Source organism: Oppia nitens, unplaced genomic scaffold, assembly GCF_028296485.1.
Source record: "Oppia nitens isolate AA-2021 unplaced genomic scaffold, nextdenovo-longstitch-racon4-pilon3 scaffold24_pilon_pilon_pilon, whole genome shotgun sequence".
Taxonomy (NCBI): domain Eukaryota; kingdom Metazoa; phylum Arthropoda; class Arachnida; order Sarcoptiformes; family Oppiidae; genus Oppia; species Oppia nitens.
The window spans coordinates 641,695-859,256 of NW_026533204.1; the positions used below are offsets into that span (position 1 = coordinate 641,695).

Consider the following 217,562-nt stretch of genomic DNA (forward strand, 5'->3'; position numbering starts at 1 on the left):
GCAGCATATGCATTAATTTAATTATTAAAAAATGTCCTTGATACTATAACCTTGATAAATAAATTGGTTATGTAATAGAGATGAAATTTTAAAAAATAAAACATTATTTAATCTTATTAATCTATATTTTGATAAAAAAAATAACATTATATTCAATATTTCTAAGTCTATAAAAATTATTGATAACTAAAACCTACTATTAATTACGTTTTTAAAATGTTTTTTTATGTAATCAATTATAAGATTATAAATATTTGTCATAACTATATAACATACGTATAGTATTAATCTATTTATTGAATAATTGTTAATAATTATTAAAATTATTATTTGAAAATATAGAAATAAATTATTTAGTTTAGTCTAGTCTAGTGTGAACATTTAAAATTATTTTAAACATCATAGTTATCTAATGTACAGTTAATTTCCGATATTAAAATTAAAAAATTTAATTATACCTTGAATACTACACTATATAAAATATATTATTAGAAACATAAATATTAGAAAGTATATTAAAAAACTTAATGAACTTTTAAATTTTTTAAATAGTTTACAATTAAATTTATTTACAAAATATGTTTACTATAAGGAAAGCGGTTAAAGATGACTGTCCGATATTAAGACAACTAATACAAGAGATGGCCACATATCATAAATTAAACACAGATTTGGTTTATCCGGTGAAACAGCTCGAAGAACAGGGATTTTGTGATCAGTCATCAAAACAATTGTTTCAGACACTGGTAGCCCAAAGTACTGACAGCAAACAACAACTTGTCGGTTATATCCTATATTATATGACTTATTCTGCATTTAATGGAAAAGTCATTCAACTGCAAGAGCTGTATGTCAATGGAGAGTATAGAGGATGTGGTTTGGGTCGGGCGTTGATGAGAGAGTTGGCTAAAGAAGCCATTCAATTGTGTGTTTGTAGTATTGAATGGAACTGTATGTCAAACAATGAGAACTCAATATTGTTTTACAAGCGTTTGGGTGGTAAAGATCTGGCAGATAGTGATGCCATTCATATGTATAGTCTTAATGGCGATAAACTAAAACAATTGGCTGATAAAAGTGATTCGGATAGTCAACAATATCTGACAACTACTATAAGAAATGCGACAGAAGAGGACAGTCGTGTTTTATGCCAATTGACACAAGAGTTCACTAAAGAGGTTAATATGGTTAGAGATGTTGTCAGCGAACAAGACCTGATTGATAATGGATTGAGTAATGGGTGCGATAGTAGACAATTGTTTCATGTGTTTATTGCCGACAGTGTAGACAGTGGACAGCCGATTGGATATATATTTTATTGTCGAGYATATTCGCCATGGAATGGCACCGGCTTCTGGATTCGCAACATATATGTGCGGCCAGAGTACCGGCAAAAAGGTTTGGCCCAACATCTGATGGCAGCGGTAGCCAAACATGCTATCAGTGAGTCGCGATCCTATGTCTATTGGCGCGGCTGTGCTAGCGATACGGTTACTACAAGTCTATACAATAAATTGAAGGCCATAGACCTAACCGCTAACATTGGCCTTCATTTGTTTAGTATGTCTGCCGACAGTTTGGCACAGTTAGCACTTTAAACTAAATTATTTTTAAAAATATTTATATGTAAAATAAATTAACTAAAAATAAACTATTAAAATTTTGTAAAATTATTAATTATATAATTTTAACATTTTGTTGTAACAATTTTGTTGTTTATATTTTCACAAATAAATATTTTTTATTATATTAATATTTTTAATAAAAAATTATTTAAATTATTAAATTAGATATTACAAAAATTTACTAAGTTACATTAATTATTTATAACTAGTTAAATACACTAGTAAAAATAAACAAATTAAAAAATATCTTTTTTAAATTAATAAATAATTTATATAATTAATATATTTTTAGCATTAACATTATTGCAGTTAAATAAACCAGCTTATTGTTTCTGTATTGAAAATATCTAAATAAATTTTACTAAAGTTTATTTTTTAGATAATTAATTAAAAGCATAATAACATATTAATATAATAAAATATTATTTAAAATTAAAATTTGATAAGATTTCGGCGATTTTTGTGGCCAATCAACGTTTTTAAGCGACAATTTTTTTCAATTTGGTCAAAAGCTATAGGGATCAAACGCAAAATCTCGATCTTAGGGGGGGGGGGGTCATTTGACTTGACCCCCAACCCCCACTTTGATTAACTCTGGTTAATATGTAAATCATACATATAATATAAATTCAATATACATTATTTAGATATATTGATTTATCATAATTATAAAATCAAATTAATTTTTTTGTTTTCTTTAATTTTACAGTTATACTGAAATATAGTGTACATAAAATGCTTTTTAATAATTAATTTAATATGAGTTTATTAATTATTATTAACAAACCATTATTTATACAATTGCTTAACTACTGTATATTTGAAAATTTATTAAACATGCAATTCATTAAATAATTTTAATTATAATATAGTTTTATGTTTTGTGGACACACAAACCCCTTTACTAAACTCTGATTAATATTTATATCAAACATAGATTATAAATTAAATATACATTATTTAGATATATCGTATGATTTATCATAATTAAAAAATCTCATTAATTTTGTTGTTTTCTTTAATTTTACAGTTATATTGAAATATAGTGTACATAAATGCCATAATAATAGCTAATTTAATATGAGTTTATTAATTATTATTAACAAACCATAATTTATACTAATACTAAACTATATTTGAAAATTTATTAACATAAAACTCATTAAATGACTTTTATTATAATATAGTTTTGTAATATTTCATATTTTTTTGATTATTCATTGTATTATACATTGTATTATACATTGTATTATACATTGTATTATACATTGTATTATACATTGTATTATACATTGTATATACTAAAAATACGTTATACTGAACTTAAAATAATTTTCGATAATAAAATTTAATAACAAAAAATATATAAGTAAAGGTAAAAACAACTAGTTTAAGATACAATTTCTAAACTATATTTGAAATTTATTAAACATACAATTCATTACATGACTTGTATTATATTATAGTTTTTCATATCTTTTGATTATGCATTGTATTCTATATACTAAAAAAAACTGTTTACTGGATGCGATAGTAAACAACTGTTTCATGTGTTTATTGCCGACAGTGTAGACAGTGTACAGCCGATTGGATACATATTTTATTGTCGAGCATACTCTCCATGGTATGGCACCGGCTTCTGGATTCGCAACTTATATGTGCGGCCAGAGTACCGGCAAAAAGGTTTGTCCCAACAGCTGATAGCAGCGGTGGCCAAACATGCTATCAGTGATTTGCGACCGAATTTATATTGGGGCGGCTGTGCTAGCGATACGGTTACCGCCAGTCTCTACGGCAAACTCAAGGCCGACGACTTAACCAATTACTTTGGTTTTCATTTATTCAATTTGTCGGGCGATAGTTTAGCACAGTTAGCCAATAACTAAACTAAAAATACACATGTTTTTATGTGCAAATATAAAATAAACAATAACTAAACAATTTTATAATATAATATTTTAAAATTATAAATTATATAATTTTATCTATATATATCAATTTTCTATTATTGATTATATATTAAGTACAGTATATTATTAATAATGCTTATACTATTAATAGTAAAGTATATAATAATTATTTTTAAATGTTTTTAACAGTTTATTTTAAAATTACTTTACTAAATTACCAATTATTGATATTATAAAATATTACTATTTCAAATTACAATTAGTTACAAATAAATATTTTTTATTACATTAATATTACCGTTATAAATAAAAAATTATTTAATAGATATTATAAAAATTTACTACATCAATTATTTATAACTAGTTAAATACTCTAGTAAAAATAAACAAATTAAAAAATATCTTTTTTAAATAAATAATTTATTTTTAGCATTATCATCATTCAGTTAAGTAAACCAGTTTATTGTTTTAGTATTGAAAATATCTAAATGAATTTTACTAAAGTTTTAGATTAGAAAATTAATTAAAAGCATAATAAAACATAATAAAATATTATTTAAAATTAAAATTTTTAAAAAAATTTCGGCGTCTTTGGTAAAAGCCACAATTTTTTTCAATTTTGTCTAAAAGTATGGGGGTCAAATCCCAAAATCTCGATCTTAGGGGGGGGTCATTTGATTTGACACACAAACCCCTTTACATAAACTCTGATTAATATTTATATCATACATAGATTATAAATTCAATATGTTATTATTTACATATATTGTCTGATTTATCATAATTATAATTTTTTTAATTTTGGTGTTTTTTTAATTTTAGAGTTATATTGAAATATAGTGTACATAAATGCCATAATAATAGCTAATTTAATATGAGTTTATTAATTATTATTAACCAACCATAATTTATACTAATACTGAACTATATTTGAAAATTTATTAACATAAAATTCATTAAATGACTTTTATTATAATATAGTTTTGTGATTTTTCATATTTTTTGTTAATTCATTGTATTATAAATTGAATTATACATTGTATATACTAAAAAATACAGTATACTGTACTTAAAATAATTTTCGATAATAAAATTTAATAACAAAAAAATATATAAGTAAAGTTAAAAAAAACTTTATTTTGAATATACTAGTAATTAATAAAATTATTTTTTTTATTATTAAAAACATTGATATTAATAATATAAATATAGTTAACAATCAAATCCAATACAAAAATATGTTTACTATAAGAAAAGCCGTGAAAAAGGATTGTCAGTCATTGAGAATTCTTATGCAAGAATTTGCCGCAAATTACAAAATGAACGCAGATTTGGTTTATCCGTTGGAACAGATTGAAGAACAGGGATTCAGTGATCAGCCATCAAAACGAAAGTTTCAGGCACTGGTAGCCCAAAGTACTGACAACAAACAACAACTCGTCGGTTATATCCTATATTTTATGACATATTCTGCATTTAACGGAAAAATTTTTTATGCGGAGGAAGTTTATGTCAATGCAGAGTATAGAAGCTGTGCTTTGGGTCGGACACTGATGAGAGAGTTGGCTAAAGAAGCCATTCAATTGTCTGTTAGTAGTATTGAATGGGATTGTATAGACAAGAGCTTAATATTGTTTTATAATCGTTTGGGTGGTAAAGATCTGACAGAAACTAATGGCATTCATATGTATAATCTTAATGGCGATAAACTAAAACAATTGGCCGATACAAGTGACTCGGATGGCGATCAATGTCTGACAACTTGTATTAGAAAAGCAACAAAAGAGGACAGTCGTATTTTAAGGCAATTATGCCAAGAGTTCATTAAAGAGGTCAATATTGTTAAAGATGTTGTCAGCGAACAAGACTTGATTGACAATGGATTGAATGATGGATGCGATAGTAAACAACTGTTTAACGTGTTTGTTGCCGACAGTGTGGACAGTGGACAGCCGATTGGATACATATTTTATTGTCGAGCATACTCGCCATGGAATGGTATCGGCTTCTGGATTCGCAACTTATATGTGCGGCCAGAGTACCGGCAAAAAGGTTTGTCCCAACATCTGATGGCAGCGGTGGCCAAACATGCTATCAATGAGTTGCGACCGAATTTATTTTGGAGCGGCTGTGCTAGCGATACGGTTATCACCAGTCTCTCCGTCAGATTTAAGGCCGACGACTTAACCGATTACTATGGCATTCATTTATTCAATTTGTCGGGCGATAGTTTAGCACAGTTAGCCAATAACTATACTAAAAATACATAAGTTTTTATGTGCAACTATAAAATAAACAATAACTAAACAATTTTATAATATAATATTTTAAAATTATATATTAGATAATTTGAATGTCAATTTTCTATTATTGATTATATATTAAGTATATTATTAATGATGCTTATACTAGTAAAGTATATAATAATTATTTTTAATGTTTTTAACAGTTTATTTTAAAATTATTTTACTAAAATTACCAAATATTGATATTATAAAATATTATTATTTCAAATTACAATTAGTTACAAATAAATATTCAAACAAACTTTTCAAATTTGTTTTATGAATTCTATATGTGTGTGTATATGTGTTCAAACTGCGAATTTTGAAATTCTGAGTTCAGATTCGGTTAGACGACTACTGATAATCTATTGATTGCATTAAAATTTTTATATCTCTTCGTGAACATAGAGAAAATGGCGGCCAAAATACAAAAATATTTTATGTAAAAATTTTAGTTTATATTTTAATAAAGCATTAAAAGTAAGGTATAGGAATCAGAATTAAAATTTTGATATCTTCAGGAACAGAGAAAATGGGGGATAAATTAAAAAATGTTTTTTTTTGTTAAAATTTAAGTTAAATATCTAAATGCCGTTAATTACAACATTATGTTATAACAATAAATTAATTTATTATAAAATGGTGGAAAAATATTTATAAAATCTAATATCATCACCATAAATATTGGACCTCTATAAATATTTCATCAATATATATATTTCATCAATGTATATATTTCATCACCATAATTGTTTTATCATTATATATATTTCATCACCATAAATATATATTTTTAACATAAATATTTTGTCATGAACATTGTCAATTAATAGTTTAGTAATCTGACACATATGGACTATCAGGAATTTGACAATAACAAGTAATTTACGCAATAAAAATTGGTTTTTGGTAATGCTTTCTAGCATTCTCAACTGGTTTTTTATTACATTAATATTACCGTTATAAATAAAAACTTATTTAATAGATATTATAAAAATTTACTCTAGTAAAAATAAACAAATTAACAAATATCTTTTTTAAATAAATAAATAATTTATATAATTAATATATATTTAGCATTACCATCATTGGAGTCAAGTAATCCAGCTTATTGTTTCAGTATTGAAAATATCTAAATGAATTTTACTAAAGTTTTAGATTAGATAATTAATTAAAAGCATAATAACATAATAAAATATTATCAGGGTTTGTCAGGGTCAAATCCCAAAATCTCGATATTAGGGGGGGGGGTAATTTGATTTGACCCACAAACCCCCCATTACTTACCTTATAATTATAAAATCTCATTAATTTTGTTGTTTTCTTTAATTTTAGAGTTATACTGAAATATATTGTACATGAAATGCTATATAATATGAATTTATTAATTATTATTAATCAACATTTATACAATTGCTAAACAATATTTAAATTTTATTAAACATACAATTCATTACATGACTTGTATTATATTATAGTTTTTCATATCTTTTGAAATTTGAGATTGTATTCTATATACTAAAAAAAACTGTTTACTGTACTTAAAATAATTTTCGAGAATAAAATTTAATAATAAAAAAATACAGTATATATATAAGTAAAGGTAACAAAATACTGTACTTTATTTTGAATATACTAGTAATTAATAAAATTATTTTTTTATTATTAAAAACATCGATATTTATAATTAAATTAAAACTTTAATTAATTATTTTTTAAAAATAGTTAACAATTATATCCAATACAAAAAATATGTTTACTATAAGAAAAGCCGTGAAAGAGGATTGTCAGTCATTGAGAATTCTTATGCAAGAATTTGCCGAAAATTACAAAATTAACGCAGATTTGGTTAATCCGGTGGAACAGATCGAAGAACAGGGATTCAGTGATCAGCCATCAAAACGTAATTTTCAGGCACTGGTAGCCCAAAGTACTGACAGCAAACAACAACTTGTCGGTTATATTCTCTATTATTTGAATTATTCTGCATTTTACGGAAAAATCTATTATATAGAGGAATGCAGAGTATAGAAAATTTGGTTTGGGTCGGACACTGATGAGAGAGATGGCTAAAGACGCCATTCAATTGTCTGTTAGTTGTCTTGATTGGGATTGTATAGACAAAAGCATAATGTTGTATTATAATCGTTTGGGTGGTAAAGATCTAACAGAAACTAATGGCATTCATATGTATAATCTTAATGGCGATAAACTAAAACAATTGGCCGATACAAGTGACTCGGATAGTGATCAATGTCTGAAAACTTGTATTAGAAAAGCAACAAAAGAGGACAGTCGTATTTTAAGGCAATTATGCCAAGAGTTCACTAAAGAGGTCAATATTGTTAGAGATGTGGTCAGCCATCAAGACTTGATTGACAATGGATTGAGTGATGGATGCGATAGTAGACAACTGTTTCACGTGTTTGTTGCCGACAATGTGGACAGTGGACAGCCGTTTGGTTACATATTTTATTGTCCAGTATACTCTCCATTGTATGGCACCGGCTTCTTGATTCGCAACTTATATGTGCGGCCAGAGTACCGGCAAAAAGGTTTGGCTCAACACCTGATGGCAGCGGTGGCCAAACATGCTATCAGTGAGTCGCGATCGCATCTCTATTGGCGCGGCTGTGCTAGAGATGCGGTTATCAACAGTCTCTCCGTCAGATTTAAGGCCCATGACTTAACCGATAGTTTAGCACAGTTAGCCACTTAACTAAACTAAAAATACATATGTTTTTATGTGAAACTAAATATAACTTAAACAATAGTTTAATGTATTTTAATTTTTTAGATTTTTTAAAATAAAGTTTTTAATATTATTAAATTACAAAGGACTGCAATTATTTAAAACTAAGTGTTTTACACATTATTTACATATACCGTATGATCATAATTATAAAATCTTATTAATTTTATTGTTTTCTTTAATTTTACAGTTATATTAAAATATAGTGTACATAAAATGCTATATAATAGCTAATATAATATGAGCTATTAATTAATATATAAATATTTATTATTATTATTTATCATTATCATTATTTATACTATTACTAAACTAAATTTCAAAATCTATTAAACATAAAGATACAATTCATTAAATGAAATTTATTATAATATAGTTTTATGGCTTTTCATATCTTTTGATTATCATAATAAACAATATGTATTACCTTTTATTTTGTATTGTATTATGTATTAACTTTTTTTTATATATATACTAAAAAAATACGGTATACTGTACTTAAAATAATTTTCGATAATAAAATTTAATAACAAAAAAATATATAAATAAAGGTAACAAAAAACTTTATTTTGAATATAATAGTAATTTTTTATTATTAAAAACATTGATATTAATAATTAAATTAAAACTTTAATTAATTATTTTTTTAAATAGTTAACAATCAAATCCAATACAAAAATATGTTTACTATAAGAAAAGCCGTGAAAAAGGATTGTCAGTCATTGAGAATTCTTATGCAAGAATTTGCCGAAAATCACAAAATGAACGCAGATTTGATTACTCCGGTGAAACAGCTCGAAGAACAGGGATTCTGTGATCAGCCATCAAAACGAAAGTTTCAGGCACTGGTAGCTCAAAGTACTGACAACAAACAACAACTCATCGGTTATATCCTATATTATATGACTTATTCTGCATTTTACGGAAAAATCATTTATACGGAAGAAGTTTATGTCAATGCAGAGTATAGAAACTATGCTTTGGGTCGGACACTGATGAGAGAGTTGGCTAAAGAAGCCATTCAATTGTCTGTCGTCACTGTTGAATGGGATTGTATAGACAAAAGCTTAATATTGCTTTATAAGCGTTTGGGTGCCAAAGATCTAACAGAAAGTGATGGCATTCATATGTATAATCTTAATGGCGATAAACTAAAACAATTGGCCGATACAAGTGACTCGGATGGCGATCAATGTCTGACAACTTGTATTAGAAAAGCAACAAAAGAGGACAGTCGTATTTTAAGGCAATTATGCCAAGAGTTCATTAAAGAGGTCAATATTGTTAGAGATGTTGTCAGCGAACAAGACTTGATTGACAATGGATTGAGTGATGGATGCGATAGTAAACAGCTGTTTCACGTGTTTGTTTCCGACAGTGTGGACAGTGGACAGCCTATTGGTTACATATTTTATTGTCCAGTATACTCTCCATGGTATGGCACCGGCTTCTTGATTCGCAACTTATATGTGCGGCCAGAGTACCGGCAAAAAGGTTTGGCCCAACAGCTGATAGCAGCGGTGGCCAAACATGCTATCAGTGATTTGCGACCGAATTTATATTGGGGCGGCTGTGCTAGCGATACGGTTACCGCCAGTCTCTACGGCAAACTCAAGGCCGACGACTTAACCGATTACTTTGGTTTTCATTTACTCAAAATGTCTTTCGATAGTATAGCACAGTTAGCCAATAACTAAAGTATATAATAATTATTTTTAATGTTTTTAACAGTTTATTTTAAAATTACTTTACTAAAATTACCAATTATTGATATTGCCTTATATCAGTATTTATTGATATTAATTTTGTTTATTATGCAAATAATTGTAAACTTAATAATACTGATAAGGCTTACTGGTACTAATACATATGAATATTGTAAATGTAAATTTGCACTTAAAAAATACTGTACTAATACTATATAGTTTTTACGGCTTTTATTTAGTAATACTGAATAATACTTTTGTGTTATAATTATTACATTTTATATACAATTGTTTAATACTATTAGTTGTTGTAATAATACTAATTGTTATTAATACTGCTATAAATAATATTTATATAATATTGTTAAGTAGTGGTTAGTGTGTTGCAGTTTAATACTTTTTTAATATTGTTTTAATAATACTTTTCAATTACAAATAATAAGTACTGATATACTGAGGCCTAATACTGAATCTAATACTAAGGTAAATACTGATTGTTATTATCATTGTTATTATTTGTAAGACATAAGGGAAAAATAAAATTTAAACAATATATAGTTATATGTTTTACTTAAAAAACATTTCTCACATCTATTTATTTTGTTTATAACATGTGTTGTCCACTATAGAGACAACTGCATTTAACTAATGCTTTATATTTTATTCCCTATCAATGCTTATTTGACTCAAAAAACATAAACATTTAAAGTCATAAATCTAATACTTCCCGGGTAGCGATTTAAACCAAATTTGATTTCAGAGTAGAATAGATATAAACAAATAATAATTAATGGGTACAAACTTTGTACCACCAAAAGCTTATGAGTTACAGACCTCCAAATATGTCCCCAATGTTGCATCAATACTTAGTCCTCCAATGGAGTACTAAGTGCAACAATGAATCTGACCACTGATTGGTAAATACCGGAGCCATGGACTTCAACAGTATATAAGCAACTTTTAATGAAATCCCTATATGGGATACAGGATCATTATAAGAGATCCACTCATTGATGTTTTCCAAACATTTTTATGTATAACTTTTTATATATTAATAATTATTGTTATAAAACTAATTTGTATAATAAAATAAAATATATTAACTTTAATCATATATTTGTGTCACAATTCATTTACCACCATCAACACTACCATCAAAATCACCATCAACAGAAACAACCAATAGACTAGTGGATCACCTACGCGACTGCATCAAAATATTACAATATTATATAATATTAATAAATATAAAACTGCTAGTCTTATAAGTCGGTAGGATAAGTGACCACCGCATCAGCCCCAATCAACCGATAAATACAACTATCATCAAGTACAAATCAACTTTATAATGATTGTGACTGCCTATGATAGTGTTGATACCATTACTGTGTAAATAATCAGCAGTAATATTTTACCGATAAAATGCTTCAACAATACCTATGACTTTGTGACTCTTATAAGTAATAACTAGCATTGATGTCCCAACAATTATTCAACCGTGGACGCCGACGAGTTGCAATATCCACAACACAATCCCCTTCATAGCATAGGAAGCAACAAACTAGATAATATCGGTAACTATCAAAGGACAACGAGTTCAAGAGGACGAGCACCACCAGCATTGAACACAATTCAAGAGCAACCGTCAACACTTACAGACGACAGCATCATTAGTGAATTATCTGTTGACAATCATCCAACTATCTGTTCATCATCAATTATCAACTGTCCAACAACCAAATCATCAAAATAAGGCGACGACACTAACCATCGAGAATTGGCTCAAAGGGTATGTTATCTATTTATTTAATCATTGGTCAGGTTCAAAAAGGTCTTATGCTAGAATATTATCTTATAGATGATACCTTAAACTAATATATAGAAAACTATAAACAAACCAACTCTGAAATCAAGGTTTAATCAGTTAACCGCTTCGGGTTCCCTTTAGTTGACATTGACAACGTTAAATACGACCAGAAGGTTGGTCTAAAAAACTCTTTTGCGTCTTACCGCAGAAATTGTGCACTCGCAGGTCTCTTTGAAAATTAATGATACTTTTGATTGTATCAGTGCACTCGCGAAAGGCAGACAACTTTGTCGCCACTAATCATAAAAATTTCTAAATCCAATTTTTATTCTATTGCAAAATTTTCAAAAAACATTTAGAAAAACATTTAAAACTTAATATTAAAATAAATCAAATAAGGCTAAGCGCCGACACAAAAATTTTAATCTTAATAAAGATAGTATCCATTGATACAATACAAAATACAATTTTGCAGAAACAAAAGCAAACAAATTTAAAAAATATAACAGTTAACAAACTGTAAATTTAATTGAGAGATCAAACAAGACTCCAATATCACAAGTGTCATAAATCATTTATTTATTTATTAAAACAAATCATTAAAATGTTATAAATATTGTCTTCAAAAACAAATCTAATTATTTATTTTTACATTTTAATATATCTTTAAATTAAATAACTAATTCTAATTTAGTTACGATGTAAAACAGTTTAATTAAAAACTGAATTGATAATCATATCAATATCTAGACTTTATAATTAGTCTAATCTTTATAAATCTCTTTTGAATGTACTGGCACTGTAGATCTTACGATACTACTAGCCATGAATCCAAAGTTTAATACCTCCTGGTGCTTCACTGGTAGAGATAGTGTATCATCATACCTATCTACATGATATCACTCAAAAATTCAATAAGCTTATTCATACATCTGAAGCAAAAATACTTTAAATTATAAATTAAATTATGGCCATGATAAAAAATAAATGTTTTCAAATAAAATATTAAATATGCCGGCTAAACAAAAAATAGTCATAGCACCATTCATGCCTCAAAAGATGCCATTTAGTTTATTTGTTCCAAAAGTGATCGACGGGTCAACGAGGAATTTATTATAATAAACATAATATTTAGTCTAATTTTAAAAACATGATTTCCCTATAGTAAATTTAAAGTAAATGGTAATTATTGTTCCGATTACCAACATTTACATAAAATAAATATAGGTAATATATACTTGTTCCCTTTATAGTTTTACTTAATATATATTTTAGTAGTCAAAAATTAAAAATAATAATTTTTGATAAAAACTCATATTATTGGCATTTATAGGTTTATCCAAGTGATAAACCGTAGGCAACTATGACCACATTGTTGGATCATATTGAATGGTATGTTATATATTTCGGGTAACGAATCCGACCCGAAATGTTTCATATAGCCGAAATAAACAATAAAATCATTTGAAACATATTGAAATCATAACATTACATCATATAGGTATTAATATGAATAACTTGGATCTAAAGCCTTTGAGGGATACCTCAAAGATAACAAAATAAATTCAATACATTCAACAAAGAGAGAGAAAGAGATATTTATAAGTGTCATTAAGTAAATGACATTTAAATTCTAAACAAATATAGTATTAAAAATTTAATACTTTTATATGATTATTATATTTTATAACTTTATAAATTTTAACTTTAATTTTCTACTCATATTTTTGTTTAAAATTAAGTTTATTTAATAATTTATTTTTATTTAATTTTTAAAAATATTTATATAAATAATATAAATAAAATATTTTAGCTTTCATTACATTTATAAAATTTATAAATGATTATAATTAAGGACCGATATTACATAATTATTATAATGATCATTATTTTATTAATATAGTTATGTAATTATAAGATATTATATTACAATATTAATTATTATATTTCAACAAAAAAGATTACTATCAATTAAATAATATGAACAATACTAATATAGATTAAGTATATAAAAATTATATTAGTGAATATAAATAATTACATTAAAATTACAATAATAACAGCATTTAAAATTATCATTATATTTTAAAATTTAGTTTTGTAATTAAATTTTTATTTAAAATTAAGCTTATATAAAAAATGCTTATTTTATAATTGTATTTTTATACCATAAAGTTTTAATTAAAATAAAAAATTATTTATTTATAATATATTGCAATAGTGGGTCAAATCAGCAAAATATTTAACTATTAAATAAGTTTTGTTTTTATTTAAATAATTAAAAAACATAATTATTACATAAGCTAAATTATTGAAAACTTTCCCTATAATAAACAAATGCTTATATACACTAATATTTCTACATTAAATAATTTTATATTGAAGTCAAGGATAACATACATAATTAAAATATATTGTAAGGGTATATTATTTGTTTTACTCCGAAAAAGTATTTCAAAAATTATTCTTATTTTTATTTGTTAAAAATTTATAACAGCACTAAAATGTTATACAGAAAACCTAAAGGTAAACACCTTGTTTTTAAGGAAATTTTATTCAATATTTTAGTGTTAAAATAATGCACTAAAATGTTATAGAAAAAATTAAATAGTAAACTCCCAGTTTTAATAGTGATTAAAACCTGACTCAATGTGACACACTTTTTATGAACGTACACTTTAGTATAAATAGAGGTGTCTCTCAAACACCAAAATCAGTTCTCCACTTGGAGTCATACTACGTGTATTGCTTTAGAGTGAATTAATAAAAGTATTTGCATATTACTTTGTGTGTGTTTACTTTCTCGACGCGGACCAATCGTTGGACATCTTAAGGGACGCCTTCAGAATACATCCATAACCACGCGGACGTTAAACAACTATTACGTAAGTAAATATTTTTATTATGAAAACTCCGGCACCGTACCGTATACGGGGGCATCTCACACCCGAACTCTTATTGGAACCTACGGGTGAACCTACGGGTGAACCTACGGGTGAACCTACGGGTGAACCTACGGGTGAACCTACGGGTGAACCTACGGGTGAACCTACAGGTGAACCTACGGGTGAACCTACGGGTGAACCTACAGGTGAACCTACAGGTGAACCTACGGGTGAACCTACGAGAGTACCTGCAGGTGAACCTACGAGAGTACCTACAGGTGAACCTACGAGAGTACCTACAGGTGAACCTACGAGAGTACCTACAGGTGAACCTACGAGAGTACCTACAGGTGAACCTACGAGAGTACCTACAGGTGAACCTACGAGAGTACCTACAGGTGAACCTACGAGAGTACCTACAGGTGAACCTACGAGAGTACCTACAGGTGAACCTACGAGAGTACCTACAGGTGAACCTACGAGAGTACCTACAGGTGAACCTACGAGAGTACCTACAGGTGAACCTACGAGAGTACCTACAGGTGAACCTACGAGAGTACCTACAGATGAACCTACGAGAGAACCTAAACTAACGACATGACAGAGACACTGAGGTATGCAATATTTTAGGATAACATACCTATAAGATAACCTACCTATATTGTAATCTGATTATAAGGAACCTACTCATATAGTAAACTATCTATAATGTAACCTGCTTATATGGTAACCTATCTATAAGGTAATCTAACTGCACGGTAACCTATCTATAGTTGTCTGCCGATATGGTAGTCCATCTATAAGATAACCTACCTGTATGTTTACCTACCTATAAGATAACCTACCTATACGGCAACCTACATATATGATAACCTACTTATGGGTTAACTCCTATAAAGCAACCTACGTATATGGTAATCCATCTATAAGGTATCCTATCCTGAAGGTAATTGCATACCCGATGACATGTCCGTTGTCAACTACAAACATGAACACGGTTACTCCCGTATAGTAGGAGTTACCCGACTATGTCGGGGAACAAGGGGATCCGCTCGCCCCTTAAGCCACACACCACGAAACCGACCGGGTTGAGAGCCCAACCGTAAGGGCCGGTGGTATATTACCGAGTGTTTTGGTTTACATAAGTTAGTTTAGCTTAGTCCTAAATGTCAGTAATACCCCACTTCCCCTACATTTGGTGGCAGCGGTGGGATCAAATGATACCCGAGACTGGCGTTGAGTCCGAGCCGAATGGCTTTGGGCGTAGCCAGTATTCAACATAAATTATAGGCCTGTCCGAGCATGATGTCTTAGGGCGTTGTCTATAATACATTTATCACTACGTAGTATGGAACCACAACCTTCAACGTCATATGAAAGTCCAGACTTTGCCCCGCTTAGCAAAGAAGAAATGGACGACTTCTTCACTACATTATCTACATACGATAACAATAAAATATTAGAAGAGATGCACTCACTCGGATTTGATGAACTATCTTCTGGAACGTCACCTATTTCGAATACAGATATCGATGCGATTTATGGTGAGTCATCACCAAAACGCATCAAAACTGAACCTTGTGATGAAACCATTACTAATATCAATGCGGGTGTTGAGCCAATTGTTCAATTTGTTGAAAATTTTCACGGCTGTTATGAAAACGAGATAACAGTTAAGACCGAGTCTGACCTACCCCAGGTTTGGGATACTGGTCTGCGGGCACCAGTGGATGGTAACTGGTGGCTATCTGATCAGTTGAAACCTGTAGATATACATTGGATGGAACAACTTAAACCTGATGTCATCACCGAATATTCACCAATAAATCCAAAAATGGCACCAACGGAAATTTTACTGACCGATAATTGGCACACATACGACACGTACGTTACAGCTGTTGGTATCTCGTCAAGAGAAATTGTCATTGGACTCAACACTGGATATCTATACGTTTACAGTCTCGACGGCTATCAATTCCGTTTATCAATGGTAGCGACAACTGATGAGGTCACATGTATAGTTCCACTCAACGACTATGGGATGTACATAATTACTGATAATAGTAACATATACTATTTTAATGCAAACACGTATAACATTACAAACATCGGTGAAGAGCGTGTAGTTTCACTACAGAAAACCGAGTTTGGCATACTAGGGATGACATATGGAGGGCAATCCGAATCAATGACGGCAATATTCACGACGTCACTTATGAAATTATTGGATATTTGGCAACAGGAGTATCAGATTTTAGTATACTATCTGCTCGTCGATTCTTCTATCCAAATGACGGACTTATCCTACTCTTACAAAATGGCGAGAACGTGGCGTTGATTAGAGTTTATATTGAAAATCACTCATTCAACTATGAACTTATATATCAGACAAGATTGTTATCATTCGACAACCAACCGCTTAATTTATACACAATCGGGGAAATGAAGATTGTAGGCGTTGAACTGTCAGAAACTGGACAACTGCTTTATAGCTTTGACGTTAAAGCTATGTTACAATCAAAGATGGAATTTCAAAAACGAGACATACTCGATATCATTCGTGACTTTAACAACAAACAATTTGAAAAATTACAAAATCTAGTTCTAATGGAGTTGGAACAATTGAACTATTATGATAAAATGTTCATAGCATTAAGAAAAGGATATATCCCAAGAGACTTGATTGATTCGCTCACCTTAACTGAAATGCTGAATCAAATCGATAGTCAACTTAATGGCAAATACAAAATAGCCATTGAACAACAAGACCAAATACTTTTTTATAGTTTACCATTCACGAAATACTTGATTAGAGATGAAATCAATGCCAATACGAACACTACTCAAAAGTATCTTTATTTAAAAATAAAAATTCCGTTAAAACATCCAACAGAGCAAAATCAATTTCGCATTTACACACCGAATAGTTTGCCGTTTCCCTGTATAACAAATCACTGTCAATTTAAAGGAGTAATAAATTCTACATTAATGTCATTTAAATTGGATAACACTGTGTGGTTGCTTAACGAGATATCCAATCAAGTGGACGAAGAAGCAGATCTCACACATTTCAGTTGTACACAAACATACGACGAACAACTTTGCTTTACTTTCTCACCCGAACTTTTAAGAAGCCCAAATATGTGTACGAAAGCAATTACTCAATTTGTATCAAAGGATATAGCAAAATATTGCGATTTAATACCCAGGCATGTGGACGACTATCGTGTAATAAAATTAAACAACTATCAATACATGTTACATGGAAATGTAGTAGACACGTATTACGAACATTGTGAGAACGAAGCCACGGTACAACATAACTTAATCGAATGGGCTACCATAGTAAGTGTACGTAAAGGATGTTACCTATTCATACCGAAAACTAGACAGAAGTTATACGGACCCTATTCTGAACCTTTAACTGGTTCTATGGACTATACCAATTATGCTTATGTGTCAGCTTTAATAGACGAATTGTCGAAGAAAATTGATTCAAAATTGGAAACAAGATACCTACTGAATATTACCTTAGAGCCTGAGAGTGAAGACAATAACACACAAGTCTGGGATGCCATGTTGGAAAAACTTAATGATGGAAAAATCGAAGAATACGGTGCCATTGCAATTCAAATTACAAAAAACTTGTCTCAACAAATGTATGAATTGTCAACTAACTATAAGTCATTCACATTCAGAGGCCGTTTTTGGGGAATGTTTGCATTAATTGGTGATTTATTACACACATTATCCACATTAATCGTAATCTTCGGAACATTAACATATACGAGATTTTTCGGTATAATGGGAGTTGGTTTAACCATAATCGAACCACGGCCAGTACAGGCATTTTCACTGATACCAGATATATCTATATTTCCTGCTGTCAGCTTGGAAGTGATGGATTCAGCAACAGCCATATCGTGGGTTATTAGAATCGTTATGGTCATTATTTTTATGTTACTTATGTCAATGCTGATATCAACACAATGGTTCCGTACAATTAAGTTTTCAACGCATTATGGAAGATATTCGACGACTGAAACACCATATTATCTATATTTAATTGAACTTAACATACCAAACGAAACCGCGTTTTTCAGATACAAAAGTATCGAAAATATTTTTATAAAACTTCCAATAACAAGTATGCCTATGAGTCGTGTGTACGAAGTCAGATGTAAAAATCCTGTTGTATATTGGTATACAAAAACAGTCAACAAAAATAAATCGCTTGTATTATCTGATACTTTGCATATGATTGGCTATGATAAGGATGGACAGAGAGTAAGGGTTCGAAACCAAAAAATAAGTATTCCACTTTCTGATATTGAATGGACATCAAAGCCAAAGCCGGACGCTCTTCAAATTGAATGTAATTATGGATGGTGTTACGTTAACATAGTAAAAGGTTATCATGTATCAAGTCAATTGGCGGAAGTAAATAGAGACCACATACCACTGCGATTAATTGACTCAGACAACGATGATACTAACAAAACCTTGTTGCCCAAATTAGCTCTAAGAGATTATAGAACCAAAACACTCGTGCACTAAACACTCGCTAATCATAACTAATAAAAAAATAAAAATAAAAATAAATAAATAAAACTATCAAAATAACTAGATTACTATGGAAGGAAAGAGTTTTCAAGATAAATTTCATCAAACCGAGCCGTCAGCTCTGTATGACGACTTGAACTCGGTAAGCTTTGGCGAGACACAGGAAACACAAGGACAAAATCCTGTACCTCCACCGCCTTCATTGAGTTCTCGCGTCAGAACACAATTACCAATACTTAATCCTAAATCATATAATGGTACTACAAACCCGACTATTTGGCTTAATCACTATGACTTAGTGGCTGACGCTAACATGTGGGACGATACTATAAAGTTGAAAAGAGTTATTGGGTCGTTAGAGGGTGCTGCCCACTTATGGTATCAGAATCAGCGTATCATGAATAAGATCAACAATTGGCAACAGTTTAGAACAAATCTAATTAATAATTTTACTAATACAATGCACAAAATTCTGGTGACTCAAGAAATATTTGATGCAACCCAGAAAAACTCCTTTGATGAATATTGGGAAGAAAAGTTTGGTGTAATTAAACTAACCAACCCGGGAATGACAGACACTGAGATAATTTCTAATATGTTGAATGGTATGGTAGGAGATTTGAAAGACGAAGTGACGGACAAAATGATTACTAACCCATGTGAGACGGTCGAAGAATTTAAAGGACTTGTAAAACGAATTTGTGATGTCAGACTTTATCAACGAAAAGAAGCGGGTAAACGAAGAGTTCGATTCAATTATAATCCTGTGGATAACCGCCCGAAAGAACAAAACGCATTTCAACAACAACAATCACGGGAAATGCAGCAAATGCAAGAAAATATTAGATACATGAAACGTTTAATGTTGAGAGGAAATCAATTTGCGCCCAAAGAGCCTGTGGAAATATCGGAGACTAAAGAGGACACTAAAGAAGAAAAGCGACGCTCAGACACTAATTGGACTAAAACAGTAAAATGTTACAAATGTAACAAAATAGGCCATATTGCCAGAGATTGTCGTGTTAATAACAACAATAAGGGAAACGGGTGGCGACGAAATTAACTGAGGAGAATAATTTCGTCCACCTTGACCGGTCTCCTCAGGATTCGACAACGCTTATCAAAAGAAAAATTAAATTAAATAATATACATGTAACAGCAATTATAGATACAGGATCAACAGTATCTATAATTAACTCTGAACTATTAACAAGGTTAAAAGAACAGCCAAAAGAAAGGAAAGGCAAAGAAATATTACTATTAAATAACAAACGCTATGAATTAGGACAGTACGTTAAATTGAATGTTGAAGTCGACAATGAGATTTACATTCAAGATTTCTACATATTCGATGAAATCAAATATTCAGCACTTCTGGGTCTTGATTTTTGCAGAAAATCAAAATTAAAGCTAGACTTTGGAAATGAAGATCAAATCGATTGGATAAACTCAGATTTTATAATACAGGAACCAGACTCAACCCTAGAAGTAAGGTTACGTCAAGATTATCACATTCCAAATGAAACAATGACTAATGCTAAATGTGAGATTGACACAAGTAATCTACCACCTAATACACAATTTGGTTTCCTTAAACCAGTTAAGAGACTGTATGACGATTATCAGATTGTAATACAAGAAACACTTATTGATTTACAAAAACCAATAGATGTCATTTTATACAATTCGTCAAAAGCTAATAAATACTTGTGTAAAAATCTCAAAATAGCCTTAATGTACCTAATATCATACCCTCAATACGGATGCGAAGAGAATTATATGATTGAAAGCGTAGATGATAATAAAAAACAGTTTCATATCCTTACTACTGATAATTACAAGAGACAAAAAATGTTTAGATTGCTTGAAAAGAATAGAGATCTTTTTGGAGAATCTGTATTACAATTAGGTAAAGCTGTTGATGTTGAACACGAAATTAAGCTAACAACTGAAGAACCAGTACGTCTACGCGCTTATAGAAATTCACCAAAAGAAAAAGAAATAATACGACAACAAGTAAAAGAAATGTTGGATGCAAATGTTATCGAGGAAAGTAAATCACCATATAGTTTTCCTGTAGTATTGGTTAAAAAGAAAAACGGGAAAATTAGATTTTGTGTCGACTACAGAAAACTAAATTCTATTACAATCAAAGATAGACATCCTTTACCATTGATTAACGACGCTCTCGCAGCTCTTGAAGGAAGTAAATACTTTACTGTTATGGACCTATTAAGTGGATATTGGAATATTCATGTAAAAGTATCAGATAGACCGAAGACAGCATTTATAACACCTGATGGCTTATATCAGTTTAAAGTGATGCCGTTTGGTCTTACCAATGCACCGGCGACATTTCAACGATATATGCAAAAAGTTTTAAGAAATGTATTGTATCAATTTGTCGTAGTATATTTGGATGACATAATAATATTCTCCAATACATTTGATGAACATCTACGACACGTGGAAAGCGTCTTGAAATTAATTAGAGAATATGATCTACGACTAGGCATTGAAAAATGTGAATTTCTTTGCAAAGAAGTAAAATATTTAGGACATATAGTTTCATCGGATGGAATAAAGCCAGATGAAGACAAAATAAAATCAGTTAAAGCATTCCCGATACCTAAGAAAGTTAGAGATGTACAAAGCTTTCTTGGACTAGCAAATTACTATAGAGTGTTTGTACAAGATTATGCTTTTGTAGCCGAACCATTAACAAACCTGTTGCGCAAAGATGTTAAATTTAATTGGGATATTAAATGTCAAAAAGCATTTGATGAACTTAAAAATAGATTAATTACTGCTCCAATACTAGCACAATATCAAGAAGGTGCCCCTATTGAAATATTCACTGATGCTTGTGGCTATGGCATGTCAGCAATACTAGGACAAATTCAAAATGGTAAACATGTCGTCATCAGTTACAACAGTAAAATGTTTAATAGTGCACAACTAAACTATGGTATCACAGAAAAAGAATGTTTAGCTATAGTATGGGCTGTTGAAAGGTATCGACATTACATATATGGCGAACATTTTGTGGTATATAGTGACCATAATCCACTACAATATATTAGAAATTTGAAAAACCCAAACAGAAGATTAATGCATTGGAGAACAATACTCGAAGAATATGACTTTGAAGTAAAATATAAGAAAGGAAAATTACATAACAATGCTGACGCATTATCAAGATATCCATACGAGGAACCAGACGATTGGGAACCAGTAATACCAGTACTAATAAATCCTACAATAAACATAATAGAGAAACAAGATAGTGATAAATGGTGTAAAGAATTAAAAGAGAAAATAAAAAATAATCAACAAAGTAAAAGCTTAAGCAAATTCATTATTGAAAATGAAATTCTATATAGGATAAGTTATGATGATAATAGAAATAGGAGGCTACAGTTATGCCTTCCTAAAGAATTAAGACGACAAATCCTACAAGATTTACATGACAATGAGTTGTCCGGAGCTCACTTAGGATTAGAAAAAACATATGGAAAAATCAAAGAGAGATTTTTCTGGCCTCACTGTGAAAAGTCAATCAGAAAATACGTAAACAACTGCGAGTCATGTCAGTTGAATAAAGTCGACAATAAACTGGAGAAAGGAATGCTGCAGCCTATCGATGCCAATGAACCATTTGAAATTGTCGGAGTAGACATACTTGGGCCTCTCTCTCCGACGTCAAAAGGCAGTAAATACATTATAATAATGATTGACTTATTTACAAAATGGATGGAGACAAAGGCAGTGAGGAATGTACAAGCCATTACTATAGCGAAATGGTTTGTTGATGAAGTTCTGGCAAGACACGGCGCCATTAAAAAAGTGTTAACAGATAATGCCAGATACTTTATATCAGACTTTATGGAAGAAGTCTTTAAGTTGACAGCCTCCAAACATGTGAAAACCACACCATATAGTCCACAATCGAATGGAACTGCAGAAAAAGCATGCGGGACTGTAGCTATGATGCTTAAAAATTATGTTCAAGATAATGTTACCAATTGGGACCAGTACTTACCCAAAGTAACATTCTCGTATAATGTTAGTAATCATAAAGCTACCAAAGTTTCTCCTTTTTTCTTACTATATGGAAGAGAACCAAAAGTACCAATTGACATATCTTATGATCTACCGCGTGACTTTGCATTTGGTACTAATTATTTAAAATATATGGAGGAGACAAGAAGATTGGTTCAAATGAGAATTATAGAGGCTCATAATGATGGTAAATTCCGTTATGATGCTAAACATCGCGATGTAGTATTTGAGGAGGGTGACTTGGTGTCACTACATATTCCTCACAGAGAGATTGGTCTTAGTACAAAATTATTAAGCCAATATATTGGCCCTTATAAGATAATTACGCGGCACAGTCCACTTGTATACACTGTTCAAAGTGTACATAATCCAAGGAAAAAGTTTAAGAAAGTACATATAAGACGATTAAGAAAATGGAACAATGAAATAATTCCTGAATTGGACAGTATTGATGAAGTAGATAGTAACAATGCTAAACATATTACTACACTAAATGACAATGAAAATCAACTGGACGATGAAATTGATAACACGGAACAACAAACAAAGCACAATAATGATCAGAAAACGGACAACGATTAAAATTTATTATAATGCATTATTGGTATTTTATAGATTTAAGTTTACATAATGCATGCATTTTTTAAGGTGAAGGGATTTTATAGTAATATTTTATAAATAGAAAATTTGTAAACTAATGTGTACATGAGTTATTAGTGTTACACATCTGAGGACAGATGAAGACTTGAAGGGGCGGAAATGCAATAGTGGGTCAAATCAGCAAAATATTTAACTATTAAATAAGTTTTGTTTTTATTTAAATAATTAAAAAACATAATTATTACATAAGCTAAATTATTGAAAACTTTCCCTATAATAAACAAATGCTTATATACACTAATATTTCTACATTAAATAATTTTATATTGAAGTCAAGGATAACATACATAATTAAAATATATTGTAAGGGTATATTATTTGTTTTACTCCGAAAAAGTATTTCAAAAATTATTCTTATTTTTATTTGTTAAAAATTTATAACAGCACTAAAATGTTATACAGAAAACCTAAAGGTAAACACCTTGTTTTTAAGGAAATTTTATTCAATATTTTAGTGTTAAAATAATGCACTAAAATGTTATAGAAAAAATTAAATAGTAAACTCCCAGTTTTAATAGTGATTAAAACCTGACTCAATGTGACACACTTTTTATGAACGTACACTTTAGTATAAATAGAGGTGTCTCTCAAACACCAAAATCAGTTCTCCACTTGGAGTCATACTACGTGTATTGCTTTAGAGTGAATTAATAAAAGTATTTGCATATTACTTTGTGTGTGTTTACTTTCTCGACGCGGACCAATCGTTGGACATCTTAAGGGACGCCTTCAGAATACATCCATAACCACGCGGACGTTAAACAACTATTACGTAAGTAAATATTTTTATTATGAGAACTCCGGCACCGTACCGTATACGGGGGCATCTCACACCCGAACTCTTATTGGAACCTACGGGTGAACCTACGGGTGAACCTACGGGTGAACCTACGGGTGAACCTACGGGTGAACCTACGGGTGAACCTACGGGTGAACCTACGGGTGAACCTACGGGTGAACCTACGGGTGTACCTACGGGTGAACCTACGGGTGAACCTACGGGTGAACCTACGGGTGAACCTACGGGTGAACCTACGGGTGAACCTACGGGTGAACCTACGGGTGAACCTACAGGTGAACCTACGGGTGAACCTACGGGTGAACCTACAGGTGAACCTACAGGTGAACCTACGGGTGAACCTACGAGAGTACCTGCAGGTGAACCTACGAGAGTACCTACAGGTGAACCTACGAGAGTACCTACAGGTGAACCTACGAGAGTACCTACAGGTGAACCTACGAGAGTACCTACAGGTGAACCTACGAGAGTACCTACAGGTGAACCTACGAGAGTACCTACAGGTGAACCTACGAGAGTACCTACAGGTGAACCTACGAGAGTACCTACAGGTGAACCTACGAGAGTACCTACAGGTGAACCTACGAGAGTACCTACAGGTGAACCTACGAGAGTACCTACAGGTGAACCTACGAGAGTACCTACAGGTGAACCTACGAGAGTACCTACAGATGAACCTACGAGAGAACCTAAACTAACGACATGACAGAGACACTGAGGTATGCAATATTTTAGGATAACATACCTATAAGATAACCTACCTATATTGTAATCTGATTATAAGGAACCTACTCATATAGTAAACTATCTATAATGTAACCTGCTTATATGGTAACCTATCTATAAGGTAATCTAACTGCACGGTAACCTATCTATAGTTGTCTGCCGATATGGTAGTCCATCTATAAGATAACCTACCTGTATGTTTACCTACCTATAAGATAACCTACCTATACGGCAACCTACATATATGATAACCTACTTATGGGTTAACTCCTATAAAGCAACCTACGTATATGGTAATCCATCTATAAGGTATCCTATCCTGAAGGTAATTGCATACCCGATGACATGTCCGTTGTCAACTACAAACATGAACACGGTTACTCCCGTATAGTAGGAGTTACCCGACTATGTCGGGGAACAAGGGGATCCGCTCGCCCCTTAAGCCACACACCACGAAACCGACCGGGTTGAGAGCCCAACCGTAAGGGCCGGTGGTATATTACCGAGTGTTTTGGTTTACATAAGTTAGTTTAGCTTAGTCCTAAATGTCAGTAATACCCCACTTCCCCTACAATATAAAAAATAGCTTTAGTTATTATTACTCTATTTGATATTAGTTATTAATTTTCTTAAAAAGAACAATTTTAAATAGTTAATGTAATAATCATTATTTTAATAAAACAGTTATTAAAAAAAAAATTATTTAATCTTATATAAAAATAGTTAATATTAAAAATAATCGTATAAACAATATTATAGATTCAAATAATAAATATGTATTTATTTAAAAAATAGTTATAGAATGAAAATGCACCAGTTAACAGATTAAATATATTTATTAAAATTATAATTAAATAAATCTCTATTTAAAAAATTAATTAAAAATCATTAAGAAAAAATATGAAAAGAAATCTCATCATAATTAAGTCTTGTAGCATATTTTATGAGTACATAGGCATTACTTTTATAAATTAAGGATTTTATTAGTTTTTATATTATGCTAATACTTAAAAAAATAATACAAATTTATTTTTCATAATTTGTAATATTTAATAATTAGTTATAATTTTTGTATCTAACTATAAACCTTTTAAATTATCTTTTATTTAGTAATACTAAAAAATTTATATGCTATTAATCAATTTTAATTAAAAAAATATTTTAAAACAGTTTTGTATAGTATTACAAACTTTATTTTATATAGAAAAATTAATTTTATTAATAAATTTTATTGCTTATTGCTTTGTAAAGTTTAGTTCACTGCCCATTTGACGTTTAATTCATAGATTAAAACGTTTCAATTTTATTAATAATTTTATATTTAGATATAAGCTATTAGTATTTATTTGATTCAATTAATTCAGATTAACATGTTATGTTAATTACTGTACTGATTATAATTTAGACAAAAATTATGTAAAAAATAAAATAATAACTGTAGTTTATAAGTAAATTATTTTTATACTGATAAATAACTAATTAGTCAAATATGTTCAAACAAAATATATTTTCAGAAAATATAAAACCCTTAATCCATAGACTTATTATAAAATGGGGGGATGTAAGACATAAGGGAAAAATAAAATTTAAACAATATATAGTTATATGTTTTACTTAAAAAACATTTCTCACATCTATTTATTTTGTTTATAACATGTGTTGTCCACTATAGAGACAACTGCATTTAACTAATGCTTTATATTTTATTCCCTATCAATGCTTATTTGACTCAAAAAACATAAACATTTAAAGTCATAAATCTAATACTTCCCGGGTAGCGATTTAAACCAAATTTGATTTCAGAGTAGAATAGATATAAACAAATAATAATTAATGGGTACAAACTTTGTACCACCAAAAGCTTATGAGTTACAGACCTCCAAATATGTCCCCAATGTTGCATCAATACTTAGTCCTCCAATGGAGTACTAAGTGCAACAATGAATCTGACCACTGATTGGTAAATACCGGAGCCATGGACTTCAACAGTATATAAGCAACTTTTAATGAAATCCCTATATGGGATACAGGATCATTATAAGAGATCCACTCATTGATGTTTTCCAAACATTTTTATGTATAACTTTTTATATATTAATAATTATTGTTATAAAACTAATTTGTATAATAAAATAAAATATATTAACTTTAATCATATATTTGTGTCACAATTCATTTACCACCATCAACACTACCATCAAAATCACCATCAACAGAAACAACCAATAGACTAGTGGATCAACTACGCGACTGCATCAAAATATTACAATATTATATAATATTAATAAATATAAAACTGCTAGTCTTATATATTATTATTACAATTATAATTATCAATACTATTATTATCTATGTTATTACTATTATTATTATTATTAATAATAATTATTATTATAATATTGTATAATTACTGTCAGGCAATGATGTATATGTATTGTGGCGCCGGTTCTGCCATCTATCGATGGATACCGACACCACATACATTAGGATTGTAAACGGGATTACTGTTTTTAGTCCCAACGGGACAAACCAGGAGTTCCGGGATTTAAAAGTTAAGGTTATAAAATTAAGGGATAATTACCCGAGTAAACCCGGGAATTATCACGTCTAAAAATAGTAGTCTATTATAATTAGGGTTAAATACTAAACGGAAATATTAGTGAATATTAGTGGGAACATTAAGTAGTAAATATAATGTCTTTGTTATTAATGGGAATATATTTAGTAATGTCTAAGTGAGGGGAACTTATATATTGTATAGTAGGGCTTGTGTGCACACGACACTCATTGGTGTCGTCTGCAAACAATAAGACCTATTGATTCAAAAGCATATAAATACTGATGTAGTTCTCATTGTAAAGTCACTCAAGTGTTGAGTTGGGACTTCGACTAGTCTGCACAATACACAGAGCTTTAAGAGTTCGGACTTCGAATAGTTAACTCTTAACAGTGAGCATAGGCTCAGCCTGGGCTGGCATGCCTTTGCTTTGCATCGACTTGCAAAGCATTGGTCAGCAGTTCCGGGCAGTGCAATTATATTGTTATGGATTTTATTTTACTATTGTATACTTATATTTTATTATTATTAAATAAACATTACTTTTAATTATATTGTGTGTACCATTTATTACGGATTACTTCTTCATTGTGTCAACTGTGAGATTGTTGAGGACTGATCGAAGTTGGTCCTCAGCAAAGATTGTTTACGGACAGACTTCGGCGAGATCTATCGCGGACAGATCTCGGGTTGTGTGTGTCGACTATAGTCTCGGGACTTAAAGCGGGACAGAAAAGACGGCAACACAACACAATATTATAAAATATTATTATTTCAAAATACAATTAGTTACAAATAAATTTTTTTTATAACATTAATATTTTAAATAAAAAATTATTTAATAGATATTATAAAAATTTACATCAATTATTTATAACTAGCTAAATACACTAGTAAAAATAAACAAATTAACAAATATCTTTTTTAAATAAATAATTAATTTATATAAATAATTTTTTTTTAGCATTGGAGTCAAGTAATCCAGCTTATTGTTTCAGTATTGAAAATATCTAAATAAATTTTACTAAAGTTTTAGATTAGATAATTAATTAAAAACATAATAAAATATTATTTAAAATTTAAATTTAAAAAAAAATTTCGGCGCCTTTGGTGACAAATCCACGTTTTTAAGCGACAAATTTTATATCTCGATCTTAGGGGGGGGGGTCATTTGACTTGACCCCCAACCCCACTTTGCTTTACTCTGGTTAATATGTAAATCATACATATAATATAAATTCAATATACATTATTTAGATATATCGTATGATTTATCATAATTATAAAATCTCATTAATTTTGTTGTTTTCTTTAATTTTACAGTTATACTGAAATATAGTGTACATAAAATGCTTTTTAATAATTAATTAAATATGAGTTATTGAAATATGAGTAATTATTATTAACAAACCATTATTTATACAATTGCTTAACTACTGTATATTTGAAAATTTATTAAACATGCAATTCATTACATGACTTTAATTATAATATAGTTTTATGGTTTTCCATTTCTTTTGATTTTGCATTGCATTATATATATTAAAAAATACTGTTTCGATAATAAAATTTAATAACTGAAAAATATATAAATAAAAGAAAAAAAAACTTTTTTTGAATATATTAGTAATTAATAAAATTATTTTCTTATTATTAAAAACATTGATATTAATAATTAAATTAAAACTTTTTAAATAGTTAACAATAAAATCCAATACAAAAATATGTTTACTATAAGAAAAGCCGTGAAAGAGGATTGTCAGTCATTGAGAATTCTTATGCAAGAATTTGCCGAAAATTACAAAATTAACGCAGATTTGGTTTATCCGTTGGAACAGATTGAAGAACAGGGATTCAGTGATCAGCCATCAAAACGAAAGTTTCAGGCACTGGTAGCTCAAAGTACTGACAGCAAACAACAACTTATCGGTTATATCCTCTATTTTATGACATATTCTGCATTTAACGGAAAAATCATTTATACGGAAGAAGTTTATGTCAATGCAGAGTATAGAAGCTGTGCTTTAGGTCGGTCACTGATGAGAGAGTTGGCTAAAGAAGCCATTCAATTGTCTGTAGGCACTGTTGAATGGGATTGTATAGACAAAAGCATAATGTTGTTTTATAAGCGTTTGGGTGGTAAAGATCTAACAGAAACTAATGGCATTCATATGTATAATCTTAATGGCGATAAACTAAAACAATTGGCCGATACAAGTGACTCGGATGGCGATCAATGTCTGACAACTTGTATTAGAAAAGCAACAAAAGAGGACAGTCGTATTTTAAGGCAATTATGCCAAGAGTTCACTAAAGAGGTCAATATTGTTAGAGATGTGGTCAGCCATCAAGACTTGATTGACAATGGATTGAGTGATGGGTGCGCTAGTAGACAATTGTTTCATGTGTTTATTGCCGACAGTGTAGACAGTGTAAAGCCGATTGGATACATATTTTATTGTCGATCATACTCTCCATGGTATGGCACCGGCTTCTGGATTCGCAACTTATATGTGCGGCCAGAGTACCGGCAAAAAGGTTTGTCTCAACATCTGATGGCAGCGGTGGCCAAACATGCTATCAGTGAGTTGCGAACGAGTTTATTTTGGAGCGGCTGTGCTAGCGATACGGTTATCACCAGTCTCTCTGTCAGATTTAAGGCCGACGACTTAACCGATTACTTTGATATTCATTTATTCAATTTGTCGGGCGATAGTTTAGCACAGTTAGCCAATAACTAAACTAAAAAAATACATGTTTTTATGTGCAACTATAAAATAAACATTAACTAAACAATTTTATAATATAATATTTTTAAATTATAAATTATATAATTTTATCTATATATATCAATTTTCTATTATTGATTATATATTAAGTACAGTATATTATTAATAATGCTTATACTATTAATAGTAAAGTATATAATAATTATTTTTAAATGTTTTAACAGTTTATTTTAAATTTATTTAATTGATATTATAAAATATTACTACAATATTTCAAATTACAATTAGTTAATAAAAATAAATAAATAAACAAAAAATTTCTATAAAATAAATTATTTATCTTTGTTACTAAATTTTTTTACTTATGTATTGCATTGTCCGGTCATTGCAGTGCACAGTCAGCTAATTGTTTGAGTGCCGGCCCATCAATAGCAAACAGACGGAGATCGTAAACAAGCGAATAGTTAATGGCACCAAATTGTTCATAAAAATCAATGGCCCTCCGGTTCCACGCATAACAACCCCAGCAAACTGTATGACACCGATCAGCAATCGCTTCCGAGGCCACTCTAGACATCAGCAACCGGCCGACACCCGAGCGCCGATATTGTGGCTTAACATAGAGCGTATCCAACCACAAACCTTTTCCATCGTTAAGCGAATAGTCATTATAATATATTGCAAACCCGATCAGTTCCGAGCTGTCATCTAGTTGTACGACCAACAGTCTGTACTGTCGACTGTCCTTATCATCACCGAATCCATCGTCTCGTAGTTGGTCGAGAGTGACCACTTTGTTGAGATTCATTTTTACATCAACGGTAAACTTGAGAATCATTTCCCTGACCGCCGGACAATCATCTCTAACACCTGTCCTAATTTTATATTTGATTGATTGCTGATCCACTGTTTTATTGGCTAACTGTGCGAGTTTATCATCTCCGCTAATACCAAACTTATGACACTCTAGCGACTCTTGAATGTCAACTGCGCCCAAGTTTTTATAAAAATCCAATGAACTGGTATTCCAACCGTAACATAACCACTCCATTGAAGTACATTCCGCATCGACACACTGTTTAGCGACCTGTGCTACCAGTGCACGGCCTACGCCACAGCCACGGTATTCACTGTCGACATACAGGTCCTCCATATACATACCTTTGCCCTGACTTGGCGTATAGTTTCGATAGTATAAGGCATAACCAATGAGCTCATTGTTGTCGCCGTCGCCACCGTCCAGTTGTGCCACAACCGTACGAAACAGCCGTTTGGCTAATTGATCGGCAAAACCGTACTCTTCTAACTGTTCAATATTGGGTAACGTCTCCAGCGATCGGCTTTCATATTTTGCCAGTCCAATGATTAACTGTTTCAGTGATGGACAGTCCTGTTTTGTTGCCTCGCGTATAATAAATTTTACATTATTTTTATTATTATTTCTACTATTGTTATTATTTTTGGTACAATGTTTAGTGTCGCACATGTTTGAAAAAATATTTATATATATATAACTATAAATTTTTGTAAATATTATATAGAAGTGTATAATAATCAATGAATTTATTAATGTTATACACTATATATTACTGTATATCGTATATAATACTGTATTATAAACATGTATATACAGTATATACTGTGGAATATAATGTAATTTAGTATTGCTGTTTAGTATACCGTATGTTTAAACCTTCATATAATGCATAAAAAATAATGACCCTGAACATTGAAGTAAATGATATTAAATAAAATAAATATACAGTATATCAATTGAAATTGTTAGTTTCATTTTAGATAGTTATCATCAATGATAATGATTATTTATCATTTATAGAAATTAATGTTATAAAAACGTTACCACATTGATTGTTTATGTATTTTATTATTAATAATTGCAATAATAAACTTAATTGATAAATTAAACATTAATTTCAATTAATTTAGGTACCAAATATTAATTAAATAATTTATTTATAATTAAACTATAACTATTAAATTTTTATAATACTGTATTTTCTCATATTTTATACTATTTATTTTTTAATAATAATATGAGAAATTTTATATAATGTTTTAAAATTTTATAAAAATATTTTTTTATTCAATTAAACTATAAATATGTTTGTTTCGATAATTAAATATAATTTTTTAAAAATAAATATTTTTATACTATTTTATTATAGTTGATAATTTAGTTTGATATATTAATAGACATATTATCAATTATTATTTAGTGTCATAATCAAAAGTTATTGAATAATTTTAACTAACGTTTTTTTTAATAATTATAATATATGATTACTGAAATGTAAAACATAAATTTATATTATAAATTATACAACAATTTAATTTTGTATTATAAATTTTATTTACATTCAAGTATATATATAATAATAATAAGATAATAAGATAATACAGTATAAAACTAAATATATAAATTTATAGATAAAAAAATAATTCATTAAAAAAACTCATACATAAAATATAAATATAGCAATTGTCAATATTGCTAATTAATTATTTGCAATATTCTATATACCGTAATTATTATTTAACTACTAATAAATATATATATATACGGTAATTGTAATAAAATTATTAAATCTAATAAATACCAAATTGCCTGGCATAATTGTATATGTAATACATATTATGTATAGTTAAAAACAAATTATTGGTATATATTTTGTATATATTATGAAATGTCTATTAACTTATTAACCCTAAAATTATACAACAATAATTGTAATCTGAGATTTTTTAAGTCAATTGTGTTATAGAATAAATTATAGCACAATTTTTTTATATAATAATTTCTATACAACCAATTATATCAGGCAATTAGGTTTATGTCAGAAATTAATTCAGATCTCTCTCTCTCTCTCTCTCTCTCTCTCTCTCTCTCTTTCTCTCTAACTATAAAAACAATCGTTTATAGTATTGCAGAGACTTTTGCTGAGACTCTTCGTAACCATAGATCGGCTCGTAATCCAAACGAAGTGTAGCTTTGGTACGATTGTAGAAGTATGTGTTGCACAGGTATCTGAGTGTCGGTTGTGTCAGACCTTTGGGCAATTCAATGGGATAGACGGACCACAGTAGCCGTACGGCTAGAACCACAAAATACATGACTAACATGAACAACCAGTACGGGTAGGCGCGGACCGATAGCTTATAGCCGCGCGACTGGACATACGGCGCCAGAAACTCAAACGGATCGAGAATTTGTGTGTCGTCGGTAACGAAAAACTCTTCGCCGGCCACCGATTTGTCCTCACGAAGCTTGTCTTTAGCCCGCAGACAGGCCCAGGCGGCGTTGCCCGCATAGGTTGGCTGTATTCTGACAAAAACATTGTCCAATTGGCGCAATACACCCGACTGTTGTTTGGTCAGCTTCAATACGGCAGTGATAAAGTGTTGGTCCTGTTCACCGTAGATCAGCGACGGTCGCATTATGATTGTATGCAACGAGTCTTTACCTATAAATACAAATATAATACAAATGAGATAAAAATATTTTTGTTTAGCCAACGATTTAGCTAACCGTTTGACAGTTGTCGACCATTGGCCTCTTTGACCAGGACTTCGGCATCGAGTTTGGTCTTAGAGTGGGCTAATATATGACGTTTGGGAACGGGTGTCGTATTTTCGGCGCCGTAATAGATGGGGTCGTCGCCGACAATGACGTCGGCACCGCTGACAAACACCAGATATTTGACATTCAATTCAACCATAGCGTCCATCAATATCTGTGTGCCTATCAATTTGTATAATTGTTTTTAAAAAATATATTTCACATTTTCGGGACAGTTAGCTAAAGTATATTAATTTTGTAATTTATTTTTAAATAAATTTATTAATGTAAAAAATAAATGTTGTTGTCTAACAAAAAAAACTACTATGATTTATGATGCCTTATTTTGTAATATGTATTTACAATGGTATATAAATTATTATAAATATATATATATATATATATATATATATATATATATTTAGTTATAATAATTTACAAGTAAAATATTGGACTTATACTGTATATTAAACACCGACATATAAAAATAATATGCAATTTCCTATTTGGCCTAAATTTGTAAAACTTTATACTATAGCATACATAACTAATAAGTTTAGATAAATAATTTACTGAATACTTCAAACCATATACAAGTAGTACTTGAAAATACTTAGATTTATGTAAATAATAATAAATTTTGTCAAAATACTGTATATTTATAGATAAAAATAATATTTATATTTTTTTAAATAAAAATAATTCTAACATACACTGTAGTAATAACACATTTGATTTATATTTAATAATATACCGGTATTTGTTTACACATAATAAATATATTAAAAATAATATATAACTTATTACTAAAAAAACATCTCCTATAACATACATGTATGTAAACACCTTAGAGTTATAATAGATTTGTAGTTTTTATTTACTAAAAATAATATTTTTTAAAAGATATATAACTGGTATATATATCAAGTAATGACTACCATATTTGACAGAAGCTTACCGTCAACGTTGACACTATTCATTGTTTTAACATCGGGCCAGAGGCCAGTGTCGACCACTGCGGCACAATGTATGACACAATCGACACCTTCCAGTGCTTTAACGACTGCCCTTTCGTTACGGATGTCCGCCGTAATGATAGTCATCGGCTTTTCCGTCTTGTGCTCTGAATATTTGTTACAAAAAATAAATTTAAACAAAAATTATTTGTCATTTTTGTTGTTTAAACTACATATACACTAAGCATATCATATACTATAATACAAATATGTTTTTAATGAAATATATAACAAAAATTATTTTTAAAAATTTTATATACAGATTAAAATAATCAATAATAATAATTATCAAAAAAAAAAAAAAATTATTTAGTCTAATAAATAAATATAGTGAATTTAATGACTTTAAATAACAACAACAAAATTGCTATCATATTTTTTTATGAAAATTGAAATGTCATTTCAAAAAATAATTTTATAACAATAAATATATAATTTATTACTAAAAATAGATTGTTATATATACAGTATAAGTTGATTAATATAAAATTAAAGTAGTTATTATAAATATAAAAAATAAGTGCCGGGTAGTTTAGCTAACTTGTTGTTATCTAAATTATATACAACAATTTATTATAGTTTATTTATTTTAACTATAAAAACAAAAATTATCTAGCAAAGTTATATATAATTTTTTAATTTAAAGTTAATTTTTTTATATACACAAAAAACTATTTGTCGACAAAAAATATTTATTAACAATTATTTTGACACAACAACAAAATTGAGGTCACAATATATATATATTATTAATATATAAGTTTGAATGTATTGCTTACGTAAATTGTTTTGATAGGGCTTTATATCCAAACATTTTATCTCTTTGACCGACTCGTCCCGTTCCTGTAAATGTTTGACCAGATGTTGGCCAAGACAGCCGCTGGCGCCGGTCACCAGAACTACCTGTTTTTGGTCGGCAGCCGCTGTCGACACTTCAGCCATAACTTTAACTCACTAAATGGTGTCTATGTCTTAATAGAGGGTATCTATGATTTGATATGATATATATGTGTGTATAGTAGGGTAGGAACTAAAAGCTCAGTCACTCGTGAAGACAATATATCATATACTAAGTTATAAGGTGTTTGCTATGTGTATGTACTGTACTCTATGTTTGATAGAGAGGACAGACACACAAATATGACTAACTTTACTAATTTATTTTTTTTGCAATAAATAAAAAACTACAAAATATTACATAATATTACATAATGCCTACATATCATACATGTATACTATTTTTAAAATTTTTTTATAACCTGTATATACTTACATAGTAGTACCTCTATTATGTAACTGACCTTGTGAGTATAAGGTTGGCGACTAAAAACTAGTTTTTTATAGTTATTATTATTATGAAATAACAGGTGACAAAAAATTAGATATTAATTAATTTAAAAAATGTAAACTAAGTGTATAGACAAGTATATTATATTTTATAATATTAACTTATGTTAGAAAATTGTGTATGTGTTAATAAAATAAATTTCTAAAAATAATTAAATTAAATTGATTTAAAAAAAATTAAACAAATTAATTGCCAACCCTAGCATAAAGTTTAGTTTTGCAAACTGTATACTATTATAATACAAACTTTAAATTTTAATAAACATAAATAACGTATATTAAATATAATTAAATCCCTTAATTAATATTAGTGTAAAATATCCATAATTAATAGCAAACCATTTAAAACATTTTTGATTCAATAAAAAAGAGTTTATAAATGTCGATGACGTTAAATAATTGCAAAAATACAATCGCCTCTCGACTTAATATACATTTTACAAAATAGCAAAAATTAACATTTTTATATTGATATAAATTGTTAATTAATTTATAGATCAAATTACAATAAAATATTGTTATTAAAATCATATGGTTAATAAACATTAGTTTTATTAAATATTATTATTTAAAAAAAATAAAAAATTAGTTAAATTTCTATTATTTTCATTATTAGTTGTTAATTATAAAATGAAAATAATTTTACTAATTTAACTTATTAATTGAAATATTTTTATCATAATTACAATTTATAAGATTCATATAATTTAACATATGATTAAATAACTTGGATTTTATTTTATATTTAATATCATATATTATTAGATTTTGATAAAAGACTTTAAATAATAATAAAAGTTAGTTTATTTACTGTTTAAAAATAATTAAATGTTAAGAATTCAACATTTTTAAAAATCAATTAAATATATTAATTTTTCCTAAAATTGACTGATTGTTAGACATTTACTATATGTGTGTTATTAAGCAAATAATCTAAATTCACATTTGATATAAATTGATAAGAAAAAATTTGGATATTTTATTTTAAACTTAACTGTTAATTATAGTTATTATTTAATTTTTCTCAATATTAATATACAATATATATCTATATATGTATAAAACTAGAGTAATACCTACAGTATATAATAGTTTAATATTTTTTGTTTATTTGTCATTTTTCAATAATAATAATAAAACTAAATAACTTAATAGATATTGTTATGAGTTAGCGTTAATACAGTATATAAGTTTAAAAATTTTACTATAATATAACCAAATGATTATTTAATTATCAAATTTATACTAATTATCAAATATATACTAATTGTAAGTTTTTTTTAGAAAAAAATTGATTAAATATCTAAAAGATTTTGCTTAAGATATTTACATTAAATATCAAAAACAATACCAAATGTTAAAAAATTTCTATTAAAATACACTAAATTATCAGTATAATTTATACATGTATATTTAAAGTAAAACTAAAAGTTTAAAAAAAATTAATTTGAGTAATTTTTTTGTTAAATACCTGATAACATACATATATATTAAACTCAATACATTGACAATATAGTTACTATATTATAGTATAAAAAGCTGAAAAATGTCTTCAAATTTTTTCAGATAGTCTCCAGCTTTTAATTATAAGACATTAAATAAAAAATATAATTTTAATATAATTTTTTTTAAAAAATAATTTTTAATATAATATTTTTTTACTATAGAATTAACAAATTATAATAATTAATAATAGTTTCAAAATATATTTGAATTAAATAAATTTCTAAAAATATTTAGTTTTAATATAATAGTATTTTTATTATCAATTGTCTTAAATATTAAACAACAACAACTCACACGACTATCACCAACAACTACAACAACAATACGATGACTTCTTCACCGAACCTATTGTTGACAATTTCCGATTTAAGTGATTGCATAATGAATCACTTGAAGATTAAAGTAGACAGACCTACACTTGAGACGATGCTTCTCAACAAACACTCGGCCGTCATTACCGGTGACGACGACGACGTCGACAGCAGTTCGTCGCAGTTATCTGTGGCCCAGAAATTCTTCGTTAAAGTCAGCGAAGAAAGCGAAGCCATCATATCTTATCCACAATTGGAAAGACTTCGATCAATGCCACGCAAAGAACCCGAAGTTTTGGTATTCGGATCGGTTAATCAAATCTATTTGGCCAAAGAGCTGATAATGCGTACACTGGATCCGCATCGTAACAAAGTAACACTGAAGATAGATGTGGCCCATACTGATCACTCGCATCTGATTGGCAAAGGAGGTAAACGTATTCAACAAATAATGGACTCGACTGGCTGTCACATACACTTTCCCGACGGCAATCGCAATGTGGGCGAAGAAAAGTCCAATCAGGTTACTATTGCAGGTCTTAGCTTTGAACAGACCGAATTGGCCAGAGCCCAGATCAGACAAAATTTGCCACTAATTATCAGCTTTAATGTTGAGCTAACCAATGTTGGACTATTGGATATGACAAATCCGACTATGAAGTACATCCAAAGCCGCTACAGTGTTATAGTCTGGTACAAGATGTCTGATAATAGATCTGCGGCCGCGGCGGCAACAAAAACTAGCGACAAAATGGTGGTCACAATTTTTATACGCGGCACACGGCAACTGTTTAATCAGCTCCGTGAGGCGGCACTCAACGTCTATCAGTATCTCAATTGGACACCAATCGGTTTTAACAATACTGTGGTTACCATTTCAATCGATATCGCTGCCCAACATCACGCGTTTACCGTCGGTCGTAATTCATCAAATATACGCTCAATATCTGATATGACGGGGGCAATCATAATCTTTCCGCAATATGATACCCTTGGTACTCCTAGCAAAGTGGCCGTACCGAAAACAACTGTTTTGATCAAAGGTCGCGGCTTAGACTCGGCATTCACGGCTTGGCTTCAATTGTTATCTTACTTACCTGTATTCCTAATATTTGAGCTGTCCGAATACCAACAAGTCGATGGCAGTCTGGTCACGGAATTGGCAGCCAATCAAATGATATCCGTAATGATAAGACCTAAGACCAGAACCAATGGCAAAACGATTGTCATCAAAGCTCACGAACGAAACGTTCATTTGCTGTATGAGGCGCGCAATGAGCTGATGAAGTCAAAGATTGTGTCACCGGTCAGAGTAGCCGCCAATGTTAAGGGACAGACGGTGGCATCCAATGGTTTGTTTCCGGTCACTACTACACCACCAATCAGTCAGTCGTATATTAATAATTGTGGCCTGACTTCAGGATCAAAATTGTCAAATTTGTTCACAAAATTTCATTTGCCTCATGATCTCGATATTGAAGTGATGCGCGCCGTAACCAAAACCAAAGATAGCAAACAATCATCAGATGAATTGATTGACTTTGATTTTTTGATTAATTGATTCAAATAGGATGGATGGATGACTAGGCATTATCTATAGAAAACACTACTAATTTTATTATTTACTCAGTATTTGTTTTTTTATATAAAGAAAAATATTTTAATTTAGTTATTATTATTATATTAGTATATATTTATGGTATATTTATCTTATTGTGATTTTATTAGATATAAAAATAAAAAGTTTTTAATAATAGTTTCTTTTTTTGAACGTGTTTGAATGTTTTAAATATAATTTGGTTTTTATTTATTTTTATATAAATTTTCATTAAGCGCGCGTGCATTGATGATTTAAAAAAAATAACCTAAAAAAATACAAACTATAAAATTTATGGATAGTTATCCGGTTGTTGGTCGCTATTTTGACGACAGTGTCGTTCCCCACGATATCCGCGACTTTACCATAACTTTTGCCACAATTACGACATTTTTGTCGATATATAATCTATGGTTTTATGCAATTGGTTTTGTATTTTTGGCCAAAAAGAAGCAACAAAATCAGCTAACAAATCGTCGGCACCGGGATATCATTGGCAAAGAGTTTACAGATAACAGTACTAATAATAAATGGCCAAAATCAACAAGAATTGGATCAGTCTATCACAATCATTATCGACAGCATCGGTGCTGTTTCTGTGACGACAATAAACAGCTAACCTATAGATTATTGGCCTCAAACTCGTTATACTATTCGCTGAAAATTGTGGCCAATTTGTTGGCACTAATAGCCATAATGTTAAGCTATAATCATTGGCTGTATTTTATATTCATTACCGTCTATCTGGCCGTAGCCATCATTACCATTATAACCGATTGTAAAAAACTACCGGACCTTATAGGTTATGGCAATACCATCAATAACTGTTCATTTTTTATACTCATTAATACCAATAATTGTTTGCATCTATTGATCCAAATGCCAACATTTTGTCTCATAAGTGTCTATACATACTATTGGGTGATAAATGAAGACTATTTGTTTAAATTGTTTAAATAACAGAAAATATTTTATTACTTTGTTTCAATGGAAAGAAATCAATTGTTTATAATATTTAATAGTAATTTTATTTTTATTTCAATAGTATAATACTATATTAATTTTATTTTTAATTTTATTAGTAATAAATTGATTTAAATAATTTATATATTAGATTTAATCTAACATTTTTGTGCAAATATATTAATATATAATGAAATGTTATGAAACAAGTTTTGAATTAATATATGAGTTTATATAATAGTAAATTAATTTTTTTAAATATATAATTTTTGTCACTAATTCCAGTTTATGTAATCAAATCAATTAACAGTAAATTAATAATAGTAATTATTATCAATGAAAAAAAACAATTTGAGATCAAAAAAAAAAGAGAAATTATGTATTACTTAATAATACATAATTTTTTAAATACGTTTTTGACGCACAATTAGATCCGCACTGTCATTATAACGCAACTCAATGACAAACGGCTGGACATGCAATTCGTCGTCGGCCACAAAGCCGTCATCCCTTACTATATAGCGGTCGATAGTACGTCGGGAGCCGTAAATAACTCCCCTTTGGCCGTAAGCGTTAGACAACATTTTTTCGTCTACCTGTGCGCCTCCCAGTACTTTCAGTTCGAGTTCAACGCTATCGTCGTTACCAATACCGTACAATCGGAGCCGATTTCTATCGGTCATAATATGTTGCTTATAGATGAGTATCTGTTCAGTAGATGGTATTCCCTCCAAGTAGTCAATCTGGCGTTTCAACTGTCCAACCGTATTGTCGGCACCCATTCGTACGACGATAACTTGTTTGCGACTCAACTCGTTCACAGTAATCATATACTTGACACTGACGTTGATCGCCGGTCCCGACGGTACCAACATTTTTTCAGTTTCAATAATAACCTTCAGTCGAGTTGAGAAGTGTCGGGACTGTTCCTGAGTTACGCCATAGCGTGTGGCCCGAGATTCGATGATGTCGTCGATGTCGTACAGACTACCGCCGGTAAAATGCAAATGTTTGCCCTCGGATTCAATTGTCCGATGAATATATTGATTGCCGCGTCTGAGAAAGCATTTCTTGGTAATGGTTGTCAACGATTGGATAGTATAGGAGATATTCTTCGAGCTCATAACGTTGTCCATTTCGATCTCAAAATCGGTATCATCGTCGGTAAACTGTCCAATGAAAACGCCATCTTCGGCACCGGCATCAAGTTTGACCATTTTGCGTATACTTTGCAACCGATTTACTTGTCTGATACGAAAACGTGTGCCAAACTCATAGCAGATCCAATCGTTTAGCATAAACGGCATCACAACCACCTTTGAAACCTATATGATATGTGTTTATGATTATAATATATGATATATATATCTCCACAAAAAAATCGCTTACAATTGGTTTGTTGGTGTCCACCACAGCATCGGTATTAGCGGCCATTTTGGTGGTCAACAACAAACAATCACCCGAACTGTTCCCAAAACAACAAAATACAACTATTAATAATAAAATGAAGAAGAAATTGGCAGAAAATGTTTTCTGAAAAGTCTATGAAATAAAAATGTTTTCCCAAAAAAAAAGTATTGAAATACTTTTTTTTTATTAATTAATACAAAATAATACTGTTTTACATACTATTGGACACTAAGTGCTAACAAAAAAAGTCGTGCAAATTGTGTATCAAATATCTGTTTTAATGAGAAAAGGATGTGAAAAATAAAACATTGAAAATAAGTTCTCTCCCTTAACAACGATAAAGTTCCCAATAAATATTATTAAAATTAAAATTAAAGTTTTCATTTTTTTTAATAATCATTACATTTCTTAATACTGTATAATTGATAAAAATACAATATAATTTAATCTACAATTAACAAATTTTATACTATAATAATAATAACAATAAAATAATAATAATTAGCATATCATATACATTGTAGTAATGTATCTGTAATTTCTATTATAATTATAAAAGTTTATATCTTTATTACAAATTTTTTTTTTTATATATATAAAATTACTACAGTATTAATAGTCATATGTTTATTTAAAAAATTATTGTCTACTTATTGTTGTTGTTGTTGTTGTTGTTTCTATGACTATTATGTTTTGATACAATATTAATTTAATTAAATGTAATATTGAATATCATATTATTTATTATAGGATACAATGATTCAACAATAAGTAAAATTTTAACACATAGTTCAACAAACAAAATAAATAAATAATAATAAATACATTACTAAAATACTGTACATTAATATAGTAACTTATAATATACAAACTTTTTTTTTAAAAAAAAACTATTAATATAAAGTGTTACATCAATTTAAATTATAATATTAATAGTAAAATAGGATTAATTGAAAATATAACTAACTTTTCAAAAAAAAACTTTTGCAATTTATTTTTTTAAAAACTTATAAATAATTTTTATCCCAAGTATTTTTGTGTATTTTTTTTTGTTTAATTAAATTAATTCACAGATTTTAATTGTATTAATTAGCTCACTATTATGATTTTATTAGGTAAGATAGATAGCAAGGTTTGGTGGATTAAATTTCAATGGGTTAGGGAGGGTGGGTAGAGTGGGTTGGTGCCCACTGGGTGGTTATATAACATAAAATACAAATAAATTAATAGTAACCAACAACAAAAATATTTTAGTAAATGATATCATTAACTAAATAAAATGATTTTTGTTTTTTATAGAAGAATTTTTAAGATAATTTTAAAAAAAAAATATTTTTAAATAAAAACTAAAATTAAAAAAAAGATTATTATAAAAATTTCTAACAAATATGAACGACGGTGCTGTCCAACCGACAACTGGAGGACTGTTGTGTCCAATATGCGACCAACCGGGTACACCCGATCATCCATTGTTGTTTCTGTGTGGCTGTAATCGTGGCTATCATCCAGAGTGTGTTATACTGACAATTGTAACGCCGGCGGCAACGGCACCGAATCCGTGTCCGTATTGTAACGAAGACTTTCGGGATGACTTCGGAGAAGTCTTCACAATCGCTTCACCATTCAATCCAGAGGTATTAAGACGGATATCTATTTACGGTACGATTTGGGCGCTCAGTCTATGGCTGTCTTATAATATGCATCACAAAGTGTTTGATTTTATGTCGTATGCCACATATCTAGCACGCTTTCTGGCACTGGGAGCTAACTGGTACGCCGACAATCAACTTCGGCCACTATCGTCACAAATCGATTGGTGGCTACCAGTAGAACCCGGAGAACGTATCTATACGTTTCGCGACTATAATCCGGACACACAGCTACCAGAGCCGGGCAGACGCTATCTGTTTGATGTACGCCAGGAACGTACGGCTCATCGAGAGAGTAGTCAGACAGCTGCCCGACAGATCGCCCGCAACCGACTACTTGAGGAGCGAATCAGAGCCGATATTGCATTGGAGTTCGGTATAGACGATGTTTACAACATTACCGAAGACCAGTTACCGGCGTCGGTTGAGATGCGCGACCAGTTGTACAATAGGCTAATAGAGTTGGAAAGGATATCGAAATCAATAGAAGAGATTCAGCGAGTGTTTCCCAATCTTCAATGACGACAGCACCGGTAGGTTGAATGAGAACAAGTAGATAAATTAATTAAAAAGAAATTAATAGTAATAAAATTAATTACTAGTAGTGGTAGTAGTAGTAGTAAATTAGTTATTATAAATTGTTTAATGCTATTAGGGTCGGTATGTATCTTTGTTTTATTGCAATTATGATATTTGATAAAAAAAATTAAAAATTTAAAAAAAAATATAAATTATATATTATGTTTAATATAAGTTTTAATTATAATTGCTTTAACGGTATGTATTGGATATAATTCATAGTATTTTAGCTTTAGTTACCTTTGATGGTATGTAATATAAAAGCATTGGATAATTTATTAGCTATTTTTCATCTCATCATCAATTTTTTTGACATAAATAAATTTACAATAAAAGTTTTACTGGTAATTATTTCTATATACGATATATACAATATATTTAACAATCAAATATAAATTTCTAATATTTGATTAAGTTAGTATTGGCATAACATTTATAGGTATCAATGATTACACACAAACACTATCAATGATGTATTAATAGTTAAAATACTGTCTTTACATCAAATATTTTATATTAAATTTTTAAATTTTTCTTAATTATTAACAATTAAAATTTTCTCTTAAAATAAAAATAAAGAAAAAACGCAAAAAACTCAAATATGAGTGGCAGAGGACAGTCATGGAAACCAAACTTACCGGTAATACAGGAAAAAAGCCATGAAGAAGAAGAGTTGATCGGAGCAGTAGGCGGTGGCTCAGATGGCGGTGCTGTACAACCAGTGAATGGGGCAGAAGCAGCCATATGTACCATATGTCACGAGACGGGCACTGAAAACAATCCATTGATACAGGTATGTGGTTGTCAACCGGGTTATCACGAAATGTGTGTTAATGTTGCAATCGTAACACCGATCTATATGGCGCCCAATCCGTGTGCATATTGTGGACAGCCGTTCAGACACCGGAATCTCCGGCTAACTGTTCCCTTTCAACAGGAAGACTATTATACAACAATATTGTTTGCCGTTTGGCTAATAGAAATCTTGTGCGTATTTATCGTACCAGTGTATCCCTGGGAAAGATATCATCTGGACTTTATCCAGCCCAGCCTCTACTGGTTAGCTCAGATATTCACTGTCGGTGCCTACCATCTTTTTGGCGACTATTACTTTGATCCCGATTGGCCACCAATGCGCAACCCTGACGACCAAATCATAACTTTTCGCGGTTACGATCCGCGAACACGTCTACCGGACCCGGGACGTAGTCATCAGTTGAATTTGATGACCGAAAGGCTTGCCTACTGGAACCGACGCCAGCAGTTGGTCGACCGGTTGCTATTAGAGGAACAAGTGGTGACAAACATCCAGAACGCCATCAGAGCTCAGTTTGGTATCGAAAATATGGATGAAGTGACACTAGAAGACTATGATATGAGTAACCTATCGGCTGAACAATGTAATCGACTTCGGGAACTGTTGGAACAATTGAAACAGTCATTGAACCGACAAAAACAACTGCAACAACAAATTAGGGAATAAAAGTTGTGATGAATTTTAATTAATTGGTATTTTTATTTTAATAATATGATTATCGGGTATTTTTATCCATACAATACAATTCAAGTTTTGCAGGTAAAATATTTTACTTATATACACAATATATTTAACAATAAATATTTAATTAATTTAATAATTCGAATATTGTCTATAAAAAACCATTTATGGCACTTATATTTCAAATTGTGATTAGTTATTGAATTTACAACAAAAAGATAACAAACACATATTATTGTAAATAATGTATTAATATAGCAGACTATCTAATTTTATACCGTATTATTAAATATAAATTTTAATATTATTTTTTATCTAATTCGTAATCAATTAATTGCTAACAAAATATACAGTTAATGATTAGACAAACAATATAAATGATGTAGTTATATAACAGACTTATGATTTTATATATTTTTAAAAAAATATTAAAAATTAAAATTATCTCTTAAAATAAAAAGAAATTCAAATAAATCTCAAAAAAGTCCAAATATGAGTGGCAGAGGACAGTCGTGGAAAACAAACTTACCGGTAATACAGGAAGAAAGTGACGAAGAAGAAGAAGAGTTGATCGGAGCAGTAGGCGGTGGTGCAGATGCCGGTTCTGTACAACCAGTCGATGGGGCAGAAGCAGCCATATGTCCCATATGTCACAAGACGGGCACTGAAAACAATCCACTGATACAGGCGTGTGGTTGTCAACCGGGTTATCACGAAATGTGTGTTAATGTTGCAATCGTAACACCGATCTATATGGCGCCCAACCCGTGTGCATATTGTGGACAGCCGTTCAATCACCCAAATCTGCGGGTAAGTGTTCCCTTCCGATTAGATGATCATTTTACAACAGTGGTGTTTGTCTTATATCTAATCACAATTGTGACCCAATATCTCATACCATCGTATCCCTGGCAAGAGAATAGAGATCTAGCCTTTTTACAGGCTATATATTACTATTTGTTTCAGGCTCTCAATGTTTATATGAGCACTTTATTTGGCTATTTGTATTTTGATCCCGATTGGCCACCAATGCGCAACCCGGACGACCAAAATATAACATTTCGCGGTTACGATCCGCGAACACAGCTCCCAGACCCGGGACGTAGACATCAGTTGAATTTGTTGGCTGAACGAAGAGCTTACTGGAACCGACGCCAGCAGTTGGCCGACCGGTTGCGCTCAGAGGAACAAGTGATGACAAACATCCAGAACGCCATCAGAGCTCAGTTTGGTATCGAAAATATGGATGAAGTGACACAAGAAGACTTCGATATGAGTAACCTATCGGCTGAACAATGCAATCGACTTCGGGAACTGTTGGAACAATTCAAACAGTCATTGAACCGACAAAAACAACTGCAACAACAGATTAGGGAATAAAAATTCTCATGAATTTTAATTAATTGGTATTTTTATTTTAATTATATGATTATCGGGTATTTTTATTCATAGAATACAATTCAAGTTTTGCAGGTAAAATATTTTACTTATATATACACAATATATTAAATACTGTATTTCAAATTATAATTAGTTATTAAATTTACAACAAAATATAAAATATATGATCAATAGATAACAAACACATCCTATTTTAAACAATGTATTAATATAGCAGACTATCTAATTTTATACCGTATTATTAAATATAAATTTTAATATTATTTTTTATCTAATTCGTAATCAATTAATTGCTAACAAAATATACAGTTAATGATTAGACAAACAATATCAATGATGTAAATTTTTTATATAACAGTAAGTAAGTAGTTATATAACAGACTTATAATTTTTTATTAAAAAAATATATTAACAATTAAAATTATCTCTCAAAATAAAAAAAAATCACAAAAAACAAACAACACAAATATGAGTGGCAGAGGACAGTCGTGGAAACCAAACTTACCGGTAATACAGGAAGAAAGCGACGAAGAAGAAGAGTTGATCGGAGCTGTAGGCGGTGGTGCAGATGCCGGTGCTGTACAACCAGTCGATGAGGCAGAAGCTGCCATATGTACCATATGTCACGAGACGGGCACTGAAAACAATCCATTGATACAGGCGTGTGGTTGTCAACCGGGTTATCACGAAATGTGTGTCAATGTAGCCATCGTAACGCCGATCATTACGTCGCCCAATCCGTGTGCATATTGTGGACAGTCGTTCAATCACCCGAATCTGCGGGTAAGTCTACCGTTTCGAATTCAGGATTATGCAACAACTATACTGTTTATCATATTTCTAATCGAAACTGTTTGCACATATCTTGTACCGGATTCTACAAAAGACTTTGAATATTACAATCTATCGTTTCTTCAGCCCATCTTATACTGGTTGGCAATGGCAAGTGGTGTCACTGCCGCCCATTTTTTTGGCTATTTTTATTTTGATCCCGATTGGCCACCAAAACGCGATCCTCACGACCAAATCGTAACGTTTCGCGGCTACGATCCGCAAACACGACTTCCAGATCCGGGACGTAGTCATCGGATGAGTTTGTTGGACGAACGGGATAACTATTTGGCCCGAAGACAGCAATTGTATGGACTACTGCACCGCGAAGAACGAATGGTAGAGAACATTCAGAACACTATTAGAGGTATGTTTGGTATCGAAAATGTCGAAGAAGTGACCGAACAAAACTTCGATATGAGTCGTCTATCGGCTCAACAATGCAATCGACTTCTGGAACTATTGAGACAATTTAGACGATCAATGGATAATCAAAGACTACTCCAACAAAAGTTAAGAAACTAACTAATTAAGAGATTTGTGGGTAAGTTTGGATTAAATACAGTTTATATACCAGAGATACAAATATTATTAGTTTAGTAGTTATGAAAATATAGATTAATATTATTATTATTATTATATGACAATCGGGTAGTTTTTTTAAAAAACATTTCTATTACCCAATTCTGACCCACCCCCACAAAGATCACCATTATTATACAGTGACGGAACCGGTAGCAAACAAAACCCCATTACAGTAATAATTATTATTTTATGTCTGAGCTTTTTATGATGTCGTTTCGACTCAAACTATTATAATTTATATTATATATATATATATATATATATATATATATATATATATATATATATATATACTGTATATATATGAAAACATTTAGTTGAAAAAACAAATACATAAATTTCAAATCAATTTATATACAAAACAAATACATTAAAAAAATTATCATACATTTCAATTGAATTTATTATTATTATCTAAATTAGTGTCATTTATTTTACTGAGATTATTGATTGAAGTATCCAATGATCGCCGGTATTTCTGGTAGTCTTCGTATAGAGGATTCACCAATTCGTTGCTGAATTGACTGCCGCGAAGCGATTGGTAATCATCGTTGCGCTTCATATCCATGTCGTATACCGTCAGATCGTCTCCATCTTCACCGTCACCATCGATATGATCCTCATTGATGACAATGGATATGTCGGGCACCCGTTTCCGTGATGTTTGTTGACGTTTTTGGATTATCATATACAGTATGACCGATACGCTGACACCGCCGACAAAAAACGAGCCCAACATTGCCATTACAATAACCACCAATCGGGTGGACATATAGACACGCATTTTGGAATCGCTTCCATCCATCATTTGCATCGGTATTTCACCAAAAATTGCTTATTTAAAAAACAAAATACTAATTTATAAATTTTAATTTCCGGAATATAAATGTTATATTATGCATACAATTTGCCGATTGATTGCTGCAAACAGGTTGACTACCTGTCCATTTGCCGTCTTTACAGATACGACTTAGTTGGCCAATTAAGCGCACAATTGTGCCATTGGTGTCGGTATTATTGCACGAATATATTGCCAAATCATCGGTGACGGCATATTTTGTACCATTAATTTGGTAATAATTTTTGTGTTGAACACTGAGAACAGAGTCATCGTCGTTGTTGTCGCTGTCCAGCGCCGGTATTTTGCATGTCTTTTGCGGTGCACACACAGGAAACTTGTCAATCCATACGCCGGTCGGCGAACACCGGACTTTCTGGTTGCCGACCAATTGAAATCCTTCCCGACAGCTAAACACTGTATATGTCTTTTCTCTGGCCAACACTACTGAGTCCAGCGGTTTTTCCGGTGATCCGCATAAATCGCTTATCACATATAGACGAAGATCGCAAAACGTTGTGGTAATATTGAGTACATCACCGTCGGGGACATCAACTTTGATGACAATCTTCTCAATTGATTCGTCCACACCTTCGTGTGACATAACAATCATCTGGTGTTCAGTTTTGTCGCAAACAAAACCTAACTCATAGGTTATGGTATCAGCCAAAAGCTGGAAGCGCTCCAATTGACAGTACTTTGCTATAATTAAGTCCTCAATTTTGGCCGTCATATTCAGTCTACCATTGCGTGCCAACTCCAATATCGGGCCTCCTCTCAAATATAGTAAAAAATAATTGAAATAATAGCCACGGATTATATGAAAAGTCCAGCTCTGGCTTTGATTTACTGTCCACAAGAACTTTGTTTTGGGACATTCCGTATACTTTGCATTGTTGTTGACAATTTTGGCCACTCTTCTCGGTGTCTGTGCTGTCCACGGCATTTCCCGATAGACGGCCTGCTGTCGGGACATCTCCCGGATCTCAATACGCTTTAGCAAAACTGTTTCAATATGTTTGGCTGTTTGAAATAATTTTTGTATTACTATTATCTTTTAGGGATAAACACAAACACACATTAGCTAACTAACTGACCACATCTGGGAAGTGTACCATTCCAGCGATGGTTGACACACTGGCAATACTGGCCCTCAATCAGTACACTATCGCCGTCCTCGCACTCATAGCTGACAACAGTTTGCTCGGCGTAACGACTCTTGAATAAACTTAATTTGGTTGACTCCGGGATTGCCGGCAAACCACAGTCACCAATAGCTAACCGTACTTTATTTGCCAACAGTGCCGACAGTACTAACAAACTAAATGTTTTTGTTGTCAACTGTTTATTGTCAGCATTAAACCCACTTATTATTGTCATATCTTTTTTTCAGTCCATTTAAATGTCAAATTTATGGCAATTATTTAAAATTGTTATAAATATACAGTTTGTTTAATTAATAGGATTATTCTAATAATAATAATAATCACTAGTATATCAATAGTTTATTACCAATTATTGGATGATGTCATTACCGGGAAGTCATAATTTTTATAGGAGACTAAAAATCCTGGATTAAAATATTTGACAAACATTATTATAATATATAATTTTTTTTCAATAATCTATTCAATTCAATACAGTATAGCAAAAATTATTTTTGAAAAATTTATTTTTATTATGCATTAATCAAATAAAAATATTTTTACAAAACTATTACCACTTTTTTGCATCAGTTATATAGTATAACTCTATAATGATTTTTTTAATACAATAAAATAATGCAAAATTAAATGTTTGCCAAAAAAAATTATTTTACTTTTGTAATACTTTTTTTTTTAAATCTCATTTATGTGCAGACAATAGTGAAAAAATACAATTAAATTTAAATAAATTAAAAATAATACAAAATAGTGATTATTTGTGTCTTTTTTTAGGAAAAAAATACTAATAATTTTCTTTTGTATCACTTATTGAACACATCTTCGAGTTCGCGGATCTTCTGTTTCTTAGCGTTAAGAATGGCCACAAACCGTGTGAATAGTAACGAATCGTTTTCCTCTTTACGAACGGCAAAGTCGTCCAACTCGTTGACCGATCGGTCGGCCAACTGTCGAAGTCGACCGTTTTCGGTGACTAGTGAATCGATACGGCGACGATTGGCGGCAAAAACGGTCACCAATTTTGCAAACACATTGTCCATAAGTGTATTGCTGGCCAGTGGCCGACAAGTAATGCTAAACAACTCTGTTCGGGCAATAAGTTCTTGGCCATCGTAAACGGCAACCGTAATGTTGACTGTATTGTCCGGTCGCAGGTCAAACTCGTAACAATAGTCGGCGACAGCAGCGGTGTCCGAGTCATCGGATGACCGCATAGGTGCCGAACCGTTACACAGGGCTTCCCTCAGTTGCCGATACCGGTCGTCCAATTCGTCGGCCGTCTCATTGTCCGGATTACTGCTCCGGTAGTCGTCATAGTCGATAAAACCGGTCAGTAGTCGATCGGCCGAAACAATTGTAAGTGTATGTCGATTGCCGACCGATTCGCTAAACAAATAATGACTGTAGTGGTCATCAGTATCGGCGGTGGCAGCCGGTTGGCCAACAAGTCTTAAATAAGACAAATTGTGTTCATCACAGGTCGTAGACATTTGGGTCTTCAGATGGTTGTTGTCTTAAAAAGTTTTTTTTCAGGTATTGATTGAAATGTTTTTTTTTCAATCATTGAATTACTTTATTAATTAATACAATGTGTTGTCAATGCATTGCATATAGAGATAGAAATAATTTATTACTTAATAAACAGTATATAATAAACATTAATACAGTCTAAACACATACATAGTTATGAAAAGTTTATTTTCAAAAAAAATGTTTTTGATTTTATTAGTAAATTAATTGTGAATATTTTTTTTTGTTAAAAATATTATTAATTTGATGATAATATTTTTTCAACATTTTATTAATAAATAAAAAAAATTACTTAAATAGTTAATTTATAATATAATAATTATATATATATTTTTAATGACATTATTATTGATATATTGTAGTAAACATTCAATGTTTACATTGCATTGCAATGCATTGGTTGCCAATCGCAACACATTATTATTGTGTTTATAAACAAATGCTTAGAAAATATTTATAACATAAAAGTCATTAAATAAAAATAAAATCAATTACTTATAAAATATCATTCAAATAGTCAGTCATATCATATGTGACTATCGGGTTTAGTGACCAGATATATGGCTACTGCTGTCAAACAACCAGTATTCAACTATCAATCGGTATTCAAGTACACCAAAGTGGTCACTGATGAAAAACTGTTTACCGATAGCAGCTGTCCAGAAGGCGGCGGCGATGACGACGATGACTTCAACGACTGGCCATTCGGTGAGGACCAGAATCGACCGGCTGGTCAGTCAATGATCAACCGATTGGTCCATCGATTGATAATATTTGTATGCTATGCGACACTAATCGTTACGTTTCCCGTGTCGGCCTTTTTCTGTCTTCGGGTATCGAAATGGTCATTAAAAAAAAAATTTTATGAATTTACTGACAAATACTTTTTATTTTTTGCGATAAATAGCGGATCCATTCACTACAAAGATGTCTCATCTATCGTTTGGGTATCCGATTGCCGATCAAAGGACCCGGTATTTACCAATCAATCAATCAATCAATTGCTTTGATTATTGATAATGTATTTTAAAAATAAATTATAATTTTAATATCACAGGTATTATCATTAAGTTTCCGGTCATCGACTCTATCGAAGTAATCGATCTCTCGGACTATGAGTTCACATTAGTAGAGACAACACAACCGCTGATGACATGTATGTATTAGACATCATTACTATTGAATTATTAGTCCACTAATCCTCCACTTAAATCTCTCACTTTCTTTCATCTACCAATCCATTCAATCAATTAGCCGACGGCTCGATCATCGAGTTTGCGACCGGTGGTGTCCAATGTCGGCTAACCGTATGCAATGCCGTACGAAGTTCTACACAACTAAAAGATTCGCGAAACAATGTCCAACAGTTTTGTCGCCTATCGTTTGCCAATATGATTGCCAGTACACATGTCGAAGACTTTGAGAACAAGACGGATATAATTATGAGACAATTTGATCAAAACTGTAATCTTTATCTCAATAATTGGGGCTACAATTGTAAAGTGGATTATCTGTAAGTGGGGATCCACTAAAATCCCAATACTTATTACACTAATGATGATAATAATAATAAATAGAAATATTATTGTTATTTAGACCAAAGTTTTCGATTATCAATCGTGCAAATCCTGTGAATCCGATTGTGAGAAAATTGAAGAGTATGTTTGGCGGCGGTCCCGATGCTGACGGTGGTGACCAACAAAATCCGATGATGACTGAGCTCTTGCGATTACAGGCATCGGCTGCTAGCAAAATGGGTAGGTTTTCTGGTAGTGCTATTGGTAGTGGAAGTGGTGGTGGTGGTGACCCCAGTCAGGAACAACAGATAATAGCATCGCTCGAATTGATGGGCAATAAATATCGTAGTTATGTCTCCTATGATATCAATATAGCTATTGTTGTTGAACTGAAAATTGAATATTTTGTGTTTACTTATACAACAGGTTTGTTGTATTATTTTTTGTTAAATTATAAATTTTATTTTATCTAAATTATTGAATTTTATATCTTATACAATAATAGGCAAAGTTAGCAAATTGTCTGATAAGCCTAACAATGTTCACATCAATATAAGCGCCGATAATAATGACAATTTGATGAAATTTTGTATCAATAATGATATGAATTGTGTGCGAATTAGCACTAATTTAATGTAAAGTTTTGTTTTTTTCTTATGGTTTGAAGTAATTTATTTATTAATTGTTAGTAATATTAATATATAAATTTATAAATAATATAGTTTTAATTTTGTTTTTGATTAGTTGTGTTTTAGTTTACTGTATGTTATTTTTATTTAATATTAACTTAACATTATCGCTAATTTATTATAATTTATTACATTATGTTTTCATAATTAAATAACTTGAATAAAAATATATTTAAAAAATAATCTATTATAATATATATACTATTTTTAGTTAGAAAAAATTTAAATTCAAAAAATTAATTTTACCGGTAATATAAACAAWTATATATATATATAAATATCCCAAATGAGGGGTGTATCGGATTACTGGGTAATGAACAAAATTTTCAATAAAAAAATTTCATGAAACTATTCACTGAGACAATAGAAATTATGATTTTAGATTATGATAATTGAATTGGATTTGTCATCATTTTTATAAATGAATAAATTATTTTTTGATAATAATTGTTAGGAAAAAAACCTATTTTTGTTTTTGTCTTAAAGTAGACAAAAACATTGAAATTAATTCATTTTCAAAATCAATTACTATTTACATTTATACAGTTTAAAAGTGTTAATTGTTTGAAATTTTAATACTAACAAATAAATCAAATAATTCAATAAATAATTAATAGTTTGACAAAAAAATAATATTTTTTTTGTATATCAAATGAGTAATAATTTCAAGACAAATATCAATGAAACAAACAAAATAAATAAATCGGTTATTATTTTTGGGTTCTCATACTTTGTGTACTTTTGATTGATCTAATGTTATCAATATCCGATTGTTGTGACCTCTGTTTCTTTGGTGATTCTGTGGTCGACAACACCACCGGCTGCTGCGGCGGAAACTGTTTTGCCTCGGCTTTTGATGGTGAATAGGATCCAGTTTTTCGGCGACATATGACCAACAAAGCGACGGCAACGATGGCAATGATGACCATTATAATAATGATAGCCACTATCAAAGCAATGATAATCGATAAGCTATTGGTTTTTTTGTCATCGTCGGGTGTAGTGGTGAGTAAACAGTTATTAGGTCCACAGCATACCAGTCTCTTGTAATCATTTAGGCACTGATTTTATTATAGAGCCAACAATTTATATATTAATTATTAAGTCAACAAAAAAATAGTCATAAAATTAATAATAATTTACTCCTACTTTCAAACCCATGTACTCAGTGGTACAATAACGGAGTTCCCTATCCATCTGAAATATGGTAATATATTTTTGTTGTGTAACCGGTCCCCAAAATGCTACCACTTCGTAATCGGCATTCAAACCGGACAACCGATGACCGTTCAATGATTTTTCCACTCTCTGGGTCACATCGATAATGTTGTCAAAGGTAATGTTAAATTTGAAGCACTGGTAGTTGCCTTCAAACACAAAACCATTGACATTGTCAACCAAAATACCAGGCTTTTGGATTTGATTGAGAAAACACATTGAGTGATATATTTGCGGCCGTACACTGATCCGCGGCTCACGGATGACTGTATCCATCGTAGTGGTCGTGAAGTTTAGATAACTATTTGGATAGATATTTTTGGTAGTATTTGTCAGATCCTCGGGTAATTCAAACCGACCCCATTCGATGGTACCGTTTGGCTATTTTTAGTGTTAATTAAAGCATGAGAGAGAAAGAGAGAGAGAAAAAAAATTAATTCAATTAATTTGAACAGTTGTTCCCAACTATGATCAGTCATATACCCAAAGCATGCCATTTATGATATCTTCCGTTTCGTTGGTCAAATAGTTGGCGACACTAAATCCCGTAAAGTAATCATTGGTAAACCAATCGCTTAGTTTTGGTTTGTCGACCAACAGTTTTAATGTTTCATCTATGATATTGATCTCCAGGTTCCAGAAAGTGTTGCCAATGACCAAAACTGTAAACCGACTGGGATTTTTGTCAAGCCGTTGCTCATAACTGTAGCTAATTTTGTATGAATTTTTGGCCCATTGAGTGCAAAATGTACTGTTAATGGTATTGTCATCGATATCCATACTATCAATCAGTGTCGACATAAATGCTAAGACTGTTAGTGTTTGGACACAAATTAGCAAAAAAATTCTCATTTTTTAAAAATTAATAAGTTGTTTGATATCTGTCTATATATAAAGAAATCGTTGGATAATTTTAATCGATTATATAGAAAAATTAATTATATAATTTATTAAATAAATCTCTATTAAATAATTGATTTTTAAAACTAAATTAATGTCAAATATATGTAACAATTATTACATTTTATGATTGTGTGTAATAAAATTTTAAATCTCACGTGCATTTTAACAGTTAAAACAATTAATTATTGACTAATTAAATGGCTAAACAATAGACAATTTTTATTATGGAAATTAATTTATAAATTTTGCTATAAATTTTGTTGTTTAATTTACTATCAATGGGTATATTGAGTAATATCTGTGTATTTTGTTTGGCTCTGGCTATGGGTATCATTGTTGGAGTCTATGTGTCCAATGAATACAAAGTTAAGAGTGTCTCACAATTGGTTGGTTTGATGTCCGAAAACATTGGCGACAATCGGGAAGTCAATCAATCAATGAATTGGTTATCGATAGTCACAAACAAAACCGATTATAACTAAAAACTATATCTTTAAAAAATTTTACAAAAAAATTATTTAGTATTTATAATTTCGAAAAATTATCATATTTTTTCTATATTACAATATCATTATCTAAATTACATAATTATTTAACTTTTAAAATATAGTTATGTAGTTAAATATAAAATTTACAAAAATTATAAATTTAGGATAAATGTTACATTAATACAAATTACTGTTATTTTAGACCAATAATTATATATTTTAACAATTAAAAAAAATATTTTACCAAAATACTAAAATTAAATCATTATTATATTTAACACTAACTATAATTAGTGCCAATAATTTTGTTGGTTTAATTAATTTTTATTTTTCTATTCGTTTACTTATCTTTAGACATCATATATATCAATGGTTTCATATTTATTCATATAATATAATAATAATTTAATAATTTTTTTTTAAAAATAAATTTATCAATTAGTCTAATATAAAAGTAGTTTATATTTGTCAAACATTTGTCTGCTATATTTATTTTTAGGTTTAGTTATTACAAATTTGTCCAATATTTTATCTCCTATTGTATATTTAAATTAATAAGTTATATCTAACAATAACTATTATATAATTGTATTTTTCTAATTAACTTATTAATTTAGAAAATTTGTAAAACAAATATTTTTAATATAATATTGCATTTAATGCATTAGTTAAATTAGATATTAATTAATTATTGTCATTAACAATAATAATTATTACAGATATATTATTTAGAGATATATATTTAGAGATATTAGTTTGGAAGTAATAGGAGACAATAGTTTAAATTATGAAAATGTTTATAAAAACACTTTTTGAATTTGATTTTCAAGGTTTAGTTTAGAGATTATATTTATTAAATAAAATATTTATTTAAATTATTCTGTGTTTATACATTATTAATTAGTTATTATTTAAAACACATTTTGTTAAATGCTAATTTTAAATTTTTGTTAAATGCAATTAATTTAATATTAAATTTAAATTAAATACATTAATATGTAATTAAAAAGGTGTCGGTATTTTAGATGCGGCCACCAATGCTCCCAACTGACCCAATCGACGTAACTCTAGATTAAACATTTTCAGATTACGGCACTGTTGGTCAACCGGCAGATCCTGGCTTTGGGAGCACTGTTTGCCAGCAGAATACAACTTTCCGTAGAGATTCTTCATCTAAAAAACAAAATAATAATAAATTATTTATACAGTATATATTAATACAAATCTATTAATACAAATAAATTGTATATATATTGGTTTGACATACCTGTGTAATAACCGATGCCATGGGTGGTGAACAACCTTTCATTAGGACACCGCCGGCACCCATAACTGTTTCAATGATGGGTAGACTGACTGTAAACTCGGTCAGTGCTAAACCGTTTTTTTCAAATATATTACATTCAACCGCATCGTTAATATGATTGGCCCGATAAGCCTCGTCACACATAATATATTCAGTCATTGTTGCGATCTGTTTAGTTGCCGACGACTTTTCCCGTTGGTTTCGGGCATTACTCAACACTTGTTGTTCACCAGTCGGTCCCATAATAGCCATAACTGACTTTCCGTAATCATTGTTGAAGGTATCATAACATACCAATCCTTGTGCTTTGGCAGCTGAGGCTCGTTTGGCCACTAATTGTGAGGCATCGACAAGATTTTGTTGAGTCCGTTCAATCAGTTGCTCGTCGGACAACCCCTTGAGTGCGTTAACCCGTTGTTTAGCGCATTGTATGAACTGATGGTCTTCCTGTAGACTGGCTGTGGCTGACAATCAAAATATTAATAGAAAATTAATGTTAATATTATTTTTATAAATGGTTTTAAAAATAATAAAATTTATAATTACCCAAAGATATGGTTAGAGTTAAAACAAGAATTTGAATCATTTTTTCTTTAAGTTAAATATTATTTTTTGTTAAACAATTGTTTTGTTTTATAGAATATATTAAACTAAATTAATGTATGCTTTATATAAAAATTATTCGGTATTTATATATAAATTTTCTTATTATTAAATATTTTATTATAAAATTTGTTATCGAAAATAAAAACACATTTTCTTGATTTATTATTTTAAGTTTAAAATATAGACTATTCAATATATAAATATACTAAATATTAATTGTAAACTATTAATATACACTTTTTTATTGATAATTAATAACAAAAAGGCTGTTTATTATTATTACTATTATACTTCATATTTAGATAATTAATTGTTTTAACCAAATAAATTAATAAATAATACCATTTTACCGGAAATTAATTAAGCACTTATTTAACCATTTTGAACATTTGTAGTCAAATGTTATATTTTTTATTTGATGCACTGAGCTTTGTAATTAATTTAATCAATAGACAATATTATTATTTTTTATATTGACTTAATTTTAAAAAATAATAAAATTTTTCGAAACTTATAATATTTTAAATTAAATGTTTTTATAAATACTTTGAAAATATGAATAGACAAATACTTAATACTAATAAATTTTTATGTATATTACTTATTAATATGAATTATTTAAAAATTACAACGATTTTAATGTAATGTATTTCTAGAAAACTGTATGTCTATAAAACACTAAAAATATCATACTTATACACATACAGTATAACTTATAATTATATTTAGTGCATAATTTATGTGTTAATTAAGTGTTTTCTAGGTATACTATTTTCTAGAAATACATTACATTTAACTAAATATAAAATTTTTAAAACAATAGAAATTTTATAAATTAATAATTATTTTCATTGATTAGACAATTATTCTAATATTGCTCACAACTATAAAATATAAAGCAATTAAGCGTTGAATTATATGAAAATATATTAATAAATTATAAAAATTATTACTTATTGCACAATATTAATATTATAGTTACAAAAATTTAAGCACACCATTAAATGCCGATATTTATTAATTATAATAAATTATTTCTTTTAAGTTTGATAATTAATGTTAATTTTATTAATTTTTATAATTAATATACAATATTTTAATTTATTTTTTATATAGTTATTTATATAGCATAACAATTAAATTAATATTTTATTTAATGTACAGTATATACTGTATATGTAAAAGTCAAATACTCAAAATTTTTATTATTTTATTTTTATTTTATTGATATTATATAGAATAGATAATAGTGTATAATACATTTATATTAAATATTAATTACAATTTTTGCTAATTACAATAGTTTGAATTATAAAAATGTTTTATAATAGAAAAAAATWAAAAAATTATAATTTGTTTATTCAAATAAAATGTTTATTTAAATTATTCTATCTTTTATAAATTATTAATAAATTAATAAAAGTTTTATTTAAAACATATTTTGTTAAATGCTATAAAACTATAKYTAAATTAAATACATTAATATGTAATTAAAAAGGTGTCGGAATTTTAGATGCGGCCACCAATGCTCCCAACTGACCCAATCGACGTAACTCTAGATTAAACATTTTCAGATTACGGCACTGTTGGTCAACCGGCAGATCCTGGCTTTGGGAGCACTGTTTGCCAGCAGAATACAACTTTCCGTAGAGATTCTTCATCTAAAAAATAATACATAATTTTTTAATTAATTAGTTAATTGTACTTTTTATAATTTTTATACATTATATATTAATATTATATATTGGTTTAACATACCTGTGTAATAACCGATGCCATTGGTGGTGAACAACCTTTCATTAGGRCACCGCCGGCACCCATAACTGTTTCAATGATGGGTAGACTGACTGTAAACTCGGTCAGTGCTAAACCGTTTTTTTCAAACACATTACATTCAACCGCATCGTTAATATGATTGGCCCGATAAGCCTCGTCACACATAATATACTCAGTCATTGTTGCGATCTGTTTAGTTGCCGACGACCATTCCCGTTGGTTTCGGGCATTACTCAACAGTTGTTGTTCACCAGTCGGTCCCATAATAGCCATAACTGACTTTCCGTAATCATTGTTGAAGGTATCATAACATACCAATCCTTGTGCTTTGGCAGCTGAGGCTCGTTTGGCCACTAATTGTGAGGCATCGACAAGATTTTGTTGAGTCCGTTCAATCAGTTGGTCGTCGGACAACCCCTTGAGTGCGTTAACCCGTTGTTTAGCGCATTGTATGAACTGATGGTCTTCCCTTAGACTGGCTGTGGCTGACAATCAAAATATTAAAAGAAAATTAATGTTAATATTATTTTTATAAATGGTTTTAAAAACAACAAAAAATAATAATATTTATAATTACCCAAAGATATGGTTAGAGTTAAAATAAGTATTTGAATCATTTTTTCTTTAAGTTAAATATTRTTTTTTGTTAAACAATTGTTTTGTTTTATACAATATATTAAACTAAATTAATTTATGCTTTATATGAAACTTATTCGGTATTTATATATAAATTTTCTCATTATTAAATATTTTATTAAAAAATTTGTTATCGTAAATAAAACCATATTTTCTTGATTAATTATTTTAAAATAAAAATATATTATTTACTATAAATTTATAAATATACTAAATAATTAACATTACACTTTTTCATTGATAATTAATAACAATAAAAGGCTGTTTATTATTATTATTATACTTCATATTTAGATAATTAATTGATTTGACCAAATAAATCAATAAAAAAAACTATTTACCGGTAATTAATTAAGCATTTATTTAACCATTTTGCACATTTGTAGTTAAATGTATTATTTAAAGTTATATTTTTTATTTAATGTACTGAGCTTTGTAATTAATTTAATCAATAGACAATATATTGACTTAATTTTAAAAAATAATAATAGTTTTTGAAACTTTTAATATATTAAATCAATGTTTTTTTAAATACATTACAATATGAATAGACAAATACTTAATACTAATAAATTACTGTAATTGTATAAAATTAATAAATGCCTCTTTAGTAATAGATGTTTACTTAAAACTAAACTAAGTTATAAAAAATAAAAATATTAATAAATGATTTACAAAAGTTTTTAAAAAATAAACAATTTGTCTTATTTTTATGTTAGGATTGATCATAAAAAATAATATATTTATTACTTGAATTATTGACAATATATACTGTATATCACACACTAAAAAGTTTTATATAAAGTATTAAAAATAGCTAATATTTAACAACAAATTTGAAACGCGCGTGCATTCAGTGTTTTATACAATACTCGTGTATTTCGAATAATTGCAATTAAAAAAAACAATAATTTATTGCATTTCTTATTTGAGTTAATTTTAATTAATTTTTTGTCTATTATTGTTTCGAGTAATATAACAATTGTTTTATTGATTACCCCTAACCTACCGGTGCTCATCAAACAGCCGTATTCGTATTAATGGGTATATTGGGTGATATCTGTGTATTTTGTTTGGCTCTGGCTATGGGTATCATTGTTGGCGTCTATGTGTCCAATGAATACAATGTTAAGAGTGTCTCACAATTGGTTGGTTTGGTCTCCGAAAACATTGGCGACAATCGCGGAGTCAATCAATCAATGAACTGGTTATCAATAGTCACAAACAAAACCGATTACAACTAAAATAATCACAAAAATATATTACAAAAAATTGTCTAATAATATTAAAATTTTCAATAAATTATCAAATTTTGTATATTACAAACTCATTATCTAAATTTCATATTTAAATTTTAGTCTATAGTAATATTGTAATTAAATAAAAAAAAATGTCTTGAATTTATATTATTATATTTTAGAAAATCATTTATTAAAGCAGTTTACATTTGAAGTTAAAATTATTTATGTAAAAAAGCATATGTTTTTTATATTTATCAGTAATGTATATCAGTATATCAAATAAAATAACTAAAATCATCCGGTTATCCAAACTGACCCCAATTTGGTGATAAAGTTTGGCAATTATTTTCAGTGTTAATTAGTTGATTTAGTTAATTAGCATTAGAGTGCGAGAAATATTTTTTTAATTTAAAAACAATTATTATTGTTAAATATTATTTATCGGATAAAAAACATAACAGAAAAAAATTTGATCACAAATTTACTTTTTTGGTGACTTATGTGTGAATGTTTGCCATGTCTTTACTGATAATAAACTTGTTTTGTATACTTTGTCTAACATTTGTTGACCAATCGGTTAGTTATTATTATTATTATTTGTTGTTGTAGTTGTTGAACACATTTTTACTATTTTTAATAATTATTATAATCATTCAAGAAATCCAATGCTCTTATCTGCGGTCAGCCAATAGATTCAATATTATCGGTAATCAAAACTATTGATAATTATCCCAAATTATGGATATTTTCCGGTGACAACTATTATCTCGTCGATCATTATGTAGTCGATGGATATACAACCAGTAATGTATCGACAATCGGATCCATTAGTAGTCTTAATACAAGTTTAGTCGCACCGATTGATTTAGCATTTGTCGACAACAATCGCTATCATCTTATAAATGTTTGTCTCAATAACAAAAACTTTATACAGTTGTGTGTAATTGATTTAAATCAATATTTTATTGTTTGTTTGATGTATAGATCAAAACTGATACCGAATGGATACTAACCAATGAGTGGCAATTAGTTGACAGTAAAGTAGGCATCAAAAGACCTAACGGTACACTATTGGAGGGTTTGGGCAAAACTTTGAAATATGATTTGATTTATTTGGCCAATAGTCGCAACAAAATTGTCATCAGTTCCATAAGTTTTGTTATTTGTATACTCATGAAGAAGACGACAACAAAGATGACGAAAAATGGCGACTACGAAGAGATAGCGTTTGAGTGTATGAATCCCAACGAGACTGCCGTCAGTGATCTCGATGGACAGCCCATCACCAATGCTATACTAACGCCAAGAGAGCTACATCTGATCGCTGGCCAACATATCTGTCCCGTACGGTTTGATAGGCTTATGGATAGTACACTATGGCAGCCAATGTGTCGTCTTCTAGATTTAGATCAACTGATTGCTTGTACGCCGCAAACCAGTGTACAGGCAGTCATCGGTGGCACGAAATCCAAATCCGATACTAAATCATTAATTTATATCATTTTGCTTATTATTGCTATTATAGTTGTAGTCAGTATTATCACTATTTTAGTTGTTTTCATAGTTATTCGCTTACGAAAAGGTTATTAAATTATTAAATTTTAAATATTTATTTCAATGCTTTCAATATTATTGCTAAAATAATTCAAATATTATTATTTAAATATTATATTATTGTTTTTTGTTTTGTATTACCGATTAATTTAATTGTGTATATTATCACCCAATAATAGGTACCAATTCATCGGTGGGCACTTCGCTTGGCTTTGATAAGAGTCACTCTCGTTAAGGTTTAAATGTCCAACAAATTTATTAGTTGATAAAAAATATAGTAATTTTTTCTTATCTAATATTAAAAATTAATTACAAATTTCAGTATTACTATCATATAAATGGATAAATTAGTTATTATTTATATAGTATTTAAATTTGTTTTCAAAACTATATTTTATTAAACTATTAAATTGTTTTTATTCTACTTTAAAATAATGACTCTTTTTTTTGTTTGATTGATTTTTTTTAAATAATTGTTTTGTTATAATAATTAGAAATTGTTTTTTATTCTAAGTTTATGTTATAATTTTTTTTATACAAATATTTATTGACATTAAATTATTACAAAAATTATATTTACCGTAAAATATTTACATTTTTACTGAATCACAATTATTTTCAATTATTATTTATATTATTATTGAAGTAATTAATTTTATAATCTAATTAAATAATTATTTTACATTGATAATGTTATGAAAATCTTATGGAAATATATAATAAATTAACAAGAAATAAATTATAAACATAACATTTTTGTTACTAAAAAACAAAAATACAAATATTTAAAAATAATTTTTCATAATGTTTTACTATGAATGGTATATAAAAAAACCCCCGATTCACACTAAATAATAATTATCGTATAAGTTGTCAAATTGTGTAGATTTATGATTCATCTGTTGGTTGAAATTATATTTATAAATATTTATTATTTTATTTGGAAAAAATATCAAAACTTATTCATATAATCATAAATATATTATTGTTTTTTTTATAACACTTACTTCAATGTGTACATCAGATCTTGATATATGTCTAATCCTATCGATATTAATCTCATCAGATCTGACATTACTGTCCATTTTATATACTAGAATATGATAACAAAATTATTAACCAATATATATATATATATAATCTAATAAATTAATTAATCAAAATATTTATAAAACTAAAGTTTGATTTATTTTGGTTGAATTTATAAATTGTAAAATTATTAAGCAGTATAATCAATTAATAATAATATATATWTTTTTTAAAAACTTATAATTATTTATTGTAAATTCCTGATATGTTTAGCACTAAATAAAATAAATATTTCTATCTTAGTATTAAATATATTAAATTAATAATTAATTCTAAAAAATCAATCAATCAATATAGAAATTATATAAAAAACTAATTGTAAATTAATTTATATATTATCTATATATAACATTTACATACCATTGGTTTGTTTCAAATATGAATTAATTTTGTTACCAATAGTGATGATAATAATTGCAATAATAATAACGGCGCCAATACTTGAAACATAAATTAAAACCTTCGTTGGTATCGATGATAATGAATCATCTGTGGATAAGTAATCAGTGATTATAGTGACAGTAGTTATTGTAGGTGTGGTCTCAATTGTTGGATCAGATTTGCAGACAATCAATTGATCCAAATTCAATGGTGAACACATTGGTTGCCAATATACTTGTTCAGCCAATCTGACAGACAGGACATATTGGCCAGCAATCGGATATAAGTGGTGCTGAGTTCGTATGGCATGACTGATGGACAGTCCGTTAAAATCATTGACCAGAAATCTCTTATCAATTGTTTTATCTTTTATATGGACACACGCTATCCTATTGGTACAGTTATCACCAAATTTGTCAGTAACTATATTAATCCGTTTTGTTATTAGTGTACAGTGACTATAGTCTACTGAACTGATATCAATTTGTTTGTCATGTTTTACAAAATTAAGATAATCACTATTATTAATAACTGAAGAATTAGATCCTAAACCCTCTAAAATAGTCTCATTATTTGGTCTTTTGATGCCATTAGTGATATTCAATAGATGCCAATCTTTATTCAGTATCCATTCGGTATCATTCATACTCTATAATATATTTTAAAAATTATTATTATTATTATTATGGAGACAATAATTATGTGGACATCAATCTATCAAACCAGACATTTATGAGATGATATGTATTGTTGTCAGCAAATGCAATATCAATGGGTGGGACCAAACTCTCATTCAGATTACTGATAAATCCAATTTGTGACACATTATTAGCTGATTGTCTATCGACGGCAGTAAAATTGTCCACTCGGTAGTAGCGGTTACCGGAAAATATCCACAACTTAACCATAGGTTCGGCGGTAAAGTCCGATAATATTGAATCAATTGGTTGACCGCAAATCGTTGACTTAGATAATATAAAATATTTTACATATTATTCATTAATATTAATGTATTATCAAATCAATTTAATAACTTACCGATGTTTGGTTGGCAACAGTTGACGGGACAATAAATATCAAACAAATTACACAACAGATCAATATCGGTAAAGACATGACTGATAACTATATGTTTTTAAATTGATTGAAAATTTCAGAAATCAGATACTATAAGTATTTTTTAAAAAAAAATAATTGTTTTATTGACACAATTTTATAAAAATTTATGTTGAAAATAGTTATAAGAAATCTATATCTTGATAACTGTAAGATAAATGATATTCAATAACTTATTTATGAGAAAAAGCTTTTTTTCTGATTATAATAATAATAACTAATAATAACTAATTGACATTTGATAAGAAAAATTTTATCTATTAAACAATGTAAATGGTTATTGTTTTAATGTCAATATATGAGTAACTAGCAAGACATTTTTAAATATAAGATTAGTAAAGTTTATATAGTAGCTAGCAACTTTTATTAAATAGTTTTAATAATATGTTTATTTTTTGTATAAATAGTTTATTATTAGTTATATTATATTCTTTAATTAAATTAATAGAATAATTATTATTTTCTCATTTTTTTGTAGCAAAAAACTAACATAAAATATTATTATTATTATTATTACTAACAGCTAATAAATTTTTGTGATTTTTAAATTTTATTTCAACTATATTTCATTGAAAATAACAGTAATGTATTAAAAAAATTGTTAACAATTGTCACCATATGTCACAGCTATAGTCATAAAAAATAATTAATTAATTTAATATCTAATAATAATGTATTATAAAGTATCTGTTGGAATATAGTTTTTTTGGATTAAATGTTTAATTTATGTCACAAATTTACAATACAATAGATTATTATTATTTTTATTGAATAGAAATTTAATTATAGAAATCTTGTTAAATAAAATTTGAGTTAATAAGTGATCGAAATAGTGGGTGAATGAGGAGAGAGAAAGAAAGAAAGAAAGAAAGAGAGAGAGAGAGAGAGAGAGAGAGAGAGAGAGAGAGAGAGAGAGAGAGGACATTGATTAAGTCAAAAGTGATGGGAATTTTGCCAAAAAATTTCATCACAACATTCAAAGTCATTAACAAAATCAAAAGTTTGTGTGCAAACTATATCCTACATAACTGTGTGCTCCGATTGACTGACTTTCCTCTCTCTCTGTTTCTCTCTATTTTCAAACACATATCTCTCATTTCTAACTAACTTTTCTCTCATAACTGAATCAATTTTTTTATTTAATTATAACACAACATATCACTTATTATTAAAGCTATTTACTAATGTGAAGTGTCGTCTCAAATATTCAATTATAATGAAAATTGAATTTATTTTAACTATTTGTCTGCTAATAAACATATTGTTAGCAATCAGTGGTGGTGTCAATAGTTTGCCATCCGATCGGCGGCCACTTATTGAACGCTTTAAACGTTTTAGCGACGGCGATGATGTAGATATTGTCGGTGATGATAATAATGATGATAACAACGGCGATGAAGACACGACAACAGCATCAGTGATAACAACTGATAACAATAATAGTAACAATGATGATAAAGACGATGATGACGATGGAAAGCCAGACAAAGACGACAACAATGGGAACAATAGTGATGATAATGATGAAGACGATGAAGATGTTCATCAAGAAGAGGATAATGATGACGATGACAGTCAGCCCGATGTCAGCCAAGAGGGCAGCAAACTGTTGGTTATATTAGTAGACGGCTTTCGGTGGGATTATGTTGCCCGAGACAAACGGTTAATAGGCTTTCCGCGAGTGGCTGCCAACGGTGTTACAGCCAAATACGTGAAACCGGTATTTCCGGCCAATTCCTATCCCAATTGGTATTCGATAATGACTGGCCTATATCCSGAAAGTCACGGTATGTTTGAAAACTATATGTACGACCAGGACTGGGACGAACTGTTTCTGATGTCACCGCATCGTAACGCCTCTCACTCGCACTGGTGGAACCAAACGGAACCGTTGTGGGTGACAGCCGAACAAAACGGTTGTCGTACGGCTATGTACTTGTGGGACGGTTGCCAAGTAAGGATAAGGGGCACAAAACCCTATGTGTGCCACCAGTATCGTCAACTATACAGCGCTGATGAGGCAGACAATCAGACCCGGACTTATATGAAACAAATTTTGGACGACTTCTCCTATAATAAATATAGACTGGCATTACTGTACTACGAGTTTGTCGATTACAATGGTATATAATTTATAAATATATTATATATTATATGTCCAAAACATCTACATTTCCTATTTATAGTACCAGTGCAATAATACCACTGCACTGTGTTATGTGAATGTATGGCATGTATATAGTATATACTTTTTTATACATGCTTAGTATTTGCTTTTTAATTAAGCTTAATTTAATTTATAATATTTTATATATACATAATTAACTTATAATATTTTAGTTTGCTTTAAATAGCGTAACTAATTTGGCTAAACCCACCAATTTTGTTGTTGATTGTTGTAACTGTATTTTAACAACAAAATTAGTTATTTTAAAATTTTATATATGCTATAAATTTATTATAAAGTACAGACATAATATGGTACATATATACTGTATATATATCTTACATAAACAGTTTTATTATTACAATATATTTCACATTTTTCAATACTAATCATTAAATCTGAGATATTTCAATTTTTTTATTGAAATTATAATAAATTAAAATATTAATATATCTTAGTATATAAAATAATATTTTGGATATTATTAATATATCAGTAGTAGGTTATTATTATATATGGTAGTAGTAGTAGTAGTAGTAAATTTCGCTGATTTATTGTTGATATTCAAAATTTATTGATATATTAGTTGTTAGAAATGTTTAACATATGGCACGTGCAGAGAGAGAGAGAGAAGAGAGAGAGAGATAGATAGAGAAAGATAAATAGAGAGAGAGAGAGAGAGAGAGAGAGAGAGAGAGCAACAAAAATATATATACATTTATTTATTCAATCTATCCTCAAATATGACTAATAATAATTAATTTTCATATATAATTTGTTTTATTTTTCTTTTATCAGTTAAACTACTAAACTATCATAACTTTTTTTTGCATCATTAATAATCTAAATATCTAAATTTAGGATTAACTTTACATTAGTCGATAATAAGCATACAAAAAATTTTGTCAACTAAAACTAAAGTTAAAATACAGTAAAAACTTATGTCAATAAAAAAATGTGATTAATAAACTTTTAGATCAAATAAACATTTTTCTCAAACACTCAAAAAACTACTATTATTAGAAATATATAATTAATTGACTGATTTTTTCTTATATTTATATAAAAATCTCTTCGTGGTATCGGTAGGTCATGAATACGGTCCCCGTCATAGGCGAACCAAACAGGCTATCCGAGCCATCGATAAGATAATCAATGACTTATACGATGACATACTGGAAGAGAAACTGGAAGACGATGTAAACGTTGTGATCGTTTCAGATCACGGAATGATCTCTAAGGAAGGCTTTCGGGTCATTGACATCGAAGACTATCTGGACTTCAATGATGTCGAACTGTTTATCGGTAAGGGATCAGTGGCACAGGTATTGCCCGAAAAGGATAAGGAGGATGAGGTAAATAATAATAATAACATAAAGTTTTATTATACACTTGTATTAAAATATTATTATAAACTTTAAAATTATACACTTTTGAATAGTTTGTTATTAATTACTTTTAATTAAGTTTTTTATTGTGTAAATATATAACTAATTAATGATGTATGAAAATTAAATATAGATAATGATAATCAATTAATTAATTAATAAGTTAGACTATTATCTGATTATTAAGGTATTTCATCAATTAAGACAAGCAAAAGTTGATGGACTCAATGTCTACCGAAAGGCTAATATTCCCGATAGATATCATATGAAAAATCATAAAAATGTTTTACCAATACTATTGACCACCGATGAGGGCTATTATATAGAACCGGTTTGTCGTCTATAATATAGAATTGAAAAAAATTGAAAATTAAATTAATTTTTTAATATCTATGTATTTTTTCGAATGAATTTATTCTTTAGCCTACAATTAAAGACAAAGTGTATCCACACCAGGAGTCAGACACAGCACCGGGAGATGATTCCGATGATGATAACGACAACAACGATAATAATAATGTGCTCAAAGGTGGCGGCGCTCACGGCTATGACGTCGAATATGTGGACGAAATGCGGACAATAGTTTACGGCTTTGGCCCGGCCTTTCGCAAGGCCTACATATCGGAACCGTTGGAAATGGTCGACCACTACAATCTGTTCTGCGAGCTGTTAGATCTGAACAACTGTCGGCCGAACAATGGCAGCAAATATCGGACCGAGTTGTTGCTGAAAGAGGCCGAAAGCGATGACGACGACGACAACGATGACAGTGATGAAGATGATGATGAAGACAATGATGGAGATGACGATGATAGCGATGGAGACGGTGTCCAAGCATTTAGTCTAAACTGGTGTCTGGTGTTTGCCGTTTTGGCCAAAATTGGCGCACAATTATGGCTATAATTTGTATGAATACAGTATTTTAACGTAATAAAAGAGATTATGATTATTATAATATTTAAATAAAAATGTTATAAAATTTTTTATTTAAAGTAAAGTACGATATATGACATTAGTTTCCCTCCTTCCGGGAAACTAGTGTCATATATCCTACCTTTGCTAACTTAATCCCGAAATCATAGCACAATTAGCTTCTATAGTATCCTATCCAACCCATACAATACTAATAATTTAATCTAAATAACGATACGAGTATATAGTTTTTATTGTGTTTCAAACTAACTATTTTTTTCAAACTAACTATTAATCTAAATTAGATTATCTAATGGTTATAAAAATTTCAATATTAGTTTTTTTCAACAAAAAAAATTAAATGCTATGAAATAAAACTAATTGATTTCATTAGTGGTATTTATCTCATATTAAATTCTATGTATATTAATACAGTATTAATATACAGTATATACAATTAATATATAGTAATGTAATATATAAGATACTATCCGTGCCAATCAAACCTGTTGACTACCACTACCATCACTGCCATCATTATCGTTGTCATCATTTCTGTCATCACGTAGTTGTTTCGGTTGGGCCTTAGATGTGTCCACTTGGACACCGACAACCGGGCCTTCTCTTTGTTGGATATGTTCAAATACCTGATGCAATAGCCAACCGGCGTAGTATAGGTAGTACGTGACGGCCAGACCACCGCCTACAACGGCTCCTGTTTTAAAATTTTCGCTAAAAAATGTGGCCATCAGTATCAGATAGGCGGCCAAACAGAGAAGTGGTGAACCCAACATTTGCAACATATGTGCTCCAAAAGACTGATTCGTATTTAGCGTCAAATTCATTTCATTGGCCACCCGTTGCCTGTATCCCAACAATAGGCTCCTCCGAACCAACTGAATGTTGCGATACGGCTGTCGACACACTTCGCAGGTCATATCGTCGGTCAGTAGTCGACCGTTGGTCTGTTCGCGACTGGCAATCAATTTGAACAGACAATCGCTACACATACCGCTCGTACAGTCGCATATATAGTACGGCATTTGTGGCGCCTCATAACATATTCGGCAATCATTGCCAACAGTGGACGTTGTTGTGGCAATACTGCCGCGATGTGAACCGCCAGCAGCTTCAGGAATGTCTAGTCGGATGTCCATTGGAGCCACAGGTCGGTGTCCTGGTGACTGTGCTGGCGAGTAAGCTGTCAATGGAAATGTTGGCGGTAACGGTATTGGATTAATTGGTAGTGATAACCGCCGTCTATGAGACCCTATTGAACCGATAGTAGACGGCGACTCCAGTGACCCAAGTGATGATGACAATCGATGTGACAATCGATGTGATAATCCTGATATAGTTGGTGTTTGTCTCGATGTCGAATCTGTAGATGTAAAATGAGTTGATTGATCGAGTGTCGGCTGAACGGGAATCGGATACCTTTGCTGACGTTTAGGTCGAGGTGATGGCGGCGGCCATCTGGTTGGTTGTGGCATTGGATCAAATGACAAATGAGACGGTTGTCTGGAACCTTCTCCAGGAAATTGCCATCTTCTAAAATTTGGCGAAGATTGCGACCTTCTTGAGCTAGTAGGTGATGGTAATATGAGCGAACCTCCTGGCGAAGATTGCGACCTTCTTGAACTAGTAGGTGATGGTAATCTGAGCGAACCTCCTGGCGATGATTGCCGTGAATCTAGAGATGATGAACCGAATGTCGGCTGAACGGGAATCGGATTCCTTTGCTGACGTATAGGTCGAGGTGATGGCGGCGGCCATCTGGTTGGTTGTGGCATTGGATCAAATGACAAATGAGACGGTTGTCTGGAATCTTGTCCAGGAAATTGCCATCTTCTAAAATCTGGAGAAGATTGCGAGCTTCTTGAGCTTGTAGTCGATGGTAATCTGAGCGAACCTCTTGGTGACGATTGCCGTGAATCTAGAGATGATGAACGCCCTGTTCTCCGGGCTCTACCTGTCTGTCCCTCACCACCGACTGGCCGACCGCCTAATTCTGACATTTCAATGTATTCATCATCTGATTTCTTAGCCATTACTATCTGTTTTTTTCTATCTACCGGTTCTTTTTTTAATTTAAATTTATTTATTGTTTTTTAAATATTTTCTTTTAATTTTAAAAATAAATATATATTTTTTAATTTGCAAATATTTATATAAAATATGGGTATTATAACTTTTTAATGACTTTTTAATTGATTCTAGATAATTTTTATTCTAGAATATTATTTTTTTATTATAATTTACAATATGCTTGAATAAAATATTTAATTTTTTTATTTAACAACATTATGTACGATTTAAACAATATTTATTCAAATTTATATTGTTATTATTAGCTATAATTATATTATACTAATACATGTATATGTAATATTATGTAATTGAAAACAATTGAAATAATTTATTTTTATTATACTTATGTATTCATGTGCTTCAAACCATTTGATGACATTTTCTAACAAAGTAAAAAAAATAATTGTCTAAAATAATCTAACAATTTTACAACTAATAACATTACATTAACTTTAGTGAACAGTTAGCTAATTTGTGATCATCAATAATAAGTTAATTTTATTAAAATATTTACATATATTGATAATTCATCTAATTAATTAAGTTAATTGTAAAAAATTAAATTATAACATTTAATTCTATATATTATTTATCTATTTTTATTTTAAATTTTTATTTAATCCATGCTCAGTTGATTTACTTGATAATCATATACTGTATATATTTATCAAATTGTTATTAATAAATATTTACTGTTAAAAATAGCTATTAAAGCGCTTATATATGCACATTTGATAAAGTTATTTTTAATACCTGTGATATATATTGTTTGTATAATATACTGTATATGTATGTATGACTGCATGTGTCTCATCTTTAATGTTTATTTAGGATTAATATTTTTGTATTTATTTTAAACACTTGCGTTTAACACGTTTAAACCATACACTGGTAATTGTAATTTATTATACATTATACAAATATAAAGATATATCCTATGTATATATATCAATATATAAACAGATTTCAATACAGATTAACATCAGTTTTCAGTTTTGCTTTATTTTTTAAAATATAATTTTTGTATTATATTTTCTAAACATATGGTAAAACATGAAATTTAATTAATATTATTTGTTAATTAATTTTAATAATTATTATTATAATACTGCATTTATAAATTTATTCTGAATTTTTTATTTATTTTTGTTGTTGTAATTAAGTTTTATTTAAATGCGAAAAATATTTAGCAATTGATAATATAATAACATTAACTATTGGATTAAACAATTTGTTCAAATATTATGTGCAAAAAACAAATTTTGAACTGAAAACTAGATAATAAATTGAAATTATGAAGACTATTAACAAATTGGACGACACCTATGAAGTTATCAAATCTCAAGTCACCAAATGTGTGCTAATAGGCCTGAAGTGCACATTCAGCGGATTTGTAGCCCTGTCCATAGTCGTCGACACCAATGATAATCAATGGCAATGTTTTAATAATAGCCGGTGCTATACATTGAAAACATTGTTATCAGCCATCGACTTATTGTTCATATATCTGATAATCTTATCGTTGATTATCTTCATCTATGTTGTCATAAATGAACAATTGCTGGGCATAGCCTTCATGACCGGACTGTCCGTTTGGGAGATTGTCTATCCGTTTGGCCAAACAGCTCGTTTGTCGACACTGATGGCCATACAAGCGGTAACAATCGGATTCATACTACTGGCCCTATATGTTGTCTCATTGATCGACACACATAATAAAAATCTCAAACATAGGATACTATCGAAACAGTTATCAATCATATGATGTGATTTTTTATTATATAAAATCATTTATTTTGTTTTATATTCATATATATGTAAGTTATAAGATAACTACAAAAAAAATATCTAATTGTTTTTATAGATATATTGAACAACACTTGAAAGTTGCTAATCACTTGACATTCAATTTGAAATATAACTGATTATTTATTTGCTCTCTTAAATTATTTGAATGTATGTTTAAGTTAATCTCATAATATGATTTAATTGTTTATTATTATTTTTTTAAAAAAGTATTTATTAATATTAATTTATTAATTGACAAATATATTCATAATGTAACAATAAATTTTTAAAAATATGTATTTCAACAAATTAGTATTTATTCTACATATTTTTTACATTGATACAATTGATAATAATAAATTATTATTTTTAAATGTGAGAAAAATTTATAAAATAAATTTAGTTGCAATTAATAATATCTCAATATTAACAATATGTATTATGCTATTATTTTTTTATTAAACAGCAAACTTTGTCCTAAAATAATATTTTAATTTAAAAATAAAATAAAAATCTATTTTTAATAATAAAATCTAATATAAATGATTAGTTTTTGTGGTCAATGAATAGATTTTTCTGTAATATTTAAGACAAACAACAATTTTCAAGAGAGAGAGAGAGAGAGAGAGTTAAGATCTAAAAATAGATGTAATAATGCATATAATGAATTAGTGACACAATTTCCTCATATAACACACATTTTCATATACTATGCAGTGATGTAACAAAAAAAAATAAATAATATTATCAGACATTTCCATTACAACAAACATATTTTTATAATTAAATATTGAGAAAAAAATTTTGTATTAAACATAACAACAACAACAAAATTAATTTTTATTTTAATTAAATGTATTTATAATTAATTAACTAAATAATAATAATAATAATATAACACATTTGTTTATTAATTTAAACAGGTACAGTATAGTATACAGATATATTGATTTTTAACCAGCAATTTGTTTCTAATAATTATATTACTTTTACTATACAGTACACTGTGTGCTGTAAAATACTAATACTATGTTTAGATGTATTATAAAATGTTTTCACATATTTATCATGTGTTGTACTAATTCATAGAAAATTTCAAAAATTTCAACTGTGTGTAAAACTGTAATATCATTATCATATTAATATCATCCAAAAAAAATTATCAACTAACATTTCATATTATTATCTACATTATGTACAGTAATAATAATAATACCCAAATAGTAAATTGTGTTTTTGAGATATCATATTAATTTTTGTTGTCAATTATTATTGTTATTATTATCTGTTGGATTCAGACAATATGGGTTTTATGACCCGAATGATGGACAGAGTCCGCCAATGGATATACTCTAGAGAGGAATGGGAGGCCTATCAAATTGAACGCAACCGTAAACGTGAGGCCAAACAGCAGGGAAAGCCTACCGATGATGATGATGATGTTAAGGTAGTTTTTTAATTATAATTATATTTATTTACACACTTTTTTAAAAAAAAATTAGTACAAAATTTATTAGTCATTATTAAGCAATTTTGTTTGGTTTAAATAGTTTATTTTTTATGCTAAATATCTTATCAGTTTTATTTATTACATAAACACTTATTAAACCATTGATTTACACTCGTATTTATTTATTTAATTAATTACTATTATTATTACTGTATTATCAATTCAATATAGGACAACAAACATCAGCGACAAGTGTCACGAAAATAAGTGATAAAATTAAAATAACATAATTGAAGTACTTTTCTCTCATCGTCACATAATTTGATAATTTAAATGTTATTTATTTAATAAATATTTAATTATTAGTAAAATTCATTATCATCTCAAATGTCATAATTTATATAATAATTAACTAATTTAAAATGAGCTTATTATACAATGTAATAATTATAATAATAATACAAATGTAAGTGTGATTAATTTATGATATAACTTATTGGTAATTAAATTGAATTTATATTGATATTATAACTAATTTATAATTATAAGTTATATATTGTAAAAAAATATTCTCAATTACCTATAATTGTTATATTGCAATAATTATCTCTCAATAAAAATATAATTAATTAAATTAATTTATTTCTAACAAATAATTTGACCAGATATTGAAATTATTTTTAAAAATATAATAAATATATAATTTAATTAAAACAAAAAGAAAAAAGCATTAATTCAGACAATTTTATTTTCGCACAAAATTCTCTAATATGTGATTAACAAACAATTGTTTTACGCAATTATCGGATAATAATATCATTTCAAACCCCTTGACTGAATGACTGATTGATTGACAAATATGTGTGTGTTATCTAACGAGAGAGAGAGAGAGAGAGAGAGAGAGAGAGAGAGAGAGAGAGAGAGAGAGAGAGAGAGAGAGAGAGAGAGAGAGAGAGAGAGAGAGAGAGAGAGAGGCCTAAAGTCACGACTACTTAAGCTAAATGTCAAGCAATCAATTGATTCAATTAGTTTTTTCGTTGTCGACGACAATAATACTAAAAAAATGTCTCGACTAATAGCACCGATACTTGTAGTATATCTGGCCGTTTGCAGCGGTTGGCTACGGGCCGCGGACAAGCCATGCAACAGCTTTCCGTCGGGTATCCAGCAATTGGTCAGAGGTATTGACGTATCCAAACTGGATATGTTTCCCACCGATTTGGCCCAAACGGGTGGCTTTCAGAGAAGTGTCGTATCGTTGACCTGCAATGAAGGCAAGAAGTGGACACATCCGTACGACAAGAGCATTGTCTTTGACATTCCCGATCAGGTCAGCGCCGTCAATACGATTCCAGGCGGTGTGGTCAACACCAAAACGGCTTTCATCGAGTCTACCGAAGATTTTAAGCAAACATCTGCCGTAGATGTGGGTCTAGATATCAATACCATACAATACGGCGCCTACTCGTTGAGCTCCGGCTACAAGAAAGCACAGGAAAACCTAATCAATAGCACAAAGTCTATGCTTGAGGCGAGTTATGATCTAATCCTCCTCATCGGTTGAATTCATTACTAAATGTTTCCTTTATTAGGTATCGGCTTATGTATCGGCCATACGTGTAGATTTGCATCCATACTATGAGCTGAAACCTGACAAAGACTTCAGTGACTTTGTTGACCATATATTGCCGGCCACTTATGCCGAAGATCCTCTAAAGTACATTGAGTTTGTCGACACATTCGGTACCCATTACTTCGATAGCGGCATATTTGGCGGTTTTGTTCAACAGTCCATTGAATTGCAGTCCAATTTACATCTGAAAATGTCTGAAAAAGACTTGAAAGTCAACGCCGAAGCGTCGTTCCTGTCTGTTGTCAAACTCAAGGGCGGCTACACTAAGGACGTCCAGAATGTGAGTCGTCAGTTTGCACAGAGCGCCGAAGTTATGACTGCTTTCTACGGCGGCAAAGCCAATCTGATGCGCGAAGGAAACAATTGGCCAGAATGGTGGGACAGCGTTCCACGGGATCCGTGGCTTTTTGGCGGTTCGCTCAAACCGATCACCAATCTGGTCAGCGGACCGAAGAAGACACAGGTGACCGAAGCGGTTCGCGTCAAACTCGACAAAGCACTGCTCGAAGATCTGAGAGGATCCTTGACTTTGTTTCACAAGTATACGGCAGTTCCCGTAACCGAAGAGCTGACCGCATTGGATGCCGTTATTGGCCGCCAGTCGCCGGTTCACACAGATGTCAAAAATATTAAACAAGCTGTCGCTGATTTCTTGACCCGCGAAACGGCCAAACTTAACAAACAGTATCTGAAAACATTGGAAGATCGGATCCAATCACTTCAAGACATCGAACTCTTCTGTAAACGAATAGTGGCCGACAAGTGTATGTCCGACCATTTGCGTGATGTCGACGAAACTATTGCTGCCGCCAAAGCCTTGTGGAACCGAGCGGATCAGCTCAAGGCACAGGAAGTACCTGACAAAGACCAGTTTATAGAGTTGTCCCGTTCGGTCGAGTCGTTTATCGAGACCCAGAAGCACAGCCACATCGGCGAGTGTAAGGAAAAGGTGTTTTGCAATCTCTGCAAAATTACCGAAGCGCTGACCATTCATAAAGCAAAATGTGATTCCACTGAAGTCAAAGAAATACTCGATATTCATGTCTAGAAAGAGAGAGAGAGAGAGAGAGAGAGAGAGAGAGAGAGGATGTACTTTATATGTCAATTGATTTTCATTCAAAACAACTATAAAAACAAAATTAATATATAAATTAATTAATTAATAATTCTTTTGTTATTTTTTTGTATGAATTATGTCTTTAAATTAATTGATTTTTAAAAATTTATAACAAATAAAAGTTTTATAATAAGTATATTGCAAATTTTGATGATTGATTGATTTATTTAAAAAAAATTAATTAACGTTTTTAATTTAGTTTTTAGACTAATTTATAACAAATATTTCAATACTAAATTACGGTTAATTATAATTATATACATATGTATATGATATGTAATCAAAACATAATAGTAAAAATTATTTATAAGGGGACTAACTATTAAGTTAACTAATTTTTCAGATATACCACACAATTTATTAACTATTTAAAAACTATTTATTTATATTATTTAAGATTAAATAAAAAACTTATCAAGTACAATTGACTTTAAAATTCCTAAAAATAAAAATTAATAAAAAATTAGTCGTTAGATGGCATTATTGAATAAACTTTTTAAAATAATGTAAATTCAATTGCATAATGTTTTTTTATAACATAGCATTCAATAAACACTAAACACATTGTGTAGTACAGTATGTATTGAATATTTTACTTTTTAAATGACATTTCAGTACGTATTTTACTAAGTCATAGGCTTATACTGTACAGTGTATAACACAAAGTACAGCATATGATTGCTATTATTGTTAATAATATATCGTATTTTTTTTAAATATAAAAAGTTGTTATAAACAATGTACTAAAAAAATAATACTATAACAACATATTTGAATATAATTAATATATTATTAATAATATGAATGAATGAATGGATAACATGGATAACAATACATTGTATTAGATTTACTATATATAAGCAAACAAACAAAAACACAGTTAGGATATAATACAAAGTAATAATAATAAAATAGATAACTATATATAAAATACTACTATAATATAGAGTCTATGATATGATAATGTAATACATTGTCGACATTATTATTATTATTATTATATGATATTATAATCACATAAACAATAATAATAATAATTTTTCGGAAACCTATTGAGTGGCCACTGGTTTTGCCTACACATCGATCTGATAGGACATCCAAACAGCTACTGATTCTTGTTGTTTGTGGTGATAATAATAATAATAATAATATCAATCATTTCATATATCGATAGACCATCAGATGTTATCCGTGAGGCCAACACTTAACAAGTGTTGATTTTCGGGTCATCGTTGTTGTTGTTGTTGGTGTTGTAGTGGCTAACGATGCCATTACGGTGAACCATATATCGTATCATAAAAGTGGACACATTTTAAGAGTGATCTCTCTCTCTCTCTCTCTCTTTCTTTTATCACATTTCATATGTCGTCGTCACTAACAATGGCCAACAATAACAACAATAGCAACAACAACACGACCACTGCCGCCGCTAACGCCAACAACGACTGGCGACCCGATTATTTTCTATTGGGAATGTACTCTATGCGACCACAACTATGCGACGTGACTTTGATTACCGACGATAATCACCGAATTGTAGCCCATCGTATTGTTTTAGCCGCCAGTTTGCAGTACTTTCAGGCCATGTTTGTCGGTTCGCCGAGCGGCGGCCAATATGTAGAAAGTGGCCAGTGCGAGATACATATACGTAATGTGGATGGCATGGCATTAAACGAGATTATCAAGTGGTCCTATACGGGTCAAGTGGACACCAGAACCGATAATGTGGAACAGTTGATGAGCGCCGCAAAAATGCTGGACTGCGACCATGTGGTGGCCATTTGTGTCCAGTTTATTGAATCCCAGTTGCATCCGGAGAACGCACTGGGCGTCTACGGGTTTGCCGAACTGCTCGGCTGTACTGATCTCCAAGAGTTCACAATGAACTATATATACAATAACTTTGTGGCCATTTCGCGCCAATCGGAAGAGTTTATGCAGTTGACCGGTGAACGAGTGGCTCAAATAATATCTTCGGATCTGTTGGACACTGGAGAGGATGGCGAACAAGTGGTACTGTCGGCACTGATTGCTTGGATACTATACGCCCGAACCGATCGTATGAAGTGTTTGTCGTCGCTTATACAACACATACGATTTCCGCGCTTTACTCAGGAAAGTCTTGTACGCATTGAAGACGAGTATCCGATCATCAAAAGCGACGCCACCTGTAAGGATCTGCTCATCGAAGCCATGAAATATCATCTCTGTAATGGCCAGATTTCGGTGGCGAACAATGCACGCTTTCGGCGACGCAAACCAATGGGACGGGCCAAGTGTTTGCTGGTATTTGGCGGCCAATCGCCGAAAGCCGTCTCCGAGAACGAGTACTACGACTTTAAGCTGTGCCAATGGATTAAACTGGAACCCAATCTACCTGATCGTCGATGTCGCGCTGGACTAGCCATTCATAACGGTATAGTCTATGTAATCGGTGGTTTCAATGGACAGTCGCGTATCAATACAGTCGACAGGTTTGATCTGCAGCACAAAGAGTGGAAACAGTGTCGACAAATGCTGGCTAAGCGGTCAACGCTAGGGGTCGGCCTATTCAACAATATGATCTATGCTATCGGCGGTTTCGATGGTACAATTGGCCTACAGTCGGCCGAAGTGTATGACCCGAAAAAAGATTTGTGGCAATACATTACGCCGATGTCTACCCGACGCTCATCAGTAGGTGTGGCCACACTTAACGGCGGCATTTATGCCGTKGGCGGCTACGATGGCGCCAGTCGACAGTGTCTGTCATCTGTCGAGTATTATAATCCCGTGAACAACACGTGGACATTGATTTGTGATATGTCTCAGCGTAGAAGTGGAGCCGGCGTCGGAGTATTAGATGGTCGACTGTATGCAATTGGCGGCCACGATGGACCAGCCGTACGCAAGAGTGTCGAATGCTACGATCCGGCTACCAATAGCTGGTACCAGTGCGCCGATATGATCAATGCTCGCCGCAACGCCGGCGTAGTCTCAATGGACAGCTTTCTATATGTGATTGGCGGCGATGATGGCCAGAGTCATCTGTTATCCGTCGAGGTGTATAATCCACAGATAAACTCGTGGTCACTGTTGCCGGAAGAGATGTCTATGGGACGAAGTTATGCTGGAGTTGCCATCATTGACAAGACATGGACGTGAATACCCCGCAAAAAAACGACTGATAAATTACATTACATGTTATTTTGATATTTTTTATCATTATTATTAATAATTTGTAATAATTGTTTTTTTTAATTTAATAATTTTGTTGATAATTTAGTTATTTAATGAATTATATAATTATTATTATTATTTTTTTGTAAATGATTATTATTATTATTACTGTTATCATGTATCAAGGTAACATTATAATGATATATAACCTTATTGAAATTATCTCAATAGTATCATGTATAGTATAAATATGTATTATTTTTTTTAATTTTAAATTTATTATTATTTAGGACTATAATATAATTGTTATTTTTTAAATGTTTTATATATATTTTTTATTTATCCACATATCTTATATAACATAATAATACATACATACATAGATACCATAAATAAAATATCGATTTCCGGTAATTTAATTTAAAACATTTGAATACTGCATATACAGTAACCCTATTTATTATTATTTAAGTTTATGATTAACAGGTAATTAAATATTTTTTTTGTTAATAATTATAATAAATATTATACTCTAAAATTGATAACAACTATAATATAATTATTTGAAAAATAAATAATTGATATTTAAATTATTGTAAATTTAATTGCAATTTAAGTTATAGTAATTTTTATTAACATCCAAATACTTATATAAATAATCATTTGCATAGCAATCAAAGTGTCTAAAACAATACAATACCGTATTTGTGAACAATTTAAAAAAAGTGAATTACCGTAACTATATATTATTAGTTTATAATTATAACAACAAACAAATTATAGACAATAATTTTTTTGTGATATATATATGTATATATGTATATATATATGTGTGTGTATGTGATATAATAAACAGTTAGATTGATGTCCATCAGCATTACTAGCACCACACCATCATCAGAGCACCTATAGCTCATCACTGGTTGCACAGACACAGGCATTCTTTTGAGATTCTTTAAAGTTTTTGCAGCCAAACGTCAGAAAACTCATCATCAATAACTTGGTGGCCGTACGACAGCCTAATTAGTTATGGGAGGTGACGGAGGACAGGATATCCAAAAAAAATAGGGAAAGGGATACAATTATTTTTTTTTATATCAAATAGTCAGGTAGGGGTGGATGGGGTGGATGAGGGTAGGAGGAACTCCTTATTTATGGGACACATACTAACCTTTAAAAAGGGCTTCGTCTTTTTGAGTGTCGCGGCAATTCTTGACCAAACATTTGCCAAACTGGTCGTCGCACTGGTTCTTGTCGGCGCCGCACTTGTGATAACACAGCTGATGATCATTACAACAGTGACGCATCTCTTTGATCGGTAGATCCGACTCTTTGATCTAATTGGGGATTAAATTTATATTTTTTTTAAAAAATCATTACCAAAAATTTTTAACAATTTTTTTATATAAATATATAAATATTTGTTTGTTTGCCAACCTTTATGCCAAATGTCTGGCAACCAGTAGGCAAGTGTTCGTAGGCTTTATTAGTCACTGCAATCTTAGCTTAAGGTAGATATAAGCACAGGTAAAGAGTTGTTAAAAACTCAATTATTTATAGTTTTTTTAAAAATAAATTAATTTGATTGCAAAAAAACTAATTAATATAAAATTTACTTAATAATAATTACTGTAGTCTAATTATTTATTTAATGATAATAATTATCTATTTATTATAAAAATTTTAACTATTATTATCAACTAAATCATGAATTTCTTAATTGACTTAATTAGATGTTTATAACTAAAATTTTTTAAAAAATGTTTTTCACAACTATTTTACAATTTAAAAACCTAGCCTATTATACAAAAGTTATAGAAAGCTATAGTATAAATAACAAAGTTTAAAAAATAAAAATATTTTTATAATTAATATTCAACAAACAAATAATTCACACAAAAACAAAATTAAATATTCAAATACTATGTGGACATAGAAAATGGCATTCCTCTCCTTTTGCGTGTTCAATGATATGGTCGGCCCAGGAGTCGACATTAGTATACAATTTATCGACAAAACCGGACAACGAGTCTCCCATATCTCCAAACATTTTGCCAAAATTTTCGACAAATGCATTACCAAATGGTAAGGATAGTAATAATACAGTGATAACTATCTGAACAATTGATGATAAATTAGTTGTTAATGGATTCAATAGTTTCATATTTATTGTTGTTGTTGTTATTGATAAGTATGAGGAAAAAATACTAATTAAGTTTAATAAGTAAATAAATAGATGAATTTTTATGTTTAATTAATTAGATTGATTTAATTATAACAAAATATTTGAAATTTAATAAAATTTGATATACAGTACAGTATTATAGACTTTTATGTTATATTTAATATAATTTTATAAGAGTGTATATATTTTTTACAGCAATACAATTATAAGGCAATTATAAAATTATAATGTTTTTCTAATGCAAATATGGACTCAATTTTATTAAAATGCAAACTTTTTCTTAAAACTTATTTTGTATAATCATAATTATAATAAAAAAAACAAAAATATAGTGAATATTATATGTTTGTTTATTATATAATTTATAAGGCATAACATATATACAAATATAGAATATTTGCGTGATTTGAGTTTATTAATCATTATTATCATTGATATATATTAAAATATATGATCAAGGTAGACTTAAAAATTAAAATTATATATTACATATTAATTTTATGCAATATAACATAAAACCAATAAAATCTTAATAATTAATTATCAATTATTGGATATAATAAATTAAAATTTAATAGTTAATAAAAATTATTTACAATCAAATTGTTATCATTTTGAAATAGTGTGCTATCATATAAAATTTATATAGAAAATGCTTTTTTAGATTTTCATAATAATAAGTATTATATATTACATGTACAATATGTCTTAATAATTTATATTAATTTATTTGATTATTATTATTATTATTATTATTATTCATGATTTAACATTTATAGTATATACCTGTATTTATTTAGTTATATACTATCGTATATAATAATAATCGATACTTGAAACTTACATTTTAAGGAAATTAAAAAACATAAATAAGTTTACATAAATTAAAAATACATAATTAGCATTATTTATGAAATTTTAATATTTAAAAAAATAAGCAAATATTCTGTTATTATAAATTATATTATAACTAAATAATAAGATAATAATTTTTTTTTATATATCATTAACTATCTGTAATAATTAACAATAATATTGATTTTATTTAAATTAATTTTCGTAATTTGTTTTTCTGTTAAATGAAAATATATATACAATTCATAATTTATAAAAACAAAAACATAATACACAATATATATATCACTAATTAATTATTTGAATTAATACAGCAATGAATTATTTATATAAATTTTTTAAAATTTTATTTTATAGACTCTCTCTTAGCATAAGTATGAGTGTCTCGTCGTCGTCGGGATATTCTCCAGCTTTCTGTTCATTGGGTATATAATGAGTTTCGGCAAACTCTTGAAAATATTTGCCAATCTCCAGATGTTTGATCTCATCGGACTGTCCACACGGTTCCAGATTCTCTTGTGCCGCATATCTAGTGGATCCATCGTCGACCAGTACATTATAAAACGGTTGTTTGTCTTTGTTGGGCAACCGATAGACACCCATCTGATAGATCCAATCCCGACTGGCCGCACATTTAGAATCCCAACCGTAAATAACGCACCGGTAGTTATATCTATAAAATGAATAGTAATAAAAAACAACACACAAAAAAATTAATATATTAAACACTGATTTATACTCAACAAAAAAACTAACTTCTTGTGCAACATAATCATTCCGATGGCATACTTGATGTCATTGTTGACATTGCGATGCTTTACAGCTGACTTGCGATTATTATTATTGTTGGCACTAGTATTTCGTTTGGCCGACAGTTGACTGGTCACCGATTGTCGTAAAAACATTACCACACCGATCGAGTTCGGATCTCGTTCGCTGATTTTGGCCAACATATCGTTAACAAGTTCTAAGTTTATATTCAAATGCAAGTATACTCGTGACAGAAGCAGTTGTGATTCGTTTTCTTCCGGAGACAAAATGCATAGCAATTCAAGAGCATTGCGCAAACAGATCAGTCCATCCGATGAGATCTCCTGTTGGCGGCCAATCTCGACAAGATTGCGACACATTCGACAAAACACGTCGCGTAGAGAACAAACGCCCACTCGATCAATGTCTTCGTCGCTATGATTGGCCAGAAGTGGCGACCGAGACGTCAATTGTTGGCCACCGTTGTAGACATCGATATATATCCATCGATACGAGTCGTGCGATTCGTCATCGCTATTAGCGTCGACAACAAGACATATAAAATTTAGTCAAAAATCAAATTCACATCAAATTATTTTTAAGACATTACTTGTATTGTTTCCACTTAAGAATGAAATGATGGGGAAAGTTGACACCAAATGTCTTAACACCGAGTTTAGCGCATATCGTATGATATAATATGCAATATGTTATGGGAATACCAAGTCGTCTATCGATTACTTGATCCATAAATGAATTGTTCATTTCGTAGTAGTCGTCGTCGTTGGTCATGAAATGCAACTGATTGAACATTACTTCGTTCAGTGATTGCATAATCTGACGACAGTCTTTGGCCGACCACTTGGATTCAGTCAGTTGCTGTGCTTCCGAATCTGGCAAACATTTGGCCGCATTTTGATGGACAATGGCATTTGAAGGATAATTAACCGCAAGTTCATCGATAGTTAACTGTGCAATCAGTTCAACTTGTCGTCGATAATGTTCTTCATCTATTGACCTATTCATCTGAAACCATGACGATATCATCAGTGCTCCGTTGAAAAAGTCATCTACCGATTGGTGGCCGCTATCGTTGGCTAAATAGTCTAACCATTGTCGACGAAGTAACTCGTGTCGCAAAAATCGCAACACTTTCAGCGCATAGTATTTGATGGTCAGATTCTTGCGTTCCGAGCCGTTCCGTAACAGACACTCCAGTTCGTCCATTTGAAACAAATGTATCAAATCGGTGGTTAACTCTGGACAACGATTTTGTCGATGATTATCATCGGTTGTCAACTCGTATTGGTAGTCAACAAACGCTTTGAACGATTCGTTAGACAATTCTTCATCAAAATAGTGACTGTCGGCCAGTTTAGCCACTTCTTGTTGAACGTGTCGACCGCAGGCGTACCTGTCGGCCACCAAACCTTGCCAATCGGTGACCTGCGATAGTAACCGTCGAGTCAAACCGTTTCGCCACAATAGTGGCCACTGATGAACAAACTTTCGGCGCCAGAGTTCGCCGTTGCCGGCAATCAACAACTGGAAGCGTTTGGCAGTACAACTGAGCCGACACAAGTCGACGGCCGTTAGACACTTGTTGGTCACTATGGCCTCAAGAATTTCGTTGGGCAGCGACTCGATGCCGGCCGCAGACATCGTAACAGTTGATATCAGCGATGATGTCATGTCTGGCAACAACTGATGTCTTGTATTTGTCTCTTCACTCAATGTCCTGTTGTTGTTGTCATTTGACTGTCGATGTAAACAATCATTTCATAAGCAATGACTAACTGTATGTACAGTAAGTATATGTGTTGTGCAATACAGAGATTGTACTGTAATTGTAATACAGACTACTTATGCTATTATGTGTAAAAAAATAGCAATAAAAAAACATCATTAAAAAATTTAATAATAAAAATAACTAAATTAACCTGGATACACAATTTTATAATTAATTTTATTGATATTAAAAAACAAATTTAATTATATTATTTTTGTTGGCAATGAATAAAACATTTAAATTACTGTATTTATATAAAAACACTTTATTAAAAACATTTATATACTGTATTGTATATAAACATATGATTATTAGGAAAAGTTATGGTTTTTTTGTTGTTGTTGTTTGTGTCCAACTATTTTCAATACTATTTTATTTATTAAAAAAAATAAAATAAAAATAATTTTTATATACCTGTCCTCCAAATTCAAGAGGACATACACCCGAATTTTAAGATCGTTGTTTTCAATTGAGGCCTAAACGGCTTCACCAATCATAGTTTGGTCACCGAATTGGCATCGATCCGCGGCCGTTGCCGTCGCCGCCGCAGCCAAACAACAAATATGTATAACAACGATATCAAAGCCTACGGCGAAAGTATACAAAATCACGAACCATTGTTTCCGTTTCCGTCCGATGAACTCGTGGACGACGACTTCAGTTGTCGGTCGACATTGAAAAAGGACGAACCGGCCACCACTTTGACCATTGAATTTCGTCTATTGAATTGCAATGAGTTCAGTGTCCGGGCGTCCAAATATAACGACCGATTTATATCATTGGTCGAGAAGTGTCGCCAACGAAAGACAAAAGAAATGAAATATTGTTATGAATTAGATGTCAAACACTATATTTATATCTTAAGCCATCTTAAGGTATGATTGATTACAATCTTTTTTTTCATTGACGATCACTACATTTGATCACTAATTTCTTGGTTATTCATTACTAATTATTAGCACTTTCACGAAGAAAGCTATACAACTGTCAACTATAACAAACTGGACAACGAGTTCATGCGGGCACTGATGGCCAACAGCCAGTCAAACAACGATATCATAAGATTCATACAATCAGAAGAAAGTAGTCGAATGTCGATAATAGAGTCGTTGACCTCAAGTCCAGAGTTTGGCGAAACAGTTCAGCTAATGATAGACAACAAAATGTTTGACGACATATATCCGAATCAATTGATCTCATGGTATACAGCAGTCGCCCGTAACGGCAAATGTATATTAGTGGACACGTACGGTAAATCGTTGACCGCCCTACTTGTTATGGTACACTTCAAAGACGACTGGCCGCTGGTTATCATTTGCGGCGGCGATCATCGTAAAGAGTATTGGTTTAATGAGATGACCGAAATGCTTAGCGGCGCCAAAGAATTGAACATCAATATTGTGGACGAATTAACCGATATTTATGTTTATCCGAATCCATTTCCCGATGTAATGATCATGAGCTACGATGTGTACTATGAGGCGAAAGATACCATTAGTTTTAAGTGTCTGAATCTCAAGGCATTCATCTTTGAGGACCAATCGCGCGGTAATCCACATCAGACCCGGCCGTGGAAAGGATTGTCCAATTGTTTTGACAATCTTTCGATTGCCAAACGACTCGTTTTCATTTGTGCTACCAATGGCTGTGATTTATCTCATAATCTCAAACGTTTGTATCCAATGTTTCGGCTATTGGATGGCCAAACGTTTGCTGATTATAATAAATTTTACGAACACTATTGCGATGATAGTATAGATCAACGTAAACGGGATCAACATCTCCAGGAACTGGAGATACTGTTGCGATCAACCTTTTTAATGCCAATTGCTTTTGTCTGATAATAATAATACCTATACATCTCTCTCTCTCTTTCATATCATTAATTATGTAATGATAATAATTTAAAGTAAACTATAAACTGTTTATCAGCTGAGATATAATTGTGATTTTAAATATTTAAATAAATTATAAAAATTTTTTATTACTGTATAAACTTTTTTTTCAATCATTAAAAAACAATTTAAATTTCAATGAAATGTCTATTCAATAATACAGATGGCATTGTATTATAAACTGTATTACATATGCTATACATTTGCAATATTTTATTGACACTCAAAAACACTACACATATTCACAATATATTTAAAAACCCCCCGAAACCAGTGACCACTTTTTAGTTTGACTATTACTTATTGACAACGGGTCATATAATGTTACGGTCGATATATTGAGGACACATACACACAGACATCATTATTATCATCATCAACAACAACAGTGACCACATATACGCACGCTATGGCCAAGTAAGTGATATTCTGCCGTTTTTCCCGCGGCCGCAATTATGATAATTACCGTCAAAAAAAGACATAACATTTGATTGATTATCTGTTTCTTCTTCAACTTATTCTTCCACTACTTATTAAGACGTTATTTTGACAACTCTGCCAAACAAAAGCCCGGAATTATCAGGTATTTGCGCCAAATATTTTCATTACCCGTAAACTTATAAACTTATGTTTTTTTTTGTTTCCGACCGGCCGTTTGATAACTAGCGATGAACTTCGTCGGGCGCTTAACATACACGACGACAAACTACCGATTTGGATATACCGTATGCGAGTATTAGGTTATCCGCCCGGTTATCTACAACAGGCTCAGGTGAACACACTGTCCATATTTGACGACGCAATCAATGCCGCCGAAGATGGCGAAGTGCGCGACACACCGGCCGTCGCCGCCGCTGCCAATCCGTCCGGCGTTCAGTACAATAAGGAATCGTTTATTGAATATCCAGGCTTTAACTGTCCCGTTCCCTACGGTGTCAAAGATGTAATACTAATAATAATACTACTAATCGGTGATTGACTAAACCAGTTCACGGGTCTGTGGACAGGGTTTTTTTTGGTCACCAAAATAATTTGTTTGTAACTAATTATTTATATGTACTTATTGTTGTCCGGATGTATTAGGATTGGCATTATCTACGAATGCCACCGATGCTCGAACAGCAACAGCTAAAAGAAGCGCTCAAAACAATGCGAGTGATGGAACCGGTTCCCTATAAGAGGGCCAAAATGGACTTACCGTCGACCACCACCACCACCACACCACCATCATCATCATCGACGGCAAGTCGCCGATCATCAACTAATCGTAAATCTGGTAATTAATTTGTATAATTTGTTTTTCGTAATACTCATCAAAAAAAATCTGTATTTCCATCTATTTATGTTTGAAAAGACTCGTCATTCTATGGCAACAATGAATCGCTAAACAATAGTTCATTAAATTCATCAAAGTATGACAACAGTGTTGTTGATCTCGAATCGGACGACGATGTGGTCGTACTGGAGGACACACCACCGAAAAGTTCTTCCAACGGCAATGTTTCCAAAACAAGTCAATTGTCCGAAACGGAAAGCCAATCAACAACAACAACAACAACAACAGCACTAACCTCAACGCCTGTTGTTTTGCACAACGAAAGTACCGATAGTGAACGTAAACTGAAGCTAATATCGATGGGCAGTCCGATGCCGGTATCGGAACGTACGAAAAAGCCGGCACTGGAAAAATGGTCCGAAGGTATGGGCGAACTGTTGTATTTTGAGAACCCAGAGTCAGTACAATACACCGGTATCTATAAGACCAAAATGAAGGCCGTTATCGACAAGATTCGGGAGAAGACTAGTAGTGGCCATACGTGACTATAATAATGTGTTTTTGTTTTTTAAATGTTTTTTTTAATAATTTTAATTTATAATTTGACTCAACAAAAATTTGATAGTTATATATATATATATTTGTAACTTGAATTTTGCACAAATATTTTCTTTTTTTTAATCAATTAATTACTGTTATAATCATTTTTTTCTCTCTCATTTGACTACTAAATTGTTATATATATATTATATTATTATATTCATCTAATTATTTGACATTACCCTAATTGAAACATTTATATTTATCATTTAAATACTATATAATTTTTTCTTATATACTAAATTGTCACAAAATTTCTAATTGTTAATATCTAATAATTTGATATTTATTTCCAATAAATAACTTTTTTTAATTACCGGTAAATTATCAATTTTTTAGATTAGGTAATATATAGAAGATCTATGGTTAGATTCAATGCTGTAGTAAATGTTTTGCAATACAATTATACAGGTAGTATAAAAAAACTTTTAATAACAATAAAATTGTTATAATAATAGTAATAATTACATAACTATCAGTTCATTATTATACAATATTACAATAATTTTAAACTATTATATATTCTATACTAAACCATAATTACAAAAAAACATCATTATTACAAGTAATAAATTTATTGATTATTTAATAATTTTATTAATTTTTTCTGACTATTTAAAACAATTGTTGATATTTTTTATGACTGTTGTTGAGCTTGTGGTTGTGCTGCATATTGTTGTGGTTGTGCTGCATATTGTTGTGGTTGTGGTTGTGCTGCATATTGTTGTGGTTGTGCTGCAAATTGTTGAGGTTGTGCTGCATATTGTTGAGGTTGTGCTGCATATTGTTGAGGTTGTTCTGACGGACAATCTTCTGGTGGTGGTTGTGGTGACGGACAATCTGCTGGTGGTGGTTGTGGTTGTGGTTGTGGTGGTGGTGGTGGAGGTGGTGGTGGCTGATAGTAATTGGCTGGTTGGCCATTGTTGTTGGCATCGAATTCGACTTCAGGACAGGCAGGACCCAAACTTCTGGGCGCTGGCGCGTAGATCTCAAATATGGGTCCCTCGACTATCTTGGACTTGACTGCCGGCTTATGTATGATTTCTCTGGTTTCAATTACTTTCGGTACTATCCTCTCAAACAATTGCCTCTCATTGACCACTTTTCTTCGTATAATAACTACCGGTTCTATCATTTTCTGGTTAACAATCTTACGTTTTTGCATGAATAGACGTCTTCTTGTTTTGAATATTGTCTTAATACTGGTCACTACATAGCTTTCGGTATAGGTTTCGATCTGTAAATGTCATAATTAAGTAGAAGACAAAAAATATATAATAGGTTACAATTGGATAAACTAGGGCTCAGTTAGGTTTGTTCTACCGATACAATTACTAACATATTCTTTGCGGTTAGTTTTGAGATCTTTTTCCATTGTCTTGATATCGGTGGGCGTCAAGTGAACCCGTTTGACAATCTTGCAGTCGGATTCCTCTTTTTTTCGGTCAATCATTTTAATGTTGGGCGTAACTGTTGGCGGTTCCAGTGCTCGCGGATTAACACAATTTGTTTGGTCATTTTCGGGACCGGCCAGTGACCGCATACGTGGCATGTTTGGCATTTCTCGCCAACCATTTTCCTCACCTTCTTTGTTGCACTTTTTGCCAGTTATCGGATCAGTGTTTTCATCCGGAAACAGTTGATTGCCTGAGCCCGGTGCTGCTCCATGATCTTCGCTATCGTCAGGTGAGCCGTAATTTTGGGCACCACCACCACCACCGCCGCCCATAGAGCCGGCACCCGACTCCAAACTGGGCGCCTCCATTTGCTTGGCGTGTTTGACACCCAGATATTGATACTGGTTTTGGGCCTGGGCATGGCAGCTATAGCAGCACCCACCTATATTTGATAAAACACAAGTAGATAATCAAAAATAATTTTTTTTTACTAAAAAAAATATATTTTTTATAAATAACAAAAACGTTTTAACTCTAAACATACTTAAAACAATACAAATTAGTAATCTAATTGATGACAACATTTATTTTAAAAAATTGTCAATTCAATTATTTGCATTCAATTGTTTTTTGAGATTATTATTATTAATTAATTAAATTCTGATTTTAAAAATAAATATTTTAATTATAAATCACTATAACTATTGAGATAAAACAACACAATTATTTAGATCCAGATTTTTTTTACTTTTTGCCATTTAATTAAACAAAATTTTTTAATTAATAATTATTTTCTTTTCTAAAATCAAATATGGATTTCAAATATACAAATATATCAATACATGCAATCAAATATCTAACTATACATAAAACGCTAAAAACATTTTAGATTTATTATAAATTAAAAATTTAATTAATAATAAATTGGTAACAAATACGGTATACATATTAAATATATGATACAAAAAAAACAAAATAAAAGTACTGTAATTTTATATAAAAAAATAAAACAAATAATAATAATAAAATATATAGTATTTATTAGCTTGAAATATTTTTTAAATAAAATTTAATAGATTTTATAAATATAAATTATAGTCATATAACACATAACAGTCTTATATATAGCTTATTTTATAGCTTTAAAAAATTATTTTATATATTACTTTTGATACTATTATTATTGGTATTATTCGTATTAAATTAATTTTATTAGTATTATTATTATTATTATTATTATTATTATTATTATGTACTATCATTACATTTAATCAAAACACTACTAAACAACACAATCAACCCTTTTTGCCTTTCGGTGGTTTAGTTATCTTTGCTTTAGCTGCCGGCGCTTGAGCCTTTAGAGGTTTGTCCTCCGGTGACTCTTCAGCTGCTGTCGAAGCAGTGGACTCCTCGGCTGCTGACGAAGGACTGGACTCTTCAGCTGCTGACGAAGCAGCGGACTCTTCGGTGGTGGACGCCGACGCCCCACTGTCCGCTACTGGTGCCGCTGCCGCTGCTCCTTTACCATTTTTGGCACCTGGTGGTGGTTGTTGTGCTGGCTGAGCAGCTACCTTTGCAGGATCTCCATATTGGCTATAGTATTGGTTTTGCTGGTTATCGCAACCGGGATCTGGGGACTAAAATTTTATTTTCATAGTTAATTTTTTTTTTTATAGATAAAAAAATAAAATAAATAAAATTAGGTGTGAGCTAATTGGGATGAGTTATCTAAGATATTATCATCGCAACCCATCCCATCCCATTCGATGCTTTATCTATTAATTAATGGATTTTGGTAGTAGTGGTGGAAAAAAGGGGCGGAAAACTAGAGACTATAGATGTCAGCTAAAACAATATAACAAACAAATAACAGATGTATTGAAATAACTATTTACAAGACTTCTTGGCTGAACGGGAGCATCGGGAGGTCCAATAGCTGGCGGGGGCTGATTGTAGTTGGATGGCGGTTGAACAGCACCGGTGTCGCACTCGTAGACATCCTCAACGCCGTCACCTTCAAGACCGGCTCCGTCGTCATCGCCATCGACATCACCCAACTGTTCCTTTGGTCCTTCTTCTATCAACTCTTTCACTTCCTTTCTGTCGACGATTTCACGGGTTTCGATGATCTTCGGTACAATTCTTTCGAATATCATTTTCTCTTTGACCAGCTTTCGGGTGATTATCAAAACCGGTCGATTGATTTTTCGGCGAATCTTGCGGCGCCTTTGCATCCAAATCCTCTTTCGCGTAACCGTCTTATACTTACGCCCTTTAGTGGGGTATTTCTGTAAGTCATCAAACAATAGTTACATAAATAATGGTTCACAATGTGTTTGCATCTCTTGTTATGGTGAAGTGATTTTTTTAAAAAAAAAACTTTACTTACCATAAGTGGCTTTTGCGATGGTTGTAGAGAACGGGGAGCAAAAGGAGGAGGAGGAGGAAGAAGAGGAGAAGGAGGAGGAGGAGGAGGAAGAGAATCACAATCGGGTGGGGGTTGAGGAAGACAATCGCCTAGTTGTCCGCCGGCAGCAGCGTATGGCTGCACCTCATGCGGTGGATGAAAGCCTGGTTCGCCTAAGTGTGGCGGCGTATCGTACGGTCCTTCATCTTCACACTCTTCGTCTTCCGCCGGAGTCGATACTTCCGGTTCCCAAGTGAACATACCCTGGCCATTGCCATTACCATCACTATTGACGTCATCGTTCATTGATCTTGGCTTGACATTACGGGGAGTAGTGGTCAGGGAGTCGGAGTCGTCACCAGTATCGAGAACCGTAATTGTTTCAATCTGTCAACAAAAGACAGTTTGTTTATTTGTTTTATATTTTGGTAAAAAACATAGTTTTTTGCCGACCACTAGTGATGATACCCCCACTTACCGTTTCGGAGGTTAGCGGTTCCATATTAATGATCTCTGTGCACACCTGTGTGGGTATGATTTCTGTGAGATATTCGGTAGTTCCGGTTTCGTTTTCCCGTTTGAGTAACTTGACCAGCGTATCCTGGGGTATCTCCTGGATCTGTTTGGGCATTTTCATGTCCGCACACTCATCAGGAGCGGCATAATTTTGTGGCGAACCGTCGTCATCGCAATCTTGATCTACTTTTTGCATCTTTATGTCCGATTTGGACATGTCTTGGCCATCGAAGTCCAGTTCGACAAATGGTCGGGGAGCCGCATCACTTACTAGTTAGTTAGGACATACATATACACACACACAATGGTTTTAATTTTTAAAAAAATTATTATTTTTGTTATATACAGATAAATAACATTTTTTTTGAAAAAAATATCAATAAAAAATTAGTTGAATTCAATAAAAAAATACTTACATTTAATATTAAATAATAGTAATGATACTAAACATATAATTGCCAATCGTATTATCATTATTGTTGGCTAAAATATATAAGTATAATACGAGTTATCTTAAGTTATTTAAATAAATACATAAGCAAGGTTGATTGATTGTTAATTGAATTATTTATTAAAATAATTGTTATTATATAATTAACAATAATAATAATAATCGTCAAAATAAATTTAATTAATTTATAGGGCTTTTAATGATTAAATGTCTGCCTTAATTTATTACATACAAAAATTAATTAACCATTAAATACTACAGTACTATATATTATTTAATACTTAAAAAATATATATTACTTAATAATTTAATAAATAATATATTAGTTAATTAAAATTATTGCAAACTATATATTTAATATTTCACATAAATACTACTCGTTTTTTTAATGTTAACTATATTTATATATTTTAAAAAAGTTTAATTTAAATATTTGTAATCATATTACAGTGTATACAGTATTTAAAAATTAATTTTATGTATTTTATAATATTTGTCAATTTGTTTAGCATTTAGTGGCAATAATTTCAGATTACTTAACGGTCGTAAACCGTCGGGAAATCCTAACTCATGGCGCCGACCGCCAAATCTGACAGGTATTACATCTTCATCGACAAACTCAGGCAACTCATCACGTCCTATGAATGCTACCCTATTCTGGATACTGGTGCTCACCAGCGACATGATTAGCCGGGTAAAAGCATTCAATACAAACGGCAAGTCGAGGACAATGATCCGTCGGGCCAACAATGGATAGTATTGCATGAGTTGCATACGAAAGCGCATCAACTCATAGCTAACATTGATTAGGCCGGCGTTTTTGATGTCGGACACTATGGTACAACCATCTTCACCGACACGACTGTCCAATTGATGGACAATATGTGCCATAAACTGTTTCTGAAGATCGGCAAATCCGTCGACACTGCGATCATTTCGATAGCACTCCCACTGTATAAGACGTCCGTCGCGGTCGCGGCCAGTAATCTCTTTTTCGGTCAATTCGTAAAATTCTTTCGGAAAGTATTGGTCACTGCGGTCGTAGACACCGAACGATTTGCGCCAACAAAACGCAGTAGTCATCCATTGGTAGGCCTTGTCTTCCGATTTGTATTCAATGAGAAACCTCTTAATTTCCCAGTCATTGGCGGTCACCCGTCGGACATCCGATTCGTGATACAAGTTGTGGCCATTAGTTTTCAATTCGGTTAAAAATTTTTGTCTCAATTTTTCGATTGTAATTTCGTCGACCATTGTTTTCTTCAATTATAAATCAATTACAATATATATAACTACTAATAACAAAAATTATTATTATTATAAAATATAAATTATGTTAGTATTTACTATTATTAATAATTATTATGGAAATATTTATAATAATTAGTAATATTTTTTGAAATAATATAATATTACAATCAAGTACAATAATTGAAGTTGATTAATTTTATACAATATACACTGTATATAACGAAAAAATATTTTATTTAACAAGTTCAATTAAGTTTATTAAGTAACTAATATTTTATAAATATTTAATTATAAAAATTTAGTTATTATATCAGTCAAATTATTTTTTATCAAAAAGATCTATTAAATAAAAACTATTATATAATATACACTACAATATAGGGTATATCATATTATTGTTAAACTGTATAACAATACTGTAGAGTACATTAACATTTTTAATTTACTTATAATACCGATAAATGATATGATATTTATTTTTGTTAATATGCAAAATTTCCCACACAATTATAATTCACTTAATTTTTATATATTTGTATCATTTAATAAATGTTTTTTGTTAAACTAAAACAGCTAATATTTTATTTTAGCATGGTTAGCTAATAAATATCAGATTGTTAAACTTTTTTTTTAGTGATAACCATGTGGTCTAAAATTATTAGTTGTTACCCTCAACTTGTTTTACAGCTTATGTATTGAATGTATCAGTAATTATTATTATTATTATTTTTWAAAAAATAACTAGTAAAACAAGTTGAGTAGGGTAACTATAGAATCTATAGTATAGATGTATTGAAGTTATTTGATTTTGAATAACACACACTAGAAAAAAATCATATTATATTTATTATTTATAGACTGTAACTTATATAGTTACAGATTAAATTTTTAATTTATCAAATAATAAAATTTGAATTGAATGAGTGAATTTTTTAAAAAAATATATAATTATTTTTTATTAAAAAGCACCTTTAAACTAAATTACTGTATATATATATCTAGATAGTACTGTAAGATTTACAATATATCAATAGTAGCTTTAATTAAGAGATTAGTAAAAAAAACTTCTGTATCTAACTGTATATAAAAAAAGTTAACATATTTTTTAAAAAAAATTAATGACTAACTAATAGTATAATAATAATATTTAATAATTTATATACAGTATAAAGTTTATATTTATATAACAAATAGAGAATATGAAAAATATATAAATAAATAAAAATATAAATCTGTATAAACTTTTTTTTTTGCTTTTCCTATTTAGTAACTCTATATTATTACAGAGTCTTAAACGGCGGCGGCGGAGGCGATGCTATTAATCGCAATTATCTGGTCAACAATAAATTTGATTTAAAAGTTACCAATGGCAATTTTGTAGATAATTTTAAGCTGGATAAAATTGTAGTTGATCACTTTATGGATAATTAATTGTATGATTAGCCAGATAATTGCAGTCGACTATCATTTATAAATTTTTTTTAAACAGTCGACTATAAATTATCTGGTGGCCAATCATACAATTAATTAAAAAATGATAAATTACAATTTTATCCAGTTTAAAAATATCTACAACATTGCCATTGGTCACTTTTTAATTCAACGTATTGTTGACCAGATAATTGCGATTAATAGCATCGCCGCTATATATATTTATTTGTATAACTGTATAAACTTTTTATGCTTTTCCTATTTATTAAGTCTATATTATTATTAAGTTATGACAGAATTATAGAATCATCTGCTTGTAGGAGGAGGAGGAGGAACAGTAGGTATATATTATATATAGTATATAATGTATAATATGTGTATATATATAAGGTTCAGGGTGTTTGTATCTGGGGACTGGTAGATGTATTATTAGTAATACTGTTGTACCAAACAAACAAAATTATGAATACACAGAGACTGTTAGTAACACAGTGTTCAAAAAATATATAAACACATAGAGATTATTGATATGATAACAAATTTTTATTTAATCAATAGTTTTATATAACTTATATATCATATTACTGTATAATTTAATATATGATATAAATAATTGCGTCAATAAATTTATTAATTATTAAATATATTGTTTAATTAATTGAATTATTCATTAACACAGACAACAACAATGAATTACAATTCACTGGCCATCATATTGTGGTCATTGTTGGCATCGATAACTTTGGGCCAATCGCTTCTATGTCCCGATCAGACCACTAAATGTGGTGACGGTATGTATTTCATTAATTCATTCATTCGTTGCCTTTAAAACAACTTTAACTACAGTAATCATATTTTTATCATTGTTTTATTTATGTTACCCAGATATGACATGTTGTAAATGGCATACTGGCCGATACGGGTGCTGTCCATTGAGTGCAGGTTAGTGCAGTCAAAACTTTTGATTACAATTAGAATAACTGCAACAAAATTACATAACTGTCCCAAATAATGATGGCTGACCCGCAATATACTTTGTATGTATAGGTCTTTGTTGTGCTGATGGTCTACATTGTTGTCCAAATGGCACCAAATGTAATGACAAAGAGGGAACCTGTGATGAATTAGCCCAATCGACAACTGGCTATAAATTGGTGCTCGAAAACAGTGGCCGGAGTCTACCGAAAAAGTTGGACGACATGTGTCCCGACCGGAACTCCACTTGTGCCAGTTGGCAGACCTGTTGTAAGGAAAAGTCCGGCAGCTATGGATGCTGTCCATACGATTCGGGTATTGATATATATATACAGCTTAAGAGTAATCAATGATACCAATTGATTTTTTTGTGTGGGTTCGGGTCGAATGTCATCCACAGGTGTTTGTTGTAAAGATATGCTTCACTGTTGTCCGCACGGATCCACATGCGATCTCGTACACCAAGAGTGCATACGTACGGTCAGCGATAATACTATCAGTGATCTGACCGACGGTGGTGACCGTAGCCGCACTGGTTCAGTCAAGAAATGGAGAATGCGTTTGATTGGTTCGAAGGCTGCCAATGTTACCGATGTTGTCTGTCCCGGTGGTCGCTACCAGTGTCCCGATGGCAATACCTGTTGTCGTGTTACCGATACCCAATGGGGTTGTTGTCCGATGCCCAATGCCGTGTGCTGTGCCGATCACGTACACTGTTGCCCGAACCATATGCGCTGTACGCCCACCGGTTGTGTACAGCAGTGATAAAATTGCGGTAAAATCATCTTTAGTTAGTTAGTCCTAATTGTTTTACAACAACAAAACAAATGAGGACTTTATTTTGATAATAATATACTCTACTAATAGACTCTATAAAATAGTTGTATAATTTTTTTGTATTAAAATATTTGTCATACAATGCAACAACAAAAAACATTAATTTTTTTATAAAGTAGCTATCAATATCTTTTTTTAAATGCCTATATATTTTAGATATACAGTATATATTTGATATAATCATTTATGTGTTTAGTTGACAATTACGATATTTGTGTTGTCTTCAACTGTAATAACTGTTAGTTTGTTAGTTTCTATACCGATAGCCCAGACCAACCATCTCATATACCGAACCCATAGATTAGTACATTAGTAGTCACATATACTGTCAAATATAATTAGTCACCAATTTTTATGGTCACCAAATTAAAAAACTTTTTAGCTATAGGTTAGGCTGCTGTGATAGTTCATACAGTATATGTATGTATTTTTTTATAACCAACACAGTCGATAATAATCTACATAATTATTATATAAATTTATATATATATTATAAAATTAATAATAATATCGATAAAATAATAAAATTACAAAAAAATGCAAAACGAGTTTTTAAGAGCAAACAAACAATTAAATTAATTATTCGTCAAATCAATGCCGACAAATGACTTCACGATATGATTAGCAGAGTTTGTATCGTCAGCTGATTTACCATTTTTGTTGGCGTTGTCGACAGTATCAGCGACTTCTTGAGTAAAAATGCCACCACTGTTGGTGATGTAAACTGTAGTTTGGTCATCAATTTTTGATCCGATATTGACTTCCTGAGTAATAGCAGTAGTAGTAGTAGTGGTGATGATAGCTGCTGTGCTGCTGGTCATCACGCGATTAGCGTCCACTACTCCGACGTCAGTTCCAGTAGAAGCTGTTCGATCAGAATAATTATCTTCAATGGCATTCAATGATGATGATAATGATGATGACGACAATGCCGATGATGATGATGATGCCGATGAAGAGGTGGCTGATTTGCCAATGGGTGACATTTTTGATAATGCAAGCGATGATCCATTTGGCGATTGATGACTAGCCATGACTTGAATATCGATGTCATTAAGTTCGACGGATTGATCTAAATCTGGCACTTTATTGTCTTCATATGACTCTTGATTCACTATATATATAAAAATTTAAATCAAATTAGCTAATAGTCGTCATCAACAACAACAGAAACAAAAAACCAAATCAAAAATGATTACCATTTAGTCGATTCTCGCAATCATCGTCACAATTGCTATTGTCTTCGCGTTCAGCACCGACACCCGGCTCTCTGGTTAACAATTTGGCCATCAGTTGAGCCCGACGTTCGTGAATCTCTTCCGATATCTTTTCCAAGTCTTTCAGTGTCTTTGCGTATGACTTTTTGGCCTCAAAGATCACTTTATTTAATCTCTCGATTTGTGCTTTAATTGAGTTGAGCTCCGTTTGGACGGCCGCTGATTCCTCATAGTATGGCCTACAAAGAAGTTATAGAAAATAAATAACGAAAGAAACCACCACTAGTTGTCCAGAAATTTCTTGATATAAATCTGTGGCCAAACAAACAACAACAACATTACTTACTTGGCTTTCTTTATGGCACTTCTTAATTGTCTCTCCAGTCGTGTCAAACGTTTTTGTTCATCCAAATAGTTCTGTATGGACTGCGAGTGTTCCGATTGGCTCATCGTTTTCATGGTCTTGGCCTCCATGAACTGGGGATCCGATCCAATCCAATGGATAAATAAATAAATAAATTAATACTTATTACTTAATTATTATAATCCCAATTAAATGCCACAAATTTATATTACGGGTTCTAATAAATTTGCCGAAAGAAGTTGTTTAACAAATAAATAGCAGCAATACCTTAGTATTTGCGTGATTTAGCATTTCCTGCCAAAAGTGGTCAAAATCGGTGCCATCGGCTGCTCGACTACTGTTGGCGGTGGCGGCCGCAGCAGCTGAGACGGCAAACTTGTGTTCGGCAATCGTAATCAGCTCTTTGGACTCCGAATGCAATTCGGCAGATCGTTCGTACGTCTGGACAGCTGTCTGACAGCGTGTCTGTAGTTCGGCTACTCGTTGCCGACACTCGTAGTACGGTCGCGCTTCGGGCACACAATTGCCTAGTTTTTTGGCCAACATTTGCAGTTGCATTGTCCTATTGGTCAATGTTTGCCGAAACAAACTGTTGGACTCCTGTTTTTTGTTTTGTTGGGACAAATAATAGTGGATTAAAAAAAATTATCTTCAAATCAATATATTGACTGATCTTCTGATCCCATCAATCATTACCTCAAATTGTTTCTCCAGTTTGTTGATCCTATTCGTACATTCGTTCAGTTCTTCGAGTTTGTCTCTGATTCGTGGATCCAATTGTTCGTCGTTGTCCTCAGCAGTCGCCGCCACAGCAGCCGAAGATAATGCCCGCCGTCGGAGATGGCGTTCATCGTACTCGCCGTCGCTGCTGCTGATGATGTCCACATCGCTAGACATGTCCGCACCACTGTTGGTGATTGTGGTGGTGGTAGTGGTCGTCGTCGTCGTGATGGTCAACGTTTTAGTTATATCTATCAATACCGGAGCCCAATGTTTACCGCAATCATTGAATCACTGTTGTTGTTGTTGTTGAGGACAGGTATGTACTGTAGTAGTGATGATGACTATTATACACACAATAATAAATGCATTGTTTTTTTTATAGACAATTCAATCATTCAATTGTCAGTCCATTTAATAGTACAATATATAAGACAATTATTATTATTTTGAGATAAATTAAATGCTATTTTTTATTTTTTGTTGTTTTAAATGTTACTTAAATTGACTGTACATTTGATTACTACTATATTATTATTATTATTATTACAGTATTATATGACATATGATGATAGCATATACAGTGAGTGGTTTAGGCATACTATGTCATAGCACTTGTAGTAAAATGTTTAAAGTACTGTATAAAACAGTATACAGTATGGGTTATAATAATATGTTATAAAAATAAAATGTTTCAAATAGTTTATGTGATATGACTTATATTTTTTAACAATGTATATATTAAATACTGTACGATAAAAAAATTGTTTTATGTTATCTTTCATATATCATATTATATACAGTTAGATAATTATTAAATTCATTGTAAAACTAATAACTTTTATAAAAAAAATAAAATAATATTTTTTAAAGTGAGATATGACGCGACTTTAACTAACAACAAAAAAAAGTTAGTAATAACTGGTTATTATTACGTTATTATCATCATATGATAGTATTAACTTCAGTATCATTTATATTTAATAAATAAGTAATAATATATTCATATCCCACTCGTTTGTAACAAAAAACATACGATATTATAATATTAATATTAACAATATATAATATAAATAAATTATAATAAATTATTAATGATAATAATAATATAATTTATTTTATAAAAACCAATAGCTAGCTATACTGTACAAACAATATATTATTAATACACTACCAATAAATTGTTGTATAATATTAGTAAATAATTTTCAGTACAATATTTTTTGTATACTATATATTGAGAATCAATGTATTTATAGTTAAGGAAAATTATACTTTATATAATTTATTTATACTTTTTTTTATTAATTTATAATTTTTTAATGGTTAGAGGAGCACAGTTAGCATATATAATCGTCAAAGATCGTTAAAAAAACATCATTACATCAAACAAACAAATAATAAAAAAATACTTATGAAATAATTATTACATCAAAAGTTATTGTTTTTTTAAGTTTTTCAAACAAATAAAATAATTATCATCTTATGTTTGTTGTAACACTTTTTTTAGTTCTTGTTAATGAAACTAAAAAAAGTAATAATAATTTTTATTATTTAATTAATTATTGATAATTTGAAATGTGTAGACAATATTTACTGCAAATTTTATATTTATTAATTAATAATTTATAAACTACTAATTTATAACTTCAAAAAACCTGTTTTTAATAATACAGTAATTATAAATATTTGTTAAAAACAATTTTTATTGACCCCCTCCCCACACACACACTCTCTACTTGTATTGATTTGTTTAATAGATAATATTAATAATTATTATTAATAATATTATACTTTTACTTATGTTTAGATATTGATTATCGATTAGTTTATACTTAACATGATTATATATCAATATAAATTTAATAATAAATTAGTTGTAGTCTATTTTTAGTATATACTTTGTATATTGTTTTGTGCTACAAATAATATGTAATACTTATTGTCAATAAGTTATTAACTAATAGTAATAGTTGTAATAAATAAAACAGGTAAAATACAATTTGAGCATACCTGTACAATAAATATTAATAGAAAAATTTTTCTATTAAAATTAATTGAATTTTATTTTTTTAAAAATCTCCTATTATTTTATTTGTAGTTGTAATGGACAGGTAACTGTGGTATTAATTAAATTATATCAATAATACTGTATATGCTAACTATTGAAGTATACAAAAATATTTACTAAATTAATTTTGTCACCTAATTTTATTTTATCACACTTGACTTATTAAGTTAATAAAAAAAATATATGAAGCTATTAATCAATCAATCAAAAAAAATCTAGTGTTTAGTAATAGTCTAATCAGGKTTTTTAAAAAAAAACTATAAACAAATTAAATACATTATTTAATTTGTTGGTATAGACTATATATTTCTCTATTTATTTTAATAATATAAATTCAAGGTTTGGGATCTCTGTATACTATCAATATATGATATATATTTGTTGTCTATTGACGTAACGGTTAGGATAGGATTGACGTAAAATGATATATGAAATTCATTTTTTTTATATACAATAGACAGTGAGGAAAGAAAGAAAGAGAGAGAGAGAGAGAGAGAGAGAGAGAGAGAGATTTATGCAATACAATAGATTTTTTACTTGGAAACGAAAAAATTATATTAATTTTAACTATTTATAATTTATTTAAAATAATTTATTATTTGTCAACTTAATGTTTAATTAATTCATCAATTATAACCACCATTAATGGTAAAGTTATAATAGTTTTTATACTGTAGATAAAGTATAGAAGGAAATAAAAAGTTTATAGTTGTAAACAAGTCATGATTTTTTGGTGTCATTTATATGATATTAATAAAAAAATATCATATGATGTTTGATCTATCATTTTAATAATGACTTCCTATTGATTTCAATTTTTTGTTTTTTTATTTGCATTATTATCACAAATGGATAATCCATTAAAATTCAACTATAATTTTCAATATACTATATACGTATAATTATTTTTATCTATACCGTAATATAGATTTTATACTAATTTTTTTTGTAAAATAATAATTGCAATCTAAATGTTTTTTAATTTAATGTTTTACACAGTTTACCTTAATAAATAAATGCAAAATATTTTTTTGCAACTACCCCCACCCCTTCCTCCCAGTATATAAAAAAGTTTATTGTTTAACGAGTCATATTTTTGTTGTCATTGTTTAATAATTATTAGTATTTTTTTTTTGCTTAATCAACATTATATCATAATTAACGTAAATATTTTAGAAATAGTAATAAAATTTATTTATTTATTTCTAATTTTGATTAGCAATATTCAATGATTAACAACTAAAAAACAAACAAACAAATAACTTTTAAATAATCAAATTAATAAGATTGCATAAAATATATAATTGCCTAAACAGTATACCGGTATATATAAGTTGTATAATATTTAATATACCCAATAGTATAATATAGTTAATTAACTGCTAACTGTGTCAAACTGTTGGCTGATAACCTAAAATAATGATTACCAAACTTAGTGGTATCGGTGGCCCCGAGTTTGCCGTAGAGACCAGTGGTAATCGTATCGCTAGCAAAGCCGCGCCAGGATAGATACGACCGCAACTCACAGACAGCACGTTTGGCCACCGCTGCCATCAGTTGTTGGGCCAAACCATTTTGCCGATACTCTGGCCGCACATATAATTCGCAAATATTGAATAAGGGTTCACTATATGGCGAGTATAATCGACAATAAATTATGTAACCAATCGGCTGTCCACTATCTAAACTGACGGCGATAAACACATGAAACAGTTGCTTACAATCGCATCGATCACTGAATCCATTGTCAATTAAGTTATGTTCGCTGATAACATCTCTAACCAAATTAACCTCTTTAGTGAACTATTGAGTCAATTGATGTAAAATACGACTGTCCTCTTTGGTCGCCTCTCTAATACATGTTGCGAGACATTGATGGCCATCCGAGTCACTTGTATCAACTAATTGTTTCAATTGATCGCCAATAAGCCAATACATGTGAACGCCTTCACTATCTGTCAGATCTTTACCACCCAAACGCTTGAGAAACAATAGTAAGCTTTCATTGTTTGACATACAATCCCATTCAATACTATTAACAGACAATTGAATGGCTTCTTTAGCCAACTCTCTCATCAGTGTCCGACCCAAACCACATCTTCTATACTCTGCATTGACATACAGTTCCTCCATTCGAATGATTTTTCCGCTAAATGCAGAATATGTCATATAATAGATGATATAACCGACGAGTTGTTGTTTACTATCAGTACTTTGGGCTACCAGTGCCTGAAACAGTTGTTTTGATGGCTGATCACAGAATCCCTGTTCTTCGAGCTGTTCCAACGGATAAACCAAATCTGTGTTACCATTTTCATGTGCGGCCAACTCTAGTATCAGTTGTCTTAATGTCGGACAGTCATCTTTAACTGCTTTCCTTATAGTAAACATATTTTATATGACTTGATTGTAAATTAGTTGAAAATAAATAAATTTGTTACTAAGTTTTGATTTAATTTTTTTTTAATTATTTATGTTTTTAAATATGATCAAAAATTATTACCTAACTTATTTAATTGTAAATAATAATAATAATAATTGCATTCAATGTCTTAAAATGTGCAATCTAAATGTAATATAATTTAACAATTTTATAAAAATTAAATAATAATAAATTTAACAATTTTATAAAAATTAAATAATAATAAATTTACTTTTAATAAACAGTAAATGCTAAATATTTTTTACTAGTAAACTGTAAAGTGTCAATTCATTAATGAGTAATTGTTTTTGTTAAAAACAATTATAAAATATTTAATAATAATTTTTTTGTACTTAATCAGCATAATATAATTTATGAAAATATTTTAGAAATACTTAAAAAAATAATTTTCTAAATAAATATATTAATTTAGTAAACTAAACTAAAAAAAAACTAACAAATAATTAATAAAAATAATTATTGCAAAATTGTTTACTACAAAAAAACAAACAAAATTATTATGTTTTAACCATGAGTTAATCGTCGATACTATCAATAAGTATTATATATAATTTAATTTCTAATATAATATAAACATGAAATATGTTATTTATTTAATAAAACTATATATTGGTATTTAGGTTAGTTAGGAGGGGAAACACCATTAAAGCCGGTCATCTCTGAGAAAGAAAGAGAGAGAGAGAGAGAGAGAGAGAGAGAGAGAGAGAGAGAGAGAGAGCTATAATATAAACTATACTAAAAATGATATATTTTTAGCAAATAAGTTTTGTGTCTCCCTTTCCCCTGGTATCGCCCAACCATATAATAAATATTTGGGTTTACCATTAGTTAGTGGCAAAAAATATATATTGCAATATGTGGTGTGTATATCTACATATATATATATATTGAATATTTAACTGACTATTATTACTGTATAAACAAAATAAATTTATTAAAAAAAACGATCATAGTAGTTCTAAAAATGTTAACTTAAAAATAATCGCATATATATATATACTCAAGACATTATGTAATAAAATAAAATAAACAAAATAATTTAATAGTTATTTTTATTTGGCAAAATATAAACGATAATATCTATACTAACATCAATGTTAGCGCTAAAAATAGGTTATAACAACAACAACAACAAACCAAAAGTTATGACTTTCAAATAAAATAAAATTTTAAATAATAAAAAAATCAGACACAAGTTTTTTTGAACTAAAATTTTTTAAAATTTTATTTATTTATTTATTTCAAGTTTTATTATTTTTTTTCAGTAAACTTTTATATTTTTCAGTCATATATGTTTTCTCTGAAAATTATTATTTTTATGTGGACAACAATATTTCTACACATATTTTTTGTTGATTTGTTTTGAATTATACAATTTCAGTACAATTTTAATTATATAGTTAATATAAACACAATAAATCCTTAATTAAACACTAGTTTTTAGCTATTATCTAAGTACAGTGTACATACATATCTAAATATACAATTATACAGTATATAAGTTAATATTTTTGTACAACTAATTCAAAACTTAAAATAAAAAAACAAAACATAATTGTTATGTTATTAGTTAATTAAAATTAAAAATTATGTACTTTAAACATTTAGTAATAAATTATATAACATATTTATACTATATTTATATATTTAAAAATTTCAAAAATAAAATAACATTTATAGTATAGATTCTACACTATTATATATATATAAATGATTTGAACATAACGGTTAATTATATCAATATAAAAAATTGGTATCTCAAAAAACACTATAGATAATATTTTATCATATAATTTATATCGATATACAGTATAATCTATTGAAGCACTTATACAAAACACAATTAGTAATAATAAAAAATATTTTTCTTAAAAAAACTTAAATATTAAAAAAATCTAACTTAAATATATTTTAAAAATTATATAATTTAATAACAAAAAAATTATATATACTGTCATATATATGTTTATATTCAGTCTAAATTATGTAATAAATTTGTTTACATATATCTAAATATCTATTACAAAATAATAATTATGAGTACCGTAAATAATAAATTCACAAATATATTCAGTATATATTATTTTTAACTTTTTGTATTATTTCCAATGATTACCACATTTGTTTAAACGACTAATTAAATTTCAATTGCAATCACTTTTTCATTATATAAATTATTAATTAACACTATTATAAATTGTTGCAAATAATAATAATAATAATAATATGGTTTGAATTTTGTCGACAAAACAGTATCCAAACCTCTATACTTATATATATCTCTTTCTCTATAGTCATCGCGATGACAGCCATGGATCAGCTGATTATCTTTATGTTTTCCAAACGGTATTGAAAAATTCCATAAAGCTATCGTAGATCATGAAAGTGATGGCCACGTCTAGGCAGACACGACTAAGACGGGGTACCGTTCCCTTATAGAAAGCCTTAAAGCCCTCGTTTTTGGCTATCTGTACGGCACAATCAAGTGTACTCTTGTATTTGGCGGCATCCAGACCCTGCATACGTGTCTTGACCACATCGATAGGCGTATTGCCGAACACGGAGGCGGCGCCGGCAACCGCACCAAACGCTCCGATAATCAATTTGTTGACCTTTTTGTTGGGATCGCCGCCGCGATACCAATCCTTCAGTGTTTCCATCACAAAAAATCTGATCGCCTGATTGCTGCCCTGTTTGAGTACCGTTGCCGTCAATCCTTGATAAGTACCACGAATACCCTGTTCGCGGACAATCTCGCGGACGCCGTGTGCAAACCCGCGAAACTTCGGCTTCGCGCTGTTCTGATCGTTGATAAACTTGACTTTGACGGTCTCCATCGGCGTCACGGCAAACACTGCTTCGCAGACGCCGGCGCCCATACCGCACATCATTCGCATAACTGGCGATAGATTTCCCTTTTGGTCGACATTTCGTTTCTTCAGTTCCTCGAAAGCACCGAATCTGTGGCCAAAATACAAAAAGATTTGAAAAGTTATGCCAAATAGTTATCGGAACACGTGTTCTCCCTTTCCATCTCTCTCTCTCTCTCTCTCTCTCTCTCTCTCTCTCTCTCTCTCCACAACTCTATCTCTTTAACAGATAAAAACAGTCTAACTCTTTCTGGAGATAAGATAAAAAAAATAGTTATTCATAGAGAACTGGTATATATGGTTCAAACAGACAGTAAAGTGTCTGATGATTATTCAAGTCATGCGAAATATGGATCAGTTATTTAATCGACTGACAGTTATCAGATGATTGGTATAATCAAATTGTATGACAATATGCTCTCTTGAACTTTGCCCTATCCCTCACTAAATCAGATCTGATCACCAATATTATCACATTTTTACATATTAAAGACATACCTGACGGCCGATTTGGGTATCGATCCATAGATAAGTACAGATAGGCCGCGATAGAGACCAAAAACACCGTGACTTTTGACTGTCTGTCTGACACAATCGCCGATACCCGAGTAGCGCGGTTTGGCCGATCGTTCGTCCAGTTGGAGCTGAGTCTTGACGTATTCAGTGGGAAAAGTGATACAAATTTCGATACCGCCGGTGATACCACCTTTTCGGTCGACCATATTATATGGTATATCAAAGTAAAAGTAGTTTTAAATTAAATAAATTACAATTTTCTTCCTATCCATTGATACCATACCTGCGAGTATACCCTTCAGTGTCTTCTGGAAGTTGAACGGCGATGAAGTGCTGGCCATCATCGACGGCGTCGGCGGTGACAACTGTAGCTGCCGTCGGGTACTGTCAGCTGATGTCAGTTTCATTGGTGGCGGCAATGAAGACATTTTGACTGTTGTTTTTTAATTGTATTGTAAATATATTTGGCTTTAATATTAAATCAATCGGTGAAACAAACTGTTAGTTATAATAATTAAATTAATAAATATTTTTCGTAATTAAAAAGTTTTTCGTTTGATATATTAATTATATTATGATTATATTAAACGTTAAAAAAATTATTTGTAGCAAAAAAATTATTAATTTATAATTATTTTCGTTAAAAAATATGATATTTGATTATATTATTTATAAGTTATATATATATTTTCACAACCAATAAATATAATTGAAGGCAACACAAGGTTTTACTGTTTTATTATTTTTATTTATTATTATTTATATATTTTTTTTGATAATATTTTTTTATTTGTTACTTATTTTTAGTATTAATTTATATGATTTGCTGTTAACAGTAATGTTGTTGTTGTGATCAATAAGCCCAACAAACAAACCAACCAACAAAAAAAAAACTACAGACAACTTATGATATTGAATATTCAATGGTCAACACATTTGTTAAAACAATATTAAAAGGTATTATTATATTGATATATATTTTTTTTGTTGATTAATTAATTTCAATGTTATTATACAATTAATGTGTATAATCAATGAACTTGTTTTTTGTTTTGTTGCTGTAATTTAACTTTTAAAAAAAAAAAAATACTGTATTATTATTATTATAAAATTACTTTCAGTTATGTATTAATATGAAAGTATTATGTATTATAAATTTGTAATACACTTTGTATTGAATACATTACACAATCATTGAATGTGAAGTATTTTTTTATTATTATTATACAGTTATGTATGTATGGCTGGTATACTGTATGCGCGCGACTTTCTGTGTGTGTGTGCACTGGTATTACAGACAGATTTTCATAGACGACATGCAATGACTGGGTGACTGTAAACATACATACAGTGTACCAGACTATTAGTGGGTATATTACTACTAAACCAAAGGTTGGTATTATTAATATATGTATTTAATATTGCATTTTATCATACAGTGTATAATACCAATTGAGTGCCACCTTTTAGTTGTTTCTTTTAACCAAAAAAAAAAAAAAATTAAAAGTTAATTATATAAAACATCGTTGAAAATTAAACAAGGATAATTTAATAATATTAGTTTATTTTATTGCACAATTGAATAAATTAAAATATGCGATCAAAAAATATAAAATAATTGTACTTAATTTTTTTTTTAATTAAAAATTAATTTAATAATCTAAAATAAATAAATAAATTTTTTGATTAATTTGATTTTATTTAAACAATATTTACTTATTAGAGTCACTTATTCTAAAAATTATTTTTCTTATATTGAATTTTTTTTTTAAAAAAATAGTAAATCAAAAGAGAATTTAATTAATAAACAATTTTTTTATTATTAATAATTAGACATTTTTTAATTGAAATTTTTCAATTATTTCATTTAAATATATAGACAGTATTTTTTAAGTAATTTATTAGATATTAGAGATAGTATTAGGCCTAAAATAAATTGTGCAACTCATCAAACAATAATAATAATAATAATTAATAATTATTATAATTAGTATATATATTTTTAAATAATATATGTTGATATAAACATATTTATTTAGATAGAGAAAATTGTATATATTATTTATTTATAGATATATATTTTCAATTAAGTTAACCTGTTTAATTTATTTATTAAATTAATTAACTGTATTAATGTGTGTATGTGTGTACAGTAAATGTGTATATATTATTATTATTATATATATATTATATTTAGTATATTATTTAAATTTAAAGCCATAAATTTGTCAATTTGTTTTTAAATTTTTTGTTATTATCATTATTTTGATTTACAATAAAAATTTAATTATATAATAATAATTATAGTAAATATAGTGTTTTTCAAATTTTTTGAAAATTTGATAATTTTTTTTGTCCAATACTTGTCACATATGCAATGAAATCTCACATTTGGTTACAATTAGTTTAAAAATTAAAATATTATTTTTAATGAATTCAATTGTTTTTGTTGTCTATAGTATCATAAGTTTTATTAATAGTAATAATTAATACAATCCTTATAATCGTAATCAATAAAAACTCATTGATAACAATAATGTCGATAATCTGTTACAAACAATCAGTAATAATATAAATTACTATTTAATTTATATTTTAAAAATTTATTGATATTTATATTGTTTTTTAAATATATAGTTAGCTATATGATGTAAATAATTTTAAATTTGTAGCTTTTATAATTATCGCTGATATTGTTTTTTATATAAATTTAATTTTTTTAATTGATAACAAATATCGTTAAATATGTTTCAGATTAAATGATAGACTGACTGACGATATGGTCATTGATTTTAATTTATTTATCATTTTATTTAAATAATTCCTATAATCTCTAAAATATTCTTATTATTTATTTTTTAAAAATCGATATTTAATTAATTAAATACTTTAGTTATCAATATATCAATCACTATTATTATTATTATATATGTATTTATTATCATTATTGTCATACTGTGGTAATAAATGGTTAGTATTATCATTATCAATATTAATAATAATAATAATAATAACAACAATATTGCAAATAGTTTTATATAATTTATATATAACACTATAATTTGTCACAAATAAAGGAGCCCTTATTAATAATTTGAATAAATTTAATTAATTAATTAATCAATATTAATTTGTTAGTTTTTTTTCTCTCAAAAAAGTTAGATATATAATATAAGAAGATTTAAGGCACACACAAAAATATATATATTTATATAATTTTTAAAAAATATTTTAATAATAACAACAGTAATAATAGTTAAGTGACACTCATTTAAAAACTATTTGATAATATAATATAAATTAGAAAAAACGATTGATAGATAAGAGCTAAATGATAGACAACTGTGTATATCATATCAAACAACTCGTGTGAATTAATAAAATTTTTATATCAATATTATTATTATTATTATTATCAGTATTATTGTTTAATAATTAATTAATATAATGAAATGGCATCTAATATGAGAAACTCATAATTTGAATATGTTTTTCATGGTGTTCAATATGGTGCCTCCCTGTTGGCCGGGCATACCCTGGCCAGGCATACCCTGACCAGGCATTCCCTGGCCGGTGGCCATCATTGGCTGACCACCAGTTTGGCCGTACATATGCTGCTGCTGTTGATGAAGTTGTTGTTGTTGCTGTTGTTGATGGTGAAGGGGTCCGGCATTTGGTCCGTACTGGTCATACCCTGCCTGACCGGTTAGGGGATGATGGCCCATAGGTGCGTGACTTTGGTTGGGATGTGCGAGCGGTCCTCTGGCGCCCAACGGTGTGGTCGCTTCTTCGAGTATTTTCTTGCCGCTGGCAAACAGCGAGCCTAACATTCCGCTTCCCGTTTGCTGTTGTTGTTGTTGCGATTGGTTTTGTAGGTTGGGCTGATTGAGCCGGGGGTTATTGGTGGCACTGTGCAAGTCCAGACTGGTTGGCCGTTGTTTATTGCCAGGCATTGTTACTCCGCCGGTTGGAAACATTGCGTTGTAGCCCTGCTGGTGATGGCTGCCCGCCGATTGCATACCGTGCGGGCCCATTGGACCCATTGCCCCCATTGGTCCCTGTGGGGGTACCTGTTGTCTCATACCCCGGCCGAGCATTTGCTGGCCCGCCTGTTGTTGCTGTTGCTGGTAGTGCTGCTGTTGGTTGTATCCCTGTTGCTGGCCCGACATTGGATGGCCCGACTGCTGGGTGTACGGGTATTGGCCGCTGCCCTGCTGCTGGCCCGATGGGTATATTAGTTGGCCCTGTGGACCCATATATGGTTGGCCCATAGCTCCGGCAGTCCGTCGAGTGTCGCCGGGATATCCCACTCCCGGCTGCTGCTGGCCCGGCATATGGGGACCCGACATGGGGTGCACCGGTTGCTGTCCGACCATCATGTGAAGGTCGCCTCTTTGACCCAACATTGATTGGCCCCCCACCAGTTGGGACGGGTGTCTGCCCTGTAATTATCGGTACGGTTGTATAAACAAATAAATAAAAATTTAAAATTTATTATTAGTTATCATTATTTAGCTATTTTTATCGGCACTTTTTTTGCTTTATTTATACTAAATAAAATAGAGGGGAAGTTATAACACAATTACAACAACAACAAAATGATAATAATTGAGACAATAAATCAATTTAAAGAAAAAACTAACACATAAATTGAGTTAAACACAATGGGATAGTGATTTAATTTGAGTGAATTGAATGATTTTATCTTAATTAATTATAGGAAAAGTTTTATTTAATCAAATTAATACAAATTAAGGGTATTGTGAAAGAAAGAGAAAAAGAAAGAAAGAAAGAAAGAAGARAGAGAGAGAGAGAGAGAGAGAGAGAGAGAGAGAGAGGTTAGGGATGGAGAGCAGAGCATAGGATATGTGTGTGTGTTATAAGTAATAATAATAATCATAATAACAACGACAATACTAATAATTAAATTAAAAACAATTAATTATTTCTATTTAATAATTGATTGACAAATAAATTGCATTAACTAAAAAAATAATATAAATAATAATAATAATAATAAAATATGTGATTCAGATTTGGAGGCGCTTTTTGATGATGAGTTTTGGATGAGATCTTGATATTTAAAAAATACAATAATTAGTTTATGTTTGTGTGTATTATAGCACTGGTAGTTTTGTAGCCACATATTGTGAAATAATTTTCTGAGTCCCAACAAATTAATTAATTGATTGATTTATTATTTTTTTATAAAAATTTTAGGATCCGTTAGTTATTATTATTATCATTTTCAGAGAGATTATCAAATTATTATTATTATTATTATTCCTTGAAATTTGAAATAAAACAATTATTATTTTTATTTTTCTAGTACTAATAAAACTAATGAACTGAAAAAAATTATTGACTAAACCTTTTAAAAACAATTTGCTATTTCTAATAAAGTTAAAATGTATTAAATTTTTTATATCTATTAATACAATAAGCTAAACTACAATTTTTTACATTTATTATTATTTTTAAATATCAATTAAATTTGGTTGTTTTTTATTATTCAATTTTAACATATAAATATTTTGGTAATAATTTGATAAAACATCAATTAGCTAAAAACACTATTAATATTAAATTCAATATATCAATGTGTGTGTGTTAGTTAGATAAAAATTATATATAATTTAGATTACCTGTGATTTATGTGGTTGGATATAACTCATGCATTTTTTTGGAGACACTGGTATGTTTGGGACCCGTTCCTAGTCGAGTGTGTGTGTGTGTGTATAGGGACCATCAAAACACACCCACACTCACATAGATATAACTTATATATGATATAAAACATAGGCCAACACAAGTCATGCCATGAATTTGTATTTTGTTAAAACAATTTTTTTTTTTGGTATTTGATATAAGTTATTCAATGGATTTCTCTAAAAATGTTTGTATTAATTAAACGGATATTTAATTAACAACAAACATATATTTATAAACATACAAACAAACAAAAACTAACAATAAAAATAAAAAACACAACAAAAAATCATATGAACAATGACTGTGATGTGGTTTGATTAGACATCCTTGTGCTCCACTCCCCACCTTTAAAGCGACTCACATGACGAGCATTGGGATCGCCCGGAGCTGTTGCTGCCGATGCTGCCGTGACCGCTGTACTGGTCCCGATAGGTGCTGGCGCACCAATATTACCAACCGTGCCGGATGGTCCTACTAGGCCTGGTGCACCTTGCATTCCTACTGGTCCCATTTGAGAAGGACCCGTACCACCAGTGGGTCCGCCGCCGCCTCCAGACGGTACTTCCGATAGAAAATTTGAGGGAACGAGTCCCCGGACACCGTTGACATCGCCCATATAGAAGCCGTCCTCATCCATGTCTCCGTAGACATAGACAATATCACCGGTATTGAAGGCCAGTTCCATCTATACAGGTTTGGTAGTTAAGTTATATACTTTTTTTTAAATAAACAAAATCATTATTTGTATAGAAAGGCACACATAGTTGGAGATTTAGGTATGGATTTGATTTTTTTTGATCTGTTTGTTTTGGTTTTTTTGTTTATTTATTTTTTTGAGACAAACATCAAGTTGTGGTGTGTATGTGGTATCGTAGTGTTGTTTGTTTGGATCGGATGGTGTGTCCATTAAACATATATATATATTGAGATTGCAATTTGGGGGAGTAGTAGAAGTAGAAGTAGTAATAATAATAATAGTAGGAAAACAAATTGTGGTTTATTTATTAAACTAAAATAAAAAATATTAGTAAAATTCTGGAAAATTTCGAGAAAAAATTATTAATTCCCAGAGATTATCACACAATGATAGAGATTATCAACAAAATTTGATAATTTGTTTGTTTGTTCAGTAAAAGCGGTCCAAATCTGAATTCAATATTTTAATTTTGTTTACTTATAAAAATATATTTCATATATAAAGTTTATATATATCGTATCATATAATTTAAAATAAAATTTTAATTAATTATTAACTATAAAAAAAATATTTTATATTATTAGAAATTGATAGAAAGTTATGTAAGTTAATTCATATAAATGACAAAATTCTAGTAATATTTAATTAATAAATTTAACTAGCTAATTTAACATATCATAATAATAAGACATATAGTTTTTCTATAATGGGAAACTACACTATATATATATAAAAAGAATTAAAAAATATATATACAGGGATATATGATTATTTTACTATAAATCCAAACACAACTAGTAGTTATATAAACAGTATATACTAATACCAATATTAATTTACTAAACAATTGAAATAACATTTAGTGATAAAAATGCATTAAATCGACACTATTATTATTATTACAAAAATAATAACAATAATAACTATTTACGACACTATTAACAATTAAATAACTAATAGCTACTGAATTATAACAATCACTACTAACATTTGACATTTAGAAAAAAAATAAATTATTGTGACTTTTGAATTATGATTTATATAAAATACAGTAAATATAGACAGCAATCACTACAATATTGTTTTACTGGACAATCACTAATTTTTTTTATATAAAAAGCCATACATACTATAGTATATCTATAGTGGGATAATCACTAAATATAATAATTATTTTTTCATAGATCCCACTCTAGATATTTGCAATACATAATTAATTACACAAATATTTTTTTCTCTACTATTTTCTAGAATTTCATATTGCATTCCAATAACATTGCTGATGGAGAGGATAGGGAGGCGGTTAGGTAGAGGGGAGATGGGTTAGTGATGAAAATATCAAATATAAATATGGGTTAGGGTTTGGATAAGTTAACATCTCAGACAAGTGATCTGATAACATGATCATCATTATCATCAACAACAACAATAATATAACATTATTGGCACATCACTGACCTCTGCGTCCACGTTTGGCGATAATTCTTGCGGATCGTAGTCGTAGAGGGCGACCATTTTTCTGACATTAAGGTGAGACCAGGGATCACCAGCAGGGCCGGCACTGCCGCCTGGGCCAGCCATCTGCTGATGCTGTCTGAGTCTCATATCGGTTTCGTTGTCGTATTGCGCTTCAGACACCATATTGCACGGCACAAATCCTATCCGTCCGTTGGCTTCGCCTCTGTAGAAGCCGTCGGCGTCTTTATCACCAAAAATCTGATTACAAGAATATATGTTTTTTATTGGTTAAAGAAAAAACCCAATTTTGTTGTTGGTTTGTCTAATAATAATAATAATAATAATAATAATCAAGAGTTACTTTGATAAGCTGTCCCTCTTGGAAGGGTAGCTCCTCTTCGGCGGCGTCGGGATTGGGAGACATAGTGAGCGGGTCGTAGTCGAAGAGAGCGACGAACCATCGGATGCCTCGCTCCCTATCGCGCTGCATCTGAGCGCTGGAAACTAGTCTACGATTTGGGTGATCGGAGGGACCAAAATGGGATCTCTCGTAATCACTAATAGCACGTGTTCGTTGTGGTGGCACTGGAGAGGCGCCGTACGGACCGCCGCCGACAATCCTGCCGCCAGCTGTCCTGCGCATCGAGGCGTCAAACTCTTCCTCCGAATAGCTTTCAATAGGATTGATACTCTCGCTGGGCGTGTCTTTTGTAATCTCGATGGCCGGTATTGTCATACGGCCGTCGCCGCCAAGACCGTCGCTCATGCCGTGGTGTGTGTGATGCGGATGATGACTACCACCACCGATGGCCTGACCCGTAATGTGATGTGTTTGTGGATGCGATGACATATGATGGTGACTCTGTTGTTGCAGTAGCTGTTGTTGCTGTTGCTGCAGATGATGGTGACGCTGCTGCTGCTGAAGGGCACGGTTTGTAGCACTTGTTCGCTGCAATGGCCGACCGGTGCCGGCCATCAGTTTGTTTGTTCGGTGCGCGTCGTAAGCCATCTTTCAATATATATATGAAGATAATCATCAATGTTTTGGTTAGTCATTTAAAAAGAAATGTTTGTAATTATAATTAATTTTGTTAATTAAATAATAATTATAATTGAAAAACATTTATATGCAGTGAATATTGTATTAAAATTTGTTTTCATGTAATTTTCGTGTAATAAACTTAAAAAAATATAATTAAGTTAGTTATATATTGTATGTGTTATTAAGTGATTATGGTTTAGTATTATATTATTTTAGATTAAATACTTTAATTAGTTTAATGCATAATTGTTTATACAAGCACAGTTTGTTAATATATGGTCAGGGTATGACAAATCACCATGAACAGGTATCAAAATATCAAAATTAATATATATATATATTTAGGTATATATATATACACACACATATGTATGTTATAGAAATAATAATATCAATAGATTAATATAACAATTACACGACACAATTTGGTAATATAAATACAGGTATAAAATAATTTTATCAATAATATCAATAGTTAGGGTGTGTGTGTGTGTGTAATAATAAAATATAATACTGTATAAAAGTATATATATAATATTATAAATATAAGTTATATATATAATATCAAATATACTGTACAGTATATTAAATAGTATTAAATACAGCATAATCATTACATTAAAAATATAGGTACAGTTAGAGAGAAAGAAAAAAGCTTATCATTTATGAGGCACATGTATGATAGCATCAAACAAACTAATAATAAAATACAGACACAAAAATTCAAGACACAGACAAACAGAGGACAGGTATATAAATTTATATACACAGTACAGTACAGTACAGTACGATAACAATACAATTAGGACACGACACCACAATTTTTGATTTTAATTTTAAAGATGATCACCAATACATATAATACTATAACTACTACTACTACTACTACCTGATGATTGTGATTCATTGGATCAAATGCTTGTGATCGTCTGACTACGCTCTGCATCAGTTGCGTAAACTCTGTATCTGACTCTGAGTCCGAATGATGCGTCTGTTTCAATGATTTTTTTTTGTGGAGGAGTGGGAGGAGGGGTGGATGGGGTGGAGGTTTCGGGTAATTAATTAAAAAATATCATCATCAATCGGTATTGTTGCCATTTCAGATGTCTAGTCTATTATTATTATTATAATTATTATTTAGTCAACAAATTCAATGTAAAAAAAACAACAACAAAAAACAATAAACTATAAAACAACAGATCACTAGTTATAATACATATCATATTTGTTTGTTTTATTCATTAACTACAACAACAATTAATATTATAATTTATTATTATTTTTTTTTAAATAACAAATTTAAATGCAATAATGATTTTTTTTTAAATATATATATATCAAAATCTTTTAATACTATAATATATTTAAATTTATTGTATATAATTTTATATATAACAATAAAAATATGCAAAATAATGCAAGATGCACACTATTATGTATAGATAATATTATTTGATTAGGTTAAATATGCATAAACAATTTCAAAATTTTTATTTTATTTAAAGATCACTAAATTATTTTTTAATATTATATCATCGCAAATGTAACTAAAATATGGTAAAATATGCAAATAAATACTTTATTATCAATGTGTTATTGACATATAATAAAAAATATTTGACTAACATATGATATTTAACTGAAATTATTACTGTATTATTATTATATAAATATAATTCAAATATTTTTATGTTATATTAATTATAATAATAATTATCATGTAAATTTACAAATTATTAATATAATTCATCTAGTTAAAAGTCAATTGTGACATCTAAATCTAATTAACATGTTTTATTGTAAATACTAATAATTAATTTTATTCATTAAATATTTTTAAATATTTATATATATATATATTATTTGCTAAATATGTATAATTTTCATATATTCTGGTTTAAGTTAAATAACTAAAGCATAAATTTATATATTTACAAATATATTGCATTTATTTAATTACATTAGCAATGTTTTCAGATAAGTGAATATTATTTTGCCCACAAAAATGTCAAATAGTAATACAAATATATATAATTTAATATAAATTATATTTAATATTAATGTAGTGCTTATATTAAAGTAAATGTCATCTAATTTTCTTGTAGTTATAAGTTATTTTTAGCATAAATTTCAAATTTAAGCTAATTATTATATGTATACCGCAAACGATTTTTAAATATAATTAATTTACCAAAAAAAACAATTTTTTACTCAAGTAAAGTTGTGTAAAGTTTGGAATATAAAAAATTTATAAAATTATTTTCGAAACAATTTTTATATTATATTTTTTTTGTTTTGTACAATATTTTCTCTCATATAATACATTTCACTAAAATATTTATACAATTTAATAATAATAGCTGTAACTAAATATTTATACTATTATTAATAATAATATTTTTATAATTATCTATAGTATAGTATATCTATAGATTTTAGATCTAAAATTTTTAGTTAAAAAACGATTAGTTTTCTTAAGTAAGGTTACTAATTTTTTTTTTTAAATTTACCACTAAAATGGTAATAATTAAGTTTAATTATTTTTTTAAAAAAAATAGGACATACCTTTCTATTGGAGTGCAATTGCATGGGAGGACACTTGAGTAACTCGTCCGGTATCTGACAGGGCATAGAGTCCTGGGACAGGTTCTCACCAGACTTTGTCCTAACGGTGACCGCCTTTTTGTGCAAGTGCTCCAACAAGGCTATCTCCAGGAGCGCGTGATCACCTTTTTTTTTAATTATATTATAGATATTAAAACAAATTATTATTATTATTACAAAATATATAAATAATTATCAATCAAACTAATATATATTTTTACACAAAATAAATACTGTATTACTAATATAGTACTAAATACATTTTAAACAAAATTGTGATTTACTTTTAGTATCATCTATATAATTATTATACAGTGATAATAATAATTACTATTAACTAACTAACTAATAATATACACTGTATAAAATAGTTGATTAACTAATTTAATGTCTATATCTGTGGTAATTTTGTTGTTGTTGTTGATTATTATTTAATCATTAACCCAGAATATTTGGTGTGTGTGTATATATATATATAGACAATAAAAGCAACACAAAAAAATCTAAACAACTAAAACAACTTTATTTTACTGTACATACAATATACAGTATGTATTTATATGTTAATTGTTATCCATTGAAATTGTAACACAATTGATAGAAAAATATAATTTGTGTGTACCGTATATACAGAACAGTATATAAATTGGCAAATAATATCTATCTATCAATAATATAACTAAAACTAATGACAAAACTAACATTTTTATACTGATTGTTAAGAGAGTGAGTGAGTGTGTGTGTGTGTGTGTGTGTGTGTGTGAGAGAGAGAGAGAGAGAGAGAGAGAGAGAGAGAGAGAGAGAGAGCTGATAGAGATATATACCCAATAGTGCCAACATATCGACTCCGCCCTAACTATTCTCCAATTATTATTGCAATAGTCTTTATTATGACAATATCTATACATTTTCTAAGAAGTATAATAACATCAATAATAAACTATATCCCTATCCTTCCTTCCAATCATTAATACATATCCTCTCTGTCTATGTCTCTCTCCCCTATCCCTTCCCATTCAATCTCTTTTCTCAAATATGTTATGTTAGCTCATCTACAGTAGACACACCATCACCACAAAAATCAACCAACAAAATGAATAAATAAAATAAAAAATAACATAAAAAAGCAATTATTATTGTTATTGTTATTATTATTTAGTATAAAATAAATATTAGTGACAATAACACAATACCAGTTGGACTATCAATTTCCGAAAGCTTTTTATGGCCGGCAAACACGGCATATCCGGTTACCGGACAGTTGTTTGATGTGCCGAACTGGTTAAGTGTGACGGGAAGCCACGTAACCAGTAGTGTTCCCTCTTGAGGACCGGACTCTATCTGAACATCAACTGGTGGATCGGGAAGACCTAATCATTGGTTACAACAAACAAACAGATCATTTGAATGATTATTAAATTATATTAAATTTTGGGATAAATATTTAAAATATTTTCTATTTGATATTATACTAAAGTAAATATAAATTAACTAATAATGATATTTTTTATATAATAATTGTATATTATAATAATAATTATTATTATTCTACTTGTATGATAAATAATTATAATTTAACTCTACATTGATAATTAAAAATATTTTTTTTTATTAAATAATATAACAACTAATCTATAAAAGATTATTAAAATTTAAAAACTTTACTATTAATAATATTTTATGTTAGTATATTAGCAAAGTTTTATGTGTATAAAGTTAACTATTAGCTAAATAAACTTTTGTCAAACAAACAACTAGTGGGACTCAGTCCTACTTTTTGGTAACGTCCTAAAGTCGACAAACGTTGTGAGCATTTCCAGTTTTTTCGGATTCTTCTCATCACTGCATAACAGTTTGCCGGGTTTGGCACGTACTGACACCCGATACATCGTATTGGCCGCCAGACCAGTAATCAGGTGCTTGTAGACCGACGGCCGTACTGTACGCACCTCAACACTGTTGACGGCCACTACGTGATAGAAGTTTGAATTACACGGTAACCATGATATGATAGCCGTATCCGATGTTATGTTCGATGCCTTTACACAACAGGGCGCAAACGGTATGCCTATATACATACGGTATAATGAAAGAAACGGTAGTTATCGGATCAGTTATGTTTTTTATTTGTATTATTTATTAGTATTATTATTATACTGTATAGTTTACATACTTTTGCCTATAACTACAGTACATGCCGGGTCTTTTGATTGCCGTCCACCCCTGTCCATTGCTCGCACGCTTATCCTATGAGGCTATTGGTTGTTGTTGTTGTCCAGAAAAATGGGATGACATGATTTTGAGGAGGAGGTGATGGGATATTGTGGAAAAAACATATGGTTAGTTAGTTTGATTAGAAAGTGCAAAACACACACACATTTCAAGCAATATAATAGCAACAACAACACAAAAAAATCCATAAAAATGAATCAAACAATTAATCATAACTTTAATGATATATTATATCTAATAGTTTATAAAGTATTTTATTTTTTAGTAGTTATCTCTATCTCTGATAGTGACGCTTAATCAACACTGTCATTGACACACACACACACACACACACACACACACACACACACACACACACACACACACACACACACACACACACACACACACACACACACACACACACACACACACACTGACTGACAGATCCATACTAACCATTGAAGAGTCGACGCCCTCTACCAATGCTTTAGTTCTGTCACCGCTGGGAATCGTTGCTTTGAGTACACCATCGACATAGATCTGGAAGGACTCGATGAAACTCTTGGGACACTCCGGATGAAGCCAACCAATTAGGACACTCTTATGCAACTGGCGCTCAAGTAGTAGACGCTGTGGCGGTGCCACTGGAAAAACAAATAATAATAATAATGGACAGTTAGATTAATTGAAAAATCAATAGATTTATTATATTTATGTGTGTGTGTGTGAAATATTATATATCTTCAAATTTTTTATGATTCAATTACAGAGAATTATATTTTAATTGATAATAAATTATTGACTAATTTTAGTTTTCTCTCAATAGTGTTAAATATTTTTTAACATTTAATAATAATTCAATAATATGACTCTGAATATTAATAATTTTTTAATAGCATATTATATTTATAAATTTATTATAAGTTTAACTTTATATATATAATTTATTTTCTTGATAAAAAATTATTGTAAAATATTTAGAGATTTTGAAAAGTTTATAGAATAAAACACATATATAATTCCCAATAGTAATTAAAATAACGATATATATATGTGAGAGAGAGAGAGAGAGAGAGAGAGAGAATGTAAATTTTATTGATAAAAATTAATAATAAATACTAAATTGATTTATTTTAAGTCCGACATTGACTTTCAAATTAAAAAAATAAATAAATGTTAAGCTATTTTACGAATAATATTTTTTTCAATACAGAATTTTAGATAACGTTAATATATTAAATATTTTATTAGTTTAGACTTATGGTTTTTATTTTATTTTGTATAGTACTGTACATATATAGAAAAGGTTCAAGGTTATTTGAATATATAGATATATGTATAATTTTTTTTATTTTATAAATTAAATCAATTTTTTTATTGTAAAATCCAATTGTATTACTAAAGTTAATACTACAGACACAGACTCTTTATATAATATATATCTGATTATTGAATTAGAGAGAAATATTATAAAACATAGTTTGTCTGTCTGTCTATTAATTATTTAAAATTATGTATGTGTTTTCATACTATAATCTCATGAGAGGATATACAGCATATAAATTATATATTATATATAAGTTATTTTACAACAACAAAAATCAATTGTACTTAAATATTTAGATAATATTGAGTAGAAAAAAATTTAATTTATAATAGTCCTACAAATTTAATATATAAAAGTTTAAATAACACTTAGAATTGACAAATTTATATTGTATCATCATATATATTAATAAACTTATATATGTTTAAATATTTAAGATAATACTCGGGTACAAAATACACAACAATACAAACCAACAACAAATAATAATAATAAACGTCATATATAATTTATATTATTATTATTATTATTATTATTATAGTCTATAAATTATCATTTGTTATTTGGTTAAAGCTGTTAAGTTAGTTTGTATTGTTTGATTGTAATAGCATTAAGTAGTTTATATAAAATGTTTACTATAACTACTATAACTTTATATACACAATATATATATATATAATTTTTATATATCATAAGTATACTGAACTTTATAGAAACCAAAACTATTGTACATATTGTCAACATATATATACAGAATATTACTAAACATTATAATTGTGTTGACACAGAATATTACAGAATTTTTATGTTAGACAATAGTATAAGTATTTATTATTATTATTATTTTAATGCCACTATTATTATGGCTACTAGTTTTCGGCATTATTATTATATTATTTAGCTATTTATGGTATTAATATTTTATTTTATTTTTTATATATATTCAAATTTCATTCATATTTATGCTAATAATGTACAGTATATACTGTATATGATATAAAACTATATATATATATATATATATGTATAAATATTCACACAAAAAATTATATAGCACATTTATTTATACTGAGATAAATATATTTATCGTATTTAGCAAACAATGTGTCATTACGTAACATATTTTGCATATTTGTTTAAATGTACTGTAATATCCTTTATTAACATAATATATATAAATACAGTATATATATATATAACTCATTGACGTAAATGTGTGTATTTTTCTATGAAATTAATGTTATTTTTCAATTTACATTTATATTAGTTGTGTCGGGATAAATATAAATACTAAAATCACATACAACAACAAAAATGTCTAAATAATGTGTCAGAATTTTTTTTGTCTATCATTTTTATTTTTCTATACAAACATAACAACAACAACAACAACAATAAAAATCTGTAATCCAATACATCAGTCACATACACGTCTAGTTGTTGTTGTTTTTTGAAAATAATCACATATATATATATATAATATATATTAGTTTTTTTCCTATTAAAATAAATTAAATATCAAGTTTTTATTTTAATCACTTGATACATCAACTTATATATTATTAAAGTTTAAGTACGCAAACACATACACACACACACATACATACACACAATTTAACTGTACATAAATGAATAAATAAAGTGGGAGTTGGAGTACATACATACATACATATAATATAAAAAATAAATATAAATAAAATTGCTAAACGTCTAGATAAGAGAGATATATATACTGTAGAGGAACGGTATGAGAAAATTGTTGTGAAACTGTAAGCTCAATGGTTGGTTTAATAAAAAACCAAACCAATAGTTATATATCGTATATATATATATATATATATATATATATATATATATATATATATATATATATATATATATATATACTGTATATATGTTGTAGATATAGATAAAAAAAATAATACAATTTTCTAGGAAAACCAAAACTTTTTTTTCTATCTTTTTTCGATATGTTTTATCCATTTATTTAAAACAAGCAAAAAAATCAAATTGAATTTTACTCATATTTTTTCATTGTATTAGATTTTTGTTTACACATACACAACACCGACAACAACAACAACTTTTTCAATACTAAAATAATAATAATAATACCGATAAAAAAAATGTATCGAAAGCTTATTTTGGGGATTTATTTAAGATTTATTTTATTTATATATAAAATCACTTACAAAATAGGTGGAACTATTTTTTTTGGGAATAACCTCTCTGGATAGGAATTTAAAAAAAATAAATAAATATTTAATATGCAACTATAGTTTTCTGGGAAGAATACATTGGTATTTCTATTTTGTATGTATACTGGCACTAGTATGTTAGCACCGGGATGTTATAAAATATAAGAGATTGGAAAATTAAAAAAAAACAAATTATACATCTTTTAAAATGAGTTGACACTTGTGTTTAAAATATTAATTAGTTTTCGTAAAAATAACTTTTTTCAGTAAAAATGAAAATTTCAAAATCCCATAAAATAAAAGTGTCAAGGTATTTTATATTTTTGTTAATTTTAATAAATTTTATATTTAAAATAGAACAAATCATCTGTATATTATAACTAGCTAGCTCATTTAGTTATAAAGATATTCACACATAAATTGTTTTTTCATACAAATTTTTATTAGCTATTGGTATTAAATTTATAAATTATGGGATAATAGTCATAAATTATCATAAAATTAAAAATTATGAATAATTTTAAAGCTAAATGAGCTAGCTAATTACAATGTACAGATGATTTGTTCTATTTTAAATATAAAATTTATTAAAATTAACATCCCGGTGCTAGCATGCCAGTGCCATTATACATACAAAGAAGCTAAAACCAATTTATTATTCCCAGAAAATCATAGTTGCATATAAAATATTTTTTTAAATTTCAATCCATAGAGAAGTTATTCCCAAAAATCTAGTTCCGCCTATTTTGCAAATAATTTTATATACGATATTCAACAATAATATCAAAAATTGTTGATTTTTCTTTCATAATGCATCCCATTTGAGAACATTGACATTTTATCAATACAATTGATTATATAATTTATATACAGTATATTTGTTTTTAACTACTGTACACATGTAATACAGTACATACCGGTGCTCTTTGCAGTTAGATCTTCAGCCCTTTCCAAATCAGATACGTCTTCATCTATTTCGGTGATGTCCTCCAAATCAATGTAATCGTTGATACGGTGGAAGTCATCTGAAAAATAAATTTTAAAAAATATTTTATAATTATTTTAACTAAATATTCTTTTTTTTACAAATTCACTATTATTTCGATTTATATTTATTAGAAAAAAATTTCATAATAAATATTTTTTTTAAAAATCAAAAATAAATTTTAATATTTATACAGAAAAATGATTAATAAAAACTAATGCATATTTATAATTTTAGTATTAGGATTAATTTAATATAATATTAATTAATATCTGGTATTTAATGTTTGAGAGAAAATTTAAATCATTACTAATTTAAACGTAACAGTCGTTTACATAATCAGATTAATCTCAATCTCATTTGTCGTTTAAATCAGTTTATATACTATATATATATATATATATATATATATATATATATATATATATATATATATATATATATATAGGTTATGATATTTAATGTTTATATTATATTTAAAACCAAAAACATAGACTCAGACACACATAAATATATGTTTTACTATAATATATAATGATTATAAAAAAATAATGTATATACTGTATAACTTTGATATATATAAAGCAAAAATCAAATAAAAAAATATAAAAAATCCTATTAAATAAATAATTTTTTGTGAGCTTAAAACATTGCCTTTTATCTTGATTAAAATTGAACCGATAATATTACTAACTATTTTAATATATAATTACACACACACATATATATACCAGTAATAGTAAAAAAATTTCTATTTCTATTATTTCATGATTATATATTTATATATTAATTTATTTGTATAAATAATTTAATTACACATATATACAGTTATATTGTAGAATGTAATATTTATTATTTTTTATAGTTATTTACTTTTTTATTTTCATTGGTTAAATTATAATTAAATAAAAATAATATATATTGCTCAATTTATTCTAGTATAATGTCTAAAAAATTTTACATTAATTTAGATTATATTTATATAATTTTTTAATATTTATTTATAGTTTAGTTTTGTATTAAACTTTTATATAAAATTTAGAAAATAATGATCAATAGGATTAGTCAATAGAGATTGAAATATTTTTTATTAAAAATGTATTTTTATAATATTGTATATATATTTTTATTATATATATATATATTTATTATATATAATATATTTATATAATAACTTAAATCCCACTAACTATTTACTTAAAACACCCACATTTTGCTTTTCCTATTAATTCAAATATTGTGTTGGTGGACATGTACTATAATGTTATACAGTATATGTAAGTTATCACATGAATATTATTGTAATAAAATATAATATACTGAACTTGTATAATATATTTTGATGACAATTTTGATAATTGACTAAGATTTTTACAGTATATTAATATATCGTATATATATTATTGTTATTATGAATCTAAATTTATATATTTATATAGAATATTAATTTATTTTACATTAAAAATATTGTGTATGTATGTATGTGTGTGTAAGTGTGTGTGTGTATATGTTTTGTGTATGTGTGTGTAATAATGAGAAAATATATATTTTTTGTTAAAATACTATTTTTATAAAGAATATATACTGTATATATAATATGTATGTATATACAATATAAATATTTATTATATATAATACAGTACAATGATATCAAATTATTCTGCAACTAATGAAATTGTTTGATACACAAATTGTAAACAAATTATTTTTAAATAATTACAATCAATTATCTATTACACAATCAATTTGGTTGTGAATACCAAACATAGTTTTAGTATTAGTAGTACTAGTATTACTATAGTTTGTGTTGTTATAATGTGTTTGTTATTATCATATTTAAGTGTAAAGCTCTTTCAATAAGGTTGTCTATCTATGCAAGCAATTTGTCATAACATTTATATTTAAGCTATAATATTATATAATACATAATATAATATATATAAAACAATATAATGGGAGAGAAAAATTTCATTTCACATTTTGTCGTCAGCTTCTCATATATTATATTGGATGTGTCATAAATATGACGCCAGTCTATTAATACTCTCTCTCTCTCTCTCTCTCTCTCTCTTCCAAAAACATAAGTGCTTTCATTGCAAATAAACAGTAAATTCCAGAATATTCATACAAAAAGTTATTAGCAAAATATTCCTATAGTTATGTTTGAGAATATATATATAGAATAGATATCATATATACTATTGATATATCATATCAGTCATATACCAGTAGATTATTTATAGAGAAAACTAAAAAACTATTGTCACAAACAAATAAACACAAAGACACACAAAGTGTCATTGATTTTTATAGAATATATAAATTATACAGTACATATATATCATATTTTCAATCAAATATTTACTGTACACACACACACACACACACACACAACTCAAAACTATATTAACTGGAAAAATAATAACAACAATACTATAAGAAAAAAATAATTGAAAAATAAATAAAAACTAAATATAAAAAAAAATATCAATAGCTACTGTACAGTATAATGGATCAATGAGTTTAAAAATAATAATAAAAAACAGTTAGCTTTTCAGCTCATAGACAGACATACCGGGCGCCAACAGGTGCTGGAAGTTCGAGTGACACATCTGATCATTGAGTATGGCGTCGTAAAACTCTGGCGGATAGCTGGCCGTATCGGACTCGGAGTCGCGGCCGTATAGTACACTGGCCTGAAATTCGAACAGATCTTCGCCGGTAAGCTTTTCAACAAAGTTGGACGGTATTAGACCGCGTCGGCCGTCCAGACATTCGCCAAAATAGAAACCGTCTTCGTCTACGTTGCCGAAGATCAATACAAAATCGCCGGCCAATAGCTGTAGTTCCTGTTCTGGGTTGTCGTTTGGCGATTGTTTATACGGATCATAACTGTAACGGGCAATATAGACCTTACAGCGGCCCCGGTTCGGTATTTCAATGCTGTCCACAATGTCTTCGGCCAGTTTTAGTTCATCGACGGGCTGGTGAAACGGTGTATGCGATGTATGCAAAAATTGGTGGCCGTTGTGCGCCGCCGCGCCGGCGGCAATCGTAGGTACGGTCGCCGACTGTGGCACGCTAGCCAATGATTTGGCCTGTAAGCCGGCCAACAGGGCCGACGTTCCCATAATTGGTCCGCCAATAGCTGGTCTGTCCATTGGCTGCATGGATGAGCGGAACAGTGCTGCCGATGACGCCGTGTTTAGCGAAGGCAACGACGAAGACATGGGATAATAGTGTGCGGCCATTGCCGAGTCAATGAGGCCACTGCTGGTTACGTTGCGTAGTTTGCGGTCCAGTTCGGCCAATATTTTGTTGTCCTGATCCAGTTTGGCCATCAGTTTGTCCAAATCGTGTCGCGTGGAGAGTGAAGGCGCTGTGAAATTATTTTTTAATATTTATATTATATTTTATATATAAATTTAGTTAACTATTATTATTATTTGTTTGTTTGTTTGTTAATAATTATTTATTTTTAAAAAGTAATTATCATAGTTATTATAGTTTTTATTGTAATTATTATTAAAACTAATTTACTATAGGAAATAAATTAAACTAACTAGAAGCTGAAAATTGTTATCAATGATAAAATGTAAAATTATATATTTATTAATTACATACATATTGGATAAATCATAATAATCAATAATATTATTTTTATATTATTATATTTATTAATATTAATATATATCTATATCTATAATTTTTTACTGTATTACAGGTATATTGTATATTCATGACAATTATAATACACCTGATGTAATATTAGACATCGTTGAGATTGAATTATTCTCAAATATAATAATATTATTATTATTATTATTATTATAAGCAAGCAAATATATTCCAAGCATCATATTTATTAAATAACCTAGAGCATTGGTTACTAAAAAGATAAATATATTATACAGTATATATGTATACTGTAAATGGTGAGTGGGATAACATAGTGTATTAGGTAAACTGGTATATTTAAGTGCCCACACATCAAAACACACAGTACTCTATAGTAATCTATAATCACTTACTATACATGTTATTCACCAGAATATTCTTTAGTTTAGTTATAATATAATTATTATTGATTTAGAATCAGATTTTTGTTTTCTGTTACCCAATTGCTTATCCTATTTAATACCCCAAAAACATACATACATTTACATTCACTATTTCAATTAAATACTTTATATATTACTGTATATTACAGACTGGCAAAACTAGGGGATTAAAATATATTTACTTAAGTACATATATACAGATAAAAGGATTAATATATACATGCAAAAATTTTATATAAATAACATATATAAACAAAACAAAGATACTAATGTCATATGATAAATAAAGTTAATATTATATTTAATGTTAATATTAATATAAAATAAAATGTTTAAAAAATTTAGATAAAAATATTAAATATTGATGATTGATTTGATTGATTTAAATATAAGAATAATAGTAATAATAGTAATAATAGTAATAATAGTAATAATAGTAATAATAGTAATAATAGTAATAATAGTAATAATAGTAATAATAGTAATAATAGTAATAATAGTAATAATAGTAATAATAGTAATAATAGTAATAATAGTAATAATAGTAATAATAGTAATAATAGTAATAATAGTAATAATAGTAATAATAGTAATAATAGTAATAATAGTAATAATAGTAATAATAGTAATAATAGTAATAATAGTAATAATAGTAATAATAGTAATAATAGTAATAATAGTAATAATAGTAATAATAGTAATAATAGTAATAATAGTAATAATAGTAATAATAGTAATAATAGTAATAATAGTAATAATAGTAATAATAGTAATAATAGTAATAATAGTAATAATTTTTGTTTTAACTTTTATTATAATTATTTAAAATAAAATTTTTGTATGCATAATATTTACTTATACTGTATATATGAAATAAATAATTATATTCATAACTTCCCTACTTTGCCTGTCTGTACTGTATATATATATACAGTATAGTTAGATAATGCCTACAAGAAATTTATCAGGTCGTACAGAACCTGATAGGTTAATCAAACAACACAAACAAACTAATGTAAAATAATTTCATAAATGTTGTACAAATGCTACACATTTAGTATATTCCTTGTAGAATATATATGTATGCTATATATATATATATATATAATTTATATATAGTCTTACTTTTATTGTCGATCAAAGCTCCGGTATGTTTGATAAGTGGTTCGTACGACGATGTGTGCAAATGATAAGGCGTAATGGCGTCAGTGGTTTTTGAATGCATTTTTGTTAGCCTATGCCGCAAATGACTGCTACTGTGACGGCCGGCGGTACTGCTCAGCAATAGTAGGTCATTATCGTCAAGCAAACGGTCCGCTGAGCTCATCAGCTTCAGTCGGCTATTACTACTACTGTCGCGGACTAGACTGTCCAAATAGTCGGTATCGTGCATCAGCTCCATGTCCATCATGTCCAGGTCGTCGTCGAGCAAATGGTTGACCATATGTTGCGATGTGGACAACGATTTATTTCCGTTCTGCGCCAACAGTGCAGATCCAGACAAACCCGATTTGACTGTCTGTGTAGAACTTTTCGATCCCTGACTGCCGGTGCCGATACCCGAATCGGTTAACGATGGCGTCTGATATAAGTAAGCGGATGTCAATGAAGGCATCGACGTCGATATTGAATGACCGCCGCTAATGGCGCCGACGTTAATAGAAGTGGTGTTGTCCAACGACTCGACACCACTGTCTGGCAGTTCGATAATACTACCGGCGCTGTAGGTATTGTTGGCTGCGGTGGTGGTCTTAGTCTTAAGTTTGCAGTCGAGCTCAGCCAACAGTTTGTTGTCATTCTCTAATTTGGCTAATAATGTGTCCAAATCTTTGGATGAATGCTTTGAAGGCTCTAAACATGTTGTGGTTTCATAGGGGGGGAAAGGGTGGGAACGGTATGACACAAACAGAAAGGTCATTGATTTATATATAATATGACTGAGTTTTCATTAGAATTTTATTTTATTTTTCTATATATATTTTATATTATATAAAAATTATATTAATAGATAAATTCAAGCAATAAATTTATACAACATTAATGATTATATTAAAATAATCATTGGCGTGTATATGTATAAGTACTGTATGTGTAAACACTAAGCAATATACCGTATGATATATCATGTATGCATATGTTTATATACGGAATAATTATATATATATATATATATATATGTATATGTGTGCAATTGATATTTAAATAGTTTTTGAATGGTTAAATCTAAATAATTATTAAATGCTAATTATGCTATTTAATTATTTTAAGGTTGTACCAGTATACCATATATATAAATACAATTGATAAAATATATTAAATATGATGATAATATCAACAACAAAAATTAATTTACGTAAAATACATTAGTAAAATCAATTTTTCCATATTTCAATGTATATTTAGGATTTTTTTTTGAATAATTTATAAAATAAATTATATAATCAACAATAAAAAAATTGATTTGAATATTAACTATCATCAATACAGTAAATTATCTGAAAAACATTTCATACGGTATACTATCAATACATTGTAAAGTTTTGGTGTTTTTCGGTATGTTTTTGTGTGTACTGTATATAACTTAAGTGTATTATAAATTGTATTAATACAACCCTACTTAATTAGTATTGTGCTCATGTGTTATTCACAAATCATAAGCACACCGTAATAATAATGGAAAAATAAATATTGATTTACTATCACATTATTAATGTTTGTTTTGGTTTTAAATATAAACTAATAATAATAAATTACAATCATATTTAATAATTGACTGAACTTTCAATTGAATTTGTGTGTATGTGTGTGTATGTATGTATGTATGTATGTATGTATGTATGTATGTATGTATGTATGTATGTATGTATGTATGTATGTATGTATGTATGTATGTATGTATGTATGTATGTATGTATGTATGTATGTGTGTATGTATGTATGTATGTGTGTGTGTGTGTGTGTATGTGTGTGTGTGTGTGTGTGTGTGTGTGTGTGTGTGTGTGTGTGTGTGTGTGTGTGTGTGTGTGTGTGTGTGTGTGTGTGTGTGTGTGTGTGTGTGTGTGTGTGTGTGTGTGTGTGTGTATGTATATGTGTATTTAAGTAATAAATTATTTTTTTTTTAAACAACAACAACACTAACTTTAATACAAACATTAATTAATCAAAAAATTATAATTTTTTAAAGGCATTTAATCTATATATATATTCAACATTAATATGACATATTTAATGTCTTTTTGAATTAAAATGATAATTCATTGGTTTTTTTATTTAATATAAAGAAAACATATAAGAAAAGATAATATTCATACATTAAGAAAATTATTATAATATAATATCATATTAATAATAATATTAAGTTTTATTTATTACGAAAAAATAGTAAATATGGTAATTAGATTGCATAATAAATATAAATATTTTTGTTTTATAAAAAAATTAATAAGCTAATATATTTGAAAATTATTTCAGCCTAATAACTATTTTTTATTTATTTCATAGTCAAAATTAATAATAAAATTTTGTTAGAGAGAAAAAATTGTTATATAAGCAAAAAAATTTATTTTGTAAATATTATATATACATTGTATACTAGAAAAAAATAAGCCATAGTTATTAACTGAAAATTTTAGTATTATATTGTAGAGTACTATACTGTATAATATACAGTGTATATACTATACTAAACTATATATTAATATTTATATATATAGTATTATATATAATGCAACTTTTAGTCCAAAAATAAATCAATACACAATGTATAACTTCAATATTTAAATAAATTTAATTAATTTTTAAATATAAAACATTAAATCAAATCATATATATTTAGTATATAGTATATAAAAATTTTTATTCTTTAAAATTTTTATGTTTAATATAATTAAATAAATTATTGAATATTTGATACAATTTTATTTTATTATAATTATTTTTAAAAAATAAGTTAGCCTTACTACAACATATATATAATTTTATATTTTACAATAAAAATCTTATTATTATTTTATTTTTATTTTTTTGATGCACACACACGAAATTTCAATTTCAAGTAAGCAATTGTTTAGCTAAATATTGATTTAGTTTATAATTTATATCCGTATTTTTCTACATTTTCGTAAAGCAATTACATTTTTATTTCAATAGTATATTAAAATTAGATAATAATAATAACAAAAAAAATAATAACTAAAATTTTTATTTTGCTTTAAATCATACTCTTATATTAGTATATTTAAAATAACATAATACACAGTATATAATTAGTAATTGATTTATTGACAATTATTTGTATTTTTTATTAAATAATCTAATAAACCTTTAATATAAATTATAAATATATATAATATAAATCATTAGTTGCTGATTATCTTATTCAAATATATTTTGACTCAATAATTTTCTACAATATTTTATTTTTAATTTTATTAATGTGTATTAAAAAATAGTTTTAATAATAATATAAGTTGTAATTTATATATTATTACTAATTATAAATACTATTATTATAGTATATAAAAATATTGTATTATTAATATTTAATTATAATTTAATTGCAATAATCTATTTAGTTATAATAACAATATTATTATTATTGCTATTGTATTTTGTTTATAAAAAATAATGTTAATAAAAATAAAATAACATTTATTATAACTATTAGGTTGCATTTAAAAAATGAAAAATATTTACTGTATATAAGCAATAATATTTATGTAATAAAATATTATTAAAATACATATTTTTATAAATATAAATAAAACAATTTCTATTAATAGAAATTAATTAAAAGTTCCAATAAATTATACAGCATATAATATTTTTATAATATTGTTGATTATAAATAAATATTATATTAATATTACTAACCACTAATAATAATAATAAATTTTTTTACAAAAAAATACTTACCAAGTGAGATATTGTCCATTAAACGAGTCCAAATCAAATAAATAATTTTATTATTTTTTCACCTAGTTGATAATGATAATGGTGGGTGATGTTTTGTAGTGATTTTTTGTTTTGTTAATATATATTTTTATGATACACGTAAACAAAAATAAACAAGCATACTTGTGGTGTAGTATAATGTAGAAATTAATTAATTAATTATTTATATATATATCCTAATTTTTTAAAATACAAGTTTTTTACTATACACTATACTTAAGTTTTATTATATCAGTAAATAATATCATATGTATTATTATTATATATTTAGTAAATTTCTAGAATATGTATATATTCTTGTAGAATATTCTTGTGTATAGATTTTATTTATTATTATTATTATAATTATTTAAATATTATTTTCAAATACACTTTAAATAAACACACGAACACATACTGTGTACTAGCATTTAGCAAACACATCAATAGTTAAAAAATATTAATAATATTTTTATTAATAATAGAAATAATTGTTATTTCATTTGATTTCATTGTGATTGTTGATCAGTTACRCACACATACACACATAAAACTACTGAATTTCATTGATAAAAATTATTATTATTATTATTAATGATAAACAATTTATACACAATTCTATAATATATATTTATTTAAAAATATATATATATAAATAAATAGTTATATTTATATATATATATACATATATAGTTAATAATTTTTATGATGGCTCATTGTATATCAATGGGTATAGTATGGTATGTTATGTATGACTGTGTGTATGTATGTATGTACAGTATGTGTTTTAGTGTATAGTACGATATAACTGCTCATTACATGTAAATATAATATTTTTTTCGAGACAAGAATCGCGAAGCATAGTCGGGTCAATACATATCCACACAAATGCTCCGACATTTTGCCCAAACATAGTCAGTGAGTGAGTGTGTGTGTGTGTTTGTGTGTGTGTGTGTGTCTATTACTAGAATATGACTTTATGGTAGGTATGTGCTATATATTTGTGCGGTCACCGATCGATAATACTCTCTCTCTCTCTCTCTCTCTCTCTCTCTCACACACACACACACACACACACACACACACACACACATACATACATACATACATACATACATACATACATACAATTATATACATTCAAACAATTTATATCTAACACATACACACACACATATATATATGTAGTATATAGAGCTGTAAATACATAGAGAATTACATAATAGTAAAAAAGATTTGTATATTAGATTTCATTGATAATCTTATGTACTGTATTTCAATACTGTATACCGTATTACACATTACACCACACAATGTTACACAAAGTTTTAGTAACTGTATATAAACTTATTATTGTCATTACCAGTATATAAATATATTACACAGAATATTACTAAAATAATTACTTAATTTTTTTAATTTATCAAATTTCAGAATATAATGTTAATATTATTCAATCTTTCGATTTAAATAGAAATTTTATTTATATAAATAATAAAATTGATCTCTAATTATCAATCAATTGCTATAAAAAATCAATGTTTTAAATTAATTAAATCAATTATAATTATACAATTAAATCTATGTATAAAAGGTTTATGATTTTTTTTGTCACAATTTTTACTACAATTTAATTTAAATTAGATTAACGTTATTTTTTAGGGAAACAAAAAAAACYTTTTTTTTTTTAAAAACATTGTAATTATGTTTTTATAATTTATTCAAAAAACAAAAAATTATTTTTTTTAATTTTTAGTATTTACCGATAGTTTTTAAAACAAATATATCAATTAGAAAAATACCGGCTCCTCATTAAAAATACGGTTTATTTCCCGGTTTACGGGATTTTTTATTTCCCAGTTTTACTAAATTAAAAAATAAAAATGTTTAATCAAAACTACTGTAAAATTATTTTATTATATATTTAGTATTAATATAATAAATAAATTAAAATTCATATCAAACGCCAAAAATAAATATTACATATAAAAAGTATAGGGACTGTACTGTCATTGCATTCAAACTTATTCATTGAATTTTTACATTACATTTATGAAATGATTGTATATTTGAGTACAGTTTGCCATAACATTGTGTTGACAATAAAACATATAAATCGTATAGAAATAGTCTACAAATAGTTTGAAGTAAAAGCTATCCATTTGTATTGATATAATGACTATTGACTGTACAGTCTGTCACTAAAATACAGACAAACCTAACACGTGTTCAAACGTATTGAACACCCGATTGATTGCCGTTATCCCAGTGGCCACAAGTGATTACATCAACAACAACAGCCACAACAATGTCGAAAGCGAGTAAATTTTTTGCCAATCTATCGGAGACCGAAAGCTCGGAGGAAGAATCAGATGAAGAGGTCGGTCTCCAAAACAAGACTACCGCTGTGTATGTATTTTGGTGGCCACTGCTGGCCGGTCCGAACTGACTCGCGTGCGGGAGACCATTATAGTCTATACTTTGATGTATCGATTGACTCATTACTTATTATTTTCTGTTTTGTCTCTCTCTCTATCATTCATTGCAGCGCCTATTCGTTCAGCGATGACGAAGAAGAGGCCAAACGTATTGTACGATCGGCGCGCGAGAAGCGCTACGAAGAGTTGCATACAATTATTAAACAGATTCGCAATCACAAGAAAATCAAAGACATATCTAAATTGTTGACCAGTTTCGAGAATCTGGACAAAGCATTCAAAAAGGCTAAGCCGGTGATCGATAAGGAAGAGTCGGGTGCGACGCCTAAGTTCTACACAAAATGTTTGGTCGAATTGGAAGACTTTGTCAACGAAGTCTGGGAGGACAGAGAGGGCCGAAAGAATATGAATAAAAATAATTCAAAATCGTTGGCAACTTTGCGCCAGAAGTTGCGAAAGTATAACAAAGATTTCGAATCGGATATCAATGGCTATCGCGAAAATCCCGATGAGTTTGAAGACGAGAAAGAGGATGATGATGGCAGTGGTGATGAAGATGATAGCGGATCAGATAGCGATGTCGGCGCTTTTGTTGGTCGTAAACACCAGTCGAAAGGTGAAGAAGATGGAGATGTATCGGAAGTCAAGAAAGAGGTGACCGCCGATGTTAAGTCCAAGTTTTTGAAAGGCGGAAGCGATGATGAAAGCGAAGGTAGCGATGATGACAGCGATTGGCCGACCAGTAGTGACGAGAGTTCTTCGTCCAGCGATGACGAAAAATATGGCGACAATTTGGCCGCAAAATTCTTGAAGAAAGAAGGAGACGCCAAAGAGTCGAAGAAACGCGAAAGAGTTAAAGTAAAGGAACCAAAACTTGGCAAACGTCGCGACGATGACGATGAAGGCGAATGGGAAAAGGTTAAGGGAGGTGTGGCCTCCAGTGAAAAGCCGAAAATGTTTGCCAAAGACGCCGAAATTAATCACTTGGTAATGAACAAGAAACTAATCGAAGTGTTGGCGATGCGCGGTAAAAAACGAATCGATCGCAGCGACCAAATCGAAATGTTGACCGAATTGTTGTCTATTTCCGATCAAAACAATTTGGGACCGGCTTTGGCCGCCAAGATATTGCTCGGCATTTTATCGTCGCTCTTCGACTACAACTCGAACATCAATTCGTGTATGAAGTACGAGATGTGGGAAAAATGTTTGGACACATGCGAACAGGCCATCAGTCTGTTGACGGCCAATCCCGACATATCGGTCGGCGAGAACATTGCCGAAGAATCCGAGTTGTTTACAACGTCTCCCTATAGAGTTCACGGCTGTATACTGACGCTTATCGAGCGTATGGATGAAGAGTTTACGAAAATACTTCAGGGATGTGACGCACATTCGCCCGAATATATTGAACGACTCAAAGACGAAACTCGTGTTTGCGCTATCATTGAGTCGCTTCAACTCTATCTGGAGACCAACAGTCGCGGAACGGCCAGCGATTTGTGTCGAATTTATATAATACGTATCGATCATTTGTACTACAAATTTGATCCGCAAGTGTTCAAAAAGAAGGAACAACTACGCAAACTGAAGGAACTGGAAGAAAAACAACAACTGGTGAACGGAGACTTTCGGCCGGTCGAGATTGTCATTGCCGACGAAACTGGTGAACCAGTAAACAAAACTGAAACCGAAGAGATAATTGTGACATCGATGGACATTTTGAATGAATTGTGTAAATTTATCTACGCCCGCGATGTCACCGATCGGATCCGTACGCAGGCTATACTGTGTCACATCTATCATCACGCACTGCACGACAACTGGTTTGAGGCGCGCGATCTGATGCTGATGTCGTATCTGCAACACAACATCCACAAGTCGGACATTCCCTTGCAAGTGATGTACAACAGAGCACTGGTCCAGTTGGGTCTCTGCGCTTTTCGTCACGGAACTATTCGTGACGCACATACATCTTTGTTGGACATCCAGATTCAGGGACGCGCTAAGGAACTGTTAGCTCAGGGTTTGTCATCATTTGTTGCTTTTTGTTGATGAAGACGTTATAGATTATCTGGTCTTTAATTTGTTTGTTGTGTGTGTATTAGGTCTGCTTCCGCGACAACAGGAGCGCACACCCGAACAAGAAAAACTGGAAAAGCGTCGTCAGATACCGTTCCACAAACACATTAATCTGGAACTACTCGAATGTGTTTATCTCGTTTCAGCTATGCTTCTGGAGATACCTGACGTGGCCTCCAACGAGTTCAGTGTCCGCAAGAAAATGATTTCGCGTTCGTTTTACAATCAGTTGCGCAAAAACGAAGAACAACCGCTAGTAGGTCTGCCCGAATCGATGCGCGAGCACGTAGTGGCCGCATCAAAGGTCATGCGTATTGGCAATTGGCGACAATGTCAGGAATATATCATCAACGACAAGATGAACTCGAAGGTCTGGAATCTGTTCTATCAGGCGGACAAAGTACGCGATATGTTGGCCCAGAAGATTCGCGAAGAATCGCTTCGGGCCTATCTGTTTACCTATAGTTATGTTTACGATTCGATATCTATTAAATTGTTGGCCGAAATGTTCGACTTGGAGTCATCAGTGGTACACAGCATTATCAGCAAAATGATAATCAACGAAGAGTTGATGGCCTCGTTAGACGAGCCAACACAGACAGCAGTTATGCATCGTACCGAACCGTCCCGTATTCAGGGACTGGCCCTACAGTGCGCCGAAAAGATTAATTCGCTGGTCGAACACAACGAACGGCTCTGGGAGATCAAACAGATACCATTGGGTCAGCTGATGACCCAGGGCAATCAACGATACTATAACCAGGATGGAAATTATCGTAACTATAATCGACAGGATAGACAGGGTGGTGGTCGCGATCGCGATGGTCAGGATAGGAATCAATATAGACGTGGATCGCACAGACAGGACTATCACCATCATAATAGACAGGACCGACAGCAACACTACAGGGGTAATCATCATCATCGGGGAAATAATCGGCGCCACGACAACAACAGAGACCGCGATAACTAATAGGTGTTTAGATACGAGTATTTTTTTATAGCATATCCCCGTTGACTACGTATATAACTGGCCACTGGTTATCGATCTATATCTAAATAGTTGCCACCAATTGATTGATATATAATAATTTAATTATTATTTTCTACTCTATAATTATTTAACTCTAAAAACTAAATTAAAATTAAATAAATGATTAATAAATTCAATGATAATTTCCAAAAAAATCTGATTTTTTATTTTATAAATTTTAATGAACAGTTATATCGAAATCTCCCGGAGCTCTCTCTCTTTAGAACTTGAGTTTGTGTGGGAACACCCGATTCCTTAACTGAAAATAGGATCCCAGGTATGCCAACAACAGTTTCTTGTCCTTATTCTTGCGGACGACATCTATGATCTGTTTGTCGACAGCAATCTGATCGGCCTTTCGTTTCTCATCCGGTTTCCAGCCTTCGGCTTTCGTATCGAATATATCGCCGCCATCTCCGCGCTTACCCTTCGGCGATCTGTCCTTCTTAACCTTAAAGTATTTGTCGTCAATGTGATCGGGAACCTTAACGGCTGACACGTCCAGTCGAGTACTGGTCACAATGACAAACTGTTGGTGCATTCGTCGTAATGGACAAGCGTTGATCTTATACGGTCCGGTAACCAATAGTAAGCCCGATGCCAGTTGTTTGAGAAATACAACACGTTTGCCGCGATGACGACCGGCCAACACAATCAGGACAGAGCCGGGAACAAGACCTGTCACACAATATTGATCATCACATATATAAAATCAAATCAATTGAATCCTCTTTTTATATGTTTCTTAAGACATACCGGCTTTCAATGTTCGCTTATGTTTGGCAAATATCTTATGTCCAGTTCTCGACTTCTTCGGTGTTTCCTCAGTCGGATAGTACTTCTTTCCCTTCTTGACGAGAACCTTGCGTTTGCCACCATTTTTCTCGCCGCCGATCTTCTTCACGACAAACTTGGGCTTCTTTTTCAACAATGTTTCGGCCGGAACTCCCTTACGTTTGGCCGTACGTCTGATTTTGGCCCACAGCGGTCGAGTCGATCGATGAGTGACCAGTTTGCGCACGTTCTTCGGCAACACGCGTTTCGGTGTCTTTTTTGTCGACTTAGCGGCTGCTGTTGTCGTTGGTTTCTTGGCGGGTGCGGCGGCCGCTGCTTTGGGCGCCGCCTTAGCTTTTGTGGCGTCTTTTCCGGCCTATAATAAATTGGACACAAGTGGTCAGTATAATAAAAAACGATGTGATTATACCGAAGTGGCCAACAAATTATAAACAAAATACATACCATTATTTTCACGTGAACTGCAAATACAGGAAAAGGATGTGTTTTATGTGTTGTAGTATTAAATAATAATAAGCACTGTTAGTGTTGTTCACTACCTGTCCCGACATCTACCGTTCCCATACATATTATGTCCGCAAACAACGTTACATTAGATACAATACTATAGTACTGTAAAATGTTTTATTATAAATCATATCTAATATTATAAGTAATACAAATGTTTTTTTTTTAATTAGTGATTAATTATTATTTGTTATATTTTTTAAATTGAAATTTACCCATGATACATTTTTTTAAATTGTTGTCATTTTATTGATTTATTAAAATTATATTATTATTATATTATTACTATATTTTACTGTAAAGTACTGTATATATTATGAAGTATTAGTGAAACTTCATATTTGATTGGATATACAATACTGTATTCAATGTTTGTAATAGAGATGTGATCCACAAAAACATGTATAGAAACCAAACCGAAATAATAATAATTAAATACAAATAAATTAAACTAAAATTATACTAAATTTTATGATTTAATTAGAAATTTTTGTTGTTGTTGTAAAATTGATAATATTTTTTTAAAAAAATAAATTAAAACAAATCAAAATCATTATAAAATTAAAATCATTATAAATAAAACCCCGGTTCTCACTGTTTAATCGAACCAAACATAGGTTTACAGTATTTCTAGTCTATTGTCTATCAAAAAATATATCAATGTTTTAAAACTTTTTTTTTAATATTTTTGTTTACTATCTCTACGTCTGTACCGAACTGTCACTACATTTTCTGTGACCAACTTTTCATATCCCGACGGGTGTGAAATAGTTAGTCCACCAGTTAGTAGTGACCACTAACTAACTACTCGTGCGATAAATTTGAAGAAATAATGATTAAATTCAAGGCATTGAACGAATCGGAGCCGTCGTCCGATTCGGAGATATCGCAGACATTGGTTGTCACTCGCGAAGCACACGAAGAAAATCTGTTGGCCATCTATGACGAAGCCATTCGTACGCTTAGTGCCGGCGACGACGTTGCGGCCAAACAGATGCTACTGAAACTGAACGATAGTCTGGCCGCTGCCGGCTGTGGTAAGACTGGCCATCAAAAACTCAGTTCGGAAGCCATCTATCATAAGCTGCGGTACTCGACGTTCAAGAATTTGGGTCTCATTACTGGCGATTTGAACTACTATTTGGAAGCACTCGAGTTGGACGCCACTGATGTTACATTGTGGCTGAAAACCGGCCGATTGGCTGCCGCTGGACTCAATTATCAATTGGCCCGCGAATGCTACGAATGCGCCCATTCGTTGAGTCAGAACAACTGGCTGGCCATCGATCGGCTCATCGATTGTACGTTTGTCTTACACGACATTTACCACTGCTTTCGGTTGTGCTGTACGGCCATCGATCGCGACGAGACGTACACCAAAGCGCTTGTATTGTTCAACGAATGTATTCGTTTGCAGCCGTCATTTGTTACCGAAATGTCCGAAAAATATCGCCGTTTTGTAACGGCTGTTGCCGGCGATGTTTACGAAACTGAAGACTGTGAACATATTGTCGGCGAATTAAGACAACTGAAAGCCAAACGAAAACAGTATTTCGATGACGAAAGACAACGTCAGGATCAGAAACGGCCGAAATTGTCACTAATTTTGGACAAAAATCTGACTAATCTTACGTTTGCCACAATTGGTTTGAAAATTAAGATTATTTACGACCGAATCAAGAAGTGTCATCTGTTTCCATCGACGCCAATAGACATTGGCTTCGAGTATGGCGTCAGTAGTTCGCAGACCGACAGCTGCGGTAATGAGAGCGGCAGTACTAATACAAGTGCCGACGAGAGTACATCTACGGCAACAAATAACGGTCCAGTGCTCGCTGTTCCCATTAGTGACGGCCAAGACTCGGATGTCAAGGAGAAAGAGGTTAACAATACGCCGAACATTGTTAACAACGAATCGGAAGCAAATGACACGCCGACTAACAACAATAGCAATCCGAAGAAATTCAAGAGATCTAATAGTCTGCGCAACAGTACATCAAATTTGTTTCCCTCGGAGTTYGTCGATAAACGGAGATCGAGTCGTGTGAAGAATATTTTAAATAAGAGCCGTGATATTGATGAACGAAATATATCGGAAAGTATTCTGGAACTGTTGCCCGATTCCTTGAAGATGGCAATGCCTGAGATGCGTCCGAAAACTCCTGAAGAATTAATAGCGGCCGAAACTGCTTACAGATGTATCAATTTGTGCGAAAAAAGTGAATCAGATTACGTAAATAGTTTCTTGGAACGGATCAAATCACTTAAGACTCAACTATCGGTGATAACAATCTACGATATCATTGAATCGTATTTATGTAAACTGAGTGCCGCCAAGAATCTAATCATTCCGATGGCTTTTCACGAATTGTATGCCGTTTATCGTGACTATAATCCGCTGCCTTGCGGTCCGCTATCGGTAATCGGACGCGACATCGATGTTGAACAACTGTGGTTGTGTTTGACGGCCAATGAGCTAAAGTTTCATCGAAATGAGTGCATGTTTTTAACACAAATGTTAGTACCGTTGGAGTTAACGCTCAATAAAGACCAATACAACGAATTTGTGGTCAGATTGTTGATGATTAGAGGAACCAAAGAGAATGATAACGATTTTTTGAATCACGCCATCAGTATTCTGTGTGACAACGAGATCGAAGTGATGGCAGCAAACAAAGTAGTGATCAAATATACGGCCATTAAATCGATTATCGATTCGCAATCGCGCGAAAACCTGTCACAGTTGATGGCCGAACATAATTTCGATCAGTTAATAAAGATTTTAATGTCGAAACCCGAATCGGAACTGACTATCGACGAGATAAACCTATTGAATGATGCTATTGTTAGCTCACAGCTGTGGCAAAAGGGAATCGATATATTGAGTACAAGAAACGATTTGAACAAAGAATGTTTGGCCACAATTGTGAAATGTGTTGAAACGGGTCAGAGGGCTCGGATCAAGTATCCATTATCGGTAAAATTGGTCAAATTGGCGGCTGAAGGAAAGTCAATAGTTCCCTGGGTTTGTCTGTATTGGACACTGATTGCCGAAGGCTACGAAGCCACTAATGCCAAGAGTCTGCTCATCAAATTTCTCAAATTAGGCCATCAATATCTCGGCAAACGGGGCACCTGTACGTCAAACAATGGCGAGTTTCTGTTTCTGGCTCTACAACACTTCATCGATGTCGACATCGAAAATGAAATTTTTGCCTGTTTTACCTGTCTGTTCAATTATCCGGCGCGTCGACACCAATCGGCGGCTAACTATCATCATTCGCCTCACGTACCACTCAAATGGGAATACTGTGAACAACTTTATCATTATTTTGCTCCCGAAGAACTACCCGAATACGACAGTCTTGTACGACAAACAGGTCTTACTCAAGATATACAAGAATTGTTGGTCAAAGTTGTCGATTTAGTTCCCGGCCGTTTGCAGCCAAACGCACGAACCGAACCCATAATCAATTACATTGATAAGGGAGAGGAGATACCCGACGATATGAGTTTCGAGAAAACATCAATAACTGAGACTATTTATTATCTATTGGCTGACTATTACTTCAAAAATAAGGAGTTCAGGTGAGGACTGGGATTTTTTTTTAATTAGTGATAACCTGGAAGAATAAATTGGTAATTATTTATATTTAATTTTTATTTTATACAGTAAAGCCCGTGAATACTATATCTATGATTTGGCGCTAAACTGTAATCGTTTCGACTCGTGGGCCGCATCGGCACTGACCCGTAATTTTGAAGTTGACCAACAATTATTATCGGTTTGTTTCTATTTTAATGGACAAATAAATTTTCTACCCACGAGTTAATTTAAATTTAAATATATTGAACAAAAATAGGGCAAAGAAATCAGCGAAACATTCTATGAGCTGGCAATGGCCAGCCAACGGTGCTTTCAACGGGCCCTACTATTAGAGCCGTCAAACACAAAACTATGGATAGAATTTGGACACTTTATGTACAATATATCGAGTACGACATCCCGGTTGCGAAAGACATCGCTGTTTACAGCAGGATCGGCACCGAACTCTGACGCTGAACGGGCTCAGGGTATGACTCAAGTGGCCAAACATTGTTTCGAAAAAGCTTTGAATGCCGATTCACCCGAAGAACTATGGCTTCCCTACTATATGTTGGGTAAAGTTATGGAAAAGAGTAGCAACATTTACGGCACAAACGCACTGTTTGTGGCCATCAAGTACTACGAATGGGCCGATATGTGTCTCTACGTTGATGGCGCTTCTTATCCAAAGAAAATAATGTATTACAATCCTCCCTATTTGGCAGTGGAAGCGCTAGAAGTTCATTATCGCATACACGCGTCGATACTTAAACATTTGACATCGTTTCACAAAAAGTTGTCCACTCGTGTACTCAAACGTTTCAAACTTCATCTGACGCGAGCACTGCGCTCACCATTTGTCAAACAGATCACTACATCGACAACTTCATCGTTGGCCACTGCACAGGCTGATCATGACTACACTGGAACTGGGAGAACAACAGCAACAACGGCGACTGGTTCGGCGAGTAGTTTTGTACCGCACAAAGAGGTTACCGAATTGATGAACGATTTGGTCGACAATATAGAGCTGAGACTCGAGCGGACGGATGCCAAACAACTAAAACAAGAGTTAATAATGATGTGTTTGAATGCTATGTTTCGGTGCGTTAACCGATATCCGGCACACTATAAGTCTATATTTCGATTGGCCGACTTCTACCATAAGATTAATAACAACGAGGAGGCGAAACAATTGTTATTGAAAGCACAGGGTGGTCAGCACCGGCCTCAACGAGATAGAGGCGGCGGCGGTGAAGTAACAGACCTGAGCCAATTGCCCGGTTTGTTTGCCGAACGAAAGAGTAACAACTTATTCAACGGCATTTGGCGCATACCTATCGATGATATTGATAGGCCGGGCAGCTTCTGGTCGCATATGTTTCGATCGACTTGGCTATTGATACGGGTCTGTACTTTTACCATCGACTATCATATGCTCTGTCAGATAGCCATACAACTGAGCAAAACACCCGAAGCGGAAAAACGTTTTCTGCGGGACACTGATCGCAAAATTTTGGCCAAACTATCATTCGACTCGTGCTATGTATTGCTAAAAGACAAATACAGTAAAGCCATGGTTGAGATCAATCCAACCGAACGGCAACAGTCGCTAACGGATATACACCGTACGGCCAATCAGTTTATTAAGTCTAGTGTTTTTGTCAAAGATGCCGGTGCTATGATTAAGGAAATATTTCAATATCAACAACAAACTTAGTTTGTCTTTTTTTTTTAATTGTTAGTGATTTTACTGTATTTGCCAAAAAAAAGTTGTTTTGTAAATAAAATCTGTATTAAGTTAAATAAGTTTAAAAATTAATAATATTTTTTATTTTGTATTTTTTCCCCTTAATTAGTATTTATATTACTTATTGTAATCTACTAAACTTTGTAATCAATATATTTTATTATTATTATTATGCTAAATAAATAATGCAAATAATGTTTAATCTTTATTTATAGATGATTTAGTACATAATTTTTTTTAAATTGAATTTAGCCATTAATATAAAAAATTTCAAGTGAAACAAATTTTTATTATATTGATATACATTATTTAAAAAACGGAAAAAATCATTTTTTAAATTTTATTTATTACAAATATACTGTCAGAAATACATATAAAATTTTTACATAAATAATAATAATATAAACTTTTTATTGCTTTGATATAATTTTTTTTTAAATATAATTTCAGTTAATATAAAATTTAAACATTTATAATTTCAATTTTTTATTTAATTACTGCTCAAAAAATGGATACAATTTTGTAAAATATCGAAAACATAAAATACTAAACAATTTTTATGAATTTTTTTAGTTATAATCGGTTTTGTTTGTGACTATCGATAACCAGTTCATTGATTTATTGACTCCGCGATTGTCGCCAATGTTTTCGGAAACCAAACCAACCAATTGTGAGACACTCTTAACATTGTATTCATTGGACACATAGACGCCAACAATGATACCCATAGCCAGAGCCACACAAAATACACAGATATCACTCAATATACCCATTAATATGAATACGGCTGTTTGATGAGCACCGGTAGGTTAGGGGTAATCAATAGAAACAATTGATATATTAATTGAAACACTAATAGACAAAATTTTATATATGAAATGCAATCAATTGTTGTTTTTTTAAATTGCAATTATTCGAAATACACGAGTATTGTATAAAACACTAAATGCACGCGCGTTTCAAATTTGTTGTTAAATATTAGCTATTTTTAATACTTTATATAAAACTTTGTACATTAGTGTGTAATAAACAGTATATATATTGTCAATAATTCAAGTAATAGACAGATATTTTTTGTGGTTAAACTTAACATAAAAATTAAGACAAATTGTCTGAATTTTTTATATTATTGAAAACTTTTGTCAATCATGTCTTTACTTATGTTAATAAACTTGTATTGTTGTATACTATGTCTGACATTTGTTGTGCCACTAAATGCTAACCAATTGGTTATTAATTTAATTTTTATAACATATTTAATTTTCTATTATTTTAAATATGTATTTAATTAAACGTATTTTTAAAAACTAATTGGTAATTATCATTAGAATTCGGATATCGGTTCAGCGTTCATCTGCGGTCAACCAATTGATTCAATACTGTCGGACATTTCCAACAAAACGGTCAAATTGTGGATATTTTCTGGCGATAGTTACTATTTGGTTAACAATTTTGTAGCCGACAATGTAAACCAAACGACTAATATTGTGGCTGAAAACGGATCTATTAGTCAACTTAATAACAATATAAGCGCACCAATAGATATGGCTTTTAATTATAATGATGAATACCATCTGATCAATGTCTGTGACTGTGATTTGAATACAACAAAAAATGGCTTAAATCTATATTATAGACAGCCAGCAAAAAAGTATTGTTTTTATGCAGTTATACATATATAAAATGTTAGTTTTATTACTTAATTATCATTTAGTTAGGTCAGTTTGGGGTGTGTGTGAGGTTAGGAAGTGGTTGGATGGGTGGGGTGGGTTTGGGTCAAATAAATTTCTACTGGCTGTCTATAATATAGATTTGTTCCCAAAAAATTACACAATATTTTTATTAATCATATTTTTTAAAACAGCTATTAAACCAAACAGAATGGATACTAACTAAAGATTGGGATCTAATAGCAGTTATTAAACCTCAACTAAATACTGAACGACGATATTTGGAAGGTTTGGGCAGTATTTTCAATAATCTTACCATTTATTTAGGAACAGTTAATATAATTGCCTGTCTATACGATTATCGCGATTTTCATTGTGCACTGATGATGACTACGTTCAATGACACGGATCAGTTTGCATTTTATTGTAATGAAGCGCCCTATACTCGCGGACTAGAATTCGTCAAACTACTCGATGGTCGACCAGTTAGTCACGCCATACGAACCCAAAAACAATTATATCTGATCGCTGGCCAAAATGTTTATGCCGTTTATTGTTATACAGATATGTTTTATGCTCTCTTTTGGCAACCAATGTCTAAGTTCATGGATTTGGATCAATTGATTACCTGTGCTAATCCGGATGATAATATTAATAATACAATTGATCCGACATCTGATGCAACGGGTGTTCAACTCATTCACATTATTTTGATTGTCATCTTAAGTGTGATTATTATTGCCATAAGTTTTAATATTGTTATACTCATTATTCTTCGGTTAAAAGCAAACAAACCATTAGAAAGTATGTATTTATTACAATATTTTTTTTATCAATTTTTGTATACAATTAGTATTTACTATAGTTTTACTAATAATTATTAATGTTTTTTTTTCATAATATTTTTTTAAATGTTAGTAAATTTAAATGAAGACAAGTCTGTACACTATAAAATCGATTCAATCAATTCAATCAATTCAGTCAATAGTCAAGATATAACTAATTAATTCATTTAATAATAAATCAATAATTTTTTTATATTTATTTCTATAATTAAAAATTAATAAAAAGTTTATTTTATAGAATATTTTAGCCATTAATATAAAATTTTTTAAAATGAAACATATAAGCTAAACTTTATAATACTTTGATAAATAATTGTTACTATAATATGATATAATATTAATTAATATTAATTAATGCATTAATAATTAAGATATTAATTTTTTTTTTAAAATTAAAACAATAGAAATTTCAATATTAATATTTGCTATACAAGCAATTTATCGTAAATTGTATTATATCACTGTGTTCTCAAAAAATAAGTAACTAAAAAATAACTAAAAATATTCACAAATATGAGCAATGGTTTGATTGTAATAGTTATCAAATTTCATGAATATATTAATGTTAGTAAAGATCAGAAATATAACATTTATTGTGACTTTTTTGACAAAAAAAAGTTAATAATAGGTATCAAAATACTGTATAACTAATCAGATTACTGTAATGTTTTTAATTTATTGTTTTTAATTATTAAATTGTTAAGTATTTTTTGTTTGTTTGTTTTAAATCAATATTAATAATAAAATATATGTAAATTTATTTATGCTATTGTTGTCGTTGTTGAACAAGAGTCCAATCAATTATTTCATTAATCCATGGATGAGATAATACACCGAACATATCAATTCTTTTATTATAATTTGGTTCCAATAGTTTGACCAAAAGATCTTTGGCTTCTGTATCGATATTTTTGGGTAAATTATAATTTTTATTTTCCATATTATAGAGCATTGTCTCCAAGTTTGAGACATCAAATGGTGTTCTTCTGGTAAACATTTCATAGAGACAGACACCGAGTGCCCAAACATCACATTTAAAAGGATTGTTGTCTTTAAGTGCCTCTTCTTTGCGAAACTCGCGATAGACTTCAAGTCTTATAATTTCGGGCGCCATATAAGCCCGGGTGCCGGCAAAGTGTGCGCCTTCTATCTTACCCTTCTTAGTCTTGTATGCCTTTAATGACAATCCGTAATCACTGATGCGGACATCTTTTTGGCAATTTTTTTGGTTATACATTAACAATATGTTTTCAGGTTTGAGATCTTTGTGTGCAATGCCTAGTCTGTGGAGAAATGCCAATCCCTGAGCTATTTGTGCAAAATATCTTCGTATATCCTCATCAGTCAATTTAGTTAAATCATAATATAGTGTCTTTGAATCGGCGAACTCCATCAATATATAAGCTATAGTAGTCTTATTGTATTCAATGATAAAACATTCATCTAATTTGATAAGAAACGGATGGTTATGTTGTTTCGCTATTTTCATTGAATAGATTTCACTTTTAAGACTTTTTAACATTTTCCTTCTCTTATCCTCTTTAATGATAATCTCTTTACAGGCCATCTCTTGTTTATTACCATTTTTATCGGTATAAATAGCTTTATAAACAGTGCCGAAACCTCCCTGTCCGAGCTGTTCGTACAGTTCATAACCCAAATGTTTGAGCAGATCCCGTGGTGCAGAACAGTTAGCATATGGAAGCCTATATGTCTCATACAAGTAATCTTCTGGTATTTCTGTCGGTGACATTATCCATAAATTATTAGTAGATTTGGTATCATCTGTCTTAATATCTGTCGTTTTGTTGTCATTGTTTGAATTCATTGTGTGATAAAAAGAGACCAATTCTTTACTCATTTTTGTCGGTGTTTTCGGTCTATTCAACTGTTCATCACTTGATTTAACGGTAAGAACTTTATTCTTGTTTTTCTTAATAACTTTTTCCGATCTTTTGTCAGTTATTTTATGATTTAATAATCTATTTTTGCCTTTACTTCCAAAACAACAACATAAACAACACATTATATTAGATTAAAATAATTTATACGATATTTCTTTGGCGATTAAATTATGAATTTTTTACTGAATCTAATATTTATTTTTTTTAAATTTAAAATAACAATAATATAGTAAAAACAAATATTTACCTATAATTTATATATCGCGTGTATTTCTTTCAATTATCAATAATGTTATGATACAAGTAGTTATTTTTATTTATTATTACAACATTATTGAACAATACTGTATGTATTATAAATATCGGCAAATTTAACAATAATAATAATAATAATACTGTATAAAAACGGAACAAATATAGATTATAGACAGCCAGTAGAAAATTATTTACCCCAAACCCATGCCCACCCACCCAATCACTTCCTAACCTCACACTCACCCCAAACTAACAGTAACTAAATAATAATTAAGTAATAAAACTAACATTTTATATATGTATAACTGCATAAAATACAATACTTTTTTGCTGGCTGTCTATAATATACATTTAAGCCCTAATTAATTTTAAATTATTATTACATTATTAAAACACTTTAATTTTCTATTTAAAATATTATTTTTAGATATTTTTTTTAAAATGTCGAAAATATAAAAACTAAACAATTTTTGTGACATTTTTGTAATATTATTTTAGTTATAATCGGTTTTGTTTGTGACTATCGATAACCAGTTCATTGAATGATTGACTCCGCGATTGTCGCCAATATTTTCGGAGACCAAACCAACCAATTGTGAGACACTCTTAATATAAATATATTTAATTTTCAAACTATACATTATATGTCAATAAATTTTTAAAAAATAATAATAAAAATTTTATTTTTTCGAGTATATGTAGTCTTATTGCATAAATAAATAATTATATATTTTGAAAGTAAATGATAGAAGCAAATAACATTTGTAAACTGTGTAATAAAATATTTTTAAATAACTATAATTAAATAATTATATAAAAATAAATAAGAATATGTATATTAATTATAAATTTTAATAAAATTAACATTAATTATCAAACTTAAAAATAAATATATAATTTATTACAATTAGTAAATATTACATGTAGTGGACTGGCTTTTAATTGTATGATTAAATTTGTGTAACTTTAAATGTTGTGCCATATATAGAGTAATATTTTGTAATTTATTAATATATAGTTAAACCCTATTTAAAATGTTCAAAATGGTTAAATAAATTTTCCATTAATTATATGTGTAATATTGTAATTAATTACCGACAAATAATATTTTTTATTTATTGTTTTATTTGATCAAAACAATTAACTATTAACTGTCTAAATATTAACTATAATACAGCTTTTTTATTATTAATAATAAAAATTGTATAATTTATAAAATATATTTATATATTTAATATTCTACGTCATATTAAAATTTGAAATATTAAATATTATCTAATAATAAATCAAGAAAATGTGTTTTTATTTTCGATAACAAATTTTTTAATAAAATGTTTTTGTATTCATTTCTATATTTAAAAAATAGAAATTAATATTTAATTTAAATATATAAAGAAATAACTAATTTATTCTGGTTAATTAATTATTTAGTCTGGCTTTAAATTGTATGATTAAATTATTGTAATTATAAATTTTACAATAAATAAATTTTAGAGTAATATTTTGTAATTTATTAATATATTTTCATATAATTTAATATTTAAATGCTTTATATTTTATAGGTGTGAGCTATAATAGGCTAATTGTCTAATCAATGAAAATGTTATAAAAAATTTACATTAAGTTAGATAGTATTAATTTTTTAATAATTCAGTTTACTAATTAATATTACATAAAAATTTACTAGAAGTTTCAATAATAATTGTTTTTAAAGTAAAAAATTAAGACAAAATAATAATAATTACAATGCTCAGTACATCAAATAAAAAATATAACATTGATTAACACATTTGATTTCAAATGTTCAAAATTATTTTTAAAAATGTTTAATTAATTACCGATAAATAGTATTTATTTATTGATTTATTTGGTCAAAACAATTAATTATTTAAATATGAAATATAATAGTAATAATAACAGCCTTTTTTGCTATTAATTATTAATAAAAAAAACTTATAGTTTACTATTTAGTATATTTTGCATAATCTATATTTTAAATTTAAAATAATTAATCAGAAAATGTGTTTTATTTTCGATAACAAATTTTCTAATAAAATATTTAATAATTTTTTTTATATATAAATACCGAATAATTTTCATATAAAGCATACATTAATTTAATTTAATATATTGTAAAACAAAACAATATTTAACTTAAAACAAATGATTCAAATTCTTGTTTTAACTCTAACTATATCTTTGGGTAATTATAAATATAATTATTATTATTTTTTATTTTATAAACCATTTACAAAAATAATATTAACATTAATTTTCTATTAATGTTTTGATTGTCAGCCACAGCCAGTCTACAGGAAGACCATCAGTTCATACAATGCGCTAAACAACGGGTTAACGCACTCAAGGGGTTGTCCGACGAGCAACTGATTGAACGGACTCAACAAAATCTTGTCGATGCCTCACAATTAGTGGCCAAACGAGCCTCAGCTGCCAAAGCACAAGGATTGGTATGTTATGATACCTTCAACAATGATTACGGAAAGTCAGTTATGGCTATTATGGGACCGACTGGTGAACAAAAACTGTTGAGTAATGCCCGAAACCAACGGGAAAAATCGTCGGCAACTAAACAGATCGCAACAATGACTGAGTATATTATGTTGAACTTATGCCAATCATATTAACGATGCGGTTGAATGTAATATATTTGAAAAAAACGGTTTAGCACTGACCGAGTTTACAGTCAGTCTACCCATCATTGAAACAGTTATGGGTGCCGGCGGTGCCCTAATGAAAGGTTGTTCACCACCCATGGCATCGGTTATTACACAGGTATGAAATACCAGTATATACTGTATAAAAAATTAACTAATTAATTAAAAATTTATGTATTATTTTTTAGATGAAGAATCTCTATGGAAAGTTGTATTCTGCTGGCAAACAGTGCTCCCAAAGCCAGGATCTGCCGGTTGACCAACAGTGCCGTAATCTGAAAATGTTTAATCTAGAGTTACGTCGATTGGGTCAGTTGGGAGCATTGGTGGCCGCATCTAAAATACCGACACCTTTCTAATTATATAATAATGTGTTTAATTTTAATTTAATTGCATTTCAAATAAATAAAAAATCCAGCATTTAAAAAATGAGTTTAAATAACATTTATTAATTTATTAATAATTTATAAAAACAGAATACTTTAAAATCTTATTTGATAATTATAATGTCTAAACTATAACATAATAATAAAATAGTTTATAGTTATAATTAAAACTATTGTACCACTAAATAATTAATTTAATATTGTTAATGTTTACTATAATTATCAGTATAATTAATTATATTCAACAGTTTTCAGATAGTTTTAATATTGTTATACTCATTATTTTTCGGTTACACAAAATCAAACCTTTAGAACCTGTCGAAAGTATGTATAAATACAATAATATTAGATATATATATATAATATATGTTTTATAGTTTTACTAATTAATGTTTTTTATTTATTTATTATTATTTTTTTTATATAAATATCAGTAAATTTAAATGAGCACAAATCTGTAAACTATAGATTCAATACAATCAATACAATCAATTCTGTCAATAGTAACCAATAGCTATTTTAATTCATTAAACAATGAATTAAAATATCAATATTTATATTATTTTTTATATCTATTTCTACAATTTAAAAAATTAGTAAATTGTATTTAATATTTAATATTTAAATTCCATACTAGTGTTTGTATATATTGTATATGCCAATAAAATAAAATTTTACAAAATAAATTATTTGTTTTTTATTGAAGAAATAGTAATAAACAGATTAAACTGTAGAGTAATTCATTTAATTTAATTGTTATTATTTATACATTTGTAAACTTTATAAAAAAATAGATTATGATTAAAATACGGTTTATAATGATTTTATGACTATTGATGTCAATTACTAAAAAAATAATTTAATTCATTTAGAAAACAACATTTATTTTGATAATAATTATATTAATTTATTTAATTTATTTATTAAAAAAATTGTAAATAATATATAACATATACAATATATAAGTATAGTATATTATATAACTGTAGCTACAATACAATAAAAATATTTGCAATAAATTATTATTAAATTTATTCATTCATAAAATGATGACAAATCCAATTCATTATCGGAATCTAAATCACAGTCTCTATTGTCAAATGGTTTTAGATATCTATCAAAAATTTTGTTGATTACCCGGCAATCGGATTCACGAAGATCTACCACATCATACATAGCATTGACATTAGTGTCAAAAATGTTTACCCAATTGGGCGACAACTTTGTCATCTCAAGTATTATATCAGCACTGGTATGTCTTTTTGATGGCAGCACTTTGTGCATAGATTTTATAGTACTGATCAGCCATTCAATATATGGGTGCAATTCACACGGTGACAGTTCACGCATTTTACTTAAATTAAAACTATAATAATAAAATTATAGTATAGCAGTTTTAAAAAAAAATTATTATAAATAATTAGTTAGTTATTAAATATGATTTAAATAATGTCTAAAATTTTATACCTATTGATATCTATACCGAATAGCTTCTCTACTGTAACGCCGACACTATAGATATCCGATTGTGTTGAATATCTGGCAAAATTAATTACTTCGGGTGCCATATATAGTTGTGTGCCGGCATTTGACTGTTTTTTGTCCATATTTTCCAACAAAAAGGCTAACCCGAAGTCACCTAACTTTAGACCAGCGTTGCGATTATCAATCATAATGTTTTCCGGTTTAATGTCTCGATGTATGATCGGTGGCGACAATTGGTGTAAATAGTGGACGGCATCGAGTAATTGGCAAAACAGTTGCCATAAAATGAAAAACTCTGTAAATTTGATTGATTCCTGTGTTTGCCGTTTAAACACATTACTGGCCATTAGATGTATAATACTTTTTAGATTATACTTATAATAATCCATTGATATGTAAAGGTGTTGGTTTTGGACAAACGATTCACGATATTTAATTACATGTCGTGATTGAATTTTGGCCAATAGTCTTACCTCATTGAGTGCCCGAAATTTATTTCTTTCATTATAATCTGATAACAACAAAAATAATGTTAATATTATGTTTTTATAACTTGTTATATATTCATTATAACTTAATAATAATATTATACAAACTTTTAATATAAATCTTTTTGATTGCCCAGTAACCACCTAATTGAATACCTTGTTGATGATTGGCCAAATAAACGGTCCCAAAACCACCGGAGCCCAGTTTATCATCAATCCGTATACGATTAATATGATCGGGAAAGCTAGCTAAACAAATACATATGATTTTAATAAATTGATTTAATATTGGAAATAAATTAATAGATGTTTATTTAAAGTGCATAAATAGTATGATTATAACAACATATAATATAAGTTAAAAATCAATTACCTGTAAGGTACCTTAATTATAAATTAAATTGAAATATAAATAATTACATACAATCATTGAAAATCTCGTAGAAATCGTGCGACAAAATTGCCGGTAAATTGTTCATATGATCCAAATAATTACAGTCAATAATATGTATAGTATAGGCATCGTTATAATTTTGTTCAATTATACCGTTATAATAGTAGTCAATATTCAGTTTATAAAACCACTGGTTTGGATCCAGAATATTCTGTTCATCAAAATCTATTGGTAATAGTCTATTGCAATAAATATATTTAAAGCCATCATATCGGTAGATATTGTCAACATTTGTTATGTAGTCATCACTTTTATCATCATTAATACCATTGTTATCATCATTAGTATTATTATTATCATCATTATCGCTGTCGACATCATTTGCTATGCCATACAATTGGTTGATAACATGGCGTACAATACCAGTAGCTTTCGGTCGACAAGTAATATCTGATGATAATAACTCCCAACTGTTTCGTACAATACATATCTCATAGATATGTTTGTCTTTAAGGGTTGACATAAAAATTATTATTAATTATTTTTAAAAAAAAAACTATTAGTTCAACAAAAAAAATAATAATTAAAAATATTTTTACATTCATTTAGCAGATATGGATCAACAAACAGATTACTATTATTTGTTTGTTGATAATATAGTTGACAATTATCGACATCAATAGTCATATGTGTAAATTGGCATTTAGTTAAATAGACTGAAATTATATTGCTATAGATTGTCGACGTAATAGCCGACGGGTTGTCATCAATAGTAACAAACTTGTTGTCGTATGTAATCAACAATTTGTTGTCCATATATCGCAATACATTGCGTTTATTCAGGTGCCACCTGTCCTGTATATCCTCAAAATGTAATACCTCTTGAAAGTAGTCGACGTAATAGTGTGCCTGAGATCGCGGATCGTAACCGCAACAAAATACTCGGCCATCGCGGCCAACAAAATATGACTTTCCATTTTCATCGTCTTTGTAGACGTCGACAATGTCGGTCAATTGGTCTACTAATTTCGGTAACATTAGATGATAGATAAGCACATCGATACTGCCAGTATGGGCTAGGATCCCGTCCTATTTAAAAAATAGACATTTATAATAAGATTATAAGATGATAAATTTCTAACAATAAATATCCCTATAAACTACTGTTTGCAAATACAATACAATACCTCATCGGGTGTTTGTGCACCGGTATGATGTCCTAACTCATCGTTAAAATTTTCGCCCCAACTATAGACCCGGTCATCACTTGTCAGGGCGTACGATGAGTCATAAATACAGTAGATTTTCGCTATACAATGATCCGATTGAAATATCAATTTGACCGGTTCGGCCACATTCTCGTCCGGTTTGCCGGTACCTGTTTGGCCAAACATATTACGACCCCATCCGTACACTTGACCATCACTAGTCAGTGCCAAACTGTGTCGTCGGCCGCACGATATGGCAATTATTTTAAGATTATCTAGATCATTTTTTTGTGGTTGTTATATTAATAATAATTTTTAAAACACAATAACTTGTGTCCATGTTTACCGAAAAATTCAATCCTACTAGGTGGCCAAATTGGTTTAGGTACATCCATATCAACCTGGTCGGCTTCTCTAGCTAATTGTCCATGTGGATTCTTACCCCATCCATATACCCCGCCATCATGAGTAAGAGCCATAAAAAAGTCCATTCCGTGTGCAAATTGTTTGATATTAAGTCCACGTAATTTCCGAACCAGTTGTGGTGATTCCTGTGGTATGTCATTACCCAAACCAAGCGAACCGTTTTCATTGCCTCCCATACCGTAAACCTGGCGCTCGTCGGTCATAAACAGTATGTTTTCGTAGACATTCCGGTCAAACGTATAGTTAAACACATAAAACAATTTGATTTTTGATTTTATTGTTTGCGGTATTTTTTCGCAAATACGAAACGAATCTAATATTGAGGAATACATTACTGTATATTAATTGTACACTAAGTTTCATAAAAAAACTTTTTTTGAATATCAATATTTTTGACAATTATTTATATATTAAATTTTACATTATATACAGTAGTAAAACTATAATAAGTCAATCAATAGTTTTCATCTAAAAAGAAAAACTTATTTACATTTGGTTGCAGTATTAATAAAAGATATTTAAAGAAAAATTTAAATACTAAACACACTTATAATAATAATAATACTAATAATAAACACATGCATTACAGCATTACTTAATAAACATTTAAGTTGTATTTCAATTACTACTACTGTATTATAAACTTATATTATGCAACAATTTTTTTCTCTATTATGTAATCACATAAATAATGTATAAATACAGTGTAGATATAGTAATAAAATCATTAAAAAAATCATTAAGTTTTAATTTGATCTAATTTAGGTATAAATAAAAAATTGATTAAATAATCATAATAAATAGTAGTATTTTTCATTTATTGTGATCAAATATGACACCCACTAAAAAATAGTATATACCGTATATTCTCACACACTTTACACAATCATACATTAGTTATATCCCACTGTTCCTCCCAATCCCTATCTCCACTCCCCAGTAACCAAACAACTACTAATAATATCATCGATGTCTTCTAGTACTTCTACTACGATTCCCAGTGGTCAGTAAGGAGCCACCGCTAACGCCGGCACCACTACCAGAACCACCAACATATGCACTATTACTAGTACTACCAATGTTACGGTTAGCCTGTCTAACAGCTCTGGCCTTTTCGCGCTGTCGTTTGTTGACCAATGCCCGATACTGGCGCTCCAACTTCTCCAACAATTTGATTGTCTTTTTGATTTCATTCTTTTCGCGTCTGGTCGCCGACGTCTTCGGACACCGTCTCAGTTGACCCAATGTATGGCTAACGGCTCGCAGCTGGTCCTCGGCCTCTTCCAGTAGATCCCGTTCCGTTTCGGGCACATCGATCTCGCCCTCGTAGCCAATGGCAACATATTCTAACTGATCCGGATCGTGAGCGCCGATCATAATGTAGCCATAGATGCGACGACACGTCGGACACCGGTAGTGTTGGGCCGACCATTCTCGTAGACAGTTAGCACAAAACTCGTGCCGACAAGTGGATGTCAGTGCAGGATCAGTGATCGTACACCAGCATATGGGACAGTTGTCCGATGTATCTATTAATGTCATGGTCTTTAAGAGATGTCGGTGCTATTATACCTTTTGGAGCTCAATGTGCGACAAATAAATCCTTTTTTAATAAAAACAAATTTATTTTAAATTATAAAACTTAAAAAACATTGTTTCAAAAAATCAGTTTTCAACTAAATTAATTTTTAATCAAAATTATACAAAAAAAAAATAATTGTACAAAATTTTTGTTTAATAAATTATCAAATTATGCGTTTACTTTTTTTTACTTTATGTATTAAATAATGTATTTTTAAAATTAATTAACTATTATTAAATTTAAGGAACAGTTAGTTTTCTTCAACAAATAAAAATATTGATAATTCTTCAAAACGTAATACAATTAAATGGCACATGTGGTAATGCATAACCTCCCGTTCCCGCCTCTCCCCCCAAATCCTCTCCAATATTAAAAAATAATATAATTGTGTGGAGATGTGTATATTATTAATAATAATTGCATTGACTTTTTTTTATAGTAATCTCATAACAAATTAAAAGTATAAATATTATACTATAATCCAAATTATTATAAATATAAAAAACAATTAAAATCAGAGATCATCTCTAGTATTGTGATTATTATTTAATCATTAATCAATAGATTTTCAATGTGCGGCAAAACTATGCTATCGTTGCTAATTGGCTTATGATTGACCAAAACGTGGGTAGGATTGTCCACACGTATGGCTCGAAATTTGTATGACTTGCCGCCAAACTCGAAGTCATAGTCGCGACAAAATGGTTTCGCTATCACAAGTGTATCACCGGTTTTCGGTCCCAACGGTACGGCAATGTTGTACATAAATATAGCGCAACACTGGCGCTCACTGTCGATAGCACAGTAGGTTGAGGCCACTGCCGAACTGTTGCTGATGCCGGCCATTACTTTGCATATGAGCAAATCGCCAGCAGAACCCGTAGCAGCGGCACCAGCAATACTCGGTTGTGTCAGCTGTCCAATTGTGACCAATTTTCGGTTGGCGTATAGTTTGTGTTTTGTGTCCTTATTGACTAACTGGTCGATCAGCGTTTGTAGCCGACGGGCCTTTAGTGAAGCTTTTTTGGCAATCATATCGCATATGTCGTGAAAATAATTGCTCAATTCTAGCAGTTTAATGGCTGGTTGTTCCCACTCTGGGTCCACAATAGTTGCCCTCTGAAGACAGTCGAGCGCTTCGGCAAATTCCTGTTCGTAGTGCAAAACAGTGGCATAATTGTAGAGATAGTCGGACTGACATTTGGCTACTTCGTCTTCATTGGCCTTAATGTAAGCCGCTTTGCATAGTTTGAGTAGACCCGAGTTTCGTGTGGTCGGCGCACGAAAAAACAGTGTCAGATAGGCGTTGCCCAACACATACCACGAGATACCGTCCTGGAGATCGCAGTCGAGCGCCTGTTTGGCTTTGTCCACACTTTTGGTCAGATTGCTATCTCGTTCGGCTACCGTACCGTTCAATTGGCGCAAAATCATTGACGTATTTCTTAAAGACACTTTATTTGGTCCGTATTTGACGGCCGACTCGAAACAGTTCAATGCGGCGGCCGTATCACCAAACTTACGATACGACTCGCCCAACTGGTTCCACGCTTCGGGCGATTTCGGCAACAATTTAACGGCTCGGAGCAACTGTTGGTGGGCTTCATCGGAATACTGGTCGGTGATGTTTAGAGCGCGTCCGCGTTGCAGACAATAGACGGCCGTTCGGTCCAGTGTTGGCCACTCGGCACACAGTTTGTCAAACTCTTGGAGTACTTCCTAATTAACAAACAAACAAAAAATTAACAAAACTTGACCAGATTTGAGGTGATTTAGTTCATTAGTACCGCCAACTTATTGTTGACAGCCGAATGTCGGCTCTTAACGGTGGCGGCAGTCCTATCGCCAGCAGCGGTCGTCACATCAGCCGCAACGGCATTGCGGACAAAGTATTTGTCCCGAAAGTCGTACAACTCATCGACCAATTGTTTGATGTGACTTTCAGACGACAATGACGATGACGGCGATGATGATGATGTCTGGCCACTGGTGTCGGTCATTAAGGTCGAGATCAGGGGGTGAACTAACACTGGATTTGGCCACAAGACTGGATTGTCCGCTCAAAAAACAACGGCTTTCGCACAAAACAAACACAACTTTTATTTCATAAGCAATACATTTATGCAATCATTTGTTTGTTGACAACAATAACACACACTTTGACTGTCAAACACTGACATAACATAACAATAATACTGTATATAATTGCTATAACAACAGTATATAAATTAATTCAAGTAAATAGTTATGCATTCAATAAATAACATTTTTTTAAAAAAAAACTTTATAAATCTATTATATAATTATGATTATATTAAGATAAATTAAATTATTATTTATTAGGAAATTAAAAAAAATCTATACTACTATTAAACTACTATTATAGTCACTAATATATAAACAATATTTACCACAAAAAAACTAATTATAAATAAAACAAATTTAAATTAATTTATTAATTTATTAAAATTTTAAATTTATTAAATCACAGGAAATATCATAAAAATATTTTTGTTTTCCACATATTTTTATAATATAATACATTTTCAATTATAAACAGTATACACATTATATATATATATATATATAATTACAATTAGTTATAAATACATTTCATTAATAATAATAATATTAATTATAATTATTAATACATTAATAAGATAATTTGTTTACCATATAAAAAATCATTTAAATAATAATTTAACAAATTTAATATTTTTTTTGTCAATTAACTTACAATAAATTTATAATTGGGATAACATAACTGGAAATAGTTAAACTAATTTTTTTTAAATATAATAAAATAATATAATGCGGGAATTAATTAATAATAGTAATAATTATGTTAAATAATTTAACTATAATTCAACAAATAATTAAAATAATAATAATATTCATTTTTATATTTAAAAAATCATTCAATTAATACTAATAAAAAATACTTAAATTTAAGATTAAATTTTTAAAAAACCTATAATAAAAAATAAATTTGGTTCCGGTATTGAAATATTTTGTGCCTTTGTATTGCAATTATTTTAATTAATTTACTTTCAAATATAATTTTGTTATCAAAAAAGTTGTTTTTTGTTGTTGTTGTTGTTGTCTGTACTCAAAACAAAATTGTAAAACACTTTTTAAGGGATCTTAAAGAGGACGGACAACATCGCCCTGACCTCTACATTACAAACCGATGATCGGGATCGTCACCACCGTCGCGTGGGTTACCACCGCTACCTCCCGGGCCGTTTTGGTGGCCCTTTTTGGTGTCCGTTCTGCGTCGCCATGAGCCGGGACGCAGCAAATACAGTATCATTGCAATGACAATCCAGCCAATCATAAATGTCATCAGCGATAGTTGAGCAGTATCATCGGCTCCCGGTGCCGTAACACCATTAGTACTCGGACCAGATAATAGATTTGTTGCTATATGGGGTAAGGTATATAATATATACAAAAATATATAATTATATAAGTTATGCAATATATATACTGTATATTATCATAACTATAATTTTATCAAGATATTTTTTTGTGAACATTTTAAGTGCTAGTAACTATTGTCAAATAAAATTAAAAAAATATACAGTTTAAATTGTTTATGAAATTTTATTTTAAATAGTATATTATTATTAAGTGATGCTCTTTACCTGTACCTATTTTTAAATTGTAAATAAAATACAGGTGTTTATATTATTACGGTAGTTTAAAACATATTAAATATAAATAAAAAAATAATAATGATATTTTAGAAAATTTGTATTTTACCTAACAATACATATACAATAATTTAATTATAAGTCTACTAAAGTAATTGTCAAATGAATTGCAAAATTATTACATATTGAAAACATGCATAAACTAAAATGTTTTGTCATTTTTTAGATAATTATAAAAAAATATACGGTAATTGAAATATAATTGATATAAAATAAATTCAATGTTGTCTACGTATGATTATTACTGTTATATTTATATACATGTACTGTAAGTTGTAATATAATTATGATAACACTAAAAATATATATATAATTTTTTGGTAAAACAAACTAAATTATTATTTTTTTTAAATATATTACCGGTAATACAGTATTAAATATAATTTTTTTTAAATATGAAAAATAGTATAAATATTTTTTCATAAATAAATTTTCCCATCAAATATAATCACTAATTAATAAATAATATTTTATTAATAGTATAAATATATATAACATAATATACAGTACAGGTATATTGTATTGAATAATAAAAGTGAAAACATCTGTTTCTATAGTTTTATAACAACTCCAATAGCATTGCATAAATTGAAAAATATTATGTAATAATATATATAGAAATTATTATTATAAACAATATATTGAAATAAAATATGGAGTTTTACTATTTAGCAATGTATAGCAACCTATTAATATATTTAAAGTTATAATTAAATTTATTAAAAAAAATAGACAGATAGATAGATAAATGGATGGATAAATAAATTGATAGATTAGTTAGATAATGGAAAGACAGATAAATAGATTGATAGATAACGACATTTAAATAGACATACCATCAGTAAAACACTCGGTGTCTGTACAGGCACTCTGGCTGTCCCTTAACTGTAATTAATAATAATAAATAATTAAAAACAAACAAACAAATAGATTATTAGATTATCATCAAATCAAACTCATTGGTCCAACAACACCAATATAAAATACAAAAAAAAACCTGGGATCAATTTAACCATCATCATGGTAACAACTCATATCAAATGTGTGTTTAGGCCATACCTAATCAAATAGCCTAACACACACACACACACCTAACACATATGTTTTTATCTAACCTATCCATCACCAAGTGATGGTATGAATCATACATTTATCAGTATATATATATATATCATAGTATGAAATCAATTGATCCAGCAAAACTGATCGCCAGTTGAATTGTTTGTATTTACCAATTGATGGATCAATTACTAGTGATACTAACCATACTAATGAGTCTTTGCATACGCTGTTCGTGTGTCAAAATGTTGATACATTCGCACGGATCAAACTGGTCACCCATTGTCGCTGTTGTTGTTGTGTTTGGTCGGTGTTTATGATATGATTATTATCGACCGGAACTAAAAAGAAAACCACTTCACCGGAAAACTTCTTCAATGATAATAAAATAGAGGACACACTGGAGGAGGAAGAGGAGGAGGAAGGTATAGGAAGATAAAAATGATATAATAATAAAAATTAGTCAATTGATTCACACCAACAATAAAAAGACATCATTTAATTATAATATATTTCAAGTTAATGTATTTATCATTTTAGACGATACCGTATTCACCCGCATAGGTGACCACTGTTTATCAGTGGTGTGGGTGTGGGTGTGGGGGGAAGGGATGTGACATATTTTGTTTGTTTTCAGTAAAATTGATTATAATTTAATTAATTTAAAAAAAATAGTCATAATTACCTATTAATTTGTTGGACAAACACTTTATACTGACTGTGTGTKTGTGTGTGTTGTGAGCACAGGTATGTATGAATATTACAACAGTAGAGTAGTACCTGAGCTTAACTTTCGATATATATATATATATATGTTATGTAAAAAACTGTAATAATTATTAACTCAATTATTATTTAGTACTACTATTACAGCATTACTACTGCTTTAGAGACATATTTATTATTATTATTATTGTTATTATATATTATTAATGTATTATACAGTATATGTGTTTGAACTCAATTGGCTTTTTAAATGTATGATACAGTCAGTAGTCATTTATTTTATTTACACTATATTTTTATTATTAATAATAATAATTTTAACATGCTTATTTTTAGTAAACAATTTTATTTTTTAGTAAACAATTTTATTATTATTTTTTAGTAAACAATTTATTATTATTAATTTTAATTAATTAATTAATTACTAATTTTTTTAAAAAATTATCTGTATGTATAGATTTTTAAAAAATATGTTTTTGCAATACTATACATTTATACGACACATGTATACTTGATTTTTTTGATTGAATGTATGTAATTTAAATAGCGAGCATAGACTGTATTGACTGATATCCCAAGTTGAAATAAATTGGCAATCATATTGATATACGTCATCAATTGATTTTGTCCATAAATAATGTATTGCATACAATTATAATTGGTTTATTAATATTAGTTCAAATTATAACTATTATGTTTTAATAAAACTAATTAATAGTGTTAAGTGGGGAATAAATTTAATAACATTACGTTATTTATGTTTAGGTGTGTAAGTATAGTTACCAAGTTATAATTTATATATACTGTATAGTATAGTGTATACTGTATATTAAATACGAGTATTTAATAATCACAGAAATATGGTGGAAAATTATTATGGAAATTTTATTACCTAGATAAAAATTTAATAATAAATAAATTTTATTAAAAAAATTTATCTAATAAATATACTAGCATAATTTATTTATTTTTTTTGGAGCAAATAAAAATTGATTCATAGCAGAGTTAAAAGTTTATATATTATGCATAATAATTATTGTTTGACTAAATAACATTTTTTTTTTTAAATGACCATGATAATATTTTACTTAGGTTTAAATTAATAAATTTCAAATTTAGATTATTAATAGATTAATCATAATTTTATTATTATTAGTCAATTTTTCTTACTCATCTATTAATAAATTTTGATTTTTATAAAAGTTATCAAAAAAAGTTTTAATTATTTTGAATTAAATGTTTTTTTTAAATTTCTTTAAATTTTATAATTTAGTATATTTATATTTGATATAAGTTAAACAATAAAAAAATTGCTTAATAATTATTGTCAATGACTTTATAAAAATGTCAATATAAATAAATAAAATAAAGTTAAAAGTAATGGTAGACTAGTTATTAAGTTGACCTATAATTTATTTAGTATATATGCAAACAAAAATATATGCATTACATTTTTATTTAATTAATACAATATTTTATATTTACGTTAATAAATATATTAGATATTAATTTTTATCAAATATTAATTTTAAAAAAATAAATTAATATTTTTGTCACTTAGATATTGTCATTTGAAATAAAGAATCATAATTTAGATAATTTATGTAATTATACAAACAAACAAAAAAACAATATTCAGTTATATAATAATAGCTATCAGAAATTGTTAGTCAAAAAAAATCAAATATCAAATTTTATCATTCATTCAGTAATACTATTAATTATAATTTTGTAACAAAAAACAAAATCACGGATTAAGTCTCATTTCGATACAAAACGGTTTGATTTCAATGCGATGCTCCTCAACAAACCGTTTGTTATATATCGGGAGCACCTGATTAGTTAGGCCGCCAAAGCCGACAACACCGCGTTGGCCAATATTCAGACCGTCAGCATTGGACAACTCTTGGTCGCTAAAAGCCGAATTGGCGTCTGTCGGTAGGCATCCCAGTGCTCCCATTTCGTCGTCATAGCCATTGTTCAACACAGGCTTTACTTGTACTTTGTATTCAACTTTGACATTAAAATGTACGGCCGAACAGAGTACAGCAGCCTCGGCCAGACTTGTACCGTGTTTTTCGGCCGTTTTGCGTACCATTTCCTGTCCGGCCGGAGAGTTTGGACTTAAAAATCGCAATTGTCTGCCAAACGTTTGCAAAGCCTGCAGTCGTCCATACTTTCGCTTAGACGGCATGTAATAGACGCGCTCTTCGTCCAAACCGTACGATAAGCCAATCTGTATGTCCCGATGATGCAAATGATTAATAAAACCGATTTCAAAGTCGACATCTTTATCATCGAAATGGCCAACAAATATGCCATAACCACATCCATCGGTCAGAGGCACATCATTTCTATAGTTGTTGGGCCCGATGGCAGTGATCTTGATTTCAAAGTCCAATTCATACGTCGGATGATACAAATGAACGGTATTATTACCGGTGGCCAACGGATCAACCTATATATGATGTAGTAGTAGTAGTATAAATGACAAACATTTCATGATTAAAATTTATTAAAATTATATGTTTAGTTTAAATCAATTTTAATATATAAATTATAATCAATAATTATAATTACAATGCATTTTTCAAGAGACATAGCTACTAATAATTTATTTAAGGAAACAATAGTAATAAAACTATTATTTTTTTTAAAGCAACAAATGTGTGCTAAAATAAATGTTATGGACAGATCCGGTAGTGGTCGGGATAAGTAAGTATCTGATCAGTATATATATATATATATGCAGTATATAAACTGAAATTATGCTATACTGTATGTTTAAATAGGAAACGGTAGTCACTGTTTAAACTATTAGCCATTAGTCCTATTTTGGATACAGTACCCCCAACAACAAGAAAAATTTAGTAATTTAACCTAAAGTATATCATGAGTTATTATTATTATTATTATTATTATTACTGTATAATAATAATAATAATAATAATTTATTAGTCATTTTCTATTTGGGGGTACAGTTAGTTAATTTTGACTCAAAAACCAGACTCAAAACAAACAAACTGTCCAAAAGTTGTCCAAAACTTTTGAGTAATCGTTTTTTTATCTTAAAAATTTAATGGAAATTTCTTATATATGAATTATCAATTTTATTGTGAATAATGGAAAATTATTGATAAAAATCAATTCAAATATGGCAAATAAACGTTAGAAATTTAATGGAAATTTTTTTCAACAACAAAAAATAATTGCCCAATCAGTATTGAAAATTTTTAATTAAAAATAATATCTTCATCTCATAGTTTAACTAAAAATTTATATTTAGATAGTTAATAAAGTTTAAACTGATAAATTAATTTTAAATTATTTTATTTTAACATTTAATACAATTTGTAATACAATTTATTTTTGAAAAAATTGATCTATAATAGACAAACTAGGATATGAAAATGTCGTTTAGAAATATTAATTAATGAAAATTATTAATTAGCATAGTTTTACAACAAATTTAATATTAAATTTATATTAAGTACAGTTTAAATTAATTATATTAAACAAAACTAACATTTTATTTTAAACAAACAAAAAACATTAATTCTAAGGTTTGATTGCCATCTGAATGGTAAACGGTTTGATCTCAATTCTCGGATCTTCAACAAACCTCTTGTAATATCGTCCGTATATCTGATCGGTAACAGTACCGAAACCAACAGCACCGTACGGACCGACATTGGGTGGCGTATTGAACAACCATCTATGGTTGAGCGCTATATCGTCGGCCATCGGCGATGACATACCCCGGTTTTGTCGCAGTGGTCTCATAGAACCCACCGGTTTAGGCGATTTGATAATAGGCTTGAATTCCAGTCGAAAGTCCAGATGAATGGACGAACAGCGGACAATAGCCTCATCGATAGTCAAACTATGCCTTTTGGCCGTTTCGCGTACCAAAGTCTGTCCCTGACTATTGTTAGGACTGAAAAATCTGAACTGTTTGCCACAGCTATCTAGCGATCGTATGCAACCATACTTTCCCATATAGGGACTCAAATACATTGTACGGGTGTCGTTCAAACCGTACGATATATTCATTTCCAAGTCCCTGACATCCATGTGCTTAATAAAACACAATCCAAAATCAGTGTCCCGGTCGTCATTGAACTGTCCAATTATGATGTCGTTGCGCGCGCCGTACATCAGCGGTATTACATCCAAACAATCATCGGCTTTGGTATTGTCGGCGGACGACGACACAAATCGGATAAACTGGATCTCGAAGTCCAGCGAAAACGATGGACTAAACAAATAGATTGAATTATGGCCAGTCAGTACTGGATCAACCTAACCGATCCATTTCAATCAAATATGATATTAAATTAGATATCAATAATATAATAATAAAAAGTAAAATATTAACCATATATTTGACAAAATCCATGTCATTAAGTGTTTGACTTTCGAGAGGGTCAGTACTGTTCGTCTGTTAAATACTTTTTTTCGTTTAAAAAAAATTATTTAGCAATAGATTAGGACAGTAATACCAGTTAACTTGTGTGTGTGAGTGAATGTATGTGTGTGTAAGTATGTATGTGTGTGTGTGTGTGTGTGTGTGTGTGTAACTGTGTGTATGTGTGTGTAAGTATGTATGTGTGTGTGTAACTGTGTGTATGTGTGTGTAAGTATGTATGTGTGTGTGTGTAACTGTGTGTAAGTATGTATGTGTGTGTGTGTAACTGTGTGTATGTGTGTGTAAGTATGTGTGTGTGTGTGTGTGTGTGTGTGTGTGTGTAACTGTGTGTATGTGTGTGTAAGTATGTATGTGTGTGTGTAACTGTGTGTATGTGTGTGTAAGTATGTATGTGTGTGTGTGTAACTGTGTGTAAGTATGTATGTGTGTGTGTGTAACTGTGTGTATGTGTGTGTAAGTATGTATGTGTGTGTGTGTGTGTGTGTGTGTGTGTGTGTGTGTGTGTGTATGTATGTGTGTGTGTGTAACTGTGTGTATGTGTGTGTAAGTATGTATGTGTGTGTGTGTGTGTGTGTGTAAGTATGTATGTGTGTGTGTGTAACTGTGTGTATATGTGTGTAAGTATGTATGTATGTATGTATGTGTGTGTGTGTGTGTGTGTGTGTGTGTGTGTGTGTGTGTGTGTGTAAGTGTGTGTGTAAGTGTGTGTGTGTGTGTGTGTGTGAGGGGTAGAAGTTATAATCATAATACTTATAAACCATTAGTAGTCAACATTAGTAATAATTTTTTTTATTAGTCATATATTTAGATTAAATAAATTTGAATTTTTTTAAAACAAAAAAAACATGAACTTTATTAGTTGCTATCATTTGGTTTAATATTACAGTATTACACCAATTTGACCATGCACCTATTGTGTTATCTAGTGATTGGTTTTGTAAAATAAGAAATTTTTAACAAAAAAACTTTTATTATCGGTTCGGTTCCTGAATTTTGGTTTCGGTTTTCAAAAACGATTCGGTATTTCTGACAGACGGATATAATTATATAAACTATTAAATAATTATTTTATTGATTGTCTTTGTATTTGTTTGTTTGTTTAATTTTAATTAAAATTATGTTACAACTGTTTTTAATTAATTAAATATTAAATATATCTATTATAATGAATCGGTAAATTAATAATAATACTCTAGGTAGTTATAAATTTATTGTATAACATAATTAATAATAAATAAAATAATTGTTTTATCTTATTAATTTTGTTTGTTTGTTTATTAAATAATGTATTAAAAATAATAATTATCTTTTTCAATAACTAAATTAATTAATTATTTTTTATATGCAGTTTTTTAATAATACAAAAAAATTAATATTACAATACTTTATTTTTGTTAGTCTTGTATTTTTTGAGTATTATTTTAGTATTTATTTATTTATTTAAAATATAATTATAAAGTGAATATTATTATTATGAAATAAATTGCTATATTATTTAGTTTTGATTTAATGTGTAGTATAAATAAAATTTTTTTAAACTGATGTCAAATTTGCTTCAATAATATTTTAAATTTAATATTATGTTAATTATAAATAGCATATTATGAAATTTGATTTCTATTTATATAAAACAACAAAAAATATTTATATAATATTTAAATTTTCAATGACACACAAACACATACACAATAAATAATTAAATGACAATTAAATGTGAACACAATTATATACAATAATAAATTAAACGAAAATCCAATGAATTACCGGTATTATTAAATATTGAATAATAATAATGTGAATCGATTGATTAAAAATAAATAATATGAGACAGATATATGAAACAAACATATATTCAATTTTTTGAAAAAATTGTGGCAGTAATCATCGGATCAATCGCTCCACTCCCGTCCGTCCCGTTTAGGGTCACTTTTTCACGTGAATACTATTATAATGTTTGCGCATATTGCCCTTTTCGACAAACCGTTTGTCACAGCCGGGCCACTCGCAACGGTGCGGTTTGTCGCCCCTGTGTATCATCAAATGCATCTCTAGTTTATTGCGGCGGTCAAACTTGGACTCGCAACCGGGCCAACTGCACCCGAATTTTTTGCCACCCGTATGACTGAGTCGATGTGTGGCCAGTATGTGATAGCGATTGCATCGGAATTCACAGCCCTCCCAAATACAGCGAAATACTTGTTCGTTCGTATGGATCACCTTATGTATGGTCAGTGCACGGTTAGCCTTAAATGCCGAATCGCAACCAGGCCAATCGCACTGTAAAGGTCAAGCATATGGGCGAAAAATGCGGTAAATTAAGTGTTCGGATAATATTTGATTGTTTAAACATATACTTTATAGGGACGGTTATTGCTGTGTGACTTTTGATGAGATCGAAGACAATCGGATGATGTGAACGTTGCGTCACAGCCCGGCCACATGCACCTGGAGTTTATGAGTTATTAAAAGTTTCAATTAATTAAACTGTACAATGAGTTTATTACGGTAGTTATTAATTTTTTAAAAAACAAACAAATCCTACTTATAAGGTCTTTCGCCCGTATGATTCATAACGTGTATCTCCAGCCGTTGTTTGGTCATTCCCCGATAGGTACAGCCGGGCCACTGGCATTGGAACTGCTTCTCACCAGAATGTCTCTACCAGGAGATGATTGGAAAAATACAAAAAAAACTAATTGTAAGTATTAATTGTATTAAAAAATGTTAGCTATAAAACTACTAACTTGAAGATGAATATTGAGACCTAATTTAGTTTTGAGGGCCACATCGCAGCCCTCCCACGTGCACCGGTAGCGCCGTTGTTCGCTATGACACGATTTGATGTGAACATCAAGTGTATTGGAACGGGCAAACCCTTTGTTACAGTCGGAAATTGGACAGACATATGGCTTTATAACACAAAAAAAAACAATTAACGGTAATTAAAGACAACTAATTGATAAATATGTAGTTAATACCCGTTCCCCAGTGTGGGCACTGTTGATGTGTTCGCTAAGCATTTTGCTACGCGTGCACCGGTAAGTACAGCCATCGTACGGACATTTAAACGATTGTCTCGGCTTTTTAAGTGCGTCCACATCACTGCACACGGCCTTCGGAATAGTGGATGTCTTAGTTAGTGAATCGCATTTTCGTGGTCTACCTCTGCCCTTCTTGACTACCGTTGACAACAGAAATAAACGATAAAGAAAAACAATTCAACACTTAATTTCACTGACAATCGCAGATACTCTTACCTAAAGTTGTGGTACTATTTAGGACACGACTGGCCATATAATTACCGGTAATACGTGACCTAAACTTTGTATCAAAACTTTTGGTCACTGGTTCGGCATCAGCAGTACCGTTGGATTTCCGTTCATTAAGCGCTTCTGTGTAATCGTTGTTCAGTTGTGTCAACAGGCAATCGGCTTCGTCGTCGGCAATCTTATCATTATCGCCGTTGGCTTTGGCCGAAACAGTGGCCAACTTTTGTTCCAAATGCTCTTTTATACGAACCAAAATATCGTTAACTTTGTTGGCCACCAGTAACTGTTGGATCAGTTTGTCGTTTTCTTTCCTCAGTTGAACCAACTTCTTATTTTTGAGCGTAACAGTCGTCTTGTGTCGTCTGTATTGAGTCAGTTCGCTCTTCAGCCGCTGTATGTCTTGCTTGAGTTGTTGTACTTCTCGAATATGACTGAATCGCATGGATCTGCTCCGTGGCTGTCGGCCGCCGTTACTAATATTTTGGTCAACAATGGATTCGTCACCACCATCACCACCAACAACGACTATTTGACCACTATTTAGACAATCAGCAACTTTATCGACATCATCATCATCATCATGTGTTTGGTCACTAGTGGCCACAGTAAAAACAATCGGTGTCACCAATTGGTGGTCACCATCAACCGTGCAATTGACAACTGAATCGACAATCATTGCTGTTGTTGTGGTCATCGGCTGCGGCGGCGGCGATGATGTTTTGATTTCATCGATAGCTTCCACTTCTTGGACGACAATAACGGTGTCTTCGACAACAACGACCTGATCCATGGCTTAGCCGACTGACTGACTGACTGACACCAGATATCCGATCAGTGATTATCGATAGTGTGGTTCAAAAAAACCATTTAGTAGTGAACTATCAATCAAATAGGTTTGCATTGAAAATATAAATAAACAAAAATATGTTATGAAATACACAATAAAAACAAACTAAAAAAACAAATATTATATGAAATTAGTATTCAATTTGTGTTACAAAAAAACAGCATAAAGTAAACAAATAATGTTTGGTTTAGTGTAAAAAGGGCGTAAACTGTGTGATAGATTATTGCTATTAATAATGAAAAATCAATAATACAGTAGTTGTAAATAATGAGTTATGCCCTTTTAGTTAGAAATTCGTTTCTATGTGTTTCAATGTTTTATTAGTAAAGTTAGATTAAGTTATGTTATATTAAGTTATTTTATATTATATTTAGATTACTTTAAATTATGTTTAAATTCATTTTTATTTTATTTTATTTATTTTTTTTTTTTTTTGATTAATTTTACTTATTATAAAAATATGTCATTTATTATTTTATGGCAATTATGGTCTTAATTTTGTTTTTTTTCTGGTAAAACATTAATACTAAATTAAATGAAAAATATATAACATAGTTATTGTTACAAGTTTGTTACTAAAAAAAAAATATTATTATCATTAATAACATAGTAAATTAAATTCATTAAATTAATTTAATCATAAAAAACATTTAATCACTTTATAAAAAAAATAAATTATCCTATAATAAAAAATTAATAAAATTGTTTTAATTAAAACATTAAAACAATTACCATAGATTATACCCCTGGTGTATAAAAAAATAGAGTTCAATCCATAGATAAAACACAAGTTTTTTTTTGTATCAATCAATGCTCAATAATATCAGTGATTTTCACCCGTCATTATCATTATCACCATCACTGTCATTGTGGTAATCATCGTAGCGTTCAATCAAACGCTCGCTGATTGTCAAACCAATCATCTGATCCCTTAACTGTTGCAAACATTTCTCTCTGACATAGGGATAGGATAACGGATCTAATGATTTTACTTTACTGTAGTATAACATAAAAATTATACTGTAGTATCATATTATGGTAAATAAATTTTATTTAATAAAATATCTCACTATTAATTTAATTATTGGATATTATTAGATATTATAGTATTTGCGTGCAATTCAATTGAAATATTATTTATTGGTTAATGAAATGCTTGACATCACAACTGATTTTCAACTATTTTATTAATTTAATAAAAGTAATTGAAATGTCAGTATTTCTAAGTTATAAACCAAACAAATGGATTGTCACAATACTGATGTCCACAAACTTGTTTCTCATGACAATAATCTTGTGGTCGATTGAGAGTACAATTATAGTTATGTTTGTCGCTCTCGAGCAGAAACAGACTCAACTGGTTGTCTATAACTTCTTATTGATGATACCATTACTGCTCTTTATTATCGCTCTTTACTACGGAATCGTTGCCTCATTGAAAAAGTCTGCTTTTTATCTGAAGAAATATTTATACAATAGTTTTGCCACAATTGCATTCTTTACCATATTTTCAATGTATTGGTTTTTTGTACCGAAAAGTGATTTCAAGATATCAATCGGCAAAAAATCGTTTGATGTCTTATTTAATAAATGGAAAGTTATTCTTGAAAATTGTCTCAAGAATCCCAACCAAACGAATATTATTGACTTTGAAAAAGCAATTATAAAACTCAATCAATTTCAACAAACTTATGATTGTTGTGGTTGGAGATCAATACAACAATATGACAATTACTCGACAACTTGCCATTCAGTATCAGCACTTCCCGATTGTGTCATTGATTATCGATCTAATAATATTAACCAACAATCCTGTGAACTAACACTTAACAGTTGGCAACCATTGTTTGATATCTCTCATCTGTTAATATATGTATCGGTTTTAGTCTTAATTATTATCAATTGTATTGCAATACATATGAGACGAGTAATCATTAAATCTCGACGATTGCAGAGAAATCTCGATTAAACAAATCAAATAAAAACTGGACTAACTTTTCATTGTTTTAAACATTTTAAAAACATTTTTAAATTTCAAAAAATAAAAATAATTAATAAAAATAATATTTTATTATTCAAAAACAATCTCATTTTAGTTAAAGCATATTTTATTTTTTATAAATAACTAATTAATCACTTACGGTAAAGCAAATTACCGACAATAATGATGTTTGAAACAAAATATAGCACTCATGTCATTGTAAAATATTCAATACAATAATTAATGACAAACTAAAAAAAGTATTATTAATATTATTAACATAGTAAATTAAATTTAGTAAATTAATTTAATCATAAAAAACATTTAATCACTTTATAAAAAAAATAAATTATCCTATAAGAAAAAATTAATAAAATTGTTTTAATTAAAACATTAAAACAATTACCATAGATTATACCCCTGGTGTATAAAAAATAGAGTTTTCAATCCATAGATAAAACACAATCAATGTATTTTTGTATCAATCAATGTTCAATAATATCAGTGATTTTCACCCGTCATTATCATCATTGTTTGTATCACAACTGATGGCAATATGTTGACAATGATTGTCGATATCATTATCACCATCACTGCCATTACTGTCATTGTCATTGTGGTAATCATCATAGCGTTCAATCAAACGCTCGCTGATTGTCAAACCAATCATCTGATCCCTTAACTGTTGCAAACATTCCTCTCTGACATAGGGGTATGACAACGGATCTAATGATTTTACTTTACTTCTATTGGCGCTAATTTTGCGGTCCGTTTCTTCAGATATCGGTTCTTGATTTGATTGATGACAATTAATTTCGTTTGCATTATGTTTGTCATTACTGTTGCCATCATCATCGTCATCACCGCAAACCACACTAACAGGTCTATTGTCGTACAAATGAATGCTTCGAAGTGAGGCCACTGTGTCCGTTGTCCGCAAATAGACGGCTTCTTCGCTGACCTGTTGGCGCAAGTAATTGCTGGCCGCGAGACACGACGGACCGCAAAACTTTTCTAATTCGTCTCTTCGGTAAATCTTATTCTTGTTTGTGTCAATTTTGTACACCTGTTTGACTCCAAATCGCTGTTTTCGGCGACCACTAGCCGCCCGAACTTTGGACAATCGGTTCGAGCACATCGGGTAACCGCACTGATCGCATAGTGACCTTTCGGTACAAATGTCGTCGTAGTGACCGCGCGTAATGTATCGACAGGCGTCCAGCAAACGTAACTCGTCAACGATTGCCGATTGTTGGTAATTATCATTATCATCGATGGCCAACATTGATTCAACAATAGTCAGACATCTCCGCTGATACTCCTTTTCGGGTCTCACTTTCGGCAACGGTTGTTTGGCCGTCGGTGTTGTTGTTTTTGTATTATTTTTGATCGCTTTGTTGTCATCTAATTCGCCGTTGCCATTCGTAGTGGTAGCCATGAGTTCCGGTCAGGTGTCCACCGATCACTTCAATTACCGAAAAATTGTTTTGTTGTCACATAAACCAAATGATTGTTTTGTTTATGTTTTTATTATTACATTATTAATAATCACATGTTGTGTTGACTACTCATACATTGTGTAGTGTTTTTAATAGGTATACTGTATTATAAATATGTACTGTACTATTTCAATAGTTTACTGTATATAAAATAAGTACAGTATAGTACAGTATATATATAGTATATAGGTCATTAACCTTTTTTTTATTAAATTATTTATTAAATTTCTATCAATTAACTTGTAATTTCAATAGTATTATTTTTTATTTTTTAAACTTACCCTTGGTTAAATTAGTATCCTATAATAATAATAAAAAAAATCATCATAAAATTTTTACTTCAAAAATTAAATTAATTAAATTTTATCTATATATATATATATATATATATATATAAATTTATATATAAATTTATTTTAGTAGTTTTTACTTTCTGTAATGTTTGTTAAAAAAAACTGATGTTCACATTTAAGTTTAAGTAACTTATATATTAAGTTTATAACAAGTGAAGTACTATTTTATTACTTTATTTTAGGTTAGGTTGGGATGAGTGTAGAGGGTTAGGTTAGGGTTTGTAGGGAAGAGAAGGAACGGGAGGCGAGGACTAGTATCTTATTTTATTAGAAACTTGTTAAATTGTCAATTTTAACAGTGTTTAAAAACTTAAAACAACTAATACATTACATATACAGTATAGCAAACCTGTTCCCGTGCAGAATCATTAGGCTGTGCCGATACAGTTGATCTAATATTTCGTTAATTGATTGTTGTATACATATAATTGTTGTACACCTGTTACAAATCGGATATACAGTATATATATATATATATATATTAAATTCACATTTACATAAAAAATCTCAAAAATAAATATAGTTTTTACTGATTGTATTTGTTTTTTCTAATAATGTTGTTCTGCTATTTCTATTWACGTTTCCGTCCATTTTCATCGTTGTTGTCATCTTCACTCTTCACGTTCTCCATAATCATCAATTAATACCTCCGCCTCATCGATTGGTACATCGAGCGGTTGATCGGCCAGTATATCGATCGGTACATCAAGCAGTTCATTGAGCGGTATATCAAATGGTTCATCGAACGGTAAATCGAACGGGACATCCATCGGGATATCGAACGGGATATCGATCGGTACATTGAGAAGTTCATCGATCTGTACATCGAGTGGTACATCGGCCGGTACACCGGGTGGTACATCGGCCGGTACACCGGGTGGTACATCGGGTGGTACATCGGCCGGTACACCCGGTGGTACATAGGCCGGTACATAGGCCGGTACATGGGGCGGAGCATCGAATTGTTCATCATCAGACGGTTCATCAAAATTCTGGTTAACATTCAATGCCGGCCAGAAATTGGTTACTATCAATGGATCGTTGATATAGTCCTGGTTTGAGATCATTACGCTGTGCCGATACAGTTGCTCTAACTTTTCGAGTGCCAAATAATTGTCGTACAACTGTTGTCGTGTAATGTCCAACCAATTGGCTCTTTCTAGCAACTGATCCATCAATTGCAAGCGTCGGACATCGTTTTCTGCCATTCCATTGGCAAAGCGTTGCAACTCGAGGAGCACTGACACGTAACCACTCAGATCGTCAAACCAGTCGCGATAGACATACATGATGTCCCACACTTCGAACATATTACGCAATTCGGCGGCCATTTCACGGGTAACAAAAAATACCCGTTCGGTGCCGTTGTCCACTTCATTGTAACGCAATACCATTGATTGCCAGCCGTTTAGTCCAATATGTGGATGATTGCCGTGAATACCGCACGAATAAAARGGCAGTTGATAATTTCGGCTATGATTGGTTCGATAGATAACCCATTTGTCTAAAGGTGCGCCTGGATTTACAGGCATTACCAGTAAATTTGGTTCCATAAGGCCTTCATACACAAAACTGTTGGACCAAAGTTGAATAAATTGTAATTCGACGAGCTGTTCTATGGCAATTGGTGGACGATTGGGAAACTGTATGTTTTGAATGCCTGGTTGACCCAAAATGATTGAATAATCGGGTTTAGCGAAGTCGATAAATCTATTGTGCCAATCAATTTGGTAGAGTTGGTTCGGATGGTTTTCAATACTGTTTTGCCAAACTTGCAAATCTTGAATCTCATTGATATCATTAACTTCGACCATCATATCGTCGGTCAAATTTGGATAGTGATGTTGTAACGCCGGAACCGGATATACTGTCGGTTCGGGCATATTTGGTGCATTTTGCACATTAAATTGTACCGGTCTATAGACCATTGCGTGTGTCAAGATTTTCTCCAATCTCACAAATAAAGCCAACATTTCGCCGATCAGACGTATTTCTGCATAATATCTTACCCTAAAGTTATCCAATTCGGGTACATAATAGTTGCGATAACATTGGTATAGTAGATGTCCGATTTCAATGATCCAATTGTTGGCTTCCATACACTGGTGTAATGCTTGTCTTTCGCATATTTGGTGTGAGATTGCTCTGGCTTTTGGTTCGTCTAAGACATATAGCAGTTCTTGGCGCTGATTGTTCGGCCCTTCCTCGTTGACAATGAGTTTTGCTTGTGGACCGCCATCTAAACTTAATCCATACGCATGAACTGATCTGCTTTGACTATTGATGAGTTTGCTTATAATCATACATACTCTGGTCTGTTGATGGTTTACCCATTGACACGAAACTGTTAAGTGATTCTCTAATTTTATATGCCGTTTATTATTCCTATGTCGTACTGTGACAACAATGGGCACTCCGGCTACTTGTAGTACCTGATTCTCCATATGGAGCAACATATCGACATAAGCTCGTCCCTGATTTTCCTCATTGTCTATATCTACCATTGCTAGAGATTGGAAACAATTGTGCGTTTGTGTTAACATTTGATCCAATAGTATCAACTGATGCTCAGAAATCTGATGCAAAATGGCTGGATCTCCGTTGTTCATGACTCAGATGTTTTTATTGGTTCGGTGTCTGTCTGTGTGTGTGTGTGTGTGTGTGTGTGTCTACAGCTCCTGTATGTAATTCTTGTAAGTGTCTTGAATTGTCACTATTGTCTTGAAAATCTATAATTACTTTTATTTTATTTTAGATTATTTTTTTTATATTGTTTGTTTTTAAAATTAAAAAATATATATATATTTAATTTGAAAGTATTAAAGACAACAAAACTTTATTAGATATTTTTTAAATTTTATAAAAAAATAAATAAACATTTAATTAATTAGATGTCTATTTGATTCTAATACAGTGTTTGATTCTCAGTTTAGTATTTCTATATATTTTATACAATTATCTGTATTTATACCCATTTTACCACAATTATCAATTATTATTTATTTAGTATACTTTATACTATTTGATTGTTAATTTTTATAAATTTATATATTTGATTTAAAGTTATTAATGACAATAAAACTTTATTGAATTTTACAATTAAATAGTTTTTTATATTAATGTACTTGTTAAATTTAGTTTTTTTATAAATCTATTTTCTTAATTAGACGTCTATTTGATTATAATATTTGTTGTGACAATACTCTGGCCGATAGTTCATTAATGACATACAATATAGTTTAGTTAATAGTTTAGTTTTTTTACTGATTGTATTTGTTTTCTAATAATAATGTTCTGCTATTTCTTTTTACGTTTCACTCCATTTCCATCGTTGCTGTCATCTTCACGTTCTCTATGACCACCAATTTCTACCTCCGCCACATCAATCGGTACATCGAGCGGTTCATCGATCGGTTCATCGATCGGTTCATCGATCGGTACATCGTCTAGTATATCGATCGGTACATCAAGCAGTTCATTGAGAGGTATATCAAATGGTTCATCGGACGGTAAATAGGTCGAGACATCGATCGGTAAATCGAACGGTAAATCGATCGGTACATTGAGCAGTTCATCGATCTGTACATCGAGTGGTACATCGGCCGGTACATCGTGTGGCACATCGGCCGGTTCACCGGGTGGTACATCGGCAGGTTCACCGGGCGGAGCATCGAATTGTTCTTCATCAGACGGCTCATCAAAATTCAAGTTAATAATCAATGCCGGCCAGAAATTGGTTACTATCAATGGATCGTTGATGTAGTCCGGGTTTGAGATCATTACGCTGTGCCGATACAGTTGCTCTAACTTTTCGAGTGCCAAATAATTGTCGTACAACTGTTGTCGTGTAATGTCCAACCAATTGGCTCTTTCTATCAACTGATCCATCAATTGTAAGCGTCGGACATCGTTTTCAGCCATTCCGTTGGCAAAGCGTTGCAACTCGAGGAGCACTGATACGTAACTACTCAGATCGTCTAACCAGTCGCGATAGACATACATGATGTCCCACACTTCGAACATATTACGCAAATCGGCGGCCATTTCACGGGTAACAAAAAATACCCGTTCGGTGCCGTTGTCCACTTCATTGAAAGCCAACACCATTGACTGCCAGCCGTTTAGTCCAATATGTGGATGATTGCCGTGAATACCGCACGAATGAAAGGGCAGTTGATAATTTCGGCTATGATTGGTTCGATAGATAACCCATTTGTCTAAAGGTGCCCCTGGATTTACAGGCATTACCAGTAAATTTGGTTGCAGACAGCCTTCATACACAAAACTGTTGGACCAAAGTTGAATAAATTGTAATTCGACGAGCTGTTCTATAGCTATTGGTGGACGATCGGGAAACTGTATGTTTTGAATGCCTGGTTGACCCAAAATGATTGAATAATCGGGTTTAGCGAAGTCGACAAATATATTGTGCCAATCAATTTGGTAGAGTTGGTTCGGATGGTTTTCAATACTGTTTTGCCAAACTTGCAAATCTTGAATCTCATTGATATCATTAACTTCGACCATCATATCGTCGGTCAAATTTGGATAGTGATGTTGTAACGCCGGAACCGGATAGAGTGTCGGTTCGGGAATATTAGGTGCATTTTCCACATTAAATTGTACCGGTCTATAGACCATTGCGTGTGTCAAGATTTTCTCCAATCTCACAAATAAAGCCAACATTTCGCCGATCAGACGTATTTCTGCATAATATCTTACCCTAAAGTTATCCAATTCGGGTACATAATAGTTGCGATAACATTGGTATAGTAGATGTCCGATTTCAATGATCCAATTGTTGGCTTCCATACACTGGTGTAATGCTTGTCTTTCGCATATTTGGTGTGAGATTGCTCTGGCCTTTGGTTCGTCTAAGACATATAGCAGTTCTTGGCGCTGATTGTTCGGCCCTTCCTCGTTGACAATGAGTTTTGCTTGTGGACCGCCATCTAAACTTAATCCATACGCACGAACCAATCTGCTTGGATTACTCGTGAGATTGCTTGTAATCATACATTCTCTGGTCTGTTGATGGTTTACCCATTGACACGAAACTGTTAAGCGATTCTCTAATTTTATATGCCGTTTATTATTCCTATGTCTTACTATCACCGCAATGGGCACTCCGGCTACTTGTAGTACCTGATTCTGCATAAGGAGCAACATATCGACATAAGGTCGTTCCTGATTTTCCTCATTGTCTATATCTACCATTGCTAGAGATTGGAAACAATTGTGCGTTTGTGTTAACATTTGATTTAATAGTATCAATTGATACTCAGAATTCTGATGCGAAATGGCTGGATCTCCGTTGTTCATGACTCAGATGTTTTGATTTGTTAGGTTCGGTGTTGTGTTTGTGTGTATCTACAGCTCCTGTATGTAATACTTGTATGTGTCTTGAATTATCACGAATTTTCTTGAAAATCTAGAATTACTTTTTTTTATTTTAAATTACTTTTTTATATTGTTTGTTTGTTTTTAAAATTAAAAAAATATATATATATATATTTAATTTGAAAGTATTAAAGACAACAAAACTTTATTAGATATTTTTCAGATTTTATTTAAAAAAAATAAATATTTAATTAATTAGATGTCTATTTGATTCTAATATTTGATTTTCAGTTTAGTATTTTTATAGAATTATCTGTATTTTTACCGTAATTATTAATCATTATTTATATATTATACTGTAATATTTTTATAATTTTATATAATGACAAGACTTTATTGAATTTCATAAATAAATTATTTATTTTTTATATTAATGTACTTGTTAAATTTAGTTTTTAAAAATCTATTTTCTTAATTAGACATCTATTTGATTATAATATTTTTTGTGACAATAAACTGGCTGATAGTTCATCGATGACATATAGTTTAGTTAACACTTTAATTTTTTTACTGATTGTATGTGTTTTTTAATTCATGTTGTAACCTAACCTAACCCACTCCCACTCCTCCCCCGCTTGACAATGGTCTATTAATAATGTTGTTTTGATATTTAATATTTCAAATGTTAGGTTTTCTATGTTTACCTGTTGTGCTATCGTTGTTGTCATCTTCGTGTGGTCTACGAACGCCATGTTCAACATCGGCCACATATTCTTGCGGGACATCTGCAAAGATATCTGCCATTACATTTGCCAGGAGATCTTCCGGGACATCTGCCATGATATCTGCCATTACATTTGCCAGGAGATCTTCTGGGACATCTGCCATGATATCTGCCATTACATTTGCCAGGAGATCTTCTGGGACATCTGCCATGATATTTGCCAGGGGATCTTGAGGGACATCTTGAGGGACATCTTGTGGGACATCTTGAGGGACATCTTGAGGGACATCTTGTGGGACATCTTGTGGGACATCTTGCGGGTCATCTGCAAAGACATCTGCCATGATATTTGCCAGGAGATCTTGTGGGACATCTTGCGGGACATCTAGCGGGTCATCTGCAAAGACATCTGCTATGACATTTGCCAGAACATCTTGCGGGACATTTGCCGGTAAATCTTCATCAGACGGCAGATCTAAATTCTGACTATTTGGTACTGACAGCCAACTATTGATAGACACGATTGGATTGTTGTGAAATGGATGGTCGGGAATCATTACGCTGTGACGATGGAGTCGCTCTAACTTCTCGAGTGCTAAATAATTGTCGTACAACTGTTGTCGTGTAATGTTCAACCAATCGGCTCTTTCGTGCAATTGATCCATCAATTGTAAGCGTCGGACATCGATTTCGGCCATTCTGTTGGCAAAACGTTGCAATTCGAGAATCAGTGACACATAATTAGTCAGATCGATAAACCAGAGCCGATAGACATTCATAATGTCTAACACTTCGAACAATTGGCGTAATTCGGCGGCCATCGCACGGGTAACAAAAAATACCCGTCTGGCGCCGTTATCCACTTCATCGAACTGCAACACCATTGTCTGCCATCCGTTTACTCCAATTTGATGATGATTGCCGTGAATGCCGCACGAATGGACCGGCCATTGATAATAATTTGCAGGATTGATACGAGATATGAGTGAAGGTGCGCCCGGGTTTAGCGTATGTATTAGTAAATCTTGTGTTTCATTGAAACCCGCGAATACAAAATAATTGGATTTGAGTCGAATAGTCTGTTGGTCGACGACCTCTACTTCTACATCTATTGGCGGTCTCTGTGGAAACTGTATGTTTTGAACTCCAACTTCATTGATAGCTACTGAGTTGTCGAGTTGGACGTAGTGGACAAACATCATACTATGCCAATCGGTTTGAAACATATTGTTTACAAAACTGGTTTCCCATTCTTCTAACTGATGCATTTGATTTATATCTATAATTTCGATCATTATTAAGTCGTTCATATTTGGCGGCGGAATCGGTGTGACTATCGGTTCGGGCATATTCGGTGCATTTTCCACATCAAACTCTACCGGCTGATAGATCACTGCATGCGTTAAGATTTTCTCCATTTCTTTAAATGTAGACATTAGTTGTCCGATCAAACGATACTCGGCATAGAATCGTTCCCTAAGGTCGTCCAATAGTGGTATATATCTGTCCCGATAACTATGATAGAGTAGATGTGCGAAATAAATAAGCCAATTGTTGGCTTCGACACAATTGCGTAACGCCTGTCGTTCGTAAATTTGTTGGAACATTGCTCTGGCCTTTGGTTCGTCTAAGACATACAACAGTTCCTGTCGCTGATTGTCCTGTCCTTCCTGGACAATGAGTTTTGCTTGTGGACCACCATCCATTCTGAATCCGTATGAGTGAATTGGTTTTGGATGGTTATTCCCTACGTAATGTATGACCAAACATACTCTGGTCTGCCGATGGTTAACCCATTGACACGCAAATGATTGTCTATTCTGTAATTTTATGCTCCGTCTGTTATATCTGTTCAATCTCCTGGTATTGATGAGCACTCCGGCAACCTGTAGCTGTTGATTCATTTGACCAATCATATCGACATATGGTCGCCCCTCAACTTCCAGATTGTCTATCTCTACCAGTGCTAATGGTTGGATAAAATTGTGAACTTGTGTTAACATACTTTCCAACATCGCATAATTTATCTGATTTTCATTGTCCATAACTGATGATAATTCTGATGGTTGACTGGTTTGTCTCTGCGTTTATCTATCTATAGAGCTTATGTATGTATACATACTGTATCTTCTATGTGTTTGTCTTAAAAATGTATTATAGAATTATATTTTTTAATTTAAATTTAAAAATAAATAATTTGTTTTTGTGGTAAAAATTAAAAACTAGTGAAACAATTAATATAAAAAAAAAACAATCAGACAAATATTTATGAAACCTAATCCATCACATACTTAAATAACATGATTTTTTGTTGATTGATTTGATTAATAGGTTAATCAATAAATTAGTAATATTATTGTTATTATTAAATAAAGCTAAGAATTAAATATTTTTCTTGTTGTTGTTAATGTAATGTTTAATTTTATTAACAAAATTATTAACAAATTGTTTATTATCTATTTTAATTGAAATTTTTATTTATTCATTAAAATTAATTATATATTTTTATTTAAGTATGTTTATAGTATTAATTAAATATAAGTATATAATTAATTAAGTCGATAAAAATTATAATAATATTATAACCATTACTAGTAAGTCTATATTAGTTAGTTTTATATTTCCCATACAACAAATATTACAATATTAATTTTGTTTATCTGATTTTATTTGTTACCTACCGTTCCTAATATTATCTGACAAATTGTTTTTATAACAGACATATCATATCTAGTTTACTCTACATATCCAGGCGCTGTTGTATCCACTTTTGTGATAGTTGTGGTCAATTTTTTTTTGGGACCGCCATCTCTATCATTATCACTGTCATCATCTCTAGGTCTTCGTTTTTTGAAAACTGATTCTTTGCATCTACCATTGCCACTGGTTGTAGAGCTACTGGTACTGGTACTACTACTGCTTGTAGAACTACTGATACGGGTGCTACTACTGCTTGTAGAACTACTGGTACCGGTACTACTACTACTGCTTGTAGAGCCACTTGGACTGGCACTACTACTCCTTGTAGTACCACTAGGACCAGCACTACTACTGCTTGCAAAGCCACTGGGACCGGCACCATCACTGTTTGCAAAACCACTGGGACCGGCACTACCACTAGCACCATCAGCTTCTCCATAACCTTGATTGTATCCCCAATAGGCAGCGGCATCTGTATTGTCGTCAGATTCATAATCATCCGGATCGTCTAAATGTAGTGCATCTTCACGATTGGGCCATCGGTGCATCAATTTTGGCTGATTTTCTAGAGTACCAATCAGTATACTGTGCCGATGCAGTAGCTGTAGTTTTTCTAGTGCCCAATAATTTCTAGTAATCTGTGGCAAAGCATTGGTCAACCAGTTGTTCAAAACGTACAGTTGGTTTTGTTGATGTTCTTGAAAACCGATTAATTGATTGGCAGATCGGTTCATCTCAAAAAGCATTGATGTAAATCTGATCAGTTCGTTAAACCACAACCGATAGACTTTCATGACGTCCCAAACCTCGAACAGTCGTCTCAATCGGCCAGCCATTTGATAATCGACAAAATGCACCCGTTCATCAGTGCCATCCAATTGTAATACCATTGCCTGCCAACCATTCATACCAAGAATAGGATGTCCTCCATGAATGCCGCTGCTATAGACCGGTGTAAATGTTACGGAATTATCCGGACATCTATATATTAACTTGCGATTGTTGACCGTAAATATATTATAATATACAGGAAGATTTGCTTCGTGGACTAGAAAAGCATTAGATCGCAACCGAATACTATTCTCAATATGACGTTCGACAGTTACACGAACTTCTCGGCCGTCGGGAAATCTGACCACTTGGACTCCCTCTTCATTGATTCTAACCGAGTGATTCAAATGACTGTACGGCAACAGTACGTTTTGGTGCCAATCGATTTGGTATAACTGATTGTTTTCAATATTGTTAGCAATTTGCTGCATAGCCTGTATATGGTTTAGGTTTGCCGGTTCTGGTTGCCATTGGTGTAAGTTTGCTGGTGTTTCAGTTTCGATTGCCGGTTCGGGTAGGCATCCATGGGCGTAGCGAACCGGCAGATATTCGATTGCGTGTGTCAACACTTCCTCCATTTCCATGGCTACTCCTAACTGATACCTGATTTTTGTGGACACTTCATAGAATTGATTTCTTAGTTGATCAAAATTGTTGAACCCGTTAACTTGAAGATAGGCCACAAAGAGTTGACTGCCGGCATAGATCAGCCTATAGAAGACCTCGATAATTGTTTGCATAATGCACTGGTCGTATAGACGTGTAGCTATTGCGTGTGCCGTACGGGGATCGATAACATAGAGCAGATCCTAAACGGGCTGCTGTCCCGGACGAACAATAAGCGATGCTTGAGGACCACCTTTACTGACCAAACCGTACGCGTGCGACGGTCCCAAATTTCCTTTTTGTCCCGGTGTCATCATCATGCATGCCCTAATATCCCTATAGTTGACCCATTGACTACTAAAACGCGAGTCATTTTCTAACCTGAAATACCGTTTTTGGTTTAAAATCCTTACGTCTACATCGATTGGCTCTCCGGCCACCCATACCCGTTGATATTGGTCCTGTATAGACATATTGATATATGGCGGCTGATTATATGGATAAACATGTACCAGCTCTACAATACTCTGCAAATGTTGTGCGCCATTTAGCCAATCTTGAATAACATTTCCGATTTCTGCCTCCATTCATATGTCAGAACCGGTATGTAATAGGACTGGTATCGGTAGTAGTCTTGTGAATAGTTGGTTGTATTCTGTTTGTTTGTCTATGTTTAAAAAAAAAAAAATATTTTTATAATAATGATAACAATTAAAAAATTATTATTAAAAGTTAAAAATTTATTTCTAAAAATAAAAAATATTATTAAATTATTGAAACTTTTAAAATAACTGGATTAATAATTTATAGACTAATGTTTAATTTTGTAGACAAAATTTATTATAGTTTCAACTAATTAATTAATTGACTGATTGATTAAGATTAATTATCTATTATTACGATTATTGTAAATTTGTCAAATATACTCTGATATCCAATTATTATCTTGTTTTTTTTAAAAATAATTTTCTAATTTTTTTTTAATAATTAAAATAAATCGATACAATTAGTGATAAAATACTAATTTATATTTTAAACATACAGTATCTAATTGTTACTGATGTCAATCTTATGGCGTCATATTTCTGAATTTAAAAAATATATAATAATCAAATCAAATCAATCACTTTATTATAGATATAAAATATAATATCTACTATTAGTTCATTGATTGTACTTTTCTGAGACAATAGTCTACCAAATATTTTGGATCCAATTTGGTTTGTCATTCGGCTGTAGATCTTGTTTTGTAACGGTTTACGACTTTCGACGTTTGGGAAGATTTCGTTCACTATCCGTACTAAAAGTATCGCTATCTTCATCGTCATCTTGATGTCCATCAGGGTGTTGGCCAATGGGATTGATGAAAATCATGGGATCGATGGGATCGATGGGAGCAATGGGAGCAATGGGAGCAATGGGAGCAATGGGAGCAATGGGAGCGTTGGGAGCGATGGGATCCATGGCATTGATCTGATCGACCAGATCGTGGTGATGGATTAGATTTATAAGATTGATGTCATCTATAGGGTTGATGTCATCTATGGGATTGATGTCATCCATAGGGTCATCTATGAGAATGATCTCATCTATAGGGTAGATGTCATCTATGAGAACAATTTGATCGCTGGGTTCAATCGGATCAAATTTTGTTATAGTTGATGTCTTGACATGACTTGGACCGGCACCGGCACCGGTACCGGCCCCACTACCACTACTACCACCAGCATTGATTTCCCAGTAGGCATCGGCATCTGTATTGTCATCAGAATTATAAGCTAGCGGTTCATCTAAGTTTTTTAAATGTCTTGGATGTTTCAAATCAAGTGGCGGCTGATTGCTTGTATCGCCAATCAGTATACTGTGCCGATACAGTAGTTGTAGCTTTTCCAGTGCCCAATAATTCCTAGTCATTTGTGGCAAAGCATCGGCGGCTAACCAGTTGTTCCAATTGTTCAGTTCGTATTGTAACTGTTGTCGGTCCACGACATTCATTTCAATAGCCGATCTCTGCATTTCAATGAGTGCCGATGCAAATCGGATCAGTTCATTGAACCAAAACCGATAGACTTTCATGACGTCCTAGATTTCGAATAGTCGTCTCAATCGACTGGCCATTTTAATGTTAACAAAATACACCCGTTCCTCATTAGTCCCAATATCCTCTAATTTTAAGACCATTGCCTGCCAACCGTCGAGACCAATATCTGGATGTTGTCCGTGATTGCCGCTACTATAGACGGGTATGAATTGATTGGTGACGTTGGCCCTATAACTATCATCCACACTCCTATATATCAATTGACGATTGTTAAGCGGCCGTATATAATAGACTATCGGAACAATTGACATATCGGTCGACTGTAGTTCAATACCATCCTTGTGATCAATATTGACAGATACCTCAAACATTCGTCCATTGGGAAGCCGTAGCCTCTGGTTTCCGTTACTATTGATAGCAATAGACGCCCTGACGTATCTATCGAGGACATCGGTTTGCCAATTAATTTGGTATAACCTGTTTTCGTTGTTTTGGATATTGTCAGCAATTTCCTGAAATATCTGTAGATTGTCCATAGTTGGCACTACTTCCGGTTGCCATAGCGTCAAGTTGTCGGGCACTATTTCGGTTTCTGGTGGGGGCAACAATCGGCTGGTATAGTGTTGAGGTAAATACTCGACAGCGTTGATCAATATCGTCTCCATTTCCATTGCCCTTTGTAGTTGATACCTGATCCGTGTGGACAACACATAGAAATGTACTCTTTGTCCTTCAAAAGTGTCCAATTCAAGTAGATATTGGTCCTGATAGGCCACATACAGTTGGCTGCCCCCATTGACCAGTTTATAGATGGCATCAATTAGTTTGTGTATAATACACCGATCGTATAGCAGTGTAGCCATCAAGGATAATATAAACCAAACTGTTGTTCAAACCGGGTGTCTGTTCTGGAGAAGGTAGGAGTGTCGCTTGAGGTCCGCCCTCACTGACCAATCCGTGTGAGTGCACCCGTCGCCATAATGATTTTGGGGTAAGTAATTGCCTGATTACTAGACATAGTCTACTATCTCTATAGTTGACCCATTCACTGCAAATATTCATACGATTCTCAATATTAACAACAGGTTTTGTTTGAAACCTTTTCACTTCGACATCAATGCACACTCTGGCCACCCATACCTCTTGCATCGTATTCACTAACGACATATCAATAAATGGTCGCGGATTATGATCATGAGTTACTCGTACCAGCTCTACCAGTGCATGCATTTGTTGTGAGCCGTCTAACCAATTCTGTATTATAGTATTCATTGTTGTGCACCGGTATGTAAGGTGTCTGTGGTAATGTGTCTGCGTCTTTGTGTGTGATAAATGTATGTCTTTATTGATATCTAATTAATATAAATTTTTAGAATTTTTTTCAAATTTCAAATTTTAAATTAAAAAATTAATTATTGATATTTTTTTGGTGTACATTATTGTAAATTACAATTAATATATAATCTAAGCAACTATTATTATTATTATACCGGTATATAGTTTGTCGGTAACAGTCTGGTTATTTGTTTTATCGGTATTTTCATAGTTTTTGAACGCTATTTAGACAATACAGCTAATTTAAGACTACCTGATTAACCTCCTCTACCTTCCGCTGACTGCACACTCATTTCTAACCCTCCCAACCTAACCTTTAAAAAATATTAAGTAATTGTTTGAATGGTTTTTAAAAAAAATCAATATACAAAATGTAATTCAATGCTATAAATTGAGAACATTTTACAGTAAATTATCATATCATAGAAACCAATTTATATTATGTATAAAAAAATTAATCTGTTTGCTTGGGCTAATGTTTGAGCAAATTTGACTATTTTTTAAGACTATAGTTTCTAAAGGAAAGTCATATATTTTTTGCCATTTCCAATGACAATCAGTATTACAAATTATCATTTATACAGTATTTTACTGATAGCTGTTCTCTTTTTTTGTCTCATTAATTACTTACTTAAATATATATTTTTATCATTAATTAATAAATTAAATAAAAGAAAATTTTGATTAAAACTTTATGAATTTCATTTTCTATAAAAAAAAACCTCTAATATGTTTGTACTGCCATTCCTTATAACAGTCTACTAAATATTTTCGTCTAATTTGGTTTATCATCAGTCGATGGATCCTCTTTTGTGACAGTTGTTGTCTTTTGACGTTTATTACCAATTTTTCTACTACCACTAGTGCCCGGTTGATAAACATCTTGATAGTCACTAGGATTGGTGGGATCAATGGGATCAGCTGCATCAGGATAACCAACATCATCAACTATTGTATCGAAAATGACGTTATTAGGGTCATGGCCAATGGGATTGATGAAATCCATAGGATCGATTGGTTCAATTGGACCAATTGGCTCGACGGGCTCAATGAGATTGATGGAATCGACTAAATTCATGTGATCAATAGGATCAACTCCACCATCATCATCAACAGTAGTATACAAATTGACTTTCATAGGATCATGGCCTATGGGATTGATGAAATCCATAGGATCGAGTGGTTCAATGGAACCAATGGGCTCATTGGACTCAATAAGATTGATGGAATCGACTAGAGTGAGGGGATAAATGGGATCAACTTCACCATAAGCACCACCACCACCATCATCAACTGTAGGATCCAAAATAACTTCAGTAGGTTCATAGCCTATCGGATCGATTGGTTCAATGGGATCGACTAGATTAATGGGATTCGTGAAATCAACTTCACTATAAGCACCACCCTCATCAATTGTTGAATCCAATATGACTCCCCAATAAGCACCTGTATCTGTATCGTCAGCATCTGATTCATAATTTTCTCCTTCAACGTCCAAATTAGAAGCCGTTTTAATTGTCGGCCATTGGAACAAAGCTCTCGGCGGGTCTTTGTTTGGATCGCCAATTAATATACTGTGCCGATGCAATAACTGCAGTTTCTCCAATGCATGATAATTGGTAAGCAGTCGGGGCAGTGCACCGGCTAACCATTTGTTCCGATTGATCAAATCGGTGACAATATCTTGTCGTAGCTCAACGTTTTGATTGGCAAACCGTTGCATTTCAATGATGAGAGAAGAATAACGGATTAGATCTTCAAACCAGCGCCGATAGACTGTCATGACATCCCATACTTCGAACAGTCGTCTCAATCGGCGGGCTATACTACTGTTGACAAAATATACCCGTTCCTCGGGACCAATGCCGTCGAAGTGTAAAACCATTGACTGCCAACCGTTGAGACCAATAACAACGTGATGGCCGTGATTGCCGTTACTGTAAACCGGGTGCATAAGTTTGTCATTTGAGTTTTTACACTTAAATATTAACTGATGATTGTTTACTGTACGTACAAAATAGATGCTAGGTTGTTTATGTTCATAGTTTAGAAAACTTGTTGACCGTAGTTCAGCGCCCCTTCCGTATCCAAGATGAACAAACACAGTAACCGTTTGATTACTATTATTAAACTGTATTGACTGTTCTCCTGCCTGACTAATAACAATTGAATGGTTCCGGTATGCGTACCGTTCAAACACATCCATCCAATTGATTTGGTATAACCGGTGTCTATTGTTTTCCACATTTTGTTTGATTACTTCAAATTCCTTCATATCATTTATATGTGGCGGGTGTTCGGGTAGCCATGGCTTCAAATTTAGAGGCGCCGGTCGACTTATTGGTTCGGGCAGAACTTGTATCGTTAGCTTTTTAGGCATATACTCGACAGCGTGTGTGAGCACCTCTTCCATTGACATGGCTTCGCGCAGCAGATACCTGAGCCGTGTGGCCACTTCGCAGAACCGTTGTTTTTGGTTATCGTTATCAACCAGAGCAACATTGGGCATATAGTTATCAAAATAGGTCTGATAGAGTTGAATGCCTGCATTGATTAGATTGTTGATGGCGTCTATAAGTTTATGTATGACCTGTTGATCGTATAGCTGTGTGGCCATCATCTGTGCCGTTCGCTCGTCGATAACATAAAGCAATTCGTCGTCCGGCTGTCCTCCATCAGGTGTCTGTCTGACAATGAGTGTCGCTTGAGGACCGCCATCACTGATCAATCCGTGCGAGTGGGCCGGGCGAATAACTTTTTGATCTATAGCCTTTTTTAACACTACGCATACCCTACTGCCCCGATAGTTGACCCATTGGCAGCTAAAACTTATGCGATTCTCCAAATTTACTACCCGTTTTTCACCCATTTTTGTAATAGTTATATCAATTGGCTGTCCGGCCACCCATACCTGCATCTGTTTATATAATAATGACATATTGATGTATGGCTGAGGATTGCCGTCGTGTCTTACCTGTACCAGATCTATCACTTCCAGAAGTTGGTGTACACCGTCTATTGATTGCTGTATATTCTCTAATGCCATTGGTCTTTATGTCTGTTATGTTGGTTGGCACAGGTATTGATAGTTTGATTGGTAGTGCACTCTAATTGTGTCTCTTTAGTACTGATATCTAAGTATTATTCTTATATTTTGAATAAATTTTCTATTTTTTTTTGTAATAAAATTAAATTTTAAAATTATTACATTATTGTAATTTACACTAAATAAATATACTGTAACTGTATAGTTCAATAAACAGTACTTACTGTATTATTACTGTAGTTTATACTTACAGTATCTTACAATAAATTATCAAATTATTATATCATATAAAACAATTTATATTATGTATAAAAAAATTAATCTGTTTGCTTGGGCTAATGTTTGAGCAAATTTGACTATTTTTTAAGACTATAGTTTCTAAAGGAAAGTCATATATTTTTTGCCATTTCCAATAACATTCAGTATTACAAGCTATCATTTATACAGTATTTTACTGATACCTGTTCTCTTTTTTTTGTCTCATTAATTACTTACTTATATATATATATATATATATATATATATTTGATCATTAATTAATAAATTAATTAATTAAAAGAAAATTTGTACTAAAACTTCATGTATTTCATTATCTATAAAAACCTCTAATGTGTTTGTACTGCCGTTCCTTATAACAGTCTACTAAATATTTTTGTCTAATTTGGTTTGTCATCAGTCGATGGATCCTCTTTTGTGACAGTTGTTGTCTTTTGACGTTTAGTACCAATTTTTCTACTACCACTAGTGCCCGGTTGATAAACATCTTGATAGTCACTAGGATTGGTGGGATCAATGGGATCAGCTGCATCAGGATCACCAACATCATCAACTATTGTATCCAAAATGACGTTATTAGGGTCATGGCCAATGGGATTGATGAAATCCATAGGATCAATTGGTTCACCGGGACCAATTGGCTCGACGGGCTCAATAAGATTGATGGAATCGATAAGATTCATGTGATCAATAGGATCAACTCCACCATTAGCACCACCATCATCATCAACTGAAGTATCTAAATCGACTTTCATAGGGTCGTGGCCAATGGGATTGATGAAATCCATCGGATCAATTGGTTCAATGGTACCAATGGGCTCATTGGGCTCGATGTGATTGATGGAATCGACTAGACTGAGGGGATAAATGGGATCAACTTCACCATAAGCACCACCACCACCAACATCATCAAATGTAGTATCCAAAATAACTTCAGTAAGTTCATAGTCTATCGGATCGATTGGTTCAATGGGATCTATGGGATCTATGGGATCTATGGGATCTATGGGATCAAAAGGATCTAAAGGATCTATGGGATCTACTAGATTAATAGGATTGATGAAATCAACTCCACCATAAGCACCATCATCATCAGCTGTTGAATCCAATATGACTCCCCAATATGTACCGGCATCTGTATCGTCAGCATCTGATTCATCATTTTCTTCTTCAACGTCCAAATTAGAAGCCATTTTAAGTGTCGGCCATTGGAGCAAAGCTCTCGGCGGGTCTTTGTTTGGATCTCCAATAAATACACTGTGCCGATGCAATAATTGCAGTTTCTCCAATGCATGATAATTGGTAAGCAGTCGGGTCAGTGCACCGGCTAACCATTTGTTCCGATTGATCAAATCGGTGATAATATTTTGTCGTAGATCAACGTTTTGATTGGCAAACCGTTGCATTTCAATGAGAAGAGAAGAATAACGGATTAGATCTTCAAACCAGCGCCGATAGACTGTCATGACATCCCATACTTCGAACAGTCGTCTCAATCGGCGGGCTATACTACTGTTGACAAAATATACCCGTTCCTCGGGACCAATGCCGTCGAAGTGTAATACCATTGTCTGCCAACCGTTGAGACCAATAACAACGTGTTGGCCGTGATTGCCGTTACTGTAAACCGGTTGCATAAACTTGTCATTTGGGTTTCTACTCTTGAATATCAACTGACGATTGTTTACCGTACGTACAAAATAAATAAGCGGTTGTTTATGTTCATAGTTTAGAAAACTTGTTGATCGTAGTTCAGCGCCCCTTCCGTATCCAAGATGAACAAACACAGTAACCGTTTGATTATTATTATTAAACTTTATTGACTGTTCTCCTGCCTGACTAATAACAATTGAATGGTTCCGGTGTGCGTACCGTTCAAACACATCCATCCAATTGATTTGGTATAACCGGTGTCCATTGTTTTCCACATTTTGTTTGATTACTTCAAATTCCTTCATATCATTTATATGTGGCGGGTGCTCGGGTAGCCATGGCTGCAAGTTTAAAGGCGCCGATCGACTTATCGGTTCGGGAAGCATTTGTGTCGTTAGCTTTTGAGGCATATACTCGACAGCGTGTGTGAGCACCTCTTCCATTGACATGGCTTCGTGCAGCAGATACCTGAGCCGTGTGGCCACTCCGCAGAACCGTTGATTTTGGTTATCGTTATCAACCAGAGCAACATTGGGCATATAGTTATCCAAATAGGTCTGATAGAGTTGAATGCCTGCATTGATTAGATTATTGATGGCGTCTATAAGTTTGTGTATAACCTGTTGATCGTATAACTGTGTGACCATCATCTGTGCTGTTCGCTCGTCGATAATATAAAGCAATTCGTCGTCCGGCTGTCCTCCGTCAGGTGTCTGTCTGACAACGAGCGTTGATTGAGGACCGCCTTCACTGACCAATCCATGCGAGTGGGCTGGACGACTAGATTTTTGACTTGTACCCCTTTTTAAAACTACGCATACCCTACTGTCCCGATAGTTAACCCATTGGCAACTAAAACTTATGCTATTCTCCAAATATACTGACCGTTTTTCTTCCTTTTTTGTGACACATGTATCAATGGTCTGTCCGGCCACCCATACCTGCAACTTTACATATTGTATTGACATATTGATGTATGGCTGAGGATTGCCGTCGTGTCTTACCTGTACCAGATCTATCACTTCCAACAGTTGGTGTACACCGTCTATTGATTGATGTATGTTCTCTAATGCCATTGGTCTGTTTGTTGTGGCACCGGTATGTACTAAATTGATTGTATTGATGTATTGATAGTTTGATTGATTGGTAATGAAACGATAATTTTGTTAATTATTTTAATTATCTCTAATTGTTTCAAAAAAATAATAATATTTTTCTAAAATTTTAAACTAAAAGAAAAATTTTAATTAAAAAATGCTTATATATTATATTCTGTACTAATTTATATTTCATAAATATCGATATTATGGTTTATTTCTGAAATTAAAAAAAAATAATAGATATTAAATTTAATTCAATCATTTACTGAATCATATTATTGACTTCAAAATCAATATAATTAATAATAATAACTAGTTTAACCCGCGCAACGTCTATAGCCGTGCAATTCTTTTACTAATTTTAAAATATTCATCATAAGTAGTTTGAATGAGACTTAATTTGTTTATACAACTACTGGTAATGTACTACATAACCTAATGTAACAAAACTACTGAACCATTAGACATTATTTGGTCTAAACTTTTGAGAATTTTTAGTTTTTATATAAATTTAAATAATTTTAATAAAAATTGAAAATTTAATCGTTTTTGCATTTGAGAAAATTTTACAAAAATTTAGCACAGGTAGCTAACCTCCCGGTGCCCTAAAACTCACACAATATAGCAAAGTGTAATTACACAACACCTGCCTACCTGTCCTTAAAACCTACCAGTGCTAAATAAACATTTAAAATTTCCCATATAAATAACATTGCTTTCAATAAAAATTCAAAATTTTAAAATAAATTGAAAATTTTTGCATTTGAGAAAATTTTACAAAAATTTAGCACAGGTAGCTTACCTCCCGGTGCCCTAAGACTCACACAATATAGCAAAGTGTAATTACACAACACCTGCCTACCTGTCCTTAAAACCTACCAGTGCTAAATAAACATTTAAAATTTCCCATAGAAATAACATTGCTTTCAATAAAAATTGAAAATTTTCACACAAATTGGAAATTTTTGCATTTGAGGAAATTTTACAAAAATTTAGCACAGGTAGCTAACCTCCCGGTGCCATGTGACTTATAGAATATAGCAATATGTTATTACACAGCATCTGCCTACCTATCCCTAAAACCTACCTGAGCTCAATAATCATTTAAAATTTACAATAGAAATAACATTACTTTAAATAATAATTGAAAATATAACAATACATTTTTAGATTTGAATTAAAATATGGTTGTTGATGAAATTTGCACGCATACAAACAGAACTATTATCTTAAAGTGTTATATTGATATTGATGAATCAGTAAATCTCTTTTGTCTATTGATTGTAATCCTATCTCATTTTTCAGACAATAGTCTATCAAATATTTTATGTTTAATTTGGTTTGTCATCCGACTGTGGATCTTGTTTTGTAGCGGTTGAAGACTTTCGTCGTTTACAAGCTCCTTGTGGACTATCCTGACTTCTAGTACCGGGATGTTCATTGCCAGCAGGTTCTTGATGTCCAACAGCACCTTCATATATCATAGGGTCATGGCCAATGGGATTGATGAAATCCATGGGATCTATCGGATCAATGGTATCAATGGGATCCATAGGACCGATGGGCTCGATTTGAGTGAGTAGATTGGTGGGAACTAATAAATTGATGGGATCATTGGGATCAGCTCCACCATAAGCACCATCATCATCATCAACAACAACAACTGTTGAATCCAAAACAACTCCCCAATAAGCACCGGCATCATTATCGTCAGCATCTGATTCATCCTCTCCTTCAACATCTAAATTATTAGCTTCATTTTTTGACGGCCATAAAACCAAATCTCTTGGCAACTGTCTGTTTGGATCGGCAATCAGTATACTGTGTCGGTGCAAGAGTTGCAGCTTTTCCAGTGCATGATAATTGGTAAACAGTCGGGGCAGTGCACCGGCCAACCACTTTTTCTGTTTGATTAATTCGATGGTAATATCTTGTCGGAGCTGAACGTTTTGATTGGCAAATCTTTGCATCTCAATAAGCAACGAAGCGTAACGAATCAGATCTACAAACCAGTGCCGATAAACTGTCATTACATCCCACACCTCAAACAGTCGTCTCAATTTGCGGGCTATTCTGTAGTTGACAAAATATACCCGTTCCTCTGGGCCAATGTCTTTGAACTGCAATACCATTGTATGCCAACCGTTCAGACCAACAATAACGTGTTCGCCGTGATTACCGTAACTATAAACCGGTTGAAAAATGTATTCACTTAGTTTTGGACTCTTGTATATCAATTGTCGATTGCTTACTGTTCGTATATAATACGTGTGCGCTTTTTTATAATCAATGGTCAGAAAACTAGTTGATCGTAATTCGATCCCATGATTGCCTCCTATATTAACAAACACGTGAATCACTTGATTACTATCTGCAAACTTTAATACCTGATTTCCTGTCTTATTGATAACAATTGAGTGGTCCCGGTGTGCGTACCGGTTAAACACATCCATCCAATTGATTTGATATAATCGGTGTCTATTGTTTTCCACATTTTGTTTGATTCCTTCAAATTCATTCATACTACTGATGTGTGTCGGGAACTCGGGTAGCCACGGCTGCAAGTTTAACGGCGCCGGTCTGCCTACCGGTATGGGCTGCACTTGTATCGCTAGGGCTTGCGGTGTATACTCGACAGCGTGTGTGAGCACCTCTTCCATTGACATGGCTTCGTGCAACAGATACCTGAGCCGTGTGGCCACTTCGCAAAACCGCTGTCTTTGGTTATCGTTGTCGACCAGATCAACATTGGGTATATAGTTGTCCAGATAGGTCTGGTATAGTTGAATGCCCGCATTGATCAGTTTGTTAAAGGCGTCTATAAGTTTGTGTATAATCTGTTGATCGTATAGCTGTTTAGCCATCATTTCTGCCGTTCGCTCCGATATAATATAAAGCAATTCCTCGTCCGGCTGTCCACTGCCTGGTGTCTGTCGGACAATGAGAGTCGATTGAGGACCGCCGTTACTGACCAGTCCGTACGAGTGAGCCGGGCGAAGTTGTAAAGTTGCGACATCTTTTAATCTTTTTAAAACAACGCATACCCTACTGCCTCTATAGTTAACCCATAGACAGCTAAAATTGACGCGATTTTCCAAATTTACTAACCGTCTTCCAATACTTCTTGTCACACGTGTATTAATAGACTTACCGGCCACCCATACCTGTTGCTGTATAGTATGGTTTAGTGACATATTGATGTATGGCTGCTGATTGTCGCCATGACTTATCTCTACCATTTGTGTCACTTCCAGCAGTTGGTGTACACCGTCTATCGCTTGCTGTATGTTTTCTAATGCCATTTGGTTTTTTTCTGACTGTTTTTATTGTGTTTGTTGCGGCACCGGTATGTACTGTAAATAAGTAGGTATTGATAGTTTGATAGGTAGTGCCAATGATAATTGTATTTCTTTATTATAATGATTTCTAATTTATCAGAAAAATATTCATTTAGTGTTATTTTTTTATAATTTTTCAAATTTAAATAAAAATGGTTTTTTATATTGTTTTAATAGTACAATATAAAAGCATTATAATTATATTTAGCTTTATATTTGGGTTAATTTGGGTATGGGTTGAGTAGGGTGTGGGAGGTTAGGAAATGGTGTTGAGGTTAGATAGTAGTGTGTTAGTTAGGGGTGATATGAAGTCATACTATTATTTTTTTGACTTATAGTGTCAATACAATTGAGTCATTTCAGGTGCAAATAGTATTGTTTGTATCACTTTATTATTTACAATTTCTATTATTTCTATCCATACCTTTATGGTCTACAATAGTCTACAAATATTTTGTGCAAAAATACCGTCTAATTTGGGTCGTCATCGGTTGATGGATCTTCTTCTGTAAAGTTTGACGACTTTTGACGCTTACGACGGCTCTCTTGACTACCCTGACTACTAGTAACGGTTTCTTCATGACCAACGGGTTCTTCAGGATCAAAGGGTTCTTCAGGACCAACGGCACCTCCATGTCCCATAGGGGCTTCATAGCCAACTGCACCTTCATATATCATAGGGTCATGGCCAATGGGATTAATGAAATCCATTGGATCAATGGGATCCATAGGACCGATGGGCTCGATTTGAGTGAGTAGATTGGTGGGAACTAATAAATTGATGGGATCATTGGGATCAGCTCCACCATAAGCACCATCATCATCATAAACAACTGTTGAATCCAAAACGACTCCCCAATAAGCACCAACATCAGCATCATCTGCATCTGGTTCATCCTCTCCATCAACATCTAAATTATCAGCTTCTCTAGTGGTGGGCCATGAAGACAAATCTCTTGGCAATTCACAGTTTGGTTCGGCAATTATTATACTATGTCGGTGAAGGAGTTGCAGCTTTTCCAGTGCATAATAATTGGTAAGCAGTCGGGACAGTGCAACGGACAACCATTTGTTCCGTTTTATCAATTTGATGGTAATATCTTGTCGTAACTGAACGTTTTGGTTTGCAAATCGTTGCATCTCAATGAGCAACGAAGCGTAACGAAGCAGATCTACAAACCATTGCCGATAAACTGTCATTACATCCCATACCTCAAACAGTCGTCTCAATTTGCGGGCTATTCTATAGTTTACAAAATATACCCGTTCCTCGGGGTCAATATCTTTGAACTGCAATACCATTGTCTGCCAACCGTTAAGACCAACAATGACATGTTCGCCGTGATTACCGTAACTGTAAACCGGTTGATAATTTTCACTCGGTTTTGGACGCTTATATATCAACTGTTTATTGTCTACTTTACGTACAAAATATATATGCGCTTTTTTATAGCCATAGTGTTCAAAACTTGTCGACCGTATTTCTATCCCATGTGTTCCTCCTATATTAACAAACACGTGAATCACTTGATTACTATCTGCAAACTTTAATACCTGTTGTCCTGTCTGACTGATAATAATTGAGTGGTCCCGATGTGCGTACCGTTTAAATACATCCATCCAATTGATTTGGTATAATCGGTGTCCATTGTTTTCCACACTTTGTTCGATTCCTTCAAATTCATTCATACTATTGATGTGTGTCGGGTGTTCGGGTAGCCACGGCTGCAAGTTTAGAGGCGCCGGTCGGCTAATCGGTTCGGGCTGCACTTGTATGGCTAAGGCTTGCGGTGTATACTCGACAGCGTGTGTGAGCACCTCTTCCATTGACATGGCTTCGTGCAGCAGATACCTGAGCCGTGTGGCCACTTCGCAAAACCGCTGTCTTTGGTTATCGTTGTCGACCAGATCAACATTGGGTATATAGTTTTCCAGATATGTCTGGTAGAGTTGAATGCCTGCATTGATCAGTTTCGCGATGGCGTCTATAAGTTTGTGTATAACCTGTTGATCGTATAGCTGTGTGGCCATCATCTGTGCCGTTCGCTCCGATATAATATAAAGCAATTCCTCGTCCGGCTGTTCTTCGTCAGGTGTCTGTCTGACAACGAGCGTTGATTGAGGACCGCCTTCACTGACCAGTCCGTGCGAGTGGACCGGTTTAATACGTGATAGTTGTCCTAATGCCTGCTTTGTTACTACGCATACCCTACTACCCCTATGGTTGACCCATTGGCAGCCAAAGCTGACACGATTTTCCAAATTGACTAACAGTCTTTCAAGTCTCTTAGTCACACGTGTATTAATAGGCTGTCCAGCGATCCATATCTGTTGCTGTATAGTATGGTTTAGTGACAAATTGACGTATGGCTGCTGATTGTCATTAGGACTTATCTCTACCATTTGTGTCACTTCCAGCAGTTGGTGTACACCGTCTATCGATTGCTGTATATTTTCTAATGCCATTTGGTTTGTTTGCCTTTCTTTATGTTTGTTTGTTGCGGAACCGGTATGTAGTGTTCACTGATATGATAATCGCCTCTTTGTTGTACTGATATCTAATTTTTAGAGAAAAAAATCATTTATTGTTATTTTTTTTAATTTTTAAATTTAAAGAAAAAATGTAGTAATAAAATAAATCTCGGTATTAAATACACATTTAGGGCAATATCTTATATCACATCTAACTTTTTTTTTAAATAAATGTTTGTCTTTATCATTACCTCTCCTACTACCTGCACCAGCATCACCAACCACTACAACCACTATCACGTCCAATACCAATATGAGTCGTCCAATACTTTTCAAACTACAGTTCAATCAATCAATTAATTTCTAATCCAAAATACTAATTATATATTTTATTTATTAATTATTTTTTTATTACCAGTATTTAACTTAATTATGTTTGTTATTTGTTTCTATCAATAATTATTATACTATATCTTAATATTATATTATTTTCTTATTAGTCATTGATAAATAAATTTAAATAAAAAATAAATATATTTTTCTATATTTTATAAAATATATTTTGAAACCAGTTGAGAATGTTAGAAAGCATTTCCATACGAACTACTTATCCAAAATTATTTTTTAATTAAAATCAAATTACTGTATGAGAAAATAAACTCAAATTCAGTCATCTGTGGTGTCAAATGATTCAGTATAACAAAATAAACTCAACATTTGTCAAATAGGGTATAAAATAACTAGAAATTAAAAGATATAGAAAAAAGAAAATAGAAATTATTATATTTACACTAATTTTTAACATAAATATAAAAAGTATTAATTCAACATTCATTTTATTTTTATCTTCTTTAAGAGATAAAAATTTGTATGATATTTATATTTATTTTGTTTATGTAAAAATAAATTTTATTATTAAATTTTAAAGTATAAATTTTAATTTTGTTTATGTACTAACATTTACCTAACCCTACCTTTCCTCCTCTTCCTCCTCCATCTTCTTCTTATTTTTCTTTTTCATCCAAAAATGGTTAACAAAATATTTTGTTCGGACACTAATCTGAATCTGAGTCTGAGTCAGACATTCTTACTTTTTCGATAATTGTCGTCTTTTTAGCTGTTTTGACACCACTAGTTCCCGGCTGATTCAAATCTATATATCCACCGGCGTATGCATTGTCAATGGAAACTGCAGCCGGATTTACACCACCACTAGTGGCCGACTGATTCATACGAGTAGCAAAGTCAGCAAGTTCTTGAAGATCAATGTTCGTGTCAATGCTTTGATTAGCACCGGGACCACCAAACAGCTGATTGAGTTCCCTAATAAAATTATAGGGACCCTCATCTGTATTGTCATCGATTTCATGGACTACCGCTTGGTTTGCAATTTCGTTAGCTGTTGGCCATGTTTGCGCATATCTTGGCGCAGGTGTATCCGGATCGTTAATCAGTATACTGTGCCGGTACAGTAGATGCAGGTTTTGCAGTGCCTGATAATTTATGTAGATATGGGGCACCACATCGTATAGCCAGTTGTTCCAGAAGTCTATTTGTCGGTCTTCCTGATCGGTTGCGATCGGATTGTCAGCCAATCTCTGCATTTCAATCAATACAAATGTAAATCTGATGAGACTGCTAAACCAGGACCGATAGACTTTCATGACGTCCCAGATTTCAAACAATCTTCTCAATCGACCGGCCATTTCTGTGTTAACAAAATAGACCCGTTCCTCTCCGTTGCCAACATTATCAAACTGTAATGGGATAGCCCGCCAGCCGTTGATACCAATACAATGGCGTAAGCCGTGAATACCGCTACTATAAACCGGTAAATACGGAAGGAGTGGCCTTTGACGCATATATATCAATCTACGATTGTTTACTTGTCTAACGAAATAATTGTATCGGATATTGTTATTGTATAGAAATCTGTCCGATCTTAGCTCAACCTCATCCGGATGTGTCGTGAGGACATATACCTGAATCTGTTGTTGTTGACCATCAAATTGTAGGTATTGTAGTCCCTCTTGATTGAGACTAATTGAATTGTTGGGTCGGACGTAGAGTTGAAATACACTTGTATGCCAATCGATTTGGTATAACTGATGAGGATTATCAATAATAGAGTCGCATATTTGTTGCAACTCTTGGTTAGCAGTTTGAAAATCTTGCGGTCTTACTAATAATATTTGTAAATTTTCGGGCAATTCCACTATGATTGCTGGCTCAGGTAGCTCTATGTTGGTAAAATGCAGGGGCCTATACTCGACAGCGTGCGTCAAGATTTCCTCCATGTCCATTGCCAGACGAAGTTTATTGGTGATCATTGATGCCAATACATTGAACCGAACTCTTTTTTCATTCGTAATTTGCTCATCTAATTGATTTGTAGGATCTCTTAAGGCCCTATATATCCGGGACAGTAGTCGTCCGCCATTAATAAATCCATAGCAGATATCGATAAGTCTTTGTATTATTCGTTGATTGTACAACAGATCGGACATCACTTGTGCCGTACGCGGATCGATAACATAGAGCCACTCGTTGTTGTGTATCGGCTGTCCAAAGCCGGCCGGAGTCGGTTGCGGACTGATAACAAGCATGACTTGTGGACCGCCATTTCTGATCAGTCCGTACGCGTGCAATGGTCTGCTGGTGTTATCTATGCGTTGGCGTACCGGACAAGTCCGGGTGTCGTTGTAGTCAATCCATTCGCATACAATCAGCAGATGATTTGCCTCGAAATTTACATAACGTCTCTGTCCTATCTGTGTCAGCACTACAGGAACATTCACTCCGGCCACAGATACTTGTTGATTAATATTAATATTGCCTTGTAATAACATATTAACATATGGGTGCCCACCTACCTGTATCAACCCTACCTGCATCAGCTGCTGAGATCCATAGTCAAGCCATTGATTTATAGAAAAAGTGGCGGCCATTTCATATGAGAACCTGTATGTACTGTATATAAGGTCTTTGAGTCCGATTGGTCTGATGTTTGGTATCTGTAAAGATATTTTTTAAATTTTTCAAAAAAATAAAATAAAATAAATTATTGAAATTTTTACTAAAAACTACATTTTTCTAATTATTGAATCAAATTATTGTTTGTTGTTTATGGTTTAGTGACAAATTGATGTATGGCTGCTGATTGTCGCCATGACTTATCTCTACCATTTGTGTCACTTCCAGCAGTTGGTGTACACCGTCTTTCGTTTGCTGTATGTTTTCTAATGCCATTTGGTTTTTTCTGACTGTTTTTATTGGGCTATATCTTACTATCAGACCTCATCAGACTCCCGACTCATAATGTTTTGTGAATATCTATTAAACTATATTTTTAATATAAAAATGACCACAAATGGCAAAGTTATAGATAATTTTAGACTGGATATATTTATAATTAATTATTTTTTATTTACTCTTATGATTGGCCAGATAATTGCATCAGACCAGTTAAAAGAGGTCTGATGCAATTATCTGGCCAATCATAAGAGTAAATAAAAAATAATTAATACAAGGAACAAATCTATATTATAGACAGCCAGTAGAAAATTATTTACTCCAAACCCACCCACTCCCACACCTACCCCAATCACTTCCTAACCTCACACTCACCCCAAACTTAACTAATTAAGTAATAAAACTAACATTTTATTTATGAATAACTGTATAAAAACAATACTTTTTTTTGCTGTCTGTCTATAATATAGATTTAAGCCGAATCTTCTTCTGTTACGTTTGACGTCTTTTGACGTTTACGACGGCTCTCTTGACTACCCTGACTACTAGTACCGTGTTCTTCATGACCAAAGGGTTCTTCAGGATCAACGGTACCTCCATGTCCTATAGGGGCTTCACAGCCAACTGCACCTTCATATATCATAGGGTCATGGCCAATGGGATTAATGAAATCCATGGGATCAATGGGATCCATAGGACCGATGGGCTCGATTTGAGTGAGTAGATTGGTGGGAACTAATAAATTGTTAGGATCATTGGAATCAGCTCCACCATAATCATCATCATCATCATCAACAACAACTGTTGGATCCAAAACGACTCCCCAATAAGCACCGGCATCAGAATCATCTGCATCTGGTTCATCCTCTCCATCAACATCTAAATTATGAGCTTCTTTGATTGATGGCCATAAGAATAAATCTCTTGGTAATTCACAGTTTGGTTCGGCAATTATTATACTATGTCGGTGAAGGAGTTGCAGCTTTTCCAGTGCATAATAATTGGTAAGTAGTCGGGACAGTGCAACGGACAACCATTTGTTCCGTTTTATCAATTTGATGGTAATAGCTCAACGTTTTGATTGGCAAACCGTTGCATTTCAATGAGCAACGAAGCGTAACGAATCAGATCTACAAACCATTGCCGATAGACTGTCATTACATCCCACACCTCAAACAGTCGTCTCAATTTGCGGGCTATTCTATAGTTTACAAAATATACCCGTTCCTCGGTTTCAATGTCTTTGAACTGTAATACCATTGTCTGCCAACCGTTCAGTCCAACAATAACGTGTTCGCCGTGATTACCATAACTGTAAACCGGTTGGTAATTTTCACTAGGTCTTGGACGCTTATATATCAACTGTTTATTGTCTACTTTACATACCAAATATATATGCGGTTTTTTATAGCCATAGTGTTCAAAACTTGTCGACCGTATTTCTATCCCATGTATTCCTCCTATATTAACAAACACGTGAATCACTTGATTACTATCTGCAAAATTTAATACCTGATGTCCTGTCTGACTGATAACAATTGAGTGGTCCCGGTGTGCGTACCGTATAAATACATCCATCCAATTGATTTGGTATAATCTGTGTCCATTGTTTTCCACATTTTGTTTGATTACTTTAAATTCCTTCATATCATTTATATGTGTCGGGTGCTCGGGTACCCATGGCTGCAAGTTTATTGGCGCCGGTCTGCTTACCGGTACGGGCTGCGCTTGTATCGCTATGGCTTGCGGTGTATACTCGACAGCGTGTGTTAGCACCTCTTCCATTGACATGGCTTCGTGCAGCAGATACCTGAGCCGTGTGGCCACTTCGCAAAACCGCTGTCTTTGGTTATCGTTGTCGACCAGATCAACATTGGGTATATAGTTGTCCAGATAGGTCTGATAGAGTTGTATGCCTGCATTGATCAGATTGTTGATGGCGTCTATAAGTTTATGTATAACCTGTTGATCGTATAGCTGTGTGGCCATCATATGTGCCGTTCGCTCATTGATAACATAAAGCAATTCCTCGTCCGGCTGTTCTCCGTCATGTGTCTGTCTGACAACGAGCGTTGATTGAGGACCGCCTTCACTGACCAGTCCGTGCGAGTGGGCCGGTTTACTTTGTATTCGTGATGTTTGTCTTAATGGCTGCTTTGTTACTACGCATACCCTACTACCCCTATGGTTGACCCATTGGCAGCCAAAGCTGACACGATTTTCCAAATTTACTAAAAGTCTGTGAAGCCTCTTAGTCACACGTGTATTAATAGGCTTACCGGCCACCCATAACTGTTGTACATTTTGTACTGACATATTGATGTATGGCTGCTGATTGTCATTAGGACTTATCTGTATTAGTTGTGTCACTTCCAGCAGTTGGTGTACACCGTCTATCGATTTCTGTATGTTTTCTAATGACATCTGGTTTTTTTCTGACCAGTTTATTGTGCACCGGTATGTACTGTAAATAAGTAGGTATTGATAGTTTGATTGATAGTGCCAATGATAATAATTGTATTTTGTTATAATGATTTCTAATTTATCAGAAAAATATTCATTTAGTATTATTTTTTTATAATTTTTCAAATTTAAATAAAAATTGTTTTTTATATTGTTTTAATAGTATAATATAAAAACATTAAAATTATATCTAGCTTTATATTTGTGTTATTTTTGATGTGAGTTGAGTTACGTTAGGTTAGGAGTAGTGGTTTAGTGGTTGGGATTAGAGAATAGTTAGTAGTGTTTTAGTTAGGGGTCATATTATTATTAATATTAGTTTTTTGACTTATAATGTGAATTAAGTTAAGTATCATTTAACGTACAAATATTATTATTATTGATTTCTAACATAATTTCTATTATTTCTATCCATACTTTTATGATCAATAGTCTACAAATATTTTGTGCACAAATACCGTCTAATTTGGGTCGTCATCGGCTGATGGATCTTCTTCTGCTACGTTTGACGTTCTTTGACGCTTACGACGGCTCTCTTGGCTACCCTGACTTCTAGTACCGGCTTCTTCAGGACCAACGATACCTCCATGTCCTATAGGGGCTTCATAGCCAACTGCACCTTCAAATATCATAGGGTCATGGCCAATTGGATTGATGAAATCCATGGGATCAATGGGATCCATAAGACCGATGGGCTCGATTTGAGTTAGTAGATTGGTGGGAACTAATAAATTGATGGGATCATTGGGATCAGCTCCACCATAATCACCATCATTATTATCATCATCTTCTGGATCTTCTTCTGTTATGTTTGACGTCTTTTGACGCTTACCCTGACTACTAGTATCGGGTTCTTCATGATCAACGGGTTTTTCAGGATCAACGGGTTCTTCAGGACCATCGGCACCTCCATGTCTTATAGGGGCTTCATAGCCGACTGCACCTTTATATATCATAGGGTCATGGCCAATGGGATTAATGAAATCCATGGGATCAATGGGATCCATAAGACCTATGGGCTCGATTTGAGTTAGTAGATTGGTGGGTACTAATAAATTGTTGGGATCATTGGGATCAGCTCCACCATAATCACTGGCAACTTCTGCCGCCGCCAGACCTGCAGCCGGATTTACACAACCACTAGTGGGGCTCTTTTGACTACCCTGTCTCCCAGTACCGGGTATTTCATGACCAACGGGTTCTTCAGGATCAACGGGTTCTTCAGGACCAACGACATTTCCATGTCCCATAGGGGCTTCATAGCCAACTGCACCTTCATGTATCATAGGGTCATGGCCAATTGGATTGATGAAATCCATGGGATCAATGGGATCCATAGGACCGATGGGCTCGATTTGAGTGAGTAGATTGGTGGGAACTAATAAATTAGTTTTTTTTGTTTTGACACCACTAGTACCCGGCTGATTGAAATCTACATATCCACCGCCGTATGCATAGTCAATGGGAACTTCAGCCGCCGCCGCCTCTGCCGGAACTGCAGCTGGACTTACACCACCACTAGTGTTCGACTGATTCATACGAATAGCAAAGTCAGTAAGATCTTGAAGATCAATGTTTGCATCAAGGCTTTGATTAGCACCGGGACCAGCAAACAGCTGATTAAGTTCCCTAATAAAATTATATGGACCCTCATCGGTATTGTCATCGATTTCATGGACTACCGGTTGTTGGTGAATATCGATAGCTGATGGCCATGTTTGAGCATATCTTGGCACAACTGTACCCGGATGGGTGATCAGTATACTGTGCCGGTACAGGAGCTGCAGGTTTTGCAGTGTCTGATAATTTATGTAGATATGGGGCACCGCATCGTATAACCAGTTGTTCCAGAAGTCTATTTGTTGGTCTTCTTCATGGGTTGCGATCGGATTGTCAGCCAATCGTTGCATTTCAATCAACAACGATGTAAATCTAATGAGACTACTAAACCAGGACCGATAGACTTTCATGACGTCCCAGATTTCGAACAATCTTCTCAATCGGCCGGCCATTTCTGTGTTAACAAAATAGACCCGTTCCTCTCCGTTGCCAACATCATCAAACTGTAATGGCATAGCCTGCCAGCCGTTGACACCAACACAATGGCGTAAGCCGTGAATACCGCTGCTATAAACCGGTATATACGAAATGGGTGGCTTTTGACGCATATATATCAATCTACGATCGTCTACTTGTCTAACACAATAATTGTATTGGATATTGCTATTGTATAGAAATCTGTCCGATCGTAGCTCAACCCCATCCGGATGTGGTGTAATGACATTTACCTGAATCTGTTGTTGTTGACCATCAAACTGTAGGTATTGAAATCCCTGTTGATTGAGAGTAATTGAATTGTTGGGTCGGGCGTAGCGTTGAAATACACTTGTATGCCAATCGATTTGGTATAACCGATGAGGATTATCAATAATAGAGTCGCATATCCGTTGCAACTCTTGGTTACCAGTTTGAAAATCTTGCGGTCTTACTAATAATATCGGTTCGTACGGTACGTCCACTATGATTGCTGGCTCAGGTAGCTCGATGTTGGTAAAATGTTGGGGTATATACTCGACAGCGTGCGTCAAGATTTCCTCCATGTCCATTGCCAGACAAAGTTTAGCGGTGACCATTGATGCCAATGCATTAAACAGTAATCTTTTTTCATTCGTAATTTGTTCATCTAATTGATTTGTATGATCTCTTAAGGCCCTATATATCCGGGACAGTTTTCGTCCGCCATTAATAATGCCATAGCAAATATCGATAAGTCTTTGTATTATTCGTTGATTGTACAACAGATCGGACATCACTTGTGCCGTACGCGTATCGATTACATAGAGCCGCTCGTTGTTGTGTATCGGCTGTCCAATGCCTGCCGGAGTCGGTTGCGGACTGATAACAAGCATGACTTGTGGACCGCCATTACTGATCAATCCGTACGCGTGCAATGGTCTGTTGGTTTGATTAATGCGTTGGCGTACCGGACAAGTCCGGGTGTCGTTGTAGTCAATCCATTCGCATGCAATCTGCATATGATTTGCCTCAAAATTTACATAACGTCTCAATCCGTTCTGTTTCAGCACTACTGGAACATTCACTCCGGCCACAGATACCTGTTGGATAGCAGTGCCTTCATTTAATAACATATCAACATATGGGTGCCCACCTACCTGTATCACTCCTACCTGCCTCAGCTGCTGAGATCCATAGTCTAGCCATTGATTTATAGAAAAATTGGCGGCCATTTCATATGAGAAACTGTATGTACTGTATATAATGTCTTTGAGTCCGATTGGTCTGATGTTTTGTGTTTGGTGTCTGTAAAGATATTGTTTAAATTTTTCAAAAAATAAATTAAATTATTTTTTGAAATTTTTACGAAAATCGAAATTTTTTAAATTATTGAATCAACTTATACTTTTTTGTTTAAACAACTAAATTTAAAATTATATTACCAATTCTTATATACATATAGCACTGGTATGTTTATGATTTTTCGGTTTGATTGGTTTGGTATGTATCTATAAAGATTTTATTTGCTTTTTATTGGTATTTACATTAAAATTAAAAAAACTAATCATTCATACCCTACTGCCTCTACAGTTAATCCATAGACTGAGGAAGAGGTTAGGAAGTAGTAGTTAAGTGGTTGGGAATAGAGTATAGTTAGTGGTGTGTTAGATAGGGGTGATATGGAGTCATATTATTATTGATATTAGCTTTTGACTTATAATGTATAATACAATCGAGTCATTTCATGTGCAAATAGTAGACTGACCACCCAATTTATTAGTAAACCTGTATAATAGTATAAAATTATTATTTTCACCTGTATTTTCCTGTATATTAAATATTA

The 217,562-nt window shown here is 31.0% G+C and overlaps 42 protein-coding genes across 46 annotated transcripts; 14 read left to right on the forward strand and 28 right to left on the reverse strand.

Annotated features, from left to right (window-relative positions):
* The first annotated feature begins 9,252 nt into the window (after positions 1 to 9,252).
* On the forward strand, positions 9,253 to 10,269 carry LOC128954049 (uncharacterized). Its single transcript, XM_054299612.1, has one exon. The coding sequence runs from the start codon at positions 9,253 to 9,255 to the stop codon at positions 10,267 to 10,269; it is 1,017 nt and encodes a 338-aa protein (XP_054155587.1).
* Positions 10,270 to 30,052: 19,783 nt separating this feature from the next.
* On the forward strand, positions 30,053 to 31,078 carry LOC128954050 (uncharacterized). The gene has a single exon (XM_054299614.1). It carries the CDS (start codon positions 30,062 to 30,064, stop codon positions 31,076 to 31,078), a length of 1,017 nt encoding a protein of 338 aa, XP_054155589.1. The 5' UTR covers positions 30,053 to 30,061.
* Positions 31,079 to 31,412: 334 nt separating this feature from the next.
* Positions 31,413 to 32,552, reverse strand: LOC128953992 (uncharacterized). The gene has a single exon (XM_054299545.1). It carries the CDS (start codon positions 32,550 to 32,552, stop codon positions 31,449 to 31,451), a length of 1,104 nt encoding a protein of 367 aa, XP_054155520.1. The 3' UTR covers positions 31,413 to 31,448.
* A 1,067-nt stretch (positions 32,553 to 33,619) lies between these two features.
* Positions 33,620 to 36,804, reverse strand: LOC128953983 (3 beta-hydroxysteroid dehydrogenase/Delta 5-->4-isomerase-like). The gene is made up of 4 exons (XM_054299536.1): positions 36,439 to 36,804; positions 35,602 to 35,766; positions 34,614 to 34,826; positions 33,620 to 34,548 (listed from the first exon to the last, which is right to left on the reverse strand). The coding sequence occupies exons 1-4, from the start codon at positions 36,599 to 36,601 to the stop codon at positions 33,986 to 33,988; spliced, it is 1,104 nt and encodes a 367-aa protein (XP_054155511.1). The 5' UTR covers positions 36,602 to 36,804; the 3' UTR covers positions 33,620 to 33,985.
* A 1,920-nt stretch (positions 36,805 to 38,724) lies between these two features.
* Positions 38,725 to 40,566, forward strand: LOC128953977 (protein bicaudal C homolog 1-like). The gene has a single exon (XM_054299527.1). The coding sequence runs from the start codon at positions 38,840 to 38,842 to the stop codon at positions 40,382 to 40,384; it is 1,545 nt and encodes a 514-aa protein (XP_054155502.1). The 5' UTR covers positions 38,725 to 38,839; the 3' UTR covers positions 40,385 to 40,566.
* A 1,102-nt stretch (positions 40,567 to 41,668) lies between these two features.
* On the reverse strand, positions 41,669 to 43,074 carry LOC128953988 (uncharacterized). The gene is made up of 3 exons (XM_054299540.1): positions 43,013 to 43,074; positions 42,773 to 42,848; positions 41,669 to 42,708 (listed from the first exon to the last, which is right to left on the reverse strand). Exons 2-3 carry the CDS (start codon positions 42,815 to 42,817, stop codon positions 41,788 to 41,790), a joined length of 966 nt encoding a protein of 321 aa, XP_054155515.1. The 5' UTR covers positions 42,818 to 42,848; positions 43,013 to 43,074; the 3' UTR covers positions 41,669 to 41,787.
* A 6,449-nt stretch (positions 43,075 to 49,523) lies between these two features.
* On the reverse strand, positions 49,524 to 51,554 carry LOC128954051 (uncharacterized). Its single transcript, XM_054299615.1, has 4 exons — positions 51,272 to 51,554; positions 50,241 to 51,197; positions 49,775 to 50,170; positions 49,524 to 49,534 (listed from the first exon to the last, which is right to left on the reverse strand). The coding sequence occupies exons 1-4, from the start codon at positions 51,552 to 51,554 to the stop codon at positions 49,524 to 49,526; spliced, it is 1,647 nt and encodes a 548-aa protein (XP_054155590.1).
* A 1,775-nt stretch (positions 51,555 to 53,329) lies between these two features.
* On the forward strand, positions 53,330 to 55,023 carry LOC128954052 (uncharacterized). Its single transcript, XM_054299616.1, has 6 exons — positions 53,330 to 53,700; positions 53,775 to 53,841; positions 53,925 to 54,023; positions 54,122 to 54,380; positions 54,464 to 54,810; positions 54,890 to 55,023. The coding sequence occupies exons 1-6, from the start codon at positions 53,428 to 53,430 to the stop codon at positions 55,021 to 55,023; spliced, it is 1,179 nt and encodes a 392-aa protein (XP_054155591.1). The 5' UTR covers positions 53,330 to 53,427.
* Positions 55,024 to 55,781: 758 nt separating this feature from the next.
* Positions 55,782 to 57,178, reverse strand: LOC128953981 (uncharacterized). Of its 2 annotated transcripts, none has more exons than XM_054299534.1 (3): positions 56,775 to 57,178; positions 56,223 to 56,672; positions 55,782 to 56,134 (listed from the first exon to the last, which is right to left on the reverse strand). In XM_054299534.1, the coding sequence occupies exons 1-3, from the start codon at positions 57,141 to 57,143 to the stop codon at positions 55,784 to 55,786; spliced, it is 1,170 nt and encodes a 389-aa protein (XP_054155509.1). In that variant the 5' UTR covers positions 57,144 to 57,178; the 3' UTR covers positions 55,782 to 55,783. The 2 variants fall into 2 exon arrangements, with proteins under 2 accessions (XP_054155509.1, XP_054155508.1); XM_054299533.1 differs by having other exon boundaries at positions 56,217 to 56,672.
* Positions 57,179 to 58,684: 1,506 nt separating this feature from the next.
* LOC128954053 (uncharacterized) lies at positions 58,685 to 59,620 on the reverse strand. The gene is made up of 3 exons (XM_054299617.1): positions 59,535 to 59,620; positions 58,950 to 59,452; positions 58,685 to 58,855 (listed from the first exon to the last, which is right to left on the reverse strand). Exons 1-3 carry the CDS (start codon positions 59,572 to 59,574, stop codon positions 58,685 to 58,687), a joined length of 714 nt encoding a protein of 237 aa, XP_054155592.1. The 5' UTR covers positions 59,575 to 59,620.
* Positions 59,621 to 61,084: 1,464 nt separating this feature from the next.
* LOC128954054 (uncharacterized) lies at positions 61,085 to 62,034 on the reverse strand. Its single transcript, XM_054299618.1, has 3 exons — positions 61,948 to 62,034; positions 61,353 to 61,855; positions 61,085 to 61,255 (listed from the first exon to the last, which is right to left on the reverse strand). The coding sequence occupies exons 1-3, from the start codon at positions 61,985 to 61,987 to the stop codon at positions 61,085 to 61,087; spliced, it is 714 nt and encodes a 237-aa protein (XP_054155593.1). The 5' UTR covers positions 61,988 to 62,034.
* A 1,649-nt stretch (positions 62,035 to 63,683) lies between these two features.
* On the forward strand, positions 63,684 to 65,036 carry LOC128954055 (uncharacterized). The gene is made up of 4 exons (XM_054299619.1): positions 63,684 to 63,823; positions 63,906 to 64,151; positions 64,232 to 64,781; positions 64,981 to 65,036. The coding sequence occupies exons 1-4, from the start codon at positions 63,755 to 63,757 to the stop codon at positions 65,034 to 65,036; spliced, it is 921 nt and encodes a 306-aa protein (XP_054155594.1). The 5' UTR covers positions 63,684 to 63,754.
* A 3,564-nt stretch (positions 65,037 to 68,600) lies between these two features.
* Positions 68,601 to 71,845, forward strand: LOC128954057 (glycerophosphocholine cholinephosphodiesterase ENPP6-like). The gene is made up of 4 exons (XM_054299621.1): positions 68,601 to 69,510; positions 70,644 to 70,909; positions 71,130 to 71,273; positions 71,366 to 71,845. Exons 1-4 carry the CDS (start codon positions 68,604 to 68,606, stop codon positions 71,843 to 71,845), a joined length of 1,797 nt encoding a protein of 598 aa, XP_054155596.1. The 5' UTR covers positions 68,601 to 68,603.
* A 6,297-nt stretch (positions 71,846 to 78,142) lies between these two features.
* On the forward strand, positions 78,143 to 79,976 carry LOC128953976 (perivitellin-2 67 kDa subunit-like). Its single transcript, XM_054299526.1, has 2 exons — positions 78,143 to 78,714; positions 78,776 to 79,976. Exons 1-2 carry the CDS (start codon positions 78,247 to 78,249, stop codon positions 79,862 to 79,864), a joined length of 1,557 nt encoding a protein of 518 aa, XP_054155501.1. The 5' UTR covers positions 78,143 to 78,246; the 3' UTR covers positions 79,865 to 79,976.
* A 993-nt stretch (positions 79,977 to 80,969) lies between these two features.
* On the forward strand, positions 80,970 to 83,160 carry LOC128953974 (kelch-like protein 3). The gene has a single exon (XM_054299525.1). The coding sequence runs from the start codon at positions 81,296 to 81,298 to the stop codon at positions 83,075 to 83,077; it is 1,782 nt and encodes a 593-aa protein (XP_054155500.1). The 5' UTR covers positions 80,970 to 81,295; the 3' UTR covers positions 83,078 to 83,160.
* Positions 83,161 to 83,910: 750 nt separating this feature from the next.
* On the reverse strand, positions 83,911 to 85,359 carry LOC128953990 (group XIIA secretory phospholipase A2-like). The gene is made up of 4 exons (XM_054299543.1): positions 85,016 to 85,359; positions 84,530 to 84,597; positions 84,264 to 84,429; positions 83,911 to 84,111 (listed from the first exon to the last, which is right to left on the reverse strand). Exons 1-4 carry the CDS (start codon positions 85,254 to 85,256, stop codon positions 83,999 to 84,001), a joined length of 588 nt encoding a protein of 195 aa, XP_054155518.1. The 5' UTR covers positions 85,257 to 85,359; the 3' UTR covers positions 83,911 to 83,998.
* A 1,124-nt stretch (positions 85,360 to 86,483) lies between these two features.
* Positions 86,484 to 88,682, reverse strand: LOC128954058 (F-box only protein 21-like). The gene is made up of 3 exons (XM_054299622.1): positions 87,493 to 88,682; positions 86,889 to 87,416; positions 86,484 to 86,805 (listed from the first exon to the last, which is right to left on the reverse strand). The coding sequence occupies exons 1-3, from the start codon at positions 88,572 to 88,574 to the stop codon at positions 86,484 to 86,486; spliced, it is 1,932 nt and encodes a 643-aa protein (XP_054155597.1). The 5' UTR covers positions 88,575 to 88,682.
* Positions 88,683 to 89,102: 420 nt separating this feature from the next.
* On the forward strand, positions 89,103 to 90,536 carry LOC128953980 (SWI/SNF-related matrix-associated actin-dependent regulator of chromatin subfamily A-like protein 1). The gene is made up of 2 exons (XM_054299532.1): positions 89,103 to 89,546; positions 89,631 to 90,536. The coding sequence occupies exons 1-2, from the start codon at positions 89,235 to 89,237 to the stop codon at positions 90,510 to 90,512; spliced, it is 1,194 nt and encodes a 397-aa protein (XP_054155507.1). The 5' UTR covers positions 89,103 to 89,234; the 3' UTR covers positions 90,513 to 90,536.
* Positions 90,537 to 90,764: 228 nt separating this feature from the next.
* On the forward strand, positions 90,765 to 92,447 carry LOC128953986 (zinc finger CCHC domain-containing protein 8-like). The gene is made up of 5 exons (XM_054299538.1): positions 90,765 to 90,983; positions 91,105 to 91,149; positions 91,233 to 91,509; positions 91,650 to 91,842; positions 91,921 to 92,447. Exons 1-5 carry the CDS (start codon positions 90,976 to 90,978, stop codon positions 92,385 to 92,387), a joined length of 990 nt encoding a protein of 329 aa, XP_054155513.1. The 5' UTR covers positions 90,765 to 90,975; the 3' UTR covers positions 92,388 to 92,447.
* A 543-nt stretch (positions 92,448 to 92,990) lies between these two features.
* Positions 92,991 to 94,582, reverse strand: LOC128953982 (translation initiation factor IF-2-like). The gene is made up of 3 exons (XM_054299535.1): positions 94,384 to 94,582; positions 93,782 to 94,281; positions 92,991 to 93,679 (listed from the first exon to the last, which is right to left on the reverse strand). The coding sequence occupies exons 1-3, from the start codon at positions 94,421 to 94,423 to the stop codon at positions 93,080 to 93,082; spliced, it is 1,140 nt and encodes a 379-aa protein (XP_054155510.1). The 5' UTR covers positions 94,424 to 94,582; the 3' UTR covers positions 92,991 to 93,079.
* A 481-nt stretch (positions 94,583 to 95,063) lies between these two features.
* Positions 95,064 to 97,420, reverse strand: LOC128953978 (proline-, glutamic acid- and leucine-rich protein 1-like). Its single transcript, XM_054299528.1, has 5 exons — positions 97,179 to 97,420; positions 96,725 to 97,032; positions 96,229 to 96,633; positions 95,735 to 96,127; positions 95,064 to 95,476 (listed from the first exon to the last, which is right to left on the reverse strand). The coding sequence occupies exons 1-5, from the start codon at positions 97,234 to 97,236 to the stop codon at positions 95,135 to 95,137; spliced, it is 1,506 nt and encodes a 501-aa protein (XP_054155503.1). The 5' UTR covers positions 97,237 to 97,420; the 3' UTR covers positions 95,064 to 95,134.
* Positions 97,421 to 97,705: 285 nt separating this feature from the next.
* On the reverse strand, positions 97,706 to 98,488 carry LOC128954059 (motile sperm domain-containing protein 2-like; the record flags this gene model as incomplete). Its single annotated transcript, XM_054299623.1, has 1 exon — positions 97,706 to 98,488. A coding segment is annotated over exon 1 (762 nt), but the record flags the coding sequence as incomplete, so codon positions are not given.
* A 2,095-nt stretch (positions 98,489 to 100,583) lies between these two features.
* On the forward strand, positions 100,584 to 102,167 carry LOC128954060 (progranulin-like). The gene is made up of 4 exons (XM_054299625.1): positions 100,584 to 100,686; positions 100,781 to 100,837; positions 100,943 to 101,185; positions 101,271 to 102,167. The coding sequence occupies exons 1-4, from the start codon at positions 100,584 to 100,586 to the stop codon at positions 101,633 to 101,635; spliced, it is 768 nt and encodes a 255-aa protein (XP_054155600.1). The 3' UTR covers positions 101,636 to 102,167.
* Positions 101,611 to 104,450, reverse strand: LOC128953979 (SH3 domain-binding protein 5 homolog). 2 transcript variants are annotated; one of them, XM_054299531.1, is made up of 6 exons: positions 103,985 to 104,449; positions 103,556 to 103,888; positions 103,271 to 103,401; positions 102,907 to 103,163; positions 102,360 to 102,821; positions 101,611 to 101,671 (listed from the first exon to the last, which is right to left on the reverse strand). In XM_054299531.1, the coding sequence occupies exons 1-6, from the start codon at positions 104,183 to 104,185 to the stop codon at positions 101,658 to 101,660; spliced, it is 1,398 nt and encodes a 465-aa protein (XP_054155506.1). In that variant the 5' UTR covers positions 104,186 to 104,449; the 3' UTR covers positions 101,611 to 101,657. The 2 variants fall into 2 exon arrangements, with proteins under 2 accessions (XP_054155506.1, XP_054155505.1); XM_054299530.1 differs by lacking the exon at positions 101,611 to 101,671 and having other exon boundaries at positions 102,235 to 102,821; positions 103,985 to 104,450.
* Positions 104,451 to 107,822: 3,372 nt separating this feature from the next.
* On the reverse strand, positions 107,823 to 108,470 carry LOC128953991 (diamine acetyltransferase 1-like). Its single transcript, XM_054299544.1, has one exon. The coding sequence runs from the start codon at positions 108,468 to 108,470 to the stop codon at positions 107,883 to 107,885; it is 588 nt and encodes a 195-aa protein (XP_054155519.1). The 3' UTR covers positions 107,823 to 107,882.
* A 2,252-nt stretch (positions 108,471 to 110,722) lies between these two features.
* Positions 110,723 to 112,411, reverse strand: LOC128953987 (putative tricarboxylate transport protein, mitochondrial). Its single transcript, XM_054299539.1, has 3 exons — positions 112,192 to 112,411; positions 111,891 to 112,098; positions 110,723 to 111,483 (listed from the first exon to the last, which is right to left on the reverse strand). The coding sequence occupies exons 1-3, from the start codon at positions 112,334 to 112,336 to the stop codon at positions 110,853 to 110,855; spliced, it is 984 nt and encodes a 327-aa protein (XP_054155514.1). The 5' UTR covers positions 112,337 to 112,411; the 3' UTR covers positions 110,723 to 110,852.
* Positions 112,412 to 115,315: 2,904 nt separating this feature from the next.
* LOC128953972 (RIMS-binding protein 2-like) lies at positions 115,316 to 139,166 on the reverse strand. 3 transcript variants are annotated; one of them, XM_054299521.1, is made up of 14 exons: positions 139,121 to 139,166; positions 135,332 to 136,057; positions 132,721 to 133,524; positions 130,078 to 130,185; positions 126,092 to 126,279; positions 125,595 to 125,676; positions 125,196 to 125,489; positions 124,615 to 124,791; positions 123,383 to 123,546; positions 121,707 to 121,808; positions 120,137 to 120,784; positions 119,776 to 120,033; positions 117,982 to 118,305; positions 115,316 to 116,350 (listed from the first exon to the last, which is right to left on the reverse strand). In XM_054299521.1, exons 1-14 carry the CDS (start codon positions 139,137 to 139,139, stop codon positions 115,382 to 115,384), a joined length of 4,863 nt encoding a protein of 1,620 aa, XP_054155496.1. In that variant the 5' UTR covers positions 139,140 to 139,166; the 3' UTR covers positions 115,316 to 115,381. The 3 variants fall into 3 exon arrangements, with proteins under 3 accessions (XP_054155496.1, XP_054155497.1, XP_054155498.1); XM_054299523.1 differs by having other exon boundaries at positions 115,796 to 116,350; positions 117,966 to 118,305; XM_054299522.1 differs by lacking the exon at positions 121,707 to 121,808.
* Positions 139,167 to 141,285: 2,119 nt separating this feature from the next.
* Positions 141,286 to 144,833, forward strand: LOC128953973 (eukaryotic translation initiation factor 3 subunit C-like). The gene is made up of 3 exons (XM_054299524.1): positions 141,286 to 141,547; positions 141,687 to 143,602; positions 143,685 to 144,833. The coding sequence occupies exons 1-3, from the start codon at positions 141,447 to 141,449 to the stop codon at positions 144,629 to 144,631; spliced, it is 2,964 nt and encodes a 987-aa protein (XP_054155499.1). The 5' UTR covers positions 141,286 to 141,446; the 3' UTR covers positions 144,632 to 144,833.
* Positions 144,834 to 144,837: 4 nt separating this feature from the next.
* Positions 144,838 to 146,012, reverse strand: LOC128953989 (60S ribosomal protein L6-like). The gene is made up of 3 exons (XM_054299542.1): positions 145,931 to 146,012; positions 145,448 to 145,841; positions 144,838 to 145,369 (listed from the first exon to the last, which is right to left on the reverse strand). Exons 1-3 carry the CDS (start codon positions 145,931 to 145,933, stop codon positions 144,912 to 144,914), a joined length of 855 nt encoding a protein of 284 aa, XP_054155517.1. The 5' UTR covers positions 145,934 to 146,012; the 3' UTR covers positions 144,838 to 144,911.
* A 647-nt stretch (positions 146,013 to 146,659) lies between these two features.
* Positions 146,660 to 154,006, forward strand: LOC128954061 (calcineurin-binding protein cabin-1-like). The gene is made up of 6 exons (XM_054299626.1): positions 146,660 to 149,581; positions 149,667 to 149,778; positions 149,857 to 151,284; positions 152,658 to 152,912; positions 153,194 to 153,803; positions 153,918 to 154,006. Exons 1-6 carry the CDS (start codon positions 146,826 to 146,828, stop codon positions 154,004 to 154,006), a joined length of 5,250 nt encoding a protein of 1,749 aa, XP_054155601.1. The 5' UTR covers positions 146,660 to 146,825.
* Positions 154,007 to 154,610: 604 nt separating this feature from the next.
* On the reverse strand, positions 154,611 to 155,870 carry LOC128954062 (testis-specific serine/threonine-protein kinase 4-like). The gene has a single exon (XM_054299627.1). It carries the CDS (start codon positions 155,868 to 155,870, stop codon positions 154,611 to 154,613), a length of 1,260 nt encoding a protein of 419 aa, XP_054155602.1.
* A 2,241-nt stretch (positions 155,871 to 158,111) lies between these two features.
* LOC128954063 (uncharacterized) lies at positions 158,112 to 158,648 on the forward strand. The gene is made up of 2 exons (XM_054299628.1): positions 158,112 to 158,206; positions 158,302 to 158,648. The coding sequence occupies exons 1-2, from the start codon at positions 158,167 to 158,169 to the stop codon at positions 158,646 to 158,648; spliced, it is 387 nt and encodes a 128-aa protein (XP_054155603.1). The 5' UTR covers positions 158,112 to 158,166.
* A 1,451-nt stretch (positions 158,649 to 160,099) lies between these two features.
* LOC128954064 (uncharacterized) lies at positions 160,100 to 163,418 on the reverse strand. The gene is made up of 7 exons (XM_054299629.1): positions 162,986 to 163,418; positions 162,619 to 162,914; positions 162,031 to 162,520; positions 161,462 to 161,938; positions 161,146 to 161,286; positions 160,532 to 161,060; positions 160,100 to 160,430 (listed from the first exon to the last, which is right to left on the reverse strand). The coding sequence occupies exons 1-7, from the start codon at positions 163,395 to 163,397 to the stop codon at positions 160,100 to 160,102; spliced, it is 2,676 nt and encodes an 891-aa protein (XP_054155604.1). The 5' UTR covers positions 163,398 to 163,418.
* Positions 163,419 to 165,109: 1,691 nt separating this feature from the next.
* LOC128953888 (tetratricopeptide repeat protein 5-like) lies at positions 165,110 to 166,838 on the reverse strand. The gene is made up of 2 exons (XM_054299422.1): positions 166,435 to 166,838; positions 165,110 to 166,366 (listed from the first exon to the last, which is right to left on the reverse strand). The coding sequence occupies exons 1-2, from the start codon at positions 166,645 to 166,647 to the stop codon at positions 165,194 to 165,196; spliced, it is 1,386 nt and encodes a 461-aa protein (XP_054155397.1). The 5' UTR covers positions 166,648 to 166,838; the 3' UTR covers positions 165,110 to 165,193.
* Positions 166,839 to 167,518: 680 nt separating this feature from the next.
* LOC128953889 (small integral membrane protein 14-like) lies at positions 167,519 to 170,235 on the reverse strand. Its single transcript, XM_054299423.1, has 4 exons — positions 170,108 to 170,235; positions 169,628 to 169,822; positions 169,200 to 169,248; positions 167,519 to 168,070 (listed from the first exon to the last, which is right to left on the reverse strand). The coding sequence occupies exons 2-4, from the start codon at positions 169,703 to 169,705 to the stop codon at positions 167,823 to 167,825; spliced, it is 375 nt and encodes a 124-aa protein (XP_054155398.1). The 5' UTR covers positions 169,706 to 169,822; positions 170,108 to 170,235; the 3' UTR covers positions 167,519 to 167,822.
* A 1,616-nt stretch (positions 170,236 to 171,851) lies between these two features.
* Positions 171,852 to 172,980, reverse strand: LOC128953908 (uncharacterized). Its single transcript, XM_054299443.1, has 2 exons — positions 172,729 to 172,980; positions 171,852 to 172,606 (listed from the first exon to the last, which is right to left on the reverse strand). The coding sequence occupies exons 1-2, from the start codon at positions 172,747 to 172,749 to the stop codon at positions 171,896 to 171,898; spliced, it is 732 nt and encodes a 243-aa protein (XP_054155418.1). The 5' UTR covers positions 172,750 to 172,980; the 3' UTR covers positions 171,852 to 171,895.
* A 623-nt stretch (positions 172,981 to 173,603) lies between these two features.
* Positions 173,604 to 174,678, reverse strand: LOC128953911 (uncharacterized). Its single transcript, XM_054299445.1, has 2 exons — positions 174,527 to 174,678; positions 173,604 to 174,450 (listed from the first exon to the last, which is right to left on the reverse strand). Exons 1-2 carry the CDS (start codon positions 174,545 to 174,547, stop codon positions 173,707 to 173,709), a joined length of 765 nt encoding a protein of 254 aa, XP_054155420.1. The 5' UTR covers positions 174,548 to 174,678; the 3' UTR covers positions 173,604 to 173,706.
* Positions 174,679 to 176,476: 1,798 nt separating this feature from the next.
* On the reverse strand, positions 176,477 to 178,778 carry LOC128953902 (zinc finger protein 143-like). Its single transcript, XM_054299437.1, has 6 exons — positions 177,835 to 178,778; positions 177,556 to 177,755; positions 177,322 to 177,486; positions 177,120 to 177,235; positions 176,932 to 177,022; positions 176,477 to 176,854 (listed from the first exon to the last, which is right to left on the reverse strand). Exons 1-6 carry the CDS (start codon positions 178,634 to 178,636, stop codon positions 176,501 to 176,503), a joined length of 1,728 nt encoding a protein of 575 aa, XP_054155412.1. The 5' UTR covers positions 178,637 to 178,778; the 3' UTR covers positions 176,477 to 176,500.
* Positions 178,779 to 181,096: 2,318 nt separating this feature from the next.
* On the reverse strand, positions 181,097 to 182,211 carry LOC128953913 (uncharacterized). Its single transcript, XM_054299449.1, has one exon. It carries the CDS (start codon positions 182,110 to 182,112, stop codon positions 181,186 to 181,188), a length of 927 nt encoding a protein of 308 aa, XP_054155424.1. The 5' UTR covers positions 182,113 to 182,211; the 3' UTR covers positions 181,097 to 181,185.
* Positions 182,212 to 193,801: 11,590 nt separating this feature from the next.
* On the reverse strand, positions 193,802 to 194,803 carry LOC128953886 (uncharacterized). Its single transcript, XM_054299421.1, has 2 exons — positions 193,885 to 194,803; positions 193,802 to 193,812 (listed from the first exon to the last, which is right to left on the reverse strand). Exon 1 carries the CDS (start codon positions 194,801 to 194,803, stop codon positions 193,985 to 193,987), a length of 819 nt encoding a protein of 272 aa, XP_054155396.1. The 3' UTR covers positions 193,802 to 193,812; positions 193,885 to 193,984.
* A 2,026-nt stretch (positions 194,804 to 196,829) lies between these two features.
* LOC128953884 (uncharacterized) lies at positions 196,830 to 199,228 on the reverse strand. Its single transcript, XM_054299419.1, has 2 exons — positions 199,078 to 199,228; positions 196,830 to 199,020 (listed from the first exon to the last, which is right to left on the reverse strand). Exons 1-2 carry the CDS (start codon positions 199,147 to 199,149, stop codon positions 196,879 to 196,881), a joined length of 2,214 nt encoding a protein of 737 aa, XP_054155394.1. The 5' UTR covers positions 199,150 to 199,228; the 3' UTR covers positions 196,830 to 196,878.
* Positions 199,229 to 203,358: 4,130 nt separating this feature from the next.
* LOC128953883 (uncharacterized) lies at positions 203,359 to 205,086 on the reverse strand. The gene has a single exon (XM_054299418.1). The coding sequence runs from the start codon at positions 205,043 to 205,045 to the stop codon at positions 203,510 to 203,512; it is 1,536 nt and encodes a 511-aa protein (XP_054155393.1). The 5' UTR covers positions 205,046 to 205,086; the 3' UTR covers positions 203,359 to 203,509.
* Between the last annotated feature and the right edge of the window lie 12,476 nt (positions 205,087 to 217,562).

Excerpts from the sequence above, each read along its gene's own strand:
- LOC128954049 (XM_054299612.1), top strand. The coding sequence starts at position 9,253 with ATGTTTACTATAAGAAAAGCCGTGAAAAAGGATTGTCAGTCATTGAGA.
- LOC128954050 (XM_054299614.1), top strand. The coding sequence starts at position 30,062 with ATGTTTACTATAAGAAAAGCCGTGAAAGAGGATTGTCAGTCATTGAGA.
- LOC128953992 (XM_054299545.1), bottom strand. The coding sequence starts at position 32,552 with ATGTGCGACACTAAACATTGTACCAAAAATAATAACAATAGTAGAAAT.
- LOC128953983 (XM_054299536.1), bottom strand. The coding sequence starts at position 36,601 with ATGGCTGAAGTGTCGACAGCGGCTGCCGACCAAAAACAGGTAGTTCTG. Across the intron at positions 35,767-36,438 it reads GCCCTATCAAAACAATTTAC|AGCACAAGACGGAAAAGCCG; the intron begins GTAAGCAATACA and ends ACAAATATTCAG. Across the intron at positions 34,827-35,601 it reads GAATAGTGTCAACGTTGACG|GCACACAGATATTGATGGAC; the intron begins GTAAGCTTCTGT and ends ACAAATTGATAG.
- LOC128953977 (XM_054299527.1), top strand. The coding sequence starts at position 38,840 with ATGACTTCTTCACCGAACCTATTGTTGACAATTTCCGATTTAAGTGAT.
- LOC128953988 (XM_054299540.1), bottom strand. The coding sequence starts at position 42,817 with ATGGCCGCTAATACCGATGCTGTGGTGGACACCAACAAACCAATT. Across the intron at positions 42,709-42,772 it reads TGGACACCAACAAACCAATT|GTTTCAAAGGTGGTTGTGAT; the intron begins GTAAGCGATTTT and ends CATATCATATAG.
- LOC128954051 (XM_054299615.1), bottom strand. The coding sequence starts at position 51,554 with ATGACAATAATAAGTGGGTTTAATGCTGACAATAAACAGTTGACAACA. Across the intron at positions 51,198-51,271 it reads TGGTACACTTCCCAGATGTG|CCAAACATATTGAAACAGTT; the intron begins GTCAGTTAGTTA and ends TATTTCAAACAG. Across the intron at positions 50,171-50,240 it reads CAGCAATCAATCGGCAAATT|CAATTTTTGGTGAAATACCG; the intron begins GTATGCATAATA and ends TTTTTAAATAAG.
- LOC128954052 (XM_054299616.1), top strand. The coding sequence starts at position 53,428 with ATGGCTACTGCTGTCAAACAACCAGTATTCAACTATCAATCGGTATTC. Across the intron at positions 54,024-54,121 it reads AACACAACCGCTGATGACAT|CCGACGGCTCGATCATCGAG; the intron begins GTATGTATTAGA and ends TCAATCAATTAG. Across the intron at positions 54,381-54,463 it reads AATTGTAAAGTGGATTATCT|ACCAAAGTTTTCGATTATCA; the intron begins GTAAGTGGGGAT and ends ATTGTTATTTAG.
- LOC128953981 (XM_054299533.1), bottom strand. The coding sequence starts at position 57,143 with ATGAGAATTTTTTTGCTAATTTGTGTCCAAACACTAACAGTCTTAGCA. Across the intron at positions 56,673-56,774 it reads TCATAAATGGCATGCTTTGG|CCAAACGGTACCATCGAATG; the intron begins GTATATGACTGA and ends CACTAAAAATAG. Across the intron at positions 56,135-56,216 it reads ACATGGGTTTGAAAGTAGGA|TGCCTAAATGATTACAAGAG; the intron begins GTAAATTATTAT and ends TAATAAAATCAG.
- LOC128954053 (XM_054299617.1), bottom strand. The coding sequence starts at position 59,574 with ATGATTCAAATTCTTGTTTTAACTCTAACCATATCTTTGG. Across the intron at positions 59,453-59,534 it reads AACTCTAACCATATCTTTGG|CCACAGCCAGTCTACAGGAA; the intron begins GTAATTATAAAT and ends TTTGATTGTCAG. Across the intron at positions 58,856-58,949 it reads TGGCATCGGTTATTACACAG|ATGAAGAATCTCTACGGAAA; the intron begins GTATGTCAAACC and ends TTTGTTTTTTAG.
- LOC128954055 (XM_054299619.1), top strand. The coding sequence starts at position 63,755 with ATGTTTGCCATGTCTTTACTGATAATAAACTTGTTTTGTATACTTTGT. Across the intron at positions 63,824-63,905 it reads TAACATTTGTTGACCAATCG|AAATCCAATGCTCTTATCTG; the intron begins GTTAGTTATTAT and ends TAATCATTCAAG. Across the intron at positions 64,782-64,980 it reads TGCTATTATAGTTGTAGTCA|GTACCAATTCATCGGTGGGC; the intron begins GTATTATCACTA and ends ACCCAATAATAG.
- LOC128953976 (XM_054299526.1), top strand. The coding sequence starts at position 78,247 with ATGTCTCGACTAATAGCACCGATACTTGTAGTATATCTGGCCGTTTGC. Across the intron at positions 78,715-78,775 it reads GCACAAAGTCTATGCTTGAG|GTATCGGCTTATGTATCGGC; the intron begins GCGAGTTATGAT and ends TTCCTTTATTAG.
- LOC128953990 (XM_054299543.1), bottom strand. The coding sequence starts at position 85,256 with ATGAAACTATTGAATCCATTAACAACTAATTTATCATCAATTGTTCAG. Across the intron at positions 84,430-84,529 it reads GCCAGACATTTGGCATAAAG|ATCAAAGAGTCGGATCTACC; the intron begins GTTGGCAAACAA and ends ATCCCCAATTAG. Across the intron at positions 84,112-84,263 it reads AGACGAAGCCCTTTTTAAAG|GCTGTCGTACGGCCACCAAG; the intron begins GTTAGTATGTGT and ends ATAACTAATTAG.
- LOC128954058 (XM_054299622.1), bottom strand. The coding sequence starts at position 88,574 with ATGACATCATCGCTGATATCAACTGTTACGATGTCTGCGGCCGGCATC. Across the intron at positions 87,417-87,492 it reads CTTAAGTGGAAACAATACAA|CGATGACGAATCGCACGACT; the intron begins GTAATGTCTTAA and ends CGACGCTAATAG. Across the intron at positions 86,806-86,888 it reads ATGATTATGTTGCACAAGAA|ATATAACTACCGGTGCGTTA; the intron begins GTTAGTTTTTTT and ends TTCATTTTATAG.
- LOC128953980 (XM_054299532.1), top strand. The coding sequence starts at position 89,235 with ATGTATAACAACGATATCAAAGCCTACGGCGAAAGTATACAAAATCAC. Across the intron at positions 89,547-89,630 it reads ATATCTTAAGCCATCTTAAG|CACTTTCACGAAGAAAGCTA; the intron begins GTATGATTGATT and ends ACTAATTATTAG.
- LOC128953986 (XM_054299538.1), top strand. Across the intron at positions 91,150-91,232 it reads CAAAAGCCCGGAATTATCAG|CGATGAACTTCGTCGGGCGC; the intron begins GTATTTGCGCCA and ends TTTGATAACTAG. Across the intron at positions 91,843-91,920 it reads ATCAACTAATCGTAAATCTG|ACTCGTCATTCTATGGCAAC; the intron begins GTAATTAATTTG and ends ATGTTTGAAAAG.
- LOC128953982 (XM_054299535.1), bottom strand. The coding sequence starts at position 94,423 with ATGTTGTCATCAATTAGATTACTAATTTGTATTGTTTTAA. Across the intron at positions 94,282-94,383 it reads ACTAATTTGTATTGTTTTAA|GTGGGTGCTGCTATAGCTGC; the intron begins GTATGTTTAGAG and ends TATCAAATATAG. Across the intron at positions 93,680-93,781 it reads AAACTAACCGCAAAGAATAT|ATCGAAACCTATACCGAAAG; the intron begins GTTAGTAATTGT and ends TGACATTTACAG.
- LOC128953978 (XM_054299528.1), bottom strand. The coding sequence starts at position 97,236 with ATGATAATACGATTGGCAATTATATGTTTAGTATCATTACTATTATTT. Across the intron at positions 97,033-97,178 it reads ACTATTATTTAATATTAAAT|TAAGTGATGCGGCTCCCCGA; the intron begins GTAAGTATTTTT and ends CTAACTAACTAG. Across the intron at positions 96,128-96,228 it reads CATCGCAAAAGCCACTTATG|AAATACCCCACTAAAGGGCG; the intron begins GTAAGTAAAGTT and ends GATGACTTACAG.
- LOC128954060 (XM_054299625.1), top strand. The coding sequence starts at position 100,584 with ATGAATTACAATTCACTGGCCATCATATTGTGGTCATTGTTGGCATCG. Across the intron at positions 100,687-100,780 it reads GACCACTAAATGTGGTGACG|ATATGACATGTTGTAAATGG; the intron begins GTATGTATTTCA and ends TATGTTACCCAG. Across the intron at positions 101,186-101,270 it reads ATGCTGTCCATACGATTCGG|GTGTTTGTTGTAAAGATATG; the intron begins GTATTGATATAT and ends TGTCATCCACAG.
- LOC128953979 (XM_054299530.1), bottom strand. The coding sequence starts at position 104,185 with ATGTCTAGCGATGTGGACATCATCAGCAGCAGCGACGGCGAGTACGAT. Across the intron at positions 103,164-103,270 it reads AGTGCCATAAAGAAAGCCAA|GCCATACTATGAGGAATCAG; the intron begins GTAAGTAATGTT and ends ACTTCTTTGTAG. Across the intron at positions 102,822-102,906 it reads TTGCGAGAATCGACTAAATG|TGAATCAAGAGTCATATGAA; the intron begins GTAATCATTTTT and ends TTATATATATAG.
- LOC128953991 (XM_054299544.1), bottom strand. The coding sequence starts at position 108,470 with ATGTTTACTATAAGGAAAGCAGTTAAAGATGACTGTCCGACATTAAGA.
- LOC128953987 (XM_054299539.1), bottom strand. The coding sequence starts at position 112,336 with ATGTCTTCATTGCCGCCACCAATGAAACTGACATCAGCTGACAGTACC. Across the intron at positions 112,099-112,191 it reads ACTGAAGGGTATACTCGCAG|GTGGTATCACCGGCGGTATC; the intron begins GTATGGTATCAA and ends TCGACCGAAAAG. Across the intron at positions 111,484-111,890 it reads ATACCCAAATCGGCCGTCAG|ATTCGGTGCTTTCGAGGAAC; the intron begins GTATGTCTTTAA and ends TTTTGGCCACAG.
- LOC128953972 (XM_054299521.1), bottom strand. Across the intron at positions 133,525-135,331 it reads AGCTTTGATCGACAATAAAA|CGCCTTCACTCTCCACGCGA; the intron begins GTAAGACTATAT and ends ATAATTTCACAG. Across the intron at positions 124,792-125,195 it reads CTTTAGGACGTTACCAAAAA|GTCTTCCCGATCCACCAGTT; the intron begins GTAGGACTGAGT and ends ACCAATGATTAG.
- LOC128953973 (XM_054299524.1), top strand. The coding sequence starts at position 141,447 with ATGTCGAAAGCGAGTAAATTTTTTGCCAATCTATCGGAGACCGAAAGC. Across the intron at positions 141,548-141,686 it reads CAAAACAAGACTACCGCTGT|CGCCTATTCGTTCAGCGATG; the intron begins GTATGTATTTTG and ends CATTCATTGCAG. Across the intron at positions 143,603-143,684 it reads TAAGGAACTGTTAGCTCAGG|GTCTGCTTCCGCGACAACAG; the intron begins GTTTGTCATCAT and ends TGTGTGTATTAG.
- LOC128953989 (XM_054299542.1), bottom strand. Across the intron at positions 145,370-145,447 it reads TAAGCGAACATTGAAAGCCG|GTCTTGTTCCCGGCTCTGTC; the intron begins GTATGTCTTAAG and ends ATTGTGTGACAG.
- LOC128954062 (XM_054299627.1), bottom strand. The coding sequence starts at position 155,870 with ATGTGTTGTTTATGTTGTTGTTTTGGAAGTAAAGGCAAAAATAGATTA.
- LOC128954063 (XM_054299628.1), top strand. The coding sequence starts at position 158,167 with ATGATTCAAATTCTTGTTTTAACTCTAACTATATCTTTGG. Across the intron at positions 158,207-158,301 it reads AACTCTAACTATATCTTTGG|CCACAGCCAGTCTACAGGAA; the intron begins GTAATTATAAAT and ends TTTGATTGTCAG.
- LOC128954064 (XM_054299629.1), bottom strand. The coding sequence starts at position 163,397 with ATGTATTCCTCAATATTAGATTCGTTTCGTATTTGCGAAAAAATACCG. Across the intron at positions 162,521-162,618 it reads GTGCACAAACACCCGATGAG|GACGGGATCCTAGCCCATAC; the intron begins GTATTGTATTGT and ends TTTTTTAAATAG. Across the intron at positions 161,287-161,461 it reads CTACGAGATTTTCAATGATT|CTAGCTTTCCCGATCATATT; the intron begins GTATGTAATTAT and ends GTATTTGTTTAG.
- LOC128953888 (XM_054299422.1), bottom strand. The coding sequence starts at position 166,647 with ATGACCGACACCAGTGGCCAGACATCATCATCATCGCCGTCATCGTCA. Across the intron at positions 166,367-166,434 it reads CTGTCAACAATAAGTTGGCG|GAAGTACTCCAAGAGTTTGA; the intron begins GTACTAATGAAC and ends TTTGTTAATTAG.
- LOC128953889 (XM_054299423.1), bottom strand. The coding sequence starts at position 169,705 with ATGGGTGACCAGTTTGATCCGTGCGAATGTATCAACATTTTGACACAC. Across the intron at positions 169,249-169,627 it reads TGCAAAGACTCATTAGTATG|TTAAGGGACAGCCAGAGTGC; the intron begins GTTAGTATCACT and ends TATTAATTACAG. Across the intron at positions 168,071-169,199 it reads CACCGAGTGTTTTACTGATG|CAACAAATCTATTATCTGGT; the intron begins GTATGTCTATTT and ends TACCCCATATAG.
- LOC128953908 (XM_054299443.1), bottom strand. The coding sequence starts at position 172,749 with ATGTCTCTTGAAAAATGCATT. Across the intron at positions 172,607-172,728 it reads TGTCTCTTGAAAAATGCATT|GTTGATCCGTTGGCCACCGG; the intron begins GTAATTATAATT and ends CATCATATATAG.
- LOC128953911 (XM_054299445.1), bottom strand. The coding sequence starts at position 174,547 with ATGGATTTTGTCAAATATATG. Across the intron at positions 174,451-174,526 it reads TGGATTTTGTCAAATATATG|GTTGATCCAGTACTGACTGG; the intron begins GTTAATATTTTA and ends TGGATCGGTTAG.
- LOC128953902 (XM_054299437.1), bottom strand. The coding sequence starts at position 178,636 with ATGGATCAGGTCGTTGTTGTCGAAGACACCGTTATTGTCGTCCAAGAA. Across the intron at positions 177,487-177,555 it reads GTGCCCACACTGGGGAACGG|CCATATGTCTGTCCAATTTC; the intron begins GTATTAACTACA and ends TGTGTTATAAAG. Across the intron at positions 176,855-176,931 it reads GCAATAACCGTCCCTATAAA|TGCGATTGGCCTGGTTGCGA; the intron begins GTATATGTTTAA and ends TGACCTTTACAG.
- LOC128953913 (XM_054299449.1), bottom strand. The coding sequence starts at position 182,112 with ATGGCTACCACTACGAATGGCAACGGCGAATTAGATGACAACAAAGCG.
- LOC128953886 (XM_054299421.1), bottom strand. The coding sequence starts at position 194,803 with ATGAAAGTCTATCGGTTTTGGTTCAATGAACTGATCCGATTTGCATCG.
- LOC128953884 (XM_054299419.1), bottom strand. The coding sequence starts at position 199,149 with ATGGCATTAGAGAATATACAGCAATCAATAGACGGTGTACACCAACTT. Across the intron at positions 199,021-199,077 it reads AAGTGATAGATCTGGTACAG|ATGCAGGTATGGGTGGCCGG; the intron begins GTAAGACACGAC and ends TTATATAAACAG.
- LOC128953883 (XM_054299418.1), bottom strand. The coding sequence starts at position 205,045 with ATGATGGCTAAACAGCTATACGATCAACAGATTATACACAAACTTATA.